The sequence below is a fragment of the Pristis pectinata genome, chromosome 21 (assembly GCF_009764475.1).
Source record: "Pristis pectinata isolate sPriPec2 chromosome 21, sPriPec2.1.pri, whole genome shotgun sequence".
Taxonomy (NCBI): Eukaryota; Metazoa; Chordata; class Chondrichthyes; order Rhinopristiformes; family Pristidae; genus Pristis; species Pristis pectinata.
In genome coordinates, this window is record NC_067425.1 from 11,849,442 (window position 1) to 12,075,948 (window position 226,507).

At 42.9% G+C, this 226,507-nt stretch overlaps 1 protein-coding gene across 7 annotated transcripts; it reads left to right on the forward strand.

The window, feature by feature from the left end:
• Positions 1 to 48,739: 48,739 nt before the first annotated feature.
• On the forward strand, positions 48,740 to 168,114 carry hnf1ba (HNF1 homeobox Ba). 7 transcript variants are annotated; one of them, XM_052035437.1, is made up of 11 exons: positions 48,740 to 48,816; positions 86,398 to 86,717; positions 89,993 to 90,192; positions 94,302 to 94,569; positions 96,541 to 96,770; positions 132,022 to 132,141; positions 133,362 to 133,522; positions 137,463 to 137,604; positions 142,884 to 143,078; positions 147,168 to 147,286; positions 165,710 to 168,114. In XM_052035437.1, the coding sequence occupies exons 2-11, from the start codon at positions 86,524 to 86,526 to the stop codon at positions 165,728 to 165,730; spliced, it is 1,650 nt and encodes a 549-aa protein (XP_051891397.1). In that variant the 5' UTR covers positions 48,740 to 48,816; positions 86,398 to 86,523; the 3' UTR covers positions 165,731 to 168,114. The 7 variants fall into 7 exon arrangements, with proteins under 7 accessions (XP_051891397.1, XP_051891393.1, XP_051891392.1 ...); XM_052035433.1 differs by lacking the exon at positions 48,740 to 48,816 and adding an exon at positions 84,508 to 84,560; XM_052035432.1 differs by lacking the exon at positions 48,740 to 48,816 and having other exon boundaries at positions 86,025 to 86,717.
• Positions 168,115 to 226,507: the final 58,393 nt, after the last annotated feature.

Consider the following 226,507-nt stretch of genomic DNA (forward strand, 5'->3'; position numbering starts at 1 on the left):
AAACCTAATCTTGTTTCTGGATACAGATGATGATTGCAAGCTTCTTTATCAGAGTTTGTTGCATATTGCGAGCCCTATGATTAAGATTACCAAATAATCATTTCCAGTTTTCTATTGTACTTTATGAAATTCCAGAAAATTAAAGTGCCACCTTAAATGCACTCAGATCAATTGGAAATTCCAAAATGGAGACTGATAGATCTTCATTAGACCAAAGTAATTATGATCGCAGAACCATGGCAGTTAAAGTCAAAATGCAGAACAACCGTGATCTAACTGAATATTGGAACAAAGTCAATGGGCTGAATGGCCACACTATACGTCATCCACAAAATGCACTGCAGTAATCCAGGGAATTGTCTTCCACGGGACCACCCAAACCCCTGACCTCCAGCATTGAAAAGAAAGGGCAGCAGCACCGGGGAAGATCCTCACTTGCACGTTCCCCTCCAGATCCCGCCCCATCCCCATCTGTAAATATATCATCATTCTTCTGCGGCTGTTGGAGCTAAACTCCACAGCCAACAGCACTGCAGTGGTACAAGGAGGAGGTTCACCACCATCGTCTCAAGGGCAATGAGAAACAGACATTAAAAACTGGCAGTGATACCCTAACATGCAAACAAATGAAACAAGGGCCAGTGCAATAATTTCTGATTCTGAGCTGTTGAATGCGTAGGGAGGAAGAGGTACAGAGCAGGGGATATCTTTGGAACTTAGGAACAACATAGTATCAATGAAATTGTGGAGCAGAGAGGGATAGCTTGGTGGAAGAGGAAACGCAAGAGGGAGTTGGCATGTAGAAGCTGACCTGACTGGGGAGTATTTTTCCCAAAGGACCTTTCAATTGCAACATATTATTCTTGGAATAAAATAACTACAATTTCAAGCCTTCTGCAGATGCATCTGAAGGAAATCTGTCAGAACAATCTGTGCGAATGGTATTGATTTCTATCAGACTGAGCAGGAAGGTATCAGTAACTATATAATTATATCAAACCCAATGTGTTTGCTGGAGTCAAACAATGGCAGAGTCATGGAGAATGTGGAAGGTAGTCAGGCTACAGAGTGATAGTGATGTGTTAGTGAATTGGGCTGATATATAGCAGATGGAGTTCAATCCAGATAAATATATGAGGTGATCATTTTGGGAGCACCGATGAGGCTGGGGCATATACCATGAATGGTGGGGTCTTGGGGAGCACTGATGAACAGAGGGACCTTGGAGTATAAGTCCAGAGATCCTCGAGTGTGGCAGCACAAGTATATCACATGGTTAGGAAGGCCTTTGGGATACTGGCCATCATTAGTTGGGGCACTGAGTACAATTAAAGAGGTTATGCTCCAACTTTATAAAACTTTGAATAGGCCTCTGCTGGAGTACTGCGTGCAGCTCTGGGCGCCACACTGCAGGAAGGATGTAATAGGACGAGAGAGGGTGCAGAGGAGATTCACCAGGACATTCGAACAATCTGCTGGAGGAACTCAGTGGGCTGAGCAGCATCTGTGGGAGGAAAGCAGTTGTTGACATTTTGGATCAAAACCCTGCATCTGCTGCTCACCCCGCTGAGTTCCCCTGCAGCTTGTTGCTCCAGATTCCAGCATCTGCAGTCCCTTATGTCTTCACCAGGATGGACCAGTCTGGGAAGGAGCAGTCCAGTTACGAGGAGAGACTGGAGAAGCTGGGTCCGCTCTCCCTGGAGCAGACGAGGTTAAGAGGGGACGTGATTGAGTATATAAAATTATGAGAGGTATAGGTAGGATAGACTGTAGGAAACTTTCCCCCCTAACAGAGGTAGACAAACCAAAGGACATAGATTTAAGAAGAGGGGGAAAAGATTCAGAAGGGATATGAGGGAGATCTTTTTCACCCAGAGTGTGGTGAGTGCCTGGACTGTACTGCCTGAGAGAGCAGTTGAAGCTGGGTTGCTGACAACTTTGTCTAGATGAGCACTTGAATCGCTTAGGCATAGAAGGGTATGGACCAAGTCCTAGGAGATGGGATTAGTGTTGATAGGTGACCACTGGCTAGCATGGATGTGTTGGGCCAAGTGGCCTATTTCCATGCTGTACTTCTCCATGACTCTATGTAGAATGGGTGCCAGGATGTACAGTATTCGAATGAACTGCAACTAACAACCAATAGTTGATTAAACAGGAACAACCGCAAAAAGACAGGCACTTTGCTGTTCATAACAGCTGCCTGAGTATGTCCCTAACTCACTGCCCCAACCCTTTATACCCTCCTCCCACACCCCAGCTCCCCTCGCTTCCCTGAGACTTAAAGTGTTGGGTCTCAATTATCTTTAAAGACAGATGTCTTTCTCTGGTATCTCAGGATTAACCTTGCACATTCCAAGAGCCACCCTTCTCAAACCATGTTACCACTAGATGGCCCTGTGCTTCAGGCTATCAAACTAGCTTTGACTTTTCAACTCCATCAAGATGGAGTTGAAAAGGTGGCTTTTATTCCTGAGCCTGTTCAACCAAGCTCTTCCCTCAGCCTCCTTTATTTAATTCACTACCTAAAATCAGCTTATTATTGAAATACCAGGAACAGATTATCCAATTCTTTAGTTCCCGACCTGGGCAGCATGGAATTCCCAAGGATGGGAGGTCAGAAATGCTAAATATTACAGGGAACCCATGGGGCTTTAATAACACATTAAGGTGATTTAGTTAGAAAGCAAAAATTAAATGGAAATATACTTGGGTGCTAGGTATTGACTGCCCCAATCCACACCACAGCCCCAACTCTCTAAAAGGTGCAGCCTGTGATATCATTGATTGTTTATGGGAGGGGGTGTATTTTACTGAGTGTGAACCAGTGGGACTTTCATTCAAAAAGGTTGGGAACCATTGACTGAGTTTGTTGTGTTCTTTTTGTTTACTCATGCGACCTGGGAGCTGCTGACGAGAGCGATGTCTAGTGCCCAACCCTAATTGCCCTTCAGAAAGAGTTGACCTTGAACTGCCACTGTCCTTCTGCTGAATATGTCAGAGTGGTTTGCTAGGCCATTTCACAGGTCTGCTAAGAGTCAACCATAAGGCTGTTGGTCTGGAGACATTGGCTAGATTGGTTAGGGACAGCAGACTTCCTCCCATAACCGACACTGGGGATCCCAATGGAATTTTACAATAATCCAGTAACTTCATAGTCACCATTTTACATTCTTGTTCTGGATTATTCACTGAATTTAAATAGCTTGGCAGCCCTGATTAGGTCTGAACTAGGGTCTCTCAATCATCTGTCAAGGTCTATGGATATGAAATTCTAGTTTATTCATAGAACATAGAACACTACAGCACAGTATAGGCCCTTCGGCCCACAATGTTGTGCCGACATTTTATCCTGCTCTAAGATCTATCTAACCCTTCCCTTCCACATAGCCCCCTATTTTTCTATCATTCATATTTTTCTGTCATTCAGAGTATAACAATTCACCATGTCAAAAACATTTCCCTTAAATTGACATTAGTTCCTTGCCAGTTACCTTAAATCAGTGTCTTCCAAACCATTCTTAGACTTGCACATCTCTGTCTGGTCTGCCCTTAACCTTCTCTGCTTTTAGGTGAACCCTAACTTCAACAGTCTTTCCATATAATTGAAGTGCCTCTCCCTTTGTATGATTCTAGTAATTCTCCAAGAACTTGGGATCCCCACTAAAGTGTGCTGCTCAGGATTGGTCGGAATACTGCACCCAAGGGTCTTATAAGTGACTTATAAAGATTTGGCATGACTTCCTTGCTCTTCCACTCTTGTCAAACCCTTTGTTATCAAACTGCTGAATCAGAACCGTCATCCCCACCCTCAGTCACCACAGACCATGTTTACACAGCCTTTCCTCTCCATATGACCCTTGAAGCCACAGGGAAGACTACTTTGATTCCTCTTTGCACAATGCAACCATTCTGATGACATAAGTTATGGGAACAGCAGGAACTGCTGGAAAAGCTGGACATCCAGTTAAAACCAATCTGGCAGTCACTTACCCCGGACACCTTGGGAAATTGAAATCAGAAAGTAGTGCCTCAGTAATCTAAGCACTGTCCTTAAGTTTCTCTTCCCTCTTTTGGTCTCCCTGTACCTAGATAGATAGACAGCCAGTATCTTTTCTCCAGGGTCGAAATGTCTAGTACTAGAGGACATGCATTTGGAGAGAGGGGGTAAATTCAAAGGAGATGTCCAGGGCAAGTTTTTTTTTTACATAGAGAGTGGTGGGTGCCCGGAATGCACTGCCAGGGGTGGTACTGGGGGCAGATACAATAGAGGTGTTTAAGAGGCTCTTAGATAGGCACATGAATGTGTAGAGAATGGAGGGTTATGGACGTTGTGTAGGCAGAAGGGATTAGTTTAGTTGGGCATTTAATTACAAGTGTAATTAGTTCGGCACAACATCGTGGACCGAAGGGCCTGTTCCTGTGTTGTACTGGTCTATGTCCTATGTGTACAATGCAGCTGAAACCACCTTTACGGCACCAAAACACTTTGATCAAAGATCCTTTCAAACATTTTGTAAGGTAGAGGAAATGTTACAATAAAGCGATGTGTGCACCGCTGGCATTAAATATGACAACCCACCAAATACCACAGTGCTGATTTATCAGACTTCCTTTGTGCTGGTATAATACCTGAGTAAATACACTCCAGCCTCTTCAACTTCTACAGGCTTAATGAGCGAACTTTGCCCCCCTGCAATCTGAAAAACTTTCCGCAGCCTCAAGTTGCAAAACGTTGAAAAATGCGGCAGATAATTTTAAAAATATTGCCTCAAGTAAAATAGAAACAAACTGAAAAAAATCCCTCTATCGGTGCAATCTGTCTCAGTTTTGGAAATGCTGTAAAGTTTTACTGCCTCGAACTGATGATGTTCTTCTTGCATGTTTAGTTAGGCCAACGGTCGAGCCCTGGAGTTATGTGAAGAGTACTGGCTGGTCAAGGGGTCATTCACAATGACGTGTTCTCTACCTTGTGGCTGTCTCTCCACAGGCATAGCCGTGCACAAGAAAATAGGAGCAGGAGTCGGTCACCAGGCCCCGCAAACCTTCCCAGCCGTTCAATATGGCTGATCTATGCTGGTCTCAACTCCTCTTCTGTGCCACTTTCCCATAACTCTCAGTTCTTCGATCTTCCAAATATTTATCCATCTCCACCTTAAATATATCTAATGATCTGGCCTGCACCACCCTCAGAGAATTCCAGAGATTCACTACCCTCTGAGTGAAGAAATTTCTATATTCCTCAGTTTTAAATGACCAGCCCTTATTTTGCAAATACGTCCACTTGTCTGTGACTCTCCCACAAGTGAAAATATCTCAACATCTACCCTGTCAAGTCCCCTTAGGATCTTATATATTTGAATAAGATCACCTCTCATTTATGTTCCTCTACAGAATGGGGAGATTGGGGCCCTCTGCAGGTAGCACTGCCCATGAGTTCCCAATGCCACTGCCGAGGACTGGCGCAGTCTACTCTCGCTTGTTAGAAGTGCTGCCTTGAACAGGAGTTCTGTTCCACGCCTGCTGAAAAGGCAGCTGTTACTTCTGTGAGCACCCATCCTTCCTTCTTCAATCCCAGCCCTGCTTTTGATCGGAAAGCCGCAACCCTTTCATAATTGGTGATGTTAAAGTCAGCAAGGACCTGAGGACAATTGTAAAACATCATAAAGTACAAAACTATGTTATATTTTGGTTAAGACAGACGTGAAAAAATGTAGAAATGAAGCCAGTTTTCCTGGCCTTTCCTAAGGGCCTTTCCCTTGTTGAGCTCTGGGGTCTGGTCCCATGGACCACTGGCTCATGGGAATCTGTGGTATACCTCGTCAATGATTAATTGCTTTCTCCTGAGGTTATCAAAACTCCAGGTAAGTTTTGACAACGAAGCACAACTATCCTGAGGATAGATCCAACAAATCGAAGACCATGGCCTCCCGCACACCACCGAACCCACCATCCTTCATCTCCATCCCACCCTTCACCTGATTTCCCCATTCCCGATCCTTAGGATAGTCTACCGCACATCAGGGAGTTGCTAACAACTTCTTCTGGTTGTCCTGTAGGGTGTCAGTGCCTCCCACAGCTCCCAAACCCTCATCCCACTACCATCTTAATTCTTCCTCACAGGTTACAAGCTTTGGTGACAATTGCCCATCTTAAAAGAGGTTGGCATCAAACATAGACTACTGTTCTGTTAGGGTATATGTTGGTATCTGTGCAAATACATCCAAACACCCAGATGTAATTGGGAAAGGGATTTTGGGCTTGGGTCACAGCACTGAGTGGGTTGTCTGCAGGACCCTCCTGCTACATTCTCTGACTATTCTATTAAAGGAACAAAATATTGAATGGGCTTTACGTTGGACATCTGATGAGTGTTTGTTGTAGTCTTCCATTCAGTACAGATTTATTTTCAGCCTGTGCATAGGAATATTAAGTAATCTTTTTGACGGGATGAACCTCTGGTACTGATCTGTGGTCAGACTCTGCGTGAAAATCCTGACCTTGGATAGCATTCTGCTGGGTGGATTTCAATGATGTCTCCTTCAGACTGTAAAAGCCACGTTGGAAGGAAGAAGAGAAGAAAAATCGGGCCAGGTGGGGCAGTAGGGTTTTGGAAACCTCCCTTCTCTTCCGAAACCGTCACAGATCAATGTCAGTGTGCTGCCTCCTGTGGTTGACCAGCTGGTGGAAAACATTGAGTTAAGAAGTAAAAGAAGAGAGATGGAGGAATGTTTTTCTTTGATTATTCTACATGTTAGAAATAGAATATCTCAAAGATGATAAAGATTAGTGATTAAACAAACCTTAATTTTAAAATACTCATTCTTGTTTTTAAATCTCTTTATAATCTTGTCCTTGCTATCTCTGTAATTTCCACTAAAACTGCCTGAGATATCTATGTAAGATAAGATCTTTATTAGTCACATGTACATCGAAACACACAGTGAAATGCACCTTTTTGCGTAGTGTTCTGGGGGCAGCCCGCAAGTGTCGCCACGCTTCTGGCGCCAACATAGCATGCCCACAACTTCCTAACCCGTACATCTTTGGAATGTGGAAGGAAACCGGAGCACCCGGAGGAAACCCATGCAGTCACGGGGAGAATGTACAAACTCCTTACAGACAGTTGCCGGATTTGAACCCAGGTCGCTGGTGCTGTAATGTTGGGGTTATGCCCAAAGCCAAATTTAATTGGCCCATCTTCAGCAGCTTGGCTTCAGTGGCTGAGGCCTCGAGCTCCCTGCCTCCTTCTCCATATTAAGATGCTCTTCAAATCCTAACTCTTTGACCAGGCTTTTGGTCACCTGCCATATTTCTCCCTGTTGGCCTGACATTAATTTTTGTTTATAAAGCATCTTGGGACACTTGCAGCAACTTTGAAGATGGAAGTTAAATGGAAGTTAGTTCCACAATTTTTTTTGCAGTTTATCAAAGAAATTGGATGTGGTCACTCAGCAAAGGGAGTGTCATGGCCAAAACTGTGCGGCTGTAAGCAGGCATTTATCAGCTTGTGCCTGGAAAACTCCACAACAGTGTTAAATGTAATTTACAAGAACTTCTTCTTCATGCGGAACTTTCTCAGTGAAACATTCCATTTCGCCAGGTTTAATGGCTTGGGTTTTGTGTCTGTGCATTAATGAGGCTCCAGCTCAACCTAATCAGGAGGAAACCAAGCAGATAATTGTTTCAATTTTTAATTCAGAGTTATGATAGGGAATCAAAGTCACACTGCTGTTGCTGAGCCTGTCTAGTTCCAGGCCATTGAACTTTTCAATTTTCCTTTGAATTTTTCGGTGGCCTTTCGGAGACCCCACTCGTTTGGAGCCTCAGGCCCAGACTGGGAAGTTTCACAGTGCAGTGTGCACCTGTTCGTGTAGGTTCTGGGAGAGTGCATCTGTCTGTTGCCTCCATTTGTCCTCAGTGTGTACAAACAGGGCAAAAACAAACCATTTATTTTGTTTCCATTTTAGCTATGATTTAGCGGATCAGAAGGCGTGGGGGCAGAGAGAGATTTTGTTAGAAGCTGGGTAAATTGATTGTGGAAGCATTAGTTTTAACAGTTTGGGGCATTTTCTGTTCCCCAGCACCTCACCCTTCCCCCTCCCTAAGGTGTTGCACTAAGTGAACGTTCCCTACGCTAGATATCTCTGGAATGCTGGTAGTAGCCTCAATGCGTGGATGACCAGATTTATTAGCCAACTCATTAATTTCCTTCCCTGCTGTGGGACTTTTTTATTGTGATTTTATTATCCTGGAGTTAAGTTCTCTCGGCAAAGTGACAGGGTCCCTATGTGGAAAGTTCTCACTTGGAGCCGTATAGAATAGTAAGGCTCCAGATTCAAACAGCAGGCCCAATCCCAGCCCAGGACAATTCAGTGGCGCAGCTAGTATAGCTGCTGCCTCACAACTCTTGTGACCCGGGTTCAATCCTGACCTTCGGGGCTGTCTGTGTGGAGTTTGCACACGTTCTCCCTGTGACTGCTTGGGTTTCCTTCAGGTGCTCCGGTTTCCTCCCACATCCCAAAGACATAAAGGTCGGTAGGTCATTGGGTTGCTGAACATTGCCCCGAGTGTGTAGGTGGGTGGTACAAACCTGGGAGAGTTGATGGGAATGTGGAGAGAATAACATGGAATTAGTGTTGATGGGTGCTTGGTGGGTAACACGGATGTGGTGGGCCGAAGGGCCTGTTTCCATGCTGTGTGACTATAAACTACAGATCCCAGAATCCTCATCTCACTCTGGAAGCCCTGCTGCAATGTATGTGCGATATCGTATGGCCTCCCTGCCCCCAGGGTCTGCACTCAGAGGTGATGTGTGACTTAAGCAGGAGTTGGTGACGTTTGGATCAACGTGGATGGAAGCACACTCTGGTAAGATTCAGCACCCTAAGGTGTGGATTCAACTTGCACTTGCTGTCAGGATGTGCTGAGGAATGTGGGAGTGCAGTCATTATGTTACTGGATAAATGATCCAGGAAATAATTTTGTGCAGTTCCAAGATGACGGTTCAGGCGTTCAATTTTTTAAATCTTTTTTTAAAAAAGAAAAAAATATGTTAGAACATGGAACAGTCCAGAACAGAACAGGCCCTTTGGCCCACGATGTCTATGCTGAATGTGATACCGAATTAAACTAAATCTCTTCTGCCTGTGTATGATTCATATCCCTCCATTTCCCGCATATTCATGTGTCTATCTAATAGCCTTCTAACATCACTATTGTATCTACTTCCACCGCCACCCCTGGCAGCCCGTTCCAGGCACCCACCACTATCTGTGTAAAAAACCTGCCCCGCACATCTCCTTGAAACTTCCCCCTCTCACCTTAAATGCATGGCCTGTAGTATTTGACATTTCTACCCTGGGAAAATAATTCTGACTGTCTACCCTATCTATGCCTCTCATAATTTTATAAACTTCTGTCAGGTCTCCCCTCAGCCTCCGACTCTCCAGAGAAAACAATCCAAGTTTGCCCAACCTCTCTTTATAGCTCATACCCTCTAATCCAGGCTGCATCCTGGTAAACCTCTTTTACACCCTTTCCAAAGTCTCCACATCCTTCCTGTAATGGGGCAGCCAGAATTGCACACAATACTCCAGATGCGGCCTAACCAAAGTTTTATACAGCTGCAACATGGCTTCCTTACTCTTATACTCAATGCTCTGACCGATGAAGGCAAGCATGCCACATGCCTTCTTTACCACCCTATATACTTGCATGTAATCAGAATAAGTACCAATGAATTCTAGTTATGTGGGTTCTCTCTGAGCACTCCAGTTTCCTCCCACATTCCAAAGCCATGTAGGCTGGGAGGTTAATAGGCCACCTTAAATTGTCCCTAGTGTGTAGGTGAGTGGGAGAATCTGTGGGGAGTTGAAGAGAATAAGGGGAAAATAAAAAAAATGTCATTAATGTAGGATTAGTGTAAATGGTTGATGGTTGGTCCAGACCTGGTGAAGGGCCCATTTCACTGGTGCATCTCTTTATGACTCTGTGCCTCTATGAGTGGAAGGGACTTAGTCAAGGTTCTTCCTCCCCACAGATGAACAAGAGGTGAGACATTGTTGGGACAACAAATACTCTTCTCTGTTGAAAGAAGAATGAGCAAAGAAGAAAATTCAAGCCCAGAGTTTCCTGTTGTAACTGGAAGGTGTTCTGGTGATGAGCATTGAGATGGGGGATCTGAGAGAAATGACTTTTAATCCAACAGTCATACCAGCTTGCAAATGAGCAGGAGCACATTAATTATGTACTGGTTCCTATTAAGTGCTTTACAATTGGAAAGCAAATAATTGAAAAAAAAAGTTGCATTTTTAAGTATTGAAGGACTTGGATGATAATTTATCATGTTCAAAGAGAAAAAGTAGGAAGGTGAAATAAGTCAAAGTTATCCCAAGCCTGGAGATCAAAGGAGAAGGAACATTGAGGAATCTCGTGCGTGTGAGGGACTGTAGACTAACTGGTGAATTGCAATCCAGACAAATCCTGTCTCTTGGCACATTTTGATTATCAGCATGTACCTTCCACACAGATGTACCTTTATGAAATAAAATCTCCATGGCACCTTTCGTTAGCAAAGTTTTATTATCCTTGCCTGCTGATTATATGCTGCAGTGCATATAATGTATGAAGTCCTTTCTGGTGCCCTGTAGATTTGATACATGTCCTCAGTCAATCTGCAGTGGGATCATGAAGATGGATTACTGTATGGTGAAAACTAATGAAAAGTTTACTTACACAGAATGTGTAGAGTCCAAACAGGCCACTTGGGCCGAAATATCCATGGCTGTGATAATACTCCTCTTGAGTCATCTCCCAATCCACTCATAAATTGACCTAAGTGTGTAAGTGAGGCAGATTCTGGGGGGAGTTGATGAGAATGTGGGGAGAATAAAACAGGATTAGTGTAGGATCAGTGTAACTGGTTGGTTGATGGTTGGCACGGACTCGGTGGGCCGAAGGGCCTGTTAGTGTGCTGTATCTCTTTATGACTAAACATATCATTCCTGTGTATGTGAATATCATTCAGGAAAGTATCAATAGGCTTCGGGGAAACTCCAATGGTACAGTGATAAGAAAAGCTGTCCGGGAACATATTAAGACAGAATCTGTTCATGCAGGACTTACTCTCCCTCCCCCCACCTGCCTGAGGCGACTTGTGGTGCAGGTCTACAAGTACGTAGGCCTGACCTTTCAGGATTGGCAGTCTCCCATCCCAGAACAAACTATCTGGGGATTTACGGTGAACTTTCAAAGAGCCTGGAAATTATCAGGTTCCTTGAATTAAATGTTTACATTGCTAATGATGGTATTTGAACCTGAGGCTCCAACATCACTAGCACAGCAGAATAGTGACTAACAATGACAGAACATGCTGAGGTGAAGGTTAGCTTGAAATATTAATTCTGCTTCTCTGTCCACAGTGCTGCCTGACCTACTGAGCATTGTTAGCATTTCTCCTGCAGCTTCCCAGCAGCTGCAGTATGGTGCTTTTAGTAGTATGACTACCACAGATTAGGACAAGGTTCTGTTTCTGTGAGCTATTCGTAACCTGAACAGTTCACGGTAGTGTAGCGGTTAGCGCAATGCTATTACAGCGCCAGCGACCCGGGTTCAATTCCGGCCGCTGTCCATAAGGAGTCTGTGTCTTCTCCCCGTGACTGCGTGGGTTTCCTCTGGGCGCTCTGGTTTCCAAAGACGTACGGGTTAGGAAGTTGTGGGCATGCTATGTTGGTGCCGGAAGTGTGGCGACACTTGCGGGCTGCCCCCAGAACATTCTACACAAAAGATGCATTTCACTGTGTGTTTTGATGTACGGGTTACTAATAAAGAAATCTCAATCTTAAAAGCTTTCACGTCGGAAATGTAGGTGCAAACGAAGTTCCCACACGGCAGAAGATACCTGCAGACCTGCAGCAGCCGGAAAATCCATCCTGCTGGTCTCCGAAAAGCCGGCTCATATGTATGGGGTGTACATAAGTCAGGTGTTCATAAGCTGGGGAGGACCTGTAATATCAAACATCAGCTGGACAATCCTTTTCAGTATCTATTAAGAGATGGGTATCCTGAATGATGGACTGCTGACACAACTGACAGGGCACTGTTTAGGAAGTGCCAAAGTGTGACTGAACCTTGCCCTCATTGATGCACTGATGAATACAAAGATAAATTTAAAGAAAACATAAGAGAGACTGCAGATGCTGGAAATCTGGAGCAATGCACACACAACGTTGGAGGAACTCAGCAGGTCAGGCAGCATCAATGAAGGGAGATGAACAGTCAACATTTCGGGCTGAATCCCTTCATCAGGACTGGAAGGGAAGAGGGCAGAAGCCAGAATAAAATGGCGGGGGGAGGGGGAGGAGCACGAGCTGGCAGGTGATAGGTGAGTCCAGGTGAGAGGGGGGAAGGTAGGTGGGTGGGGGAGGGGGTAAAAGGGAATGTCGTGAGAAGCTGGGAGGTGATAGGGTGGAAGAGGCAAAGGGCTGAAGGAGGAATCTGATGCGAGAGGACAGTGAACCACAGAATAAATGAGAAGCTGGGTTTTTTCCATGGTCTACTGTCCTATCAGATTCCTCCTTCTCCACCCCTTTGCCTCTTCCACCGATCACCTCTCAGCTTCTCACATCTCTCCCTTTTACCCCTCCCCCACCCCCTACCTTCCCCCCCCTCACCTGGACTCACCTGTCACCTGCCAGCTTGTGCTTCTCCCCCTCCCCCCACCCTTTTATTCTGGCTTCTGCCCTCTTCCCTTCTAGTCCTGGTGAAGGGTCTCAGCCCAAAGCATCAACTGTTTATTTCCCTCCACAGATGCTGCCTGACCTGCTGAGTTCCTCCAGCATTTCGTCTGTGTTGCAATAAGTTTAAAGAAACCCCTTTCCTTGCACTATCAACTGTCATCCTGAGGACAGCAGTATTAATATTGTAAGTATATGAATCTTCTGATCTCTATCTATATGTTTATAAAATTCCATTAGCAAACCTTTCAGAGAGAATCTTGTACAAAGCACAGGAAATTCACATGTGCAGCAAATACTTAAGAAGGCAAAATGAATAATCAAAGCTGATGGAGTACAAAAGTAGGGAAGTTTTTGCAATGGAGACACAAAAGACTGCAGATGTTGGAATCTGGAGCAAAAAATAAGCTGCTGGAGGAACTCAGCGGGTCAGGCAGCATCTGTGGAGGGAAATGTTCAATCAAAGCTTTTGCTATAACTGTTATTACGTTGACAGCATGAGTACAGCTCACAATTTTGGCCTCCTTATTTAAAGGTGGGCATGTATGCCTTGAGAAGGCTGACTAGATGAATTCTAGATTTGGTGGGTTACTTACTACACCACTGAAGGAGGCCATTCAGCCCATCAGATCCATGCCAGCTCCCAGCAGAGCAATTCCCTCAGTCCCATCCCCTCCCCTTGTTCTCTCTTCAGCCCAACAAGTTTTGCTCTCTTACATGTCCATCAACTCCCCTTTGATACCTTTGCCACTCACCTACATTAAGGGGTAATTTATAGCTGCCAATTAACCTTCCAGCACACAAAGGGATGTGGGAATAAAATATAGAGCAGCCAGAGGAAACCAACACATTCCTGGGATGAACATGCAAACTGTGCACAGGCAGTACCCAAGCTAAGCATCAATCCCAGGACCCTGGAGCTGCGAAGTGGTGTGCACCACTGAACCGCCCAGTTTGGTATATGAGGAAATTTAAGCAGATTAGGGCTTTCCACTCAGTAGTTCAGACACGCGAGATCTGATCTTATTGAGACAGAAAAGAGGGGTTTTGCCAGGGTTAATGCTGTGAGATACTTCCTCTCTAGAACCAGGGGGCTTGACCTCAGGTATGGCATCACCCAGTTAAAGCTGAGACAGAGGTGAGGACGAATTTCTTCATTTGGAGGGTTCTGAAGCTTTAGAATTCTGTATCCTACTGAGTTGTGAAGGTTGAATCGTTAAATACAGCCAAAGCTGAGGATTTTATGCTTTAGAGGAATCAAGGATTTTGGGAGTAAAGTGGAGATGAGGTTATTGATTAGATCAGCCGCAATCTTATGGAACAGTGGAGCAGGCTCAAGGGGTTGTGTGGCTTCTCCAGTTCCTGTTTCCATGTTCTTTTGTTTCTTCAGCAGCATTCAAATGTCATACCTGTTCTATCTAACTTTCTCCAATGCACCGATCCGTCACATAATGGTTCAATAGTAAAGTTATCAGGTTAGAATTAGGAAGATAGCAGCATACAATCAAACGGATGGAAGTCAGCCTGAAGTTATCAATCTGCATAGGCTTTATGCAAACTATTAATTCTGAATCAACCATTAAAGACTGATCTAGTTGCTCAGAAAAATGTTTGCATATTGCTTCATCTAGACCCTCTTTAAAATCGTAAGTTTGGGAAGTATGAGCTCAAAGTAAGCAATGTGACAATGCACCCTCCTCCATCAGCAAGGGTTGGTAGAACATAGAACACTACAACACAGTACAGGCCCTTCAGCCCACAATGTTGTGCCGACATTTTATCCTGCTCTAATATCTATCTAACCCTTCCTTTCCACATAGCCCTCCATTTCTCTATCATTCATGTGTCTAAGAGTCTCTTAAATGTCCCTAATGTATCTGCCCCCACAACCTCTGCCGGCAGTGCGTTCCACACACCCACCGCTCTCTGTGTAAAAAAACTTACCCCTGACATACCCCTTATACCTTCCTCCAATCACCTTAAAATTATGCCCCCTCATGTTAGCCATTGTTGCCCTGGGAAAAAGTCTCTGACTGTCTTGTTTACTCTCAGAAATGGAATGCAGCCATCATCTTCAGCCCTGTTACTAAACTCCATATCCTCTCCATTGTTTCTGTCTCCCAGCTGTCAGCCATTGCCTGCTGCTGAACCATCCCATCCACTGCTGGAGATTCCAGCCATGCTCGGATATCCCGATGTTCTGGTCTCCCCTATCTCTGTCCGTCATAAAACTAAGCCAAATATAACAGCTCATTTCCTATTTCACATGCAGTCCCACTGAACCATTATTGACCTGCATCAGCTCCCATAAATTTGTCAATCCCAATTCATGCTTTACAATGCCGTTCTGGCCTCAGTAGACCCGACGCTAGAAATTTGTTCACAGGATTCAAATAATGGTGCAGTTAATTGGTCAACTTGAAGTGGAGCAATTCTGTGTGCGTTTCTGGACATGTCGTCAGGATATTCATCTCCTCCTTTCTTGGTGGAACTTTCCTTCTCCCCAGCACTCTTCTGCTTACATGTCTCTCCCCTGTAGCTGGAAGAGTAGGAAAATAAGAACATTGGAATTGGGAGCAGGAGTTGGACATGTAGCCCCCTAGCCTGATGTGACATTTGACCTCGCTGACCTTCTACTTCAACCTATCCTGTCCAATCCTATCTCCCAAGAATCTTGTGGTATCCAGAAATCCATTGATCTCTGCTTTGAATACAATAGCGACTGAATCTATATACACCTGTGGGTATAGAATTCCAAAGATTCACCTCTCTCTGAGTGAAAAGGTTTCTCCTTATTTTAGTCCTAAATCCCCTACCCATTATTTTGACCTGTAGTTCTGGACTATTTAGCCAGGGGAAACTTCCATGTCTACCTTTTTGAATCCTCTAGGAATTTTGTAAGTTTCAATGAGGTTATCTTTCATTCTTCTGAACTCTAGAGAATCAAGGTTGAGCCTGCTCAGTCTCTCCTTGTATGACAGATCCACCATCCAAGGAACCAGTCTGGTGAATCTTCTCTGCATTCTCTCCAGCATGTGTATCAAGTATTTTAACTAATCAATAACAACCACCAATAGCCTGCCTGTCCCAGTCCAACCACGTAGATGCCATGACCAAGAAAGCTCACCAGCACCTTTACTTCCTCAAGAGGCTAAAGAAATTTGCATGTCCTCATCGACCCTCCCCAATTTTTATTGATGCACCATGGAAAGTATCCTATCTGGATGCATCACGGCTTGGTATGGCAACTGCTCTGCTCGTGACCGCAAGAAACTGCAGAGAGTTGTGGACACAGCTCAGCACCTCACGCAAACCAGCCTCTCCTCCATGGACTGTCTACACTCTTCGGTAAAGCAGCCAGCATAATCAAAGACTCCACCCACCCTGGACATTCTCTCTTCTCCCCTCTCTCAAAATTGGACAGAAGATACAAAAGCCTGAAGGCACGTACCACTAGGCTCAATGACAGCTTCTATCTCGCTGTTATAAGATTATTGAATTGTTACATCATATGATAAGATGGACTCTTGATATCACAATCTACCTCGTTATGACCTTGCACCTTATTGTCTACCTGCACTGCACTTTCTCAGTAGCTGTTACACTTTATTCTGCATTCTGTTATTGTTTTACCTTGTACTACCTCAATGCACAGTGTAATGAAATGATATGAAGGGTATGCAAGTCAAGTTTTTCATTGTGCCTAGGTACATGTGACAATAATAAACCAATTCCATTTCCAATTCCAACAAGTACATATATATATTTTTAGGTAGAAGTGTTGTGTCTATAGGGTATGCCTCTTTAAGTGTTGCCTGCAAAGATCATTTAGACAACTGCAGGAGCTTGCCAAATATCAGTGGAGAACAATGGAGAACACTGTGCTGAAATGGATAATGTTGCAAAGGGAATTGACAGCACTGTTCTATGAATGTGGCAATTGAAATTGCTCTTAGGGTGGCTTTCACAAACAGTGTTAGAGCGACTCATCACACTGTTTTAATGTTGAGAATGCTCCATTTTCCTCCCATGTCCAATAGGCCTGCAGGTTGGTAGGTTAATTGTCCACTGTAAATTGCCCCAAGTATTGTAGGTGCATGGTAGAATCTGGGGGAGTTGGGCATATGGGGACAATAAAATGGAGCTAGAGTAGGGTTAGTACAAAATGGGTGCTTGATGGTCGGTATACGTATATTTGGAGGGCTCTAGAAGCTGTTCCTGTGCTCTAATAAAACCGGTGTGGAGCAATTTCTGGGAAGTATCTATTCCACCCCTCAACCACTTCCAGTTCTCACTCTGGTCTTTACTGCCCAATCAGAATTTTCCCCTTCCTACAACCTGTCAAACTGCGGGGAGGGAGGTGGGGGCTTGAGGGAGCTGACAGCTGCCCTCTGGGTGACGACAGCTAACTCACATAAATGGTTCAAGCTGCACGTTGGCACCAACAGTTGGATCTTGAACATGTCACACCTGGCACTCCTTCTGTGCTCGGAGCTTCAGTCATATTTCACAGATCCTCTCCACCAACAGGATAATCAACGACGTCCATTGCTCTTGTTGTTTCCAGTCTTACTTCAATCGTGGAATGTGGGCATTGCAGGTTAGGCAGGCATTCATTGCCAGCCCATGAGCTGAGCTGGGCAATTTCAGAGGGCAGTTAAGTGTCAACCATACGGCTGTAGGTTTGGATTCACAAATGGAGTAGGAAATTTAGAGGGGTGAATTTTCTCACCCAGAGCATGGTTGAAATCTGGAACTCATTGCCTGAGGAGGTGGTGGAGGCAGATACTCTCACAACATTTGAGAAATATTTAGATGGGTGCGTGAAATGCCATGACATAGAAGGCTTTGGGTCAGATGCTATGAGATGGGATCCGTATATATAGGTATTTAGTGGCAGGCACAGAGACAGTGGGCAGAAAGGACTGATTCTGCACTATCTGACTCTAAGACTTTATAAGTCAGATGAGGAAAAGATAGGAAATTGATGAGGGGCATTTTAGGTGAGCTTTTACAACAATCCAGTGGTTTCATGATCACTATTACTGATGCTAGATTTTTATTCCAGATTCATGTAATTAGCTGAATCAAACTTCCCCAACCTCCAAGATGGGATATGAACTCCCATCTGGGATATGTCTTCCTATCTTTAATGCAGGCTCCAGTGTTTCTGGTCCAGTTACTATGTTACCATTCGTTCACTAACAAGAACGAGAATAATAATCCACTGTCGGTTGACTCACGTATTTTCCAAGTTGAGTCAACACAATGGATGAACACCCATGTCTGTGTAGGGTAGCAATTCAGGAGTTGACAATTCAAGCCTTGCTAAGGCAAGTTGAATCCATTAAATCTGGCGCCAGTTAAAATGACCGTGAAAACTGTTGGACTGTTGTTAAAAACCCAAGTGGTTCACTTTTTATAAGATATAAGATATCTTTATTAGTCACATGTACATTGAAACACACAGTGAAATGCATCTTTTGTGTAGAGTGTGCTGGGGGCAGCCCGCGAGTGTCGCCAACATAGCATGCCCACAACTTCCTGATCCTTATGTCTTTGGAATGTGGGAGGAAACCGGAGCACCCGGAGGAAACCCACGCAGACACGGGGAGAATGTACAAACTCCTTACAGATAGCGGCAGGAATTGAACCCGGGTTGCTGGCACTGTAATAGCATTATGCCAACCACTACACTACTTCAGCAGACAGAAGCAGCCCCTCTGTGGCCCTGCCCTACTGTGACTTCAGTCTCATGCGACACAGTTCCATTTTGATGCCTTTAAGGCAACAAGTGTTGGTCACATTCTGAGAACAAGGAAAAGACAAACTAAACATTGGTTTATGATTATTGCCACACAAGTTGAAACACAGGGGAGGGTGACTAAACAGTGTGATAAATTACAGGCATTCAGAACCTAAGCTGCTTGATTCTCTCCTTTTCAGAACTTGGTGGCATACAGTACAGGGGGCCTGCCCTTGCTTTGAAAAATAAACTTCATTTACCCGCCCAAGCAAGGTCAGCACACCCAGCTGAGATGAATTGATTAAATGCTACCTGCATTTGTTGTTTCCAGTATTGATCATTTTTTTTTGTTAGTATTGGTTCAAGGCCATGTCCTCTCCTACAGAAAAATCAAAAGACCCATCAGCAAAGTGGCCCTGCTGCACCTTCCAGTCAAATGTGCTCCCTAGTTCCAACAACACAATTGTTTTCCAGAAAAAGTCATCAACAGGGTGTGCTCTATAATGAGCAAAAAAAGGTTACTGTTCCGATTGAATAATTAGCAAACATGAAATATTTTCTGGAGTAGAAGTAAATGTCACTTCCTGTACTGTTGGACAGAATAGGAAAGTACCACATATCTTTTGCTTGAATAATTGGTGACAGAAAATGATGTAATGTAGACCAAACATCATTAACTGCATGATTAATTAAATTTGACCTTCCCCCTTTTGCTGAGAATGGAATGCGCATTCATCTTGTAAGAGATGTTGATGTAAGGTAACCTTGTTCTGCTGGGCTCCTGACAAGAGCGACACTGAGGACTGGGTGGATAATTCATATTTGGTGCTTTGCTAAAATCATTAGTTGGATCAGTTGTGGTAGAGGTAGTGTCTGAAATATGGTGTTAGTCACTCACATACTTATCTTTTAGTGACCAAGTGAATGCTAGTTACAGTAAGAGTCTGTTGTTTCTTCCAATGTCATTGAGACAAAGCTATGAGTAGTTTTATGTGGCATGTGACTCCAGACCCACACACACTATATGGTTCAACAGTCAACTTTCTGGGTCGTACTTGAAGCATGTCGAAAGGGTATAAAGAAAGCCAGTCATTTCTTGCTCACTTCAGAGTAACGTCCCCAACCATTGAAAATACCCTTTAATTGACCTCATGCAATACCTTGGAGCAATTAGCTCTGTGACCACAACTTGTGCTTACCTGAGCATACTGAGGAGGCTGATTGGTGTTCATGGTGATGTAATTATGTCATCTGGGGCACCCATAACACAATTGCATTGGCTAAGCGTGCTATTGCAGTAACATGTGGACATGGTATCATAGCAACGGTGTGTCAGCTAGAGGAGGCAGAGTTATTGCACTAATGCTGCTGGAGGTACCCTTCTCCAACCCAACCATGTCCCAACCAAAGAGCAACTGTTCTTCTCTCTTGTCTTTATTGATGAATTTCTGACCAAACCATTGAATTTTGCACAATAGTTGCACTAAATTTCTTGGACAGCGCCAATAGCTTTTCTGTCACTTAGACAATGTTGGTCTCCACCCTCTCACAGACATTTCCTTTGTTTACTCCACCCCTCCCACTTTCTGCAACATAAAACATGGCTGTTTACTAACTTCAATATTTCTGATGAAAAGTCATCAACATGGAGCGTTAATTCTGTTCCTCTCTCACAGATGTTGGCTGACCTACCTCCAGCACTTTCTGTTTTCGACCACTGAACTTTTGTCTGCCTGTGATTGGATTACACACCTTCCTTCTGGATGGGCACATTCCATCAGGACCCAAATGTTCATAGCACTTCTGGGCTTTGCCCATCACAGCTTCAGTAAGACTCTGCTGCAATGGCTGGGATGATAGGCCAGGTGTTGGTCTGGTCCTGATCATTATTCAAGTGGCCGTTGGGAGGGAGTGTGGTGCCGATGTTCATGTGAGTGTTGAAGAGTGGGTTGCAGAGACGGGTGGGAGGGCAAAGTTGTGTAGTGAGTTCCCGAAGCAGAGCTTTCAACAGGAACTGCGGTACTAGCAGTAAACATATCAGTGATCCATGCAAATCTGTAGCATGGATGGAAATCTTTCAAACCCTCATAACCATGCTGGTCCAGTTGGTTAAGCCAGGTGCACAGGAAGAGGTGACCAATGAAATTCCCTAAAATTAGTGCACGGAAAACACAATGATACATGCATATAGGATTCTCTTAGGATGCTGCAACACTGTCATAGGGTCTTGATGAACTGCAGCTTTAAGTGTGATTAACATGGAGAGTTCCAGCACAGCTTGGTGTCCTGATGCAAACTGATCTCTGAACATAGTCAGACAGTGGGAGATCCTTTCCAAGGGAATGTACCCACCACTTTGGGTTTACACCGAATGATAGATAATCTCACCTTGGCTGCAAGTCTGAAAATGTTGGATTGCTTTAAGTGTTTGTACAATATGCATACTCCTCTCACTCTCCTCGATGTTAAATATGAGTTGCAAGTGATCCATGCATCTACTGAATCTGCCTGTGCTTAAAACTTTGTTGCTGCACTTGGATGCTTGATATACTCAGGCCACTGAGGTCACTGTGTGATTATAATGAGATGGTGTTTCAGATCATCAGGTGCGATCAAACAATAGTCTTGGTCTACAGGTTGCTGGCAGGCTGTAGGAGTTGAGATTATTCTGAAATGTAGATAATACTGGTGACAATTGGGGAATGAAGTATGTTCATGCTGAAGGAGAGAAACATTGTACAAGCAATAAGCTTTCTTGGGTAAATAAGTGAATGTTAATTGATGCCTTTAATACTGGTCCTCCAGGGTTTCCCTCATCCTGTCCTGCAAGTGCTGATACATATTACTGCTTTGTTTGCAGGTGTTTGGAGACCTCTGATACTCTGTATAGGTGCCCATTCCTCATGGCTGCTCCTGCATTGTGAGTGACAATTCCAGTGTTCTTCATTTAAAACCTCCTGAAATCTGAGTTTATTTGAAACTTCTGTTCACTGATTCCTAACTTGCTCCAGGTCCCCTTTATCCATCGCTCCTGTGCTCATTGACCTCAATTGTCTCCCGTCCAGCAATGTGTTATTTTTGAAACTCTTGTGCCTATGTTCATATCCCCCCTGGGCTCAACCCTCCCTCTCTCTCTAGAATTTTCTCCAGGCCTTCAACCGTTCTAAAACCCAGTAACCTTCAAGTTCTGGCATCTTATGTGTCACTAATTCTCCATTGGTGGTTGTGTTCCAATGACCCAAGGTTCTAATCTCTCTGTCTCTCTCTGTCTTTGTCTGTTTCTCTGTCTCTGTCTCTGTCTGCCTCTGTCTCTGTCTCTCTCTGTCTCTGTCTCTCTCTTTCACTCTCTCTCACTCCCTCTCTCTCTGTGGGAGAGTGTGGGATGTGCTTTAAAATCTCTCACTTGTCCTAATATCTCATGTGGCTCAATGTCATGTTTCATCATGAAGGGGACACTTCACTAACAAGTGCTTTGCAAAACTCCAATAATCTGCTATCCGACCATTCCATTTGGAAATCCTGAATGTTTGGCACCTGGCTCACCAGGTCACCTTTGCATGCTCCCTTTCGACTCAATGGGATCCAGTCTCCCGCACTCCTTTTCCATTCATCAGGGCCTCGGTTCCCGTGCACCCTTTCTACTAACTGGGGCCCCAATCCCCACACTCCATTTGATCTTGCCTGATGCACTCGAAAGTTTATTATAATACTGCCTAACATCTAAAATGGTGAATTAAAAGCGTGTTGGAGTATTAATTTAGTTAACATCAACAGTCTAGAAAATCTGCTAACAGGCGACACAAGAGACGGCTGGAATCTGGAGCAAAACACAAAGCGCTAGAGCAACTCAGCAGGTCAGGAAGCACCTATGGAGGGAAATGGACAGTCAACATTTCGGGTGGAGACCCTTCACCTGGACTGAAAGATAGAGGGGAGATGGCCAGTATAGAAAGGTGAAGGGAAGGGGTGAAGCAAGAACTAGCAAAGGATTTTCCAGGTGAGGAGCGGGATTGGCAGAAAGTCTGCTCGTCCAATATTGCCAAAGTCCCAAAAGTGCTGGACTATAGGAGTTTTATTGTACTTATTATTTACTTAGCCAAGCCAAGCCTCAGTGATATTAGATGCAGGTTTAAGTGCCAGCAGCCCACCTTTGAGCTCTGTCAGTGGTCAGTAATTGATGATGATTGATATCAGCTGGACCAATCCACAGCCGGGTCGAAGCTGGTTGGCTGAAGCCCATTCGGAAGTGGTTTAGAACTTGTGGCCTGGCAGACCAATGGTGAGTGAGAACCCAACATGAGGCAGATCGTTCCCTCCACCTCATTTCATCAGCAATGTTGGGAGAGTGCAAGGGCAGCCACGTGGGAGGTCATAAACCTACCAGGAGAGTGAGAAACGTTTGAGTGCATTGGCAGTGGTGGTTTTTGATGCACACTATCTACAGTGGTTCACACTGATGTTATGATGAGCAAGCTATTAGATCCAAAGTAGCATAGCCAATTCTGCATCATTACTTGTCATATGTCCATATATCTCAACAGTTTACCCAGATGTGGTGAAGTACCCCACCTGGTATGTTGGCTGAGATTGGCAAATTCAGTGCAGACCAGCGACCTCACCGACCCTTTTTCCAGTCCATGTGCTGTTACCTCCGATATTTTGGAGTGCATTCTTGAAATGTCCATTTGAACTTTTGCAGCTATTCAGGCTTCTATTGTACCAAATCATTCTGTTCTGCAACAATCACTGCATTTGCTTGTGTTTTCCTCTATATAGAAGGTTTGATCACTGATAAATAAGTAACAATGAAGCAATCCATGAAAAAATCCAGTCCCTGGACAATTATGGTAAAAAATCCATCAGGTGCAAGAGGCTGGGTGAGCCACAGCCAATACCTTTGGTTTCCACAGACTGATATTCACTAATGAGAGCAAAATATCAGTCGTCAATTAACTTATTGTTTCCCTGAGAACTTCCCTGAACATTCTCATCAACACTGGGACTAGTACTTGCACACTTCAATCCTGACTTCTGGTGCTGTCTGTGTGGAGTTTGCATGCTCTCCCTGTGACCATGTGGGTTTCCTTGGGGATCTCCAGTTTCTTCCCACATCCCAAAGACGTGGTGGTAGGTTAATTGACCGCTGTAAATTACCCCCCCCCCCCCCCCCCCCCCCCCCGGTGTTGGTGGGAGGCCGGAGAATCATGAAGAAATTTACGGGCATGTGAGAGAGAGAAGGTTACAGGGAAATAAGTGGGGGTGTGGGACTGATGGAAATGCTGCAAGAGCCAGTAAGGACTTAATAGTTGAATGTCCTCCTGTTTGGTAAGAAAATACTACATGTAAGGCTTTCCATGAATAATGAGTTCAGGAAGTTCTCACACAGTTTCTGACCCCTCAGTGTGCAGTGGCAGGAGGACCTCACATTGTGACTGTTCCAAAAGAGCCTTTGCATCAGATGCACCAGCATTAGTGTGTCCTGTGGCACATAGCCCTGTACTTTGTGCCAGTCTACAGGGAGAGGTAAGGTTTTTTCCTAAAAATATACTTTATTTTTAATACATATAGTGAATGCAACCAGGACTTCATTCACTGTACCAAGCAATTCAACACATTTCCTTGCCATATATCAGCTTCACTAACATTTCATCCTGAAACATTCTATCAGTGAAGTGTTTGAGAGGTTGTTACTCTAGGCCCAGCCTCTAGTGTCCTGTAGAGGCAGGACCCCAGACTGTGGTCCTTCCCTACAGAGCCTTTGCAGTGGCTGCACTGAGCTTCAGTGCATCCCTCAGCACATGCTTCTGTACCCCGGAATGTGCCATTCGCTTACAGACAACTCCTTGAGCTGGAAGACCGACAAACTTTGGGCAGACCAAACTGTGTCTTTCATCAAGCCGATGACCTTCCAGCAGCATTTCTATAACACCTTTCACTTCCCTTTCATGTCACCACAAAGCACATTACAGCTAATGAAGTATATTTGCAGTGCAGTCGTTGTAGGAAGCACAGCAAGATCCCACAAGCAAGGATGTCATAATCACCAGGTCATCTCTATTTTTTTCCTGTGCTATTGGTGGAGGGATAAATATCTTCTGGGAAACTGGGAATAGCTCTCCTACTACTCTTCAAAATAAAGCCATGGAATCTATTATACCTACTTGACGGAGAAGTTGAAAGTCTTTCCAAAGAGAGACATCTTCAACAGTGGAGAACTCCCTTGGTATCGTACTGCTAAGTTACACTAGATTTTTGTTCTCAGACCTCTGGAGAGGGACTTGAACTCACAACTTTCTGATTCAGAGATAAGAGAACTACTTACTGTGCTGCTGAGGTTTAGTGGGTGAGGGTAGGGTATGGGGTACCCAACTCTCTGATTCCACAGGGATGATCTGCAATGTGTTTCCACACCAGCTCCAGGAATTTAAATGAGCATCTCAAGAATGCACTTCAAAATGCTAATTCCATTGCTTTTAGCACTCAACAGAATTAACAGCAAAGCGATCAGGGAGGTTCCACAGTTGACTGCCCTCCTATGCTGAGCTAGCTGATCTCAGTTTGTGGAGTTCAAGGAGGGGGGCATCAAAGGCCTCAGTGAACCCTGCTGATGAATGCCTGCCTGTGGACACCTGCCAAACAAGGGTTCCAGGGTTGGCCGTAAAGCCCAATGATCCTACAGCTTGCTGCTATTTCCTTCTTATAGATAGGCACATTTCTCTCTCTCTCTCTCTCTCTCTCTCTCTCTCTCTCTCTCTCTCTCTCTCTCTCTCTCTCTCTCTCTCTCTCTCTCTCTCTCTCTCCTTTTTTTAACATAATTGGGTAGAAGTTAGGTGGATTGCTCAAAACAACTTTAACTTAACCGCATAAGTAGTAGCTGATTAGCGGAACTTATAGATTGGAGAGTTTGGTGAGCATTTGTAAAACTTAAAGATTTAGTTTGAATCGTTCCAGTTTTTTTCTAAGTGAATATCTTGATGACATTACATTGTGTTATTACAGAAGTTCAGCCTACTTAGCATGTTTAAGTTTAGGAGTTTTATTCAGTACTCCATTCCAAACTCATATCTTGGCTTTAAGTTTAGCCCTTTTGCTCCTGTTCTTACTTAGGTCTCCTTTTCCAACTGGCCCCGATCACTCACTACGCATTGTAAAATATTCAAACAATGGCAACATTTCAGTTCCATTTTTCACCCGTGGCTAATTTCTGGCAGAGATCTCTGGGTGGCAAGAAGTTCTAGGAGTCCTCAGTCCTTCCTGAGCCCAGAGAACCAAAGGCAAAATTATTCTGTTGGGAAGGGATCCATCCAGAATAGGATCAAACCTGTGACCTTCCTGCATGTAAGAAAGGGAGACCCGAACAGTGACTTTCCCAAGTTCAGGACATTCTTAAGCAATTTATAACCAATGAAGGACTTACTCATAGAGTAATACAGCACAGAAACAGGCCCTTCAGTCCAACTCATCCATGCTAACCGAGATACACATCTAAGCTTGTCCCATTTGCTCGCATTTGGACCCATATCCCTCTAAACCTTACCTCTCCATGTTGTTATTGTACCTGCCTCAACCACTTCCTCTGGCAGCTCGTTCCATATACGTACCACCCCCTGTGTGAAGAAGTTGCCCCTGATGTCCCTTTAAATTTTTCTCCTCTCACATTAAACCTGTGCCCTCTAGTTTTTGATTCCCTTTCCCTGGGTAAAAGATTGTGTGCATTCATCCTATCTATGCCCTCATGATTTTATACACCCCTATAAGGCCACCCCTTAGCCTCCTACGCTCCAAGGAATAAAGACCTAGCTTGCCTAATTTCTCCTTATAGTTCAGTCCCACAAGTCCTGGCAACAGTCTTGTAAATATTGATGAACTGTTGTCACTATAGTAAGTCAAGGAACGTGGCAGCTAATCTGTGTACACATCAAGAGCCCACCAGCAACAATATGACCTTCCTTAGTAGTAAAGGTGCAATATAAATGCAAGTGGTTGCTGTCCACATTGCCAAGTTGTAGCTGGTGTAGTGTGTTTACCAGCCGAGAGGGGGAAGCGTTTTAATTTTTCAAACCAGACTGACGACTGGACTTGGAATCTATCTGCATCAGTTGACAGTGGGGAGTGTTTGAGCTGAAGGAAAATACTTCCTCTTGGGCCTTATTATTGCAAGCTGCTCCTGAATCAACATACTCAAAGTAGCTCAACCCAGATGTCTGGAACATATATGTTTAAGCAAAGCTGACAAGATTGGGATCATAAGCACATCACTTCTCTGAATAAATGTTTACTGACGTCACGCCGAGACTCGACAGACTTCACTCATGTACGATTCTTCCCCAACCGCAGTTTCCTTTGAGCTGAACTTGAGATCAAATGCAGGTCATATTTAATAAAGGTGTTGGTCAACATTACGTCACCTGAATCACATTTCACAGTCAGATGGGCTGCCTTGCCCCTGAAGGCAGTGCAGTTTGTGGAGCTATGCTTTGAGTTAGTCTTAGTCTTAATAAGATCAGTATGGGGCACAGCTACAGTATCTGACAGGCACTTAAGTTATTAAATATTTGGGTTGTTTGCACCAGAACCAGTTAATGGCAGCATCATCGGACAAGGAATGATGGTGGAAGGTGTTTCTATTTGAGGGGAAGGAGCAACAGAGGTGGAGGTGCTTGGGTGGTGCGGTACACCCGGTAAGAAAGCAGCGGACGCAATCAGTACAAATGGGTTAAGTTGGCAATGTTAACGATACCACTTTACCCATAGGAAATTTAAGTTACCTTCTCCCCTGTGGGGAAGCAGGTGATCAGGTGAAGCTACTGCACTACTGATAACAAAATATGCAAATTTAACAGAGGAAGTGTTGAACTTTTCCAAACCACCTCCTCCCTCTTGCTTTCCAACCCCTCTTTCATTTATCTCCCCACTTGCAATTTCCCTCCTTCATAACCACCATTTATCTCGGGATCCGTTGACTGTTTCTGATGTCACGTTTGCCCTTCCCTCTGTTCTTGACTTTGCCGTTCCTTCCCTCTGTGTCTCTCCCTCAACCATTCCTTTCTTTTCTAATCGCCTCTCTGCTTCTTTCTATCTGTCATTCTTGCCTAGAGAATGGGAGCGGTGTTGAGGCACCAACCACCATTGGTCATTGGCAGTCACCCTCACACCCCCCCCAGTTCTAACTCCAGTTCTGCTCAAGGGTTTCTGCTCTGCACAAGGTCATGGCTGAAGCTATGCTGGCAGAGCCACGGTGAAATAAAGTAATACAGCAGGGAGACAGGTCCGCCTGCCCAACTCGTCCATGCCGACCAAGTTGCCTACCTGAGCTAGTCCCATTTGCCTGCATTTGGTCCATGTCCCTCTAAACTTTTCTTATCAATGTACATGTCTTTTAAACATTGTAATTGTACCTGCCTCTACAGCTCCCTTTGTCCCTCTACCCACCACCCTCTGTGTGAAAAAATTCCCCTTCAGGTCCCTTTTAAATCTTTTCCCTCATGTTAAGCCCACGTCCTCTAGTTTTTGACTCCCCTCCCCTGGGAAAAAGACTGTGATCATTCCCCTTCTTCAGGTCCAGCTCAGCAGCCGGTCAGCCATGGGCTTGACCTGTGACTGGGTTTGGAGGGGGAGAATCATCATTTGGTAAGGGCACTGGGGTAGGGGTTAGGCTCAGGCTGGGGATCGACTGATATCTGGAGTTGAGAACTGGGGGGAAGGACTGGCATTGTGTTTGGAGGGGGACTGTGTCTTCATTGGAGTGGGAAGATGGGTGTAGGACCAAGAGACTGACAGTTCAAGGGGGGATGGGGATGATGAGTCTGGCCATTTCTGTTGGGTGAGGAATTTGGTGGGGGTGATATCTGGCAGTACAAAGGGGACAGGGGAAATCATAGGGTTGTGTCGGGGGCCTCAGATTGGGTAGGGGGATCTGCAGCAGGAGATTGGGGAACGATGTGGGGAGTAGAGGGTCAGCGCAGTGTGTGGTGGGGAGAAGGTGTGCCTAACTATGTAGATGCTCTGTAAGGTAGGACCATTTGAAAGCAACATACTGCAGATACTGCAAACCTAAAATAAAAACAGAAAATGCTGGAAGTGCTCAGTATTTCAGGCAACATCCCCAGGAGAGAAACAAAGTTTACACTCCAGGTCAATGATTTTTCATCGGTAGAGTACTATTAGGAGAGCTGGCCAAACTTGGGCTCTTTTCTCTGGACCGGCGGAGGCTGAGGGGTGATCTGTTGGAAGTGTATAAAATTATGAGGGGCATAGATAGGGTGGACAAGCAATATCTTTTTCCCATTGCTGAGTGATCCACTACCAGAAGGCATGCATTTAAGGTGAGAGGGGTTAGGTTCAGAAGAGATGTGAGGGGTAGGTTTTTTACTAAGAGAGTGGTGGAGGCTGGAATGCGTTGTCTGATAGGGTGGTGGAGGCAAATTCGTTGGGGGCCTTTAAGAGGGGCTTGGATGGGCACATGAATGAGAGGAAAATAGAGGGATATGGGCATTCTGTAGGTAGAAGGGATTAGCTACGTCGGCACAACATTGTGGGCCAAAGGGCCTGTTCTGTGCTGTACTGTTCTGCCTATGAGTGTAAACCTATCTAGCCTCAGGGGACACGGTTCATATTCCCTTGCAATTCTCCAAAAGGGGCTGTGCACAGGAAATGACATCATCTCATGCATCCTGGCATGACTGAGTCCCAAGAATTTCCTGACTGAGGTGATGCATCCCAGGAATGGTTGCAAACATGACCCACTCCAGGTAAAAACAATTTTCAATCTTGCAATGCTGAAGAAAACGAAGTCTTATTTCTTCCTTCATTTTTTCCCTTTAATTTCCCTTTGCCCTTTCTCTCTCATCTTTCTGTTCATTCCTTCTTTATCTCACCCATCTCTTGTTCTTTTCACTGCCTGTTTATCTCACTGAAAAGGCAAAGTATGTTCTCAGGTGTTCTTGAAGCAAAGATGACAGAACTGGTCCCACAATCTGGTGTTTGAGAGACTGCCATTCATACAGGAAAACCTTGTCTAAAAGATAGCCACAGTACACAAAACCCACAATATCGCTGGAAATTAAGTCAGTTCCATTTTTTGCTGCCTTGCCACAGGGTAACTTCATTTCTAAAGTGACTTCATTCACTAACAAAAATGCTCTTGGACATCCTGAAGCACACTGAGACACAGCATAAATGCACATTGTCTCTTTGTGGTTATTCTCCCTGAATGCCAATTGATTTCCTTTGACTTTTGAGGCTTCAATCAGTGGACAAGTCCGACATCAAGACACCACAGTCTGCCCCTTGAGAAGAAAGACTGAACGGATTTAACTTAATACTATTTCCTAAGGATGATGGTACACTCCATGAGGCACATACCAAAAATTGGTGACTGCATTCTAATCTAACTAAAAGATAATGTGAATTTTTTAAGAGTTAGCTTTAATTTAATATTAGGTTAATCAATGGCTTGAAATTATATGTCAAAATGTTTATATTTTGTTTATAAACTCATTTCAAACCACATTTATTCAGCTATTATGACAGATATAGAGATGAGGATACACTTAAATATATTCTTTTCTCTGTATTTGCCTCTCATTTTTTTCTCTTATTTCACTTCTTTTGTCTCCCTCTGCTGCATTTCTTCTCTTGTTAACTCTTTGGCTCATTACATCCTCTTCCACGCTGTTTCCCTTGTACACTCTCTCCCCTCTCAAATGATTTACAGCTCCTTAAACATAACAGTTCAAACTCAGAAAGTGCTGCACACTTGAACTTGGGGTTACCTTTGGCTTTCGAATCTTGTTAAAGCTTTCATTTTTAATGTTTTTAAAACATTGAATTTTAAAATGTTGATTGATGATGGTGGTTCAGGCAAATTTTTCATTTGATGATAGGCAAATGAGTTTAAACAGAAGGGAATCACAAAATCTCTAGATTATTACCTGAGCCACATGCAAATTTTCATGGTGTCAATAATATTTGAGAGCTGAATGTGTGTCTCAAAGATTGGAGAGGGAGAAATGAGTTTTAGTTCAGTACTGGGGAGAAAGGGAGCTGTTCTGTTAGCATGGACTTTGCTTAAATTAGTCTGGGACCATTGTCCTAACAAATGGAGTAACTAGGGCTGTGGATAACGTTCTAAACTAAATTGTAGTGAAAGGTTTTTAGAAAGGGGAAATTTATAAAGATAAACAGTCAAGGCAATTCTGCAGAGTTAAAATTTCAGGTCAAAACTCTCTCTCCGTCTCTTTACAGATGCTGCTTCATCTGCTAAGTACTTCCAGCATCAGCAGCCTTTTGATTTTCAGTTGATGTGAGTGAGGAAGGAGCAGTGCAGCCAAACATGTGAAGATATGTTCAATTCGTGTCAGAGTGGGGGACATCAGTAAAAAGGCCTAATATAAGGCTCTTTATCCGAATGCGCACAGCACTCATAACAAGGTACATGGATTAGCGTTAGAAATAGAAATAAATGGCTATGATGTAATGAGAAGATGTGGTTGTGAAGTGATCAAAATCTGGGATTAAGTATAAAAAGATACTTAACTTTTAGAAGAGACAGATAAAATGGAAAATCATGATTAAAAATGATTGGATAAAGGTAGTGGAGAGAAAGAGTCTTAGTTTGGAAAATCAAGAAGTAGGATTAGTTTGGATGGAACTACGACACAGCAAGGAGGAAAAAAGTAACAGTACTGGGAGGTTTATGCATTTGGTTCTTGAACCAACTGGCAAAACCATAATCATTACAGTTTAGCAACACCATGGCCACTTTGATCACTTTGCACTAAAATGGACTTTGCTTTTTGTTCTAACTGTGCTCTTTCTTGTAAAATTGCGTATAATTTATGTTTAATTTATGTTTTTCTTGTGAATGCTGCTTCTCTGATGCTATGTGCCTGTGATGCTGCTGCAAGTGGGTTTTTTTTTTCATTACACCTGTGCGTACCTGTACTTGTGCATGTGATAATAAACTCAACTTTGACAACTTTGACTCTACACAAGTCCCCAAACAGTAGTGGTAATGCAATAGTAAATAAAAAATCAGGAAATTAGAGACACAATTAACAAGGTAATATAATAATCATGGACGTACAAGTATCCCTTTATTTGCAGATGCTTGATTTGTGAATTTTCACTATAATGCCTTTTATTTTTTGGGGTACGAATCTTCGATTTACAAGGCAATTTTCTCTATGACAAGTAGTACGCCACACTCTGTATGTTGGAATATACTCTGCCAAAATTCCCATAATCTATTTCACCTACACTTTTTAATTTGCAAAATTTTGCTTAAGGGAACATTTTCCAGGAATGTATCCCTTTCATAAATTGAGGAATGGCTGTATAGACTGGACAGGTCAAATCAGAAATAGTGTGGAGGATGAATTCATGCAGCACATGAGAGATGTTTCTCTAGATCAGTAATTTATAATGAATAAATGTCCTTTTAAGACACAAAAACCCATCAGGTAACTGGTCCATCCAAGGCTAACAAAGGTAGTTAAAGAAAGGATTAGATCAAAGGAAAAGACTTTTAATGTTGCCATAAAGAATAGTAGGACTGAGTATTTGGAAACTTTCGAAGTTTAGCAAAGGACCATCAAGGAATTAATAAGGAATTGAAAGTAGCAGCTGTGTGTAACCTGGTGAGAAACATGAAAACCCAACAAGAAAAGCTTCAGTACATACAGTAGGTAAAAGGTGAAAGACTGGTAAAAGTTAATGTTGATCCCTTACAATGTGAGACAAGGAATATCATATTGGGGAATAAGGAAGTGGCAGAGAGATTAAACATTTTTTTGTTCACTCTTTATGGAAATCTCCTGGGAATAGTGGAGGACAACCGGTGTAGTGTGAATGAGGAGCTGGAAGAAATTAGCATCAATAGCAAAATGTACTGGAGAAATTAATGGGAATGAAAGCTGAAACGTGGCCAGGATCTGATGGCCTGCATCTGAAGGTTTTGAATGAGGTGTTGATGGAGGTAGTGGACGCACTGGTTGTGATCTTTCAAAATTCCACAGACTCTAGAACAGCTCCCACAGATTGGGAGGTAGCAAAATTAACTCCACTATTATGAAGGTGCAACAGAAAAAATGGAGGACCAGACTGGTTAGCCTGACATCAGTAGCTGGGACAATGGTGGGATCTATTATTAAGGAGATAGTACCACTATGAAAATAGTAATAGAATTAGACAGAAACTTTGTGGATTTATGCAAGAGAAATAGTGTTTGAAAAAATCTGTAGGAGTTACTTTAAGGTTGGATAGATAAGGAAAAACCAGTCAATGTTGACAAGATGTAAGAAAAGAGGTTGTTAAACAAGATTAGAGTGCAAGGGATTGGAGATAATAAACTAGTGTGGATTGAGGATTGATTAATGAACAGGGTGGGAATAAATGTGTGATCTTCAGTTTGGGAGGTTAGGAGCAATGTGCTTCTACATGATCGGTACTGAGTGCCCAGTTGTTCACAATTCATGCAAGTGATTTGGATGAGAGGACCAAGTGTGCTGGTGATATGTGTGTGTTGTGAGGAGGATGCACAGAGAGAGACTTCAGGGGGATATAGACATTCTCAGTGAATGGTGAAGATACGGCAGATAGAATAGAAAATGGAAGACTGTGAGGTCATCCATTTTGGTAAAGAAAATAGAAAAGCAGAGAATGTTGAAATGGTGAGAGATTCAATGGTGTCCTGTACACAAATCACTGAAAGATAATGTACAAGTACAGCCACCAATTAGGAAGGCAAATGGTATGTTAGCCTTTATTGTAATGATTTTTATGTGTCTAGGCAGGATAGAAGCAGGAATGATGTTTCCTCTGGCTGTGGTGTCTAGAACCAGGAGTCACACACCATCCTGACTTGGAAATATATCACCATTCCTTCACCATTGCTAGGTCAAAGTCCTGGAGCTCTCTTCTGAACAGTGTTGTGGGTATATTCACACCTCAAGCAGTGCAGTGCTTCACGAAGGCAGCTCACCGCCACCTTCTCAAGAGCAACTAGGGATAGGCAATTAAATGCTGGCTCAGTCTGTGAAACCCACATCGCTTGAAGGAATATGAAAAAAAGTCTCAGAATAAGGGGTGGACATTCAGGACAGAAACTAAAGAAATTTCTTTACTCAGAGGATCTTTGGCAAGAGGGCCGTGAGGACTGACTCATTGAGTACATCGATTTTTGTTATATTGAGGGAATCAAGGGAAAAGGGTTTAGTGCAGGAATGTGGCACTGAGGTTAAAGATCAGTCATGATCTTATTGAACGGCAAAGCTGAAGGGCTGAACAACCTCGTTTTCCTTCTCTTTCTTATGTTCTTACATTCTTCTGGGAAGATAAAAAACTTTTCGAAGCAGAGGTGGTTTGTGCCAGATTTGCTAATTGTGAACTGAGGCAATGCTACTGCATTGAATTTTGTCAAGGTAACAATTGCCTTGCAATAAAATGACATGTGCTTTAAATGCATCTCTCTTTTTAACAGGTTTTTAGAAATCCATTGATTTGCAACCACCCCCATCTAAGAGGCCAAACAGATCCCCTGACGGAATAGAAGATCTTCGAGAGGGAGTCCTTTTCTTGGTTATGTGCAGTGAGCAAAGTTGGAAGGTGGATGAAAATGGCAGCTCCAGAATCTCGTCAACAACTCAGTCCAAGAGTTCACCAAGGAGACCTGAGTTTAAGCTCGAGGTGCAGAAAGCCGGCCTGTGGATATGAATTAGGATAACAGAGTGCCTGGAGGGTAAATGATAAGGAAATCCTGGTGTTGATCACAGTAAGCTGATAACGCACGGTTATAATCACCAAACAATTGGACTGATGCTAAAGTTTTCAGGTGAATCCCCTGATGTGGCTTTGCAGAAGTTACAGTGTGCTTCATAACTGAGTAAGCACTTATTGCAATGCGATCTGCCCTTTCATTTCATCAACATTTGGATGTGAAAGGTTAACACCTCCTGTGTGTTTTTATAAGACTGTTGCTGCTGCCAGAGGTTTCACCTCAGGATCAGACCCGTGAAAAGAGCTTCTGGGAAAATGTGTATCCATTAGCTCCCTGAAGGCAGGTGCCCAGTTTCCTGACCAAAGCATCCTGCCCATCCACTGAGAGAAATTAATGGAGCTTGAGGGATAGTGATGGGAAAAAGCCAACTGAGACAATACCCAGCCAACCAGAGGAGCCGAGAGCAGCGGTGGAGGGGAGGTGGAGCAGCAAACTATCTCTGGGGAAGTCAATTAGCTGGATCACTCTAAATGTGTGGAAACAGAGCAAGGTCCAAATCATCAAGTGTGACAGTGCTTGTTATGCAGGGCCACAGAGTTTTGGCTTCAACATGCTATCAAATTTGACAGTTCTGGATCAGGTCACCGATTCTTCAACCTTCAAGTATATTTCTTAACTCTTTAGGCATGGCCCGTGTTGTCGGAGCTTTTGGCTTTTAAGGAGCAACTTTGCCCACAAGTTCAGAAGTTTCAAGAAATGTATATGAAGACAAGCTGTGGCACTTCATCAGCCAGGGCCCAATTGCTTACCAAGCTCCTCAATGCGTCAAAAATGGAGCCACATTGAACGGACATTTTAAATTCCTAATCTTAAACAGAGAGAGACAGGACATAAAAAAATGTGACGCCAAAAGCAAGCTCGCAGTTCTTGACTGTCAGCAGACAAAAGGGAGAACAAAATGTTTCACTTAAATGAAACGTAAAAATTGCTCATCCTCGACTGTGTATTAATGGCTGTGGCGAGTCAATGATTCAACAGGTTCCATGTGAGAATGGAGGCAATGCGGACTAATTAAAGCAGCCTGGTCTCACCCCAGCCTTCCATTAATCATCTCTTCTTTTTTCCTCCATAAAACCTGTTGGACCCCTTCACCCAAACTTATTTAAAACCATGAACTTTTTAAAGAGATCTCTGTGAAAAGAGATAATTTGTCAATTTGGGCGGCATGGCGGTGCTGCAGGTAGTGCTGCTCCCTCACAGCTTCAGCGACCCAGATTCAATGTGGATCTCTGGCGCTGTCAGTGTGGTGTTTGCACGTTCTCCTGATGACTTATGAGGATAGGTTGAGCGAGCTAGGGCTTTTCTCTTTGGAGAGGAGGAGGATGAGCCGTGACCTGATAGAGGTGTACAAGATGATAAGAGGCATAGATTGAGTGTACAGTCAGAGACTTTTTCCCAGGGCGACAATGGCTAACACGAGGGGGCATAATTTTAAGGAGAATGGAGGAAGGTATAAGGGGGATGTCAGGGGTAAGTTTTTTTTACACAGGGAGTGGTGGGTGCATGGAACGCACTGCCAGCAGAGGTTGTGGGGGCAGATATACTGGGGACATTTAAGAGACTCTTAGACACATGAATGATAGAGAAATGGAGGGCTATGTGGGAGGGAAGGCTTAGATAGATCTTAGAGCAGGATAAAATGTCGGCACAACATTGTGGGCCAAAGGGCCTGTACTGTGCTGTCATGCTCTATGCTCTATGCTCTATGTACTGTGTGGGTTTCCCCCGGGTGCTCTGCTTTCCTCCCACATCCCTAAGATGAGCTGGTAGGTTAATTGGCTGCTGAAAATTTCCCCTGGTGTGGACAGCAGGAGAATGGGGCAGAAGGGAGAGTTGATGGGTAAATGAGCCAGTATGGGTTACAGGGAAATAAGCAGGGGAATGGGACTGATGGGAATGCCCCAAGGGCCAGTATAAACTCAGTGGGCTAAATGGCCTTGTATGTCCTAAGAAATTATCAAAAATCGAGCACCTCTTCCATTAATTATCTCCATTTCATCCCACCACAATTGGGAGATCATGACTGGCAGTGTTAATTGTTCCATTTGATCCAAATCCACATTCTTTTACTAAATGAATGATTAGCACAGCAAGGATTGTGGCACTCTCCTCTACCAGGGTGGCAAAGAGCTTGTCCGTTCTGGACAGAGAGGGTGGATGGCACTGAGCTACTGTAAGTTGGAGAACATGTGGCAGAGGTACAGGAGCAGGTCGTTCACCTGCTCAAACAAGTTCTGCCATTTGGTTAGATCCTGGCCGATTGTCCACCTTGGTTACTGAACAGGTATCCCAGTTCTGATGATTTCAGTTCATAACACCTCAGTGTTAGGGGATGAGAGTTCCCCATTTCCATTAGCCTTTGTGTGAAGAAGTGTTGCTGGCTTCATGTGAACAGGTTAACTCCAATTTAAGGTGATGCACTCTTGCTGTGTCCCCCACCAGCACAACATTTCTTTGCATTTTGCTCAATCAATCCCTCCATATCACGCGACCCTCCAATCACAAGGGAATACAAGCTAAATCTACACAATGTAGCATCCCCTTCTCTCCAAACCCAGTCTAACCCTTGGGAGGAGCCTTGCCCATCACAGATCAAATGGGTTTACTCAGAGCTTTATGCCACCTGCAGCTTGGCTCCCATTGAGTCAGCCAGAGGAACAGGCCTCTGTCCCAGGTATGTGGTTGTTAGGAAGCTATGGTTGGTTGCAATTAAAAGGGGTGGGAGCAAAATCGTTCAGTCCCCAGCTGAAAAATGGACGTGGGAAGGATCAGAGTAAAGTAGTTGATGGCATTGCTCTGTTATGCTCACACCAGAGGGAAAGTTTCTTGGATGAGGGTGATCCCTGAGGAACCTTGACCTGTTATAATGCAGGAAAACTAGGGAAGGAATTTTAGTAATTCAGCATTTGGAAGACAAGAGGACCCTTAGTGACTATAAGATAAGGTTTCTTCATTAGTGACATGTACACGAAATACACATTGAAATCCGTCTTTTTGTGTCAAGTGTTCTGGGGGCAGCCCGCAAGTGTCGCCACACTTCCGGCGCCAACATAGCACGCCCACAACTTCCTAACCTGTATGTCTTTGGAATGTGGGAGGAAACAGGGGCACCTGGAGGAAACCCACGCAGACACACGGGGAGAACGTACAAACTCCTTACAGACAGCGGCTGGAATTGGACCCGGGTCACTGGCGCCGCGTAATAGCGTTATGCTAACTGCTACACTACCGGGCTTGCCAGAGCTGTTGAAAGGTTGGTTTGGCTGCTGATGGAGCTTCACTGTTATGTTGCAGGGCAAAATATTGAGGGGGCTGTAGGATTTTCTGTTGTTGGGGTTCTAGAAGCAGTGACCCCAGTATTGGCCAGGTGGAATTGGGTTTGCTTGGAGAATCAGGTTCCCCAGAGTGGACAATTTATCGGTGACAACACTGATCCATCACTGCCTGGCAAAGAAATAAAACAAAGCAGCATCACTGAGGGAGGCAGTAAAGCACATGGATGTCCAACGGGAAGCAGTAAGACACATGGATGACCAATGGGAAGCAGTAAGACACATGGATGACCAATGGGAGGCAGTAAAACACATGGATGGGAGTAAACACATGGGAGGCAGTAAAACACATGATGACCAATTACCTATGCAGGTAATTGGTATTGGTTTAGTATTGTCACATGTACCAAGATGCAGTGAAAAGCTTTTGTTTGCATGTGATGCAGACAGATCATTCCATACATACGAACATCGAGTTAGTTTAAAAGGGAAAAAACTCCCCACAGAATGCAGTGTATAGTGCTACAGTTAAAGAGAAAATGCAGTGCAGGTAGACAAATAAAGTGCAAGGGCCATGATGAGGTAGAATGAGAGATCAAGAGTTCATCTTTGTTGTACAAGAGGTCCGTTCAAGAGTCTTATAATAGTGGGGTCAGAATCAGATTTATGTAAGAATTTAAATTTGCCCACTATTGAAGAGGCACTTTAAACACGCATATCATACATGCTTACATATTATAAATACCTGTGCATGTCCTTAAACAGCTTAGTGATTATAGGGGAGGCCTGTGGTCGAGCTGTCTCGTCACTGTGCAGACTTCTGCATGATTTAATCCATGTGGTCAAATAAAATCAAATGTACTGAAAAATAATCAGTAAACGCCTGAGAAAAGCCCATGATCTTGATTTACTGGGAATCTCTAACTTACGAGCCAGAAGATCTTAAAAGATTAAAAATCAAAATTCTGCAAAGAAAACTGGTGTAATTTTATTAAAATATAATCTTCTCTGGTGTAAATTGCAAGTTTGATAGTTTGGTGATTATAACAGGGCATTATCAACTTACTGTGACTTTGTTGTCCAGTTATGTTTAAGCTGCCCTGCCCTTTGAAGGTTGATGCTCAGGGTGTTCCCTGGGTTGTGGTGTGAATGAAAGCTGGTTACTTGCTGAGAGAGGGATGCTTTGAAATGTAACTAGCTGTCTGCAAGTGGGAGGCTTTTACAACTGAGATAGGGAGAGTTCAGGGCCAACATTTTACTGTTAGGGTGAAGGGCAGAATTAGGGAACCCTAGCTGACAAGGGATATTGAAGCTCTGGTCAGGAGAAAGAAGGAGGCATATGTCAGGTATAGGCGGCTAGGATCAAGTGAGTCGCTTGATGTAGGTGTACACTTAAGGAGGAAATCAGGAGGGCAAAAAGAGGACATGAGATTTTCTTGACAGATCAGGTAAAGGAGAATCCTTTGAGATTTTGTAAGTATATTAAAATCAAAAGGGTAGTTAGGGAGAGAATAGGTTCCCTTAAGGATCAGTGTGGTTGTCTATGTGTGGAGTTACTGGACATGGGTGAGGCCTCAAATGCATACTTCTTATCTGTATTTACCATAGAGAATGTGATGGAAGCTAGGGAATTCAGGGAAGAGAATAGTGATATCCTGAAACATATCAATATTATGAAAGAGGAGTTGTTGGTGGTCTTGAGGTGCATAAAGGTGGATAAATCCCTGGGGCCTGACCAAATGTATCCTAGGACATTGTGGGAAGCAAGGGAAGAAATCGCTGGGGTCCTGGCACAGATTTTGTATCTTCCTCAGCCAGGGGTGAGTTGCCAGAAGACTGGACGGTGGCTAATGTTGTGCCTTTCGTTAAGAGGGGCTGCAAGGTCAACAGGGAACTACAGGCCAATGGGCCTTCCAGCAGTGGTGGGAAAGTTCCGAGAGACACAATCTATCTGCATTTGGAAAGGCAAGGAATGATTAGAGAGAGTTAATGTGGCTTTGTGCATGACAAGGCAACCACTGCCATGCCTTTCCAGAATTTAAAATGGTTTGATAAGATTGTATCTCCTTCTTCTGAAACAATCTACTCTGTTTATTCTCACAGAAGAACATAAACCATAAACATCAATACAGCTCAGCTGTATATCTAATATACCTGCATCCAGCCACCTCTACCTACCTCACCAACTCCTAAGCTCCCCAGTAGAGACTGTTTTTTAAATTTATATATAAGCTTGGGTTTCACAAGCTGAACAGAAAGTGGTTAGGGGAGTGGAAATGGGACAAAGTAAGGAGGGTGTAGGCTGGATCTAGTCCATCATTTTTCACATGACAACCTTTTCATCCCAGGAGTTAACCTACTGAGCTTTCTCCACACTGCCATGTAATACTTCAGATGAGGTCTCACCAAAGCCTTTTATAGCTGCAGCAATAATTTTCCACCTTGAAATAAAGGCTTGCATTCCATTTTCCTTCCTGTACCTGCATGCTAACTTACTGTGCTGTGTGTAGAAGTATAAGATGGGTGCACAGGTTGCTTTGTGCTCCTTGCATGTTGTTCCCCCTTTAGAACAGAGCTCCCACTGTTACTACAACAGCAGTGTCAGAACGTTCTTACTTTGCCCACTTAATTTTAAACTTTAACTCTGCTAGATCTTCTATTGCTCTGACATGAGGTCTGTGTGTGGCACTCATGTTGCAGGTTCTGGGCATGGCATGAGTCAATTTGTGCTGAGTCAGCTTCCATTATGGTGCCCAGGGACAGAGATCTACAAAAACAATTGAAAAGCTGGCTGTTTCCATTGATGACTCCAGCCAACAGAAGTCATGCAGCTGCAGTATGTAAGGTTCAAGGAAAGGGGTCCCATTGTAAAATGCAATCAACGTGTTCAAGCCTCTCACACTTGCAATTAGTCACTTGGTCAGCATGGGGGAGTTGGCCCGAAGGGCCAGTTTCTGTGCTGTATGACTCTACGACATGGTGACTGCACCCATCAAAAGCCCCTTCAAACTCACCCTATATCATCTTTGGGTGGTTAGCAATGCACCCCTCACCACCTCCTCCCCCTGCACTTGAATGTGCCATCATCACAACATCAGCTATTTCTTCTGATCCTGAGCCTCCTTATAAATCCTCCCTTCAATTCCCCACGTGCCTTTAATTTATTAAAGCGTAAACATCAATATACGTAGCTCATCTTTCTATTTCAGCCACCTCTCCGTATCTGGAGACACAGGAGACTGCAGATGCTGGAATCTGGAGCGACACACAAGAAGCTGGAGGAACTCAGTGGGTCAGGCAGCATCTGTGGAGGGAAATGGATGTTTGGGTTCGAGACCCTTCATCTAGACCCTCCAGCTATTTGTTTGTTGCACCTCTACCTATCTCACTGACCCCTGAGATCCCCAATAGCTGCTATTTTCCAAATTCACTGTGTAAACTTGGATTTCAAAAGTTGAATGGAAGGTGGTTACATTTTGGATGGTCCCAAACTAGTTAGGAATGTTATAAATGCTGAGTTCTGTAAGCTGGAAGTAAAAAGAAAACTGACAAGATAGTATCTACCAGGATGATGGAACACTAAATTCACTTGTGGGTCAGAGGTGAAGCACTCGAGGAGGCTCTAGAGGTAAATTAACTGGAGATGGAAATGGGAAAGATAAATCAGGGTTATTACTTTTAAGGTAAAACCAGGGGACATATTTTCAAATTTAATATATTTAATCAATAATTGTAAAATCTTGTTTATACTGAGAGTAATTGTTACATAGTTATTAGGTGCCGATTCGCCAGACATATTTATTAAGCTGCTGAAGAGTTCAGCCCCCATCCTTGAAATAGGTGTGTGAGATCAGTTCTAACCATCTGAGAGGTTGATTCCTTGATTTAACATCTTGTAATTGATATTGTTCATGTCTGTGAGAGCTATGGGTACCATATGGTAAGATTCTGGTTATATTGTTGTATTAATCATTAATCAAGAAAATCCATCCTTATTTGCCTGCCTTTCTAAACACCAACGTAATGAATATCCATCATCAAAGATCCCTACCATCCGGGCCATGCCATCTTCTCACAGCTACCATCGAGCAGGAGGTACAGAAGCCTGAAGTCCCACACCACCAGGTTCAATACAGCTACTTCCCTTCAACCATTCGGTTCTTGAACCAACTGGCAAAACCCTAATCACCACTACAGTTTAGCAACACTATGACCACTCTGATCTCTTTGCGATGAATGGACTTTGTTCTAATTGTGTTTTTCTTGTAAAAATGTGTATAATTTATGTTTTTCTTGCGAATGCTACTTATATGATGCTCTGTGCCTGTGATGCTGCTGCAAGTAAGTTTTTCATTGCACCGGCGCACACATGTATTTGGGCACATGACAATAAACTGACTTTGACTTTGAATCTTTGGAGTTTACGTCGGCAGTGAAAATTGGGTATTAGTTCTAAGGTAGGAAGCAAGAGTGAGAGAAAGATAGCCCAGCTCAGTAGATAGAATGGTAATGACAACAGTTGATGAGCTGCAATATTATGAACAATTGTAGCCATTTGCTCCATACGTGGAATGGATGTAGATGTTCCTGAGAGCAAATGATGTTTTTGGCATTCATGGGAGAATAGAGAATGGTGACAGGAGCCCTATGTAAAATAAGGCGGCAGTATTATTACTGGTATTTAGGGCTAGGACATAACAAATGCTCATTAGCACCGCAGACCACAGATGAAATCTCCAAAAAGGATATTTTGATCGGATTTTTAAATCCAGTGCCTTTGGAGACTTTTCCAAGTTACGCATTACATGTAATCAGTTACCAGAAGAGACTCAAATATGTCATCAGGTTAAAGACCCTGGCTAAAAAGTACAACTTTCAGATCTTTTGAGCTAGGGTGCCGTGGGATTGTTTGGTGTGTGGGCTGTCAGACCAGAGAGGTTTCAGGTAGAGTTGTTTGACACCCGGCTCTGACGTTTTTACCTAAATTTTTAATTTGTATTTACAGCGTTGTAACAGGTCCTTCCGGCCCAATTAGTCTGCGCTGCCCATTTTAAACCCAAATTAACCTACCCGTACGTCTTTGCAATGTGGGAGGAAACCGGAGCACCCGGAGGAAACCCATGCAGACACGGGAGAGTTTTGGGGGAGTGTGCAGGATATCCGACAGTACGTAAAGCGCAGTGACGAATGTGAAGCTGTTTCGCTCAGGACACAGCTGAGTGCAGGCTTACCGAGGTGGTAATAGCAGCGTTGCTTTTATCTTTGCGGCTGGGTTGGTCATGTTGACGCTACGAGGGCCTTCGGTGGGAAAACAGCAGGTCGTTTGAGTGGTAATGGTAGGAAGTTGCAAGTCATGTGCATGAGAAAGGCAGGAAGCCTTGCTATGAACCGTTCTGGAAGTCATCCGGACGCAGAATGCAAGTTCAGGATGACCCTCATGTTTTAAATGTGGCTAGCTTGGGCAGGTAGGGAGGTTCCTCAAGAAGGCAGTTGATGGTAAGGATGGTGTCCCTATTTGCCTTGGATGGAAGAGGGAACAAGTCCAGAAAAGCCCCATTGGGTTCTTCTTTCCTTCATAATTGGTTCCTGTCTCAGACCAATGTGCAATCCTCTTCACCAACACAAACTCCATAGATGCTTCTCTATGTTGTTGTTTAGCAGGGCAAGTGAACAGAATAAGTCTTCTAGCCAAACATCCTTTGTTGATGGCTGACAACACACAATTAACAGCGGTAGTTAATACAACAATGTAACCAAAATCTTACCACATGATACATCTTGTTCTTAGAGGTACATACACACACAGGAAGAGGAGGAGTTGAGTATGATAAATGGAATTTACTGTACATCTGTAGCAGTAATGTACGATACATTAGCAGACCCTTTGGTAATTGAAGATAACACGATCAGTACACATGTTGACCCTGGTGCAAGCTGATCAGTCAGTTAAAATATCTCAAGCACTTTTCTTGAGGATAATTAAGCTGGTGTTGAGCACTAATGCAGAAGCAACTCTCTAGGTTCAGGGGTAAATAGACTGATGTGTTGCCAGTGGAGTAAGATGGGTCCAGTTACCTATTGTGGTGACATTCCAGAGCCACGTACATGGATCCAGCCAGCAGAGTTGAAGGACTTGAAGGATTGTAGCGTTGGGCAGTGAGGAGATCCTGGAGCCATTCTAGCTGTGGGGTGCACTAGCCTTGCTCAGTAGGTCACTCCTCAGGTGGGTTCCAGAGGTACCAAGGAGCCTACGGTTCACAAACATGGCCGCACCGGGACTATCAGCCGCATCATGAATGGAAAGGTGGAAGCTGCTCTCTTCTCTGGGAAGGTGAATGGAGGTATGTCTGGTGGAGGACGCAACTCCCTGCACAGAGGTGAGTGTAGTAACTGTACAGTCTCTTCCACTATGCCAGGTCTGTCCAACTGATTGAAATGACCTTACTTGGTCGAGCTTCTGACCTTCTACATTGCCACTGTATTCCAGCAATGCTACAGCCCTCGTCCATCGCTCCAGTGAACCTGTTGTCTGAGAGGTACTCATCTGAAGATGACCAATTGCAGTGTCTTCTAGAGAGGAAGAGTTGGGTCAATACATGAAAAGGCTGTGTGCACAAGGGATTGTTAGTGGATCCCACACTGTGGAGCCAGGGGCTGTATGGAATTGCACAATAGCACATAGAAAGGTGGTACTCCCAGGCATGAGGCTGTGGTGTGAGTTTTGGAACGTGAATTATTGCCAAAGGGATACTCTTCATTAAAGAGTGGACATAATTTTAAGGTGATTGGAGGAAGGTATAAGGGGGATGTCAGGGGTAAGTTTTTTTACACAGAGAGTGGTGGATGCGTGGAACGCACTGCCTGCAGAGGTGGTGGGGGCAGATACATTAGGGACATTTAAGAGATTCTTAGATAGGCACATGAATGATAGAGAAATGGAGGGCTATGTGGGAGGGAAGGGTTAGATAGATCTTAGAGCAGGATAAAATGTTGGCACAACATTGTGGGCCGAAGGGGCTGTACTGTGCTGTAGTTTTCCATGTTCTATGTTTAAAAGGATTGTGTGTCTTTTGAGACCCAGGGGTTTGCAGTGTTGTCCAGTAAGAGCTGCTCAAATGTTTTCTTTGTTGGGAAGAAGCAACTAAAACAAATACTGCAGGACAACAGGGGTGAAATACTTGGGTAGCAGGTGTCCATGGTGGTAGCTTCACAGGAGGCAACTGTGAGGGGGCATGGGGACATTACAGGACACAGCACCCAGAAAGCCACAAGTACAGATCAGTGTGGGTTGTCCTAGAGTGATGAACAATCTTGAAGAGCAGTTTGGGTGAGGGGTGTGGTGGAGACAATGACCCTGCTTTTTCTGGGCCATAGGATTAGTTGCAGTTTTCAGCAACAAGCAGCTCAGAGAGGACTCAGTCACTTGTTCAGATGATATAAGGGAACAGGTTCACTGGAGCGGTAGACGAAGGATGCAGCATTGCTGGAATACAGTGGCAATGTAGAAGGTGAGAAGCTTGACATAGGGCGTTCTAGTGAGGTCATTTCCATTAGTTGGACAGACCTGGCATAGTGGAAGAGACTACACAGGTTCTAGAAAAAGGTGCAGTGTGTACAATGTTCATGGTGCTGCTGAGTGGCCTGAGCCGGAAGCCTTGAGGGAGGATTGTGTAACAATGTGGGGGCTATTTAAATAGTCCAATGGTGCCATGTTACTACAGGCCTGTATGCATCAATGTCAGCTCAGTAGACTGTAGCTAAGATGCGACAGAGAACTGTGATGGCTGAGTTCTGTGCACTGGAAACTATCCAGAGAGGAAAGGTTAGAGATCATGACTGTCTAACTTAGAAAGGGCCAATGGACAAAGGGGGAAGTGGAGAGTCTGTGGAGAATTGAGGTGAGAGTTGAGATCTGAAACAGAATGTTGGTGAAAGCAATTTAAATAGGAAGCTTAGAAAAGAAATTAACTTAGAAATTTTTCTACCGGGTTATGGAAGTATTTCAGTAACCTTGTGTAATTAATGAGTTATTCTTCTATATTAAGTGATGTTGAGAAATGTATTTATGGTCCTGTACAATTAAAGTAATTCTTTAGTTCAAGATGTGAGATTTGTTGCATGTGAAGGGTATTGTTCAAGTCATTTATTGGGTTTATTGGTATCAGGCACACACTGTTGAATTGTTAAGTGATTTATGTTGTCGTGTTTTAGTCAAGAAAAGAAGCAGATGAATGGGTAGTTTTGTAAATGTGTTTTGTATATTAGTTGTTTTTATAATTTTGCAAGTAAATAGGCTTTGTCTAAAAATGATATGCAGGTAGCTATTGTTATTCTGGATTCGTTACATTTTAGGGGAAGGCATAGGCTGTATGAATACCTTTAAGAATGAGTGCACCATGGTGTATGTTGAGGGATATGTTGTTGAATCCAGCACCGCTATTAGTTGGTGATGTCGGCCATCAGTGAAGGATGTTTGGCTGAAAGCTCTATCCCATTTACTTACCTTACTGAAAACCAATACAAGGAAGAACGTATGGATGCGACATTTCATATTACACCCTTGACAGCACTCCCTCAACATCCGACTAGGGGTATCAGCCTGTAAATTCTGTCCCTGGAGTGGGATTTGAACCTGTGGGCATGTAATTCAGAGATGAATTCTACCACAAACTAACGGGTTGATAGTGGCCCTTTAAGTGAGGTTTGCTCTTCACCCTCCTGAGATTGTGTCCAAGTAAACTCATTTATTGGCTGTAGTTTGTGGTGTGATAAAATATAAACACAGCAGGTTAAGTTGTTCACACATAGTTTTCCCCGCTTGACGAGTTGCCCTCTCAAAACACGACTGCCAGCTCACCGAGAGGTTATGTTCATTGTTTTTCTTTGTGTTAATCTTTCACCGGCATACGGCACCTTTAATATTGGGAAATCTTTGTCTAGGATTACATGGCAGGTTTCGCTGCATCACTGAAAAATTCTAACGCATCAGAAGATCTGGCTCTTCGTACAGTGCAGGAAATAGTTCTGACACTTATCCTGGTGGCAAGCAAAATGTATCATGTCACCATCACTTTTACACAGCTAAATTAGTGAACACAGATATAAAATCAGCATTGGTCCCAGTGTTCCATTTACAAAACATTGCCATGTACAGTATATGGAGCTGAGCTGCACAGCAACTTATGTGTGTACAGTGGCAAAATATCCTAAGCCACTTAATGGGAATGTTGTTAAAATTTTTAATGTAGAGCCAGGAGGTATTGAAGTAGTGACCAAGAGCCCCGTCACTGTGCTTGGTTTGAAGGAGTGTATTGAAGGAGATTAGAAGCAGAGAGGTTCAGGGAGGTAACTCCGGATTTTAGGGCCAAGGCAGCTAAAGACAAGGCCCCCAGAAGTGTACAAAGAATGAGTAAGAGGCCAGAATTGGAGGGGCACCCTTATCTCAGAGGTTTGCAGGTTGCATTCTTCTTACAGGTTCTTTCGCATCTTAAGTCAGTTCTACCATGTAGAGAGAGCTTGGGTCTGTGGCCTGACTTCCAGACTCACTTCTGTATTACATCCCTTAATAACATTGGTTGAGAAAAATCGATCAACCTTGCTTTAAAATTAACAGGTGACCTCATTGCCTTTTGTAGAAAAGAGTTTTAAGATTCTAACAACCTTTGTTTATGGAAGTGTTCATTGTTCTCACTCCTAAAAGGCCTTGTTCTACTTTATAGACTCTGACTTAGAGTCATTGAGTAATACAGCATAGAAACAGGCCCTTTGGCCCAACTTGTCCATCCTGATCATAGTGCTCACCTAAGCTAATCTGATTTGCCCACATTTTGCCCATATCCTTCTAAACCTATTCATGGACTTATCCAGATGTCTAATAAAGGCGTGCTTGCCTTTATTAGTCAAGGCATTAAGTTCAAGAGTCAGGAAGTTATGTTGCAGCTTTATAAAACTCTGGTTAGGCCGCATCTGGAGTATTGCATTCAATTCTGGTCACCCCATTATAAGGAAGGATGCGGAGGCTTTGGAGAGGGTGTGGAAGAGGTTTACCAGGATAAGATAAGATATCTTTATTAGTCACATGTACTTCGAAGCACAGTGAAATGCACCTTTTGCGTAGAGTGTGCTGGGGGCAGCCCACAAGTGTTGCCAAGTTTCCAGCGCCAACATAGCATGCCCACAACTTCCTAACCCGTACGTCTTTGGAATGTGGGAGGAAACCAGAGCACCCGGAGGAAACCCACACAGACATGGGGAGAACGTACTGACTCCTTAGAGGATACATTACCATGATGCTGCCTGGATTAGAGCACATGTGCTATGGGGAAAGGTTGGACAAACTTGGGATGTTTTCTCTGGAGCAGCAGAGGCTGAGGGGAGACCTGATAGAAGTTTATAAGGTTTTGAGATGTATAGATAGAGTGGACAGCTGGTATCCTTTTCCCAGAGTCAAAATTTCTAATACTAGAGGGTATGTAAGGTGAGAGAGGATGTTCAAAGGAGATGTGTGGGGCAAGTTTTTACGCAGAGAGTGGGGGGTGCCTGGAATGTGCTGCCAGAGATGGTGGTGGAGGCAAATATGACAGAGGCACTTAAGGGGCTCTTAGATAGGCACATGAATGTGCAGAGAATGGAGGGATACGGACATTGAGAAGACAGAAGGGATTACTTCAGCTAGGCATTTAATTACCAGTTTAATTAATTCAGCACAACATCGTGGGTTGAAGGGCCTATTCCTGTGCTGTACTGTTCTATGTTCTATGCTCTTTTAAATTTTGTTATTGTACCTGCCTCAACTACTTTTTCTGATAGCTCATTCCATATACACACCACCCTCTTTGTGAAGAAGTTGCCCCTCAGGTCCCTTTTAAATTCCTCCCCCACCCCCCGCCATCTTAAGCCTATGCCGTCCAGTTTTTGATTCCCTTTCCCTGGGAAAAAGACTGAGTGAATTCACCTTATCTAGCCCCATATGCGCCCTCACTGGAGGTAGTTCCTCTCCATTTACCCCATGAGAGCTGAATTTATGATGGATTGATGAAAATCAAACCTCGCTAAATTCTGCTCTAATTTCAAACCCTAGTTTAAGTAACAACTCCTGGAGTCCAGGGTTCATTCCGATGAATCTAAACTGCACTTCCTCCAAAGGTCAATATATACTTCGCAAGGTACGGTGTGTAGAAATGACTAGGTTGAGGTGTGATCTGACCAGGATTTAATATAACTGCGGTATAACTTCTACCTCCCTGTAGTCGGGTCCTCTGGATACATAAAGGCCAGCGTTCTGTAAGTGTCTGATTATTTTTCTGTCATGGCGTATGGCATTTTTATGTCTGTCATCTCCCTTTGAACCTCCACTGCTTCTTTTTCACCATTTGGATAATCTATCCTTTAGGTTCAAGAAGATGGCTTCACATCTGTCTGTACCAAGGTCCATTTGTTGCAGTTTGCTCAGTCCACTCACACACATCTTTGTAATTCTAATTCCTTACGATGCAATCTATCTTTGTGGTTTCTCTCCTATTACTAAGTCACTTCCACAGGTCCTTGCACTCTCCATGAGCCCCATGCTGCACATTTGCCTATTCTTCTTATCATCAGCTCTTGCCCTGCAGTCGATTTCCTAACCAGGTCTATGGACCTATAGAGATAAGGAAACTCAGGTAGACATCTTGGTCAGCAAGGACAAGTTGGGCCAAAGGGCCTGTTTCCTTGTTGTATAACTCTATGACTCTAAGCATGGTGAAAATTTTAAAAAACTGCAGACGAGGAGATCTGAAATAAAAAACAGGCAATGCTGGAAACTCTCAGCAAGTCAGGCAGAGTTAACATTAACTCTGTTTCTCTTTCTACAGATGCAGCCCAACCTGCTGAGGGTTTCTGGCATTTTCTGTTGAGATGAGAAGGGTATTGGTGGAGTGGGATGGTGAGGTAGTGGAGGAATTTGAAAGCAAGGGTGAGAATCTTAACATCGAGGCACGAGTGAAGCAGGAGCAGTGTTGTCTCAATGTAAAACAAGTTCCGGCAGATGAAGGAGGTTTGAGGCTGATAGGGACTTTATCGTGTTTATTGTTATTGTTTCATGTGCTATGGTAGGTATGTGACATCTCTGCCTCCTCAAGAAACTGAAATAGTTTGACTACTGCAAAGCCTGCAGTGGTGTACAGTTCTGGCCATAAATCAACAGTGCCTATCCCACAGGACTGTGGGTCATTTATTTGAGTTCAACAATGCAAACTGTTTTTGATAAGGCTTGTCTCTGTTTAGATTGTTTACGGAAACTGTTTTGGATGGAAATTTACCATCAGCTTGATCTACAAACTTTGCTAAATTACCTTTTGATGGTGGAGCTTGATTTGCATCACTGCTTCAGTTCAGTCATTTCCCAAGGATAGTCTAGTGATCACATTGCATTGTTTCAGGCAGGCAGTTCAAGACCTTCCAAATTAACCAATACTTGGTTCAAAATAAATTGATAGTGGAACTGTTAAAAAAATCAACCAGACCACTGTTGATAACCAAACATGCACGGGTAGATTATTAGAAATAGTCTGGATGGTATTTTTGCTTTTGTGCACTCCCATATCACCCACACACACACACACACGCACACACGCACACACACGCACACACGCACACACACACACCCACACACACATGCACACACACACACACACGCACACACACACGCACACACGCACACACGCACACACACATACAAACACACACACACATACACACGCACACACGCACACACACATACACACGCACACACGCACACACACACATACACATACACACGCACACACGCATACACACGCACACACACGCACACACACACACATACACACCCACACACACACATACACACACACACATACACACGCACACACGCATACACATGCACACACACATACACACCCACACACACATACACACGCACACATGCATACACACACACACATACACACGCACACACGCATACACACGCACACACACATACACACACACACACCCATACACACGCACACACACATACACACCCACACACACATACACACACACACGCACACACGCATACACACGCACACACACACATACACACACACACACACACGCATACACACGCACACACACATACACACCCACACACACATACACACACACACATACACACGCACACACACACACGCACACACGCACACACACATACACACGCACACACACACATACACACGCACACACGCATGCACACGCACACACACATACACACTCACACACACATACACACGCACACACACATACACACCCACACACACATACACATGCACACACATACACACGCACACACACATACGCACTCACACACATGCACACGCACACACACATACACACTCACACACGCATACACACGCACACACATATATAGACACACTCAGACCCACAGATACATAGACACACAGACACATACAGACAGACACAGACAGACAGACAGACACAGGCACATACAGACACACACATACACACAGACACACAGACACACACACACACACACACACACACACGCACACACACATACACACGCACACACACACATACACACGCACACACGCATGCACACGCACACACACATACACACTCACACACACATACACACGCACACACACATACACACTCACACACACATACACATGCACACACACATACACACGCACACACACATACGCACTCACACACATGCACACGCACACACACATACACACTCACACACGCATACACACGCACACACATATATAGACACACTCAGACCCACAGATACATAGACACACAGACACATACAGACAGACACAGACAGACAGACAGACACAGGCACATACAGACACACACATACACACAGACACACACACACACACACACACACACACACACACACACACACACACACATCAAGTGTGATCTACCAAGCTGTTCCATCAGTACGGTACAGAATCTAGGGGCATGGAACAGGATTCACCTTGTATTAGATTAGGACCTGATGGTTTCCTCAATGCAGCCTCTAATTGCTTCTTAATTCATCTGTGCATTTTGCCTCCACTATTCCATTTTGAAGAGATTTCCAAGTACTTATCACTTCAAGTGAAGATGGGCTTCCAAAACTGCCTTTCAGTTTGAGCCCACTACCCTGCAGAATTTAAATAAAAAGCATATTTCTAATTCCTTCTTTCCATATCACTGTCAATTTCCACACCTCTTTATGTTCACTTCCCCATGCCTCTTGTCCAATTGCCCTTGACTTTCCCTGAAAGCCAGATGCCAGTCACCGTGGACCAGTCTCAAGGCTCTTCTCTGCTGTAGCTCCTGTGGGCGACCACTCTCCTTATGTCTTTATGGCCAGAAATGATGCAAATGCTCAGGAGGAAGTGAGGCCAGAACTCTGTACAGTTTGGCACACCTTCCACCCGGTTTAGGCTTTGTAAATTTAGAATCTATTGACTTTATACTTGTGCTTAGCTGAACATGTTTAGCACAGTCTTTCAAGACACTGGGCCTCTTTTCACTTTATCCTAGATCATTTTCCACTTCATAGTTGGCTATTTCGCTACCATTCATGACCATTTCTTCTTCCCAGCCAATGTTTGCCTACACCTGTGTTTAGTTTAATCTACTATTCATTCATCCACTTACATATCTTGGCCAGTGTGTCATTTTGGAGCTCTTTTCTTTGCCTTGCTTAGTTTGCTCTCCTTACAAAGTCTGAACACTTAGCATTGAGCTTTCGAGTCCAGGCCCAGAGTATCAATGAAAAACAATAATGGTTCCACTACTTGAGTCTTGGGTTCCCTGTTCAGACTTTCTAACCCCCACTCTTCACTCCCTAACTCTTATCATAAGTACTCATTTCTCTATAGCCTTCAACTTGCTACTTTTATTCCATTCCTATAACCCATGCCACAAACATTCCTTGTGCTGATCTTTTCATTTAATGTATATTCTGCAACCCCCATTCCCAACTCTTGGAACCAATGAGTTAGAAACCCTCACCATCAGTGCACCAGCTTCATTTCACACACAATTCCTCTCCAACACCTCAGCAATGAAACATTTCTCCATTACATTAAACTTTGCCCAAATTTACACTTTCTGTTGCTCATGCCTTGCCGCCCTTCAGCTGCCCTCAGCCACTCTCAACCCATTTTGTTTTAAGCATGTGATGTTCATTGTGATGGAGCAGAAGGTAGTTGACATCCCACAGCCCAGTTGGTGGTGAGAGAGCTATTTGTTTCCCTTATTATTTGCACCATGTGGAACAGCTGGTCAAGCTACTGTGTTACAGGTCCCATGACCCACGTTCAATCCTGACCTCTGCCTGTGTGGAGTTTACATGTTCTCTCTGTGACCACCTGGGCTTTCTCCCAGTGTTCTGGTTTCCTCCCAGATGCCAAGGACTTGTGGGTTGGTAGGTTAATTGGCCACTGTAAATTGCCCCTAGTGTGTAGGTGAGTAGGATCTGAGGAGAGGGCCTGTCTCCATCCTGTATGACTGTTACGGACTCAGTGAATGTCCCTTTAAGATAGAGAGTGTGTGTGTATTTGAGTGTGTGGCGTGCTTACGTCAATAGAAGATAAAGGACGTAATGACGTTGTGGAAGTCAGAAGAAGAGAGAAGGGAGAGAGACACCAGCCTGCTAGTGTTCTCTATCGATGGATGAGAAACAATAACTGTGTCTGCCACTGAAATCCATGTATGGAAGTTGGAAGTAATCCGGTGGAGTTCACTTTGTTGCTGACCTGTAGAAGGAAACAGGTATTTGTCTGGACGACCACGATTCGGATGCTTTTCGGGGTGAGGAAGTCACTACCGAGTAAACACTGAAGTGTCGTTTGGGTTCCATCCTGGAACATTTGGATTTCGTATTTACTCTCTCTCTGTTTCTCTACATCTACGTCTTATCTTCAGACAACGGTGGTTGTTGAAGAAGCCCTTGCTCATGTTTCACCTTATGGCTTGCGGAACTGAACATTAAGAACCATTCCGGAACTTGGAGTTTGAGACTTTGTCACACACACACGAAGAGTTTAGTTTTTGGGGTTAACGTTCAAGGTTTAACATTTTTGAATTTCTAACATACTAACATTTTTACTTTTATTTTATGTATTATCATAAGTAGTGATTAATAAAATAGTTTTTAACACTGAATCATGCTCAGTGTGTTTCTTTTGTTGCTGGTTCATGACAATGACCCTATGAAACTATGACTCAATTTCATGTTATGACTATTGTATTATGTCTAATTTGATTTAGAGCATTGACAAGTGGGAATCTGCAGTTCACATGTATTTGGATTAAATTGCATTGTATAATCTGTCAGAGGATGTGACAGTGTGGTAATTTCACAAGCTGAAGTCTGATACAATCAACATTACAGAGACATATAGCATGGGAACTGGCCCTTCAGCCCACAGAATCTGTGCCAACAATCAAGCATCCATTTACATTAATCCTATTTTGTTCCAGAACATTTCCATCAACTCCTCCCCTCCCCCCAGCATTCCCCAACCCAACCACTCAACTCCACATGCTAGGGGCAATTTTCAGAGCCCAATTAAGCTACCAATGCACACACCTTTGGGATGTGGGAGCAAACCGAGTTCCTTGAGGGAATTCATGCGGTCACAGGGAGAACGTGCAAACTCCACACAGACAGCACCAGAGGTTGGGATTGAACCCAATCTGATGGATCTGTGAGGCAGCAGTTCTAAGGGTAAAAATCCAAATGTTTTTCTGCAATATAAAATTACGAGAGGCACAGATGGAGTAGACAGCCGGTATCTCTTGCCTGCAGTCAAAGTGTGTAATATCAGAGGGCATGCACTTAAGGTGAGAGGGGGAAAGTTCAAAGGAGATGTGCAGGGCAGGTTTTTTTACATAGAGAGTGGTGGGTGCCTGGAACGTTCTGCCAGGGGTGATGGTGGAGGCAAATACAGTAGAGACATTTAAGAGGCTCTTTGACAGGCACATGAATATGTAGAGAATGGAGGGATATGGATCATGTGTAGGCAGAAGGGATTGGGTGTCATTAGCTCAACATTGTGGGCTGAAGGGCCTGTTCCTGTGCTGTACTGTTCTATGTTCTATATTCTATGCTAAATAAATGAGTGGAAACAAGTCAAAGTGGAAGGACCTTAGACGTGTATGAAAGTTTGAGTTTGGCAGGTGGGAGTTGTGGCTTTAGAACATAGAACATTACAGCACAGTGCAGGCCCTTCAGCCCACAATGTTGTGCCGACCTACCCCACCATCAATCTAACCCTTCCCTCCTACACAGCCCATAAGTCTCTATTTTTTTTACATCCATGTGCCTACCTAAGAGTCTTTTAAATGTCCCTATTGGATCAGTCTCTACCACCACACCCAGCAGCGCGTTCCAGGCACCCACCACTCTCTGTGTAAAAAACCTACCATTGACATCTCCCCTAAACTTTCCTCCTCTGACCTTGAACTGATGTCCTTGGAAAGGAGTACCACAGAGAGGGGTTAAAGGCTCTGCCACTCTTGATATGTCACAGGCCAGGGGCGTAAGACTCAAAATGACTGCTGAGAACAACAGATCAAACAGCATCTGTGGAAAGATTGTGGCCTTTGTGATACAATCCTGTAAATATTAACTCTGTTTCTGTCTCCACAGAGGCTGCCTGACCTGCTGAGCATCCTCAGCATTTTCTGGCTTGAGCTCAGATGTCCTATATCTGCAGGTTTCTTTTGCTTTTCAAAGGTTGCAAAGGTTTGGCCATGAGGTTTGGCAAAAGTTGAGGATAAGGAATTAATCTTGGATTTGTCAGCAACCAAGGAATAAATGAAAGTCAACAAGGGTGGCTAGGCTCAAGGGCTTCTCGAGGGCTACCGAGGGTGAATGGTAAATGCCGATCTTACCAGAGACAACCATATCCTGCAAAATAACTAATTGAATAAAAATCTAATATGGGACAAAATAGAGATAATTGAATAAAAAGTGATGCTTTTGGAGGGAGGGAGATTGGGAGGGACTTCATTGGAGAAATCAATGGAGATGGCAGGTGGATGGACAAGTTTTCCCGTTACTGCACTGTGAGGATTAAAGGTGATAAACAAAGTGTGTGATGAAGATGTGAACAAGAAAGATAAGATATCTTTATTAGTCACATGTACATTGAAACACACAGTGAAATGCATCTTTTCATTGAGTTTTCCGGGGGCAGCCCGCAAGTATCGCCACGCGTCCGGCGCCAACATAGCATGCCCACAACGTCCTTACCCGTACGTCTTTGGAATGTGGGAGGAAGCCAGAGCACCCGGAGGAAACTCATGCAGAAACAGGAAGAACGTACAATCTCCTTACAGACAGTGGCTGGAATTGAACCCGGGTCACTGGTGCAGTAATAGCGTTATGCTGACCGCTACACTACCGTGCCTGCCCTCGGGATGGTTTTGCTTGGCTTGATGTAGTGATTTAGAAAATGGAATCTATGACAAGATAGCAGTAAACAGCATGGGATAAAACATATTTGCCTGGGGATTGGACATGGCATTTTTTAAAACATTGGACATATTTAAAATGTGCCATTTGTGGAGGTGATGTTTCCATTGTATTCTTTTGCCAGCATTTATAAGTTGTGGCATTGTGTTTGAAATGCCAAGCATTGCCTTATGTGGAAAATAACCCTCTGAAAAGGCACTATCATTCCGAAATAAAACACCTGGATTACAGCCCTTAACAGGGTCTCTCCAGCATCACCAATCACACTGCTGCAAGTGGCTTGTTTGACAATGCAACACAGGAAGTAGACGGAGAGCAGGGATAGTGCCCTGACGTTCCAGTAGAGGGATGTGGAATTCCTGGTGGAAGCAGCTGAAGAAAGAAGGGACCTGAATTGTGTAGGGGTGGTCAGCTGGTGAGCCGTCTCCTGGAGGGCTTGGGACACAGTGGCAAGAGAACCGCCAGCTCACTCTGCAACCCCTGGGAACTTAGGTTAGTGCCACAGGAAAAATTCACAACTTAAATTGGGTACATCAAGGTCAGACCCACGCTCAAACATCTCTCCTCTGCACAGGGTGCCTGTTTTAGGTATGCAAATGATGTGGCGCACCCAACAATTCTGACGGAGTGGAATTCAGACCTTATTGCTGGGATGTTGGCCCAGGTGAAGATGCTGACTGTGGTTTGCTTATTCTCAAAGGCCAGTGTTTTGAGGGTCCTGCTGCAAGTAGTTCAAGTCTCAGGAGCATACAGGAGGGCTGGGATCTCTTCTCTCTGTTGACCAGGAATGTTTTGCTGGGTTTGAGCTCTTGATCTTCAAACACTGTTCTCCTCGGATGGCCAAAGGCTATGTTGGCACACCTGAGAGGATGTTCCCTAGATGGTCCACGTTTTCCAGGGTTCCTGTTGTAGACCCTTGATAGGGGTTGGTATTGTACTATAGCAGGGGCAGCTTGGTAAGGACCTTTGGTTTATGGATGTTAGTTGAAAGGCCCATCGTCTGATAGCTTCGGTGAATGCATCAACAGTGCTTTGGGGTTCTGCCTTTGAATGCATGCGTGTGTGGGTGTTGTCTGCCTTCCACAGCTCAACAGCGGAGGCTTGGCTGACCTTAGTTCTCGATTGCAGTCACTGTAGCTTGAGGAGTTTCCCTTTTTCAGTGAACTCCAGTCCAGTGGAAGCCTGTTGGAGGTGAGATGTGGCAAAGCAGCGAGGAGGATTGAAAAAGGTGTCGGGAAGGTCATACTGCCTTGCTTAACAGCAACCTGAACTGAAACTAGATCCATTGTAGATCTGTTGCTTAGGAATATGGCTGGCATGCCATCCTGAAGCAAATGTAGGATGGAGACCAATATCTGCTGGCAGCCAAATTTGAGGAGAATTCTCCACTGTCCATCTCGTTTGACCAGGGGGATCAAAAAAGATTAGGTACAGTGGCTGATACTGCTCCTTGCATGTCTCTTGGAGTTGACCAGTGGTGAAAATCATGGCTATGTTGCACCTAGAAGGACGGAATCCTCACTGTGATTCAGTGAGCCGCTCTTTAGCTGTGGGAGAAGGTAACTGATTAGGACCCCGCCATGTCTTTACCTGTTGCAGGCAGCAGGGAGTTACTGTGTGGTTACTGCAGTCGGATCTGCCTCATTTCTTGAAGATGACCACGACTACAATATTTCTGAACTCCCCTGGACTGCCCCCCTCCCAGTGTGTGAGCTGAGGTTGTGATTTTGTGATAGAGTTTCCTCAGTGCCGTGTTCCAGAATCGTCCCTGAGACTTACTTTGTTTTTCAATTGACGTATGTCTTATTCAGCTTCTGACTGATCAGCAGTGGCAGTGAGTCTGGACTGAATAATTCACTGTGGGATGGAGTAAATGTGAGTATTCTTTTGTGTATGTGTGTGCATTTAAGTTTCTGCACTGTAAGTAATAAATTAGGTTTAATTGGAAAATTCACTGTTCCGGCACGTTTCAACGTGAAAAGTGCTAGAACATTTTGTGAGCTCATTGTGCATTGAGGGGGCTCAGATGGCGAGAACGGCATCCATCTGTAGACACCCTGTACCTGACTGGAGCCCTAAATTAACAAATGCATATTTGGAAAGAAACACAAGAGGAATCAAAGAAGTTATTTTTTGAAAAGTTTTTGTAGAAGTGGTAGGTAGAGCTTTGAGTTGAGATGTAGAAGTTATGAGTGGCCCTTTATGAAGTGATATAGCACATCATCTTTTTCCCAGGGAGGGGGCGCTAAAAACAAGAGGGCAAAGGTTTAAGATCGGAGGCGAGAGATTTAAAAGGGACATCAGGGGCAGCTTCTTCACGCAAAGGGTGGTGCATATTCGTAATGGGCTGCCAGAAATAGTGGCTGAGGCAGGCGCATTAGCGACATTTAAAAGCCATCCAGATAAGTACAAGGATAGGAGAGGTTTAGAGGGCCAAACATGGGCAGATGGGACTAGCTCACTGGGCAACACAGTCGGCATGGACAAGTTGGGCTGAAGGGCCTGTTTCCATGCTATAAACCTCCGACTCTAAGTGCTGTTTCTGAGCAAACATTGTAAGTAAAACCTGCTTCCGCCGAGAGTGATGAACAGGGTGGCAGAACGTGTTCCAATGTCCCTGCTTCAGATTGGGAGCAATGCAAGTGAGGTCATCAGACCTGCAACAGACAAAATCAAGATATTTATTGGCGTGAGCACCAAGCACACAGGGTACGTTGGACCAGCACCTGGTGCAGCGCTAATCCCATCAGAATACCGTGCGGCTGCCATTTTGTCACCTAATAGTCTACATTCAGCCACATCTATTCCACTTCCTTCACTTCTGCTCTCCTTCTAGCCAGAGCAAGGCGAGGTTCACCTTGACCTCATCTTCACCCACCAGCCTCCACACTGAATGAATCATCCTCTGTAATTTCCACTAGATTCAACAAGTTACCACTACCCATCACATCTTTCCCCTCCCCTTTCAGTGTTCTGAAGGGACCATTTCCTCCCTGCTTCGTTCCTCCATCTCAGTAATCCAGCTCTCCTTCTCACAGAACTTTCCACTTTTACCACTGGGGCATTGTGTACAGTATTAAGAAAGGTGCATTGGAAGCAGCTTAGCGCAAGTTAGCGAGACCAGTCATGGAATCGGCAGGTTGTCTTATGAGGAAAGATTGGACAGGTTAAGATTACATCTGCTGTAGTTCAGAAGAGTCAGAGGGAAGTTGATTGAAACACATAAGATTCTGAGGAGTCTTGACAGGTGGATTGGGAGAAGATGCTTCCTTTGGTGGGAGACCCTTGATCTAATAGTCACTGTTCAAAAGTAAGAGGTCTCCTACTTAAGGCAGATATGAAGTGACATTTTGTTTCCAGTGGGTTTTGAGTCTTTGGATCTGTCTTCCTCTAGGGGCTGTGGAAGTAAAGTCATTGAGTACTTTCAAGGCAGAGGTAGGTAGATACTTGAATAGCAAGTGGGTCAAAAGTTCCAAGGATAGGCTGGAATGCGGGGGGGGGGGGGTGGGGGGTTGCAGTCAGATCAGCTGAGGTCTTATCAACTAGTGGAGCAGGCTTGAGGTGGCTGAATGGCCCGCCCCTAATTCATTTGTTCAAGTGCTCTTCTTACCTACTGTGTTTCACTTAAGAACTTCCCAACGTGCTTCATGGAGATGTTACCAATCAATTAAAAAAGTGTCACCAATCGTCAAGAGCAGGTACTGGGGCAGGTGACCACAGGTAGGTTGTGAGGAGAGTCTAACAGGAGGAAGTAAGGGTAGTGATGCACAGAGGGAAACCCAGAACTTGGCAGTTGAATGCATGGCAGCCAATAGTGGCAGTGTTTTAAGTTTTGGGATGCTCACGAGACCAGAAATGGGGTAGCATTGATATCACAGTGGGTTATAGGGTTGGAGGAGGTTATGGAGATGGGGAGGGAAAGGAGGGATTTGAAAGCAACATAAACGTTTTAAAATTGAGTTGGTGTGAGTAGATTAGCAAGCAGGATGTGGCTGGCACTGATGGATGAATGGCACTTGGAATGGGTTATGACATGGACAGCAGAGTAGAGAATGACCTCCTGTTGACGGAGAGTAGAACATGGAAAGACAGCAAGGAGAGTCACGACCTCTTTTCTCATCTAAGACACACTTTCCAACCTACCTCATTAACCAAGCTGCCCCTGTATCTCCCCTTGGCATTGTTGAGGCTGGAGGTACTAAACTCACAAATAAAGATTTCAGCAGTAGTGATCTGAGACAGTGTTACAGAAGTGGAAATGGACAATCTTAGTTGGGCTGTGGATATGTTCCAAACTCAGTTCAGGGGAAAACCTGACTCAAAGATCACTAATAGTCTCATTTGGAGAGAGACAGAGCAATTGTCTAAGAAGCAGAGCTTTTGACTGGAACCAAAGATAACAACTTTCGTCCTTACAATATTATTTGGAGGAAATTTCTGCATCACTGTGCTTAGATGTTGGATAAGCAATCTTACAATCCAGAGAGGGTGCATGAGGCAAAAGAGGTGTTATAAGCTGAGGCTAGGTGTCCTCAGTGTACATGAGGAAACTGACCCTGTTTTTGTAGATGATGATGCTAATATTCATCACTTGGGGCCGCTTCTTTTTACTTTGTACATTAACGATTTGGATGACGGAGTAAATGGTTTTGTGGCTAAGTTTGCAGACGACACTAAGATAGGTGGAGGAGTCGGGAGCATTGAGGAGACAGGAAGGTTGCAGAGAGACCTAGATAGTTTAGGAGAATGGGCAAGGAAATGGCAGATGAGATTCAATGTTGAGAAATGTGCAGTTGTACACTTTGGAAACAGAAATAAACGGGCAGATTATTATCTAGAAGGGGAGAAAATTCAAAGTACAGAAGTACAGAGAGACTTGGGGGTACTCGTGCAGGATACCCTAAAGGTTAACCACCAGGTCGGATCGGCAGTAAGGAAAGTGAATGCTATGTTGGCATTCATTTCGAGAGGTATAGTGTATAAAAGTAGGGACGTGTTGATGAGGCTCTACGGGGCACTAGTGAGGCCTCATTTGGAATACTGTGTGCAGTTTTGGGCTCCATATCTTAGGAAGGATGTGCTGATGTTGGAGAGGGTTCAGAGGAGATATACGAGGATGATTCCCGGAATGAAAGGGCTCACATGTGATGAGCGTTTGTCGGCTCTTGCACTGTACAGAAGAATGAGAGGGGACCTCATAGAAACATTTAGAATGTTGAAAGGACTGGACAGAGTAGATGTGGCCAAGCTGTTTCCCTTGGTGGGTGAGTCCAGGACCAGAGGGCACAATCTTAGAATTAGAGGGTACAGGTTTAAAACAGAGTTGAGGAGAAATTTCTTTAGCCAGAGGGTAGTGAATTTATGGAATTCTTTGCCACGTACAGCTGTGGATGCCAGATCATTGGAGGTGTTTAAGGGGGAGATAGATAGTTATCTAATTAGTCAAGTTATCAAAGGATATGGGGATAAGGCCGGAAATTGGGGCTAGAAAGGAATAGTTTTTTTTCTCTCATGGACATTCCCCCATTTCTCATTTCTTTTTCTTTTTCTTTTCTCTTTCTTTTCTTTGGAGCAGACTCGATGGGCTGAATGGCCTACTTCTGCTCCCTTGTCTTGTGATCTTGTGATCTAGTGATCTTGTGATATTGACAGATTTCCTTTTTCTAGTCTTTGACTTTGTCAGGAATAAAGTTTTCTTTTATGGGAGAGGAAGAGGAACTCCATTAAATGTGTTTCCTTTTATTAAAATGTACTGCTTATTCTCAGGCAACAAGACACGATGCCTTCTATAACTATTATATGTTTGTGAATGCAAATATTGGACACCTTAAACATCTCTGTGTTCAAACATGGATGAGTTGCCGACTGAGTCAGATCCATCCTCACTGGGAAGTTCAATCTGGAAAGGTATCTTAAATCAGAAATGAGCATGGAATCTGAGAACTCCTACATGTTCAGGAAGACAATTGAATTCAGGATTAACCTTGTTTCCCAATTATGGAGAACCCCTCATATTGAAAGAAAAAGATAAAGTAGTAATCCTTTGCTCCACTTCAGACATGATGTGAACTGGCCTAATTTGAGAAGGTGAGTTCATTATAAGCCAGTTTTGGATAATAGTGTGATTACTGTGGGAGAGAGACATGAGTAGTAACTATTTGTGTTGTTGTTGGGCAACAAGTAACATATTTACTAAGTTTTGACTCTTGTATTTGATGGCTTCTCTGTCAGTGGTAATGTGTAAAATGATTGTCGTTTAAATTCCCCTGTCTTCAAGGGAGAAGGAACTCCTGTGTTCAGAGAAAGGTGTGGAAAGGTTTGTGACTAATAAGGGAAGGGGCTTTGGGAGGATTGGACAGGAAGGATAACGGCATAAATCACAAGCATTAAGTGCAGCAGACTGTTTAAGTGCCTGCTGATGAGTCACATGATTTGATGTACAAGAACATCCAGTGCTATTCAGATATGCACTTGGATATGAAGTAGAAACACACTGACGACAATATCAGAGAATGGGCCAGTACTGACACCCCTTAATTCAGATTCCCATGTTGATGATATATTTATTTAGCACCTGTCACAACCTCAGTATATCTTGAAACATTTTTTAGGTAATTAGCTATTACTTTTGAACTGACTCTTGTCCAGTTCCATAGGTATCACTTTTGTAATTTAGAATTAAGGGGCTAAACATTGCAACAAATGATTTGAAAATTATCAGATGGGTTACTTTATAGATTATGTAGCTCTCAAGATATTTGCTCAAGATATTTGTTAGATCCCTGGAATCAAAGGTGTTTAGCAATAGGGAACTTTGGGGTAGATACTTTGAGGTCTTTGGAACTGTTGTCAAGGCGCCAGAAGCGAGTGTAACCTACAGTTACACACTGATTTTAAGTTGACCATCTTATAATCATTCTATTGGTAAAATCAGCAGTGTAGGACTGATAGAGAACATAAAGCAGTGTGTTTAAAGTGTTGACTCTGTGGCAACGTTTACAGGACTGTGCAGATAAAGTACAGGCTACTTCTAGAATTGCAGGATGCCATTGCTCTATTATCAGGCTTCAGCGTTCATACTCTGTGCAATTCGTGCTTCCCATCCAAGGCTTATAACAAGCCATAAGTTACAGCTCATAGTGGCTAAGGCACCTTTTAAAGATTCCTCAGTCATTTCAGACATTGAACTTTGTTACTTACTCATTGTCACATTTTTAAATGTGTTTATTTTGTTGCAATTATTCTAGAATCAGAATCAGATTCACATCGTTTTTGCTCCTGTTTAGATTATTTGTAACCTCACTGATCTGAAGCTTATGCTGATACAATTGGCTTAACCATTTCTAATTCCAGTATTTAGCTGAAGAACTGACTCTTCTTTGACCAATGTCACAGGTACTATGTACAGAATACCAGCTAATCAGTACATTTTCCCACTAAACCATCAAAGAGGCCACATGGATGCCTCTTCTTTGCTGCATGGCTTAATCTTCACTCTGTCCTGAAATACTGACTCTGGCTGGAGTATGTTCATATTTGAGGCTCGCCAAATGATGCGGTCGGGTATAAACACTGCCAATCTGTTATTGTTTTATAAGCTTCATTGCACATTTCATTCTTAAATTGCAAAAGCTTCAGTCTACGTAGTTAATCTTCATCAGTGTGTGCAAACAGCAGCTGGACACAGTTGAACTCTAGGCTTCTTGTCAATGCAGCTGTTTAATATTGGACTACTTCACACAAGCTGACTCCAATTCTGTTCTTGCAAAGGAAAATCGCTCATTTTCCAACAATGTAATGCCATCAGAACTGATAGTGTTTCCTCTGGCCCAGAGGCATTGAAGCCAACCGCGTCATCCCGCACAATACCATAGGTGGAATCATGAAGCATTGAGCAAAGACTGAACCTATGATCTCTGCATGGTATTGTATAATGCAGTGCCGTCCAACATATTAAACTGGTAAATTAATAGCCAACAGCTATATATAGCTAATTGGTGAATAGGAAGTGATGATGATCAGTGGAGGTTGATAGGCTCTTGATTAGTAAGGGTGTCAAAGGTTACGGGGAGAAGTCAGGAGAATGGGGTTGAGGGGGAAAAATAAATCAGCCATGATTGGATGGCAGAGCAGACTCGATGGGCTGAATGGCCTAATTCTGCTCCTATATCTTATGGTCTTATCGCTATTAAGCACAATCTCAAATGCCATAATTGCATGGAAGATATAAACTTTCTTATATCTTTGAGTGTGCTTTAATTTGTCAGCCATCCATTGGTTATCTACTAAAATGGTGTGGAAAATGCATGAAGGAAACAAACCATGAAAACACTCAAGGACATTGTGTGAGGAGGAGAGTTGTCATTATGGTCAACTAAACCAACTGGAGTAGTCACTGCAGGCCAGCAGTGGCAAAGAGCTTTCTCTGGAGCGTCAGAGGTTGAGGGGAGACCTGATAGAAGTTTGTAAGATTATGAGAGGCATAGATAGGGTAGACAGAATCTTTTTCCCAGGGTAGAAATGCTAAATACTAGAGGACATGCATCCAAGGTGAGAGGGGGAAGTTTAAAGGAGATGTGCGGGGCAAGGTTTTCACACAGAGAGTGGTGGATGTCTGGAACAGGCTGCCAGGGGTGGTGGTGGAAGCAGATACGATAGTGGTGCTTAGGTAGACACGTGAATACGCAGGGAGTGGAGGGATGTGGATCACGTGCAGACAGAAGAAATTTAGTTTAATTTGTGTTCGGCACAGACATTGTGGGTCAAGGGGTCTGTTCCTGTACTGTACTATGTTCTGTGTTCTAAGTTCTATGTTCCATGTTTAAACAAAAATGAACAGTTCTACAGAGTATGTCAGGCAATGCCGAGCAGCACATGATGGGTAGGGAGCAGGAGCAGGCTTGGTACATCTCTTGTGCAATTCAACTCTCCCACTCTGCTCATCCTGATGAAGTCAAATTACTGCTCGTTGAGAACCTTGAAGAGACCTGATGTTAAGTGTCCAATGAATACAAGGCCAGAATTCCAAACTTTGGTGAAGGAAAGACAATGAATAGTTTTTTTTATTGAACTGTTGTAAATGTTTGTTATTTAGATCTACACAAAAAGATAGATTTACCTATGAAGCATGCATATTGTTCTGTACTAAGATTACAGAGGATTGTGCAGGAAAAGCAGTGTGGGAACATCCCAGTGGCCCAACCAGACAACCTAGTGTCTAAGCTCCATTAGAGCCTCTCCTATTTCTTCTAAGTGTATCAGAGTAACATTTTTGTTCCTCCTTCCTTATATGGTTGTCCAGTCTCCCCTTAAATGCGCCTTTACTATTCACTTCAATTCACCAAATGGGAGCAAATTCCACATACTTTCCTTTATAGGTGAAGAAGTTTCGACTGAATTCCGTGCTGGATTTCTTGGTGACTAGCCCATTATAGTAGCCTCCAGCTATGCTCTTCCCCACTTTCTCTCTGCATCCACTCTATTCAGACCTTATATTTTTAAAGACCTCACTTAGATTGCCTCTCAACCTTCTTTTCTCAACAGAAAAGAGACACAGTTCCTTCACTGTTTACTGCAAGTGGCCAAAATTATATCATCATAACCATACATATATTGCTATTGTACATGCCATTGGTGAGGCCACACTTGGAGTTCTGCGTTCGGTTTTTGTTACCCTGTCATAGGAAGGATGTGGTTAAACTAGAAAGAGTGCAAAAAAGATTTACAAGGATGTTGCTAGAACTTGAGGGACAGTGTTATTGGGAGAGATAGAAAGGCTGAGCCTTTAGTCCTTGGAGCATAGGAGACTGAGAGGTGATTTCATAGAGGTATATAAAATCATGAGGGACATAGATAGGGTGACTGGTATTTTTTCCAGGGTTGGGGATTTGAAAACTAGAGGACATAGTTTTAAGGTTGGAGGTGAAAGGTTTAATAAGAACCTGAGGGGCAATTTTTCTACACAGCGGGTGGTAGATATATGGAACCAGCTGCCAGAGGAAGTGGTTGAGACAGGTACATCGGATACATTTAAGAAGTACATGGACAGGTGTATGGATGACAAGAGTTTAGAAGGATATGGGCCAAGTGCTGGGAAATGGGGTTAGCTTGAACATACATCTTGGTCGGCATGGACACGTTTGGGCCGAAGGACCTTTTTCCATGCTGTACAACTCTATGACTATGACAGCATAACTTTGATTAGTTGCCAATTATTATCAGTCAATTCTAGTTTAGTGCTGGACTGGACAGCTACTCACTCACTTGTACTGACTGAAAATTATGAATTTGCAGATTTTAGTGCGTGTGCATGTGTGTGTGTGTGTGAAACCAAATTCTACTTTACTGACATTCAAATAAAAATGATGCAATCTTTCGAGATACCAGAACTTCCATAATTCCGCACCTTTTAATACAGACCAAGGTGCCAGGATGAAATATTTCTTAATCATTAGTAAACAGAGGTCCTTTGATCAGTGCATATACCTGAAGGAATATCACCTTCTAGACCAGGAAGTGGTGTGCGGCTAGAGAAGTCATAAAATAAAAAGGTCTTTTTGTGGCCAGAATTATGCAGAGTGGGTAATAAAGTCTTTATACGAGAACATTGTGAAGACTTATTTGATGTGTTTGGCTTGAAGACAGTTTGGGCAATGCCAGGAAAAGGTTAATTTTCACTCTCCGTAGACTCCTCTCTGGATAAGTAAGACTGTCTCTGAGGTGGTGAGGTTAATTTTTAGTTAACTGTTTGGAGGACAGCCTGCCCCGAGCAGCAGCAAGGAGAAGATCCAGGTGATGTACTTCAGGCCAGACTAGTTGAAAGCCAGATAGGCCAGGTAGTAGAGTGATAAGAAGAATGAGCAGTAAGAATGACAGGTGAGAGAGCTGGAGCAGCTATCCTGGAAGTTGTGAGTTCTTAGTCCTCTCGTTCCAAACTACTAAGTAAAGGGATTCAATAAATAGTTCATTAGTGAATTGGATGTTGTTCATGATTTTATAGATAAAAAAATATTGGATTGCCATTGAAAAAATTTAATACCTGCCTTTATATCATGCCATTCATGTCATCAACAGAGTATTTGTACAGTGTAGTTATAACGTAGGAAATCTGGCTCCAAATTTGTGTACAGCAATTTCCCACAAACAGCAATGCAATTGCAAGCAGATAATCCATAACCATGATGCTGACTGAGGGACAATTGTTGGTCAGGACACCAGAGGATGCCTTTGGTTTTTGATCTTTCACTGACAGGCAGGCAGGACCTTGGTTTAAGGGCTCGTCCACATTGACAGCACTGCCAACCAAGCAAAATCCTCTCAGTACCATGGACATCTGTAGTGACTGCATTTATCGTTCAACTTTAATTGCTTTTGAACTGAGCATCTTGCTGGACCACTCCAGCATGCAGTTCAGAACTAAGCATCTCATGCACTTCTGAACTGAGTATCTTGTTGGACCACTCCAGGATGCAGGTAAGAGTCAATCGCATTGTTGGGTCTGGAGTGGCATTTGGGCTAGACCAGGTAAAGAAAGCAGATTTCTTCTCATAAAATATATTAATGAACCAGTTAGTGTTTGCCCCGGTGGTTTCATCTCACCATTAACATTCCTAGTCTTTTCCTTATAAACCAAAATTTAGTTGGATTTGTACTTTTGTATCCAGATCAATATTTTATACAAGTCCTCTTGCTTAAACATTGTGCTACCATATCTCTGGCTAACAGAGCTACGACAAGCTCATCGTGTGTGGAAAATCTCAGCTGCTCCATTAATTGTACCAGTGCCAGAACTCTCCCTCAGTGTGTCTTCCAGCACGTGGAATCCAGTGTCCTTCTTTCCAAAGCTGATGAGAGTGTCACTGTGGTCCAACTTCCATCAGCACCACTGGAGAACCCATTGCTATCCACCACTGTAATTTGCCACATTACAGTAAGCAAATCATGGGCAATGTTGCATGTTTCCTGTCCAGTTATGGCATAAAAAATACACATGATGTTAGACTTAGAGCCATGGGGTCATGGAGAAATACAGCATGGAAACGGGCCCTTCAGCCCACCAGGTCTGTGCTGACCATTTACATTAATCCTACATTAATCCCATTACTACTTTTGTTTTCCCCACAGCTTCTACCACTCTCCTACACACAAGGGGCAAGTTACAGTGGCCAGTTAATCTACCAACCCACATGTCTTTAGGATGGGGGAGGAAACCAGAGCACCTGGAGCAGGTCCATGTGGTCACAGGGAGAAATGTGCAAACTCCGCACAGTCAGGACCAGAGGTCAGGATTGACCCAGGTCTCTGGTGGTGTGAGGTGGCAGCTCGACTGTGCTGCCTTTCACACCTTCTAGAAGAGAACTGTGACTTCCATTTAGACATCTTTTATCAGCATCCAGTACAGCTTCTAATGATGATGTTTGGAATACTTTAAATCTATTGATGTGAATGATAAAGTGCAATATTTGTAGTTTCATTTCTCCTTTACTTATGTGGCTGTCCACTACTGCATAACGTTCTGATGACTCACCTTCCTGTCATTTGGATATCTGAAGAAGCTTTAGTAGATCTAATAATTCCTTTTCAGGTAGCCTAATTTGGTTAGAATTTTAGCTCTCTTAAACAAAAAAGAACGTGTGCCACAGACAAACCATTAAAAAAAAGTAACTCAGACCTTGTTTAGCAAATGGTGTTGAAGGGAAATGGCAAGTATCCACAGCCTGAGCATTCTGATTTCCTCTGTGGCATTTACATTAATGGGGCAACAAGCAGTTTATTAACAGTCGGCACATAGTGAAAAATGAACATCAATCCAATTACACACTGGCGAGTTCCTCCTGTCAATATTTATTTAATTTGTACAACAGGATTGTGATTGGAGGAAGTGTGGGCAGTTCTGACTGCTTGTGATGACTCACAAGCTGGTAAAATGTAATTGTCTCTAACGGAGTAATCACAAACTAGGTACAGATGACTTCTACCAAAATCAGGGAACTACCGCATGAGGATTAGAAGATGCAGAACACATGGGATATCATTTCTAGAATCAAAAAGTAAATTATATGCTTCAAGCATTAGTAACTATCTCAATGTCCAAATAAAAGAAAAAAATGCATGATTTTCTCATTTCAAATAACTTAAAAAAGCTATTACACGCAAATGCAAAGACAGGATTCAATTCAGATGAGACTTTCAGAAATTGGTTTCACTTCCTGTAATTTCTGACTTCAAGTCATGTTGTTCAAATAAAATTCTTCTTCAATTCCCTCTAGTGCTGTGATATTTATATGTAAGTGCGAGTTATGAAATGTATTGTGAAGTGTTAGCTGTTATTTGCATAGTAGATACTGCTCTCTTTATGTTGTTTGATTCCAAGTTCGTTAGTCTTCAAATGCTGCATGTTGGATTCTGATGGAAATATTACCATAGGTAATGAAATAGCAGTCTCCACAATGGAGGTCATACATTAGTTGGCATTTTATTAGTGTTTATGGTGAAACTGGTATTAGCTCAATCTGCACACCAGTGTTATACAGTAAATGATCTTGTGGCTAGGAATTGTTTGGTGATTAGTTTGCTGATGCCTGCTTTGTTTCTCTTTGGTGGACAGCACTGGCGATTGGATGTTCAATTGTCGATTACTTTGGGAGACTGGAGGCACATTGATTCAGCACCACTCCCTTTGATGCCGCAGAGTCCAATATGGATTAAAGGGATGAAAAGCAATTTGCCCTTACAAAAATAATGTCTTGAAATAAACCTACTGCAGAACATGGCATTAAAGGGAACGGTGCTTGCTCATTGGGTCTCCATTCTATGTCCAGTTCCAAGTTGTTTTTTTTTAAACAACAGACTGTCGTAATATTAAATATTCAGCTCAGACCAGGGGTTTCCTGTGGTAAGGGAACAGCCACATAGAGTGATACCCCTCCTTCAAAAGATTAAATTGACAGGCTTCTCCCCATCTTGAGCTTCAGATGAATGCTAATAGTTCTATGAAACCAGGGTGTATCAGACAAAACCTTATTCTGCATTGAAAGGGGAAGAAAATAAATACTTACATTTATAGAAATCACAATCATAGGATGTCCCAAAGTGCCTCACAGCCAGTCATATTCCTTTTTGAACTAGTAACTGATGGCAAATATATAACACAGCTAACATGCTCACAGCAATCTCCAACAAACTGCAATGAGTACCTACTCTGAAAACATATGGTGCTAAAACTGGGTACCAAGTGCAGAAAAATACTACCTCCCCACTAATGAGAGCTCCCAATATGATGAACAGTAGTTTTTCAAATAATGTTAGTTTTACAAATATTTTTAAGTACAAAGTAAATTTAATACTCTTGTGTTCTGTAAGAACCTGAAACATACACTGGACATACAGCTGAGAACTGGCAGATGGAATTTAATCCAGATAAATATAAAATGATGCATTTTGGGAGTATTAATGAGGCTAGGACATACATCTAGGGAGTACTGAGGAACAGAGGAACATTGGTGCACAAGTCCAAAGATCCTTGAGGATGTCAGGAAAGTAAATGTGATTAAGAAGGCATATGGGATACCAGCCTTCACTAGTCAGGGCATTGAATACAAGAGCAGGGAGGTTATTCTCCAACTTTATAAAACATTGGTCAGACCCCAGCAGGAGTACTGCATGCAGTTCTGGTCACCACATGATAGGAGAGATGTGACAGCACTGGAGAGGGTGCTGAGGCGGTTCACCAGGATCTTGCCTGGGTTGGAGTGGTTCAGTTATGAGGAGAGGCTGGGTCTGGTTTCCCTGGAGAGGAGGAGGCATGATTGAGGTATATAAAATTATGAGGGGTACAGATGGGGAAACCTGCAGGAAACTTTACCCATATCAGAGATAGATAAAATAAGAGGACATAGATTTAGGGTAGGGGGAAGAGAGTTAGAGGGGATATGAGGGGGAACGTCCTCACTCAGAGAGTGAAATGCACTGCCTGAGAAAGTGGTGGATGCAGAGTTGCTGACAGCATTTAAGAAGTGTCTAAATGAGCACTGCCTTGCTTCCCAGGTTAACCACATTAGTAAGTGCCTGCTCAAACCAACTCTCCAATAACAAACCTTAGCATTACAGCTGAGTGTAACATTCCCAATTACCTCCCTGTCTCTCCCTGAGTGAAAGCATTCAGTTTTTACTCCAAGCATCAATGACAGCCAGGTTCTAACTGTCTTCTTACGTGAGGTACTGAAATTATACATCGGTGACCCATCTACCTTCAGCCAATATGCCAAATTAATGTATTTAAATTAGAGAAGCTTTGAGTGCAAAATGGCCTGATTTTAGTAATTATTCATTCAATTGCACACCAATATGATCACCAAAAATCCTCAACAAGTTGTAAAGACTGCATACCCTAGTCAGTTGTGATGCAAAATGTATTGATTTAGATGAAGTTATGGTGTGAAATGAAATTGTTGGAGCATTCAGTGGCCTTCCTTTGCCACTGATTTTAGGATGGTGACAACATATTAGGAAGGTTTGTGCCTCCATTGAACTAATGGACAAGGGGACTGCACGATGAATTTAATACTAGAGAAACAGTCCAAGTGAATTGGAGAGCAGGGTGAAAATTTGTGGCAAAATTTATGAAAGTGTCGAGCTCCGCATGGGTGCAAGAGGTGGCACCATTGCAGTCGTCGATATAGTGGAGAAAGAGTTGAGGAATGGGGATACTCTTGTGATTCAATATGATTTGATACCAACTGTTGGCTCACGTTCATAAGAACTTAATTTTCAGGCCCTAGGAGTAGCTGATTGGAGGTGCTAGGTGGATTGTCCATCTTGGCTGCTATCTGAGATCCTCAATCTCAGCCTTTATCAAATTTGATTCATTCTATGTGACTCAAGAACCAGCTGAGAGACATAGCCCAGACTGTAGTCCTGAAGATTTACACTCCAGAACTAGTCACACCTCCAGCTAAGCTGTTGCACAAGAGTTACCCACTGGCATCTACTCGACAATGTGGAAACCTACCCAAGTACGTCCTGCCCATAAAATGCAGGACAAAAACAACCAGGCTAAATACTGCCCAGTCTACGCTCAATCATCAGCAGAGTGTCATCAATACTGCTATCAAGTGGCATTTAATCTCTGAGAATCAGCTAACAGATGTCCAGTTTAGGCTTTGCCAGGACCACTTGGCTCCAGACCTCATCATGGCCAAATTCCAAGGGTGAGGTGAGAGTGATTTTCCATGACATCAAGGCAGCATTTGTCAGTGTGCAGCATCAGGGAGACCTGAAGTCAATGAGCATCAAGGGGACAACATTTAAATGTTTGGAATCATACCTCACACAGAAGTTGTGGTTATTGGAGGTCAATGATCCCTGCCCCAGGACTTCACTGCAGGAGTCCAACCACCATCAGCTGCTTCATCATTGACATTCTTTCTATCATAATATTAGAAGTGGAGATGTTGCTGATGATGGCACCATATTCAATTCCATTTGCAACTCCTCAGTTAATGAAGCAGCCCATGCCTGCATGTAGAAAGGCATGGACAACCTCGGGCATGGGCTGATAAATGGCAAGTAGCATTCACAGCATGAAAGTGCCAGGGAATGTCTCTGACAAGAGAGAGCCTAACCACCTACACTTGGGATTCAGTGGCCCCATCCATTAAGGTCCCAGGAGTCCCAATTGATCAGAAACTCATTGGGACCAACCACATAAATACTGTGGCTGCAAAAGCAGATCAGACATTGGGTATCTTGTGGTGAGTGACTCATCTCCTGACACATCAAAGCCTTTCCACAACTGTGAGACACAAGGCTGCAGTATGATGGGATATCCTCCACTTGTGATGGATGCAGCTCCACTGATATTCAAGGAGGTGAACTCTAGCAGCCCACTTGATTGGCATCCCACACCTTCATTCCCTTCATCACTGGTGCATAGCGGCTGCAGAGTGTACCATCGAGAATATACACAGCAGTTACTTGGCCAAGCTACAAGAACATATTCCAAACCCATGAACTCTATCACCAAGGACAAAGGCAGCAAGTGTATGGAACACCACCGCCTGCATTTTCCCTTTCATGTCACAAACAATCCTGACTTGGAAATATATCACCATGTCTTCATTTTTGCTGAGCCTGAATTGTCCCTACTCAATAGCATTGTGGGACTAACTTCACCAAAACGGCTGCAATAATTAGGAAGGCAGCTCACCACTGCCTTCTCGAGGACAATAAGGGATGGGCAATAAGTGCTGGCCTTGTCTGCAATGCCTACTTACTAAAAAATGAATAAATAAAGAAATAACTAAATTGTACATCTTAGTTAAATTAGCACCCACAGGTGCTGCCTGACCTGCTGAATATTTTCAGAATTTTTTTTGTTTCAGCCCCATTTGATTTGAACAGAGTCTTGTGATGATTTTCTGACAGGGATGTTGTTCAGAGATTACAGAAGTACACGACTTCAGTAAATGAACATAAAAAAACTGCTGGGAATCTGAAATCAAAACAGAAAGTGCTGGAAACACTTATTAAATCAGGCAGCATCTGTGGAAGGAGAAGCAGAGTTGGTATCTCAGGTCAGAATCACTGTTTCTCTTCCCACGGATGCTGCCTGATCTGCTGAGTGTTTCCAGCATTTTCTGTTTTGTTACACACCTCAGCTTTCACACTCGAGTTCCTGCCCCACTTAACTCTACCTTATCTGCCCCAAGTGACATCAGATGCCACTTCTTTACCTGAAGTATAAAGGAGTACTAGGATTTTGAAGATAATGATCATTTTAGGTGTTTAGTAAATGTTTGGAATATTGATGCTGATGAATGACCTGACTGCAAGTGTTCTCCAACCTGACGGCATCAACATCAACTTCTCTAACTTCCGGTAACCACTCCCCCTGTTGCCTCCTCCTTTTGTTTTCCTTTATCCCCCTGGCCCCTTTACCCCCTTCTCTTTCCCCTTCCCCCCACCCTTACAAAACTGCCCATCAGCCACACCTTCTTCCCTCTGGTTTATATATATATATATTTATGTTTAGACAGCACGGTAACAGGCCCTGCTGACCCGACGAGCCCGCGCCACGCAATCACACCCATGTTAACCTACTAACCCGTACGTCTTTGGAGCACCCGGAGGAAACCCATGCAGACACAGGGAGAACATACAAACGCCTTACAGACAGCAGCGGGAATTGAACCCTGATCACCGGTGCTGTAATAGCGTTACGCTAACTGCTACACTACCGTGTCCCCCACCTCCTTCCCTTTATTCCATGGTCCACTGTCCTCTCCTATCTGATTCCATCTTCTCCAGCCCTTTGCCTCTGTCACCTGTCACCTCCCAGCTTCTCGCATCGTTCCCACTCCCCCGTCCTCCCTCATTTACCAACCTTCCCCCCTCACCTGAACTCACCTATCACCTGTCGGCCTGTGGTCCTCCCCCTCCCCCCGCCCTTTTATTCCAGCTTCTGCCCTCCTTTCTTTCCAGTCCTGCTGAAGGGTCTCGACCCAAGATGTTGACTGTTTATTTCCCTCCACAGATGCTGCCTGACCTGCTGAGTTCCTGCAGCACTCTGTGTGTTGCTGCAGTTCATGTCGGAGCAGCACCCATCCAAACACGTGGAGGATATTCCATCACACTGCAGACATGTGTCTCACAGTTGGTGGAAAGGCTTTGGGGTGTCAGTTTTTTTTAACTCTTTTTACCTCAGAACAAGACCAAATTGTCACCTGCTTGTTATCCAAGAATAGATATTCTGTGTGCAACAAACTGAAAATCTTTTTTTCATTAAGAGGCTTCTAATGAAGGGGGTTCTTACATGAAGCAGCGAGAAATCTTTGGCTCTGGGCTCTCACCTTTACCCTCAAACATCCACCTGAACCACCTCTCATGCTCTGCAGCCTCGGATTGAGTTGTATTCTACACACTGTGCTGAGATCACCCTGACACAAAATTAGAAACCGTGCTGTGTGATGGTGTAATGAAGTCATTTTGAACTGAATGCAACAGGTGGTCGGGCACTAACATCACAGCTAAGAGAAGTTATAGTCAGACTTCAGTCTTAGCTGGATTCCAGTTATGTGACATCTGTAGACGGGCGCTAACCTAGTGGGGCAGAACTGAGCCAAAAACTTCACTCGTGCACATATGTTGAGTTGGGATCTTGAATGGTTCCTAAGTTATGTTTAATATCAATATTTTAAAGGTGATGTAATGTTTTTCAAATTACCATTTCATCTAATATCTTGTGGAAACATTTTGGTAGTGGTTCAGGGAAAACCAATGGCCGCGTCAGTTGTTGTGAACAACCTCTAAACGTGGTCAATTCCAGGGCGCTGCTGTAGGTTGAGCAAGATTCAAAAACTTTGCTTTCTTTTTGGAACATGAACCTTTTCTGGGCAGTTTTCTGAAAGTTTTGCCAGGCGTGATTTATCATTTCTTCCCATCACTGTGAAGGACTTGATGTGAGACTCCGGGAGAGGCAAGCTGTGGTCTCAGGGTCATGTTGCTAACCAATCTCGATTAAAGTGGCTCCTTTTTGTTTACAGCACAAACATGGATTTTAATTTATTTCACAAGATCATTTTAATGATGGTGTTACATTTAGTTTAAAGGGCTCTCCTACCCTTTTGGTGACTACCACAATACTCTACAGATCTGCTCACCAGCCTGAAACAAAATCAGAAAATACTGGGAACAGGTCGGGCAGCATTTGTGGAAAGAGGGACGGAGTTAACGTTTTAGGTGGGAGCCCCTTGTCAGAACTGGGACAGATCCCTCTCCACAGGTGCTGCCTGAACCGCTGATGTTTTGAGACTGTCAGTATCTGCAGATTTTGGTTTTCATTTAATGCTCATCAGACTTATTTCCCCAAGATGTTCCTTCGGGGAACCTTGACCAATTCACAGGTGGGGGGGGGGGGGGGGGGGGCTGCTTCACATCACTCTCTGCCGGTGAGCTGTTCTGCTAATCTCCGTCCTTGTTCATTCCTGTCCTCCTCTCTCATTTTACTTCAACCTCGCTGCATTCTCCCACCTCTCCCTCTGCGCCGCTGGCAATCCATGGTGCTGGATATTGCCCTTCTTGCCCCATTCTCCCTCTCTCTTACCGCCCATCCTCTTCTCTAAAAGTAATCAGTGTATAAATGATGTGATTTCTCGAAGTCAATGAATCCACCTCTAATTATATTACTTCACAATCTGTCCCCTAATGATATTAATCTGATAACCAACTTGTAAGCAGCAAAATCAATCAGTTTAGAATGGTGGATCACATGATCCAATTATTTGGGGGCTCCTATTGTCCCGTGGATAGCTAACTCGTTATTCCTTGTGGGGGCAGGATGGTTTTGGTTGCTAGGTGAAAGGATTAGACTGTGTGCCTTGTTTTCCTTATCTAGCCTCAGGCGTGAGGTGGGGCTGTTTACTTCTTCCTTATTGTTATTTTATATAAAATCTTTTTGTCTCTCTGAGTGCTGCAGGGTTAAGGAAGTCCTTGCTCCAATATTCCAGGCGAGGGGAGAGGAGGCACAATGGATGTGCATCATGTTTACATTGAGTCACTGAGTTATACAGATGGAAAAAGGCCCTTCGGCCCAACTCGTCCGTGCTGACCAAGTTGTCAACTTGAGCTAGTTCCCTTACCCCACCCCCCCACCCCACCCCCAGTTTTGTCCTGTTCCCTTTAAAACTTTCCTATCCATGTACCTATCTAAATGTCTTATAAACATTGTAATTGTACCCGTCTCTACCCAGAGTAGAGGAGTCCAAAACTAGGGGGCGTAAGTTTATGGTGAGACGGGAAAGAGTTAAAAGGGACCTGAGGGGCAACTTTTTCAACACAGTGTGTGGTAGGTTTATGGAACAACTCATTCCACATACCCACCACCCTCTGTCTGAAAAAGTTGTCCATCATGTCCCTTTTAACTATTTCCCCTCTTACAATAAACCTATGCCCCAAAATTTTGGACTCCTCTACTCTGAGAAAAAGACATTTTCTATGCCCCTCATGATTTTATATACCTCTGTAAGGTCACTCCTTGGTCTCCTACACTCCAGAGAAAAATCTTCCAGCCTGCCCAGTCTCTCCTTATAACTCAAGCCCTCCAGTCCGGGTAACGTGAATCTTTTCTGCACCCCTTCCAGCTTAATGACACCCAGGTGACCAGAACTGCACACAGTATTCCAAGTGCGGTCAACCAACGTCTTGTATTTTCCGGTCCTGTCACCCTGATATTACGTGAACTACTGCACCATTGACATTTTCGTGTGACTAGAGCTTATGCAGTGACCTAGTGCAGAGTTGACATTATTGGTTCAGATTAAGACAACTGATTGGTGAATTGTTTTTGTAGGAGTGATGTACAGGAGTAGAAAATCGTAGAATCGTAGAAACTTTACTGAACAGGAAGTGGGGACTCAGGTGATCACATCCGTGATGGTTAGACCAGAATTTCAAAAGTCTACTTTATTCATAACATATACAGTGAATATGGTCAGTACACATATTTCTCTGGACCAATATGCCATCAATTCAATACGTTCTCTCACAATGCATTAACACCATTCATGTTTCCTCCTCAAACAATGCATCTGTGAAATGTTTGAGAGGCTGTTACACAGGACCCAACCCCTCAGTGTCCCATAGTGGCATATCCCCAGACTTCCCCACAAAGCCTTTGTGATTGTTGCACCAAGCTTCAGTGCATCACTCAACATCTACTCCAGTGACTTGGATTTTGCCTGTCGGCCTCATTCACTTCAGACAAGAGCTTTCCAATCTGATCCCACCTTCCAGGAGTATCCATAACCCTGCGTGACTCTTCAAGAACACATCTAAGTCCTTTTTTAAATGTGATGGAAGTTTCTCTACCAGCCTTTCAGGCAGTGAGTTCTGGACCTCCCTCAATGGAAATAACATTCCTTATCTCCCTACTTATCTTTCCATCAACTACTTTAAATCCATGCTCCCTTGGTTTTAAACTTTCTGCTAAGGAAAACACATCCTTTCATTTAGTCTGTTTGGTCCCCAAACAATTTTATGCATCTCACTTAAGTCTTTCCTTATCTTCCTGAAAGCAGACTTAACCTATTCGATCCTCTTACAGCTAGCATAATCAGTTCATTTCATTTTGAATGTAATAGAATTGTAGCTCATGCAGAGGCAGCTTTCTAACTTTGAAAGTCAAGACTAATTGTCCTTAAGTTTCCATTGTCAGTTAAGAGATAACAGAATCATCAGCCTTTCGTTAAAATTGCAATCTTCACTGAGCAGGGCTCCAAACTGTTTCCATGGGACCTGTCAGGATGAACACATCATGCTGTCCGAGTAACCTAGTTCTGCCTGCTGACGGTCATAAGGTGAACATTCATTCCACTTTGTATGAAGCCTGTGGAAGGGTTAAGCTGTAGAGTTGAGTGCACTGGACATTGTTCTGTGATTGCCTTCAAGCATATCTCACATAAAACAAAGGAACAGACACACATCAATCTAATTTGACTGAATTAGATTTGAAATCAGCTTTCTCGATGAATGCAACACCGTTTTCAGGCACTCAGCTGTCAACTTCCAGTTTATTTTAGGCAGAGTCTGTTGTAATCCAACTGCATCCACTTGATGTAAGGAACAGCAGTTGTGTTTATCACTTGGCACTTACAGAAAGGATAGATCATAATTTTCAATGTGGCAGGACTTGGCACCAGAACCATCTTAGTGTGAGAACAGGTGGAAGTAATAATGGTGATTTGATTATTTCTGGTATCCTCAAAGAAATAAACTATTATTATGAGGTTACAAATCTATCGGGTAAGCACAGACCAGATCTGGGTATTGCCAGCAAAATTATTCACTTTCTTCTGTGCGAGAAGCAACAATGCAGAAATCTTGCCAAGCATGTTAGGCTACAACCTTAGGCTACACTCAGTGACCAGAGGAATTCTTGTCTTCACCCCATTTTACATGTTTATTGTCTCAACTTCCTGCTGTCAACATGCATTGGATCTCAGCCCAGCAATACTGGATAGTTATCCTTGTGCTCAAATTCATCTATGGTTTTGACCTGCCTATTTCTATAACTTTCTTTATCCCCACACCCTTCCAACAACTTCCTCCTATTCTGATACTCTCGCAGCAGAGTCCTTCATCTTTCGCTCATTTAACATGCTTCTCAAAACATAACCTCGAAACTTTTGTTCATCAATCCCAATATCTTCAAATGGACTCCATGTCATTTTTCATTGTACTACTAGCACTTTGGGCTCTTTTTTTAATGATGTAGAGAGCTCGATATAAATGTAAATTTCTTGTTATTCAAGTTGAAGATACCCCCAAGACACATCCTTGCTGATGCCATCAATATTAACACCCAAAGTGTTCAGAGTGAATGGAAGTGGGAAGAAAAGACAAACGCATGGCAGATTTGCCACTGATTTGTTTCATTCCAGAAGATTCTGGCCCTTTAAGTTATAGATATGGTACGGTTCCTCAAAGGACAGCAGATATTCCATTGCAAAACAAAATTTTCAGCCTTAAGTAGAGAGCATACAGAGAATGGAAAACGCAGTTAGGTGGTAGGCATGAACATGATGGGCTGAAGGGCCTTTTCCTGCCTTGTATGGCTCTAAATCAGACATAAAACTGAGCTTGTTGCTTTGTGGTGTCACCAGGGTGGTTACATTATCATTTGCATTTATGCAAGGGAGCTGGAGATTTTTCGTCTTTTAAGGTACAACTTGGGATTGAAGGGATAGTCAATGTTTCAGGTCGAGACCCTGCATCAGGACTGAGAGTGTAGAGAGAACATAGCCAGTGTATAGAGGTGAGAGGGAGGGTGAGACAGAGGTAGCCAGGTGGTAGGTGGAACCAGATGAGTGGGGGTGGGGGTGATGGGCAGCTGGAATAAAGTAGGGGAGGGGATAGGAAGGGTGAACAAAGGATGAAGAAACCTAGGTGGATAGGTATATGGTGACTGGCAGATGGGACCAGGTGGGGGATGGTGATGAGTCTTGTTAATAAGGGGGAAGGGGATGGAAAAATTGGAGAGGAGAACCTGGGTGGACTGGTGGATTTAAAGTTCCCACTATATCCAAGAGCCCACTGGGTTACCCGAAATGGGAAAATTCAATGTTCATACCACTGGGTTGTAGGCCACCCAAGCAGAGTATGAAGTGCTGTTCTTCTTGTTTGCATTTGACTTCATGGTGGCAGTGGAGAAGGGGGAGGACAGGCAGGTTGGTGTGGGGTGGGAATGGGAATTGAAATGACCTGCAATCAGAAGCTCAAGATGGCCACTCTTGAGCGAGTGAGGGTTCTCTGTATAATGGTCTCTTAGTCTACACTTGGCCTAACCAATGTAGAGGAGACCACATCGCAAGCCCAAATGCAATAGACCAGGAGGTATTGGTATTGGTTTATTATTGTCACTTGTAACGAGGTACGGTGAAAAACTTGTCTTGCATACCGATTGTGTGGGTCAATTCATTACACAGTGCAGTTACATTGAGTCAGTACAGAGTGCATTAAGGTAGTACAGGTAAAAACAGTAACAGTACAGAGTAAAGTGTCATTTGAATCTCAGCCTCACCTGGAAGGGCTGTTTAGGTCTCTGGGTGGTGGTGAGGGAGGGGGGAGGGGTATAGTGACAGGTGTTGCTCCGCCTACAGTTGCAGGGGAAAATGCCAGGGGATGGGGAAGGGTGGATGGGAAGGGATGAAACGACCGGGGAGTCACAGAGAGAGTGGTCCCTGCGGAAAGCAGAAAGGGGTGGGGAGAGGGAAAGATGTGACTGGTGGTGAGATCCCGTTGGAGAAGGGATGTGGATCCCACCCATCCCAGGAGAACACAGTCAGACGCCAGCGCCGAGTAACACTATTTGTAACTGGCTTTGTAGAATGGGCTGGTGCAGTGGGCTCTTGGACACAGTGGGAGCTTTAAACCCATCTGCAGTTAACAGATTAAACAGAATGGAACGCCAGTACCACCTGAGATGCTTGGACTCCATAGGGCTTGCTCACGACAGGACTCAAGCGGCTGCTGGCGGACCGTTAACGCTGGAGTTCATTGCCTTGAGACCATAAACCTCACTCGATAATATAACATATGCATTCACATGACATTATTGACAACATTCTGAGTCCAACACTATCGGAGTTTCAGGAGATGTAGATTCTCATTGCAATTGTGATTTCACGTCGATTTCAATTGTTTTTGACAAATGAGATTTTAAATGTACTGAAAAAAAACCTCTAATAAGAGCAACATTAAAAAAGCACGATAATTTTGGATACGTTCAGTAAAAGTGTGAAAACTGTGTGAAATCAGCGAGAATGACAACATTTGATAAAACTGCTCAGCTGTGTTAGTGGTGGGATGTGGGACACTCATCTATTCTGAAATTCTTCAATTTCCCTCTCTCTAAATACCCGATGTGCCGATGTAGAAATGGCCACGTGTTTCATTAGTTGCCGCCGATAGAGTCAGACTAAACACAACGATTGGAAGAACATTCTTAAACCATTCGATACAGTCCCTTTAGAACATTTTATTACGAATTTAAATTCCGCTTTAAACAGAGTTCTTTATACTGCCATGTATGATTTTACAAATACTATGCCCAACAACGAAAGTTTAAATTAAGTGACTAGTTCTTTCACAATAAAATAATCAATAGAAGTTGAAAACATTTATCTGTAATCGTCTAAGTTTCAATATCATTTAATATTTCTACAACAGCAGGGCTTTTCTGTGCGAATTAATTCTGTTCCCGCTCCCTTATCTGGATTGGGCTCATCTTCATTCCTTGCAATGTCTGGAAGACAGCGAGAAGTCCTTCAATGGGAGAGACCCTTCAATAAACTCATTCGATCAGTCGGTAATAATGAGGCTAAAGGGCCGTAAAACCGAAATTCCAGCGCCTGTTGGGAAAACTAACCTACCAACTCCTCCCAAATTTAACAACTGTTTCATTATGACAATTATTAAAAAAAAGTTTTTAAGCAATTACACTTCGACCCCCTCTTCATAAACTAATTGGTATGGTGAGCTAGTCCCTTGATAAAACACCACCTGATGAACTAGGATAAACTGTCTCGTTATTTATACCGACCAATTGCATGTGAATTCGCATTTACAAACAGACTTTAATCAATTTCACAAACGTTTTATTTACTTAACATGGAGTTACTCTCGATGTGGTTTGGAAAAAAAATGTTAGTAAACTTCCTCCATTCTGTGTACAGGGCACCCGGATACAAAAATGAAAAGTTTTCATATAAAATAAATGTAATTGGTATCAATGAGATAATCCGCAAGAATTACCCCTGCTCTCCTGCACACGTTGCTGGGCTATCTTGGAAAGTTACAAGATTGTCGAGAGTGATAACTTTTGCTGTGACAATGGGGTCCATTCAGGCTCTCTCCTCGCTGGAGATTGATTACAAATGCTGCAACTGCGTTATTCATCAAGGGGTCAAAACTTAGTTTAAAGGCAAAGTCTCGACTTTGTTCGGATGAATTATCAAAAAGGCCAGTTCTGTGGAAAATTGTCTTACTGTGACAGGCATGGCGCAATGCATGTGAGAAACATTGATATAAGTTATTTTTGGTGCGTTCTCCCTCTCCTGACACTTTCCCCGTCCGTCCTTTTGGCAAGCTCCCCGCAGAATTGATCGGTGTAAAGTTTACAGAAATCACCGTCTGTATCCTTAGCATAACAGGGAAAAGCAAGGAACAAAACAATTGTAAAGTATTTACAGTCGTAATCCTTTACTAGAAAGCTGCTTGGTTTGATATCTAAGGCTGACGGGCATCTAATTATTTTATTTATTTATCATGTTATTTCATTCGATTGCAGTTTTGGATTTACAGTTGAGCTATAATCCTGGAGAGGTGATTGCGTTCACTTGTTTGGGTCGTATTTCTGTTTAATGATAGTTACACAATCTAAACAGAGAGAGAAAGGCACTGACCGTCTCCTGCGGTCAGTTTTATGTATTTCGCGCTCTCAACAAGTAGTTGGGTGCGGGAAGGTTGGAACGGATCCGAAATGTGCTGGGGTTGGGATGTCTTGTGGACCCTAAACGAAAACAGACTGCAAGCTTAAATATAAATGTATGCTGGCAAAACATACACTGGGAGAAACGAGCATAAATCTCTTCTCGAGAACCCTAAAGAAGACACGCTCCAATCTGGAGAGTACTGGAACCCATTCATTCTGGTGGGACATAAAGTGCATGTCACATACCCCATCCACTTCGGAGTGTTGGTTTAGCACGTGGGGAGCAAGGGATAAATACAATTTCTCACAAAAGACAATACATTTAAATTTTAACCCGCTTGACCTCTAATCAAAGAACGACCTTTAGCAATGACTTGTGGCTTTTATCACAGGACAGTTTCTCTTTTCTGGAACACACGTTTATTTCCCTCCTCGGCGGAGGACTTTCCCCAATTCTTTGTACAACAGTTCTACTGAGGGGCCATTTTAGTGTCAATAAAAGACCAGGCCCCTCCTGTGCAGAAATGGATTGTGTACACAAAAATATTGATTTATCCGCAAATGTCGCTGACCCGTTTCTACTCCCATTGATTTATCTGTTTGTTGTATTGCATTTTTGTATTATTTTATTCCAAAGGGTTTTCTTTATGGAATTCCTAAACAATTTGATGCTCAGAGTTTTATATGAAGGTTCAATGCTTAAATGGTCACAGTATCTCCAGCGCATACAAACCAACTCAAACCATGTTATCCTATTGTTACTTTCTGAATGGAATGTTAATCATTTCAATTGCAGATCCAACAAAATTAAATGAACAAAATACTGTATTTTCTAAAAAAAATTATTTGACCGCAACTTGCTCGAATTTGTACGAATTAACATTGCGGTTGTAATTTTAACAGCAGAGAAAGTCATTCTAAGCTAAACTTGCTGTAATCAGTTATAGGAAGAAAACGTGATCATTGTTAGTAATGAACCATGAGCATCTTTTCGTTAGCTTGTTACAAATTAAAGCGGTCGCATTGAACCAAAGCGTAGCCAGGACACAAAACTGGATTTCTAAAGAATCTTCCATCGCGCTCATTTTCATTAAAACTCGTGCTTTGCATCAAAACTCAGCAGATATAAGAGAGACGGTAACAGAGAAAGAGACAAAACAATTACTGAAAGTGCTCCATATTAATTGCAATGTAAATCGGTAGTGAAGCCAAACACCTTACAGCAGGATATTATAATTTGCCCTATTCAGGGTTACACTTTCAGTTTGAGAGGGGGAACCCCGATATATTCCCCCGAGGTAGTTGCACTCGCTTACAACAGAGGTGTCCAAAAATTCATCCATGTGTAAACCATCTACTGTTTTATGTTTGGTTTTACAACCTCAGATGAAGGATGTATTTTAACGAGCTAGGTCTTGATTGTATTTATAATTTATAAGACCAGGATCAAAGACTATTGATAAGTGAAAAGGCTACTTCGGCGGCTACTTCCAGTTGTATACTTGGATGACGGCCTATCTGTATTTTCAGGTGAGCTGCACTAAAATGAAACGTAATATCGCTTCATTTTTAAACAACCCGCTTATATATCGATCCTGGGATTAAAGTTGTGCGCCTTTATACCAGGAATTAATTGTTATCCTTGCATGTGAAAAATTCTGGGGCACGTGTCTTATCAACAAGTAGCCATTGTCCCGCGTTCTCCGTAAGGATTTCAGGAGTTGTTCTCGCTGGAACATTAACACGAAGAGGCCGGTTAAATGTGGTGCTCGAATTCAGCCTTTCCTATCGAGCCGAATTCTAAGCCGACTGTCTGAGCCAGCAACGGCAATAAAACGGCAGTAAAGTCTCACCACAACCTGCCGCGGTGCCCTCCTGAAGGGATATTGTTTCAGGAACCCATTCGAAGAAGGGGCTCAGTTCGAAGTTCAGGACAAATATATTTTATTTCAAATTATGAAATCTGTGAAACGTTTTATCCACCTATTCGTAGTTTGATTTTTTATTATTTAAGCCATGGATTCAAAATGACTGATAATTTTATACAAATGATTAATTTTATACAAACGAATTCCTACTTATGGCATTTACTCATCTAAGCGCGAAAGCTACAAAATTGTTCTGTATCTATTTCATCAAGCTTTCAACTTCATTATGGTTATAGATGTTTTAATCCACACAAAACGTTTGCGATTTCACATTGCAATCCAATTATTTCCTTCATTTCACGTCAGTTCAGTTCCAATCCCTCTCACGTTTTGGAAATCTGGGAGCTGAGAGTGACAGAACCGATAACTTTACGGTTTCCCCCTTTGTCTCCAATCGGGGTTTAAATCCTGCCCTGTACAGTTGACACGAATTTGTGAAACGGTACTCATTTCACCCGAGAGATTGTTAAAGGATTCAAGTCCAGGTCTAATTATTATATCCTGGAAAGAGGAATTACAAATTCTATTTATTAACCAATATACATAAATTAAATCTGTCAATTCTAGAATATTACCGGAAGATTTGCACCCTATGGTACATATACCTGAATAATGTAATGTTCCTTCCACCCTTAAGTACACAGCACCAAAAACGCCAATTCCCATCCTCAATCGAGTTCCGTTTCGGTGCTTATTTTAAATACTTATAATCAGAGTTTTATCTACTTGTTAATACCTTGTGTCTCTAATTGAGGTGCACATTACATTTTGCGCGGCTTTGAAAGCAACACTCTAAAGGTTTATTTCATTTAAGTTCATACTTGATTCTTTTCCTTGCTGACCTGCTTTAGGGTTAAGGGTTAACTCCTCTCAAAAAGCTCGGTATATTTCTTTCAACCATTTCTCTTTCATTATAATGGACCCTGTTTCTCTACGCGGAATTAAAAAAAAACAACAGCACGGCTTGCAGAGTACCCGTTCGGCTGGCGTAGCGACGGACTCTGGACTTTGCTCTTAGTCGGTCCAAAGTTCAGAGTTTTGTAGGTACTAATCGATAAATAGCGGCCAATAAAATGCGCCAGTCTCAAATGTAAACACTGCGAGCTCGGCTCACATTATCCAGCTCCTCCAACACGCACTCTCGCAGCCTCACCACATTTGCATATTGCTAAGACTTTTTTTTCCACAAAGACTTCCCGCCGATTTGCATATTCTTATATTCTGTTCCCAAAGAATGATCATGGCAGTTTAGTGCAAAAGGCGCCTTCAGGAAGCGGCTTCTCTGGATTGTTTTTATTATTTTGCTGTTTCTCAAAAATATTTTTGATGTACGAGGAACAAGTGGTTCCAAAGGATCCGATTGGACTGTGTGCATATATATTTTCTAAAAAGTCTGATTTATTTAAAAGATGGTGTCCAAATTGACATCTCTCCAACAGGAGCTTTTGAGCGCCTTGCTTAGCTCCGGAGTCTCCAAAGACGTACTGATTCAGGCTTTGGAAGATTTAGAACCCTCTCCAAGTTTCGAGGTGAAGTTGGAGAACCTGCCCGTGTCTCCTCTGAAGATGAACGGCTCGGGTTCGGAGAGCAAGGCCGTCTTCCATTCCCTGACCAATGGGCACGGCAAAGGCAAGTTATCCGGAGACGAGGGCTCGGAAGACGGCGAGGATTACGACACACCTCCCATTCTGAAGGAACTGGAGTCTCTGAACACGGAGGAGGCAGCGGAGCAGAGAGCCGAGGTGGACAGAATGCTAAGGTAACCCATCCCTGTACCTTTATTCTTCTTAAATAGTATGATTTAACAACCTCGCTGTCTGATGTTTTGAGCGTTCATTTAAAAATAAAACAAGACGCCAGATTCTCCAGCGCCCGTGTCCTGGTTACTAATTACCTAAATAGTTTGTTATTTTTTTAAAAGTATAAACTAAACGCAGCGTGCGAGTTGTGTGAATATTAACGAGAAGCATTGTCAGACTTAAATCGGGGTAATTGTAAACATGTACCCATTTCTAAGGCCAGGTAAAGGAACAAATCTGGTATCGTTTTGCAAGGTTAAGTATTAAGCGCGTAATTGGGACAGGTTGTCACTTTCACGCTGTTATTTTGTGAGTTTCATTGGGCCAAACTGAGTTCAATTTGTCCAGTTTTGTCAGGGTCACTGACACAAGGTAATTCTGTAAACCGGGTGGGAAATCAAAAATAATATTTTAAATATATCGAGGGACCGGTTTGCCACCGTGTCGTCGATCAAGTAACAAACAAATGCCCCCCTTTAGAGCACAACAAATAAAATCCTTAGCTGAAAATAATTATTTAAGGGGTTGAGATTCGCTTCACTAAGTGTCGAGGAGATTGTGGTATCTTGTAGGCAACGTTAATATGAAATACTATTAAAATGATAAACGTAGGTTGCGACAGTCAGCAAGACAAATTCATGATGAAATTTAGGGCTGAACTCGGCGGATCTTTTAACATCTAAAAACGGAGCAGTTAAACTACAGTACAGAAAATATTGACCTTCTTGAAAATAGCTCTCCAGGGTCTTAAAACCGCTGAGAGTTGTTGGAATCATTACATTATAGCAAACGACATCTTCGGTTGGGGCGTTTGCTTTTTCCAAATGATTTCAAACTCAGCCATTGATTCGCTCCATTTAGGATTAATTGTTTCGAAACACCAAAAACTGTAGGTTTTACGGAGAGAGTGAACCCCATCAGAACGGGCCTCCAACGGCTGTCTAAATGCTTACTTAACCTGTTTAAGGTGACTGCAGAGAAAGTCTCCACGGATCCAGGGTGGGTCTGTCAACCGAGAGCCGGGAAAAAATTAGGCTTTCGTTGAAACTCGCCGTGATACTCCAGTACACGGGGAGCTAAGTACCGGCGTGTAACAGTGGGAACAAGAATCTTTCCACGATGTGTCATTGGAAAGAATTTTTGATTTTGCGCTTGTAATAATTTCATAAAATGCACGCATAACTCGTCTGTTTTTTATGGAGTGTCGAGTAGTTGATACATGTATTTGAGGTACATGCAGAAAATACATGTCAAAGTCACATAGAAAAATTGAAATGTATTTTTTAAACTGTTCCTTTCTACTTGACTGAAAAACGAGAAACGGCTGTAGGGCTTTTAATCGTCTTGTAGCAGTCTGTAAATGTAAATATCGTCTAAGATTGTGGGACACGTGCGGCTGACGTTTCTGCCGAGCGCTATTAATTTAGTATAAATCATCAACCCCGAATGTACAGAAAAGTGGAACACACTTTGATTAGGTGAATGGGTAACCTGGTTACTCATTGGCAAGGCGAGTTTAAAGAGTGTTGAATACAGACGCGCGTATTATCCTGAACAAACAGCTCTTGTTTGGCTTTGGAAGCCATGAGAATTTACAAAATATGATCTGAAACTTGTCATGGTCGATCAGTTTTCAATATAATATTTTGATCTATTGTAAACCTGGATAAACCCACATGATTCTCAGCAGCAATTCAGAGTTTCAGGTCGATGACAAGAAACGCACTACAACCAACTACTAATAAGGTTGCCAACACAACTTTCGATAGTGTAATTTCCCTGCTAATTTACATGGCATATCTAAACGGACAGGCGTGTCCAAGTTTCATAACCACATTTTCTATCTGAACTAAATATTTTTTTGTACTGATGATTGTTATTCTATTTAATTGCCACATTATTTTTGTTTTTTTTAAGCGCCAACGTGGTACAGTGACTGGGCGTAAGTACATGTTCCAAAGCACCTGAAGCCAGCCACAGTGTGTGCGCTTGGAGTTTATGTCAATTAACGACGAGGATGCTTTTAATCCCTTTTTTTGGCACATTCCTTGAACGCCTTTTAAAAAATGTCGCCACGGTTCGAATTCATCAGTTTAACGAAAGGGAAATTAAATATTATGCATTCAAATAAACTGCAGTAGCCAGATAAACCATTCGTAAGTGTCGAGGGAAAAACTGCACACCGGACACATCATCTCTTGTTTGAAAACGCGGAGAATTCCCAATAAACCACCAGCTAATTTCAGATCTGTAAAACACATGGCATGAACAACTTTTATCATTTAATTTTTTCCATTAAAGGTATTCGAGAAGCGACGTGAAAAGGTTGAAAGAAGCCAGAAAGTTGCGCCGCCTTTTCATAGTGAGATACCAGGAGAGGGAGAAGGAGGCGGGGGGGGGGGGGGGGGTGGGGGGGGGGGGGGCGGGGGGGGGGGGGGGGGGGGGGGGGGGGGGGGGGGGGGGGGGGGGGGGGTGATGTGGGGAGAGGTAATAGTCACTTCTCTCCAGGGGGAATTAAAAGTTATTCCCCTTGCACGGGGGCACTGTGGTTGTGGGCGGATATCACAACATCAATGCAAAACACTGGTAAAAGTTGAATAGAATACGGTCTACCTGGGCCCACTCACATGAACTGAGTGTAGAGTCGCCAACCGCTCGCGGTATGGCAGACTCTTGGCGTGTAAAGAGGCTTGGTGGGTGGCCACTCACAATATTTCAACAATAGGCAACAAACCTGTCGATGAATAAACCTCATGCTATACAAAATAACTGGCCTGGATCCCCTCTCAGCGTTAAAACAATTGCTAAAGGCGTATTAATAAGTGAATATATCCCCACCCCCTTCAATACCAGTCTCTAAGATGGTTCCAATATGTGTGGGACAACAATTTTTTAACATCGAGTTGGATGAAAAATTCATCGAAATCGATCAGCTTTTTTTTCCTTTGATACAATCCCATAACTCAATATCAGTCTAACAGAGAGTCGTCAGAACGTCTAACATCCAGCGGTAGTAACATAAGGGAAAACCCTTCTGTCGATTCTTATATTGAGCACCGTTTTCTTGGCAATTTCGATTGCAAAAGAAGTTTGTTTCTCTCGGTCTTTGGTAGGTGCGAGTGACTTACTAAAACCCAGTGCACTAACATTCAATAATTTCCAGTTTTTTCCTTGCAGTCTCCTTTTGATGGAGTTGGTTGTTAAAACTGTAACGTGTTTGTTGGACTCTGTGTAGGGAAGACCCGTGGCGAGCGGCGAAGATGATCAAAGGTTACATGCAGCAGCATAACATTCCCCAGCGGGAGGTGGTGGACGTGACGGGCCTGAACCAGTCTCACCTCTCGCAGCATCTGAACAAGGGCACCCCGATGAAGAACCAGAAACGGGCTGCCCTCTACACCTGGTACATCAGGAAGCAGCAGGAGATTCAGAGACGTAAGTGTCCTTACTTTAAAGGTGGATTTACTCCTGCTGTAAAATAACCGGTTTAGTTTCCAAATGACGTGTTTTTATACATTCCCGTTTATAAGATTTAAGAATTTGCTTTTACAGCGCCTTTCAAGACCTTCCTAAAGAACAAGTAAAAGAAGTACTTTTTGCAGTGATACAGGAGGACGCAGATAAGACCAAATCTGTTTATAGAAGGATACGTATTGGCTGAGACAGTTGGCCCGCTCCCCCGCTATTCGTTGAAGGATATTTTACATCCCCCGGGAAGGCAGAGAGGACCTCAGTTTAACACCATTCTGACAATGCGACCCCCTCTCAGTACTAGACTGGACTGCCAGCCAGATTTTTTGCTCAAAACTCCAGAAAACAATATTACATTGAAGTTTCATTCCCCCAATATAGAAATAATTTCTCCCATTCATTCAGAAACAAATATTCTCATTAGACAGAGATTCACCTGCGCCTCCCCTCCATCTAGTGACCCAAACTGTCCTTTCGGTGAGACAGAGATTCACCTGCACCTCCCTACCACTGTTTTATTTCTCATTGGAAGATGTCAATGCTGGTTTGACAGATGCTGGTAAACTGGGGGTTTTGCCATTTCAAATTGTTGGCTTGTGTGCATAATTTGAATGGAGTGAGGTACTTGGTGGGAAAGAGTCTTCTGTTCAAATATCCTGCCCCCTTCCGCTGGATTTCGGAAATGCCTGTCCTTTCACCACACCCTTCCGTCCCATCGTCAGAAACACATCCAGTTTTCTTTTGCTGGAAAGGGATAAAGGGACACTAGTGACATGGAAGTCTGATATCTCGGTGTTCTGGGAGTTTTTAGCCATGCAGAGTGTGATAGACTCAGGAATTGATCCTAGATTGAGTCATAAAGGAAGAAACCCTGAATCATTTAGGAGGCTAATTGCAATGGGGAGGGAATGCTGGGTAGCTTTATGGCCCAGCTCATCTGTAATTGTCTAGTAAACTATTCTGTACAATGTACTTTCCATACATCAGCTTCCCCATCACAACACAGGGAATATTACTATGATTTGAAAGTCCATCATTCTGGAATAATTTATTGAAATAAATGTATAGGATCCATTTAATTAGTTTACCACGGCAGCTTAATTTATTGAAATGGCATTTCAGCCACTTTTCCTGTTTCCTCATGTGAATGTACAAAAAAGTTTGACTTAATGAAGTTCAGAGCAGAAACACTGTACGATACTTCACTGCTTTCTCCTTAGTAATTCTGCTAAAAAAATCCCAAAATATTTGCAAAGCAATACTATATCCTGTAGTTGGCTTGTTATAGACGAACTGTTGTGTTGCACTGTGTAGCGTATTCACTATGAGGAAAATAGAATAGCCTATAAGGTAGATTCTGGGTCTGCAATGCACAGTGGAATAAACAAAGTAGCTCAAACAACATGGTACAAAAACATTTCAGATTGCACCATTTAACTGTGGCGCACCATCTGCTTCTACCTACTGTGACACCTTATGCTGAGAAAAAGAACACTATAAATAAAAGGAAATAGAAAATGTTGTTTGCACTGAACTTGTTTCTATCATATGGAATGCCATAGATTGGATGCTGGGTGAGACTGGGGCAGCAGAGCAACATGCCCCCCACCCCAATAATAATTAATAGACTAAGCTTAAGGTTACAGTGTGTTTGATTGGCAAATATCACCTGGAAGTTAAGATGACATGATAAAAAAGGATGCAGTGGATCTAATATTAAAAAAGTGATTACAGCGCTAAAAGATGGCCACCAATATCACCTCATTTCCCTGAGTCATCCATCTCTGGTTTACTTGGTTTGAGAACACATGCCCCTTCATGACTTGACCCCAACCTTTAGTTCTGAGTGCATTTTAAACAATTGGATGAACCTTTACAAGAGTAAACAAATATCAGGTCAAAGGTTATTATTATCTTTAATTGCTTTCCATAAGTACTCATGTGCTGAAAAACATTTCTTTGTTGACATTAAAAATGTAGATTATAAAAAAAAACAAAAGTCAATTTAGGGCAATATCTCAATATTAGATTCTGTTAATGGAAGCCAGTTAAAAAATGATTAATACTACTTGAATAAATATGCAACTTGTTCCTTCTTGCAAACTGTAACTCTCTCATATAAAGTATAAGTTTAAAATAGCTGAAATTCACACATTACCCCATGGTGAAATTAATAAAATATTGAAATAGAGATGACATTTTGTAAATGTTGCTTTATATTTTCAGTGACCTAGGAATACACTTCTATCTAGGGAGTCAACTACTTTGGGATACTACTTCTAATCTTTAGGATAATGCCAATCTCATAGTTAAACATCCACAATAGATCAGCAAAGAAAAAATTATATTTAAATAGAAAAATTAGGTTATATTATTCATTCTAGCATATTAATCATACTCCTGGATTGATCCTTTTTTTAAGAACATCCATATAAATTTTTCAATTATAGGATGTCCTCATCAAGGTTTAGTTTCTGACAACATTTAGCCATCAAGGCTACATCATTGCATTGACAGGCAATACTTGGAGTAAATGTACTGGTCTATGTTGTTACCTGATGTTCCTTTTTCCTTACTCCATATTTTCTACTCTGATTGATCTTGTAGAGTCAATAAATGATGATGCATCATTTCCTTGCTTTACAATAAAATAGATTTGACATTAGGTGCCATTACCAAGATCTATATTCATAATGGTCACACAGTGCAAGGAAACTGAAGGGACTTTAACCCATTCAGCTTGGAAATATTATATTCCAGTTTTTGAAAATGCAAGAGACCTTCAGGTGCTAAATAATAAAAGGATTGTGAAGAGGAACTAGCTGTCTGCCATTTGGAAGGCCCTTTATAAATAGAAATATCCTAGGACTTTCGACCATGGCAGAAATTTTCCTGGACTTTGCATCCTTTGGCTCTAAAATAATATTCACACAATGTACACAGGATCCAGTGAAGTGCTCTTCTGAGTTTAGCTAAGGCATAGTTTGGTTAAAGTAATCTTCTCCAGCATTGATAAAACATGCTTTACTGTGCTCAAAGGAAACCCCTTTCTGTCTGATAGTTGAATGACTTATTTGAAGTAAGTAAGCTTTGAAATAAATGGGAAAGTTCTTGTAGATGTATTAACTTATTCCTCAATAAAATCATTTCAAAGGTTTGTTCCTCAATAGTCGCATTCCTTCGCTAGGTATTCACAACAAAATCCCAACAAAGGGAATTGTCACTTACAAATTATCACTTCATTAATATTTCAATGCAAAAGACTTCCTGTGACAACATCATTGATTCCCATTGGATACTGTAGAATTGCATCTATATAGCCATAGGTGTAGATAAACTGTATCCTTCTGTGGGGAAGTCCAAAATTGATGGCCATGAATGTGTTAATCACTCATGAATGCAACTGAAGGGAAACTGACTTACTCAGTGTTTAGAATGCAGAAAATTACCACATGAAGTAGTTGAGGCAACGGCATAGATGTCTTTTAAGGGATAGATGGGACAATTAAATAAGGCAGGGGGACTAGAAGGGTGTGCAGATGGGGATATAAAGTGGGAGAGGCTCATGTGGAGTACAAGCCATTACTACAATTTCTGCGTTACAAATTCAATGTACTTTAAGGAATCTTTCTTCAGCCTATTAATGTATCAACTCTTAATAAAAACAGAAGATATGCAAATGCTCAGCAGGTCATTGAGTTGAGTGTTTCCTTTGATTTCCCCTCCACAGATGCTGCCTGACCTGCTGAGTATTTCCACCATTTTCTGTTTGCACTTCAGGTGTCTGGCACCTGCAGAACTTGCCTTTGTCTTTCTGGGTTTGAAATGTTACTGTATTTGGTTCTGGCCATGTTACTTTGAATTTTTGCAAGGGAATATTATATCCACTAACAAACTCTGAGCAACAGAAAGCAATGCCATGTTATCAAATTAAATTTTCATCCTGTCGCTTTTGTTGATAAAATTTAATTCTGACTACTTTTGAAAACTTGTCATGATTTTTTTTGAAGAATATATAAATCCAAGCTTACTGTTATGTATAGGCTGGGTCAAGTCTACCCTTTCTCTTTCAGAATTCAACCAGACTATCCAGAATACTGGAAACAATATGACAGACAAAAGCAGGCCAGATCAGCTGCTGTTTCTCTTTCCAGAGTTCAATCAGCAAGACCAGGCCTCGGGGCAGGCTGAGGAGGCGGGCACTGAACCTGCCAACAAGAAGATGCGTCGCAACAGGTTTAAATGGGGACCAGCATCCCAGCAAATATTATACCAGGCTTATGAAAGACAGAAGAATCCCAGCAAAGAGGAACGGGAAGCATTAGTGGAGGAGTGCAACAGGTAAGCAGCAATAAGATGGTGACTGAAGAGTATTCCTTAGTAGGAGAATACATAGCCTAGTGAGGAAAGATCAAAGTATGAACCCCTGATTCTCATTAGTAGATGCAATGAAACCAAGATTCTTATTGAATTCAGTCTGCTGCTTGTACCACTTATTACCCTAGGCAGCAAGAGTAATGCACCTGGTGTTATCCAGTGGTCTCCCACCTGACCAGTCCTGAGTCTGTTTAGCAGGGTGTCCGCAGGCAGCAAGCCACCAAGCCTGATCCAATGCTTCCTGAAGCCCTGTGGAATCAGTTGGTGCAGAGGAAGGAGATATTAGTCCACTCTTGGTATTAGTTTCCACTCTTGATCTGGTGAATCCAGGTAGCAAAGACTGAAGGTCTGAAAAAGACCAGTCTGTGATCCTGCCCATGATCAAATAACACTCACTAATGGACTCATAAATGAGGAGTCTATTTTGCCCTTCCCTGTACATTGGATTGTGTTTTGAGTCAGCAGAATGAGAAAAAGAGGGGGGAAGAGGGGTCATGGAGATACAAGAGTGTCATGAAGAGTGACACTGCATTACCACACAAGCCTACGTGAGCCATGATTCGTAACAACTTTTATAAAGCCATTAACTGCTTTGACCCAGTTTTAATCAAACAATTTGAAAATAATCTTGATACTATCAAACTAAATTGATTGTTTCAGAGAATGCAATTTCAGTTCCCAGTCAGGTATTCTACATTAGATTTCTTTACAACCTACAGCAAATTTCTTCAGTAACACACACCTTCTGGATCATATTGTGTTGGTGTGGTTCAACATTGGAATAGTTAGTTGTAACTGTACGTATCACAATCAGATTACTTTCATGATCAAATAATGACAAAATCTTGGTAGGTATATAGTTCAAATGTCAAACATTCAATATCTGGATAAATGGCTTTGGTATCTGCTTGTTGGTTTTCCTCACCAATCCAGCTGACAAATCTGTTAAGTGTGAAGCATGCTATTGTTTACAGTTGAATCAACTTAAAGTGGAAAATGTGTCTCTGCTCATCTATCTTTGAAGCAGGAGAATTTGTAGTATATATAGGTAAATGTAGTTTTTCAATAAACCTTTAGAAAATCCCAATAAGTTTGTTTTGAATAGTTACAAGTATTGGGTTATGGTTTCCCTTCTAGTGTGTCTGTGCACAGTTAATTCATCTCTTTCTTGTGGCACTGTCAGGTTCAGTTACACTTCCCAGCATGTTCCACCAATGGTGCCAACTGCTCCCACTGGTGAAACAAGACTTGGTTTGTCTCTCCTACATTCCCAACCTTCAGTTGTCCACCCATTCACTTTAATGGACATGCAACCTCTAGCTGAGAGAGAAGGAGCAGAACATCACTGTCAATGTCGTTAAAGGAACTGCAAGGCAGTAAAATGCAAATGGATGTTAAGGGTCAATATATCTCTTTCCCTCAGTTTCATATTATAGATTTGAAAAATAACTTGAGGACACAAGAGACTGCAGATGCTGGAATCTGCAGCAAAACATAAGACCCTGGAAGTACTCAGTGGCTCAGGCAACATCTGTGGAGACAAAAGGACATCAACGTTTCGGGCCGAGGCCCTTTGTCCAGGTGAAGGGTCTCAACCTGAAATGTCAACTGTCCATTTCCCTCCATAGATGCTGCCTGACCCGCTGAGTTCCTCCAGCATCTTGTGTACTGCTGAAAGATATCTTAGTTGCAAAGTCAGTGCACACATTTTTTTTGGACAGAGTAGAAGTCTTGTATCAGAATTATTATTAGCAAGACCCTTTTATGGCTTAATCCATATTTAAGTAACATTTTATACCTGTGTATTCAAGTACTATTTTATATAAATGAAATAGAATAAACAACATGAAATGATATCATTAGTTTTAATATAAATTTGCTTGAAAAGTTACAAGGTTACAATATTTAGATCATGACTGTCATTTCTCACCCTAGAGCCGAATGCATACAACGTGGTGTGTCTCCTTCTAAAGCACATGGACTGGGATCGAATCTGGTTACAGAAGTCAGAGTGTATAACTGGTTTGCCAACCGAAGGAAGGAAGAAGCTTTCCGCCAGAAACTAGCCATGGACGCGTACAATGTTCAGTCGCACAGCATGAACCCACTGCTGTCCCACAGCTCTCCGCATCATCCACCAAACTCCTCCCCCTCAAGTAAGCACGGTAAGCTGTTGTCCTTTGTTCCTTGCCAGTGTGTGCATAATTGTGGAGAGTTCCTGAAGGTGGAACTTGGGTGTTAACAATCTGATTTGCCACAGAAATGTCTCTGGGAAGTTTGAACGAACCTGATCATGGGAACCTATTGAGACGGGTGTTGTTGGACTTCATGAATCTGACCATTCCCCTCTCTGTGGAAACCGCTGGGGAGTATTGTGGGCAGAATTTAAGATCAATGTTCCACCCGGTCTTGTGGAACAGTAGTGTAGCAGTTAGCATAACACTATTAAAGCGGCAGCGACCTGGGTTCAATTCCAGCCACAGTCTGTAAGGAGTTTGTACGTTCTCCCCGTTTCTGTGTGGCTTTCCTCCGGGTGCTCCGGTTTCCTCCCACATTCCAAAGACGTAAGGGTTAGGAAGTTGTAGGCGTGCTTTGTTGGCGCCGGAAGCGTGGCGACACTTGTGGGCTGCCCCCAGAACACTCTATGCAAAAGATGCAGTTCACTGTGTGTTTTGATGTACATGTGACTAATAAAGAAGTCTTAAGTTAAAATGACCACTGGAAAGTCAGATGAATTAAGCAGAATTGGTGCCTTATTTAACTGTGCTTTTAAATGTTAGGAGTTACAAGTTAAAATCAGATAGGATGAGTAATGTTCAGTTCGATAGCAGTTACAGAGTGAAAATGTGGCTTTAAATCTTACCATTGAGAGTACAGACAGTCCCTGGCTTATGACAGGCTTCCGTTCCTGAGATGTGTTTGTAATCTGAACTGTTCGTAAGTGTGTAGGGTGGGGTGGGGGTGGGGGTGGGGGTGGGGGTGGGGGTGGGGGTGGAATCAAGACATAACTGTGAGGGGAGAGCAAGCAGGGGCAGGAAGAGCAGCCGCCAGCTGGCCTCACTGACTCAGCGAGTGAGCGAGCGAGTCTGCTCAGTGCTTCCAACTCAGCTCGGCACGACCCAGCCCCGATTGTTGCAGCTCAGGAAGGCGGGTGGGGAGAGAAGGCAGGTGGAAATGCCCCCTTCCCACCCGGCGGAAGATGCCTCCAGCCCCGCAAATCCATCCTCATCCACCCTGCCGGTCTTCCAAATGCTCGTTCGTATGTATGGGTTGTCCATAAGTCGGGTGTTCGTAACCCGGGAGAGGAAATGTAGATATTAATTTTCTGTATTGGCATTTGTGCTTCCTCAGCCTTTCTCAAATCCTATTCTGCATCGAAGTGTACCCATGGAGTTCTCAGACAGGTTTTCTGTGTTATTTTTATGTAAAAGGAAATTCGATGGAGATTGTCTGCCATTATTTTGTGATGGAAGGTCAAATTTGAACACATACCAAGTCTCCCTTAAGCAAACAAATCAGAAATCGAGCAAATTCCTGGAATAAGTTTCTAAGGACGGAGATCTTCAATGGTGGTGTGTTGAAATGTAAAATCCTACCGTGAATACGGTCGCAAGTTGTCTCTTGGAGGCAGTGGGGGTGATGTGCAAATTAAACAGTCAGTCACCTGGGCTGCATTTCAATGGCCAAGCGTGCTAACGGTGTGAGGCATCTAACGGCATTTAGATAAGAAAGGCTTTGTGGAGTTCTGCTTATTTTTGATAACTTTAATAGCGATATTAGTGATAAACTCAATTGGTGATGTGAGGTGCTTCATTATTGTACTTCACACACGAGGAGGGCAGTAAACCCTCAAATCCATATCACAATGACCATGCATGAGGAATCCAATTCTTTATCCTATTGAACTTGAGTCCCTGATTCTTAAGTGGTTTCCAATATATCTTTAAGAGGTAGTGGCAGGATAAAATAAAAAGCATGACTTATTCTGGGTGATCAGATGACCATCATCTCAAACCCTGGAGATACCATTGAAGGCTAAAGGCAATGTCAACTCTGAACCTATCAATGTAACTCTGGTCTTGAGTGTTATCACTATTTATGTAAAGGAATTCAATCAGGGAGCTATGGTGTGATGTTGCGTCCCATGTGCAATTCCTGGTAAGCTTTGTTGTTTCCAGGTGATTGTCTGCATTCACAGTGGATAGAAAATACTTTGCTTTCCAAAGAGTCACTCACAAACCATACCGCTCCCCAAAGCGGTTGATAGCCAATGACACACTTTTGAATGGTGGTCGTCGTTGAGTGCACTGCAAGATTCCACAAACAGTAACATTGATCAGAAAAGTTATTTCATTATAATGTTGAGTTGTAAAAAACTAAATATGGAGGCGCAGAAATGAAATGTATTGATGTTTTTCAAAGTACAAAAAGCACTGGAATTTTAATGATTGAAACTTAGATGTGAAGTGTTGTAGCACAGGGAAGCAGGACTCTTGTCTTGCTTTACTAGGTTCATCCTTTAATTTTACTGTAAAGAGAAAGGAACTTGAACAGAGTACAGGCGCTTCCCCGCTTGCTGTCCATCTGCTTCCGAGCCTCTTCAACACCTCCTGGCATTGAGGCACCAATTGAACAGTTAATGAGGAGGGGAAATTGCTTACAGTTAGAGTCCAGCTTCTGAGAATCAAAGAGAGAGCTTTGAAATGAAGTATGCTCACCAAATGAGTGAGAAAGTAAATGATATGGTATCATCAGTACCATTGAATAGTGTTGATGGTGTCAAGGTTTGAGTCAAACAGTCAAGGGTACTCCCATCTGGTTGATTACTTCCAGCAAGGTAGGGGTTGGGGGATAGAACACGGAAAAGTACAGACCAGGAACAGGCCCTTCAGCCCACGATGTATGTGCTGAACACAATGCCGAATAAAACTAAATCTCTTCTGCCAGTACATGATCCACATCTCTCCATTCCCTGCATTTTCATGTGTCTATCTTACAGCCTTTTAAACACCACTATCATATCTGCTTCCTCCACTAGCCCGGCAGCCCGTTCCAGGCACCCACCACTCTGTGTAAAAGAAACTTGCCCCGTACACCTCCTTTAAACCTTCCCTCTCTCACTTTAAATGCATGTCCTCCAGTACTTGAAATTTCTACCCTGGGAAAAAGATTCTGTCTAAACTATCTATGCCTCTTATAAGTTTATAAACTCTTACCAATACCAATACCAATACCAATAAAATTCTGTAAGGTCTCCCCTCAGCCTCTGATGCTCCAGAGAAAACAACCCAAGTTTGTCCAACCTCTCCTTCTAGCTCGTACCCTCTAATCCAGATTGCAAATGATGCTGCAAATGATTTCATTGCCATTGGGGTTGAGATTGCTCCCCGGGGTCCTCTAAAGGGAAGCATGGCTGTTTTTGCTGGTGATTCAGTGAACTAACTCTATAACACATTTGTTGGGGCAAGTCGCTCTGCCTTTCCAGGGGTCAACAGCATGTGACCCTGATGTGACAACTTGCCGAGGTTGCTGCAATATCTAGTACCGCACCCATCGTCCGCTTCCCCTCCACCACCTCACCCCAGCTGCTCACTGCAATATACAGGCCAAGGCTCATTGGACACAGAGAGATCTCTTCCCTCTCCCAATGAAGTAAGCATGTTTGTGATTGAACCTGGAGTAGACGGGCTGTGGGAGGGGTGGTGATGGGGACAGCAGGACTTCTCCACAGACTCTTTGACTCATCCCAAATCTAGAGTCCTGGTTTACCATTACAAATAGTGGGGAAGGTGATTAGTGGAGCCGGGAAAGTGGCAACTATTTCCCCAAAGCCATTTTATCCATGATCCACACAGTCCTTGCCACTGGGGACTGAGGTTAACACAGTGCTGATGCGTTTGAGACTTCCACACCGAGGCCTTCACTCATGACAGGGTGGAGCCATTAACAGAGCGAGGAACCAGGTGTGAAGGCATGAAAATGCCTGGGCAAGCAGAGTATGATCAAAACCCAAGGTGCTGGGTAGAGTGAGTGCAGTGGCCAGAGTTCGGATGTGATAAATGGCCTTTGGAACAGAGTGCTGAATGTCTGCTGGTGGCCACCGTAAGGTACCTCAGCATGAATGGGCACTTCAGAAAGAATGGATTACAGGGGAGTAAAGGGGGATGGGTGGGGAGGGTTAAATAATTGCAAACAAAAAAATTAGAAAGGAAAAATAGAATTGAAGATGAAGACAGTGTTGAAAAACTAGTGTGGAAACAAACCTCCCAGTTGAACGAGTGATAATGCAGGTATCATTGTGATGCTGACGAGATTGGAAAACAATCCATATTGTTCTTGTACCTGCAATCTACACACTAAAGTCAGCAAGGCACTGATCCAAACAAAGGAAGCTGACCAGCACTGGGGTCACGGGGAGGTCAACGTGAGGTCGCTGTCCAAGTATGAAGGGGGTGAGGGGGGGGTGGGGATGAAGTGGGGGTTGGCGGGGGGGGCAACTCGTCCTACTTTTCCTGACGGGTTGCGATGCAGCCTTGGTGTCACAGGCTGCTCATTTACGAGCCGCCTTACAAGCACATTGTTGGCAAAGTCAGCTGTTTCCAGTGTCGCACTTGGGCTAAAGTAATGCAACAGCATGCAGCCAGTGTTGTCATGGCATTGTGTCCATTATGCATGCTTAATTGAAAATTAAGCAAGCTTTTTGAATGAGCTATGTTCCCCTTTGATCTCACCCATCCTTCCAGTGTGTACTCAGTCACTGCATGACGTCCTTTGTTTTTTTATATTAGGGACTGCATTTGTAGAATTGTAGCCTTGTTCATTTATCTTTATTTTGCAAGGCAGTTAAGGGCTCCGCTTTATGTCCCTAGCTCTAGACTCAGCCAGCAGGAGCTGTCCAGTCTATGGGACACGGCGACACCCCATTCTGCGGTCTCCTTTACCAGCCAGGAATGATGGTCCTTCCTTAATGCAGTCTGTGAATTGGGATAGGGGTCTCGAAAGGTCAGGCGTGTCGGAGGCGAGAACTTGCGAATTTGCTGGGGACTGGTGCTGATATTGATTAGGTCTTGGAAAAGGAGGAAATTAGCTCAGGAAATGAATAATGCAGGACAGGGGAGTGCATGCATAAGTCAATGAAATCTCGTCTATTTAACCTTTCCCTGGCACACAGGTACAGGGTATCTTTGCGTTTTAAAGCTTCTGTAACTCAATACTAATGAGCTCCTTTAAAATTTATAAACTACGCACATCAAGTAAAACTATCACTCACCTTTGTAATATCCTTTCAGATTAGAAACTTTACTTTCAACTAGCAATAAGTTTTGGATCATTTAACTTACACATTTTAACTACCCTGAATTTTAACTACCCTGCCCAAGAAATTAGAGCAGTTTAATCCATTATATCTGCTGGTTTATTCTTTATGAACTTAGGTTTACGAGGTTAATTCCGGGGATGTAGGAACTGTTTTATGCTGAGAGGTTGGAGAGACTGGGATTGTACACGCTGGAATTGAGAAGATTGAGAGGGGATCTGATTGAAACATACAGGATTATTAAGGGATTGGACAAGATAGAGACAGGAAATATGTTCTAGATGTTGGGAAAGTCCAAGACCAGGGGGCATGATTTAAGAATAAGGGCTAGGCCATTTAGGACAGAGGGGAGGAAACACTTCTTCTCCCAGAGGGTTGTGAGTTTGTGGAATGCACTGCCTCAGAGGGCAGTGGAGACCAATTCTCTGGGCACTTTCAAGAAGGAGCTAGATAGGTTTCTTATAGATAGGGGAATCAAGGGATATGGGGACAAGGCAGGAACAGGATATTGATTGTTGAGGATCAGCCATGATCTCAAAATGGCAGTGCAGACTCAAAGGGCCGAATGGTCTACTTCTGCTCCTATTGTCTATCGTCTATTGTCTCTATTGTCTACATGGGTTGTGTGGTGGAAATGGTTAATAGCTGCAGGAGGGAAAAGCTGTGAGCCAGTAAGTACTGTTGCAGTTATACTGATGCAGCTAGTCTGCTAATGGTGAATGTGGAATGTCAGCAGGAACACTTCTGTTGTGTTTCAGGCTGTGTCTGGCCACAAACTACACTCCAAGCCCTGCCCTGCCAGCAAGCTTTTCCACACAAGGAGAGCAGATGAGAACACCCACTTTCGTCTTAACGCTTAAAAAAGAAGAATTTTTAGTATGAGTTCACAAAGTGTACGGTGAAACTACTCATAGTGTATCTTAGCACAGAAAGGTTCAATGGTCAAAGGCTCCAAGTAGAACAGAAAATGCTGCTGCAGAAAGGAGATGCCAGGTTTTGCCTCCACTGCAGAAAATGGGAGGTAACTGAACCTCCCTAAAACTGAACAAAGTTGAATGAGAACACCGTTATCTTTGACTTATTTTTCATGGCTGCGAGACCAATCAATTAATACGAACAAATCAAAACAAAAATCTGGTTGGTTCACGTTTCTAAAGCAAGTAGGCTCCCATGCAATGGGAGTGGAGAGGAAATTGATGCTGGATTTGTGATTAGAGGCACCCAGGGTTGGATTTAAAACCTGAGGAAATGAAGTCACTGGGCGTACACAGTCCTCATTTTGTTATCCCCCTCTGCATTTTAATTTCTTTGTGAGTGACCCAGGAAATCGGTGTCAGATCATTTTGGTGACTTCCCAGTTCCTCATGTTGTAAAATGCATGGTTTATCCAAAGTCACACAGTGACCTTATGTTCGGGAATTCAAACCTGTGTCTCCACAAGCACACGCAGATCCTAATCCCCAGAAAGCTGTCCTCAAAGCTCAAGAAATTCACTCCCATTTCTGATACTATTTCTCATTTGTGGGTGTATTCTGTTTAAATTTAAATGGCTGGTTTGGAATGGCCTGTTTTAATCTCTTGTTATTGATGAATGAATCCTAAGATTGGTGCCAGAAAATTAAAATATATGTAAGCCCAGAAGAATGTGGATGTAAAGCTGAAGAGGTAATTGTTAACTCTAAACAAGTGTGAGAGTATTGGCTGCCCTTTGTACTAAACGTTCACATTTGCTGTTCTATTGAGGTCAATAGAGCCAAATTCACAGAGATGAGTATAACTGCTGGTTAATATTCCCAAGGTTGTTTAACATAGAGACAATCCCCTGATACTCCATGGTAAGTAGAGCATTACGATTAATGCTTGATCATCTCTAGTCTAAACTATTGACTGAGCTTTCTGAGCTTTATTCACCAATGTATTGGTATTTATATGGCAGCACTCATACCATTGCCTGTATGATTATCATGTCTTACAATGAAAATTATGCTTGCTTCTTTCCAGGTCCACTATTTATATGTATTTTATTATTATTATATTATTATTATATTACTATTTATAATCTCTGCACAAGGCCAATGGTTGTCCTTTAAAGTTGAGGCAATTCCACAGAAGCTGCATTGTAAATGACCTTGGTCTATAAATATTATATCAGAATCAAGCTAGAAAACCAAATAGGCAGGTTGGTTATGATGGTTCACACTGCTCCATCTATATGCACAAGGAATAGGGACCGGTGCAGGCCATCTGCTCCGCCGTTCATCAAGATTGTGGCTGATCTTCTATCTCAGCACCACTTTTCCAGCATTCTCTCCAAATCCCTTGGTTCCCTTAATGCTTAGGAATTTATCCATCTTCCTTTAGAAAGGACACAACAACTGAGCTTTCACAGCCATTCTGGCTAGAAAATTCCAAAGATTCACCACACGCCAGAGTGAGGAAAATTTTCCTTGTCTCAGTCCTAAGTGCCCCTTGGTTCTAACTCCCCAGTCAGGAGAAGCATCCTCGCTGCATATAGACTGTCAAGCCTTTAAGAATTTTGTAAGCTTTGATGGGTTCTACCTGAGACACTGAGCAGTAGGAATCCTTATTAACATGGGATAAAATTCTCTGGTGGCTGAATCTGAATTTTTTTGTAAGAATCACATTCCAACCATCTAAACACACCATTGAATTCGGATCGGCAAACATTCATTATTAAACATGCTTTATCCTACATTCCTCACAGCCAAGAGGACAAACTCAGAGATATTGTTTCAGTTTGGCAAAGTTTATTTTATTCATTCATTGGTTTAGTAAGTACTTCAGTTATGCATGAGAGGATTTATTTTGAAAATGGCTTATCTGCCTCCATGCAATAACTATTTCATGGATTAGTTCTTGTAGGGAGACAGGGACATGCAAAAGTCGGTGTAGATGCCAGGATGATTACGTGACCTAATCCCATTCTGTGATGTAACAGTTACAACCCAATAGTTTTAGGGACTTTTAAACAAATTGCCTCTTCATCCCAGCAGGTAAAATATGACAGAACGAACAAAGCACCATTTTAAAGTGCTGGTGAGACTCAGACACAAGCTGCATTGTTTTAAACTGTCAAGGTTTCATGAAATAACTGCTATTTCAGAGGAGTTTCCCCCTAATGGTGATTAAGCCAAACAATTGGGCAGCTTTCAAATTGTTTCCCACTTTTCTTTAATACAATCCTGTAAATAGAAATTGTCATTAAGGCAAAAGGTACTGAGGGAGACTTTTTGCTGAAGTTCCACTGGACAGCTATTGTTTGGCTTTTAGGTGAAGTTCAATAACTCCAATAGATCTTGAGATGGACTTTCTAATAGATTTCTATTGGGAAGTCAGGCCTTTAAGTTTGTTATCAATCATGATTATTTTTAACAAACATTTTCACAGAGTTAGCTCGGTGATACACATAGCAGTTGGATAGCTGATGAATTTTAACTGCCCTGCCCAAGAAATTAGAGCAGTTTAATCCATTATATCTGTTGGTTTATTCTTTATGAATTCCTTAAGGTTGGAGATTTGGACTAATTTGTTCCCAGTCCTGCTCCTCCATTCCAATTGCAAAGCACACTAATCTGAGGCATTTGCAGCGTAATGGAAACGTGTTGATTAAGATATACTTGTGGACAGTGGAGTACTAAGGGAGCACACTTAGGAGTCCACATTGACACAGGGTATGAGTTGGCCTGGTTATCTCTGTTTGGATTATGCTATCCAGGTTGGTGCCTATCATGTGCTCAGCCAGCAGATCTTAGCCATATAAAAGAACCCAATGCATTTCTATTGCACCTTTCAGGTCATTTTTAGGATGTTCTAAAGTGCTCTACAGACAGTGAAAGTACTTTCAAAGAGTAGTTACTTGTAATGTAGGAAACATGACATCCACTTTGTGCACAGCAAGCTCCCAGAAAGAGTAACGGGACAATGACTAGAGAAGTCTGCTTTAGAAATGTTGGCCGAGGTATAAATATTGAGGCCAGGAGGCTGGGGACAACTCCCTGCCCTTCTTTGAAGTTGTGCCATGGGGTCTTTGTCATCCACCTGTCATTGTAGACAGAGTTTTTGGTAATATCTTATCCAAGAGGCACCTGTTACGACTGTGCAGCACTCCCTCAGTACTGCAACTGGAGTGCGGGTCTAGAGTTCTGTGCTCAAACTTCGGGAGCGGGTCTTGAACCCAGAACCTTCCAAGTTTGAGGTGTGGGAACTACCGACAAAGGAGCTGAAGAGTCTGACAATGTGAATATTGTCCTACTGAAACAACTTCTCCAGCCAGCCACACATTTTATAAATGGGTAGTTGAGGATCGCAAAATCACATCTGGTCCCTGTCATGCCTTGGGTACTTCCCATCTGATCTGTCCCTACTCACACACAGAAGCATCGGAACGTTGAAACACGGAATAGGAATAAGCTATTCAATTCTTTGAGCCTGCTCCACCACTCAATGCGATGTTAGCTGATCTTCTACCTGAATACCATATTCCTGGTCTCTCCCTATACCCATTGATGGTGGTGCCTCTCAGGTGAGACATCAAACCAAGACCCTGTGCACCAACCAATAAGGAATGTAAAACTTTTCAGGGAGATTGCCTCTCATTTTCTAGTATTCATTTACAGACAAATCCGAAGCAGGTTATCTTCCTGGACACTGGCCACTGATGATGTGTGGGGCTCTATAGAAAGGGAAATTGGAACCATGAGAAAGTTCTATATATAAAATAAAGCAGTTGAATCCTTTGTGCACAATAGTGCAGAACCAGCAGTGCTTCTTGTACTGACCTTTATAAGGCTGATTCTTGGTGTTCATTATTTCAGTTGGATCCTAGAAATTTTGATATCGGATCCATAAATGACCAGGAGTTCTTTACGTGTAAAACTAACAAGAAAAGCACAGGGATTGCCTGCTGGAAGGCCAATATGAGATTGATTTATAACCATCAGAATCAACAGTGGGAAATTGCTCCTCATCATCTGAATACCAAGATCAATTACTGATCTGTAATTCACTAACATGTAGACAATTAAGATAAAAGACCAGATTAACTGGTCATTATCATGCATGAAGTTTGAAGGTTGGTTAGAAATGGCTGTGTTGATAGCGCTGTTGCCTTGGGTTTTAGCCGATTCCACAGACATTAACACAAAAATCTAGGCAAGCATCAATGCATTACAGAGGGACTACTGCGCTGTTAAAGGTGCTTCGTTTGGGAGGAGACAGTAAAATGAGGTTCTGTTCGGATAAACAATCCCATGGCAATGCTTTAAAGCAGAACAGAAGGTTGTCTCTGATGTCATGGCCAATATTTATCCTTCAGTCAATATCTCAATGATAGGTTTTCTGATCACTATCGCATTGTTTGTGGGAGCTTGCTGTATGCAAATTGACTGCTGAGTTTCCAGCTTTAACCGGTGACTACACTTTAAGCAAACGGGTAAATCTGTCTTTATGTGAAAGTGGTATACAAGCAAAGTTGCTCCAGTTTGCATAATATACTGTACATTTTCTGCATGGCACCTGTGAGCATTGCTGACCCTGGATGACTGGTCACTGCCCTGAGAAGTGTGTTGTCAGGCTTACAGACAGAGATTTCTAGGGTTGACAGTGAGCACGTAGCTATTGAGTTTATCTTTCAAATTGTCAGTAATTCAGTGTAAGAAATCTTGACGTGTTTGTTGCCTCATATGCACGTGACAAGTGCTGTTTTCCAGGGTCACATGATTAGAATGTACATGGTATTGGGACCTATACACCATGAGTGTTTTCTTAGTATGCATTCACGTTTTCAAATTCAAGCTTTCTTTTGACTGAGAGTTGGACACACATAAAGTGTGCACCTAAGTAAACCCTCTTCCACCATGAGCACAATACATTTAATCAATGTTGTTGTCCTACAATCATTTACATTGCAAATTTACAGTTTGACAAAAAGACTCTATTTCACTTTTTGTGTAAACAATTTCCCAATAAAAAAATTGAATTATCAAATGTCATCCACGTAACGTAGCAAAGTGGGAAGTTATAGCTAATTAGAACAAAAAAACTGGATTATCATATGAATTTAGTGGACTATTTAACTGAGTTGGCCAACAGTACTGATTGAGAAAGTTTAACTGGAGCCATTCTAATGGCACACTGTTGAGCTTGTTGTTTTGCATATCAGGAAAGGATATTGCCGGGCAAGATCTCCCTTTGTAATCATGTCTTGCTGCATAATATTAGGGTGGGTGACAGAGCAATGCAAATGACATCATTTAGGCTGCACTCCTTGTTCAAGTTTCAGTCCTGTCAATTTCAACAGAATTGAATGATGAGTGGTAGTTGTAGCCTTGTAGTTTCCTTGTAGCCTAAGTGCTCAAGCCAAATTTAAACCCATATTGTTTTATGGCTGGCAGCTTTTTTATTTGAGCTGTTTGCACTCTTCCTACTTAGATCTTTACACCTTGTCTAAGCAAGAGCTCAGTGGGTCAAGACCCAAATGTTGACTGTCCATTTCCCTCCACAGATGCTGCCTGACCCACTGAGTTCCTCCAGCATCTTGTGTGTTGCTCCAGATTCCAGCATCTGCAGTCTTTTGTGTCTCCTGACGATTTACCGGTCTGACTGTGGTGCCAGCTCTGAGTGCCACTCACACTGAGCATGACCAGAAAGTGGCGGGCTTGCAATTCCCAGTAATTGAATGGACAGAAAGCGAAACGCCGTGGGTCTGCAATTTCCCAACTAGCACCACTGCACACTGCAACCCACATCAGAAGTGTCCATCAAGGAATCACTCCTGGGTCTGTGTATAAGCATCTTGAAATCATGCTGTGTGCTCAGTAACAAACATGTTCTTTTACAGTTATTAGCACAGGCATTAGAATAGTCAAATTGTTATGGCACAGAAGCAGGGCCTCCTGTTCTCAGTCCACATCAACTCCTACTAGAGGAACGTGCCAATCCCATTCTCATCTTGTCTTGCTAAATTATTTCCCTTCAAATGTCTATCCAACTCCTTTGTGTTAAAAGTAAGTAGGTTACTTCTCCTGTAACATTAGGTGATTCGACACTTGGTCTATTTTGATTCCACTTTCTAATGTTCCCCCACCATGGGAGCATCCAGTTCTATACAAAATAGCTCCAATGTTTGCCACTTCTGCAAGAGTTCATTCTTCAGTCTTTATGGGAGTAAAAATTACCTGATATTAGGTCTAAAATGACCTGTTATGAATCCAATATAATGTCTGCTGAATTCTGCTTCTGCAGTTCAATTTAATGTTAGTTCCAATTTAACATGTTCCATAAGCATTTAAATCTGTTAACCTTGGTAAGGTTATCTACCAGATACCTGCTTTCCAGGGTGAAAATACACTCTAATCACTTTTGCTTGGTATCTCAGACTCCTGACAGTTGGATTAACCCCATGTCCCTTCCAGCTCTTTCAGGCTCTCTTACCACTTGGGGAGCAGACTAGTTGCAGTATGCAAATTGCAGTGTGACCAGGTCAGGATCTATTTTTATTATGGATGTATCAGCTGTGATAATCCACCCAATTTGAGTAGGCATAACTTCTGGTGATTAACAACCATGTATTTCTTGGCTATTGACTGCACTATATTAACAGCAGTGTGTAAATCTTGTGTCAGTGATGAAGATCAGTATTTTGTTGGGAATGTTGGATCTTTGCCTTGTGGTGGCTTCGGAGAGTTAATTGGTATCTGTAGGTCTCTGTTAGCCTTATCCAGTTCCGTCACTATGAACTGCTGGAGTAGAGGCCAGTAGGTGTGGCATTCATTCCGTGTGCAGGATATCATACAACACACTTTTTTCTGCTTGCTTGGATTGGAGGCACAGCTACCAAAGGATGTGGCTGACTATGTGGTTAAGAGTACTGACATTAATCCAACAGGTTATTGACCTACTGGTAGTAAAACAGACAGTCAATAGAAGTCAACAGGTTGCCACGCCAGGCTAGGATGTGCTCACTTGTGAATTAAAGTCTCTCTGTTTTCACCTACTTGAGTATTGTCCTGTTTGCAGTATTTTAGTGCCATTGTTAGTCTGACTGTGTTCAGGTAGTACAGGCAGGAATTCAAGCAAAAGTGCATACTAAATATAAAACCACAGCAGATACAATAGTGGCTGTTAGATAGACACATGAATATGCTGGGAATGGAGGGATTTAAATAATGTACAGGCAGAAGAGATTTAGTTTAATTCGGCATCGTGTTTGGTACAGACATCGTGGGCCGAAGGGCCTTTGCCAGCGCTGTACTGTTCTATGCATGTTCTATGATTTCTTCATGTAACTTCGTCCTGGTTCCAAATAATCAACGAGAAGCATCAATTTTAAAAACAAATTTATCATGGAAGCTACTCAGACTGCAGGGAGGGAAGGGCCGCAGAGGTCTGCTCACTCTGGCCCGCTGTCGAACCCACCTGTACTTCCCTGTAGCTTGCTCAGACACTGCCAGCGTCCAAACTATGGGCTGATTTCTCATCTACCTCCTCAGCCGAAGAATGGCATGTGGTCTGACGAAGAAGTGCAGACAGAATGAATTGATGGAGAGTGCAATGGTATTACAGTTTTCAACAATTACAGTGAGCCAAGCTGAGCTAGATAGTGCTCTTTAAAGGAAGCTCATAGTGGAAGGGTGCATTCTAGCTGTTATTTGCTAAGACGTTCCTTTAACTAATGGCCCCTGACTGGAATTGATAAGACATGCCTGAGCAGAAAATTGCATTAATTTTATGTTCAACTAAATTCTTCAAACCGCAGTATCTGCTTACCTAACAAGACCAAACAGGTCAGCTTCTGGGGTCAAAAGTTGACACCAAGTGCCTTGATTACTAGGAGGATGGGGGTGGCTGCCACTCCTTCCAGTTTCCTCCGGTTTGCACCATCGGAATAGCTAATTACATGCTCTTTCAAGAATTGTTATTGGTGTGTGGATGAGATCAAAGTTGTACCCAATGTGAATCATGCAGGGTATCGAGAGCAGTGAATGATCAAGGGTACCACAGCCACAGTTCCATTGGTAGCACACTTGCTTTCTGCATTAAAAGGTTCAATGGCTACAACAATCCAGATTAGTGCTGCTTCTTAAATGAGGTGCTAAACTGAGGATCCTCTCTTCTGTCCACCTACCTCTGCTCTGCTTTTCCCTCCTATATATTGGGCTTCCCCTTTTCCTATCTTCAGTCCTGAAGAAGGGTCCTGACCCGAAACGTTGACCGCCTGCTTTTCTCCACGGATGCTGCCTGGCCTGTTGCGTTCCTCCAGCATCATCGTGATTTTCATCCTCTCTGTTCCCTCAGTTGGTCAATTACAGTGATGGAACCAGTAGAACCACTGCCTCACAGCACCAGAGACACATGTTCAATCCTGACCTTGGGTGCTGTTTGTGTGGAGTTTACATATTCTCCTTGTGACCTTGTGGGTTTCCTCCCACATTCTGAAAGACGTGCAGGTTAGCAGGTTAATTGGCCACTATAAGTTGTCTGTAGGTGAGTGGTAGGATCTTGGGGGTAGTTGGTGAGAATGTGGGGAGAATTAAAAAATACAAATAAAATAGTGTAAATTTAGTGAACCAAGTGTGCTGTATGTCAATATGACTCTATGACTTCTTGATCCATTACAGAACATCTTTTATCCCCAAATTAATCCTTCCTTCAGGAAAACACGAAAAGCATTCCTGCAACGATGTGCCACAATGTTGTTCTGAGACATCAGAAGTTAGATGATATTGGTGGTAAAAAATTCTGCAGCATTATTTTAAAGAAGAGAATTGGAGAATTTTTCCCAGTGACCTGACCAATATTTATTCTCCATAACAAAAACAGATCATCTAGTCTGTGGAAGGGCTGTGTGGGAGCTTGCTGTACAAAAGTTGGCTGCACTTTTCCACACTTCACAACATGTACTAGAAAAATAGGGGGCTATGTGGGAGGGAAGGGTTAGATCGATCTTAGAGCAGGATAAAATGTTGGCACAACATTGTGAGCCGAAGGGCCTGTACTGTGCTGTAGTGTTCTATGTTAACAAAAGCACTTTGTTGGCTGTGAAATGCTTTTCAATGACCTGAGGTATTGAAAGGCACTATAGAAATGCAATCTTCCTCTTTAGATGGTAACTCTCGAGGAGAGTGTAGAACCAACAAGCCTCTAGTTCATTGGTCTTTGATTCACGTCTGAGCCCAAATAATGATTGTTGGTGGGCTATTCAACTGTGCAAGCTTCACAACCAGTCTTGGTCCAAATGTCTTCTTGAAGTCTAAATGTGCACTTACTGGTAGAGAACAGCAAACAGCAACAGGAACATGATGAAGTTATTCTCATCCCCACTCACAACAATTCCCACCCCTGGCTTCAGATATCCCAGAATGAGGTAATGACACAACATTGCAGGAGTACTTTCTGTGTTCTCCTGAAATTCCTCCCTGGAGACGAGATTAATTGTAGGAGCAAAGAGGATGTTTCCTGAACTGGAAGACTTTAGTTATAGGGGTCGATTGGATAGGCTGGGCTTGCTTCCCCTTGAATGAAGGAGGCATCTCCTTTCCATGACAGGGGTGTCAAAAATAAGAGGGCTTTATTTTAGAGTGAGTGGTAGGAATTTTGGGGTGCCCAGATAGAGTGGACATGGGGAGGATTTTTCCATTAGTAGGACAATCTAAGATCTGACGGCACAGCCTCAGAATAAAGGGACATCCCTTTAAAACTGAGATGGGAAGGAATTTCGTCAGCCAGAGGGTGGTGAATCTGTGGAATCCGTTGCCACAGAGGGCTGTGGAGGCCAAGTCATTGGGTGTATTTAAGGCAGAGATTTAAAGGTTCATGATTGGTGAGGGGGTTAAGGGTTACGGGGAGAAGGTGGGAGAATGGGGTTGAAAAAACCCAGCTGTGCTTGAATGGTGGAGCAGCCATGAGGGGTCAAATGGCCTAATTCTGCTCCTATGCCTTATGGCTTCTGAGGGGTAAGTTTTCATTACACACAGCAGTTGACATCTGGAACCTGCTGCCAGAGAAGCTGGTGGAATTTGATACAATCACTGCGTTTTAGAGGTGTTTAGATACTTGAATAGACAAGACATAGTAGAATAGGGTCAAATGGGATTAGTGTAGATGGACAAAAAGTCAGTATGGACATGACAGGGGCTGAAGGGCCTGTTTCTGTGCTGTCTGGCTCTATGGGTCAGAGTGAGAGTTCGGTTTTGTTTGACCAAGTGGTGGAGCACAAACGAGGAAGAAGCTCCTGAAACGGTCAGGCCGCTGCCACACATACATCGAGGCAGGGATGAGCAGGATCCCAGCCAAATCCTCTGGCTTTGCTGGGTTGTTTGAGGCTGGTCAGTGTTGTGTTGTACTGGATACCGGGTAATTTAAACAGCAAATGAATATGTAAAAACTGCAGATGCAGTAACTCTAAAATAAAAGCAAAACAGACATAGCATCTGTGGAAAGAGAAACAGAGTTAGTGATTTTGATCAAGGACATTTCATCATAACTTGGAAGGAGTGAAACCAAGTTAGTTTTAAGTTGCACAATCCCTATCTGCAACGTAAAACGAATGATTTCCCTCTTTCCCATTCCTGATGAAGGGTCTTTGACTTGAAAGGTTAGTGCTTTTACTCTTTCTACAGACGTTGCCTGACTTTCTGAGTGTTTCCAGCACTTTCCATTTTTATATCAGGTAATTTAGTTCTAGGGGAGTGTGGTTGGCAGGTGAGTCTTGACTACAGGGGCTGGAGGTCTTGGGGTTCAGGGAAGGATGGAGGGGGCTGTACTTGATATTGATGTTGTATGGGGCCAGTATTCTTAGGGGAAGGAAATCTCTCATCCGTTTAGGTATCTGTGGTCCCCAATCAGAGGTGTGTGACTGCCCCCTCCTCTGATTTGGGTGGGTGTTGGGGCGAATGATATAAGGAGAATGAGAGGTCTTGTAATTAGTTAGTCTACAGGTGATGCTATTAAGCTGGAAAGAGTGTAGAGGATACTTACGAGGATGTTGCCAGGACTTGAGGGACTAAGTTATGGAGAGAGGTTGAGCAGGTTGGGACTTTTTTCATTGCAGTGTAAGAGAATGAGGGGTGATCTTATAGAGAGGTGTATAAGATCATGAGGGGCATAGATAGGGTAAAGGTGCGCGGTCTTTTTCCCAGGGCTGGGGAATCAAGAACTAGAGGGCACAGGTTTAAAGTGAGAGGGGAGAGACTTAATTGGAACCTGAGGGGCAGTGTTTTCATCCAGAGGGTGGCCAGTATTTAGAATGAGCTACCAGAGGAAGTAATTGAAGCAGGTACATTAACAACACTTAAAAGATACTTGGACATGTACATGGATAGGAAAGGTTTCGAGGGATATGGCCAAATGCGGGCAAATGGGACTAGCTTAGATGGGAATCTTGGTCGGCATGGACCAGTTGGGCTGAAAGGCTGTTTCTGTGCTGTTTGACTCGAAGCAAATGTATATTTGATTTTCTAGCTATCACAATTGTAGAGTGGCTACAAATCCTTGGCATGGCCCCAACAGGGATGGCCTCTGATGTCATAAGGAACCTGTGGTGGAAGGTGGGGGCAGGACAAGTGGGACTTGCATTCAAAATGGTTGGGGACTATTGCTACATATGACTACACACCTACAGCAGTCTGGTTCAGCACTAACCTCCGTCTGAAATGGCTTAGCAAGCAACTCAGTTCAGGGGCAATTAGAGCTGCTGGCCTGCCCAACTATACCCATATTTGTGAATGAACAAAAAGAGCCAATCAGAACAGTCAGCACTTGCTCTGACACAGTCGCAGCTACTGCCAAAGTAAAGCAGTTGGCAATTGTTCCCTCTATTTTCAATCATCACAACCTTATGAAGATAATTCAGGATCAAGTGTCTATTGCTTTGCGTTATAAAAATAAACATCTTTGTAAACAAGTACTGATAGTGAGATGTAGGTGTTGTAAAATTCAGAGTGAGCTTCCTTGATATCATGGAAAGATTTCCCTGGAAAATTAGTAGTTGAGATATGTAAAATTCAAACTTCAGTTGGTCAATCCCAGCTTTTGTTTGATATCTACACCTGTAGCCCAGAAATTTGAATAGATCGGTTTAACAAAGTTGTGAGTGTGAAAACCATTAACCATAAGTGGCACCTTTTGAAAACAATACAATAAAAATGGTGCTGTAGGCAGCACTTACAACCAGAAAGGAAACAAAAAGATTATGTCAACTAACTCACAGTTGGGGGTCATGTTCATATTATCTATATTTACATATTTCCCATCGCGTTAAGTTTGTAGATGGGAGGTTTAATCTTAGACAAGGATCTCGTGTTCTTGTTGGTGAAGATGGGATGTAAATTTCCAAGACTGCACCAGAAGCAATTGGTGAAAGACTGCTGTTTCTGGGAGTCGTCATGTGCAGGTTGTCTGCCATGTTTCCTGCAGTGACCACACTTCAAGAGTACTTCATTGGTTGTAGAACTCTTTCGGACGTCCTGCTAAGACAAAGGATCTGGGGTCACTGCTAGCGGCAGTAGCGGAAAAAGATTCAATTGTTGTATTTAAAAAAAAGTCCTGGATAAGGAAGGAAAGCATTCTCAGGGCTGTGGGGAAAAACTGGGGAATAGATTTAGCTGGATTGCTCTTACATAGGGCAGGTATGAACTCAATGGGCTGAATGGCTGTAACCATTTTGTTCTTCTATAGAAATGCAAGTCCTTCTGTCTTTAACTCCAGCCTGGTGACCAAAGATGTTACTGCCAGTAAAGTGGGCAGCTTAAATTCACTCAATGAAATAAATCTTGAATTAAAAAGCTGGTACCCTACAAAGTTGTTGAAACAAAACATCTAATTCACTGAATCATCAGTTGTTTGTTCACACTGGGCTCTCTAGTGAAGCGCCAACTTGTACGTCTCAGAGCAAACAAGGCCATTCAGTCCATCCCTGCCTCTGCCAGCTCTTTGGAAGAGCTTTCTAATTAGTCCTTTTCACCCTGGTCCTTCCCCAGGGCCCTGGAAACGTTTCCCTTTCAAGGCCCTTGGGTACAATTGATCATGGCTCCATTGACTGTATCCTGCAAATGAACACTCCACATTCATTTCAGCTTCCTCTGTGTTTTAACATATTGATCAGCCCATTTAAACTGTTATGGGTTCAGCATTTTAATAGTACATGTGGGATTTGAAGCCATCACAGACACGCGAGGACAATTGGTAACTCTGGATTAGAATAATAATCCACTGTGATGTTGAAAATGCTCCGACCTCCAGGTTTTCCGTGCACTGATTAAAGCAGCCTTGTCAATTTCTTCCACCCAGTCTTCAAAGCAGTGATCAAATGATTTAAAATAAATGTTTCAACATTTCATTGAGAAGTTGACAAGCAAAGGATGCAGAAATTGGACACAGAAGACTTTCAGTTGCCAGCTGTGAAATAAACAGCTCTGCATGATGTTACTTGGAGTAGATTTCGTGAGCGATCAATTCTGGGTAAATTAGACCAGGCACTTGAGGGCAGACTGCACACTTTCCCAGTGTCAGGCGTGTACCTAATGATGTCAATTGCTGTGTGACATATTTTTCAGTCCATCCTGTCACAAATTGGAGTTCAAAGCTCCACACTGCAAATGCTGGGGAGCAATTTTCGTAGAACTAGAAGCATGTTGCACAATCTTCTCATTCTAATCACTACTTAAAGCTACTCTCCCCCTCCCTCCACACCTCCGCCCTGTGGGATGTCAGTGCTCCTGAAGAGCTTCAGTCTGCTCCTGTGTGACGGAGACAATGCCTATAACTGGTTCAATGTGAGGCCCTATAGATTTTGTGCAGCCTCTGCAATAGTTGTCGTCTGAACTGGTAGGTGTGTGTGTGATGGGATTGTCTCCAAACCTTTCCAAGGTAGTGTGCGTGGCCTTCGGTGTGGAGGTATCTCCCAGCTTCACGCAACTTTCCGTCAGAGTATGAGGAAGGACTTCGCAACACTCCTTGTCACCACTTGCCATCCTGCAGGCCTGACTACATGCCATCCATCTCACAGTACATCTTAATCCTGGTTCTCCTCCAAGACCTCGGGACAATATGGATGCAGGGACCTATCCTCCTGAGAGAACTCCACTCCACCCCTTCCCGCAAGCTTCCCTACAGCCCACTGGTGCCTGCCGTACCTAACTCATGAAATGCATCCTTCCAAGCTGCTTTGCTCAGTTCTCCCAGTGCTAATCCCTGAGGTGGTGCTGTGAAGGGTCAGGGCAATGAAGCACTTCCATCATTATCATCATCACCCCCTCCTCCACCACTCCCTCCAATCTTCCTTCCTGTCCCTCCATCTCCTCCTGTTCCTTCATCCTCTACATCCTTTTGTTCCAGTGAGGGGTAACAGGGAGCTTCTCCTCAACTCCCTGCAAAGGCAAAGCAGAAGAGAGTGAAGGCACTTAACATCTTTCTCTTAAGTTCCCATAAGAATTACCAGCTGTGCCCAAAACCCTCTTCATGGAGATGTAGCAGTATAGATGGTCATGAAGGTGTATCTTCTGTAGTTCAATTCATAGGGAGTACTGTAATCACAATGACACGTTGTTAGTGAAGAGGGCTGGCAGATTTTGTATTGACTCTGCCTGAGAGTTAATTTTTGCCTTGATTGCCCCTCTGTCCATGAGGATGAGGCTGCTCATATCATCCTGCCTGATGAAATGCTTTGCTCAAGTCCCAATGCCCCGCAGAGAGCGATCTCTTTCAGATGAATCATCTTAACTCAAACTCCATCCCTGGCAATATAAACATCAGCCCAATTGTCCAAGCATTTACATTGCTGTTATCTATTAGCACACTAACCCTCACATGGACTTCTCTGATAATTCAGCTGAGTGCTGATAATAGGTAAAGCAAAACACAGAAGGGAATGTATTATCTACCAGTTACAACCCTTGATGCCATCAGAATCCTGCCACTCCTGGGATATGTCACAACACACTCCTGTTTGTGTTATTCCTTACATCAAGCAGATAAGAAATAATGTTGTACATTTTTAAACAAATTGAATTATCGTCTCGTGTCCTGTTAAGTGGAGCCTGTCTTCAGCTTGCTTTGCCCTTTGAGCCACTTTTGAAGAAGTAGTCATTCTGCACCATTCCATCAGACCTTTTGCCCACATTGACCCTGCCCCACTTATCTTGTCTTCCTCTTTGTCCTTCTACAGTGCCCTGCAGGGTGATGGTGGGAAGACTGCCCTGTCTGGACTGCAGGGATTTAGCACATCCTAGAGCAGAACACAAATGGGGCACTAGTTGGGTGGCATGTTAGGCAGGCTGGTTGGTACCTGTCTAGAGATACCTGATCCTGTCTGATACCAGAAGGTGTGCAACCCTTGGGCTGGTTAGCGCTTGGAAACTGCCTGGGTATGCCAAGTCCAGTAGGCTTCATCTGGTAAGAGAAGGAGATGGGTGACTTTGTCTTTGGCTTCAGGAGGACCTACATTACCAGTGTTGTGCTGGCTGCTTAGGGGGTCTGCTTCTTGGACTGAATGTGGTGAATTGCCAGCCCATATTGGGCCTGGCGCTGTGGAAGGCTGTGTCCTGGCTGAACAAGGAATTATGTCCAACAGACCTTGAATTACAAACCTTTGGAAGGCACGAAAATATTGGTGGCTTCTAATATTTTAAAGTCTGTTTAACATATCGCAAAAGCTATTGGGTAAGGAAGACAACGGGAAAAACGCAGTTTGCTGGGATAATAAAGATGGAATTAGGAAATGTTTGATAATGGCAAAAGAGGTATAGCACAAATTAAATTCACCTAAAACTCCGCTGTCCAAATCCCAGATTACACACACCGCCTGCCTCCAAAGAAGCAAGAGATGTTGGGCAGAAAGTTGTCCCAGTGTGGTGTGGACGTTCCATAGGAAAAGAGGAAAGCCAAATCACTTAGAGTCATATCGTCGCACAGCACGGAAACTGGCCCTTCAACCCAACTCATCCATACTGACCAAGATGCCCATCTAAGCTAGTCCCATTTGCCTGCGGTTGGCCCTGATCCCTCTAAACCTTTCCTATCCATGTACCTGTCCAAACGTCTTTTAAATTGTACCTGCCTCATCTATTTGCTGTGGCAGCTCATTCCATATACCCACCACCTTCTGTGGGAAGAAGTTGCCCCTCAGGTCCCTTTTAAATCTTTCCCCTCTGATCTTCAACCTATGCCCTCTACGTTTTGATACCCTTTCCCTGGGAAAAAGACTTGTGTGCATTCACCCTATTTATGCCCCTTATGATTTTATACACCTCTTTAAGGTCTCCTATGATCCAGGGAATAAAGCCCTAGCCTGCCCAACCTCTCCTTAACTCAGGGTCTTGAGTCCTGGTAACATTCTCGTAAATCTTCTTTGCACTCTTTCCAGCTTAATGACGTCTTTCCTATAGCAGAGTAACCAAAACTGTACCCAATACTCCAAGTGTGGCCTTACCAACAGCTTGTACAACTGCAACATAACGTGCTGACTCCTGTACTCAGTGCCCTGACTGATGAAGGCCGGCATGCTAAGCACCTTCTTCACTACCCTGTCCACCTGTGACTTGAAGGTTCTTGGCCAAGTACTGACAGGCAATAAGGGAACTATTATCAAGGGAGAGAAAGAGTTTTAAGAGTCCCCTGAGGTGGGTCCTCACCATATCCATCTGAAGCAGGAAGGGTACAGAAATACCGACACTGCACTTGCACAGAGCTGATTACCAGCAGGACTGAAGTGTCTTGCGTGTACTGTACCCTGTCCTCATCCATTGGTCCTTCTCGATGGAGGTACCTGAAGCCCCAGAACTTGGCTATCCCTCTCTATGGAGATGAACACTTTGGCTCTTGCCTGCTAGCAGGAGTGCAGTGGAACCCTAATTACAGCAGGAAGATACATCGCCTGTTACACCACAGCTCAACAGCCCCCTGCTACTAAGCTGTGCACATCTTCCAGTCACACCCAGTAATGTTCAGGCAGCACATCGCACTACAAAAGCAAAAGGAGATGTAGGATTGGGAGGCTTGGGGTGGGGCAGTGGTTTGAAATTTGATTTTCATTGCTCAAGCTAAAGGCATATGCCCAGCAGCATGAGCATATTGTAGTCCATCTCTGAAATTCAGTTCCTGTGAAGTCAGTGAATTCCACTGCCCAAATTCCACATTCAAAATTCAATTCCATTAATTACAGTGGAGCCGGATTTGGGAAGCAAATACAACATGTCTCTACTACTGTACTCATGCATAATCCCCGACGACCAGCTGCCCATTGAAAGTCACACACCAGTCTTGTCCAAGGGCTCCTGACAACCTGACTGTATTAATGAGTGAGCGGTTACATGACTACTTCTGATTAGTTACAGCAGAAGGCCATTTGGCCCATCACGCTCCTGTAAGATTAATTTTTCTATCTTTCATAAATCTTTTTTGCGTGAGCTTGGGTACTGGAATCGATGCTTCTCTCAACTCAATTTTCTTGTATTTCAAGCCCAACATATATATCAAAACCAGCACTCCTGTGTATTATTTAGTCAAGCTATGTTCTTTTATATTATAAGGGTCCCTGGATATTTTTGGGATTTTTATTGGAAATATTTAGAATCTCATTCTCCAAATTTCCCATGGAAAGCACAAATAAGTGGTTGTGGCTGTAAGAAATAGCCCTTGTGTGCATACTTTGGAGGGAGATAGTGCACCCTGATTACACTTTTGAGAAGTGGTGCATTGTGCTTATTACTGAACAGAAGTTTATGGCTTATTGTGGAGAATGAGGTCTCTTTGTCAACTTTAGAGAGCGAAAGAGACAGTGAGGCAGAACTTGGTTTAAGCTAGTTTTTAAGGCCCAAGTTTGGCTCTGATTTTAGTTTGACCACTTGGAGCCACAGACTAGACTCATCCTGAACTGGGGAACAGGCCCCTGATTGTTTTTTTGCTAAGCTGTGAATGCCAGCCTACCCTGGAGTATTCCAGAGGAGTGAAGGAGACTCCTCCAGCTCCTCCATTAAGATCAGTACAGCAGCTGAAATCTCACCAGGCTCACCAGTCTCCAGAAGTCCATTTCAGAACCACGATTGGACTGTAGAGAACCTGCTGTCTGTGGATTCCTGAAGTGTGAATTTGCATTGTAGGCAGGGACATCAAACTGTGGCATAATCCAGAATGGTGTGTTTGACACTTCTTCATGCTGTTTGGGCACACAGCATAACCCAATAGTTCTTACCCCATTCTATACCTGAAAAGCAGGCACTCTGGGGTTCAATTTTCTCCAGCAATGTCCTTGGCATGTCATTGACATGTAAGATGCCAAATTTAACCTGTGACAGCTCTTGGCAAAATGCTTCCAATATTTTACACAGTGGAAGGCCAACACATCAGATGTAGCAGAATAGACCTCTTTCCACAATATCCTGGATATGTCTAGATCCCAGAGTAAGGCGTGAAGTTTGGGGAGGGGCGGGGTGGGGTTGGGGTAGAGATTCACCTGGTGGTGGAGTGGTGGGCTTGAGAGAGGATTCTGTGACCGATGAGGTGGTATTGGTTAGGTGACTGATGGTGGGAGGAGTTTGGTCGGTGAAGTGGAGCTGAACAGATTTTTGGGGAGGGGGGAGCAGATAATTGATGGGTGACTGACCAACAGCAGCATGGGTAGGGCTGCAACCCTTCAGCTAACACAGATCGCAATCCGAGGACCTGCTTCATCGGCGGGCCTCGATAACACAGTAGAACTTTGCACAAGTCACATCAAGTGAACAACGTCCATTACTGACCATCGCTGTGCACCCCCAATCCCCTGTGTGTACTGGCATCTCACATACACAAATTGCTGACAACAGTTTGGTTCACAGTCTTCTGCTCTGACCCAAAAACACCACCTCCCCAAGACTAAAAGATTAGACTCTCTCGTTACAGTTGGTTGGCATCTACTATGTACTTTTAATAAGGAAATAGCCCACCCTGCCTGTACTGTACAAGTGCGTTATTGTTCTTCTGGAAGCATGGAGAATACCTGGGCACTTGTGGACTGTGTCCCTGCTAGTGAGTAATTTTGCCATTTGAACACACCTTTTGAAGTAATATTGTTTATAGTGACGGTGAGACCCGCTGAGTGTATAAAGAATTCTAGTGTTGTACTACAACGCTGAGGGAATTCAGTAGGTCATAAGTCCACTGACGGGCTGCTGAAAGAACTGAGGAACCAATGCCATGAAAACAGATTTATCTCCATCAGTTTCATTGACACCTGTTATCTGCGACTTTCCCAGGCTCAGATCTGCACCCCCTGCAGTAAGCTTCACATGTTCACCGACCTAGCGCTCAAATTGGCCTTGCTTTTATCAGATCCTGGCCCAGCTCCACTCACTGTGTGCACCCACTGCACCCTAGCACTTGCCTGCCACCAACCCCAAACCCAAAAGTACCCAAGAATAAAATTGCAGAATGGCTTAATTGGCAAAGACATTTTTCTTGCTGGGAAAGCTATCGGTTTGTGGCTATTCATTAATCTGCTCTTTTTTCTGGGATTCATTCAGTGCTGGTTGATCCCTGTCTCAGTGTATGTAACAACCCTGTGGCTAACCTTGGTGCACATTCTGATTGTATTGCAGAGGGAATACATTTTTAGGTCAGTGTGTGTGTATATGTATATATTTTTTTAAACTGGTGCAATAGATTGAGCTGACCCAATGCATTGTAACTGGTTTCCTAAATAACTTAGATATAATTTGAGCATGACCACAGCATTTCTTATCCCTCAACCCAGCAGAGTGGACATTCAATGTCCAAGTGGTTAGAAATCTAGCAAACTGCAGTATCATCAAAAGAGAAGAAAAATTCAGCAACATTACCCAATTTTTTCAGCCGCTCTGGCCACCATTTTGTTGCTGAGCAGATAATCTGTTCCTGTGATGTTGATTGAGGATTACATGTCCAGGAAATCAGAATAACTCCCCTGTTCTTCCAAAAAACACCTGGGGATCTTTTACTTTCACTCAGGAGGACAGACAGGATCTTGGTTTAACACCTTCACCGAAATAGTGCAGCTCGGATTTAGACCCAAACCTTCTATCACAGAGACATGACTGTTACCTACTGAGACATAGCAAGTTTCTCCTTGGTTGCCATATCTTTTAGTTGTGGCCAAAGTGGGGGCAGGGAGGGAGAGTAGGATTGGGGGTAGCCTGAGGTCTTCTGAATTGCACAATGGCTCAATATAGAGAACAGTTTAATTGAAAAAGTCAAACGATATGTAAAATTAATGATAGAGGAAGCCCCTGTGGAGACCTCACAAAGTCAGAGGTTTGAATATGAAGTGAGGGGTCTACAACTCCAACACTAGTTTATTAACAGCTGTCCACACATCGTTACTTGTGTAGTGTTTAGACTCAAGTGTAAGAAAAACCCAGAGCTGGATTCCTATTGTTTATTCCCAATGAGGTGTCTGAACCAACCTGAGAATCCAGTGACAGGCCAAACAAGCACTGTGCTCTCCAGGGTCAAGGATGTTTTAAACTGTGCTTGGCAGTCTGTCAGCTATATGAGGTTTAACACATATTGACTTAACCCATTAAACCCTTGTCACTTAAGTCAAGAAACTCACTGTCAAACATGACTTGGAATTGGTCTCCATCCAAAGGCAGGCAAGCCTCTGGAAAAGGGAAGGATTTGGATTAATGAGTGACAGCACAGCAGCGATCGAAAGGCAATGCATTCCTTTTCATTTAACTCTGTCAGTGACAGATTACTGCTTTGGTGAATCTACCGTGAACGATTATTTGAAAACAAATGTACAGAAGTGTTCTTAGTTTATAGACTTTGCCTTTTCCTTATCAAACGCTGGAGCAGTCCATGAATGAATTTGGAACAGGGTGGTTTGCAAATTGTATTGTAGTAGAACATGTGGAACTTCAGACACAAGAGACTGCAGATGCTGGAATCAGTTTGGAGATGCCCGCTGTCAGTATACTGAATCTTCTTCTCCTCACTCTATGAAACAACATTGGCTGTGAATTAATGCAGAGTATAAATGGCAAGGAAACTGCCCACGATCCTCCCACACTGCACTTCACCTGAAGTGGCCTGAACAGCAATGAAGGCAAAGGCCAAACCTGCACCAGCCCACATTCTCTTGCTGTCTCAATAGGCTCGAGTTCCTTCATCCACTTAACCCTGGGAATCCTGCACATGCCAACAAACCTCCCAGTGATCTGTGTGGAGTTTGCTGTCTTTGTCCAGTTTTGTTCTTGGTCCACACAATCACCTTCAGTAGCACTAAAGACAGACAAGCAGCCTATTCCTGCCTCAGTGGTGATTGACCAAAGTCCGAGAATTCAGGGACACAAGTATCTTGCTACGTTCATTAGCTTTACTGCATGGATCCAGCAGGAGATTTGAGTTCCACTGTGTAGAGTGTAAATTACAAGATGAATTCAAAAACACCCACCTAGACGTTCATCCCTAATCAATAGAAGTGCACTACTTTGAAGCACCATGCCTTCCCTGCCTCTTGAACTTACTTTGTAGTGCCAATGTACTCTGCCTCCTGAATTTATGTGCCTCAGTGTAACATTCTGTCCAATCAGTGCTGTAAAGCCCTTTCAAATGTTAAAGGTGTTGTTTCTGTATCTGACCGCTGTGTACTTGCATAAGAACAGAATTTTAGAATCTTACAGTGTTGAAGGAGGCCATTTGGCCCAATATGGCTGTGACAGATTTTTGAAAGACCTCTCCAAGTAGTGGTGTCATCCTCTGCTCTTTCCCAAAGTCCATCTACCCCCTGAGCTCAGGACCCCTGGATTAGTCAGATACAACAACCTCTGCAGCTGTGCATTGGAAGTCAGGAATGCACCGACCTGCTGTCTGTCAGCATGACCCAGCCAAATGTCTGACCATCATCTCAAGGATATTTGTGCCATGGAGTCATGGAGACATACAAATGGAATCAGGCCCTTCGGCCCATTGAGTCCGTGCTGTACATTCTAAGTTAATCTCATTTTTTTTTATTCTCCCCACATTCTCACGTCTTTTGGGATGTGGGAGGAAACCAGAGCACCTGGAGAAATCCTATATGGTCACGGGGAGAACATGCAAACACCACACAGAGAGCACCTGAGGTCAGGATTAAACCCGGGTCTTTGGTGCTGTGAGGCAGTGGCTTTACACTGTGGATGCTTGCTGCGTTCTTTCAAGATCCAAGAATGACCGCATTAACAGTAAGTTACACGAGTATCCTGAAATTGTGACAGGTACTATAGAATGCAAGCCCTTTTATGGGTTTTTGCAAAGGGTGGGACACTCTGTTGTACCTGATTTCCATCCCAAGCAGTGAGAGTGACAATTATCGCAACAAGTTCCTTTTTTGAAATAAACTGTGGGGACCTAAGCACCTAACGTCTAACAGCACTGTCTGTTTTTCCCTTCAATTTTGTGAGCTCTACTGTTGTGCTAACCTCAGTTGTGCCACAGCTGCCAATTCTCCAGCTTATTACCTGCTTGGAAAGAGAATTTTTTTTCCCACATGTGTTGTGATTTTCCTTCTTTCCTGATTTTGAATTTGATGGCAACTACATCGAAGTAAAACAGGATTTTTTTCTGTAAAAGAAGAAATAAATGATCCATATTTATTTAATTTCTTCATCCTAGTTTAAGTTCATTGTACAATCAAGCAACGTGAGGTCATTTTAAAGTTATAATAATGCAAAAAAAACTAAACTAAACAGCACGTGGTGCAGGGAATTATTGCGGCAGTTAACAAAATAACACGCCTTATGTGGGTAGGTTGAGTGAGTTGTCTTATGAGGATAGGTTGAGTGAGCTCGGGCTTTTCTCTTTGGAGAGAAGGAGGATGAGAGGTGATTTGATAGAGGTGTACAAGATGATAAGAGGCATAGATCGAGTGGACAGTCAGAGACTTTTTCCCAGGGCGAAAATGGCTAACATGAGGGGGCATAATTGGAGGAAGGTATAAGGGGGATGCCAGAGGTAAGTTTTTTATACAGTGTGGTGGGTGTGCGGAACGCACTGCTGGCAGAGGTTGTGGGGACAGATACATTAGGGACATTTAAGAGACTCTTAGATAGACACATGAATGATAGAGAAATGGAGAGCTATGTGGGAGGGAAGGGTTAGATAGATATTAGAGCAGGATAAAATGTCGGCACAACATCATGGGCCAAAGGGCCTGTACTGTGCTGTAATGTTCTATGTTCTATGTGGAGAAGGATCATATCCCTGTGAAATTGTCATGAGTTCCATGATGTTAGGCCATTCCAATGTGTTTTACAGCCAATTTATTACATTTTAAGTGGAATCACAGAATCATTGAAACTTAAGACACAGAAAGGAACCCATTCGGCCCAACTTGTCAATGCCAGCCAATGATACAACTATTTAGATTCATCCCACTTCCCTGCTCTCAATCAGTTGCCTTGTTCTGTCTCTTCCAGTGTTCCTCCAGGAACTCTGAATATGATGAGGTTTTCTGTTTCAGTGATTTATAAAAGATCTTCCTTTATTTTACCTGTCATTATTATTTCATGTGGATCCCAGACTATTCCTATTTATTGAGTCAAAATGTGTTTCTTTAATCCTTCCACCAATTAACATAACTCAATTTCCATAAACTTCTGTACTGTGTTAGCTCTTTCATAATTTTAAACACTTTAGATATGTCTACTCTGATTCCTATCGCTTCGAAAGCAAATATCCCCAGCAAAGCCAATCTTTTCCCTAAGCTAAAATTCAAGCAGCTTTGTATGTCAACCCTGCACTCTATCCAGTGCTATCACATTCCTCCTGGAGTGTGGTGACCAGATGTGCACACAGTACTCTCGCTGTGGCATAACTCAGTTATCACATGCTTCTAGCATGGCCTCCCTGCCCTAGTTTTCCATGTCTCAGCCAATAATCCCTATCAATATTAGACTGACTAACCCATAATAACATCTTCTACCCTTTCTCCCAATGTTACTACATTAGGAGTCTTCCATTCTTCCACAGCAATGCCTGTAACCAGAACAGATTGGAAAAGGATGGCCAGAGCATCTTCTATTCCCCCTCTAGATTCTCTTAAGAGCCTGGAGTAGATTTTATCTGGGCTTGGTGATTTATCCATGTTTAGATGTGCTACACCTTTAAATGTTTCCTCTCTATGATTACCATATCCAATATTTTGCATTCTACTCATTATTATCTATGTTTGTTTCATCCCTGTCTTCTAGGAAGACAGGAGGATTCATTAAGAATTATTGCCCATCTTCTGCCTCTATACACTGGTTATCCATTTGGTCACTAATAGACTTTACCCCTTCTTTTGGTAGATATGCCGATTCTGAGTCATATTGCTTCAGTGATTTATAAAAGATCTTCCTTTATTTTAGTTCATGCACCTTCATTGCCTGTCCAACTTCCTTTAAAATTTCTCCTCCAGTGTTAACCTCTCTGTATTTGTCACAACCTTCCCCTTTTTGTCTACCCTACATGCATGCTCCTTGAAATCCAGGACTGGGTTCAGATCTGGGAGCTTCCCATTTTCTCATATTGGGAATGTTTAGTCTGAATCCTCACCATCTATTCTTGAATGCCTCCCACTGCTCTGGTACTGATTTACCTTCAGATCAATTTCCAGTCCATTTTCTCTAATTCTCATGTCAGCCCGGTAAGATTGGTTTACTCCAGTTTAGAACTTTAACCCTGTTTCTTTCTTTGTCCTATTCTCATTGCAACTAAATTAGGATCGCTCCCTCTGAATAGCTGTCCCTCTAGCACCCCTTCCATTCACCCAGTTTCATTCTTTGCTTCCTGTCAAAGGCTGAGGGAATTCTGGGGGCAGGGCCTCACCAGATGCTGGCTGGATGCCTCTTGAATGCAAGGGGTTAGTTCAATGAACCCCATACGTCTGGGCCAGTGGGTGGAGATGTGGACAGTGAGCCCAGGCATCTGGCCAAATCTAGCTGGACTCAGCTGAAGGCTTACGATTGTGACTTTGCATAATTTAAGGTTTGAGATTTGGAAGCTGGGGAAATGTTATTATCTTCTTCATTGCATTTTAATAAAACACTAACTTTCTGATTGGAAATCAAACTCTGTGTCACCCTTGGAATTCTTGGGGTTGAAATTGCTTTATCCAATTTCATACTGATCTTATTACCTATTGAGCTTTGTGTTATATTCTTTGGTCAACTACATTTTTGAAGGTTGTTGTGTCTCACAATTTTACTAAAGAAAAACTTGAAATATATTTCTTGTGTTTTTAAGTACAGTAAGTTCACAACAAGTTCTAGAAAAGTGGTCTGCATAATGGTTAAAGTAGTTAATCATGTTTTCCCAACATGGACTCTATGCAATATCAGTTTGTTATGCTGTCTAAACAATTAATGAAGCCCCCTGATACCGTATCACAGGTAAGTCTCTAGTCCCTTCTGTTTTTGAACTGAGGGATATTAAGAAAAAGACAGAGATACACACAAAAGCAGGGATGATGTTTAGGATCATCAAAGGGTAATGGAAGTTTGGAATGTAGAGAATTAGTTAGAAGTCATCTTCTGTGTTTGGAAACCACAGGAAAATGACAACACTTGCAACTTGTCAGAAGTCAGTGCCTTCTCAAACATAAGGGGTACTCAGGTTTAAAAAAATGTTACACAGAGCTACAGGCACTGTTAATGGCCAGGGTTACAATGGGCTTTGCTTCTATTGACAGTTTTATAGGAGACTGGAGTTATAAAATAAAGCATTTTTATTGGTCTCGGGACCATTGTTTAGTTGTTGAGCAACAGAACCAATTAAGTGCTTTATTATCTTGCTGATATTTACAAGGCAAACCATTCCAGTACAGGCAAGGAAAGAGTCCACTACGGTGTTTACACGGAAAAGTGACAAACCTTCTCAGAAGCTTCATGAAAATTAATTTTAGCTAACTGACGTATAAAAACGCACTCCCATTTATCAAACATAATTCTAACATTGAACTGGCGGTTAACCCTCACTCAGAGGTTAATAGTGCGTTTGACTATTGTGGTTGTATTATTGTGATTGGTTGATGTAGGCAAGGCTGTGCCGCAGTCCTTTAAAAAGGGGTTCAACATCTTCCAGGGACAGAGAGAGGGTTACATTTGGATGGTGATGCAGTGTGGACAGCTGTAGTGTGCCCAAATTACTTCATTGCCTTTGGAAGCAGTGAGAAACTTGTCTGAAGCTTTTCTTTGTTGAAATTCGTCACAGGTTTTTCCCTTTTTTCCTTTTTTGGTCTCTTCTGGATTCTGTGATGTCTGCATTTTTAAAAATTTCTCACATATCACGAGACACAAGGCGGCCATTCAGCCCATCAAGTCTATGCCAATTCGCAGAACAATCCCATCAGTTGCATTCCCTCGCTTATTTCCATGGAATCTATTCTCTTTCACTGGCCCATCAACTCCCCTCTGATTCTCCTGCCACCCAGGTACACACAAGGGGCAATTTACAGTGGGCAATTAACCTTCCGACCAACAAGACTTTGGGATGTGGGAGGAAACTGGAACACCTAGGGAAACCCATACATTCACAGGGAGAATGTGCAGATTCCATACAGACAGCATCTGAGTTGCTGGAGCTGTAAGGCAGCAGCACTACCTGCTGCACCAGCGTACCATCATAAGCTTGCAAAAAGGTCACACCACTAGTGGACGGAAGGAGACATCAGTAGGCTTAACACTCACTCTGTTTTATCTCCATTAATTTACATTTGCGTTTAATAAGATTGAGGAATTACTTTGTTTGTTATATGCAGTGACATTATGAAAACATTCCTTTTCATGTGCAATATTGTTGAGTTTATAAAGTTAAAGCTTCCCTCATGTAAAACCGCCCTAAAATTGATCTGTACTAAAAGAAATCCTGTGAGTTAGTCAGGAATCTTTGGGGAATAAATATTTCTTTTTTCCTCACTGCTTTTCAGAAGGGAAAAGTTGAAGAGATTGTGACAGCAGCTTTTGAGTTCTTACCTCAGTTTTCACTCCAGAGACTTGAGAACAACAATCCAGCCAGACACTCCACACAAGTGCAGCACTGTTGGAAGTGCTGTCTTTTAGATGAGATGGTATGCTAAATTACCATTTGCCCTCACGAGAACATGTAAAAACTTTCTGAGAATGCTTGGGAGTTATTGCTGATGCAACATACAGTTCACAAGATCACAAGATCACAAGACAAGGGAGTAGAAGCAGGCCATTCGGCCCATCGAGTCTGCTCCAAGGAAAGGGAAATAGAAATGAGAAATGGGGAATGGGGGAAGAAGAAGAAGAAGAAAAAAAAATTCTTCTAATCCCAACGACTGGCCTTATCCCCATATCCCTTGATATCCTGACTATTTAGATATCTATCTATCTCCTCCTTGAACGCCCACACTGATCTGGCTTCCACTGCTGTACGTGGCAAGGAGTTCCACAAATTCACCACCCTCTGGCTAAAGAAATTTTTCCTCATCTCTGTTTTGAAACTGTACCCTCTAATTCTAAGATTGTGCCCTCTGGTCCTGGACTCACCCACCAAGGGAAACAGCCTAGCCACATTTACTCTGTCCTTTCCTATCAATATTTTAAATGTCGCTATGAGGTCCCCATTCCATTTTCCCTGCCTAAATCCGGCCAGAAGCAGCCACTATTTGGTTAATGAGAGTGACCACCCTTCAATGTGTCCTCCACGCCTGTAGAGGTGCTATGGGCCACACCACTGCAGCCACGATCTGCGCTCATCTGGGCATGGGAGGAGATCAGAGTTCTGAGCCCACTGTGAGGAACTGTAAATTATCCCTTAGGGATTGTTAATTCAACTTAAGCAGAACTACTGCAAAAACATTTTACCCTAAATATTTTCTCCCAAAATCCTGGCCCAGCTGGGGTAGCGTTTAACACCCCATTAACCTCTCACTCTTATCCATTTTTTCGTCTGAAAAATCCCTGGCGAAAGATGGTGAGCTGCTTTGTACTCCTCCTAAAATAGAAGCCAGTTTTGGCCAGGATCGTCTCACTCAGTGCAAGCTCTATTGGTGGTTTATTCACCCATCGAGCCACACAGGGACCCAAAGGTAGCTTAACAATTATACACTTCTATGGTGTCCCAGTCTCTGCACAGAGGAGTTGCTCAAATAGCAAACAAGTGTGACAGTGTGAGAAATATGAAGGAAGTTGGCGACGATGAAATGGAATGACAGCGGATACACAGTAATGTCCTCACCCTGGTGTTGCACAATGTTTGTCCTGAACATGAGTGAGCTGCTCACGCAGGCAAATTTCCAGCTGAAACTAACTTTGCTTTCTTTGTTGAAGGGAGTGCATTAGAGTGACAAGGCAAGAGATTTATTGATCATAAATAAAAAAGGTTACAATAATTGAGTTCATTTTACATGGTGGAAATATCCTTCAGCTATTTTTCTCTCGTCCTATCTTAGTAATCCTGTTTCATCCTCTTCCTTCCCTGCCTTTGGAAACCTTCCCTCTGACTGCATTTTTGCTCCACCTTTTCTGATTTTCTTGTTCTCCCTCCTGCTTTAAGTTTACAGTTTTGTTTTATCCATAGCTGTATTCCCTGGCTTGGGGGTGGGGTGGTGCAGGTAATCATCAGGTTAAGCAAGTAGATTGTGGATTTAAACTCCATCTGCAGAATGGAGCACCAAGATGTCAGCTGACGTTCTGGTTTAGTACTGAATGTACCCTACACATGTGGATTAGGTGTTAAACTGAGGACCCGTCTACTCTCTTGAGCAAGTGTCCTTTGTCCTCTTCTGAAGAAGAGTTGGTGTGCTGTTCCCTATTCTGGCTAATACTTATATCTCTCCTGAAACCTGAAACAAATTGTCCAGTCACTTGTTGCATTGCTGTTTGTGGGATCTTACTGTGTGATTATTGATGGTTTGCTTTACAATGGTAGCTCCATTTCAGAAGTTAATTGGACATAAAGCACTTAAGCTTGTCCTGAGGAGGTGAAAGTTCTGCACCAATACACGTTCTTTCATTCCTGCACATGGGACGTGCAACCAAAATGCAATTTGTTGTTGCCTATCCATGTTTTTGTTACATTTATTTCTCTATTTTGTTTGTCTTTCTGTTCTCCCCTTTTTCCTTCCCTTTCTTCCCTCATAGGCCACTCGCTGCCCGGTATCTTCCTTCATGAAGGAAGTCAAGGTGCTCTTGGCTATGAACATCTCCACAACTATCAGTGCCCCAACATGGCCAGCTGGCAGGAGGTGCTACTCAGTCAGGGTGAGCCGGGCAGTAGTGTTTTTATGTTCTCAAGATCTTATGCCTCACTAACAATACTCGCCCAACTGAGGCAAACCTAAGGCAATCCTAAGAGTCATCACACTGGAGAGACTCTCAACCCCACCCCTCTCCCTATAATCAAGGTCAACTGAGAGACTCTCCTCTTCGCCCATAATTCATGGTTAAGGAGCAGTCCTGACTTTACCCCGCTTGTTCAGGAATGCAAGGCTTAAAGCAATTCATTAAATTGGCAGTATTCTGTTCACAAGTATGTTCTGCACATAAGTGCTCGCTGTGCTCAGGATCCAATACAACATTAGCTTGTGTTGTTCTGCAGTCCAATTTAATGTGACACAGCAGATATCTTTTAGTCAGATGGCTTTCTAACCCCTGAGAAATCCATACAGATTCTGTTTGCCTGGTATGCATTGCACACAATGGGAAAATAAACCAAGGGACAGGCTGGCAAGTGTCAAGTAATAAGGACAAACAAAGAGGAGCATGGGGCAGTGTAGGAGATTAACTGGATAGTTTACACGCAGAGGGTGTATATGCTTCCTGCAGTTTGATCATTAGATCCATCCCTCCTATCAATTCATTAATCCAGATTATCTGACGCTGAATGGGAGAAGTCCCAGGATTCTCTCCCAGTGCTGTTAATAAACCAAGGTGCTTAATCCAATCTTCAGTAGATCAGTTGGATTAACCTGTCAGATTCCCTTCCGTAACATCTGACTGACCTGGTCATAGTTACTGGGGTAGTGGACAGTGTGGTATTGGAAATCAAGGACCAAGTTGGATCTTTGTCACAAGGTGCATCATATGCTTTCTTTCTTGGATATTTTAACTCATATTTTATTGATTTTATTGTGCAGTGCATCTTAAAAACCAAAGGTGAATTTTGTTTCTCATGATTGTCTTGGTTTTTCTATTTATAATGATAAATGCCTGCTCTGACAACATGGAAGAGTTTGATGTTCTTATCACATGTTCTCTGCACCCCGTACTGTTGGTCATCTTGTCCAATCACATGATGGGGAAGCATTGACTGACATACTCAAACACACTAGTGGCCTCTCACCTTTGCCCCCATCACCACATCAGTATTTATCTTGTGTGTGTTTTTTTTGTTTGCTCTGAACTGGATCTTGCCATCCCAGAGACTAAAATACAACTTGTTTTATTTCTGTATAATTGATTTTTTTTTGTGTGTGTGGCAGGAGTGCGGTATGGCCAGCAAGGTACCAATGAAGTCCCCTCTTCCACGGCAATTAGCCACCATGGTAACAGCGCCATGGTAACAAGCCAAACTGTCCTACAGCAAGTCTCACCAGCGAACCTGGACCCAGGCCACAGTCTGCTGTCACCTGATGGCAAGATGGTGAGTACACCTGCACCATTGTAACTGCAAAAGCTGATAAGATAAGAGTCTGAGAAGGGAAAACAAATGGGTCTTGTTTTAAATGGTGGAAGGCTTGAACTAAACAATGGAAGCACTGTAGGAAAAGCAGGCCTGAAATCCAAAGCAAGTTAGGATTGAAAGGCTTTGCTGTAACCCTTAGTCCATGGAGCAGTAAAGGTGCAAATCCAGAGATCAACTAATAAAACTGACAAAGAAACCACTTTAGTTTATTGATTGAATACATTGTAAAGTTCCATTCCGGGCGTGACACCATTCATTACCACCAGCAACATTCAGGTTGATAATAAGGTCAATTAATTCATCCAATTTTTTTACATCACCTCCTATAACTCTGGAACAATTGTATGTGATAGGACAACAGACTATATCGTAAGGGCTTTTACTTTTCTTTCAATTCACCTTTCTGCCTTTCTTTCGTTAAGAGTATGGTGGCATCGTCATTACGTTGGTGGACATAGCTGGAGAAACTGAATTCTGAGAGTAAAATCCCATCCCTGCAGCTCAGGTGTTTAAACGCAAGTAATTGACTAAATTGGGAGAATTAATAGACTAGAATAAGTAAAAGTAACTTGAAAGCTGTGAAAGGAGAAAACACAAGGGGTTCACTAATGTCTTACAGGAAGGGAAATCTGCCATCTGCTCACATCCATCAAACTCTGAAGTTAACAAGTTAACAAGTCCAGAGGACGATAGTGGAGGGGTGGTAAATACCATCCTTTTTTCACTCTGCCTTTCTCTCTACTAATCTGTCCTAAATCTGGGCACAATACAACCTGCTCTCTCTGTTTCCAGAGACTGGTTGTTTGGAAAGGGCAGGCATGGTAGTGTAGTGGTTAGCGTAACGCTATTACAGCGCCAGCGATCCGGGTTCAATTCCGGCTGCTGTCTGTAAGGAGTTTGTACGTTCTCCCTGTGACTGAGTGGTTTTCCTCCGGGTGCTCCGGTTTCCTCCCACATTCCAAAGACGTACGGGTTAGGAAGTCGTGGGCATGCTACGTTGGCGCCGGAAGCGTGGCGACACTCGCGGGCTGCCCCCAGAACACTCTACGCAAAGATGCATTTTACTGTGTGTTTTGATGTACGTGTGACTAATAAAGAAATCTTATCTTTTAAGCTTGCTCAGCTTCTGCCCCTCCTAAGACCTAAGCCCTTTTTCCCCTGAAGAACCTTGTTCACTTCTCCCTACTTATTTCTATCTTGCCTTTCAATTTAGGAACTGAACTACACACCTGATCGGGCGGAACAGTGGGAGATTGACTCCCAGTTAGAGAGCTAGGAAATGTCAGAGTATGATCCGAAGTAATACCTTTCATTCTTCTTGTTCTCTTTCTGTAGGGTAGGGCTTCAGTACTCTCCATGGAATCAACTATTCTTCATGCTGGGTTTATACCTACCGTACCTCTGTGGCACAGGGGACTGGGACACCGTCAAGTTATATTATTGCATCTGACTTCAAAGATATTTTGTAAAGGAGGATTTGGGAAATACGTAGGGAGATCAAAATTGACTTTTCTCCCGGGTGTGATTATGGGGATGTTCCATCCAACCAAAAATCCAGGGTTTTCTGAGCGTTTTCCATCCAGGCTCACCCGAATCGCAGACAAGCATTTATATGGGTATGCAGAAGTTTTCATAGGAAGCATGCCTTCCTTCTTGGAGTGATCCAGAGTAAAGTGGGTGCAGTATATGTACGAGCGCCTGGGATGCTCAGTATTTATACATTGGCCACAAAGGATACTGGCAGCTACATAAAACATATCCAGAGTAAATCACCATTGTCAGGAGCACAAGGAAGATGAATTCCTAAGAATTCACAACAAAACAGGAGCATGAGTAGGCCACTTGGCTCCTCAGGACTGCCCATCAAACTACATGATCATGGCTGATCTGCCCAGGCCTCAACACATCTTATGAAGCCCTCAGTTGCCAAATCTTTCAAAAATGTATCTACTTCCTCTTCAGATACTTCCAATGATGTAGCCTCCACACCCCTTTGAGGTAGAGAATTCCAGATCACCATCATCTGCAAGTAGAAGTTCTATGCACCACAGTTTCAAATTAAGTGCACTCCATTTGGTGCACATAACATGGTCTCCCGTAGGAGAAACCAAATACAGATTGAGCGACTGCATTTCAGAACACCCCCTTTCAGACCACAAGGGTGGTATTGCTTTGTTATTGTCACATGTACCAAGGTACATTGAAAAGCTTTTGTTTTGCCTGCCATCCAGACATAGCATGCCATACATAATTGCATCAAGGTTATTACAAAAAAAAATACAGAATTTCGTGTTACAGTTACAGAGAAAGTTCAGTACAGGTAGACAAGTAAAGTGCAAGGGCCACGATGAGGTAGGTTGGGAGATCGAGAGTTCATCTTTTAGCATGTGACCCTGATCTTTTGTTGCTTTAATTCTCTGTTCCACTTCCTATCTCAACTGGCAGCATCACCTCTTATGTGGTTCTGCCTCTCTTGGTTGGTCTCCAGCCTAATACAGATATTCCCTTTGAAAGAGAAACAAAGGACTACAGATGCTGGAATCTGGATGAAAAACAGAATGATGCTAGAGGAACTCAGCAGGCCAGGCAGCATCTGTGGAGAAAAGCAGGCGGTCAATGTTTCAGGTCAGGACCATTCTTCAGGACGGACCCAAAACGTTGACAGTCTGCTTTTCTCCATGGATGCTGCCTGGCCTGCTGAGTTCCTCCAACATCATCGTGTTTTTCCTCTAGATTCCAGCATCTGCAGTCCTTGGTTTCTCAGATATTCCCTTTGTTCTCTCCACTCCACTCCCTTCTCTGCACCTTAAAGCATGTTCAGTTTCTAATTTTTCCCAGTTCTAGCAAAAGGTTATCAAACTGAACCACTCTGCTTCTCTCTCCACAGATGCTGCCTGACCTGCTGATTATTTTCAGCATTTTCCGTTGTTTGCAAAACATGTGTGCAGCATCTCTCTGGGCATTGCCACATTTCCAAAAACAGTGACCACAATTCAAAATTGTTAATTGGTAGCAATGGCTTTATGGTGCAGCTTAGGTGGTACAGTGGCGCAGTTATTAGAGCCACTGCCTCAGAATGCCAGAGTCCCAGGTTCAATCCTGATCTAGGGTGCTGTGTGCATAGAGTTTGCATGTTCTTCTTATGACCACATGGGTTTCCCCTGGGTGCTCTGATTTCATCCCACATTCCAAAGATGTGTGGGTAGGTAACTTAATTGTCTATTGCAAATTGCCCCTCGTGTGTAGGTTACTGGTAGAATCTGAGGTAGTTATGGGAATATGGGGGGAATAAAATGGGATTTGTGTAGGTTTAGTATAAATGGGTGGTTGGCGGTCAGCACAGACTCAGCGGGCCAAAGAGTTTGATTCCATGCTGTATGACTTTATAGTTATAACTTGGAATGCTTTGAATAAATTGAACCTTCTTTTCCGTTTGTTTTGTGTGGGCAAGTCAGTGCTCTGAGTAAATGCAGGACACGACTTCATTGGCACAGGGTTGGCGAGGTGCCATGTCATATCCACGATGCTCATGAACTTCTTCACAATACCGCTCCTTTAACAATGGCATTGTAATCCATTGAATCTGAGATTTCCAGTGAGAATAGCTTTTGTTTTAATTTATTTGTTCCCAGGATGTGGGTGTCATTGGCAATGCCACCATTTATTCTCCAATAAGGAGGAGGCTAAGTTGACCATAGTGGTGAGCCTGGAGTCACAGGTTGTGGTCAGGGAGGAAGGGTAAAATGCAGAGCTTGTAACACAAGTCTTCATTTTGTTACTGTTTGCAAATGCACTGGCCCCTTTTGGTGATGCACAGCAAACCGCACCGGTAACCTTTGGTGGCGGGCAGGTCCTTTTGCATGCCGTCTGACCCGTTTTGTTTGCCTCTCTCCCATAGATTACTGCCGCTGGTGGACCCCTGCCTCCGGTCAGCACGCTGACAAATATCCACAGCCTGTCACAGCCGCCGCATCACAATCACCAACAAACGCAGAACCTCATCATCAACCCGCTCTCTGGAGTCATGGCGATAGCACAAAGTAGGGCTTCTTCCCACCCTCCAGCTGAATTAACGGTTGCCTTCTCTTTACACTTTGCATGTAGTTCCATGATGTTCTGGGTCAACGTGTGCTTATGTTTATTCATGAGGGATTTGCAGTGCACCTGATGGCTCAGTCTGCAAAATGGCTGCACCCTTGGATAGCACTGAGCAACCGGAGACCTGTAAAGCAGTAAAAAGTCATGTCCCTGTCTGTTCCTGCTGGAACTTCCGGTAAGGGCATTAGAAGTTGAGCAATAGCCCCCAAGAGACAAGCCAGGCTCAAAGAGAGCACAGTGTTTTTCCTTCCTCACTTCTGAATGGCAGAATGAGCCGCAGAATTAAGGAACACCGTTTCTGAATAGTAAAATTAATATCAGGATAGATATCATAGAATATTACAGCACAGTACAGGCCCTTCAGCCCACAGTGTTGTGCCAATCTTTTAACCTACTCTAAGATCAATCTAACTATTCCCTCCCTCATACCCCTCCATTTTTCTATCATCCATGTGCCTATCTAAGAGTCTCCTAAATGTCCCTAATGTATCTGCCCCCACAACCTCTGCCGGCAGTGCGTCCCATGCAACCACCGTTCTCTGTGTAAAACAAAACTTACCTCTGATATCCCCCTTGTACTTTCCTCCAATCACCTTAAAATTATGCTCCCTTGTGTTAGCCATTTCCATCCTGGGATAATGTCTCTGGCTGTCCACTCAATCTATGCCTCTTATCATCTTGTACACCTCAATCAGGCCACCTCTCATCCTCCTTCGCTCTAAAGAGAAAAGCCCGAGCTCGATCAACCTATCCTCATAAGATGTGCTCTCCAATCCAGTTAGCATCCTGGTAAGTCTCCTCTGCACCCTTTGTAAAATATAATGAGGCAACCAGAACTGAACAAAATACTCCAAGTGTGGTCCAACCAGAGTTTTATAGAGCTGCAACATTACCACATGGCTCTTGAACTCAAATTCCCACTAACTGGTACAAAGGCCAACATGTCATACTCCTTCTTAACAACCCTATAACTTGTGCAGCAACTTTGAGAGATCTATGGACTTGGACCCCAACATCCCTCTGTTCATCCACACTGCTAAGAATCCTGCCATTAACCCTGTATTCTGCATTCAAATTCGACCTTCCAAAGTGAATCACTTCACACTTTTCAGGTTGAACTCCACCTGCCACTTCTCAGCCCAGCTTTGCATCCTATCAATGTCCCATTGTAACCCTCGACAACCTTTTACACTATCCACAACACCGACAACCTTCATGTCATTTGTGAAGTTACTAACTCACCCTTCCACTTCCTTATCCAAGTCATTTATAAAAATCACAAAGAGCAGGGGTCCCAGAACAGATCCCTGCGGAACACCACTGGTCACCGGCCTCCACGCAGAATACGCTCCATCTACAACCGCCATCTGTCTTCTGTGGGCAAGCCAATTCCAAATCCACACAGCCAAGTTTCCCTGGATCCCATGCCTCCTGACATTCTGAATGAGTCTATCATGGGGGAACCTTATCAAACACCTTACTAAAGTCCATACACACCACATCCACTGCTCTACCCTCAATGTGTTTTGTCACATCCTCAAAGAATTCAGTCAGGTTTGTGAGGCATGACCTGCCCCTCACAAAGCCAAGCTGACTATCCCTAATCAGACTATGCTTTTCCAAATGCTCATAAATCCTGTCCCCAATATTTTTTTCCAATAATTTGCCCACCACTGAAGTAAGACTCACCAGTCTATAATTGCCAGGGTTATCCCTACAAACAAAGGAATAACATTTGCCACCCTCCAATCATCTGGTACTACTCTTGTGGCCAGTGAGGACGCAAAGATTATCGCCAAGGGCTCGGAAATCTCTTCCCTTGCTTCCTATAGTATCCTGGGATATATCCCATCTGGCCCCGGGGACTTATCTATCCTAATATTTTACAGAAGTTCCAGCACATCATCAAGATGTTCTAGTTTATCAGCCTGTTTTACGCTATCCTCACAAACATCAAGGTCTTTCTCACAGGTGAATACTGAAGCAAAGTATTCATTAAGGACCTTCCCTACCTCCTCCAATTCCAGGCACATGTTTCCTCCTCTATCCCTAATCAGTCCTACCTTCACTCTTGTCATCTTCCTGTTCTTTACATACCAGTAGAACATCTTGGTTTTCCTTAATCCTACTTGCCAAGGCCTTCTCATGTCTCCTTCTTGCTCTCCCAAGTCCATTCTTAAGCTCCTTCCTGGCTACCTTGTAACTCTAGAGCCCCTCTGATCCTTGCTTCCTAAACTTTAAGCAAGCTTCTTTCTTCTTCTTCACTAGACATTCCACATGTCTTGTCAACCATAGTTCCTTCACCCTACCTTTCTTTTCCTGCCTCAGTGGGACAAACCTATCCAGAACCCCCTGCAAGTGATCTCTAAACAATCTCCACATTTCCATTGTGCATTTCTGAGTACATCTGCTCGCAATTTACACTCCCAAGTTCCTGCCTAATAGCATCATCATTGCCCCTCCTCCAATTAAATATTTTCCCATACCATCTGCTCCTATCCTTCTCCAAGGCAAGGGTAAAGGTCAGGGAGTTGTGGTCACCGTCTCTGAAATGCTCACCCACCAAGAGATCTGACACCTGACCAGGTTCATTGCCTAGTACCAGATCCAGAATGGCCTCTCCTCCAGTCGACCAGTCTACATATTGTGTCAGGAATCCTTCCTGGACACACCTAACAAATTCCACCCCAATCAAACCTTTCGCACTAAGGAGGTGCCAATCAATATTAGGGAAGTTGAAACCACCCATGACAACAACGCTGTTATTTTTGCACCTTTCCAAAATCTGCCTCCCAATCAGTTCCTCAGTGTCTCAGAGTCTATTGGGGTTCTATAGAATATTCCCAATGGAGTGATTGCTCCCTTCCTGTTTCTGACCTCCACCCACACTGACTCATTAGACGATCCCTCCAGGACATCTTCCCTTTTTGCGGCTGTGATACCATCCCTGATTAGCAAAGCCACTCCCTCACCTCTTTTACATCCCTCTTCCCTTTTGAAACATCTAAACCCCAGAACATCCAGCAACCATTCTTCCCCTTGTGACAGCTAAGTCTCTGTAATGGCCCAACATCGTAGTTCCATGTATTGACCCATGCTCTAAGTTCATCACCCTTGTTTCTGATACTTCTTGCATTAAAATAGACACACTTCAACCCATCCAACTGACTACAATTTTGCCCCATCAACTGCCTGTCCTTCCTCACAGACTCTACACACTGCATCAACCTGTACACAGATTGTCCCATCCTCTGACCCATCACTCAGATTCCCATCCCCCTGCCAAACTAGTTTAAACCCTCCCCAACAGCTCTAGCAAACTTGCCTGCAAGGATATTGGTCCCCCTCCAGTTCAGGTGTAACCCGTCCCTTTAGTACAGGTCATACCTTCCCCAGAAGAGATACCAGTGATCCACAAATCTAAAGCCCTGTCCCCACACCAATTTCTCAGCCATTCATCTGCCAAATCAACCTATCTTACCCTCACTGGCACATGGCACAGGCAGCAATCCAGAGATTACTACCCTTGAGATCCTGTTTTTCAGCTTCCTACTTAGTTCCCCATATTCACTTTTCAGGACTTCATCCTTTTTCATACCAACGTCATTGGTACCAATGTGTACCACAACTTCTGGCTGCTCACCCTCCCCCTTCAGAATGCTGTGGACCCGATCTGAGACGTCCCTGATCCTGGCACCTGGGAGGCAACTTACCACCTGGGAGTCTCTTTCACATCCACAGAATCTCCTGTCTGCTCCCCTAACCATAGAGTCCCCTATCACTATTGCTCTCCTCTTCTCCCCCCTTCCCTTCTGAGCCGCAGAGCCAGACTCAGTGCTAGCAACCTAACCGCTGCAGCTTTCCCCTGGTAGGTCATCCCCCCTCCCCCCCAACAGTATCCAAAGCAGTATACCTGTTATTGAGGGGAACAGCCACAGGGGTACTCTGCACTACCTGCCTATTCCCTTCCCCTCTCCTGACAGTCACCCAGCTATCTGCCTCCTGCAGCTTAGGTGTGACCACCTCCCTGTAGCTTTCATCTATCACCTCCTCATTCTCCCATATGAGCCAAAGATCATTCAGCTGCAGCTCCAGTTCCCTAACACGGTCTGTAAGGAGCTGCAGCTGGATGCACCTCCTGCAGATGTAGCTTTCAGGGACACTTGAGATCTCCCAGATCTCCCACATCTGGCAGGAAGACACACCACTGACCCTGGATCCATTGTCAGTGCCTTAGCTCGGCACTAGTAGGCAAATAAAGAAACTTACCTTCGTCTCTTGAGCCAAAGCCTCAATTCCCCACTCTCTGGTCCACTCCAACAATAGCCGCACTGCTTGACGCTACCTTCTTTTTATTGGTTGTTGCCAATTGGCTAATTTCCCATTCAATTCTCACCTAACAGTTCGCAGCTGTGCCTCTTATATTGTCTGGAAATACTTGGAAAAGAACCAGGTCCCGACACTCACCTCTTTATGTGGCTCCCACTTCTTGCACTGAGAGTCCCAATTCTCGCTCCAAGTCATGGCCCTTGCTACCTGGAAAAGAACTGAGTCCCGACACTCACCTCTCAGGAGGACGTTCCTCACATAATGACTTATTGACACCTTCAATAAGCTTTAACCTTTCTTCTGAATAGTGGCACCCCATCACCACTGTAGCGAAGGATGAGTCTAGGGCTTTAAGTCCATGTTTCTGAAGTGAGGTCTGAACCTACTTCTGAGGCAGATGCTACAGTGATCCTTTGGGAGTGCCTCGAATGAGATCTCAGACAGTTTATTATCAATTAAAGATGGCATTTACCAGTGTTTTTGACAAACCTTGTGTAGAGTCCTTTAAACTTTCCCTTTAAGTGTTCAATCCAGTAAAACACTGATAACTGAATGTCCGATTGTTTGGAAATTCTGATGGTTTGGTATTGAGCTCACTCATTAGTTGGGAAAGTGAAGCGGGAATCCTGAGTGTGGGATACGTTGCCAAATCTGGGGGTCTATGTTGACCATACTGTGGGCAATGTGTAAAAAAAAGTGAAATAAAAGTTTGTTTGGGTATTAATAGGAGTAACATCCAATAGTTCAGAAAAGTTTACCGAAGTTTCCAGTGTGCCAGATTATCAGACTTTTACTGTAATTGTTTAAACTAAATTGGAAAGATTTCTATACCAAAAGGCTTTTTTCTGTTGCCTAGGATACTGACCTTGTTCTCTTGCCTTTACACTTGCAGGTATAAGCACATCACAAGGGCAGAGTGTCCCTGTTATTAACAGCGTCACAGCCGGGAGTCTGGCAGCTTTACAACCTGTACAGTTTTCACAGCAACTCCACAGTCCACACCAGCAGCCCATCATGCAGCAGTCTCAGAGTCACATGTCACAGCAACCCTTCATGGCCACCGTGACCCAGCTGCAGAACTCTCACAGTAAGACCTTGTCATGGCTTAGAGAGGGAGTGGAGGAGGATGGTGCTAAACAGAATGGGCCTAGTACTCTGCACTGCAGTGAAAGTAGCATGATAACTGCCTAATTGCTTATTGAAACCCCAAAGGTGGAAAAAGCTGAAGGATTCTTTTTATTCATCTTTAAAATGTATTTGTTCTTGCATGCCTGGGTGCTTTACTTCCCTGTTTAGGTACAGGTAAGTTGTGGGTCACCTCTCCAGTGTTATTGTGAGTTTGGATTTCCACAGATTCAGACAGAGCCAGGGAAGAAGTATCCTGGTGATGGTCTTGGTAGGTGAGAGCAAAGAGTGTGTGTGATAACGAGCAAGTTTGAGAACAAACATGAAGCTGGCTGTTATTTCATAACATAAATTAATGGGATGGTTACATTGCTGGCAAGGCCCTAATTGCCCCTGAATTGAGGAAGCAGTTAAGAGCCAACCTCATTGATGCGTCTGGAGTCACATGTAGGTTAGACCAGGTAAGGATAGCGAACTTCCTTCACAAGAGGATATTAGTGAACCAGGCAGGTTTTTGCAACCACCCTTGAGTTTCACGGCCAATAATATCGATCCCAGCACTTTTAAGTTGCTGCCTCGTTTAATTAACTGAATTTAAATTATCTATCTGGCATGGTGGGATACAGACTCTCGTCTCAGATTAATACTTCAGACTAAAATAAAAACATAACATGCTGAAAAGACTCAGCAGGTCAGGCTGTATCTGTGGGAAGAGAAACAGAGTTAATGTTTCAGGCTGAAGACTCTTTGTCAGAACTGGGGACGAGCGAAAAGAAGCTCATTAAGTTGCAGGGAGCGAGGGGATGTCGCAATAGCTAATAGTTCAAGCCCCTGGTTATTACTTCAGTAATGTGACATTATCCTACCATGCAATAGTACGAGGAACAGTACTTTTCCACAAGGTGGATTGGTGCTTTGGTAGGACAAAATCAAAGGGGTCAAAGGTCCTTCTAAGCTCAGACTTACTGGGTAACCTTACAGATTGCTCACCCACCACCCAAAAAATGAGTCAGACTGAGTAACCAAGTTAAGTCACAGGGGCCCAAGCCTCCACTTCCTGACTGAGAGTCACAGGGGACTTTTATTTCACTACAGACGGTGTTGGGTCCAATGATGCAAAATTAAAAATAAAATTAATTTTATAACCTTGATAATGTCCCTATGAGTAACTATTAACCCTCAGACAGCTGGTAGGTCTGGACATCTAAACCAAAGTAGTAATAACAATAATATGGCTTTGTTAAATAACTATATCCTTAAAATACTGAACAGCTAACTTACGTATTATTTTAAATTCTTGTGTCAGACACATACCTCTCCCCAATCTTCATTCTTATTATTGATAGTTTTAGGTTACATTTGTTCCCCCATAAATGCCAATGATAAATCACTAGTTCAATATTTTGCATTCAGTTTAGCAATGTTAATGGCCATGGTGTAGATGTTTGCAGAGGCCTCTTGGTGGATCTAAGGAGTGAGGGCATGGGACCTTTCTCACAGTTTCATTGTCACTTGTTAGTCATCCTGCAGCTCCCTCTCTACCCCTGCTGGAACACGCTTCACTCAGTGCTCCTATATCCGTGACTTCCACCCCTTGGAAGGACAAAGCCAGTGGGTGCACGAGAGTACCACTTCCTACAATACCCCACCAGGCCTCGTGCTGCCCTATTTGCAACACATTTTGCCACCACTCCTTTATTATCAGCCAACTAAAATCCCAATATTTCCTATCATCACCTCTCAGTGGTAGAATATCTATCACTCCCTTCTCAAAGGGCAGTGATAGATTCTGTTGAGCATAGACCAGGGTAAGTAATGCCATGAATCACACCAGCCACTCTACCCTAAAGAAATAGATTTGTATAATTGCATCTGGATTTTATATGAGAATGTTCACCTTTGAGGATGGAATTCTTTAACAGGTGCAAAGACCAGTACTGGGGAAAGAGGGGGTGTGGTGGCAAGGGGGGGGGGGGGTGGTGGCAAGGGGTTCAGTTAATGATCACAGAATGGCCACATAGTTGTTGGAATTTTAAAAATAATTTAAGAGCCAGGGTCAAACATTGTGCTACCATATAATTCACCTCAGGAGCAAATCAGACAAGTGCCTTTCAAGCTAGAGAATCCACAGAAAGCTGTTGAGGAAGGGGTAATACCTCCACACCTTCTGGGCTTTTCATAAGTTTCCTTCCCTTATTGGACTAAGACATAGGTGGATGCCACCTTCGTGAAAATTCTCATTTTGCTTCTTTGTCAATGCACAGTGAGCCATGACACAAATTGTGATGATATAAGGCAAACAATAACCTCAACCACTGAAAATTAAAGGTTTTCCAAACATTTCTTCTTTAATAAAACCAGAAACTGTTGGAAATACTCTGCAGGTCTGACGTTATCTGTGGAGAAAGAAACAAACTTAATGTTTCAGGTCAGTGACCTCTGATCAGAATTTCTACACAAAGGCAGGCACAGGAAAGAGAAGACTTGCCTCTTAATTGTAGCTGAGACTGAAGCAGAACAATTGATTCCAGGAGCCATTTGCCCATATTAATGATGGGGTTCCGTACAACTCTCAATAGGCCAATAGGGTTAGGGCCAGCACTTAATGAAAAATGTTACTACTTGCATCCAGCTAGTGCACTTTCCTCATCAGAATAATTACTGAGAAGCACTGCTGATGCACGTAACAATCTGATTCCACACAAGCAACAGATGTAACTCTTCAAACAAGAAAAATTGGCTCCTCCAGTTTAAGGATGAGCCACTGATCATCCTATCCCCAAGACTAGTTGATCCTCTTGAGCTTAATATGTTTTGAATAGTAATAGTATGACACTGTGGTTAAAGCCCATTCTAAAAGGGGAGATTTTCCACTGATCATTGATTTTGGCAAAGCAGTTGTTTATCCACAGTCACCCATTGCCCATTGCGATTGGTGCCATCACAGCAGTGGACCTTGTAAGCTTCTGACCTGCATGTGAACTGTGATGGAAGCAGTTACCTGAAGTGCTCTGTTAGTGGGCACCAGCCCTTAGATTTGTCGCCCCTTATAAGTAATATGTAGGGTTTGGAAATTGTTTATCTCTTTGGAGGAGTTGTTCCACAATCTTTGGACATTCTGACCCTGTACCTTTGCCAGTAGGATGGGAGAATTTTGGGATATTGAGATGGGAGGGGAGAATGAAAAACTAACTCATACTACAAATACAAATTTCCTAGTAAATCAGTGGGCTCATCTGGTGATAACTTGCTGTTCTGACTGTGAAGTTATTCAGCGACACTCATCAGCTCCTTGGCAGCATTAGTTGGTTGGTGGTTTGCACTGTTGGGAGGACCATCTAATGTTTGCTGCCTGTGATTGTGGACATCCAGCTCAAACTATCAGACACTCTGTAAATTCTTGATCTGAAGGCTGCTCTTTAGGAGGTGTTGGTGATGTTCAATGCTGTCAAATGGATCTGGGACCTCGATTGGCAACTTTAATTTCACCTTCAAAAATAAAACTTCACATGAAGTTCTACACAGTGAGCTTGTTATCCTCTTCCATTGAAGTTAATGGTGTTGAATGAATTGCTGATTTGCTCTGAGCCAATATTATGCTGTTGAGGTGGTCCAGATTTGCAACAGAAAAACCTATATCTGATGCAGTATGTAACACAGGCCATGCTGTTAATTTCCCTTGTAAAGAACATTTATTAATTTAGCTCCTCAGATATGGATAGCAAAATTTAACTTTGCCAACTCATTGATGTCATTTCTAAACTTGCCTTTGTCTGCAGCCCTGGTAACAGTAGCCTGTGCTAAACTTTCTCAATCAATAATATCTCTTGGATTGATATGAAAATATTTTATTTTTAAGTTGCTTCAAATTAAACATTTCATTGCTTGAGTAAATGTGGGAATACAGTATGCCATTCCACTTGTTGCAAAAGTGTGTCTGAGTCTTCAATGAGTTCTCCATTGGATTGTGAAGGCGTCAGAGGTTTGAAGATTAAGATTCATGAAAGAATTGCTTGTCCAACACTGCTGTTTTGTTTTGCTTTTCTTCTAGTGTACACACATAAACCAGATCCTCCCCAGTATTCCCACACTGCACGTTTCCCATCAGCTATGGTCGTCACAGATACAGGAAGCATCAGTGCGCTAGCAAGCATGTCCTCCAACAAGCAGGTAACTGAAGGCAGCATCTACAATAATTCCTCAAAGTGCCTACAGATTGCTGGCATTTAGATACCTTACTCTGGGGTGAAAGCCAGATATATATTGACCGTGAATGGCACATGGTTCAAAATCTGATTGGTTTATGTAACAGATCGATATATTTATTGGCAGTGGGACAATGTTTTCAAGCAATTTATTTCTTTACATTACAGGGGGTGATTTGGCTGGGACTTTTCCCTCAGTCTTGATTTTAAAATGCTCATCCTTCTTTTCAAGACCCTCATCTCTCCTTATCCCTTTTCCTGCAGCCTTATACCTTTCCTCCTAGACCTGCTGGCACAGCTCTAGTGTACGTGGCTCCTAAGGCCCTAATCTTTGTAATTACCACACTAAATCTCTCAGCCTCTCTACTCCTCCCTCTTCACTGAGGGTCCTCCAAATATCCATATTTCTATATTTCCTTACAATATAGGGGTGGGCCATTTCAGTCCAAGGAATCCAACTGGCTCACAGAGCAATCCACACTTCCCCACTCATTTTTTCCCTGTAACCTGTTGTACCCACCAACCACCACTAGATTCTACCACTCACCTAAACGCTCAAGGCAATTTATAGTGGCCAATTACCTACCAATCGACATGACTTTGAGAAGGACACTGGAATACCCAGAAGGAATTCAGTGGGGTCACGGAATGAATGTGCAAACTCCGTACAAACAACGGTCAGGATTAAATCGGGGTCATCATATCGGTGAGGCGGCAGCTCTGCTTAACTGGGCCATCATGTTGTGCCCTTCCCACCCACCTCATTATCTGCCTTAGTGCCAAATTTTACTGGCAATGCTCCTGGGATGTTTTACTACGTTAGAGGGATCATATGAGTGAAAGTTGGTGTTGGATTTGATAACTTGAAAATGAGCAAGATTTCAACCAAATTTACATTGGATGTCACTGAAGGTGCCTCAGCACTTTTGGACATCAGCTGTCAAATGCATGGAGGGTCCAGAAATAAAATGATGGACTTCCTGATACTTGCAGCAAGTCCCAAATTTCCCTTTTCAATTGTCTCTTCTATTGAACTTGCATCACATACAAACATTGAGTAATGTGATACCAGTACCAGGCTGTCCAATGACTTGCCAAAATGAGGCCCCATTTGTCGAATGTAAAAGATCCTGTGATCCTATGGTGAAGAAAAACAAGGAATATTTCCCAGTGTTCTAGCCAACCTTTCTCCTCACCCAAACAGCAACACAAAAATACATCATCTGATAATTACTCTGCTGCTTTTTGTGGGTCTTGCTCTGTGCAAATTGGCTGTTGCTTATCCTAGTTTATTGGTATTGGTATTGGTTTATTATTGTCACTTGTACCGAGGTACAGTGAAAAACTTGTCTTACAAACCGATCGTGCAGGTCAATTCATTACACAGTGCAGTTACATTGAGTTAGTACAGAGTGCATTGATGTAGTACAGGTAAGAACAATAACAGTACAGAGTAAAGTGTCACAGCTACAGAGAAAGTGCAGTGCAATAAGGTGCAAGGTCACAACAAGGTAGATCGTGAGGTCATAGGTCATAGTCCATCTCATTGTATAAGGGAACTGTTCAATAGTGTTATCACTGTGGGGTAGAAGCTGTCCTTAAGTCTGGTGGTACGTGCCCTCGGGCTCCTGTATCTTCTACCCGATGGAAGAGTACAGAAGAGAGAATGTCCTGGGTGGGTGGGGTCTTTGATTATGCTGGCTGCTACACCAAGACAACGAGAGGTAAAGACAGAGTCCAAGGAGGGGAGACTGGTGTCCGTAATGCCCTGGGCTGTGTCCACAACTCTCTGCAGCTTCTTGCGATCTTGGGCAGAGCAGTTGCCATACCAAGCCGTGATACATCCTGATAGGATGCTTTCTATGGAGCATTGGTAAAAGTTGGTGAGAGTCAAAGGGGACAAACCAAATTTCTTTAGCCTCCTGAAGGAGTAGAGGCGCTGGGTGAGCTTTCTTGGCCATGGCATCCACGTGGTTTGTCCAGGACAGGTTGTTGGTGATGTTCACTCCCAGGAACTTGAAGCTGTCAACCCTCTCGACCTCAGCACCATTGATGTAGACAGGTGTATGTACACCACCCCCTTTCCTGAAGTCAATGACCAGCTCTTTAGTTTTGTTGACATTGAGGGAAAGGTTGTTGTCATGACACCATTCCACTAAGCTCTCTATCTCCTTCCTGTACTCCGATTCATCACTGTTTGAGATACTGCCTACAACAGTGGTATCATCTGCAAACTTATAGATGGAGTTAGAGCAGAATCTGGCCACACAGTCGTGAGTGTATAGGGAGTAGAGTAGAGGGCTGAGGACGCAGCCTTGAGGTGCACCAGTGTTGAGAATAATCGTGCCGGAGGAATTGCTGCCTATCCTCACTGATTGAGGTCTGTTTGTTAGAAAGTCAAAGATCCAGTTACAGAGGGAGGTGTTGAGTCCTAGGTCTTGGAGTTTGGTGACAAGCTTGCTTGGTATTATTGTACTGAAGGCAGAGCTGTAGTCAATAAACAACAGATCTACACTTCAAAAGTATTTCATTGATGAGAATGCCTTGGACATTCTGAAGTTGTGAAAGGTACTATAGAAATGCAAGCCTGTTGTAGATGTTTCGGTGCCAGTGACATTACTTTTGAACTGGAAGATGTGAGAGATTAATAGTTTCTAAGCAAGGACAGAGCCAGGGAAAGGAAGGTGGTGGGAAGACCAGGAAGGGAGCTGAATAGAACAAAGGGCAATGTCTGGACAAGCAAGTGAGGGAGAGAGGAAAGGATGGAAGGAGGAATCGTGAGTGGAGCATGGGCTGAATGGCCTATTTTTGTGCTGTATCTCCCATGTAATCCTATCCAGGGGAGGTTATTAAATACCAACAGGGGTGAAGAGGTGAGCGTGAGGTGAGCAATCAAGACACAACGCTACATGGCGAGTATCAGTTAGTTAACAGAAAAAAGCAAGTGAACACGATTGCAAAAGCCGTCATAAATTATAGCACTGACAGTTACCGACTGCAATACTCGTAGCAAACAAGGCAGCTCTGTGTTTTATGACAGTTGGGTGCGGCTCAGTTAAAAGTGGACTGAGACGTGAAGCCTGCTGGTTGCTCTGAATAAAATCTCTTTCCACGTGGGTTAACCTTAATGCATCGTTTCTGCTGGATAAATCTGAGTCATTGGTACATATAGTAATACACTGCTTCTTATAAGCAGTAACGCCTTATTTAAGGGATTTATGATCAAGCTGATTTTATGACGCCTTCATCTGGACATGGAGAGAATTTAATGTTAGTTAAAGTAAATTTTGCCTCCCATGAGATGGTTGTAAAGGGAGGAAAATCCTGTAACCCAGGGAGCTCAGTGAAAGCTGTGGGATGGGATGGACTGTGCATCATCTATTTCCCATCTATTAATCTTAAACCATAAATATCAACCATAATGTGCATTTATGCAGTACTTCCAATATGTCCCAAGGTACTTCACAGGAGCTTTTTCAGACAAAATGTGACAGTATTGCACAGGAGGTAATTGGAGAGATGAGATTATAGAGGTGAATTTTAAGGGCCAAGTTTCAGGAGAGAGGGAGAGAAGCCCAGACTTTAGGATGAGGCAACTGAAGCACAGGCACTTATGGGGGAGCAATATAAATTGGAGATGAGCTAGACTCCAGAACTGGAGGAGTGCAGAGATTTTGGAGGGTTATTTGATTGCAGGAAATAACAGATAGAGAAGTCAGAAATAATTAAATGAGTTTATCAAAGTACATGTAAAATATAGTATGGGAACAATTAATCCCAAAGTGCTATTGACTAACTACTCAAAGGTCACCAATCTGAAGGAGGGTGGTGGAGAGAGCTTTCATTACCTCACCTCCACATTGCTACCATCTCACCCTTATGCTCCTGTTACTGGTTGCAGATTAGTGGTGGTGGTCACTCTTCCCATAGCCCTCTGTGATTCAGAGATCACTCAATCAGTTGCATTCCTGAATCCTCCATATTGGAAGCAATAATCTTAGCCATGACTAGAAGCGAGGTTACATTGAGAGTGATATTTATTTGGGTTACTATGGAACCTTGGCAGATAATTAAGAGCAGTACACAAGGTCTCACATGGAGAATACTTGGTTTCTGACTGGTCCATATTCACCAATTGTAGAGAAGACCCCTATTTTTCACATGTTAAGGTAACATTTTGAAATGTTGTTGCCTAGATCAAAGATTAAATAAAAGGAATGATTCCCTCTAGTAGACTTTTTCAAACATAAATATCAGCATTATATGGGAAAGAAATCCACTGAGCACAGAGGACCTGCAGAATAGCAACTTATCAAGGACCCTGAGTGTGTGAGAATTCTGTTAAAGAGATTTGAGCAAATAGTGTTTAGGGTGGCACGGTAGCGTAGTGGTTAGCGCGACACTATTACAGCACCAGCGATTGGGGTTCGATTCCCGTCGCTGTCTGTAAGGAGTTTGTATGTTCTCCCGTGTCTGCATGGGTTTCCACCGGGTGCTCCGGTTTCCCCCCACATTCCAAAAGACGTACGGGTAGGTTAATTTGGGTTTAAAATGGGCGGCGTGGACTCGTTGGGCCAGAAGGACCTGTTACCATGCTGTAAATAAAATTAAAAATTAAATTAGAATAGTGAAACTAACTCCATTCTCTGAGAAGAAAAGCTTGGACAAATAATTTATTCCCAATCCTTAACATATGGATGAGGATTTTGCTGAATTACTATTACAAATTACAAAATGATTGGGCTGGAACTTGCTGGGAAATACTGCCAGATCCATACCAAAGGGATGGTATTTACCAGTTCTGTGAGGATCAGCAGGTTCAGCAAAGCAGAAGTCCCGAATTTGCTGGTGAGGATCCACCAACAGTTTCCCAGCTGTACTCCAACGTTGGACTCCTCAGGGAGTACAGAGGCAGAATATACACTTGCTGAATTTCCTGGTACTTAGCTGGGGTATCCAGTCACTGAACCTATGCCAGGTTAGACCTGGCACAGGAACAGCAAGCCCATTCATTGGCATGAACAGGAAAGGCTATGGGAGAAAGATAAGTGAAAGATGGTTTACATTTTTTAAAATTGTGTTTGCTTTAATGATTTCAGTTATTTAAATGTTTTTATTCTTAACAATTTTTAATTTTTTAAATATGCTTTATTGATTGGAAGTTCTTCTGAATATCAGGCACTGTTAAGTGCTCAACAGTGGCAAAGCCTGGGGGTGTGGTTTATCTAGCTGTCCAAAATTTCTTGGCTCTTTTGTAGGCAGGGCTTGCTCTGACCCACCCATGTGATGGCATTGTGTCACACATGGCTCTACTACTGGCAAGCTGGCATCTGGGGATCAGTAAAAGCTAAATAGGAATATTTTTAATCAAGCTGCTGACAGCAAGTTCTGGCCTATTATGTTATAAACATATCCTGACACATCCAACAGGCGAGGGATTATCTTACCAAATCTACGTTACTGATGGACAGCCTTGTTAGCCAACAGGGTATGCCCTCAAATTTCCATTCTGTTCAGGATGGGTAAGGCTAACAGCTGGCAAGACATATTTAAATGATTTTAATACAAATTCCAACCACAACCTGAGCACAAATACTTCAGTTTTGATTCTTTTAGCTTATATTTCACTGGGGGAAAAGTTACAAATTGCTCTGTGTGATTTGTAATGACCTAAAAAGACTTATGTTTCCATTAATCATCCAATATGATTTTTAAATCAACAGCATCCTGTGTGTAATGTTCCAAGGTGGTTTACATGATCAAACAGAGACAAAAGATGACACAAGAAAGAAATATTAGCATCTCTTAGTCAAGGAAATAAACGAGAGAGGGAAAAGTTCAAGGTGGCAATTCTAAAACTTGAGGCTTAGACAGCTGAAGAAACAAAAGGCACTCCTGTTGAAGGAATTCACTAAGTGAAAAGAAAATGGTAATTGTCACCAAATTTACATATTACTATTAATCCTGCAACAGTGTGCACACCCTTTGTCCTCTATGCTGCTTTTTGTTTGTTATTGTTGGCATTTACTGTTGACAACATTCCCCATTTTATTTTCCTATGTCAGCAATTAAAATGTTGTTGTAAAGTCCAGCCACGAGGTGTCTCTGTGGAATGAAACCCTCCCTCCCCCACCCCAGTGAGACCAAAACTATCACCAACTTGTTTGCAATATGTATAAAAAAACTTATATCATCAATTGGCATTGGACAAAGACAGGGAATACTTACTGAAATAACTTATCCGGACCGTCCTGTAATAATCATCTGTGGATTGTCAGTTTATTTGGCTTCAACTAGTATGACCAAGAAACTATTGCTATTATTGGGTGAATATTTAGGTGTGAAGTTAGTGGGTGAAGGTTCCAAGACAGAAAATGGTCCGTAACCACGATCTGCATCTCCTCGTTGCCTCTGCCCATAACCACGATCTGCATCTCCCCATTACCAGTCACTTCAACTCCCCCTCTCGCACTATCACTGATATATCAGTCCTCGGCCTCCTCCACTGCCAGGAGAATTCCAAGCGCAAACTGGAGGAACAGCTCCTCATTTTCCGTCTTGGAACCTTGCAGCCTAACGGCATGAACATTGAATTCTCCCACTTTAAGTAATCCCCACACCCCCCTCCCCCCAACCATGTCTCTTCTTTTCTTCCCTTTCCTAGTCTATCTCTCTTTTTTCTACCCCCCCTTTTTTACCCCTTACCTTTGACCCATCCTCCAGTGGATCTGCCTCCCCTCCTCCCCCGCACCTGCCCATCACTATCTCTTACCTGCATCTACCTATCACCACCTTGTGCCCACCCCGCCTCCCCTCTTTTGTCCACCTATCACTGCTCTGCCTTTCCCTCCTATATATTGGGCTTCCCCTTCTCCTATCTTCAGTCCTAAAGAAGGGTCCTGACCTGAAATGTTGACCGCCTGCTTTTCTCCACGGATGCTGCCTGGCCTGCTGAGTTCCTCCAGCGTCACTGTGTTTTTCAAACTTTCCTCATCTCTCCTCTAACCCTTCTAACAATTACTTTAAGTTCTTGCAACCAGATTTCTGATCTCTCTGCTAAAGGAAGTAGGTCCTCACTATTTACTCTAATATATTTCATATTCCTCAGTTAAGTTTCCCCTCAGCCTCCCTTGTTCCAAAGAAAACAGCTCTCTTTTCTCGTAGCCACATTATCCCTGTCCAGGCAACACCCCATAAATCTCCTCTACACCCTCTCCAGTGCTCTTATATTTTGTCTTGGCTAATGAAGGAAAGCATTTTGAATGTCTTCTTAACCACCTTATTGACCTGTCCTGCAATGTTTAAGAATCAGTGGACATATGCTCCAAAGTCCATCTGTTCCTCTACATCATTCAACATTCTCCCATTTACTGTATATTCCCTTGCCTTGTTATATTTCTCCAAATGTATTACCCGACACTTCTCTGGATTAAATTCCTTTTGCCAAGTTTCTGCCCAGCTGACAAGACCACTAATATCTTCCTGCAGTCTAAAGCTTTCCTCCTCATTGTGAGCCACTTGGATCATTTTTGAATCCTCTGCAAACTTCTTTATCATATCCCAATATAAATGATCACTATATATTACAAAATGCAAGGGGAGTACGAAGACTTGTACAACTTTAGTGGTAGGAACCGCCCAGTCACAAAAACAATAATCCCATCAACCATTACCTTCTGTTGCCTGACACCAGGCCAATCTTGGATCCAATTTTGGATCGCATGAACTTTTACTTTCTTGATTTCTCCACCATGAGACACCTTGTCAAAAGCCATGCTAACCTCCAGGTGGACTACATCAACTGCACTGGCCTTACTGAGTTGCAAATCCATGTTGACTGTACCTAAGTGAACATTTGCAGTCCTCCAATTCTCAGGCATTGCTCCTGTAGCCAGAGTGGATTGAATAATTAAAGTCAGAGCCTCCTTAATTTCCTCCCTTGCTTCTTTTAAAAACCTGAGTTAAATTTCATTTGAGCCTTACTAATATCCTCTGCCTCCTCACACACGTTACCTTTATAGTCATAGGCCTTATTCTCTTCTTGGTTATCCTCTTGCTCTTTATATACTTATTAAACATCTGGGGATTTCCACTGATTTTATTTGGCAGTCTCAAAGTAAAAACTTAGACCAGTAGTAGGTAGTGCTGCTGCAACACAGCTCCAGCAGTCCAGGTTTGATCCTGATATCCAATGATGCCTGTGTGGAGTTTGCACGTTTCCTCCCACATTCCAAAATGTGCTGGTAGGTTAACTGGCTTTCTTTGTGAAAAAATGTTATAGTTTCATGGATGGCAGGATAATCAGAGGAGAGTTGACAGGCGTGTAAGAGGGAATAAGTTACGTGGGGGAATGGGATTGATGGGAATGCTCTGAGAGCCACAAAGACTCCAGAGGCCAAATGGCAGCCTCCTACATCACAAGGAAACCTGAGATTGTTTTTCATATCCTCTCTTTGCTTTCCACATTTCCCCTTTAATTGCACTCCTACACACTTTCTGCTTGTATTAGGCTCTCAGCGTCCGACATGAAATTCCTTTTCTTGCCTTATCTTACCCTCTATACAGCTTGTCATCCAAGGGGCTCCAGATTTGGCAACCCCCATCCTTTTTTTGTGGGAACATGTTTACTCTCAATCCATTGAATCTCTTTAAATACCTCTCGTTGTATTGATTTACCTTCAAGAAGTTGTTTCCATTTTTACCAGATCAGTTCTCAGTCTAGCAAAACTTTCCTTCCCTCATTTTGGAACCTTTATTTCTCTTTTATCTTTGTCCTTATCAACAATGTTACATCTAATTGAATTATGATCACTGGCACCAAAGTGCTCTCCCACTGATATCCCCACACCATCATTGCCTAAAGCTAAACCCAGAATTGCTCCACAGCTTCTGCACCTGCCCAGCTCCCATTATCCCCTGGGCCTCACTGCAGCAACCGCCCTGCATGGCGAGTGGGGCATGAGCAGTGACTAGGCCCCAGGTGAGGCACCCTAAGGACTGGACTGGACCGTCCACTGAAGTTCAGATACCTCGTGGTGTCAAAGGCGTTTCCCACTGTCTCTGGGTGTCTCCAATAATCAGGGACGCTTAGAAACAGTTGAAGCGCATTTAATCAATTAAAAAAATTATTTTTTAATAATTAACCATAAAAATTAAACTATTTTTAAAATTGTTAAACTACTGAAGAATAATTAGAACAAATAGAAGCAGAAACAAAGCATAAGAGCCAGGGGTAGGCCATTCAACCCTTCATACCTTCTCTGTCATTCATTAAAATCGTGGCTGATCTATCTTAATCCCGTTCTCTTCTCATACCCTTTAATGCTTTTTGTGTCTAGAAACTATCTATCTTTTTCTTAAGGGGTTCAGCAGCTTGGGTTCCACATCCCTCCGAGGAATTCCCATCCTCTGAGTGAAGGCATTTCTCCTTTCTCAGTCCTGTATCCTGAGACTGGGATCCCTGTTTCTACGCACCACCCTCTCTCCCCAGCTGGGGAAAATGTCTTTTGAGTCCTGTCAGAATTTTATACATTTCAATTAGGTCTGCTCTCATTCTTCTAAACTCTGGTACACAAGTCAAGTTGACCCAATCTGTCCTCCAGCCCCACCCTCCCAGGAAGCAGCCAGGAAGAACTCTTGTGGCACCCCTTTATGGCAAGTATGTCCTTTCTTGGGTACGGCACATAGTACTCAAGGTGTGGCCTCACCAATGCACACACAGTTGTAAAATCTCTTGCAACAAAGGGCAACATACCATTTGCCTTCTTTATTGCTCGATGCATTTGCATGTTTGCTTTCAGTGACTTTTGTTCAAGGACACCTTGTTCCTTAGCACATCAACATTTCCCAATCTATCACCATTCAAATAATAGTCTGCTTTTCTGATTTTCCTACCCAAGTGGAGAGCCTCACATGTATCCACATTATACTGCATTTGTTATGTATCTACCCATTCACTCAAGCTAAATCACCTTGAAGCCTCTTTGCATCCTCCTCATAACTCACAGTCCTACCGAGTTTCATGTTGAAGGCAAACATAGAAATATTACATTGGTTTTTGGTTATTGGTTTTCCCTCTCATTAATTTCTTACAGAAACCTCCTGTAGGCTTACTTTCTTAATGGTTGGCAAATCCATTCAAATAAATGGAGCTGCACTTGATATAGCAGCCATGGCTGCCTAACGCTAAGGTGAAGCTCACATCTCAATCAGTGCAATCAGGAAGAAATGCTGGACTCCAGCACGATCAGTACTTCCTCACTGCAATACACAGGCATGGAGTTCATTGAAACGCTGACCTGTAAGAAGGACGTAGCTGGCAGTTCCCTTACAAATTGCTGGCCAAAGAAAGGGCTGCCTCAATACGTTTCAATTCACACCAAAGTGCCGTGTCTTTGCCAGCAAACAAATAGCTTGTCCAAAATGCATTGAAACTGTTAGAAGCAAGTCAAGCTTTCATTTCTAGATGTTTGCTTTGCACAACATTGTATTTCATGTACTTCCATCTATTTAATACTTTACCAAGTCATTGAAATAGCTTACACAATGAAATGTGGTGACTTACTGCAGGTAAGTGAATTAGATCCAATTTCATGCTTATTTAAAAGTACAATCATACTATTTCTTCTGTGTTAAGAATATAAATTCACCACCTCATCTCTATACAGACACTTGAATCTAGTTACATAACCAATTTATTTTTATTTCCATAAGATGACTAAGAGTTAATATAGATCAAATAAAAATTAAATTTCAATGCTAGTTGAGGTTCTGACATACAAATCTCAATCAGTTGAGCAGTCGAGCAGAGCAATACTCCTAAGCAAGCGAGATTTCCTTTGAAAATCACTATTAATCAATATGCTAACAGTTCAACCTGAAACTGACTTGATTAGTAATGCCTTCATACTCCAATAGCCTCAGATGAGTTCCTTGTTAGAGCCAGCCTTCACAGTGTCCCTTATCAAAATATTAGTTTAATGTACATCTTGATAATTACCAGCCTTTCCATCAGGGATTATAGTCACTCTTCCTTGAAGGATAGCTAAGTGGAACTAATGCAAATGTTTGTGCATGAGATGACACATAAGTAAACATAATTTCTTTTAACAAGCGAATTTCACTTATTATCTCTTCTGATAAAGAAGGGTACAGTATGTATGCACCTTGCTTTTGAAGCAAGGTGCATCTAATATTAAGGCTCTGGTTAACGGTTCAAACACCATGGAAAGGGAAGGGATTTGGGGATATAGTAGTAAACAGGAAAGAAAGGCACCATTTCTCACTCAGTGAATAATGAAAATGAGGAATAAGTTATCAGAGAAGGCTACCGAAACCTGAAATTGGTTAATGGCAGCAGGATGAAGACAAAGATTGCAATAAAGCGGCAGACTGTTTGACCTTAGTTCCTTTTTCATTAGGAAATCAGTGTGCATGAGATGACACATTTTTAAGAAGGATATCCTCGTCAATGGATAGCTGTTGCTATAACTGGGGAAGATTTTCCAACAAGTTTGCTACAGTAGATCAGTTACAGATATAGGCGGAGAAATGGCAGATGGAGTTTAATTCGGGCAAGTGTGGTGTTGCTCTTTGGGAGGTCAAATGTAAGGGAAAAGGATACAGTTAATGGCAGGCCCCTTAACAACGTTGACATACAGAGGGATTTTGGGGTTCAACTCCATAGCTCCCTGAAAGTGGCAACACAAGTAGAATGGTAAAGAAGCACTTGCCTTCATCAGTTGGGCATTGAGTATAAGAGTCAGGAGGTCACCTTGCAGATGTATAAAACTTTGGTTCATGTTGCAGCTATATAGCACTTTGGTTCAGCTGAAATTGAAGTATTGTGTGCAGTTCTGGTCGCCCCATTACAGGAAGGATGTGGAGGCTTAGGAGAGTGTGCATAGGAGGTTCACCAGGTTGCTGCCCGGATTAGAGGGTATTAGCAATAAGAGGAGGCTGGTCAAACAGATTGTTTTCTCTGGAGCATCGGAAGCTGTGGGGAGACCTGAAAGAGGTTTATAAAATTTTGAGTGGCAGAATATTTTTCCCAGGGTAGAAATGTCAAATGCTAGAGGGCATAGCTTTGTGAGAGGGGGAAATTTTAAAGGAGATGTGTGGGGCAAGTTTTTTACGCAGAGAGTGGTGGGTGCCTGGAATGGGCTGCCAGGGGCAGTGGTGGAAACAGATATGGTCGTGACGTTAAGAGACTTTTTGATATTCAGGGAATGGAGGGATATGGATCAAGTTCAGGCAGAAGGGATTAATTTAATTTGGCATCATGTTCGGCAAAGACATTGTGGGATAAAGGGCTTGTTCCCGTGCTGTACGGTAATATGTTCTATGTTCTGAGTTGCATCTTAATCTATTAGATGCAGAGTAAACTGGGAAGGGATTCACTAGCAGCCCAATCTGTGCTACCCCATATCCATTTTCAAGTCCACCCTCTTTCCCCACCCAATTAGTTTCTCCTCCTGAAAGTAATTGATATGGCAGTGGTTGTTGGTCTAACAAGCTCGGGCGGGCTGAAATTCCAACCTCCTGCAGGAGTTCCAGTCTCTTAAAGGGCTCTTTATGGGAGATATCAGTAAGTAGAAGCAGCTCACACCAGAACACATGGGCACGGTGTTTAGGGGACCGAGTTTGCCCCCTGTCAATTTCCATTACTGGAAGCTCAGCTGCAGATTTGAAAGACGTACAAACAGGATCCTCACTCCCAACAGCCAAAAGCCCCCAAAACCAGAAGATTTGGTCAGTAAGTTGTGGAAATCATGTATCTTTTGGACTTCCTTTTGACAATTTGGCAGCATTCTTCAGACCAATGGGTTAGAATCAGAACATCAAAGACATTTATGACATGAAAGCCATTTGGCCCAAGATCTCCATTCTAACCATAAAAAAAGCTATGATTTCCTTGCACCAAATTATGTTACTGAAGGAAGGTGGACAACTGAAACCCTGTAGATCTCAGCTCATCAAACGTGTTTCTAAATCTAATGACAACTTCAGCCTCAAACACCTTTCCAGACCCCTAACACTGGTGTAAAGTCATTTTTCCTCATCCAACAGCCCTATCCCACATTTGCTCCCCAATACCTTAAATCTCTGCCCTCTGGTTAGTGACATCTCCACCAAGGTAAATAAGTCCTTTGTCAAGCTTATTATTATTTAATGCATGTCTTGGTGTTTTCATGGAGGTTTGGGAGGGCGTCATTGTGCTGGGTTTGAGAGGTGCCACTTCCCTCACTTGAACTCCAGCAGAAAATCCAGGGGCTATGCAAAGAGATATGGAGACCCTGTGCGTGAAGTCTCCACCCACTTTTTTCTGACCATTGCATCTGGGTATAGGCCTAGACAATGGTCATATGGCCACATTATGTCTATGTTTAAACCAACCAATGTGTTACTGTCATTCTTAGTTTTTAATTTTTCCAAGATCTGTCCCAGGTGTTGAAATAACATCATCAGATATTAGTTACAAACACATTTTTTGTCCACTATTTTATGGAGGCTTTGTACTTTCCAAAATGTGTAAACACAGAATGGAGAAAGGATTATCAAGTGGAGGTGTATCTGGGAAAGGGTGAATGCTTTATGAAGAGTGAAGGCAAGAACTAGCCAGCCACTGCCTATTCTCCTTCCTTGGGGGTTTGAAAGAGATAAGTGGAGTAGTACTAGCAGCTGCTCAGTTGAAAATGAGGGACAGACTCCTGGATTTGTACTCCCTGGGAAGACACTGGGTCACATGAGTCATTCTACAGTCCATGTGACTTGGTGCCATGATATCAATCTTCATTTCACAGAGTTACTGAAGGAAGGCTGATATTGAAAGCAAACAGCACACCCTGTGCATATTATAGAGAAATTGCAAGTAATGGGTACATATTATATAGAGATAGGATAGGTTGGAAATGTGTAGAATAGCATGCTTTAGATTCTTTACTTACTACAACACAGAATGAGGCCATTTGGCCCATCATATCCATACCAACTCCCAACAGAGCAATAGAAGGATCACATAACACATACAAAGAACATATTGTATAATAACAGTATAATCTGAACAAATTATGCCATCCATTCTAAATGAAAATTTGGATGTAAGGAAAAGGAAATGTATGTGGTTATATGTCAGGAAAGATCATATCTTATATACTCTACTAGAGAAAGGGTTCCCAGTATGTGTGAGGAAGGAGATCATGTACATGGGGAGCAGGATGTTCTGATGTATTAGAGAGAACTTCATACTCTGAGTGTACATTAAAGCTATGACACAATCTTAGGTAATTTTGGAAATCCCTTATGCCGTGAAGGTTATGTTGATTTTTGAATGCTCTCTAATCTTCTCCTAAATACATAAATGCAGATAGAACTTGTAGGGTACATTCCATGCTGCTATACCCTTGGGGGTGTGGGGTGAGAAACCAGACTCTAGGGTTACAACTCAGTCTTCATCCCAGGCTCCCTTTGCATGTGCATGTGCAACAGTGCAAAGTGCCAAACCATTGACCTGGCTATTTATTGTATTGGCATTTGGGGTAAATCATTCTGGAGTCACTCCAGATACATATGTAAATATGCTGCAATAAATCTTTTCCCTCAATGTTTCTAATCACATATTGTCAAATAGGACAAATTTACCCAAGTAGGACAACTGATAGGACATTCATAGGATTGTCTTAGTTTAAGGACTATTGTTGCCACTTTAAAGGATCAGTAATGTTTGTACTGCCAATGCCTGTGTCACAGGGGTCTGGTCTTAATGACATCCCCTGGCGTCTTCTTATCTTTAGGTTATTATGTTTGCTGTTCCAATAAATTAGTCCGTCCCTAAAAGCTATCTTTGGCACCACCCTTCCCTGTTGAAAGAAGATCAACCACATCATATCTTTATCATTCCCTCACGCAGGACACCACACACCAACTTGTTGTCGTGAAGTCGATAATTAAAAGAGGCTATCATTAATCATACAGTGATTCTGCTGCAATGCAAGAAATTATTGCCCAGCTTATTTAATAACCATTCTGGGGATTGGGGGCAGGGAGTGTGGTGGAGGGGAAAGAAAGGATTTCTTTCAAGAGCTACATTTTTGTATTTTGTATTCTGCTGTGTGTTCAATCTCCCTGAAGACTAGTCTGTTTCCCTGATGACATCATGGTCAGCGTTGGACTCATTGGACATGCTTAGTTATTTACAAAGGGCACTGGAACATTGCAAGAAAGTATTGACTTTTCATACCGCTGTCTGATTTTTTTTTCCTAATTTACAAAGATGCTTTGAATAGACAAACAGTGAAAAGTTGTTCACATTAGTTGGTGAATCGCTAACTAGAGCTAGTAAACTCAAGATCATTGGCAGAAGAATACAAAGGCCAAATTTAAAAGACATTTTTTCCATGCTGAAGGTTTGTGAATATTTGACTGCAATTTGGATAGAGACCATAAAATAATTTAAATAGGAGTTGGATAAGTGTTTGAAAAGAAAGATTAAAATGAAACATGAAGAATATGGCCATATTGTAGACCATTCCAGTTGAAGAAGTAACATCAGCGCAGATGTTGTGAGCCGACTTTACATTCACCACCTCTGTTGGATGAAGTGCAGCACCAGGGAACAGGCCAGTCCCACAACAAGGATGCAGAGATGATCCAGCCAGTAGAAGTTTTACAGTAATTCAGGCGCATAGTTGGCCATAAAATCAAGGAAACTATCTGCTCTAAAAATAGTATTTAGTTTACTTTAAAGAGGTAAGTATGTGCAAAGCATGTATGTAAAAAGACCCATAGATTCTCGACAGTGAGTGACAAAACATATTGGTACAGCTGGGTCTCCCAGCCTCGGAGATACTTAACAGGTGTTAAAAAAGTTACAATGAAAATGCACCTTTCTCTGCCTCACCTGTCACAACTGGTAATACCTGATCTCAGGCTTGCACAGCACTCACTCTACTGTCAAATGTTGGATAGAAACATCTTAGAAAAAAATTCTTTTAAGTCAAACAATTGTTGACGGCATATGATATAATGGACCTGAAAAGTGATCGGTTGCAGCCAGTTATATCTGAAGTGACCCTGCTGCAATGCAACCCCAAATACCACTCTTGGTCTGACACTGGGTTCACCTGGCTTCAGCCCTAAAAGAGTGCGGCAATGAATTTTGTTGTGAAGAGTTGTTCATGCAACAGGGAAAAAAATTGGAGCTGGAGCACAAATGGGTATGGAGCCAGTTCAGAAATATTAAAATGTGTTCAATTAACTCAGTACTTGCATTGGTTGCGGCTCTGATTAACAGTAGCACTCTTGCCCCTGAGTCAAGAGGTTGTGGATTTAAGTCCAATTCCAGAAACGTCAGCTGAAAGTTCTAGGCTAATTCTCCAGTGCGACGTTATCTGATGTGTCGGCTGAGATGTTAAAGTGAGTTCTTGTTTCCTCCCACATGTAACATTTCACTATTTCAAAGAAGAGTGAAAAATTTCCCAGTGTCCTGGTCTACATTTATCTCTCTCCCTCAATCAGTTTCACTAAAATAGATTATCTGGTCATTATCACATTGCACTCACATCATAGAATCATAGTCACACAGCACAGGAACAGGCCCTTCAGCCCATCACGCTTGAGGGGCTGTCTGACCTGTTCCGGTCCTTTTTCCTTGTGCTCTTTATCCCACATCACTTGATTCCCTTAGTGTCCAGAAAGCTACCCATCCCAGCCTTGAATACACTCAATGTCTGACCATTCACATCCTTCTGAGATAGGAAACTCTGAAAATTAACAACCCTCTGAGTAAAGTAATTTCTCCATTTCTCTGCCCAAAATAGTCAATCTTTTCTGGGGTCTGTTTCCAGTGCTTTTGGATTCTCCACCCCAAGAAAACAGCATCTCAGTATCTACCTTGTCAGTTCTTTACAGAACCTTATTTGTTTCCTTATGTGATTGTGGACCAACCTTACATAATCTCTCCTCATTTGTCACCCCCTAATCACAGGAACCGTTGTTGTGTATCTGTGCCATGCCAACTCCAAGGGACATATGTCCTTCCTTGAGTATGAAGACCAGGACTGTTTCAGTACTCCAGGTGTGGTCTCACCATACAATTGGAGAAAGCATCCCTTACCCTTTAACTCCAACCCTCTTGAACTAAAGGCCTTCTAGACTCCTGTTAATTCTCGGTGAAGCAGCACCATCAGACCAACATGTGCTAGTTTCTTACCACCTAAAAAAGGATTCCACTTTTCCATTCTTCCTTCCAAAGGGAACAGTCTTAGGTTTTATCAGATTACAAAACATCTGCTGCCTTTGTGCCTGCTCATCCTGTCTTTATCCCTTTGTGTCCTCTTCTAAGCTGACTTTCACACCAGGCTCTGTTTCATCAACAAATGGATATGTTACACTCTGTCATTTTGTCTTAGTCCTTTGCAGTTACCCTGTGACTCCTGGAAGCAGAGAGGAGGCAGAGGTTTTCACTTGAAGGAAAGGAGGGAGGGAGGGAGTGGGCAGCCGGAGACAGACTTGCTCTAGTCACTGTGTGTACTGATGCTGTAACTGGAATTGTGGTGATTTCCATCAGCAAAAGCCTTTTGATTGTGTTTGTTGCCCAGAGTAAATCCTTACTGTCTTTAGCTAAAGCTTTCTGCTATGGGCGGGACAGTGATCAGCTGGGACTGTTCAACCTCATAGTGTTGAGGGGGTGATTAATAAAACATATGGGATCTTGAGATTCCTCAATAGGATCATAGAGTACAAAAGCATGGAAGGTACGTCAAACCTGTACAAAACACTGGTTAAGCAGCAACTTGATTATTGCATCCAATTCTAGTCACACTTTAGGCAGAGTGTAAAGTTCCTGACACAGTGCAGAAGACATTCCTTGCACAAGGGATTGGAGCTATAAGGGTGGAGTGGAGAAGCTGCCATTGTTCTGGAATAAAGAAGGTTGAGAAGAGATTTGATGGAGGACTACAACACCGTGACAAGTTTAGATAGGTTTGATCAAGGAAAGCTGTTCCCATTAGCGGATGGTTTAAGTACCGGATTTAAAATTGTGGGGAAAATATGCATGGAAGTTGTGAGAAAAAACATCTTTATATGGAGAGTGGTTGTAATCTGGAAGGATGGTGGAAACAGAATTTATCAGTCTTCATAAGGAAATTGGATGGGCTTTCAGAGACTTGAAAGAAATTAATTTGCAAGTCTATAGGGAGAGAAGACTGATGTTTTAGCTCTACTAGGAGCTAGCTTGGACCCAATGGACCAAAAGACCTTCCTCTGTGCTGTAATAATTCTGTGAACCTATGATTCCATGAGACACTGCTGTTGCGTGCTGATCAATAGTTGCTGTTTGTTTTAGCAGTAGTCACTCATGCTTCTGTTTTTCTTTTGTCCTCCTCAGTGTCCTCTACAAGCCTGGTGATGCTCCAAACCCTTCCAGCCTGCTAATCAGAGAAAGCAACGTTCAAAAAACAAAATGGTTTTCATAACAGCTCTCTGGTATCTACAGAGACCAGGGAAAACTCACTGAGCCAACCAGTAGATGGTATGATTTCATGGAGCACACCAAGCCTGGCCTCGTCTGTGACTAATTCCTTAGCACATTGACAGAGAACAAGGTGACATAAACTATAGCCTGAAATTCTTGCTAGGACAATATACTCCCACAGACCAAAAGCATCCTGTTTCAGATCACGCTATGGTTTGCACAGGTCTAATGTAAGAACAAAAGTAATGAAAGAGTTTTAAAGAATTAGATTTATCTTTTTCAAACTCAAAAAAAATCTTTGCAGAGAAATATCCTTTTATCTGTTACTGGAAGTTTGTAAGACACCTGTACAGTTAAATCAAACTGTGAACATTAAATGAAGACAGATCACAGTAAAGTACTAAAGAAGGAAGCCTTAGGAAGTGAGCACAGGAATCTTGATTGTTCTGATTAAATGGAGTTTCCAAGATTGCCGACACCTTGTATTAGGAAAGCTGGATCGACTCAATGGATTTCAAATGTGCGAACTGTATAGTCCCTTCTAAAGTTGTGAAGAAAAAGATTGATGTTCCTGGGAGCACAGTTCAACATAATACCCATGTCTCATTATGGTAGCAACGAATTGACTAAAAGAGGAACACATTTGATCAGTGTTGAACTTCACTTTTGAAACTGATACACCTTTACAGAGATGGAAAACTGTTGAGGATTTGCAATGAAAGCAATCAATAGAGATTGTAGCTTCATCCAGAAGCCCTGAAGGCTTGATTATTCCAGATTACATACAATCATAAAGGGCTACTGTTTCCAATCTTAATACATGTGGATTTTGGATGGGAAGATGAAAATTGTTCAGGGCAATGCCGGAAAGCATAGATTTCTTTACCTAGAAGCCAGTCCCTGCCTGTGTGATATGTAGTACCAGCCATCTCTTCCAGTGGTTTAGATTCACCAGTGGCTGTAAATTGGTAGAGAATGTAGTTGGGCTGCTCCTATCTACAGTGTTACTCTTGAACATATCATTCCCGCAATAATGCTCCATGTGTGCTTGTATTCTCTTGTTTTCACTCCCAACATCAGCCAGCATGAAGTCCATCCCAGAAACTGTTGGAGGAGGGCAGTTCTTTTACCTGTCTGTGCTCCCAAAGCCATTAAATGCATTTTAATGTGACATTTACAGGGCATACTTTGGTGGGAATCAAACTCATTTGACTTTACCTTTCAGAAATGATTCAAGATTCATTCAACTATTTTTTCCCCAATAACATAGCAGGTGTTAAATATAATTGCCCAGCTCATACTTAGATCGATTTCAGCAGCTGTAGAATGGCTGTCAGGTGAATCAATGCAGCGGCTGATCCTTGGATTCAGATCTGGCAGAAGCTGGTGGTGTAGAAGTTGGAGCCTATCTGAAATAGGATTTCATTTCACTCTATGAAATAATTAGTAGTGTTAAATTTGCAATATAGTGGCATTTGGGTGTTGTACTTCATTCCAAGATTTGTTTCAATGGGCTTCAATGGAAGTGGAGTGTAAAATGCAAATGGTTCCCTCTTCAGTGCTACTGAATGGAAGGCTGACTTCTTTTGATTCCTACTTCTTCCAGCCACATTCAACTTGAACACTGTACAAAGAAGATTGTTCAGAATTGTTAATGTATAATTTTCTCACAAATACACAAGCAATATACAAGTGAGACTGAAACCTTCCCCAGCAAGGAATCTAGAAATCATTGCCTGGTATCCTTCCATCTTTTCAGTTCCCCAGTATGCACAACCAGTCACATCAACCAGCTTTGTTGAGCGATACTGGCTCTTTGGGTGTGATGGCCGATGAGGAAAGATCCCATGCTATTGACCAGAGAAGTTGACACCTCCTGTTGTCTGAATGTATGAGTGAAGAGTGATACTTCACAAGTCACCCATCTGTAGCCTTGACTTACAGCTGAACAGGATTACGAGGTAGAGATATATAAAAATTGGCTTGGGGGAGGTAAGATTAATTGTTTAAAAAAAATTGAAGTGATATTAGAGCTCAGGGTGATAACTTTCCTAATCAGAAGGTCTTGACTTAGTCCCAAAGCAATTTGTCACTCAGCTACCCTGTCTTATTGGGGTAAATGTCACCAATGCTGACAGATATTGCTGGTTTGTTGGAAAAGTTGCAGTACAATGCTCAGTCCTTAAGGAAGCAGAAGACAGGCATTAACGACTTGACTGATTTGATGATTACCAATTAACATTGTATTAATTAGTTTCTCATTGGATAATAGATTGTTAGAAGACCAGAATATTTCACAACCACCCCCCCCACCCCCCTCATCAATGGTAATGGAAAGGCATGAAATGGTAAAACTACTGAGAAGACATGGGATAAAGAATTGTCTTTTAAAAAAAACCTGTTTGAAAAGGCACACTCTCTCAATCTGCTTCTTACTGTCAATACTCATTAATTTCTGAAAACTATTGCGTGATACCATTTCCACAGAGATTAAAATTGCACAGTAAGGGCTGTAACAGCTTGGGACAGTGGAGCGCTGAGTGAAACATTTGTTCTAAAAATCAAACGATTTTAAGTGCCTTGATGAGGACAAATGTAAAAGTTTATGTAAATAAGAACACAATCTTTTTCTCATCGTGAAACTGAATGGAGCGCATCCTCCAATCTCGTTTTGGGTCATAGTGGCAATGATAAGCGACAGCTGACAGCTTGAAGGATAAAATGAAGGGGAGTGTTGGCAGTTTCCAACACTAGGCCAATGATGTAACAAGAACAGAGATATGAGGCAGTTGTGTCAAGCTCAAGGACCTGTAGCTCTATAAGACAATGAAACTATCTCAATGAACCACTGGACAGAAATCTGTCTTTGCTCACCAGCACTATACACGCGCAAGATGATTAGCCGCTGGTTGTCCTCACCTCCGCACATTTAGTTCCATTGAAGTCAATGGGCAGAAGTGAGTATAACTGGAGGTTGATGTTGTCACCGTAGTTAGTATTGACAACTGGAAACAAATTTCTCCCCATTTTTAACATAAGGAATAGGAACAGCCATGCACCCCTCAAACCTACTCTGCTTTCAGTAAGGTCATGGCTGATCTGATCTTGACTGAAGTTCCACTTTCCTGTCTGTTCCTTTGAACCATTGATCCCCCATCATTCAAATATCTGTCTGTCGCCACCTTGAATATATTCAATGACTCCTCCTCTACAGCTCTGCGACATAGAGAATTGCAAAGACTCTCAGTCCTCTCAGAGAAGAATTTCTTCCTCATCTCCATCTCAATTTCAGATCCCTTATTCTGAAACTGCACTGCTGCTTCCGGATTCCTTCATAAGAAAAACATCTTCTCAGCATCCACTCTGTGAAATCTTCTCAGCATCCACTCTGTGAAACCTTCTCAGCATCCACTCTGTGAAACCCCCTCAAAATCTTATAGGTTTCAATAAGATCACCTCTCACTCTTCCAAACTCCAGTGAATGACGGTCCAGGCCAGTATGTCATTGTTTGGTCCATATGTTTATATCTATCTTTGTGCTGAGGTGACGTGACTATTCTGCACATTACTGCTTCCTACCCCAGCCCTTGCCCTCCACCCTCCAACCAGCATGTGCACCTAATATCAACTGCATTTCCTTTGGTTGTCAAGAAACAAGCTCACTCCATTGTGGTGTGTGAGACTGAAGAAAAACTGTGTTCCACACCCAAACATAAGTGCGTGGGCAGTTGCACCAGGAAGCAGTCTTAGACTGAGGAATGATGACAAATAAAGTTATTAATGACTTCTGGATCGTAATGCACAACTAGTTTCTATCAGTTTGGCTTGCATATGCATTACCTTGACTGTAAATGGCTGAATTGGACATGAGGTTCCTAGTTCAGAGGGACACCAATTAGGTGCAAACATAAGGCACTGCTGACAAATAATAATGGACTGATGATTTTGGGGAGCATCCATGCCTTTTGGGCCCTATAGTCTGTGATTCTGCACAGTTATTGCAGGTTGAATAAATCAGATTCAAATTTAACTGCAAAAAAGTTTTGATTCTCCACAATTTCCACAACAGTGTTTTGTGATCATATATTGTGCCCATTTTCCATAGAGATCAGTGGCATTGCATACCTCTTGAAAATAATGGATTTACTGGACAGCAGTCATTTAAATAACATGACTGAAAAGATTAGCTTCTGCAGACTGGAACTGAAGAGATACAACTTCCCAGTGTCCACTTAGGTTAAATATAACTAGCTAACCAAATATATTACCCAGATCGTGTAATTTTATTTGCAGAAGGGGGGGGAGGATTTAATTCATTTCACGATCGTTGTCTGTACTCTTCACATTCATAAACAATCTACGCAGTATTTCAAAGTGATTTAAATACTTTATAAATATAGACATTTCATTCATCTTCACTTTGAAATGCATTGAAAAATAATAATGATCCTTTGGCAATGGTTTGAGTTAGTTTGCTCCACAGTATGGCCCTTGAAATTCTCAAGTCATCTGTACATTTTAATATCTTCATCTTGGTTGAGAAGTAGAATCATGCCAGAGGAAAAAAAAACATACTTGCACTTCCTAAAGTTATCAAGAGAAGTTCTTTTGTGCATCCAATGCTCTTGTGTTCATAATATGTTCCCATTGACAATCAATTACACCCAATGATGTGTCACGTTATGCTGCAGTTCATCAGGTTGAACATTGTTAGGAGGACCCTGCATCTTTAGAGCACCTTTCACAATATCAGATGTCCTAAAATACTTCACAGCCAATGAAGTACATTTGGGGTGCAATCACTGTTTTCGGGTAGGCAACTTTGACACCTATTCTGTGTACAGCTGGGTCCCATGGAAACAGTGACCAAATGGCCTGTTCAGTCTTGTTTTTCTGGACACTGTGTTGATGTAAATGCCACCACTCGTCATGTCATTTAACTAGTTTCATCCTGTAGTCTAAGATGTCCTCTGAATTCCTCAACAGATTTCATATTGCCACACTTTGATAGTTGTTATTCTCTGCCTTGCTTTATTTTTATGCAGTGAGCAGATAGTCCCCAACAAATTTACAATTAGTTTGACTAATTTTTTTTTAACAATTAACATTATTGTTCCACAACATTTAGACTTTGTTTACATCAGCTCTACCTTACATGACCAAATATGAATTCACCTTATTAAAACGAATTCCATAAATTTATACAAAACATAATTTCTTCAGTCGTGGATTGCAGGTTTAAATTGTAAACGACTGTCTCTGTAGATGACTACAAACACAGGATGAGAATGCTGAGGGACTAAAATTGAAGGTTTTATTACAGAGAGGAAGAACAGTAGGTTTGCAATTAATCTTTACTTGTCCTGACCACCCTCAAATGTTTGCAATCATGGCACCAAATATTGATGTGGATTAATTCACAGCAACAAAATTTTACGTTTTCCCATTTGCCCTCTTTTTCTTCCCACCTCTCTTTATTCTCCCACTTTCTCCTCAATTTTTTCTCATTCTCTCTGTCCTGTTCCTTTCTTTCTCACATTTTCTGTCTCATTCTTCCCTTCGATCTCCTCCTCTTTCCATCTCCCCTCTTGCAATCTGTTCTTCTTTCTCTCTGGATCTGTCTTCTCCCTCTTGACTTCACTGCATTTGACGTAACAGTGTTACTTAACTTTCCAGATATTTAGATAAAGGTGTATAATTGCTGAAAAAAATTGACTGTATCTTACAATTGATGTATTTTAATGCTTTGTAACTTTTCTATTGTCCAATATGCAACAGTATTAATTTACATTTTTGCTGGAGAAATTCATGGTCAAAGCTGAATTTTTCAAAAGAAAATGTTGTACTAAAATTTTTTGTAATGTGCGAAAATTGTTCCCTCGTGAGAGTGTAACCTTTTAGTAATCTCAGTTCCAGCTCATTTCTACCATTTTTGTCATTTATGTATATTGCAAGCAACAGGTCAGAGAGACCCAGCAGTGCATATGTTCTGGACTTGGGTGTATTTTTGTCTGTCAACATTTGGCAATTTTGTTACTGCCCAGGATTTGGAGGGATTCTGACCTTTTTGACTAGAGGGAAAATTGCCATTAGAATTGATTTGTTTCAATGTATTATTTTTGTAAAAATGCAAATCCAGTCTTTTAAAAATCATATTTATACTTAATGTGCAAAGTGAGCATTGGGGAGTAAACAATGTTAATGAAAGTCTTTGTCTGTCCGAGTATTCTTTCTATTTAAGAGACCAATTCTAAAGGTGATACAGAGCCAACAGGTGAAAGGTGTCTTGATGATCAACAACAACTTGCAGTTATATAGCACCACTAACGTCAGAAAATCCTTGAGGTATGAACCAGAGAAAGAATTCCTTCTTTTGGATGAGATGAGGCCCTATCAGTCCTCTCAGGTGAAGGTGAAACATTTCACAGGACTCTTTGAAGCAAAGAAGATCTCCCTGTGTCCTGGCGAATATTCATTTCCTCTATATACATCCCAAATTTGGATCCATTGTCTTCAATATGCCCCCCAGGTGCAGAGAGTCAGCTCTCCACACCTTTGTGGGCCTGGGGGGGGGGGGGGTGAGGAATGGGTTTGGGGGGGAGACAATTGATGGCCAGCCAGGGCAGTGGGCACGATTCAACCCGAGATTTCTAACCACAGGGCTGGGGTTTGCTGATGTTGATCTGCAAATCAAATGTTACAGGGTGTTGTAGCAGTCAGTATCTGTACTGAGCCAGCAGGTGAGCCTCAGAAAGAGCTATAGCACAATATGGTAGATTTGATAGTTTCGCACAAAATTTACCATTAACAACTTTTAAGATGGGGCTGTTTCCGCAATGAACTCCCTGTTTGACTATTATTCAACAACAATGATGTTAAGACACTCAAGAGTTCCCTTAAACACGAATGACTTTCTCAGGGACAGAGAAGCAGATATCAGAAGGGGGTGTCCCAGTCTCTAGAACATGTGAGTAAGAGATTGCCGTTGAGTGTTAGGCCAAGAAAATGCCGGAGTCACAGAGGGCATCTGGTGTCAAGTGCACATCTCTTGCCTCCTGGTTAGAGTCTCTCTGGCAATTAGAGGCACTCTGGAAATCCAACTGGTTGAAGTATAGGAGTATGACCTTTTGGTAGTGTTGCATAGGGCTTTTCTGATCAGTTGGTGGATCTACCCTGGAGGTTTGTGGAGGCTAGATAACCGAGGTATTTAATTTGGTGGTGGTGGTTAATTCTGATGGTGGTTTCGACAATTCCTTTCCTCCCACAGGTGCTGCTTGACCCACTGAGTTCTTCCAGCAGATTGTTTGCCGCTCTGTATTTAATTAGGATATGGATACATTTTTGACAGATCAGGGAATTGTGAAACAGGCACAGAAGAGGAGTTAAAACCTGGGGCAGATCAGTCATGACCATATTGAATGGTGGGGCAGGCTTGAGGGGCCAGTTAGCCTACTCTTGTTCCTATTTTCTTGTGTGCTTGGGTTCACTCAGGAGTGGAACCTGTCCGGTAAACACTTTCCCTAGCCAAAAAAATACTAGTTCTCTTTATTGCTTGACGGCAATTGCAGTTGCCCTTGACCATTATGATGGAGGAGACCCAAAGCCTCAAGAGAAAGCAATGCCTGATCAATGCTCTGACTTCTCCAGTATATAGAGTGAGAGGGACGGGTGAGACAGAGGCTGGTAGATGATGGGTGGAACCAGATGAGGAGGGTGGGGGGGGATGACTCCATGTTCTGCTGCTCCTGAGATAATTCCAGCTTTGGCAATAATGTAAATATCGAATATTGAATTGTGTGCATGTTACACATCTCTCATCATTTCTCTTGAAATGTCTCACCTTGAGACCACAAGGTTGAAATACTATTGGTTCACACTGTTACAAAACCCCTTGGTACAAATCTCAGGCAAAGTTTGCTCCGGATTTGGAGTAGAATATTGTCACGGGTTAGAAATTTAACATACACCATCTGAGACTATTTTGACCTCTGCGAAACTCCACTGGAAGCAACCAGGAAGAAATATTCATTCACTGTCTCAAGGTGCTATGTCATTGCCACTGAATATAAAGAGTAGACGAGTGCCTTGTAAATCTGAAGGGCATACTGCATGTGCACCGATGCACAAACAATAAAATTCAATGCTGGCTTTTATTTGAACATAATCTTTGCTTCTTAAAGCTGTGATGCTTACTCCAAATAAAACTCTACAAAAGAACAGTGTTGACTCTCAAACCACATGGAGATATCCAAAGAGAATACAGAGCACCTCATGACCTCAGGAAGGCTCGAACCACTCAATGAGGTACCTTGGCAGAGTCACTGCTGTCAAGTAGGAAATATGGCAGATAATTTTCACACTGCAAGCTCCCACAGTGATAACTTTCGTTTATTCATTATTTTGCGGATTTGGACATCACAGGCAAGTGCAGCATTTATTGCCCATCCTCAATCACCCTTGAGAAGCTGGAGGTGAGCTACTTTCTTGAACCACTACAGTCCATCTGCTGAAGTCCAACAGTGCTGTTGGAGAGGAAGTTTCCAGGAATTAGACCTGGTGACATGAAAGACCGGTGACGGGTAGGTGGTGGTGTTCCCTTGCACCTGGACTGCTTGTTCTTGTCCCAGTCACAGGTTTGGGAGGTAGTTACGTCATCTCACCTTCGTGCTGTTTGAAGATTAATCTGGATCCGGATACTGGGAATAACTCCCATGTCCTTCTTTGAAATAGAGTCATGGGATCGTTTATATCCTTTGGATAACCCCTCATTCTAATGGACAATGAGAATTGTAGGATGCGGCATAAAACAATGGGATTTGAGCAAAATGTTCTTCCGATGTGAAGCGGTGGCGGTGTTGGCAGGGGGTGGATTGGGTCTGGAGGGCTGGCTGGAGCTAACCATTGTCCACCAACAGCTTCGCGACTTTAGTTCAGAAGCAATTCAGTTTGATGGAACATCAAATCCTCCATTGGGTGTTTTGGGGGAATTTTAACTCAAAGGAGATCTGGTAAGATCATTTGCATTGCTGGCTTTATGCCCTTCCTACCTTGAGAGTACAGCCAGCATCCTATCCAGGCCTATGTGTTTCCCATCAAAAAATTAGGCTTAAGTTAAGAGTCAAAAATGAGATGGCTTTGGCTCTAATATCTATTATAGAGCAGGCACGGTAGTGTAGCAGTTAGAGTAACGCTTTACAGTGCCAGCGACTCAGGTTCAATTCCGGCTACTGTCTGTAAGGAGTTTGTATGTTCTCCCCGTGTCTGCGTGGGTTTCCTCCGGGTGCTCTGGTTTCCTCCCACATTCCAAAGACGTACAGGTTCGGAAGTTGTGGTGCTATGTTGGTGCCAGAAGTGTGGCGACACTTGCAGGCTGCCCCCAGAACACTCTATGCAAAGATGCATTTCACTATGTGTTTCGATGTACATGTGACTAATAAAGAAATCTTATCTTATTTTGAACCCAGGGTTAAGAGCTTCCGGCAGCTCCACATTCCTTTCCCCATTGTAGAGGTGTCTAAAACTGGAGGCCATAGATTTAGAGTAGGGTAAGAGCTTTGGCGGGGGGGGAGGGGGCAAGAGGTTTAGAGTGGATCTGGAGAAGAACCTTTTCACCCAGAGGGGTGATCAGAATTTGGAACACGCTGCCTGAGGAGGTGGTGAAGCCAAGTGCTCTCACAACATTTAAGGAGTAGCTAGATGAGCACTTAAATTGCTGAGGTATTGAGGTCTACGGACCAAATGCTGGTAAGTGGGATTGTTATAAATGTTCAGCGTGGATGTGATAGGCCAAAGGGCTTGTGTCTGTGCTTGTATGACTCCATGACTGCATAGATTGGTGATCTTTCACTAGAAAAGGGCAATGCAAATATCACACAGGTGCAGCAGAGTTTGAGCGACAGCACAATACAGGAGGTTGTTGTAAAGAGAATGTTTGGCGGTGTACCTAACCAGTCGTTTATCTGTGCCAGGAATGCTTAACAGTGCCATGAAAGGTGGCCAAAATTGGAAACTTCTTCCCTTTCTCAGTATGCACTATCCACACCTGGACTAGCACAGAGATTGGACAGAAAATAAACCAGTCAATTCATGAAATCTTGCAATGCAAAATTGGCAGCCATGATTATAGGCTAACCCTCATGCTTCTCAGTCAGAGGGCTGTGAATTCAAATCCCACTCCAGGAACTTGATCACACAATCCAAGTTAATGTTTCAAAGTGGCAACTGAGCAATAGAAGTGCCATCTTTCAGCGGAGACATTAAACTGAGGGTCTATGTGACCTTTCAGTGGACATTCAAGATCCAAGGGTAATATTCTGATCCAATGGGACTAACTTGAATAAGGGGAGGGCGAATGATCTTCAGAGCAGCCAATGTTCAACTCTCAACCAGCACCTCAAAACAGATTCCCTGGTAATTAGTGTGATGACGTTTGTGGGCCCTTCCCAGGCACAAGTTGGCTGCCACACTTGCACAGTGACTACATTTCAAATCAGTATGTCACTGCTTTGGGACGCTCCAAGATCATAAGAGCTCCCACAGGATTGTAGGATTGTAGTTTATTAGTTTCGTTCACTGCATTGCAGAGTTATAGTTCTGAAAGACAATGAACGAAACCTGCTTCTCTCTCTCCCTCTCTCACTCACTCCCTCACTCACTCTCACACAAATCAGGCTGTCACGTGATCTAGCTTGCACTGTACTCTGGGTACTTGCATAGGAAATGGGGGTAGAAAAGGGTTAAAAGTAAACTACAATTGTAGTGGTGGCACAAACATGCAGAATTTGGCAATAGGGAGCGGAGTTCCCTGGCCAATTGAAGGAAACTACCTAAAAAGCAGCACACAAGCCTCAGGCCCTGGAGTAGAGAAATAAAACACTTTATAAAAGTGTTTGTGAAACGCAGTGACTAACTTTATGGGTAGGTTAATGGGTTTCTTTCAGGGATCTGTAATTATGCATTTATAATCTATACCTGTAACTTGTAGGTGAACGTAGAGGTCTGCACGAAGAAAACACCACTGTTGCAAGTAGTGAAGCAAACAACAATTGAATGGGTTTTGTGATATTTGTCTTGCATTGATTGGTGAGTTTCTTGAGTGATTTATTCTTCTTGGTGCTTATTTCGTGAATGGAACTGAATTTGCACCACTCAGCTTAATATACTTAACAATAATGCTTTGAAATTACTGCATTTTAAATTATTATTTAAATCCTTCAATAATTTTTCATCCTCAGGTTGGAGGCCTGGAGATGCAACAGTCACCAAAGTGTTGGTGATGGGATTTATGTTTTACAATGGTGTTTTAAAATATGGAAATAATAATAGACAATGGCTTATATTATTGAGATACAAGATTGGTTTTCAATACTAACCAGGTCCTAGAAAAGCCTCAATTATCCCGAACGATTATAATTGTCCCTGAGAAATACAGGAGGAGACATTCCTTCACCCAGTATTTGTAATTTTCCAACCTATGACCCACTACTGTCTCAGACAGGATAGGGGCCTTGTCTCCTTTGAAACTTATTTAACCCCCACAATATTCCGTGGAATATATATTGTTCTTTCAACTGTGTAATTTTTATTCTCTGAGAGAAACGGATGGATTTAACACTGGGTGATAGCGTAAAACAATTAACAATAAATTGACGGTCAAGGAAACAAAAAGAATGAGATTTTAAAAAATGATTAACAGGATGTGGATGCTCTCATTGGTAAGGTCAGCATTTATTGTTTTATCCTAATTGTTCACTGAACTGAGGGGCTAGCTTCATCACTTCAGGGGCCAGTCAAGAATACATTGGTGGGTCTGGAGTCACTTTTTATTTCAAAAATATACTTTATTCAAAGAAATACATACAGGAAATACAATACAATCAATTTCTTTCTTTTCATTCATTGAACCATTTGTGGTGTCATCGAACCAATACATTCTATGTACAATGCGTCAATGACACTGATGTTTCTTCTGAAGTCTTATTTAGACCCGATGGACACGGACAGTAGAGTTTCTTCCCTGAAATACATTAATGAACCAGTTGGGTCTCTGTGGCAATCAGGTAACTTTATAGTCACTACTACAGGCACGGTAGTGTAGTGGTTAGCTTAACACCATTACAACGCCAGCGACCCGGGTTCAACTCTGGCCGCTGTCTGTAAGGAGTTTGTACATTCTCCCCATGTCTGCGTGGGTTTCCTCCGGGTGCTCTGGTTCCCCCTACATTCCAAAGGCGTACAGGTTAGGAGCTGTGGGCATGCTATGTTGGTGCCGGAAGCGTGGCAACACTTGCGGGCTGCCCCAGAGCATTCTACGCAAAAGATGTATTTCACTGTGTGTTTCAATGTACATGTGACTAATAAAGAAATCTTACAGAGACTGAGTCTCTATTCAAGACTTAATTTAGTTTAAATTCCTTACCTAGTGACTGAATTCAAATTTGTGTTTCCAAGTCAACAGACTGGGCCCAGTCATCAGTTAGCAAAGTAAAAGAAACATACGTTTGATCAGACAACAACTGGTCTTGCAGTTGGCGGCAATGAACCACCCTCTGACTTTGTTCCAGTTTCCACGGTGGGATTTTTCTAAACTATTTGACTTGAGCAGAGATATGGATTGGGAACTAATTTAAAGCCTCCTTAAAATAAACATTACTGTCGTACTGCCCACCTCAGTCTTATTAAAGATTCTTCCTTGGCTAATCATGGCTTTTATATTGCTTTGTGCTGGATGTTTGCCATTGTAGTTAGACTGCCCGTCTCCCTCCCTAGTTAGGAATCAGAGCCAAGGTTTTTGGCTTGTTACAAACCAGCTCCTGACTGCTGCCCATTCATTATCCAGGAACAACAAAATTTCAAACAAATGCATATACGAATTAGAAAAATGCGTCAAAGTCGAGTTTGTCATATGCACACAGTACATGTACACGCAGGTGCAATGAAAAACTTACTTGCAGCAGCATCACAGGCACATAGCATCAGATACACAACATTCACAAGAAAAACATAAATTAAACATATTATACAAGAAGGAACACAATTAGAACAAAAAAAACAAAGTGCAAAGTGGTCATCGCGTTGCTGTACTGAGGTAGTGATTAGGGTTGTGCAGAGTTCTAGATTTAGCAGTGGAGAGTGGGGGTTTGGGAGGTGCTGTCAGAGGAAGACTAGATGAGCAATTCAGTGAATTTTGCAGATGGTACACACTGCGGCCTCTGTACACCAGAGCTTGAGGTATTAAATGTTTCAGGTGGTGAATGATGTCTTCTAAACATTCATTCTTTTATTTCTGACACACTGTGGGCCACTTTGCCTGCATGGTGTTGACCTTCTTTGTTGTTGTTGGAGTGGGACTCATTCAGGTAAATGGATAGTATTACATGACGCACTTGACTTGTGCCTAGTAGATAATAGAAAGGTTTGGGGTGTTAGGGGGTGAGCCACTTGCCTCGGGATACCCAGCTTCTATCGTGCCCTTGCAGCCCCAATATATCTGGATTCGAGGGCATGTGCTATCAGGAGAGGCTGGACAACCTTGGGGTCTTTTCTCTGGAGCGGCGGAGGCTGAGGGGTGATCTGTTGGAAGTGTATAAAATTATGAGGGGCATAGATAGGGTGGACAAGCAATATCTTTGTTCCCATTATTGAGCGATCCAATACCAGAGGGCATGCATTTACGGTGAGAGGGGTAGGTTCAGAACAGACGTGAGGGGTACATTTTTACTGAGAGAGTGGTGGATGCCTGGAATGCGTTGCCTGATAGGGTGGTGGAGGGCAATTCATTGGGGGCTTTTAAGAGGGGCTTGGATGGGCACATGAATGAGAGAGGAAAACAGAGGGATATGGGCATTCTGTAGGTAGAAGGGATTAGCTACGTCGGCACAACATTGTGGGCCGAAGGGCCTGTTCTGTGCTGTACTGTTCTATGTTCTATGTTCACTAGTCTAATGGAGTTCATGTCAATATTAACCTTCAAAATGTTGATGTTGATGCAGTTGTAATGCCATTGACTATCTCTCTTGCTGCAGATGGTTATTGCCTGGCATTTGTGTGATGCCGATGTTACTTGCTACTTATCAGCTGATGGCATGCGGGTATGGTTTGATTCATTTATGAATGAATTTGAACAGTGAACATCCCCACATCTGACCTCCTGAGAGAAGAAAAGTCATTAATAAACCAGTTGGAGGTGGCTGGACTGAGGGTTCGACCCCAAAGAATTCCTGTAGTGATGTCCTGGGCTGCGAAGGTCGATCTGTAACAACACAGCCATTTTCCTTTCTGCAGTTTATGACTCCAACCATTGGAGTGTTTTCCTCTTGATGTCATTTGTACCAAGGCTCATTGATGCCGGACTCTGTCAAATGCTGCCTTGATGTCAAGGGTGGTCGTTCTCACTTCACCTCAGGAATTCAACTTCCTAGTCCATGCTCGGATGAAGTCTGCTTTGAATCTGGAGCCAAGTAGTCCTAACAAATTCCAGCAGTACCCGGTCAATACTGAGTAAGTGTTGTTTGACAGTTCTATCATTGAAGCCTTTCATCAACTTGTTGATGACTGAGGGCAGATGTTTGGTTAGTAATTAGTGAGATTGGATGTCCAGCCCTTCGTGTCAGTAGGTAGAAGAATTGATGGGAATTTGGAGTGAATAGGTTACAAAAAAAATGCTCTGTGAGCCAGCATGTACTCGATGGCCCAAATCCTGTCCTTCTAAGCTGTAAGGAAATATGGAAATATGAGAACATTTTACACATTGTCAGGTAGATGTCAGTGTTGTAACTGTAGTGGAACAGCTTGGCTGGAGACATGTATACTTTAGGGGCACAAGTCTTCAGTACTACAACCAGGATGTTGCCTGGTCCCATAGTGTTTGCTGTGTCCAATGTTCTCAGCCATTTCTTGATACCACATGCAGGCTGATACTGGCTTCTGTAGTGGTGAAAGTTTCAGCAGGTTGAATCATCCACTCTTCTCTTTCCAGTTGAAACATGGTTGTGAGTGCTTCAGCTTTGTCTCTCAATGAGGAGGGGGATCTTCTTGGAGCCTCCTCTTCCTGTTGTAAGTGTTTGATACCACCATTCATGACAAGATGTAGTGGGATTGCAGACGTTTGATCTGAATCATATATTATGGGGTTGCTTAGCTTGGTATGTTACATGCAGATTTTGCTGTTAGGTTTACATGTAATCCTGTGTTACACCTTCACCAGATCTGCTCCCACCATCCCCTTCTGCACCCCTCACTGAACAATGCTAATTCCTGGTTTCATTGTAACACACGAACATAAGAAATAGGAGCAGGAGTAGGTCATCCAGCCCTTCAAACCTGCCCTGCCATTCATCCAGATTACGGATAATCTTCTACGTCAATGCCCTTTAACTGAACTATTCCCATATCACTTCATTCCCTTAATATCCAGAAATCTATCAATCTATGTTTTAAATGAACTCACTGACTGAGCTTCCACATTTCTTCACTCAGAGGGCAGTGATTTCCCAATGTTCACCACCCTCTGAGTGAAGACATTTCTCCTTATCCTTTTTACTCTTTGATCCGTAGTTCTGGATTCCTTAACCAGGGGAAACATTCTCCCTGAACCCAGGCTGTGGAGCTCTGTAAGAACTCAATAAGACCTCCTCTTGGTCTTCTGAAGGAGATGATATGAGGGGAGGTTGGCAAATATGGATTGTTTTCTCTGGAGTGTTGGAGGCTGAGGGGCGACCTGACAGAAGTATGTAAAACTATGAGAGGCATTGACAGGGTAGATAGCCAGAGTTTTTTTCCCAGCGTGGAAACTTCAAATACTAGAGGCCATAGGTTTAAGGTGAGCAGGGAAAGTTTAAAAGAGATTTGCGAGTCAAATCTTTTGCACGGAGAGAGGTGGGTGCCTGGGATGTGATACATCAGCAACATTTAAGAGACATTTCGACAGACATATGAATAGGCAGAGAATAGAGTGATATGGACCATGTGCAGGCAGATGGAATTAGTTTGGACTGGCATCATGGTTGGCACAGACATGGTGGGCCAAAGGGTCTGTTCCTGTGCTGTACTGTTCTACATTCTATGTTCCATTGCATTTGTTCTATGCTCCATTGCATGTTCTTGCCTACTCACTGCGCTTGTCCATATCCCCTTGAAGCTTCTTGACGTCCTCTACCCTACCGACAACCCCGTAGTTTTTGTAGAGTGAGGCCATGAAGTTACAGATTGTGATGGAGTACGTAGAAGCATGGAAAATAGGAGCTGGAGTAGGCTATTTGGCCCATCGAGCCTGCTCCGCCATTCAATATGATCGTGGGTGATCCTCCATTACAATATTACATTTCCACTCCCACCCCTCCCCGCAACCCCACAACCCCATGACTCCAGTTCTGCTGCTGCTGATGTTGCATAGTGCCTCATAGATGCCACTTCTGAGCTGCAAATCAGTTCTGAGTCCAAGTCATTCAGCACAACAGTAGTGTCACATACTGCCCAGTGGAGGGTGGTGAGCAACAAGGGGGATGAATTTGCTCCAGTCATGATGCCTAATCCACTATTATTTGGGTGACATGGGAACAAACAAACTCAGCTGATTTCTCCTCTCAGAGCCTCTCCAAAGGCTTCACATACTCTGCAGTGAATCAGAAAAGTAAACAAGACTGGCTCACAGTTTCACGTCACACTTCATTATGCAGCATCCCTTGCCCTTGCATTAGATGGCATGCTAAAGTTTAGGGTGGGTACTGAACCTACAACCTCTGGAACTCAAAATGCTGGAGTTCCATGAAATGAACTAAGCTGAGGGTGACTGTGAACACTTTAAATGAAATACATAGTTGATGTTTACCCCCGACAAGCTTGAAATAGAAATCCTCCTCCCAAAACATGCTGAGGAATAGTCCTGGAATACAACCCTCCCACCAGCTCCACTCAAGCTAAAATATGACTTGTAACCTGTCTCACCAGTTCATGCTCCCAGACCCCATTCGCTTTGTTAATATGACTCCAACATATTGCTGCCAAGTTAGACCTTTCCTGCAATAAACTCAACATCACTATTTTACCTTTATCTTTTGTCCTTGTTTTTCCATCATGGCAAGACTGAGAAACACCCAGCTGTAAAAAGTGACAGCCATGAAAATAAATCTGTCTGCTCCCAGGCAGAATGTTTTCAATGAGTAGTCCACAGATTCAAATATTTGAAACCCTGATGTAAGGACTTTCTTAAAACTAACCCCACAGCCCCACTACTGGTTCAATGCACCGTGCTTCCCTCCATAAATGGTCGATGATACCTGGACTACTGGTAGGAAGAGCAAGAGACTTTCCACCCTCTGCCAGGATATGTACAGAATGTGCAGTACGCTCTTGCACTTTATAGCCCTTGCATTAGAATGCCAGGCTAGATTACAATTCCAACATCCTGACCTTTGCACGGACCAAGCTTTCAGTTTCCTGGGCCTTCACCAGCCACTCTTCCCATCTTTCTGAATCACCAGAAGTAAAGTTCCCTTACATTTAACATGAGCTACATATACCATGGCTTGGAAACATTCACCTGTGTAAAATATTTTGCAAAAGGCATCTCAGATTCTGGCCAGAAGACTTGCTGGACAGGAGTGTGCCTGAGATAGGTTTAAAATGGAAATCCAATTCAGCTTGAATGTTCTGGTAGTTTATCACTGTAATCCATCATAAGCAAACTTAATAAAATCTTAAACTGGCAAATGAAGATTTTGGTTAGTTGTGTGAGAAAAACACGTCTTTCTCTGTTTCTTAGTTTAATGATTGAGTCTGTGGACATCACTGACAGTGCCAGCATTTATTGTCCATCCATAATTAGACCCAGATTGAGGATGGACTTAACAGTCAACCATATTGGCCACACCAGGTAAGCACTGCAGAGTTCCTTCCCCTAAGGACATGACTGAACCAGATGGGTTTTTACAATAGTCATGGTCACCATTACTGATATTAGCTTTTCATTAAACTTCTGGATTTATTTAATTACTTGAAATAACTTATCCGGCTGCCATGGTGGGATTGAAACCCAAAACATTGGATCAATTGCCCAGAACATTATACTCCTTGTTTTCTGTTGTCATGTGATTCCCATGTTGGGATATGTGCAGCTGACCTGCTCTTTAACATAGGGTAAAACCAACTGCTTTTAGAAGACATTGAAGAACAAGGACGAATGCATTACCCTCAAAATTTTCTTCAATTTACGTTTACCTAATCCCTGATCATAGGTCATCCCAGATTAATTTGACATTATGTTGAAACGTAGCCACAGTGTGGCCAACTCAGCAGCCAATTTACACACTTCAAAGTGCAATAAACAGAAGCTTAATGAATGACCAGCTAATCAATTTTGGTGATCTTAGGTGAAGGAAAAACATTGGCTGCAGAAAATGTCCTTTCTTCAAATAGTACTGTGATATCATCTGTGTTGGCCTCAGTAGGGCAGCGTAGCCTTGGTATAATATCCAGTCCCTTAATCTCCGACAATGCAGCAGTCTCTCAGTGCTGTACCGAGGTGTTAGCTGAAAGAAGTCTATGAGGGAGCTTAAGAACTGCAGAGTTCCTTCCCTTAAGGACATGACTGAACCAGTAAAAGCAGGAATAGGCCTTTCGACCCATTGTGTCTGCTCTGCCATTCTATAAGATCATTATTGGCCTTTTCCTCATCACCCCATTCCTGCACTAACCCCATATCCGTTGATTCTATTAATGTCTAAAACTTATCATTCTCTGTCTTGAATAACGACTGAGCTTCCTCAGCTGTCCAGGGTGGGAATTGAACCAACAACCTTTTGAGTCAGCCAACCAAGCCTTGGTAATCAGGTGAATTTTATCAATGCCAAATGAGTATGAACTCCCCTCTCAAAGTAAATGCAAAGTAAGACCATGAGCTCAGTCTGGAATGGGTTCCTGTTGAATAGAGATGAGGCAGATTCAGAATTTCCTGTATTTCAGTCACATCTGGTTATTTTACAAATCATGTAACAAGATGTTGTCTAGCTGTTCTGATTAATTCTGTCGGTCATTGATCTCATTTGAGAATGTATTGTCATCTTGCCTGTAAACAAGGAGCAAAAGTGGTTCAAATCGTGACCCCCTCCCTATCCATGGCATTGAATTGTGCAATTGTCCTTTCACCATCATAGTGGCCGTGCAGATACTTGAAAAGACTGGAAGCATGGAGTGGGGCCCATCACATGCCACGTCTCATCTTGTGTGGATGTTTTGGGCTGTAGGTTCCATGAGAGAGCGGGGGAGACAGGTTGCTCTGATCACTCAGAATGAAGAAGCAATGTGTTCTCCACTCATGAGCTGAAAGCACCGTTCAATCACACTCCTGGCAACCTTCATACAGCAATGCGATCTGCACACGATGCACTTGCCGAGGACACAGTGCTTCTTCACACTGACTGAGCATGATACACGGAAAGTTTGCTCGACAAGAAGCTGCATTGCACATTCTGTTTTACTGTCTAATACCACTCCAGACATGTTCAAGCAGTAAACGTCACAATGCACAAATTTTATTTATGTGCTTTAGACAATTTCTTCAATGTATATCCTGGCTTCTTAATAGGCACACCTGAGTGCCATAATGTATCGAATAATTCTGCTTAATGTTTTTTCACTGTCCTTGAATAAAGCATCCTTTCAGCTTCTTATCCAGCACTTACAAATGCAAGCAGCAGGTTTTGAAAGGCCTCTGAACTGTGGGCGGCATCACAGCTGCACCCAGATCTGTTACTGCACCCAATTCTGTTACTGCACCCAATTCTGTTACCACACTCATCAGCAGGACAGCAGTAGCACATGTCCCAGCCTGGGTTGGGTGCAGGAATTTAAACCTGATCATTGTGGCAGGGGCAGATATTACACCACGCATACAGTGTTAACATACCTCGAAATTATTGAAGGCCCCATTACTGCTGCTATCGCCCTCCTGTCCACGTCACTATGCTGCTCTCATGCCCAACATCTGTTGGTTTAATGAATAAACCTGCCATTCACCTCCAACTTGAACCTGCAGTGGAGTTAGCCACTGGATTACATACCAAGGACCTGCAACTGAAATCCTGTTGTTCTGGTTACAGGTTTGCTGAGTTATAAATTAAAACCTGGCTCCAAACCCAACCTAACCGTGGCCAATACACACCTGAGGCCAAGGATTTACAATTTCTTTGATAGCTGATCTGAATCTGATATGTAGAATCTGTCCCATTGCACTCAGGAGGGGGAACCAGGCTCCACAGTGAATAAACAGAAATGACTTCTTGTGCTCTCCCACCCTGGACAGTCTCTCTTCTCCCCACTTCCAGAAGATACAAAGCTTGAGAATACGTACCACCAGGCTTAAGGACAGCTTCTATCCCGCTGTTATAAGACTCTTGAACGGACCCCTTATAAAGATTGAACTCTTGATCTCTCAATCTACCTCGTTGTGGCCCTTGCACTTTATTTGTCTACCTGCACTGCACTTTCTCTACAACTGTATCACTGTTTTCTGCATTGTGTTTTTTTTGCCTTTCTGTACTACCTCGATGTATCTATGCGTGGAATGATCTGTCTGGATGGCACACAAACAAAAGCTTTTCTCTGTATCTTGGTACATGTGACAATAATAAACCAATTACCAGTTACTAATTACCCCGGACTCTCCTGGCCAAACTGCAGCCAATAAACCCTCCCCACCCCATGGGACTGAGCTCTGTGCATGGACGTATTAAGTGTCGGCTTGGCCCACTCTCATCCAAGCCCCAGGACACCAGGTTGGATTCCCAACCCAAACCCAGCAGGTTGGCATCGGGCTTGGGTTGGGTAGACTTTATTCCTGATGGGAATACAGCAATAATGGATCCTGTCCTGTGGTCAAAATACCTCCTCCTCCGTCATCCAAGTACCCCAATATCTGCAGCTACACAAAGGTGCATGAACAAAATAGGATGCAAAGAGATCATCAGATCCATTAATATTCACCCAATTGACATTAGAGTGCTGTATATCTGTGGAAGGAGAAACATCAGTAACAACCCAGGTCAAGCTGGACTCCGCCCGGTGCTCAGGCTGACCCTCTGCACCCGAGAAGTGAATGACCTCCAAGAGGCGAATAGGTTTTAGGGGGCTTACCGCTGAGCCTCTGTGCCCTCCCCACCCAGAGTGTCCTGATGACCTTTATAGCTCCCCACTGTCAAAGGCCTTTGAACTCTTCTATATGTCTCTCATAGTCCGTGGCATTTAAAAGCTATTGAACTAAACTTAATTTTTAACAATTTTTAAATGTATAAAACTGTAATTAAGCCTACTATAATAAAAATGAAAAATATTAATATAAAATAATTCAAGCACTGACCAGCACATACCTTGATCCACAGGGTTACAGTTCTTATACTGCTGGAAAGCAATGATAACACAGGAGGTCAGATGCCAATGCATTGGCATGACCTCCAACTCACTTTGGACATGCCTTTGGGAAATGTCGGCTGTGACTTGGATTGACTCAGCCCAACATTCCAGGACCGTGGCCTTTCAATAGAACTGATGAAAGGTCATTGACATGAAACTTTGGCTTAGTTTCTCCCTCCATCAGTGCTGATCTTGCCTGTTTAATAGTACATCATGCATCACCCTCCCTGCTAATTCCTTCAGGAGGTGGAAAAATCATTACATGGATAAGAAAGGTTCAGAGCGATATGGGTCAGATGTGGGCAAATAGGACTAACTAAGATGGGCATCTTGGTCGGCATGGATAACTTGAACCAAAGGGCCTCTTTCTGTGCTGTATGACTCTCTGAATCTATGACTTTAAATCACGAGGAAAGGACGTGTATGGTGAATATTAGAAAGAATTCAACGAAGTCCCACCCCAAGTATAGAAGGTAATCAAAGTCCTCAAGTTATTGCACGGTAAATTATTCTTTTCAATCCCACCAAAAATAGCTAGCCATGTTTGATTTTAATCCCATGGATAAGGCTGTACTTTTGTAACCACACCTTGACCCTATAACTTTGTATTTTCTATACAGCACTGAATTATGCTTCTCACTAAATGCAGCAATATTACTTTGATTCAGCCCTTGCTATCTTTGTTCACTAACGTTGCCAAAGCACTTAGTTCACCACGCTTCATAATCCCATGGAAATTATTGTTGCTGGAACTTGGCAACTCTGAATGGCAGCCAAAGAGAAGACTTCAGATCACTCACCTACCTGACCTCATAACCGAAGGAGGATTCTCAGAGACAAAAGGGGGAGAAAAAAGCTCGTCACTTTCTTTAAAGATGAAATATCTGTCCTCAGCCATGACATTTACTGGTCCATTAAACTATTCTGGTCTGTATATATTTGTTTTTAAACAGCGACTTAAACCGGTTCCCCTTGAAAATAATGGGGTTATGTACAGGTCAATACATATTTGGAATGACTATCTTGGAATCTCATTTAACCGCCTCTTACACAGAGAAGCCACTTTGATCTGAACACCTTAGTATGGTGCTATGCACTGATGCTGATGAATAAAAATTGCTAAAATAACTCTAAGAAGACATGCTTACAAAAGTCACTCAGTGGAACTTGTGGTCGGTCACACAAGTCTTGCTTTTAACAGATGTGATCCAGTATCAAAACCTCTAGAAGGATACTCCCATTCTTGGGAATAACGTGTACAATTAACAGCACAGACTAGACCATTCAGCCCATCTTGTCCTGGCATTTTTGCACTTGACATCAATTTCCACTCACCCTACTTATTTAACCCTTTCAGAAGAGTTTCTTTCACCCTTACATAATGCCTTAAAGATGCTATTGGCCTCAATTATTCTTTGTAACAAGATTTGTCTGCTTGCTATTCTCTGGGTAAGATGAGTAATTTGGAATTTTAAATAAGTCTATCATTTTACATATCAATTTTTTCTTTTCTGGGAATGTCAACAAATTAATCTTTCTCGACAGATATGAGTTCTGGTGGTGACACAAGAGACTGAAGATGCCAGAATCTGGAGCAAAAAAACAACCCGCTGGAGGAACTCAACGGGTTGAGCAGCATCTGTGGGGGGGGGAAAGGAATTGTCGACGTTTCTGATCGAGATCCTGCATCAGGACTAGTCCTTCAGGACACAACCTCCAGTGGTATAGTGTCTTTGGGTCTGTTTGTGCTGTTCACTCAGGTATGTAAGTAGGATAGACCTACAAACAAGATAGTCTTTATTGGAAATATTCAATATTCAATTAACAGCAATAGCTTTTACAACAATGCATCGAAAGTCATGCCACATGATAAACTCAGTTCCATGGTACACTTGCACTCAAATATTCTACTTGTTTGGACCTTCATTAGTGACCTCGAACATAGAGACCTCAACTGTGCATATGTGGCTTAACCAATATTCTATACAAACTTCTTTATTTTCAGTTCTATCCCTCTAGAAATGAACCTGAGCAGTTTTGTGATTGTTATGGCATTGCTATTTTTTATTATCCGTGTGCTAGATCCTTCAGCGAGTCCAATTCCTTTCCAAGGAATCAGCTCCAACCAAGCGTTCTTCATTTTTTGGTATTGAAATTCATTTTCCACTTATGGATCCATTGTGCATTTGTGTTTTTTTTTTGCAATTCTCTTCGGCATCAATTTGGCACCGAGTAAGCCAGAAAATGCAGGAAATACTCAGCAGGACAGGCTACATCTAGAATAGAGAAACAAAATTAACATTTCAGGTTGAAGACCTTTCATCTCCTCAGATGCTGCCTGACTTGCTGAGTATTTTTCAGCATTTACTGCTTTAATTTCAGATTTTCAGGATCTGCAGTTTTATGCTTCTTGATTTTTTTTCACTCAGAGGGTGGAATCTGGAGCACACTGCTTGAGGGGTGATGTAGGCAGGTACTCTCACAACATTTACAAAGCATTTGGATGAACATTTGAATCACTAAGGCACAGAAAGCTACAGACAAAGTACTGGTAAACGGGATTAGTACAGATTGGTTCCTGATGGTCAGCGTGGTTATGATGGGCCAAAAGTTTCTTGTTGTATGACTTATGACTCTAAAGCTTCTACCCACAGGTACCAAGTATTTACAGCTCAGAAAAGGACCATATAGCCCACCAGATTCGTGCTGATAATAATGCTCCACAAGAGGCTCCTCACACCCTCACCCAACCCCATCAACACATCCATTTGGCTGACATTAACTGGGAACACAGCCTCGGTTTCTGAACGTGCACCTGTCTCATTACCCTCCCTCTGTCTCCCTGGTAAGTGAGCCTGAGCCAGTCTCTGTGCAGTGTTGGAGTCGCATTAGACCTGGAGATGGGCTTCTGGTCACAAACCATGATAAAGGCCACCTATTTCCACTTTTGTAACATTGGGTAACTTCAGTCCTGCTTCCCTCTCCTGCGAGTGAAACCCTCCTCTGTCCTTTTGTCACCCCTACACTTGACTACTCCAGTACCCTCAAGGTAGACTCCTTCACTCTCCCTTCTGTAAGCCCAATGTCATCCAAACCAAGTCTTGTTCATCTAATATCTATGTGCTTGCTGACAAATACCAGCTCCCAAGCGTATTTCCTCAAAATTCAAATTCTCATCCTTATTTTTAAATTTCCCTACTGCCCCGCTGCTCTGTGTCCGTCATCACCTCCAAACCAAAGCTCCACTGGGATATTGGTGTTCCTCCAACTCCCGTCTTTTAGTCCCTGAATTTAATCTCAACGACATTAGTAACTATTCCTTTAGCTGTCAATGCCCTAAGCTGTGGAAATGGCTTCCCTAATCCTCTCCACCTCTCTTTTTTCCTTGAAGATGCTTCTTAAAACCTACCCCTTTACCAAGCTTGTGATAACCTGTGCTAATATGTGCTTAACATAAAAGTTTGATTGACACTCCTCCTGTGAAGCTCCCTGTCTTCTATGTTAAGGATGCTGTCCAAAAGCAAGTTGCTGTTATTCCTTTCTCTCTTATACAATTAACAAGCCTTCCTTTAAATGCTATTTACCTGACCCTACACTTATGGCAACAAGTTCCACAGTCTCCCTGCTCTCTTGGTAAGGAACTTTTCCTGAATTCTCCATTGGATTCATTGGTATCTCTTACACATTCCTGGCCTTCGGTTCTGCTCTCACCTGGAAGTGGCGACATTTTCTATCAAATCTTTTCATGAGCTAAATGTACAAAGTTCTTTCAGGGCTCGACAGGCTGGATGCAAGGAAGATGTTTTTCTCAGCTGGGGCATCTAGGACCTATGGTCACCATCCTAGAATAAGGGGTAGGATTGAGATTTGAAGATGTTTCTTTACACAGAAGATAGTGAAACTTTGAAATTCTTTGTCCAAGAGGTTGTGGAGCTCAGTCACTGAGTACATTCAAAACAGAGATAGACCAAGCTTTAGATAATGAGGAAATCAGGGGATGTGGGAGTAGTGCAGGGAAGTGGTGCTGAGGTGAAGGATTAGCTGTGATGTTATTGAATGGCAGACCAGGCACGAGGGTCCAAACGCCTACACCTGCTTCTATTTCCTCTGTTCTTCTGTGTTGTGACCTCGATCAGGTCAATTCTCAGCCTTCTCTCTCCAGGAAGAGAGGCACACACTCTCAATTCTCGTGAATGTTTTTAAGAACTTCTCCAGTGCAGCTGTATCCTTTTTATAATGGACACCAGTTCATTGTATTTGCATTGTATCAAGTGTGGAAATATTGTTTGCCACACTTGGATCTTGACCCAAATCGTCAACAAACACCTTTAGCCTCCACAGATGCTTCTGCCCTGCTGAGTTCTTCCAGCATTCTGCTTTATGTTCCAGATTATAGACTCTTTTGTCTTCATACAAATCTATGACTGTTTACTTACAAGTGAAGTGTTGAAGCTTGAGGATTATTCCCAAGGCCACACAGCACAGGAGAACATTACACCAACAGCATATAAGGATCATTAAGCACTGTCTTCCCTTCAGGACAAAGCATTCCTACATCATCTTTTAAAAAAGTCCTGTTGCACATCAGTGAGTTTTTTGGTGTCATGACGACAGGACTAGGATGCGGTATTAGCTGCACGAGGAATTGCAGGTGCCAACCTACCTCTGACGTACTGCACCAGTTCTCCAGCCAAGTAGAAATAGAATTGCTGCAATAAGTCAACAAAAATCTGTCTATTTTGAATATATTCAGTGTTCCAGCCTCTGCGGCTTTCCTGGACAGAGAATTCCAAAGATTCAGAACCCTCTAAGAGAAGAAATTCCTCCTCATCTCTGTCTGAAATGACCCCTTATTCTCAAACCATGCTCCTAGTTCAGTATTCCCCCAAGAGGAGAAATCAGTGGTCAATCTCCCATGACTGCCAATTTTTTTTAAAATTAGAGTCACTTGGGTCTCAAGAGGTTCAGGAAGGGAATCCTGAGAATTCCTTGCTAACTTGGGACAAGTTGAAAAGGGTTCCCATGGAAACCCACTACACAGTATGGCAGGAGGCGGTCTGGAGAAAGTTTCCAGATCTCCAGCTTAAGATCCCTTTCCTACACCAGCATCTTCTCCAGCTGAAGCAGTATCAGCTGTAGCCCAGTGGGTAACAGCTTTGCTCCTGAGTTGGAATGGGTTCAAATCCCAGTCCAAAGACTTAAATAAAAATATAGGATGAGCATCGTAAGCTGCGCCAAAGCTTTAATCAGGCTAACAATATACGTACAGCACTTTTAAAGGGGCACTATTTTCAGACACAGAGACGTTTATTGAATGACATTTCATTGTGTTACTTGTTCTCACTTTGCCACTGTAACAATGGAGTATAGCTTTTTGTGCACTAAGTTGTAAAGAAATATTTTGATGTTTTTAAATAACAATAATTACTCTGCAAGAGTTTTCCCCTACAGCTTTAAAAACTGGTTATCTTGGACTAGAACTTTGTGTGCTCAATTTAAGCTGATGCTCCCTTGTGTTATCATGCATAGATGAAATATTCATATCTAAACACATTGATTTACATCGAAATGTTTATGTGTGTCTTATCTGTTGGAAGTATTATCTTAAGCACAGACTGAAGTTTAAAGGAAAAGAATAACTTGCATTAATATCTTGCCTTTCATAACTTCAGGATACTCTGAAGCATCTGACAGCCAATTAAGTATTTTTGAAGTATCGTCACCCATGGTAATTTAGTGGCACTGTAGCCAGTTTTGTGCACACAGCAATTAAATAACTGACAAGGTAATATGTTGTAGGAAAAAGACAAGTATTAAGTGGTGCACAAGAGAGAACCGGTCTGCATTTTTTTTTGGATAATGCCAAGAAGTTGCTTTGTATCTCATCGAAAGGGACACTGGTCGGGCTGCTTGTCGAGGTCTAACACTGCAGCATCCCCGCAGTACTGCTCTGAAATATCAGCCTAGATTTTTGTGCTTAAGTCTCTGGGATGGGTCTTTGAACTCAATGGTGAGAGTGCCATTACCTGAGATTCACCTAAAACTCTTAGCACCTCCCAAATCTCACTGGCATCACTTCATCACACGCCATCTTGACTTGCAAATGTGTGACTGTTACTGGATTGGAATCGCAGAACTCCCGATCCAAGAACACTGTGGAGTATCTTCACCCAAGAGACAGCAGTGGTTTAAGCAGGTGTCTCATCACCACCGTGGGTAATCAGGGATGGCCAATAAATGCCAGCATTGCTCAGAACCCAAAAATAAGTTAAAAATACTCACTACTTCAAAAGTGCTTCATTAGTTTTGATGAATATTAGGACATCGTGAACAGTATAATGTAAATGGAAGTTCCTTGACCTAGAAGTTCTTTAATGGCTAGAAAACTGTGTTAAACATGTTACAAATGGCAATCAATGGGTGCTCCTTTCCAGAAACCTCCACTACAAAATTCTATTGTATTCAGGCAAGGCACCTTGTGCGATAGGATAGGCCTTGCACTTTTAACATGTTAGAGGACCTTTACTCAAAGGAAGAGGTTGATAAGGGTCTGGATCTCGGGTACAGTTGGGGGGTGGGGGTTTGGGGGGGATGATAGGCAGGCAGTCACTGGAAAGAGAGGCTAAGTGAGGAAGGTCAGTCAAAGGGGAAGACTGAGATCTCGAGAGTTGGGTTGGGCTCTTGGGGTGTGGGATGCACTCAGTTTCTAGGGTGGGAAAGTTCAGGATGGCGATCAGCTTTTGGGCAGTGGTGTTGAGGTCTGCATCACATTGAAGGAGATTTGGGGGGGGGGACTATCACAACTGGGACATGGGCTTTTTAATGAGGTGTAGGAAGACGGGCCCAGAAATTCCATCAGGTCGGAGCTATGCAATGGTGTCCAGTAGAGTGAAAAGTTAAGTGAAGTGGACTTAGGGGACCTCACGGAAGGGCTGGCATGTGGGGTCTATTGCTGCTTGGAATGCTTCTATCTAATGCCATTTCTCAATGGCAGGCTCTGAGACCTTGATCCTAAACCTAACCCAACTCAGGGCAATGAAGAGCACGGGCCAAACCAAAGATCTTGGGGGATGAAGATAACAAACGTAAGAGAGGCAGTGGTACTACAGCCCACAACATGCATCAAAACTCTTCAAGTTCAAATCATAGAAAATTTATTACATGGAAAGAGGCCGTTAAGCCATTGTCTGTGCTGGTAAAGTGCCTCCCAGCCTAATCCTTTTAGCATTAGGTCCATAGTGCTGTAGGTCACAGCTCTTCAAGTACAAATCCATGTACCATTTAACTGTAGTGAGACTACCTGTCTCTACCACCCTTTCACGCAGTGAATTCCATCCACCCACCACTCTCTGGGAGAATTTTTTTTCTCTCAGTTTCCCTCTAATCCTCTAACACTTACTTTAAACCTATGCCTCCTGTTTTTTGAACTCACATTTAGGGAATAAATCTTTCCTATTTACTCTCGTTAGGTTCCTCATAATTCTATACAACTCAGTTAAATGTCCCTCAGTCTCTAGCGCTATAGAAAACAACCCCAGCCTGACCAATCTTTTCTCATGACTGAATTATGAGAATTATAATTCATATTTCAGTCCTGACAACATAACTGTAAACCTCCTCTACACATTCTCCAGCACAATCACATCTCTGCTTTAATGGAGTGGCCAGAACTGTACATAGTGGCAATGAAGGAGGCCTCCCGTAACCTTTCACACTGTGAACGTCATTGTGAACTTCTGGGCCCTTCTTCCTTTACCTCACCTCATCTCCCGACACAAATCAAAGCGGAATGAGCAGGTTTTTTGCCCTGTCACTTTTACCTGCATTCCAACAGTGACCACACATTAAAATGCAAAATTCATTGACTGTGTGGCATGTTGGGTCATTCCAAAAATGTGAAAAGTGCCAAATGAATACCAGATATGTCTTTATGTGCATTAAATCATCCCAAACCCAGCAGAATGGTCTTCTAGCTGCATTCAATGAGTGGAAGGAACATATGTGAAACAAAATGTAGCTTGTCCTCAAGTGCTGGATAAAGTAATTCAGCTAATCATTCCTGTACCTGTAGTTAAGAAGAACTATTCAAATAGTCCCACTTCTCTGCTTTCCCCATTGCCTTACATATTTTTCTTTGCTACATATATATCTAATTTCTATTTGAAAATAACTATTAAATCTGCTTCTGCCACTCTTTCAGTAAATTCATTCCAGATAATTATATCTCATTGCATAATCAAATAATCTTCTCATCTCCCCTCAGCTTCTTATACAAGTTTTCTTAAATCCTGTCCTTAACAGAGGTGGTGGAAATTGTTTCTCCTTTTTGACTCTATCAAGATCCCTCGTAAGTTTGTACACTTCTATTAAATTTCCCTTTAATTTTTTGCTTGCCTGTCAACAGGGAGGCATTCAGTCATTTGGGGGTGTTGCAATAACTTTATCTGTGAATAACTCTCAAGAAGTGGTGCACTTCAAGGTTAATACTCCTGACACAAGGCACTAAGGAGAAATAGAGTCATCTATACATTCAGCCATTTTGAAGACCCATTGTCAAACTTTCCATATTCTGATTTAAATGATCCCAAATGTAGAAGCATCTTATTTGTAACAGGAATCTGTTGGTGAAGTTCTTTTACGGATTTCCTGGAAGATTTGTGGACACCCAAGAATAAAGTTTTGTTTCTAATTTTAAAAAAGCTGTTATCTACTGTAGTTAACAACTTGCCAACAAATTTGCATTCTCAAATTTTGCAAATTTCATCAGCAGATTGATAATTTTAACAAAAAATAGAAACACTTTTCTTCATGCTGAGTTAGAAGTGATTATTGGTAATATTAACAGTCAAATGTTAAATGAAAAGCTGCCAGCACCTCATTTATAATAATGTGCATAGAAATGCCTTGGATGTACTTAAATATTGTGCCTCACTTAAAATATTGTACAGTGAAATAATTTAAGTTTTATTCCAGACATTTATGTAAATTCAATAACTTTGGTAATAATGCATGCGATTTTATGTCTAGTGCAGAAAACAAAAGACTTGCATTTATATTTGGTGCCTTTGCCAACCTTGTGACACCCCTAAGTGCAGTTATTATTGCAATGGAAGCCACACTTCAGCTGTGGTACTTTCACCTCAGTTGTACAAGATTGTAGTTTAACCCCTACATCAGGATGTGAGTAAATAGTCTTGTCTGGCACTTAGGTTTAATATTATTATTATTGGCAGTATTCAAAAAAGAACAGGGTCTTTGTCAATACTTAGGCCTTAAATAACATCAGAGGAGATGATCTGATCATTAACTCAATGCTGAGATCTTGTTGCACATAAATTGGCCGTGATCTTTTACATTATCTCTGTAACTCAATAAAGTAGTTCATTCCTTTGGAATGTCCTGAGTGGTTAAAAGTCTTTCTTCACAATCTTGGTATTCGATTCTTTTTCCAAACAGAGAAATTGTGTTGTGCCCGCAAGTCGGGCATTTCAGCGGTTTTGGACCATGTGGTTCACTCTGTATTGGCATTGCCCTATCTATCTTCCTGCAGCCATACCTGCACATCTTATGCAGACAGTGCTTTTGAGCACAATGCAGCAATGGAGATTATTATGCAGCGATGTTTTAAAAAAGGCAAAATACCCACTCCATAAATGTTTTGATGATCTGAAATCCAAATTATTGTCAGTAAATGCTGGTCCAGGGTAATATTTCTCTCACTTGATGCGATACGGGCATTGATGACAAGGCAGCATCTATTGTCTTTCCTAGACATTTTTGACACAGAAGGAGGCCATTTGGCCCATCGTATTCATGGCAATCAAAAAAGAGCTACCCAGCCTAATCCCAGTTTCCATCACTGGCTGACCTTCAATCTGAAATGTTCACTCTGTTTCTGCACAGATGCTGCCTGACCTGTCGACTGTTTCCATAACTTTCTGTTTTTACCTCACACTTCACTGGATTAAATTCCATTTGCCATTTTCCTGTTCGACTGACCAGACTATTGATTTCTTCCTGCAGTATAAAGTTTTCTCCTCACTGCCAAGCTCACGATCAATTTTGCCATTTTGAAAGAGTTGCGAAAAGTGCTCATTTATTAAAGGATAGAAGTTAAAAGACCTATCCCATTCCAAATATAAATATAAACTCTGCCAACGAGATTATAAAGGAGATGTGAAATATCAGCTTGTGAGATAAGCAAATGAATTAAAGGAAGGCCAATTTGCCTCTCTGATCTTATGTTTTAGCTCAAAGCAGAAAGCCTCATCAAAAAGTTTAGCACTGAAGCCAGGCTTCCAAGGTTTGGAAATTCTTTGGAGCTTCTCCTACTTCACAGGTGTCCCTGCACCAGATGTAGATCATAAACCCCGAGCAGAGAGACACTGGTGGTGTGCGAGCAGCCACATGGAACTTCCTAGCTCTTGGAAAACACATTTGGATGCAACTTTTTCCAATTCAGTTCTTTTCCAAGTTTTGCAGACTTCCTGGTCAACACTACATTCACAGTTGTGAACGGATGTGTTCCTTATGTCTCCTTGTTTGCAAGGCAACTAGCCGGGGAAACATATGCAGCCAAGGGTCATTTTAAGACCAACAAGCAGAGAGAACCTTACCTAATTGCACTACCTTCTCCCCCACCAGCACCACTGGTCAGAAACTCATCACCCTTATCATTTTGTAAAGGGTCAGCATAGATTCAGTTCCTAGCATGTGTTACTAACACATGAGTGAGCTCCATCATCCATGAACTACCCCTTAAAGTTTTGGATCAGTCTTGGAGTTTTCATTCAATCTTCTTTGACTCTCTGTTCCTCTGAGGCACACTGAAATCTTTGTCTTTGACCAAGCTTTTGATCACCCCAGACACCTCAGACTAGTTGTCATTTACTTCCGTGAAACACCTTGGGAAGTTTTACTACAACAGAGGTACAATATAAATGTAAGTTGTAGTTGACAGACTGAGGTGTAGCAGGAGACCAGAAAAGGTGGAGGTGGGGGGAGTAGACTGATCCAAGTCAAACCTTAATTTCATAGATGAATTTAATGCAATAACTTCCTGGTGAGTTGCTGATGATATTGATCTAAGTGGGCAGTCAGCCCTTATTTTGTGTGTCCAGAATCCCATTCAAACTGAAACCGCAAATTTTAATTGGCTTCAATCCATTCATTCCCCAGAGAACGTCAAATTGAGCACAAACCCAGTGCAGAGAGTGGCAGGAGGCAGCCTGGGTGAATCCAGCCCTCCTCCAAATCAAACAAGGCATGGGATCACGCTATCAATGTTGAGTTTGTTTTGTTTGAGGCATTTACTTGCTTCAGCCTTCAAGAACCTGGAGAAGGATCAAGGTGCCTAACCCCTATATCAGGAAAGGTGTGTACTTTATGCACATAGCTCTTGGTGTTTGCCTAGCACTGCTGTCACTTGTACATGATAGTCAACTCCCAAGGAAACAATGAGAAGAAGCTGTGACCTGCCTTTGACTCCTAGATGAAAGTGATGTTAATTTAGCAGGTGCTAATCAACTGAGAGCCTGTTTACTCAATGCAGAAAAGGCAAACAGAGGCATGCCAGCCCTGAAGGGGTGCTGGCTGGGCTGCAATCAGATAACACCCTCTAATAAGTGCAGCTTCATTTACATTAACGATGCCGTCTCTGGGCATGACTAGGAGTTTCCGCACCCTGCCCAAGGCCCAAGTTTGGCTCTGTTTATTCAATCGAGTGCCCATGTTAGACTCAAATGCAATACCTGTCTCCATATCTTACGGCTAAAGCAGGAAACATCCAGAGTTAATGGCCTCACCTTGATTCTTTTCAGCCACTATAATATAGCTGCAGTGGGGAGAGGTCTTGTGTTGACTTGCTTCCCTGGGTTCAGGGCAGGGCAGCTGTGATCTCTGTATGCAGCTTCCTATCGAAACTTCGTGGGACATTAAATATCTTTCCACAATTCTGTGCAATCCTTCTCCTTTGCTCCCTATGCAAACCATTGTGCAGTAATTAGTCACCCTCAGTAGATCCTGAGAAGCTCCTCGGGATGTTTTACTATGTTAAAGGCTCTACATAAATAAAAATATTGTTACAGTAGGTATGGCTGCTAAATTTGCTGATGACACAAATATAGTCAGTAGAGTAAGTGGGTAAAAAATTATTGCAAATAAACTGGAATGTGAAGTAGAGGCTACAAGGAGATCAGCCATGCATTAGCATCCTTCCTTAAATAGACAGACAAATGCTGTACGCAGTATGCTCTCCTATGCTCTATATAACTGTATTAATTACAGTTTAGAAGAATGAAAAGAGATATACAAAATCCTGACAGAGCTCAACAGGCTGGATGCAGGGACGATGTTTCCTCTGGCTGAGGTATCTCGAACCAGGGATCAAAGTCTCAGGATAAGGGGAAAACATTTAGGACTAAGGTGAGGAAGAATTTCCTAGCTCAGACAATGGTGAACCTATAGAATTCTCTACCACAGAAGGCAGTGAAGGCCGCCACTGAATATACTTAGGAAGGAGAAACAAAGGACTGCAGATGCATTCGTTGCTCCAAGTGTGGCCTCCTCTAGATTGGCGAGACCAAACGCGGACTAGGTGACTGTTTCGCAGAACACCTGTGCACTGTCCATAACCGTGATCTGCATCTCCCCATCGCCAGTCAGTTCAACTCCCCCCCCCCCCCCCACACTATCACTGATATGTCAGTCCTCGGCCTCCTCCACTGCCAGGAGAATTCCAAGCACAAACTGGAGGAACAGCTCCTCATTTTCCATCTTGGAACTTTAAAGCCTAACGGCATGAACATCGAATTCTCCCACTTCAGGTAATCCCCACACCCACCCCCACCACCACGTTTCTCCTCTTCTCCCCTTTCCTAGCCTCTTTTTTTCTACCTTTTTTGACCTTTCTCTCCTTACCTTTGACCCGTCCCCTGGTGGATCTGCTCTCCCCTCCTCCCCTGCACCTGCCTATTACTATCTCTTACCTGCATCTACCTATCACCTCCTTGTGCCCACCCCGCCTCCCCTCTTTTGTCCACCTATCACTGATCTGCTTTCCCTCCCATATATTGGGCTTCCCCTTTTCCTATCTTCAGTCCTGAAGAAGGGTCCTGACCCAAAACGTTGACCGCCTGCTTTTCTCCACAGATGCTGCCTGGCCTGCTGAGTTCCTCCAGCATCATCGTGTTTTTCATATTTAGGAAGGAAATGGACTTCTAGTCATAAAATGCATCAAGCATTATAGAACGAGAGCAAGAAGATAATACAGAGATAGGAGATCAGCTGCAATCATATTGAATGGCAGAACAGACTCGAAGGACTGAATGGTCTACTCCTCCTAAAAGATAGTCACAAGTAATGTTATAGTTGCAAATCTTAAGTGAAGTTCACGAGGTGTAATCAAACCTTTAGGCAGTTGTGAAGTGAGCTGACTGCTGGAAAATCTCATGCAGTTCCTGCAGTGTTTCATTGCAAAATGAACTGAACTCCCCCACCCCACCCCCACCACCCCACCATCTCTCAACTTCCCCTCACCCCACTAACCCCTACCCCCTCTTCCAGTGTATATGACCTTGATGGAGAATGGATTGAGATCTGATTACAAGTTGCTTGGAGCAATATTTGGTAAAGCAATCATCTCGGTTGGCTTTCTAAACCTGGTATCCAACAAACTGAAAGCTCCAGTCATTAAAAAATGCCCAGACAGGTTAGTCAGAACCTGCACAATGAGAGATAACAGTAAACAATGGTCTATAGATTTGTAAATTGACATCTGATGACGTACAAATGAAGTTTAGTCTGTGGCTGGTAACAAGCAAAGTCTCTCAGAGGCCGCACTAACAGAGTTGAGAAATTCATTGCCAGCTTCTGTCCAGTTATGTTACTATTGTTATACCTCACTCAGTTCTTTGTGTTGCTTAAGTATGATGTAATAATTTGCAGAGATACATCTTAAAAGCATTGTATTTGTTGTGATGCCATATGACTTAGCTTTATTTTATTCAAAGTACAGGAATACAATGACTGCCTAAAGAAGCTACAGAGTGGCCTTATTATAATGTGGGAAGGGTTTCTCTCACCCCCTCACCCCCACTCAAATGGTCCTTTGTCATCAAATTGTTGTCAAATGAGCTGAAGATTCTCACTCAAATCAAGATGGCTGCACAGCGTTCTCAGGGCTGATGCCATGACAACAAGATAAATAGAATCAGAATCAGATTTATTATCGCTGACTTATATGACGTGGAATTTATTGTTCTGCAGCAGCAGTACAATGCAAAGGCATAAAATTACTATAAATTACAAAAATATATAAATAGTGCGAAAAACAGAGGAATAACACAGTCGTGTTCATGGGTTCATGGACCATTCAGAAATCTGATGGCTTCTTTAATGTAGTGAAACCTCCCAAGTGGCTAACAGACCAGATGAAGGGTCTCCACTGGAAAGGTGACTGTTCATTCCCCTCTACAGGTGCTGCCTCACCTGTTGAGTTTCTCCAGCAGCTTGTTTTTGTCAGAAATGTTATTGAGCATAACATTATGTTATGTCAGCGATGTTATGTCAGATGAATAAAAGCTTAGGAGGAAGGGAAGAGATAGACCAAAGGGGGGATTCCAGAATTTGGACCTTGGCGCAATTGACAATGTTGGGTAATAAAATCATCCTCTGGGTAACTGCCCAGTGCTTTCCTCTAGATCCATTCCTGTGCTTTATATAAAAATGCAGAGATTAACAGTCTATCAACCACTGATTAAAAGGGCAGAGCAGTCCACTGAAGCCTCGACTATTGTCCTTGGGTATTGTATGGTAAACAGCCCAGGTGCCTAGAAGCAGGCTTCCAACAACAAAAACAAACTTTCTGATGAATTGGCTTAGAAGGGAAAGCATTGTTGTCCAAAGAGCTTGTAGCAAATATACACGGCCTTTGAACTCACTGAGGAGATTAGGTGAAGCTGATGTCAAGACTAGGTTGATACACAATGGAGATAAACTGTCTACAGAAGCTGATTGACTTTACTGATATGCATTCTTAGCAGTTCGCTGATCCTGAAGGAGAATGTATTTATGTTGTATAAAAGTAGCTTAGTTGTGTATATAACCATTTGTTGCCATTTATCACTGGAAAGAATGTATTCCACTAGCACTCAGTGGATGAGATGTGGTACTTAGCCTGGTGTGATTAACATGATTCCCAGGTTTGAACACCTGACTCATCTTAATCAGGGTGCCATTAAGACAGTAAGCTTGGAAACAACTCTCCCTGTCCAGGAAAGGGAAAATTAGTTCGGGTTTACACTACTGCTCATTTGCTGATATTCCTCTGAGTGCAATTTGTCCATGAATGTTGTGAGGACAGGAGCCACTCATGCCCTTAATAATTAAATAGCCTTCAAATGCTTGGGCACTATTGTTGCCGGACTGGGATTTGAACTCACATTGAGTGGCAAATTGGAGCAACTTTTGTTCCTGCTGAGTTTCTGCCTGATTCTGACTTCGATGCTTTTTAAGGTTATTTATTAAAATTGGAGGAGGGTGCAGAGTGCCCAAAGAGAAGTACCCCACATGGTGTCAAGGTTAGTTCCCAGTAAGATGCAAGAGATTTATGGCAGCATAGTGGTTAAGTTACTGGGCCAGCAGCCAGAGTTCTGGACCATTGATCCAGGAGCATGAGTTCAAACCCCACCATGGCAACTGGGGAATTTAAGTTCAAGCAACTAAATAAATCTGGAATTTTAAATAAAAAGCTCATCTTGGTAACAACAGCATGAATTGATCAGATTATTATAAAAACCCATCTATTTCATGAGTGCCCTTCTAGGGGGGGAATTTGCCCTCCGGACCTGTCCTGGCCTTTGTTGGGTCCAGAATGACACATCGCAGTTGACACTTCCACTGTCTCCCCAGTTCAGGGGCAATTATGGATTGACAATGAATGCTGGCATTGCCAGTGATGTCCGCATCCTGTGAACAAACGAATAAATAAAAAATATCCAGGATGTCTGTGGTTTGCTGGGGATTGAGTGTGAAAGTGGATTTGACGTACAGGATCTGACATTATCTCACAGCGCAGGAGGGATTGATTGGCCTGTTTCTTTACCTTGTGTTCTTTTGCCTGCCAGTGAGCTTTCGTTCAGAGACTGCAGAATAGAGAAGCTTTAAAAATATATTTTTTAATTGAATTAAAAAAAATTTCTTTTGAATATTCATTCAAGGGATGTGGGGGGTTTTCAGGCTGAAGCAGCATTTAATTGCCCATCCTTAGTTGCCCTTGTGAAGGTGGTGGTGAGCTGCCTTCGTGAACCAATGCAGTCCTTGAGGTGTGGATATACCCACAATGCTGTCAGGGAGAGAGTTCCAGGACTTTGACCCGGTGAAGGAACAGTGATATATTTGCAAGTCCATAAGACCCTAAGTCATAGGAGCAGAATGAGGCCTTTCGGCCCTTGGAGCCTACTCCGCCATTCGATCACAGTTGATTTATTTTTCCCTCTCAACCCCACTCTCCTGCCTTCTCCCCATAACCTTTGACACCCTTACTAATCAGGAACTTATCAACCACTGCTTTAAATATACCCAATGACTTGGTCTCCACAGCCGTCTGTGGCAATGAATTCCACAGATTCACCGCCATTTGGCTAAAGAAATTCCTCCTCTTCTCTGTTCTAAAGGGACATCCTTCTATTCTGAGGCTGTGCCCTCTGGTCCTAGACTCTCCCACTACTGGAAACATCCTCTCCACGTCCACTCTATCCAGGCCTTTCGATATTCGGTAGCTTTCATCCTTCTAAACTCCAGTGAGTATAGGCCCAGAGACATCAAATACTCCTCGTACATTAACCCTTTCATTCCTGGGATCATTCTTGTAATCTTCCTCTGGACCATCTCCAATGCCAGCACATCCTTCCTTAGATATGGGGCCCAAAACTGTTCGCAATACTCCAAATGTGGTCTCATCAATGCCTTATAAAGCCTCAGCATTACATCCTTGCTTTTATATTCTGGTCCTCCCAAAATGAATGCTAACATTACATTTGCCTTCCTTACCACTGACTCAACCTGCAAGTTAACCTTTAGGGAATCCTGCACTAGGACTCCCAAGTCCCTCTGCACCTCCGATTTCTGAATTCACTGCCTGTTTAGAAAATAGTCTACGCCTTTATTCCTTCTACCAAAGTGCATGACTGTACACTTCCCTACGCTGTATTCCATCTGCCACCTCTTTGCTTATTCTCCCAATTTGTCCAAGTCCTTCTGCAGACTCCCTGCTTCTTCAACACTACCTGCCCCTCCACCTATCTTTGTATCATCCGCAAACTTGGCCCCAAAGCCCTCAATTCTGTCATTCAGATCATTAACATATAACGTGAAAAGTAGCGGACCCAACGCCGACTCCTGCGGAAAACCACTGGTCACTGGCAGCCAACCAGAAAAGGCCCCCTTTATTCCCACTCTTTGCCTTCTGCCAGTCAGCCAATCTTCTGTCCATGCTGGTACCTTTCCTATCTTGTTTAGCAGCCTCATGTGCGGCACCTTGTCAAAGGCCTTCTGAAAATCCAAGTAAACAACATCCACTGACTCTCCTTTGTCTACCCTGCCTGTTACTTCCTCAAAGATTTCCAACAGATTTGTCAGGCAAGAACTTCCCTTAAGGAAACCATGCTGACTTTGGCCTCTTTTATCATGAGCTTCCAAGTATCCCGAAACCTCATCCTTAATAATGGACTCTAACACCTTAGCAACCACTGAAGTCAGGCTCACCGGCCTATAATTTTCTGTCTTTTGCCTCCCTCCTTTATTAAAGAGTGGAGTGACATTTGCGATTTTCCAGTCCTCCGGAACCATTCCTGACTCTAGTGATTCTTGGAAGATCACTACTAATGCCTCCACAATCTCTTCAGCTACCTCTTTCAGAACCCCAGGGTGTAGTCCATCCAGTCCAGGTGATTTATCTGCCTTCAGACCTTTCAGTTTCCCAACAGGGGGCAGAAGCGACTACACTCACTTCTGCCCCCTGACTCTCTCGAATTTCTGGCATGTTGCTGGTGTCTTCCACAGCGAAGACTGATGCAAAATACTTATTCAATTTGGACGGTGTGTAGCTTGGGAGGCAACTTCCAGGTGGTGGCATCCCCATGTTTTTGCTGCCCTTGTCCTTTTAGCTGGTTGAGGTGGTGATTTGGGAGATGCTGTCAAAGGAGCTTTTCATTGTGTACCTCAACAAAATGGAGTTATTCATCGTGTGCCTCAACAGAAAGGGACTTTCTTCTTGAACCCTAAAGCCCCATAGAACCATTAAGAATATTCGCTGCAAAGGAAGTTCTGAATAATAGTTTGCATTGGCTGAACTCCTACTAACTATTTTAATAGAAGCAGGGGCTGGAGGCTGAGACAGTGTACAAGTCAGGTTTGGTTCAGAGAGTTTGGCAATTGTGGGTTCAAGCCTGCCTTCAGCTTCAGAGACTTGAGCATATAATCTACGGTGGTGCTGCTGAGAAACACTGAGGAGTGCTGTCCTTCAAAGATATCTTCAAACTGAGATGTGCTTTGCAAGCTCATTTAGATGTTAAAGGTCACATGGCTTTATGTGAAGACATGCAAGTAGTTCTCTCGGTGTCCTGGCTAAAGTTTAACCCTCAACCAACATTGTCAGAAGGATGATGTGCTCATTTATTTTGTCACCGGGATTTGCAGTGTGTACGTAATACTGGGCAAAGCTTTTCTCCACTACTTAATAGAACATAGAACACTACAGCACAGTACAGGCCCTTCGGCCCACAATGTTGTGCTGACATTTTATCCTGCTCTAAGATCTATCTAACCCTTCCTTTCCACATAGCCCCCTATTTTCCTATCATACTTCTAGTAGCTGTGAATTTCCTAAAGACATGAAAGATGTTGTAATAAGGTAAGTTTTTTTCAAATTTTATTTACAGCATGGTAACAGGCCCTTCCGGCCCAATGAGTCCGCGCCGCCCATTTTAAACCCAAATTAACCTACCCATACATCTTTGCAATGTGGGAGGAAACCGGAGCACCCAGAGGAAACCCACTCAGACACGGGAGAACTTACAAACTCCTTACAGACAACGACGGGAATCGAACCCCGATCGCCAGCGCTGTAATAGCGTCGTGCTAACCGCTACACTACCGCGCTGCCCTTTTTCTTTTTTCTCATTATAGAGGATGCAGGAAGAGTTATTACTGTCCTGTGGAATTTATAGACCACAACATCTTGTGAAGACCTGAATGAGGAGCTGGGTTTGAGGATAGAATGCATCACCAGACAGGTTACACCTTCTGCACACCGACTTGCAGCCTATATCTGCCCAGACAGCTCTAAATGAGGCAGTAACATTATCTCACCCTTTATGCCAATGGTTTGTTTTAATATCTACAAGTATCCCCAAGAGTGCAGCCTGGCTATTTTACCACCACTACTGTTTCCCTTTGTCACAAAGTGGATCAGTAGTTCCAGCCAAGGCATTCCCACCCAAAACATACCTTGGAACCTGACATTACATCAGATCTCTTTGTCCTGATCATGCTCCATGAATTACTCAATATGTGGTTGTATCTGCTCCATAACATGAGTAATTATAATGACCTTCCTACCCCGACTCACAAAGTCCATTGCCATGATTAAAAATACTCCTTCCTTTGTCTCAGTCTAGAGAGACTTCTGGAGTTCTGGAAACAACCTGAGGTCAGATATTGCAAGAGTTGTCTGGGAGTTTTCAAGGGATTATAGGCTCATACCCTCCTGAAAAGGCCAGACTGCAGGTTACATCTCTGGAGTCTGCCTGGTCTCACCTCCTGCATGTTGCTTATCTGATCCTCTTGAGTGGAGATGCCAGAAGACCTTGTCATTGTGGGAGCTTCACTGGAGGTTGCCCACTGCGGCTAGATGTGGCTGCAGTAACTTGATGCCATTCATTTTGTGTCAGGGCATCAGAAAATCTAGGCTACTGCTGGTTATTCTCATAATTCCATTTATCATGAGATGCGTTGGTGCCTTCATATAAGAAGAAGTGGTAAGGGTTTGATTTTGGCAAGCTGAACTTGTCAACTCAGCCGTAACTGTACATTTTTTGCAGTAATTTAAGATAAAATATCTTTATTAGTCACATGTACATCAAAACACACAGTGAAATGCATCTTTTGCGTAGAGTGCTCTGGGGGCAGCCCACAAGTGTCCGGCACCAACGTAGCATGACCACAACTTCCTAACCCGTACGGCTTTGGAATGTGAGAGGAAACCGGAGCACCCAGAGGAAACCCACAAATTACCTTGGTTACCTGTCCCTAGTTACAATGCCCATTTGACATGGTGCACAGGCTAATTATGCCTCCTCTGTAGATATATTACAACTACCTTAAGTGAACCCGCTTGGATAAAGTGTGTGGCCCCCAAATTGGCCCACCCTCCCAGCAGTGGGAGGGGTACATTATGTCAGGCAGCTTGGAAGCAGGAGAATAATGGGGAGTCTGAATGGTGATGCAGCATAGCATCAAGCCACGGCAAAGTAAACTGGCCTGCACCTGGTAAGTTCAGGACTTGCTTCTACCAGGGCTTTCCTTTGTCCTCAGAATTGATGCATTGATTTAGCTGATGGCCAGAACAATGAAGTTACCTCATCTTGACATAATCACCAGGCTACAAATCACTATCAACATTGTTCCCAGCAGAACACATGCAGACTGAAATACATCACGTCACACTTGACACTCTAAGAATGTGGCACTTTGCCCACAGCACTGGCAGGATGGTGAAGCCTATGGATACTAATAGTGTTACATCTACTTACTTTTCATTAAATATTATTATAATAGTTGCTTCGGATTTTCTCACAATTGTCATCAATGCTAATAAGAACATAAAAACACAAGAAATAGGTCATCCAGTCCTTCGAGAGTGTTCCACCATTCATCACGCTGAACTTCCTCAACGCCATTTTCCTGCACTTTCCCCTTATCCCTTACTTCTCCCTGTTGTGAATGAACTCAGTGACTGAGCCAGCACAGCTCTCCAGCGCAGAGAATTTCAAGTATTCACTATCCTCAAAGTGAAGAAATTCTTTTCGAGTCACTCCTAAACAGCTTTTCCTTTTCCTGAGACTCTGACTGCTGGTGCTAAACTCCTCAACCATGGGAAACTTTATCTCTGCATCCAGTCTGTTGAGCTCTAATTAAGTTGTAAATTTCGTTGAAATAGCCTCTCATTTTATCAATTCAAGGAAATACAGATCCATCAAACACACCATCCCTGGAATTAGTATAGTGCATCTTTACTGCATTTCCTCCATGTTATGTTTATTCTTTTTAGGTAAGGAGAACAAAACTATACATAATACTCCCTGAAACCACTTTACCATCCAGGTGCAGCCTCACCAAGGTTGTATACAATTGCAGTAAGCCACATGTGCTTCTGCGCTCAAATCCACTTGTATAAAGGCCAACATACTATTTGCCTTCTCAGTCACTTGCTGAACCTGCATGTTGGCTTTCAGTGACTTGTGTACAAGGACAGCCAGGTCCCTTTGAATATCCAACATTGTCCAGTATCTAACCCTTCAAAAAAAACACTCTGCTTTTCTGTTTTGTGTTTCAGAATGAATCACTTCACATTTTTCTACATGTTTTCCATCTGCCATGTTCATGCCCGGTCAGTCAGCTTGACTATGTTCCCTGAAACCTCTTTACATCCTCCTCCCTACCCAAAATCTTACCTGGTTTTGTATCATCAGCAAACTTGGAAGAAGATTTTTGGTCTCCTTAGCCAAATCGTTGATGTAGACCTTGAATAGCTGGGGCCCAAACTTTGGTCCCTGTGACACTCCACTCATTGTAACCTGCTAACATAAAAATCTGTTTATTTCCATTGTTTTTTTTTGCCTGATAACTGATTTTTAATCTATGTCAGTATATTACCCCCAGCTCTATAGAATCATAGAGTAATACACCATGGAAACAGGCCCTTCAGCCCAACGAGTTTGTACTGACCATCATGATCCCATTCAAACAAACCCCATACTAATCCCATTTTCTTCTTCCCACATTCTCATCAACCCCTCCCCCCCCCCCCCCCCAGGTTCTACCATTCACCTGCACTAGGGCAATTTACAGCGGCCAATTAACATACCAACCCATCTTTGGGATGCAGGAGGAAACTGGAACAACCAGAAGAATCACACACGGTCACAGGGTAGACATGCAAACAACCTTGTCGACCAGCCTCTTTCTCTCTGGATCTTGCACACATTAGTAGAATAAGCTGATTTCTTAATATTAGGGCTCTTGCAATGGCTGCACAAGATGTATGAGACTTGCAAAAGCTAATCATCCCTTCAATAACTCACTGTAACAAAGGATTTTCCTTCCTCTCAGTTACATGTTACTGTGGCTCAGATTAGGAGCTTGTCATTTGGGTCTTCTTTTCTTCAGTCCCTCGGGGTTGAGAATAACTTGTTTACAATCCACTCCGTCAATGTGGAGGTGGCTGATGAGGCCAATATAGGATTTATAGATTCAGGCGCCGGTGGGCAGGCGGTGCTCGATGGGGCAGAGGGTGATTGTGATGCGCTCCTTCTGCCATTTTCACTGGGCTTCTGTATGGTCCTGACAAAGGAACTTACAGTTCTCAATGCCATCCTAGGTGCTCCTTCTCCATTTTCAGTTATCATGGGCCAGGGATTCCCACGAGCCAGTGAAAATGTCCTTTCTTTAAGGAGGCTTTGAAGAGATCATCCTCAAAGAGTTTCTGCTGTACTCCTGGAAACCTCCTGCTGTGACAGAGCTCAGGGAAGAGTAAGTGTTTTGGGAGTCGGGTATCGAGCATGTGAATGACATGGCCCACCCATCAGAGCTGGCTGAGTGTTATTAGATCCTTAATATCAGGGATGTTGGCCTGGGGGAGTACACTGATGTTAGTTCACTGATCATGCCAGAGGATGTGGAGGTTTTTGTAGAGGCAGTGTCGGTGTTACCTCTCCAATGTTCTGAAGTGCCAGTTGTCGGCTGTCCATGATTCTGCATCACGAATGAGTCAATGATGACTTGAAGCTCAATGCAAGCACCATCTGCATTCTGTGGTTTGATGATCAAGTTGGGGTGACATTGGTTCTGAAGTGAAAGTGATGTAGGTTGAACAACTTCAAATTCGTCTTGTAGATTAGCTCCAGTTGAACAGGAAGCTCTTTGGAGGTGGTGCAATATTACAGTGAGAAAGGGTTGAAGCGTTGACATGACCCTATTTAAGCCCAAACCCTCAAGCCAACTAGGGAGTCCTATGATGTGAACTTCTATCCTTTCACTCCATGGCCCACCATGTTGGTTCATTAAAGATTGCCTGGTGCAGAAAAATTCATAAAGTTCAATAACGCATCAGGTAATATGGTGCTGTCAATAAGCAATACTTCATTCTCCATTGAAATACCTCCTATTTATTGTGCAAACTAAATAGGTTGATGGGACTATTTAGCATTTGATGTCTCTGGGCCTGTACTCAATGGAGTTCAGAAGGATGAGGCGGAATCTTAGTGAAACCTACTGAATACTGAAAGGCCTGGATAAAGTGGGCATGGAGAGGATGTTTCTATTAGTAGGAGTCGAGGATCCGACGGTGCAATCTCAGAATAAAGGGACATCCCTTTAGGACTGAGATGAGGAGGAATTTCTTCAGCCAGAGGGTGGTGAATCTGTGGAATTTGTTGCCATGAAGGGCTGTGGAGGCCAAGTCACTGGGTGTATTTAAGGCAGAGATTGATAGGTTCTTGATTGGTAAGGGGGTTAAGGGTTACAGGGAGAAGCCAAACGAATGGGGTTAAGAAAAAAAATCAGCCATGATTGAGTGGCGGAGCAGACTCGATGGGCTGAATGGCCTAATTCTACTCCTGTATATTATGGTCAAACAATGTGTCTCATTTATTCCACTTAACCTCACCCCTGTTAACTGCTCTGCTTGATGTACGTGGTGCCTCATGATGGGAACCTGAGCAACATTGTTAATGAGATGCCATTCGGTCTTTGGCGTGATTTGGGGTCTGATGGCTATAGCCCAGTGAAGCCTCTGAGCCAAGTTACGACAAAATGGTAATTTTATATGTTTGTTATTTAATGTAAGGGAGTAGATTTTTAGTTTAGCATGGCTTGTTGAGGTGACAAGAAAACAGGAGGAACATTCATTTGATATGTCACACAGCCTAATCCTTCAACCCATGATCCATGGAGTGGCTGTATTTTGTATACAGACATGCATTCATGGTAATATTTCAAGTCTTCAAAGCCCCAGGGTGCACAAAAACGTGTTCAAATGAATACCTGACACAGATGAGAAACTCCAACCCTACAATTGCTCCACAAAATTTAGGTGACGCAAGGGAACAAGAACATAAATAGAAGCAGGATTAGGCTACTTGGCCCCCTGTACTGATCTGCTGTTAGAAAGTTCATGGCTGCCCTTTTACCTCAGTGCCTCTTTCCTGCACTAACCAGATATCCCCTGATTCCCTTCGTATCTAGAAAAATCCATCGACCTCTTTTTTGAATTTACTCAGCAACTGAGCCTCCATGGCACTCTTGGATAGAGAATTTCACAGGTTCACTACCTTCTTGGTGGAGAGGTTTCTCCTCATCTCTGTCTTGACTGGCTGACCTCTTACTTTGAGACTTTGACCCCTGGTTCTAGACACCTCAGCCAGGAGAAACATCAACTCTGCACTTATTCTGTCAAGCCCCTTGGGAATTTTGTATGTCCCAATGTGATCACCTCATTCTTCTAAATTCTAGTGAGTATAGGCCTAGTCTGCTTAATCCCCCCTTATGTGACAAACCTACCATCCCATGAACCAATCTGGTAACTCCCCCCTGTAGTAAGCACATTCTTCCTTCAGTAGACAGCTTGGGTCTGGTTCAGTCCCACTAGAGTTCTATACAAATGGGCCAAGATGTCCTTACTGTTATACTCAAATCCTCTTGCAATAAAGACCAACAAACATTTTGACTTTCTAATTGCTTGCTGTACCTGCATGTTAACTTGCCATGATTAATAATGTATAAGAACCAACTGAACATCCACTGACAATGAGATTCTCAAAGAAAACATTTTTCTTGGAATTTTTACCACATCTAATAGAATCATTTTACCATTACATTCTTTCTGTTAGAGAGTTTGTTCAAAATTTCTTATCTTTTTTGTAGATAAGTATGTGGGGAATTATATTTTGGCAGAATGTTTTTATTTAATTATTGTGCTATATGGTTGTGACCCCCTTTGCCTTCACCCAGAACATATTGCTCTTAGTGCTCCGTTGGGGAGTGAAGCAGTCAGGTGGGAAAGAATGGTCCTAAAATGTCATTCGTGTTCCAACTTTCAGTAGATTTTAGGTTGGCCAGGTCTTGTGAAGGTAAGATCAAATACAGTGATGGGTTAGGTTCTGCCTCATAAAATCATGGAAGTGCAGCAGGAGGCTGCATCATATCCATACTAGATAGAAAAAGGAGCCCTCTACCTAATTCCACCTCCCAGCTGCTAATTTGTATGTTTGTAGGTTATGACATTTCAGGTGCTGTTCCATTTACTTTTTATATGTGCTGTGGATTCTTGCCTCCGACACCCATTCATTGGCAGTGAGTTCCAGATCCCCACCACTTGCTGAGTGAAAGAACATCCAATTTGAACACAGTAAATCCTCCTCGAGACTAGCTGTTCTGTCAAGGTAAGTGGATACTTCCTGTCCATTCTATCTAGGTCCTTAATAATTTTATGCACACTGATTACATCACCCCCAGCCTCTGTCGACCCAAAGAAAATAACCCCAATCCAGAATTTCCTCAAAATGAAAATTCCCCAAATAAGGACTTTAATAATGGAAGTGGTGCAAGGTGAGTGATACAAGTTCAGGGCAATGCAAGTCGAGTCGAGTTTATTGTCATACACACAAGTACATGTACGCACAGGTGCAATGAAAAACTTACTTGCAGCAGCATCACAGGCACATAGCATCATATAAGCAGCATTCACAAGAAAAACATAAACATAAATTATACAAATTTTTAAAAGAAAGTACACAATTAGAACAAAAAATTTAAGTCCACTTTAGTGCAAAGTAATCAAAGTGGTCTTAGTGTTGCTGTACTGAGGTAGTGATTAGGGTTGTGCCATTTAGTTCAAGAACCGAATGGTTGAAGGGAAGTAGCTGTTCTTGAGCCTGGTGGTGTGGGACTTCAGGCTTCTGTACCTCCTGCCCAATGCAAGCGGTTACAGATTCATGAGAATCTTTGATGCCTTTTTCCTGATGATAACCACCACACCTCCCTGCCTTGGCACATCAGGCTGACAGCAGCCACAACGAACTGTCCCTATGTGTCCAAGGCTAGTTGTCATCTGATGCAAGGCCACTGGCAGTCGCAATGCAGCCAAGTGCAATGTCACTGTGGTCAAAGTGACTAGGCCACTGCCCAGAGCTGAGCATTATTAATTTGCAGGCAATCACCATGGCAAATGAGGAAGTTTAAATTCAATTAATTAAATAAATCTTGAACTTTAAAAATGCTGGTGCCACCAGTCTGTGATCAACAACCCATCAAGTTCACTAATGTCTTTCAGGGAAAGAAACCTGCCATCCATAGCAGTCTGGCACACTTGTGAGTGCAGATTCTGGATCTGCATGAATGAGGTTGACTCTTGGTTGCCCTCTGAGCTGGCTACAGGGGGCTATTAAGGTTAGGCAATAAGTGTTTCCGCCCACCCAGTGATGCTCATACCCTGTGACTGAAACATTACGTCTGAGGAGATCACTTCAACACTTGAAGGGTGCCAGAGTAGTGCAGCTGGTAGAGACACTGTCTCACAGTGCCAGGGATACACGGTTCAATCCTGACGTTGGGTCTGTCTGTGTGGAGTTTGCACATTTCCCTGTGACCATGCCGGTTTCCTATGGATGCCCCGGTTTCCTCCCACTTTCCAAATTGTCCACTGTAAATTGCCCCTAGGGCGTAGGTGAGAGGTAGAATCTCGGGGAAGTTGAAGAGAATGTGGGGAGAATAAAATGGGATGAATGTAGCGTTAGTGTAAAAAGGGTGGTTTATGGTCAGTGCAGACTTAATGGGTTGAAGGGCCTGTTTCTGTGCTGTATCTCTCTATGACTCTATGAACTGATGTACCAAAGACTCCTCTGCAGGAAGGGAAACACAGAGAGCCAAAGAGATTCACTCACGCTACGCAATACACCGATTTCATCAATCATGAAACTAAAGACTAGATATAGGTCTACCCTGCCATTTACATTTACACTTAGTTTGTGAAGGACTATTGTATCATTTGATGTTTACCCAGAATCACTTTGTCCTCTCCCTCTTTGGCGAGGGCAAGAAATGCCAGTGGGTTGACATTGAAAGCTGTAGGAAATCCCTGTGTAGATCTTTGGTGACAATCTCTTTACATCTAACCTATCTGTGCCATTTTTTTGGTTTTCTTTTTGGCTCAGGGCCAAGTTGTCATAGGAGCAATGACTAATTGTAGAGATTGGCTGGAGATGGTGTACACAGTCCTTGTCCTACACTGCTGGCTGAATCTGTGGTGGTTCCTGGCCCATTTGAACAGGGCCTTACAGAATGTGCATGTTCTCTGTGTCAGCTGTGTCTCAGTTCTAGCACCCTTTTCTTCCACTCAGCAGATTGTGGGTTCAAATCCCACTGGTGAGGTTTGAGGATCTAAATCCTGGCTGGTGTTCCAATAGTGAGGGTTGTAGCTGGTCTCTTTTGGATGAGATGTAAAGCTGAAATCCTGTCTTCCCTCACTGGTGGATATAAAAGATCCAAGGATACTATATGGAGGAGCAGGAGATCGACCCCTGCTGTCCTGGACCAATATTTATCCCTTACTAAATGAACAGATGGTTTAATTACACATAGGCACAGTGCGTCTGCTGGATCTTGGTATACATACATTGGTTGTCATTGTCTTGTATGTTATAACTTTGATTAAGCTTCAAAAGCACTTCATAGGCTGGAAATTGTTTAAAGGCATCCAACAAAAGAATGTGAAAGGTGCTATGTTAATAGAAGTCTTTCTTTCCCTTTATATGTAGTGGGTTTGCTGTGTCCTCATTACCATGACTTTATTGGTCTGGTTATTTTTCCTGTTGCTCTGACAACCTTGGATAAATGGGCTCATTACTTTTATCACACGGTGTCGGCTCATTTTCCCGTCAGTGCTCAGACAGAATTTGAATCCGTAATTCATGTAAATGAAGTGATTAATATTAGCACTTCCATTTGTAGCCAATCTGGCAATTTTATTTCATGACATGTACCTAAATAAAATAGCGCTTCGAGAACTCTGCCTTAAACAATGTGCGTCAGCTACAAGTTCCTTTCCTCTGCTATTATAATGTGGTGTTTTTGTCCTGCTTACAATCCCCTCAGGTTTCCATTTTGACCTCAGGAGAAAGGTAGTGACACTTGGATTTATATAGCACCTGTCATGACCTGGGATCTTTTACGTTCACTTGAAAAAAAAACACACAAGGCTTTATGAGGCCATGGTTAGAAGATGAAATGAACTAAAAGAGTGCAGCCACAGTAGCTTCTTAAAAAAAAAATTTTATGTGAAGTACTTCCAAGATACGTGAAAGGGAAAAGAATGGCCTAATGTCAAGATGTAGTGGGAGATTTATGATTTATTTTTACTGGTACACAAGATGTGGGGTTTCTGGCAAGGTCAGCATTTAATGCCCAGTCTGTGTTGCCCTTGAGAAGCTGATGCTGAGCCACCTTCTTGAGCTGCTGCAGTCTTTCATCGGAGGCAGTTCCAGGATGGTGGGTGGGTCGGAGGGCTGATGTCCCCATGCGCCTGCTGCTCTTGTCTTCCAGGTGATAGAAGTTGCTGAATTGGGAGGGTGCTGTTGAAAAAACATGGACAAGTTGCTGCATTTGTGGAGGGTATGTGTGCAGCCATGGTGTGCTAATGGTAGGAAGAGCGAGTGTTCAGTGTAAGTTGTCAAATAAGCAACAATTTCCAGCTAAGCTTCATCTGTGATTTGGAATGGTCTCATTCAGGTAAAGGGAAAATACCCCATCACACCCCTGCCTTGTGCCTTCTAGATGTGGTAGGTTGAGAGGTGAGGCTGCTTGAGTAAACTTACATTTACGATTGTGAAGCAGGAACTGGCGTTCAGAGGGGGTGGCTGAGTATGTTGAATACAGCGTTGCTAAAAAATTCTGCAGACAGCAAGATTTTTAAATAGAATTCTGGAACTTGTAGAAGGTATTTGTGGATAACAATGTAGATTGCATTATGCATTGTTCCATTCACCTCATGATAGCATTAATGATGGTGGAGTTTCCTGAGTTGATCGAGTACACTGTTGCCGTAACTCTAGAAAAGCTTAATGGAAGATTATGCACATATCAGCCCTGACTTTAGGTGGAACATCGTGGCCGGTATTGAACGGTGCAAAGTTTCCACCTGCTATCACAGTGCTCATTGTTATAATGGAATCCGGACTGCTGTTGGGAAAGAAGAGGATGCCGGGTGGTGGATGCTATATTAGGAGGATGTTGTGGAATGCCTTGTTTTTGGTGTTTCCTTCTCTCAGGCCCATCAGGGAGGTTCCTTGTCCAGGGATGTAAAGTGTAACATGCTGTTAATTATATATGGGGGAGGAATGAAGGGTAAGGAAACTGCCTGGATCCTTAACAATCATGTAATTCGGATGAAGAAATTGTAGGATCGGCCCTTTTACACAGCACGCAAGGAGCAGACGGCTTGGAGTTTCCGAAGGAGTGGCCCAGAGACTGCAACAAACCCAAACCCCTACTGGGACAAAAGCCCCCAGGGTTATTGGCACCCAGCCGTGCGTGCAATGTCTCGGGCACATGACGAGTCGCGCCCTGCCTGGAGAACCCAGCCGATTCATGATTGGAGGGCATCAGTGGGTGTGATTTTGGCACGACTGCCAGGATTGCATTTTATGCACCAGTGCAATTGATCTTTTACTGTAGCTGAAATCAAATTCCAACCTGTTGACCTAATTTACTATCTAATTGCATAAAAGATCTGGCGTGGGAGGAGTGAACAATGTGTACGCATTCCCTTAAATTTACAGCACAGAAACAAGCCATTTGGCCTAACTCATCAATGCAACGTTGTGGGCTGAAGGGCCTGTACTGTGCTGTAGTGTTCTATGTAAGTATTTAAGCTCCACATGAGCCTCCTCCAGCCCTTTTAGCTACATTTCCTTCTGTTCCCTTTATGCCCCTTATGCTCATGACAGCATTGTGGTTATGTTGCTGGACTATTGACCTGAAGGCAGAGTTCAAATCTCACCATGGTGGTCGGGGGATTTAAATTCAAGTTACTAAATATGAATTTTGGAATTAAGCGGCTAGCATCAATGTTGGTGATCATGGACTATAGCAAAAAACCTTTCTGGTGGACCCATGCATTTAAAGGAAGAAAATTTCTGACCTTACGCAATCTTCCCTATTGTAATTCATGTGAGTTCCCCTTAACCAGATGCTGGAATTCTGAAATAAAAAATGCTGGAAACACTCAGCAGGTCAGGCTGCCTCTGTGGAAGGCGATATAGAGTCAAAGTTTCAGGCTGAAGATCCGCCGTTAGAATTCACCATTCAGTTCAAGCTGGAGCTGCCAGTGATTCCCAAGTTCTCACAATAAGTAAAAAATAATCTCTCCTCTCCTTAAGTGTATCAATTAGCTTGGCTAGTTGGATATGGTGGTGTAGTGATTAAGTCATTGGAATGACAGCCAGAGTTCTGGATCATTGACCCAGGGACATGAGTTGAAATCCTATCACAGTGGCTGTCGCAATTAATTAATTATGGAAATGTTTTAAATGGCTGGTATCGGGAGCAGTATATTGCTCCAGATTCCAGCATCTGCAGAATTTCTTGTGTCTCTGTATTCATAAAACCTGTTTGGTTCACTAATGACCTTCAAAGAAAGAAATTTACCACCTTTACCCAGTTTAACTTACATGTGCCTGCAGACACACTGTTATGGTTGATCTTAACTCCCTTGTAACTTGGGATGGGTAATGCATGCTGGCTTTTCCAGTGATGTCCGTACCCTGTAAGTGAATAAATAAACATTCAAATTTGAGATGGTGGAATCTCAACATATTTTTCAATAGGTCACTTTTTTTTTGGTAATGTTGGCATTTAGTTTCAGGATTAACGTATTAGTATTGGGATTGGTATTGGTTTATTATTGTCACTTTTACCAAGGTACAGTGAAAAACTTGTCTTGCATACCGATCGGACAGATCAATTCATTACAGTGAGTGTTCTGGAACCAGTGGCTCCATGGTTTGGCTGCTAGGGTGCTGCCTCAGTCAAAGGTTGAGCACATGGCCATTGTTTTGGGTCCTCTGTCTTAGTTGGCCACTCAGGAACCCGCAGATTGACTTCAGTCAGAGGCAGCCAGGGAACAGGCAACATTCTGTCCTCCCAGTGACTTGTGACACTCCCTCAAAGCTGCCAGAAAGAAATACTGCCCAGGCATTCTTCTCCTGAAATGAATGCTTTTATTTCCGAACCTTCTGAAATGGCCCCGAATGAAGGAAGCCGCACGAAGGAACATGGCTGAGCATCGAGTTGTATGTTTTGTTGACACATCAAAGATTAAGGAAAGACAATTGAGTACAATACCGCACACAGTCTAAGTTTTGACCTATTGCCAAGATGCACGGAAGGCTGTGTGATCTCTCAGTTGAAATATATTTAACATGAGAGTCAGCCTATCCTGGGTCCAAAGTGAGTGGGAGTATTAATACGAAGGTAAACGAGTCTGCATATCTGTACAAATCAAAATAGTCAAGAGGCTATATATATAAAGAAAGGATTCATGTGTCTATGGAAGGCTTTGTGGGTTATTCTGTCACTCATAGGTTGTCCTATTTAAGAGGGAAGCACTTGTTTCCTGCCTTTTCTTCAGTAATACTTGAATAAAGAGGTGATTTGAGGCAATTCTATTTTCCGTGTCAGGTGTGGTTCAGTTGCTGGAAGTGTTGCTTCTGAGTTGTGTTTTCAAGTCCCCCTTAGCACAAACACTAATGTAGGACTGAGGGAATGCTGTGCAGTCAGAGGAGCTGTTGTTCAGATGAGAAGTTTAATGGAAGCTTCACCTGTTCTTTCAGGTGGATGTAACAGAGGAGATGATTACATTACTCTCTGTGGGAGCTTGTTATGCACAAATTGTTTGCTCCGTTCCCTACATTACAACAATGACTGCACTTGAAAAATAATTAATTGTCTGGACGGTAGCTTGAGACATTCTGCAAGGTGCTATATAAATTCAAGCCTTTTCCCCCTTCTTTTGAAAGCATTAACTCCTTGATGGGATCCATCATCCCATCCTCCAGCCACTCTCTATGATAAACCTGGATAATGAGCCCATGATGTCTCAAAGACATCTAGCCTGGGAGCACTGTTCGCAACCACATTCCTCCAGCACAGTATATGCCAAATCAGCTGATTTAATTCTCCATTCTTTTTGTCCTCATTAGACTGGAGGACGTCAGTTCTGGCTTGGAATTCTTCGCATTTCAAGAGTTCACCGTCAGCATCAAGTATCCTCTCCCTCGGTCCAAATATGACGCTCGGCTACACTCTTAGAACTTTTCTGAACAAAAGGATAGTTGCAATTGTTCCCCTTTCCCCTTTCTAATGGTTTGCATCCTCAAGAATCTTGACCGAGACTGTCCAGTTCATTTCATGAAGGTTCCTTGCAGGCACTGGGAAGCTTTCAACTAATTTTCTTGGACTATATTCTTACCCAAGTTCCAGAGGTGAAAAGTTGGTGTCAAATCCAGTGTGCCACCCGTCCAATTGGTTCCTGTTCATCAGCACCAGGCTAGTTCTGGGAGAGGAGGGACAATTGGTGGTGGTGGCGAGGAGGGGTGTTTGAAGTTCTCTGGAGTTGATGTGGGGGATGTGTGTACAGGGGCATCTGCTCCACTGGTTTTATGCTTTCGTTATTAAATTTGTCCGCTGAGGGCTAATACAACAAAATGCAGGTATAATTTTCGGTTCATTCACTTAATGGGCTGTGAGTGTGGATCTGGTTTCCTGATATCCAAGCTGGATTGGGGGAGGGAACATGCTCGGAAATCCCCAATAGAAAAATCAAAAACTGCTCTAAAGCAAAGTCCAGATGAAGGGTCTCCCCCCGAAATGTTGTCTGTCCTTTTCCCTCCATAGATGCTGCCTGACCCACTGAGTTATTTGCTCCAGATTCCAGCATCTGCAGTCTCTTGTGTCTCCATTTAAAAACTGCTCTCTCTGGTCTGAAAATTGGTGCTGGAGTGAAAGTTGGCCTTATTTTGTGCTTTGGACATTGATAAGTAAGGAACAGACTGATAATGCTTTGTAATATTTATCACCTTGCAATGCACATAATCACAGAATATTGTTAGTCACCTTTAATGCATTGTCTTTACTGTATTTGTACAGAAACAAAATTAAACTATTGTATCGATTATAAACTTTCTGCACCTTTTTTAACCACATGAAAAGAACACCAACAGAACTCCCCACCATGCGATTAAAGTCATTAACCCCAGTTCACTTGCTGGCCCTTCTTTTATATCAATGACAAATGGTTATTGAGAGCTCTGAAGAATGTGAGGGAAATTGTTTAACAATGGACAATAAATCAAATTTACACTGAATATCACAATAGACCTGTCTCTGGCGCATGAAATGTTTCCAGTGTGTTACTAACACCATTATGTTGCCAGCTAGCTAGCATTTAGATGATCTTGCTTACACCAGCAAATTACAACCATCCTATTTGATTAGAGGTCACTCAGCTGTGATTTGGGTTCGGAGATTTCTCTCTCTGCAAAGTTGCTGACCTTTGAGCTGTGGGTGACTGGTGCTGTAGAGCACCGGACAGTCACTCAACAAAGCCAGATTTTAACTAGATGCTGGCTGCCTTTCAAATTAGGAACACTCTGCAGGAGGGACATGCCTGAATTTCTTGCTGGGAGGATATTCCTACCAGGGTGGATCAGGAGTTAGACTGCTTCTCACAGAGTAGTACAGCACGCCCTTCTTCCCACTGAGCCCATGCCAACTATCAAGCACCTTTTAATACTAATCCCATTTATTCTCCCCATATTACCATTAACACCCCCCAGATTCTGCCATTCACTTACAGATTATGGCCAAATTGCAGTTGCCAATTAACTTACCAACCCACATGTTTTGGGATGTGGGAGGAAACCAGAGCATCCGGAGGAAACCCACTTGGTCACGGGGAGAATGCGCAGACTCCACACAGACAGCACCAGAGAACAGGATCAAATCCAGGATCAGACAGCAGTTCTATTAGCTGTGCCACTGTGATGCCCTTCTTTCTTATCCCGCCCTGTCCATCTCCTTCAAACTGCGGGTGAAAGCAAAAACGGGAAAACCCAGAGTTCTTTATTCATTCACAAAATGTGGATGTCATTGACAATGCCAGAATTAATTCCCTTTTGCTAATTCTCACTGAACTGAGGAAGAAAATACGAGTCAACCACACTGGTGGATCTGGGCTTCCATGTCGACCTTCCCTAAGGACTTCAGTGACGCAGATTGGTTTTTAATTGCACTCCAGTAGTTTAAACATCACAATTACTAATGCTAACATTTCAAACTAAATTTTTTTTAATTGCTGTAATTAAACTTCCCACATGTCATGACGGGATTCAAACTCATATCTCTGGATTAATGGTCCAGTCCATTGCTCAATGAATTTGGATATGCTAACTGAAGGATAAAACTAACCTTGGTAGGTTTACCAGAACAATACCTGCAATCCAAGATTTAACTTACAAAGGGCATTACACCAACGAGGGTAATATACCGTGGAATTTAAAAGTTAGGGGGTGTTTTTATTGAAAATATGTGAGGGGGAATTGAGTTGATGGATGTTTCAGGAGTCCAGATCTGAGGTGGATAATGCAAAATCTTTCAGGAGTAAGAGTAGGAAAATGTATTTCGCATAGAGAGTGGTAGAAATTTAGAACTCTTCTCTGCAAATAAGAATGACTCTTGATCCATTATTAATTTCAAATCTGAGATTAAAGAAATATTAATATTTATGGATATTAAGTAATACAGGGAAATATACTCTGTATATTTAGGGTATGTACCCAGGGAAATATACCACAAATATGCACTGATCACACTATATGGCAGAATAGGCTGAAGGGTTAAACAGTTTATTCCTGTTTCCATGTTCATAACCACTGAGACAACAGGGATATCAGAATGGTGCAGTGGCAGAGGATATTAGTGTACAGGTTCACAGAAGGTTAGGGTAATTTTTGCTCTCCAAATGCCCAGAAGGAATGAATTGGTACAAGTTAACAGCAGTGTATAACATTACTCCAAGGCTGTGTTAAATCTACTTCCACAAACCAGGGCACATTATTGAGAATGGGCGAGAGATACAAGATTGATTATAAACCCTCTGCACCTTTTGCAATGAGCTTAGTTTCAATAGCTAGAAAGTAATGAATCTCAGTCCAACTGAGAGAGCTGTTGGTCTGTTACCACTGCTTTTATCCACTAGCTACATCAGCATGGAAACAAGAATCAATGGTGAATACCTCAGTAGTATTTATATTCAGGGGTTTAGATTTGTGCAGGATAGGTTCTAAATTCTTTTGTGCTTGATTTAAATTTGCTTCGTATTCATTTTAATTCTAGTGGAGTTGCCTATACCAAGGTGCTGTTAATAGCTGATGCAAATAATTCACTGTGTATGTTCAATACTGAGCTTGTGAAAACCAAATCAGACCTTATTAATTTTTGAAGTTGTTCAAACGCTTGCAGTTTTCTTATGTGACAAACAAAAATCAGGTCACTAAGAATCGATGAACAAACAATTCTGCTGTTAAGTTCATCTGGTATGGAAAATTTTTGGTCCTTGTTAGCATCTAACAGTCACGTGAACGATTGCTTCATTTTTGTTTCTGTCACTGGAGACTATTCCAGGTAATGTGACTCCTGGAGGTAATTCAATCTCTGTGTATGATGAGCAATATTAAAGAATCTGGCTAACATCTAGCCCATATGGCTTTATGGAGAAGAGAAAACAGCTATACAATACTCAGTTAATCCATATTGCCCACTTTACACCATCAGCCAGAGTTAAAGTGATTTCCCCCACCCCAACACATCTGTGTTAAAAGTTGCTACTTGGTTTCTGGGCAATCATTATTCAAAGAAGTCAACAAACAGAACTGCCATACCAAGACCATGGATGTCCTCTTCAGAGGCTGAGGGCAAGTCACATTGTTGGTAGAGGAGTAGGGAAAGGCATTATTCCTTTCAGAGTCCAGAGATGGACTCTGACCTCACAATCTACCTTGTTGTGACCTTGCACCTTATTGTCTACCTGCACTGTACTTCCTCTGTAGGTTTGACACTTTACCCTGTACTGTTATTGTTTTTACCTGTACTACCTCAATGCGCTCTGCACTAACTCAATGTAACTGCACTGTGTAATGAATTGACCTGTATGATCAGTATGCAAGACAAGTTTTTCACTATAATAATAATAAACCAATACCAATAATACCAATACCAATACCATTATTCCCATAGATTCTTCAACCCTGATTCTTATACTGGGAGTGACAAGTGCAAATGTGATCCAATTCTCCGAGTGACATCACTTAGAAAGAGCAAGAGTGAAGTATAATGCCAGATGTTAACATCATGAAAGCCACACCAATGAACAACAGATAGCGTTCTCTTTAAGGTAAATCTGCTACCAAAATGCACCCGATGGAAACTGCAGTAAATGCTGCGGTTGGTGGATTATTTCCACCCATGGGACACCCTCCCCTTCCACATCACCCCTTCCCTTAAGCAGAAAGAGATTATAAGGACCATGAGGAAAGGAATTGTCTTGGTAAAGAAAAAAAATTAAGGTAGCAAATTTTGGCTGCACTTTTATTTGCCGTTAGGCACAATAGAGCATTTAAAATTCTTCAGCTAATGGAGAAAATTTTAAATCTGCCCTATCTTTTGCCTTCAGGCAATTTAGAAGTAACTTTACAATGTGCTGTCAGCCATGAGAGGCTTTGGCCTGATGAGGTCTGTCTTGTAACTCTGTGATGAAACCAATGAAGACCATAACTGGCACATTGGGGTGTTACTTCTCCCCATCCTCTGTATTTAATTGTGTGCTCTATTTAATGGCCCAACCTAGTGTTCTTTATAGAGTGATTAGGTCACAGGGGACCAAACTCATGATTCAGTTGAACTTGTTGATTTTTATTTAACAGAGAAATCCCAATAAAGGTTATCACCAAGGTTAGAGAGGACATTAACCCAATCAAGAAGTGTCATTTAATTCCTTAACAGCTTGACTGCATCTTACTGACCACAATTCTGATTGTGGCAGAGGAGTAGAATTCGTTGAGCTGTTTGATCAAAAAAGGACCCTCCATTCTCCACCACCCCCCCCCCAACCCACACACAATTGGCAAACTCCCCCTCAGCAGCTGCATCCCAGGGTTTGTTCATGAATGCCAGTGGTTATGTGCTTAAGAACATTAAACAGAGTCATGTTTTGTTTAATTTGTTAATACCTGTAAAATCCATCTCCAGCTGCCTTGAAATCAATTTATTTTTATGAGGCAGTTCAAGCTGGAGCCCCGCCTGCCCCAACATGGAATGCCTTGAGAACAGAATCCCTTTGTTGACATCTATGTGGGAGTCCAAGACTCTTGTTCCAGGAGCCACTGCTCACTTCACCACTCCCCTTATTCCACTATGATTTAAAACAAAATCGTTATCAGGATGATGCTGGCTGTCGGTCGAGTCCAGGTATTTTTCCATAAAAAGGAAGGGAATAATCGGGACGAATAGTAGACTAAACAGCTCTCAAAAAGGCAATAAATGGAAACAGGAATAGGCCAAGAAGCTCTTGAGCCTGCTCTGCCATTCAGAAAGATCCATGGCTGATCCAACGCCTCAAGCCCTCTTTCCCAGCCCTCTTTCACGTATCTTTTGATTTGTTTTGTGTCCAAATGTCTATGAACCTCTCCCGTGAATATTTTCAATAACCTACAATCCACAGCACTCTGTGGACAAGAGAGCTGAATTCCAAAGGTAAGATGAGAGTGCTTGTCTCAGTATCGAGGCAGTATTTGACCATGTGTGTTATCAAAAAGCCCTTGTATAATAGGTCACTGGCTGGAGTGATAGCACTGAGTAAGATGTCTGTGGTTGTTGAAGATTGATAACTTCAGTCCCAGGATATTGCAAAAGACTTCTTCAGGCCAATGCCCTCTGTCCCATCACCTTCAGCTGCTTCATCAATGACCTTCCTTTTACCACAAGGTCTGAAGTGGGAATGCTCACTGGTGATTGTACGAGAGTCCGATTCTATCTGCAAATCCATGGAACCAGTCTGTGCCCCGTGCTGCATAATCTGGACAACATTTTGGCATGGCCTGAAAATTGGTAAGCAACATCCTTATGATGCAAGATCAAGGTAATGGTTATCTGCAACAAGATATAAATATATAAGATATTTATTAGTCACATTTACATCGAAACACACAGTGAAATACGTCTTTTTGCGTTACTGAGAATGTGCTGGGGGCAGCCTGCAAGTGTAGCCACGCTTCTGGCGCCAACGTAGCATGCACACAACTCCTAACCTGTATGTCTATGGAATGTGGGAGGAAACCGGAGAACCCGGAGGAAACCCACGCAGACACGGGGAGAACATACAATCTCCTTTCAGGCAGCAGTGGGAATTGAACCCAGGTCGCTAGCGCTGCAATAGCATTACGCTAACCGCTATGCTACTGTGCTGCCCCATGAGTCTCACAATCTCCTCTTGACATTCAATGGTAGTACCATCCCCAAATTCACCACTAAAAGCATCCTGGGGAATCACCATTGACCACAACCTTAACTGGATCAATTACACTTAGAAGAACAATTCAGAGGGTGGGTATCCTGTAGCAAGTGGCTCACTCCTAACACCCCAAAGCCTGTCCACAATCTGCAAGGCACAAGTGAAGAGCATGATAGAATATTCTCCACTTCTCTGGACATATGCAAATCCAACAACACTCAAAAAGTTCAACACCATCCAGGATAAAACAATCACTTGATCAGCATCCTTTCCACCACGTTAAACATTCACTCTCTCTACCTTCAGTGCACTGTGTGAAAGAATTATCTAACCCCGTCAAGATAACCTTCTATAGCTTTCCTTCTATAGCTTTCCTCCCTTCCCTATAACTTCATTGATGATGTTAGTGA

Coding starts and splice junctions, on each gene's coding strand:
- hnf1ba (XM_052035432.1), top strand. CDS start 86,368: ATGGTGTCCAAATTGACATCTCTCCAACAGGAGCTTTTGAGCGCCTTG. Junction 96,771..132,021: donor CTCCCCCTCAAGTAAGCACG/GTAAGCTGTTGT, acceptor CTTCCCTCATAG/GCCACTCGCTGCCCGGTATC. Junction 137,605..142,883: donor AGTCATGGCGATAGCACAAA/GTAGGGCTTCTT, acceptor TTACACTTGCAG/GTATAAGCACATCACAAGGG.